At 38.8% G+C, this 262,843-nt stretch overlaps 9 protein-coding genes across 24 annotated transcripts; 5 read left to right on the top strand and 4 right to left on the bottom strand.

Moving 5' to 3' along the window:
• Positions 1 to 3,085: 3,085 nt before the first annotated feature.
• On the bottom strand, positions 3,086 to 46,631 carry lmbrd1 (LMBR1 domain containing 1). Its single transcript, XM_067522979.1, has 16 exons — positions 46,544 to 46,631; positions 44,724 to 44,900; positions 43,553 to 43,616; positions 34,662 to 34,759; positions 33,413 to 33,480; positions 32,035 to 32,123; positions 28,220 to 28,293; positions 21,579 to 21,704; positions 20,607 to 20,759; positions 16,403 to 16,467; positions 16,130 to 16,232; positions 15,051 to 15,155; positions 14,811 to 14,960; positions 13,795 to 13,876; positions 5,018 to 5,109; positions 3,086 to 4,599 (listed from the first exon to the last, which is right to left on the bottom strand). Exons 1-16 carry the CDS (start codon positions 46,622 to 46,624, stop codon positions 4,489 to 4,491), a joined length of 1,638 nt encoding a protein of 545 aa, XP_067379080.1. The 5' UTR covers positions 46,625 to 46,631; the 3' UTR covers positions 3,086 to 4,488.
• Positions 46,632 to 55,263: 8,632 nt separating this feature from the next.
• Positions 55,264 to 142,946, top strand: LOC137137106 (collagen alpha-1(XIX) chain-like). 7 transcript variants are annotated; one of them, XM_067523011.1, is made up of 53 exons: positions 55,264 to 55,417; positions 57,967 to 58,079; positions 58,655 to 58,729; positions 58,820 to 58,919; positions 63,663 to 63,786; positions 63,909 to 64,184; positions 64,765 to 64,845; positions 65,414 to 65,533; positions 66,005 to 66,067; positions 71,249 to 71,293; positions 73,909 to 73,953; positions 80,921 to 80,974; positions 82,614 to 82,649; positions 84,383 to 84,412; positions 84,508 to 84,534; positions 85,104 to 85,157; positions 101,153 to 101,197; positions 103,189 to 103,224; positions 106,810 to 106,872; positions 106,947 to 106,991; positions 108,892 to 108,924; positions 112,142 to 112,180; positions 112,309 to 112,347; positions 113,457 to 113,501; positions 114,249 to 114,302; positions 114,781 to 114,825; positions 116,248 to 116,328; positions 117,923 to 117,964; positions 118,629 to 118,706; positions 119,098 to 119,133; positions 119,329 to 119,382; positions 119,625 to 119,678; positions 120,425 to 120,466; positions 122,297 to 122,401; positions 122,579 to 122,632; positions 123,070 to 123,123; positions 124,301 to 124,354; positions 124,510 to 124,563; positions 124,913 to 124,957; positions 126,190 to 126,240; positions 126,398 to 126,442; positions 127,403 to 127,429; positions 128,548 to 128,601; positions 129,434 to 129,478; positions 129,822 to 129,866; positions 129,964 to 130,026; positions 130,446 to 130,481; positions 132,026 to 132,070; positions 132,532 to 132,675; positions 133,689 to 133,755; positions 133,876 to 134,013; positions 137,235 to 137,312; positions 139,511 to 142,946. In XM_067523011.1, the coding sequence occupies exons 2-53, from the start codon at positions 57,992 to 57,994 to the stop codon at positions 139,606 to 139,608; spliced, it is 3,351 nt and encodes a 1,116-aa protein (XP_067379112.1). In that variant the 5' UTR covers positions 55,264 to 55,417; positions 57,967 to 57,991; the 3' UTR covers positions 139,609 to 142,946. The 7 variants fall into 7 exon arrangements, with proteins under 7 accessions (XP_067379112.1, XP_067379092.1, XP_067379101.1 ...); XM_067522991.1 differs by lacking the exon at positions 55,264 to 55,417 and adding an exon at positions 56,282 to 56,419; XM_067523000.1 differs by lacking the exons at positions 55,264 to 55,417; positions 112,142 to 112,180 and adding an exon at positions 56,282 to 56,419.
• Positions 142,947 to 143,610: 664 nt separating this feature from the next.
• On the bottom strand, positions 143,611 to 160,348 carry LOC137137158 (collagen alpha-1(IX) chain-like). Of its 2 annotated transcripts, XM_067523097.1 has the most exons (36): positions 160,332 to 160,348; positions 159,394 to 159,466; positions 158,515 to 158,911; positions 157,598 to 157,681; positions 156,901 to 156,921; positions 156,473 to 156,535; positions 156,342 to 156,377; positions 156,170 to 156,232; positions 155,117 to 155,170; positions 154,748 to 154,783; positions 154,582 to 154,605; positions 154,430 to 154,483; positions 153,656 to 153,709; positions 153,406 to 153,438; positions 153,259 to 153,315; positions 153,104 to 153,157; positions 151,573 to 151,626; positions 151,403 to 151,456; positions 151,208 to 151,261; positions 151,078 to 151,131; positions 150,905 to 150,958; positions 150,754 to 150,807; positions 150,573 to 150,626; positions 150,079 to 150,123; positions 149,938 to 149,991; positions 149,534 to 149,587; positions 149,381 to 149,434; positions 148,593 to 148,664; positions 148,376 to 148,411; positions 148,238 to 148,282; positions 148,099 to 148,131; positions 147,832 to 147,978; positions 146,135 to 146,189; positions 145,076 to 145,264; positions 144,913 to 144,990; positions 143,611 to 144,546 (listed from the first exon to the last, which is right to left on the bottom strand). In XM_067523097.1, the coding sequence occupies exons 3-36, from the start codon at positions 158,854 to 158,856 to the stop codon at positions 144,350 to 144,352; spliced, it is 2,412 nt and encodes an 803-aa protein (XP_067379198.1). In that variant the 5' UTR covers positions 158,857 to 158,911; positions 159,394 to 159,466; positions 160,332 to 160,348; the 3' UTR covers positions 143,611 to 144,349. The 2 variants fall into 2 exon arrangements, with proteins under 2 accessions (XP_067379198.1, XP_067379204.1); XM_067523103.1 differs by lacking the exons at positions 156,901 to 156,921; positions 157,598 to 157,681; positions 158,515 to 158,911; positions 159,394 to 159,466; positions 160,332 to 160,348 and adding an exon at positions 156,989 to 157,165.
• Positions 160,349 to 160,960: 612 nt separating this feature from the next.
• fam135a (family with sequence similarity 135 member A) lies at positions 160,961 to 177,613 on the top strand. Of its 5 annotated transcripts, XM_067523078.1 has the most exons (23): positions 161,569 to 161,876; positions 162,523 to 162,559; positions 162,849 to 162,877; positions 163,619 to 163,748; positions 164,644 to 164,723; positions 165,902 to 166,041; positions 166,606 to 166,676; positions 166,788 to 166,961; positions 167,236 to 167,362; positions 169,769 to 169,922; positions 170,502 to 170,579; positions 170,950 to 170,999; positions 171,450 to 171,608; positions 171,725 to 171,798; positions 171,973 to 172,127; positions 172,256 to 174,188; positions 174,312 to 174,472; positions 174,561 to 174,652; positions 175,102 to 175,199; positions 175,771 to 175,922; positions 176,055 to 176,165; positions 176,260 to 176,373; positions 176,579 to 177,613. In XM_067523078.1, the coding sequence occupies exons 4-23, from the start codon at positions 163,672 to 163,674 to the stop codon at positions 176,782 to 176,784; spliced, it is 4,206 nt and encodes a 1,401-aa protein (XP_067379179.1). In that variant the 5' UTR covers positions 161,569 to 161,876; positions 162,523 to 162,559; positions 162,849 to 162,877; positions 163,619 to 163,671; the 3' UTR covers positions 176,785 to 177,613. The 5 variants fall into 5 exon arrangements, with proteins under 5 accessions (XP_067379170.1, XP_067379179.1, XP_067379186.1 ...); XM_067523085.1 differs by lacking the exon at positions 162,849 to 162,877; XM_067523069.1 differs by lacking the exons at positions 161,569 to 161,876; positions 162,523 to 162,559; positions 162,849 to 162,877 and adding an exon at positions 160,961 to 161,121.
• A 1,905-nt stretch (positions 177,614 to 179,518) lies between these two features.
• On the top strand, positions 179,519 to 188,593 carry zgc:172136 (uncharacterized protein LOC566376 homolog). Of its 3 annotated transcripts, none has more exons than XM_067523132.1 (14): positions 179,519 to 179,676; positions 182,254 to 182,450; positions 182,613 to 182,703; positions 183,849 to 183,928; positions 184,038 to 184,114; positions 184,283 to 184,478; positions 184,679 to 184,834; positions 185,288 to 185,353; positions 185,833 to 185,901; positions 186,015 to 186,189; positions 186,452 to 186,736; positions 187,150 to 187,281; positions 187,405 to 187,475; positions 187,592 to 188,593. In XM_067523132.1, the coding sequence occupies exons 2-14, from the start codon at positions 182,373 to 182,375 to the stop codon at positions 187,880 to 187,882; spliced, it is 1,767 nt and encodes a 588-aa protein (XP_067379233.1). In that variant the 5' UTR covers positions 179,519 to 179,676; positions 182,254 to 182,372; the 3' UTR covers positions 187,883 to 188,593. The 3 variants fall into 3 exon arrangements, with proteins under 3 accessions (XP_067379233.1, XP_067379252.1, XP_067379243.1); XM_067523151.1 differs by having other exon boundaries at positions 187,711 to 188,593; XM_067523142.1 differs by lacking the exon at positions 179,519 to 179,676 and adding an exon at positions 180,197 to 180,500.
• A 279-nt stretch (positions 188,594 to 188,872) lies between these two features.
• tarbp1 (TAR (HIV-1) RNA binding protein 1) lies at positions 188,873 to 201,766 on the top strand. 2 transcript variants are annotated; one of them, XM_067523119.1, is made up of 29 exons: positions 188,873 to 189,956; positions 190,035 to 190,132; positions 190,216 to 190,285; positions 190,376 to 190,524; positions 190,613 to 190,665; positions 190,755 to 190,852; positions 190,943 to 191,078; positions 191,164 to 191,260; positions 192,221 to 192,310; positions 192,500 to 192,644; positions 192,765 to 193,004; positions 193,493 to 193,590; positions 193,685 to 193,843; positions 193,943 to 194,172; positions 194,261 to 194,495; positions 194,678 to 194,869; positions 194,973 to 195,172; positions 195,255 to 195,326; positions 195,447 to 195,567; positions 196,055 to 196,165; positions 196,241 to 196,390; positions 196,477 to 196,563; positions 196,664 to 196,866; positions 196,948 to 197,029; positions 197,142 to 197,313; positions 197,418 to 197,603; positions 198,261 to 198,385; positions 198,986 to 199,122; positions 200,840 to 201,232. In XM_067523119.1, exons 1-29 carry the CDS (start codon positions 189,026 to 189,028, stop codon positions 200,862 to 200,864), a joined length of 4,692 nt encoding a protein of 1,563 aa, XP_067379220.1. In that variant the 5' UTR covers positions 188,873 to 189,025; the 3' UTR covers positions 200,865 to 201,232. The 2 variants fall into 2 exon arrangements, with proteins under 2 accessions (XP_067379220.1, XP_067379212.1); XM_067523111.1 differs by having other exon boundaries at positions 188,876 to 189,956; positions 201,097 to 201,766.
• Positions 201,767 to 201,892: 126 nt separating this feature from the next.
• On the top strand, positions 201,893 to 204,694 carry LOC137137201 (5-hydroxytryptamine receptor 1D). The gene is made up of 3 exons (XM_067523163.1): positions 201,893 to 202,211; positions 202,912 to 203,072; positions 203,220 to 204,694. The coding sequence occupies exons 1-3, from the start codon at positions 202,049 to 202,051 to the stop codon at positions 204,534 to 204,536; spliced, it is 1,641 nt and encodes a 546-aa protein (XP_067379264.1). The 5' UTR covers positions 201,893 to 202,048; the 3' UTR covers positions 204,537 to 204,694.
• Positions 204,695 to 204,852: 158 nt separating this feature from the next.
• Positions 204,853 to 247,697, bottom strand: slc35f3b (solute carrier family 35 member F3b). 2 transcript variants are annotated; one of them, XM_067523176.1, is made up of 8 exons: positions 247,465 to 247,697; positions 246,391 to 246,605; positions 214,239 to 214,581; positions 210,973 to 211,192; positions 208,697 to 208,822; positions 208,178 to 208,370; positions 207,974 to 208,063; positions 204,853 to 207,724 (listed from the first exon to the last, which is right to left on the bottom strand). In XM_067523176.1, the coding sequence occupies exons 1-8, from the start codon at positions 247,560 to 247,562 to the stop codon at positions 207,483 to 207,485; spliced, it is 1,527 nt and encodes a 508-aa protein (XP_067379277.1). In that variant the 5' UTR covers positions 247,563 to 247,697; the 3' UTR covers positions 204,853 to 207,482. The 2 variants fall into 2 exon arrangements, with proteins under 2 accessions (XP_067379277.1, XP_067379283.1); XM_067523182.1 differs by lacking the exons at positions 246,391 to 246,605; positions 247,465 to 247,697 and adding an exon at positions 223,624 to 223,864 and having other exon boundaries at positions 204,854 to 207,724.
• A 6,689-nt stretch (positions 247,698 to 254,386) lies between these two features.
• On the bottom strand, positions 254,387 to 262,354 carry kcnk1b (potassium channel, subfamily K, member 1b). The gene is made up of 3 exons (XM_067523195.1): positions 261,539 to 262,354; positions 259,937 to 260,332; positions 254,387 to 257,678 (listed from the first exon to the last, which is right to left on the bottom strand). Exons 1-3 carry the CDS (start codon positions 261,891 to 261,893, stop codon positions 257,422 to 257,424), a joined length of 1,008 nt encoding a protein of 335 aa, XP_067379296.1. The 5' UTR covers positions 261,894 to 262,354; the 3' UTR covers positions 254,387 to 257,421.
• Positions 262,355 to 262,843: the final 489 nt, after the last annotated feature.

Below are 262,843 nucleotides of genomic sequence, written 5' to 3' on the forward strand. Positions count from 1 at the left end.
TGTTAAACATATCACCACTGACTCAGATTAAATGTTTCATGTCTTTGAACAACTAAAAGATAAGCATGGCCAATAATCTTTTGTAGAACAAGATTGTACATTTTAAGTGAGCGTTAATGGACTTGTATTTTAATTTATGAGGGACTGTAGCATCGCAAAAATAAATATTTTGAATCTATTACATTCCAAAGAACTTTCAAACAACCAGATTCAAAACAAAGTCATGCTTGAAATGACCAAGGTTATCTTGGGAAAACATTTAACAAATCAATGAATAAATTTCTTTTATCTAGTCATGCTGTTTTTTTTTTTTTTTTTTGGTTAATTCCCTAACAGCATTTAGAGAAAGATGAAAACAGACAAGTTTCAGTGCTTTCAGAGTTAATTAATGTGCCTATATGATCTAACAGTATTCAAACAAGAGGCACTAATGTGCATGTGATCAAAGTTCTTCTTCAGCTCAACTGAGTGACTTATTTCACTCAGATGATGCCATGTTGGCACTCACCAGAAACCAAGCATGACAAACTTTACTTTAGTTTAGAATATGAAAAGACATAATTTAAGTCGAATAGCTATTATGATATTTGTATGATCTTCCTTTGTCAAAAATCCTCAAAGTGGAGATCAAAAAAATTCTGTAGATTCAAAGCACCCCCATGACGTTTTCGGTAAAAATCTTGCCCATTGTACTTAAAGAACCACGCTGCCACCTTTTCATACAAACTAATCCTCATGTTTGCCATGTGCCTCCACTTCCTGCAAGCAATTAGTTTAAATTGCACATAAACTAGTGAAAAAAAATATCATAAACAAATTGTCTCTCTGAAGCTCAGTTATTGAGTAATATGACAAAATGAGTCAAATCCTTTTTTATTTCACACTTTATGAAATTCCTGCAGAACAATATGCATTTCTTTCCAGATTTCAGCCTGTAATGTTATGTAATGTAATGATAATGTTGATAAAATGCCCTGTGTGTCTGAAAATGGAACACTGTTCCTATTTAGTTGCTGGAAAAGCAGGGACATGTTGACAAGCCTGCTGGACAAGTCTTCATTTGGGAATGAGTGCCAAGGCCCACAGGCCCATAAGAGCAGCGGGGCTAACCTGCTTAGGGGCTGCAAACACAAAATCAACATAATCACATTTATCCTCCGTCACTCTCCTCCCTGAAGGCATGCTGAGGGGTAAGGCAAACTGCTGGTCTATCAAGGGCCTGTCAGAACAGTGAATGCCCAGAGGAATGCCTCGCAGCCACCCAAAAATCACAGAAACCATCCCGACAAATGTTGTGGAGGACATAGTGAAAGAGGAAAAGATGTGTAACACTTGTAAAAAAAACAAAAAAAAAACAGGAATAGTTGTTTTTTTTTAATTCATTTATTTGAACACACTTTACTTCAAAGAAATGTTAAAACTTTGGGGATTCCATAACTTTTTACCATCATCATGTTTTCTCCCATTGACATTATGAGTGGGGAATGGGACGGGGGGAGTTTTCTTCTGCCTCCGACTTGTAATTCAGATTTGATTTTGGGAATTTCTGACAGCGGTGGCAGCTGCGAACCTACAGGGGGGCCAAGAGAGGGCAGCTGCCTCTCCTGCTGTAGGGCCACGTGTAAATAAGCTGTATAAACCATGAGGGATAGTTAAAAAAAAAAAAAAACAGATCTTCTAGATCTGCCACAGCATCTGCCTTTTGGTAAACTACAGTCATGTCAACTGTTAGCAGTAAAACTAATTCCATATCAACACTATTTACCTTAAGAAAATATATATATAAGTATATTTTGCAATCCACAGCAGGTGCTTTCCATGCACTGTATAATGTATTATGGTCTTTCACCTCATGGAGCACTAAGACAGATGATCTGTATAGAGGCCCTTGACAATGGCTGTACTGTTCTGCAATTCCTCTCGGTATCCACAGTAATGTGGACACAAAATCATTTCAGTCTTATTTGAAAACAGGTTCTACCTCAGAAAAACACTGTACTTTCACCTACTGTCAGTATCAAAACATGGAGCACTTCTAGAATATGTATAGCTTTTTACATTTTGTTAGTTGTGCTATGGGATAATCAAAAATAAGTGACAATTAGAAAGTTAACAAACAACGAATTCTGCTGTCTTTGTGATAAACAGGTTTAATGGTCCCCTCACCTGCATCACAGTGTCCCATTGCTAATTTAGTTGAAATGTATAGACTAAATTGGGGATGCTCACCAAAACTAATTATTATTCAGTTACAACATAACATGCATGTTTTGCAAAGCCCTCGGGCATATTCTAATATGCCTCACCGCAAAAATACATTTATATTCCTAAAATAATTAATTCCTGTATGCAATGAAATGTGTTCATTGTTTGCAAACAAACTTGCAAATGGTGCCTAAAAATCAATGCATGAAGGAAGGAAGAGACAAGACTGGCTTTTGAATAAGGATGGTGACAAGACAAGTTGCTCTCTGAACAGCACAAATCCTCTGATCTGACAGGTTGATCACACAATCCTCTTTACTCGAGGTCTAGGACTACATGTTTTTGGCTCAAGGCTCATTTGGTTTATTAGTTTATGTGGGGGTGGCATATCACATAATGGCTTAACTCAAAAGTATGGTTGCACAATGGTGGTTATGACAAGGTATGCTTACCACAAACTCTAATTGGATATGCACACAAAATTTCATGCAAATCCAAGTAAGCACTGAGTAGTGCTAATCCAAGGTCGGATGCATTTACCGTCATTTTCATTTGATACATTTCCTTATTTCTCCGAAATGTGTTTCAATGTCAAAACCTGAGCACTGAGAGGCGGAGTTCACTTTGTCACTCAGAATTACCGACTGTGGGTATGCACTTTGCAGCTCCTTAATAGATTTAGAAAAAACAATCCCCAATGTAGTCATACTTGTTTCAGAGGACGAAGGAGGACAAATACTATATCAAACCCAGAATTAAAATCACTTTTAAATTAATATGCCTTAAACACAAACTTTGGACCAGATAGGAATTTCATCAGACTCCTGGGAAAATACCTTGACGAAATGTTTTATAAGCAGCAATATAAGAAACATTCAGACATTTTGTAAAATGGTTTTATTTCTTTAAATACACCAGTTATTCAGCATTAGAACATTTCCCACAATTCTCAACAACACAGGTAAAAACTGCATGTGAGGCAGCTTCTCTCATCATCTTTTTACCACATCTCCAGTTGCTAAAGGAAAACAGACTTTTACCCAAAGGAAAAAATAAAAAATAAATAAAAAGAAAGAAGAGTAATTAGATTCTGTTTGATTTCTGAGGTGCCAATTTAGGATAACATAAACCATTTTATGTGCCCATCATGCTGCACTACATTCATGGGGCACAAACATTTGGTTTCCAAATGAAAATAACTAAAAACGTACTTTTCTTTGTTTATTATTAATCACGTCAACAGTAGGTATAAATTTGAACACTTAAGACGGGTAATTACAGAAAAAAATAAGAAATTTTAAGCAATGGCATAAAGGAGCAGTCTCTATTTCTTAATCATGTTATTCTGGCAGAGCAAAAATGTGTTTAACTCATTTAGTTTAAAACCAAGAAAAACTGAAATCCTAAAAAACCCCTACAGCCAAAATCATTCCTTTATATTCTACACAGAGTGCAGGTATGAAAGTACAGTAACATGTTCAAATTATGGTCTGAGACTGCAAATAAGTAAATGTGTGTAAAAATTAGGACAATCACTAGCACTATTTAATCACCTTTATAGTAATGAGCTTTTCAGAAAATTAGCAAGCAGAAATATGTGTGCAGGATGTTGTTTTCATATTATTTTATCCTAAAATCTATTGCCATAAAGTAACTATTTCAAGGTTCTAGAACGTGCCTAGAGAATGTAAAATTCAAGTTTATATGTATAAGTTCTATCTACAGAGAAAGCTTAGATAAAGATTTGGAGCAGCATATGACTCTGTCTCTGCTGCCGCAATACTGTGTTTCTTATCCAGCAGAAAAATTACCAATTTGTGTCAGTTTCAAACTGTTGAGAAGTGAATTCTCAAGGTAGAATTGCATTGGAGGACACTCCCAGAATCCCAAAGTCATCAATGATATTGAGTGAGAAACGCAGTCTGAGCGGTCTCATTAAGGGAAGGGACGTGTCAACTCGAAACAATGCAGGAATCCACAAAATGCCCCAGCAATAATTGCGTGAAACCAATAAATGAAACAGTCCCTTCAGGATTTTGCAGACATTTATGTGATTGTTGCATCCTAGAATGGCTGATTACATGAGAGTTTGTTTAAAATTGCAAGGTCATGCAGAATTCACATGGGATTAGTTGAATTAATTGTTGCGACTGCAACATTGCAAATTCTTGGAGGGACGGATCAAATTATAACAAATTGTTGACAGGCATTTATTTGCTTATGAAATTGTACTTTCTAGTCCAGTGGGAAAACCTACTAGTCCACCTGAGCGAATACTGATTTTCAGTGGACATATTCATCATCACTTAAGTCAGAGTCATCAGCCTCCACCTCGCCTTCGATCACAGACTTCTTCCCTTTGCAGCAGGACACCACCAAACCAATAAGAAAAGCCTAAAAATAATAAGCAGAGCACACATTAGGAAGTATTTCACAAGGATCATTTGATCAATACAATCCATCAGGAGCACCCAGGAAAGAGGTTATTAAATATTTTGCTGAGGAGATTAGCTGTTTGTTTCGGAAAATCATTTTCTAGTAACCTTTATCTGATTAGAAATGAAATTATGTGCTTCGGCTTTCACATTCGTCCGTGAAGAAAAATACTCTGGGACTGTTTCTCCAATAAATTAAACATTTTATGGATGTGATTGTGTAAATGCTTTACTGTTCAAAATAACTAAATGCACTATTTTCATCACTGCCAAAAATTGAGCTCAATCCAACCTGTTAGAGTCGTCATATCATACTAAGAACGATTTAATTTTAATCTTAAAATAACAATGATAATGTTTTGCAGTATTGATCTTACCCCAATAAAGGCCCAGTTACCAAAGTAGTAGATGGTGCTGAAGAACCAGAACTTATGGAGGAAAAGATAGGATCTTGTTACAGTGCACTGGTCTGAAATGGAAACAGAAAACACAAAAATCATAATGTAAAGAGGTGGTTGAGTCTCAAAGATATTTTGAATCCAACAAGATATTTTCCATCAGGATTGTTTTTTTTTATGTCTTCAAATATAGAAAATATTCGAACACTGTGGGAAAAAAGTGAAACACCAGTGGGTTTCAAAAGCTTTAGTGTGTTTGTTCAGAACCACGTAAAATATACAACACTTCATCTACTTAAAAACATTAAAATACTTAAGTTCCACTATATTTGAGAAGTAATTGAACTTGAATTTCTGCAATAAAGCTTTTTTTATATTGACGAATAGAGAAACCCTTGGAGGAGAAAGAACGAATCGAAAAAAAAAAAAAAAAAAAAGAAATTCTGTAAAGTGAGTGATGATAGGAGTTGACATTAAGGGAAAAGTAACTGGGAACAGGTAGAAGAAGAGTGAAGACAGTGAGGAAGACAGACATATAGCCAGAGGAAACTGGAGTTTTGTCTTTAGAGAAATGTGAGAAGTAACTGCTTCATGATGTAGATCATCCAGACAAACAGCAAGTGCAATAAAACGTGACACACAGCATCTACTGCTAAACGGGATTTATAATTGCACTAGCGTAGTACTTGTGTTATAAAGTGGTCTGTACTCACTTAAGAGCCAAAAACAGGTTGTGATTACAACATGGAGCAGTGCCTTAGGCTTTTTTGTCAATATAACTAAAAAAGACAACCAGTCTTCGGAGAAAAGGAAAGCTGTGTTCTGTCAATTGTAATACGGCTTAACCAATGGATAGAACTGGAATGACGTAACATTTAATGGAGCCTTGCACCAAATAGCTTTAATATTACACATAGAAAAGGCAAATGTTAAAAGTCTGGAAACACAAGACGACGCCAACAAATCGTAAAGACAGTGAACCATAGGTTATGAGTTATGGATGTAACCCTGATTCTCTGAGGAGGTTAAGGAAATGCAACTTCTTTGGGGACTGTCTTACCCTCTCCACATTATTTTGTGAAGCCTTTCATATCCTACAACCAAGTACAGCCAGACTCATAAATAAATCAGTTCAGAGAATATTTCTGTTTACCTATGATGTCTTTGCCCTGAGAGTAATGGAAAAGTCCACTAGCAAAGGGTATGAAAAGCTTTACCTGCCAACTAACAAAAGGAGCTTATTTGCTATAAAAGGACAATTTCAGATTTTTCTCTTTCCTCCCTATTTTTGTTGCCAAGGAACTATACAGTTATGAAAGTCTATATAAAGTATTCGATCCTGATTATAAACACATCAAAACCAAAAACTTGAAGAAAGAGACTCACTTATTGCTTATAAAAATCCTATTGCCTTCTTTATTTGTGGAGCAGCTCTGTGCTTTATGCTGGTGACATCACCTTTTAGTCTTAGCTGTCCCCTTTTTGACAGAACTGATACTTTTATTGATCTGACTAGCACAGCCGGCAAGAATAATATACAACTCTGAAGCTGATTCATTTCCTTTTATGTGCATGGATGGCTATTGGCAGCCATGGGAAATGCTGATGACATCAAATGTGGAATGTGCCAACAATATGTATGCAGTGACTGGGTCTCTCCTTAGCCCTCCCATTGTTGTCTTGCGTGAAAATGAAAAGAGAATGAGAAGAAACAAAAAGCTTTCCTGAAGATTATGTGTTAATTAGCTTAACCAGTCACATTAAAGCAATACAAACACAAATATTCCTACCGATTTCTAATCAGATCAAAAATTTCAACACAAAATGCCAAGAAAGAAAAGTCCACAATGCTGAAGGAAAAAAAAAAAAAAGCTAAAGTGAAGATGAAATGCACTGTCTGGCTATGTTAGAGAGCCATCTGGAGCATTAACGCTAACCCCGCTGAGCTGCTTCCATCACACTGTTTCTAACACAGCTCTTCGCACGGACTTGAACCCCATGAACAGTGCAATCAGACTCACACCAAGCTACAGGGCATAAAGGTGCAGAGCAAAAACTCAATGTAGTTTAGAAGTTATTCATTATAGCCAACATTTTTAAAAAGCTTTCTGCTCTGAGTGTTAAAATCTTAAAAAAGGGAAAATCCAGGTCTATGCAATTTCAGTTACAATAACGATTAGATATAGCAGACTAGTGGGAGCTCTGAAGACATATCAGCATATTTGCATTCACTTCACCTAGATCAACAGATAATACAAGATGCAAGACTATCTTCATCCCGATGACCCCACTCTTTTACTCCAGTACCTCAGCCATCTGTAGCTCTCCAGCTGCTCATCTGAAATTGCAAGGCTCTGAACGAGACCTGCAGATGGTTCACAACAGTGGTCTGCCTAAATATATTATCACGTAAACCACTGACCTGCTTCACCTTGAAGTCATTACCGTTTGTCTGATACGAGTGCAGGGCAGTGTGTAAGTGCGGGTCATTTTACCTGGACTCTTGATGTGCAGATGAGTGTTGCCCTCGCATGGTGCATAATGTATAAACTTTCATTTCTGCATTCTAACAAAAACATGCGCACGCACGCACGGTTCACAGTGAAAGCTAGCACTTGTGTTCCTACAAGGTATGCTTTTACCTTTTCTCCATCTAAAATGCAACAGAGCACTTTCCTTTCGATGTCCGTTGAGGTTGCTGATGTGCCTTCAACAGAAACTATATTCAAATCTCTGGCTTGTCATAATAGTGTTGTCAGTACATTTTCACCAAAAGCATCTTTTACTGTGCAAAATTATTTAAACAGAGTTATAAATCTTCAGACGATACAAAAGACAATATATAAAGATGTAACCTAAAATAACCTAAGCTACAATGTAAATGCAAATAGTAAACCTTGATAGAAATAACTAAGCGTTAGTTTTTTACAAAAATGCACTGATTTTACTACTTGGGGTATAGTATTGCGTAAAAACATATCACACTAGCCTCCATTACTTAAACAATTTCAGTAATTATTATACATAAGTGTTTCATTACTTAACCAGGTCATTGTCTTCAGTAACATTTTTGATTTGAACTAAATACACAGATTTTACTTGGATTAAACCAACTACAGCCAATTGACAGCTGATTGGCTGATCCTTTCAACTTGTATCTTATTGAAGGCATCTTCTTTGCACACTGTTAACCATCATTCAAGAATCTTAATTGATTTCATATTAGTTAAATATTTTTATGTATTTCCAATCTTTTAAAATTTAAGATCAACACTATAGTTTTTATTGTTATTGTTTAAACTTGATGAAAATGACAGATGCCTAAATAAACAAAGTGCTCTAGATGAGTAAATCAAGTGTTAAAGGGAAAAAACTAAGAAAAGTTTTTTGTAATGGGTTTCAATTTAAAAGATACATAAACATTTAGAAGTGAACACATATTTGTTAAGGAATCTTACTTTTATACTGTAATGTAAATTCACTCCAAAAAAATATTTTAGATTAACTGTCTATTTGCAACTTGAACCTTGTTTTCGATTACTGTTGGTTAAGAAAATACTTTATTCACTAGACAACATCCGACCTAACATCAGACAATCATACGACTTCAACTTAGCTTGAGGTGTCCTGACATCCGTACATCCAGTACTGACTCTACTTTAGCTATTTTTTGGTCTCAACCAGCCCTCACAGAAATAGGTGACCACCTGGCCAAATGCTACACTGTTCTCAAGTTTGTGTCCTGCCACCGCTTGTTTGCTGATCCGGTAGCGTTTTGTCAATTTTTAGCTTTTTCCATGAAAACCAAAGCTACAGAAGTTGACAATTAAATGGGGGGTTAAGCGAAGAGTATAATTTTAATCAGACTTCAAATATTGATGGAAAATGTTTTTTAACAATTCATTAACATTTTTAAAAATTTAAATATAAAAACTGTGCAGTTTTTTAAAACCACAAAAGCAACTACTTTTTTAAAATTGCATTTGGTTTTAAAAGACAGGGGATGTCTGTAGATTAAAAGATTACATTTTTCTTTCAGGACAATAGCTTTTGATTGACACACTATTGTAATGCAAATTGATTGAACCCTTTTGATACAAAGAAAATTACTATCAATTTGTGTTGGGGACAAGGGAGTCTCTGGTTAACAATTGCTTGGACACCTGACATCTCAGAGGCAACTCAAAATGTTGACCATCTCCTCCCTGAAGCTCTTTAAAACAATTCTGCGAGAAGTTGCTAGGAAACAGACAGCAGTCCATAATGTGAAAATTCTCTGTATTAAATAAGTCTGTAATAAGTTTCATCACTGGGATTCATTTAGCAATAATGTGATATGTCTTCAAAGGTAAGAACTATGCTTATTGGTGAAGTTCAGCTCTGATACCAGACATTTATACATTATGAAAAGAGGCAGCTTTGATGGAACAATACTTATTATTCTGTCTCTGACAGTCATAGACATAGACTTTACAGGTGAAAAAGAACGAAAAAACCATCAGCAGAAAACTGGAGCACTGACCTAGAGGGCATTTATTGGTGTATTGAGCTACTATGTCAAAAACCAAAATTGAGGTTGGATTTATTGATATTAACTGTGAAATAAATTTTAATATAACAAAAAACATTTTTTGAAAAACACAGTACCTACCAAAAACTAAGTAAACCGTTGTTACTGTACCCATTGAAAGTGATTTAGGATTAGGACAAAATAACCTTTATGTTTTGGTAAGAAATTGAGGACAGAATGTGATTAAAGTCACAGACTAGACTGTTGAGTAAATTAATGTGACCAATAAGGGAAATTGCTAATGGGATGAAAGAGGCGTTACCATAACAGCAATGAACAAAAGAGGAGGAGGACAATTTGTTCGGTAAAATAATAATTATAGATCAGTTGAAGTTATGAGGTCACTCAATCACTCTCTCTCTCCCTCCCCCCTAAAAACCTCAATTCCAGGTTTTAGTTGGTTTTTCCTCCTTTGAAAACATGCACACACTTCATCTTTCACTCATCCATTCACTGCATGTACTACTGAGAGTCCCATGCCACACACTCCATTAATGATAATGTCTTCTTTCTTAGTTTGATTGTTTTGTAATAAACAATTATTGAAATTGGCATTTAACTGTGCTGTTTTCTCTCTTTCCTACAAGCCTCGAGCCGGTTTGTGACTACATCTTTGAAAATGACAGTTATTCTAAAGAAAAATACTAATTATGAAATTTACTTTTCAAATATACAGTAAATGTATTTGCATTTAAAATGTGCAGATGTATTTAATTCTGCAAATTATGCTACTTCTCCTTAGTACTGACATAAATAAATCATAGTATAAAATAAATAAATCTTCTTCCTCACAGAATCAACATACAGTAAATAAAACCCACATTTCCTGGGAGTTGAACACCTGTAAAGTAGTTGTAGCTGTCCAAATGTAAATGAAGCATGGAATATAGTTGTATATGTTATGTTAAAGTAAACAAAAACCTTCTCCCACAGAATACTTTATCCTACAAAATTTGTTTGACAGTTGTTTTTGTGACTGTTACCCCCCCTTTACTGTATGTCAAGTTTTTCACATTGACATAACAAATTAGAAATGTATGACAAAGGATTGTCTGACAAAAGGAGAGTAGATTTAGATGAGGTTTGATGAGATATGATGCAAATTCAAGTTTACAATCAAAGTGTCTCTTCCAGCTGAAGTACCAGCATGAGCATCATCAAGTATAATTTGATAGTTCTGCCCCATTGTAAAATTCATCAGGTCTCAGCCGGGCTTCATGAAACCTGCAGAAATCTGATTAAACTTAATAATAAAGTTATTTATTAAAGGATCTTTAAAATAATTAATATTAAGTTTATTAATTATTAATTAATTATACTAAAACTACATTTAGATGAAACCTTTTTCAGTCTTGAGCTTCTAGTCTTTTACTAAGAATTATTGAAGCAATGCCTGTTGTGATATGCATTGCATATATACACTCTACACATCTACACAGAGAGGCCTGAAATTTAAGGTCAATTTACATTTACAAATGGAACTGTAATACAAATGATCAAGCACTACATATTAATCAAGTACATTGATTCTGGATGACCTGACAGGTTGATTGTAGCATGTAGCTATTTATTCCATTCTATTTGTGCCATTCCAAGTATTTGGCCCTTTGGTTAAAAAGCTCCTTTGTCTAAATTAGGAGAGAGTTGTGCACACGAATAAAAAAAAATTACACTAGTGACTTCCTACACCACAACAAAAAAGCTTTTGATTGTAGTCTCTCATAGTCGCATGTGTTGTCTCTGCTTGACACTTCCTCCCCCTCATGGTGGGTGGTACAACGCCTGTTATGAAAGTAGGAGCCTTTTCCAAAATGGCCAAAATAAGCTTAGTTTCTCTAAGCTGGTCAAGAAGAAGTAGAAGTACTGCTGGCTATTGTTCTAGTGACTGAGCCACAATGAGACCTTTAGTATAACAAAACTGGAGCCTCAGTGCATTTGTATAACTTAAAACATCACATAATCCTTTGACACAGTAAGTAATTCACACTACTTGGGCAAAACGTGCCTTCTGCTCTTACCAACTTGGCACAATGTTCTTTCAGGAACACAGTTTACAATATTTCACTTCAATATTTATCTACAATATAATTTCAAGCTTCCAGGCTAAAATAAACCAAGTGGCTAAGTGGTGCTAAATCATGGCTGATTCTGTTTGGGTCAATTGTGATAGTCATGGGACAGGAAACCCATTTAAGAAAAAACAACTTTAACAAAGAAAACTATTTTATTTCCACAATTCTACCTGCAGAGATTGTCAGTTTATACAACCACTGTAAGTTAGCAGTATTGGCATTATTGTCATATGTAAATATACCTAAATGAATTGAACGCAACCCCATTAATCACTTGGGTAAAAGCAAACAAAATTAAACATTATAATATCATCATTATCTTGTTTTAAAATTATCTGCCCATAAAAGTTATTGCAACTTCCTTCTGTACAGGAAGACATACTGATAGATAGGGAAGATACTTGTATTACTCCAATAAAGCATTGTGCATAGAGTCACATTTTAAAGGGAAACACCTTGTGCCCCATAAGAAGTGGTGTGGCATGGAATGGGGCTTTGACTATCCACTGCAGCTACATGCTGTACACATCTACTACCAACAGCTTGCCAACTCTTCTTAAACTGTACAGTAACTGCAATGTAACTAATAGCAACATGCACCAACATAAAGACTTGTTGATAGCTATGTGCTAATCAATTTGTGTAAAGTGAATATGCTACAATGTGTTACCACCACATAGAAGAATTAGATTACTGTACACAAATAATATCTTTGATTTTAATGTCTTCAGTTACTCTTCTACCTCTGAATTATTGTTCCATTTTTTGACCGTCTTTTCCTCTCTAAAAGCATTGTGCAATGAAAGTTATTCATGAAAACCAAGTCAATATGGTCCGTCACTAACATATTCAAGCATGCTCCTCTTTGTCATTCAAAACCGGGCGAGATAAAAAATGTTAGCAGTTTACAGAGGGTTTCAGACTGAGTGGAAATCAGTCTCCCACAAGCATTATGCACACTACTAGAGTAAAGTAAGCTATCTGATAATTTTTAAAATTAGAATTTTTATTTCCGACTAAATAATCAGTATGTGTTTTTTTTTTCCTGTTAACAATCGTTCACAGATCAGCTTTGATTGATGCATTCAGAATTTACTTATCGGACAAACCTTTCACTATGACAAACTAACAATGCAGGACAAAGACTCAAAAAAGACAAAAAACAAAAACTAACGGAGTAAAACATGAAAATAAAACCGCTTTCAAATTCCCTAAATGCCATAGCCTCTCTACACATTCCTGCATATTCACCAAACAGCTACTGATGATAGTCATAGTCAAATCTACATTTACATGAGGAAATACAGTATATATTTTTGGGAAAATATAAAGTATATTTAATTGACTAAGAATCAACCACTTCCACTTGACTGGTTCCACGTGAGCTTTACTCTATTTATTGCATACTTGACATTTAACTCCATCTACACTCATTACGCTAATTGCATTCTAATTCTCTATCTTCTGGTAGCAATTTTTTGCCCCAACCTTTATTTATTTGAGTAAAAAAATAATTACCCACCTTGCTAACATATCCTTTCAATAATGAAAACAAACAAGCATAAGAGCCTAAACACTCTTACAGGTTAAAGCCAAAACAAGTTGTCCTCAAAGACAAGTCCAAAACACAGTATAAGTGGTGAGACCGGAGGGACAGCATACTGTATTCTTAAAAATACATTTTATTCTTGCTTACACTAATGTCTCCACTAATACGAACCAAAGAAAGAAAGGCCACACTTACAGTAACATACTAAATATGCATACATGCATCTATCTCTGGCTTTATACCCAAATATAACAACCACATGATATCTGCTCATCATCAAAAAGAACCTGAGTAGAAAGAAGAATTAATTATCCCGATAAATATCACAAGTATAATGTACACAAAGGTCCATGTATTATAGGTGAAAGCTTGTCCTTATCCTCGCTATTATTCCCTCTAATAAATAATAAATAATGATAACCATTACTGAAAAGTATTCTGCACAAAACATATGGGCTGTTCAGTGTCCTTCCTTTCTTCTTGTATCAACTTGTGAGGAATATATCTTTGATAATATAAGTTCTTCCAGCATTTCACAATGTGCTAGCACAGATGACAGACTCACCCTCGGGCGCATCAGCACCACAGATCCTCGAAGTGCCAAAAGTAGCATTCCCAGATGTAGGACTTGCTGAGACCATCTGACTCTGATCAAAAACACAACAGGTTTGTTCAGTAAAGAAGCATTTGAAACTATTCCATGTGGTACATGCAGACTTAGGGTTCAGAAAAAAGAGCAGTTGAACCTATGCATATTCTACAATACAAGAATAAATAGCAACAACTTTTTTGCTCTGTAATGGAAAGTTTTGGTTAAACAAGATGCTAAAAGCTTTGCTTTCAATAGATTCAGATCCTCCCAGAGCAATAAATAGGTATTTTATATAACTGAAATCACAACCATTGGTACATAAAATGTTGTTTATAGTCATTACAAAGATGGATTTTACTTCGAACAATTTAAAAGTTAATAAGTTGTCATAATGAAGTGTTAAGGTCCTGATAATCTGCTATATCTAGTCCACATGGTATATGCTCGGCTGGTATATACAGTAAATGGCAATGAGAGATAATGTGATAACACACCGTAGGTGAAAAGACAGCAGCCGTAAGGCATAAGCTCATAGGGTAACTATGAATCATAAAGACCTGGTTTTGAAAAGGTTGTTTCCTTTCACTTAAAAAGGATGTTTCAGCAAAAACAACACTGTCTTAATTATGTTGTTAAAAGATTTTAGGAGACAAACCACAGACACAAAGATGCATCTAAACCACATGCACACACCCACACAGAGAGAGAAAGAAAGAGAGAAGAGCTACATCAAACTGCCAAACAACAGATCCACACAGTAATAGCCACATAGTTTAATACACATTGACAGAATCTAAAAAGAACAACAGTCTAAAAGCTCTGCTACCAGCCCATAGAAGCAATGCTGCTGCCTATGCCCAGCTGGACCAAAGTGGTTTGAACCGAATGACTGACAGTGCCATAGTTAGAGCCCTGCTGTCAGAGATAACACTTTTCAGTGAGACTAAAAACCTAGAAACACACAGATGTGTACATGCATTTTTCTTCACCTGTACAAGATATTTCTGGCTGCCATACATGACATATTGTGGAGCTAGGCTGTAGATCATGTAGCTGGTGTGAAGGACAATCAAAAGAAGAATCATGCAGAGGAACAGAAGAGCCTGCGGACGAGTTCTATTAGGCCTTATTTTGTACAGCTGAAAAAAAAAAAAAGTCAATGTTAATGTGCATTTAATCGTGTATTTTCCAAGATTTGACAGTAAAATAGAAATTGGGGATTTGTTTACCCTTATCCAGAAGAACCAGATGCCCATGTTACGGATCCCAGCCATTGATGTAAGGACAAAGTACATAGTGATGACTGTGATAAGGATATAATCCAGTGGAAAAACCTGCAATATAATGTCATCCACAATATAATGTCATCTGCCTGTAGAAACAGGCTTAAGAATTCTTAGAGCTAACATCAACACCAATCACCATATTTGGTTACTGTGCGGTGCACTGAGGTATTGTAAAATTGCAACATAACTCCTGCACTTTATTTCCTATCACACCACAAAAGATTATTTACAGCTGTAGTCAAGTCATAAATCCACAAAGCATTTAACACAAAAATATTATTCAATTATGCTAAATAAGTTGTGACATTCTGATTAAATTCAAACATGAACCATAAATAATATCCTATTCTTGGTGGTGACCTTAATTGTTTAAATATCAAGGTTATACTTCTAAACACTAGATTTTGGGCATTTAATCGATGATGCTATGTATGAAGCAAATCTTTAATGGTTTGAGCTGTCAATCATTATTTTCTATAAAATTGGAGTAGAATACTAAGTTCAACAGAGGATAATCAGCTCAGTGTCCAGACCTGTGCCAATGCACCTAGAGGAAAGAAGTGATGATAGTAATTTAATATTAACTTCAATCCCTGCAGTTCACACAGGATTTGTACAATATATTCAACCATAGCTTCTGCATCATTGTGCACGACACTGCAAATGCACGGGTTCAAAATCACATAAATTGGTGAGATGCTTCTGAAAAATGCAAAATGGATTCATGAGTATGATTCCTGTAAGCATAATTCCCTTTATGGAATTTTGGTATCTTATAATATTTGGTAAAATATAAGCAATGCCTATTAGACTGTATTTGATAAGCCACTAATTGACATTTATAGAATATGACTCATTTAGCATGCTGTGTGTAGCTGCAGCATTTAAGAATAGCCAAGAAAAGAGCTTTTAAATTACATTTCATTTAGGTTAATGATGATGGAAACATGAAAATATGGTTTTAAACATGTCCTAATGAAGGATAATCATCCTTTCAACATGAGAGATGAGAGGATACTCACAGGTTGTAGGGCTAATAGAAGTTCATTTAGAGGATTGGTTAGGTTGGTGCCAAAGATTATGAATCCAGTGCTGATGCCAGCAGAATGGAGAGCTTTATCCAAACTGAAGAAAATAAGGAAAAAAAAAATTGTTTTTATATTTTGCAGGATCACATTTTATATTATAAAGTTAAAGGAAGCAATGATGCTGTCCAATTTTATCATGCCACCTGCCACAAGGTATAGATCTAAGGGTTGTTTTGCAAAGTATTATGGTATGATATCATAACTTACTTTGAAATGAATAGGGCAACAGTGAACAGCAGTGCAACCACGATAAAGAAAATGCCCAACAATATCTGCAAAAACAAACAAACAAAACATTACAACGGTTATTTGTACTAAATCCAAAGTAGGGATCTGCACTCACAATAAAGACACACGGAAATGTACCTCATTAAAGGAAAAAGTCTGTTTTCAAAAGCATCTACTGGGGGAGAAAAAAAATAATGTCTCTGTCATGTCTTTTGTCAAGCAGAGACCATATGGCTTGGCCAGCCACAGTTTGGCACTGTAGCCCAAGGAGACAGGAGGAAGCAACGGCACAGCTCAGAGAGAGTAGGGAGGTTACAACTATATACACACATAAATAAAAAAATAATAATAATAAAAAATACGTGTTTTTTTTTTTAATCGTTCACTGGTCAATTTTGATTGCTGCATTCAGAATTTACCAAACCTTTCGGTATGACAAACTAACAATGCAGGACAAACAGAAAAAGACAAAAAAAAGAGAAAAAAAAGAAAAGAAAACTAAGAGTAAAACAAGGAAATAAAACCGTTTTCAAATTCCCCAATGGCCATAGCCTCTCTACACATTCCTGCATATTCACTAAACAGCTACTGATGATAGTCAGTCAAATGTACAGTTACATGAGGAAAGACAGTATATATTTTTTGGAAAATATAAAGCATATTTAATTGACTGAGAATTAACCACTTCCACTTGACTGGTTCTACATGAGCTTTAATCTATTTATTTCATACTTGACATTTAACTACATCCACACTCATTACGCTAATTGCATGTGTGTATATGTATATACACATGTATATCAAAATCTATCTATCTATCTATCTATCTATCTATCTATCTATCTGAGTCCCCAGAAGTCAGCTGAATGAGAAGAACAAAGTTCAGTCATGTATGGCAGCCACCTACGCCCTCCCGGTCATCAGGTACCCCACTGGCATACTAAGCTGGCCAAAAGAGGAGATGGAGGCCACTGACATCAAGACAAGGATGCTCCTTACAATGCATGAGTGTTTCGCCCCAAATCCAGCATCCTGAGACTGTACACTAAGCAGACTGTACACTGAGCTGAAGGAAGGAGACCGAGGATTAGTGAGCGTCAGAGCCACTATCCAGGATGGAACAACTAAGATCCATGAACACCTCAGAAAGAATGCCCCATGTGATGACGTGCTTAGAGAATACCTTAGGAAGCAGAAACCAGGGGAGCAAGCGAAAGAGGACCATGAATCCTCAGAAGGATTCATAGAAGAAATGGCTGATATCGAAAAATCCTACTAGTGGCTGGACAAAGCTGGACTGAAAGGAAGCACAGAGGCACTAATCCTAGCAGCACAGGAGCAGATTCTAAGTATAAGGTCAACAATGGCCGGGGTCTACCGTACAAGGCAGGACTCTAGGTGTAAAAGATGGGCTGTAAGATGCCTCTGAGACAATCTAGCACATAGCAGCGGGGTGCAAGATGTCAAAACATGTGATAGTGTACTAAAACATGTGTGCCGAGTACGGGCTGGAAGTCCAAAAGTCAAAATGGGACACACCTCCAAAGGTGGTTGAGAATGACAGTGCTAAGATCCTGTTGAACTTCCAGATACAGACTGACAAACTGGTAATGTCCAAACAACCTGACATATTAGTTGTGGAAAGAAGAGTTAGAAAAGATGTGGAAGGTGAAAGCACAAGTGGTACCTGTGGTAATAGGAACACTGGGGGCTGTGACCCCCAAACTGGCTCCTGAATGTCTCCAGCACATTCCAGGAACAACATGTGAGATCTCTGTCTAGAAGTGTGCAGTCCTAGGAACAGCTAAGAACAGCTCAAGCTCCCAGGCCCCTGGTAGGGGACCCGAGCTAGAAGGAAGGAATAAGACCGCCCCAAGAGAAGGGGCAATTGGGGAATTTTTTATGTTTGTGTGTATGTGTCTCTGTATATATGCGGGATAACACTGTGATCAAATTCAGTTAAATGAGAAAATATGTAAGGTTGTATTCATAGATAGTATTCATTTTCACATTTCAGCATATAGGGACTTCTAAATTACCTATCCATATCCATCTATGCCTTGGTGTAGTTTTACATGATTGTTGCAATCACAATCAATGAAGTCTTGCTTATCACACGCATTACAGTTTATCCTGCTTTGATATAAAAACAACTTTAAAACTTGTGGCCAGACAGAAGAAAATTGTATTGATTAAACCGCCCTCATCAGCTAAACAACCAAACAAAAGCCAAATGAGGAGACTGCCTGAATTCAGATGCAGTTTGAGTATTAAAAAATCAAAGACTAGAGCTAAATCATAAAAATGCAGCTTTTATTTTCCTGTCTTAAAATAAATGATAGCATTCAAGGAGAATGACATTGCATTATACAGTACATTACTTGTCTAAACAACTTTAGATGAAAAATTGCTGTTTTCTTTGGTTTTATGGTCCAAATAAAACACAGTAACTATTTTGTGAGGTCCAAGCAGTTTTTGCCAAGCATGTTCCACATAATTAATAAACCATTTTCACTCACCACCAGATTATTAGAAAGCGGACAGCACACGTTTGTGAACAGCGGTGTAACAACTCTTGAGAAATCGCCATCATTTGGCTTATCACTCTACACCAGTATACTGTGAATATGTCTTCACTCATTAACAGCAACCCCCTTTATTAAAGACAAATTATTACAGATACTGGCTAAAATTTTTGTGCATGCCTGCAGTGCAGTAAAACATTAGAAAACAAACCATGGTGAGAATATGAAAGTATTGAAAGTTGTCCTATCCTGAATTTAGAAAATGTGATTCAAACAGTGGGGTCTATTTTAATTGTGTTTCATCATTGGATGAATGATCTGAATGGATATTAAAGCCATGTAATTCAAGCATAGTGTACCAAGGTACCTGTACCTAGGATTAGGTACAGTCAAATATGAATAGGAGGTGGTGGAGGGTATTGTTGTAAATCTTTAGGCAGTCCCTTTACCCTTTCTTTGCTTTTAAATAGCTGAAAGTAGTTTTTTTTTTACTTCTAAGGTTATTGCACAAAGTATGTTATTTCTAATTATATTGATCCTTATAGGCAATAATAGTTTAATGCAATAATATGTATATGTGAAACTAACTACATTTTGGTAATGTGTTTGGGATAAGGAAATACTACGCTGTTCAGGCTGGTGGGAACAGGGGAACAGCATCGTGTCTTTTTGGTAGTTATCATCAATGTTTTTGTGTGAACTACAGTGAGTGTGTAGAATTTAGTCTTTTTCTACAATAAATGGTAAATGGTCTGCACTTATATAGCAATTTTCTACCTATTGGCCATCAAAGCGCTTTACGCTGCTTCTTATTCACCCCTTTGCACTCACAATCACACACACACTCACCGGGAGCAACTAAGGTGGCGTTCAGTGCCTTGCTCAAGGACACTTTGACATATGACAGGAGGAGCCAGGGATTAAACCAACAACTGCAGCATTGCTGGACGACCGCTCTATCTTCATGCGGCACAGTCGCCCAATAATGCAGTGCATTTTGAAATTCTTTTAATAATATGTATATTACCAATGAACTAACCTGCCCAAATGTCGTAATCTTTTAAAGCCTTATACAAATGATGCCCTCCCTCCTTTCTCACACTTCTTGGGCAAATTTGAAAATTAGAACAATGAGATTACATTTCCATATACGAAGTCCAGGTATTGGATGCCCAACCCAAAAAAGTATTACTGAAGAGAAGTTTGTGGTTGCTTTCGTTTATCCCTGGGGAACTATGAGATTCTGCTTGAGAAATGTGAGACTCCCTGAGAGAGTTCAGAGTAAATTAGGTGAAGAGACTACCCGTGGGAATCATGTAAATATGCAGTTGTGTAAAGTGGAACTAAAAGTAAATGTAGAGCAGTCCAGATTAGAACTTGAACACAAGGAAACTGAAGCTGGAAAAATGAATAAAAGGCACAAAACAAGAACTTTAAAACACACAATTATTAAAAAAATAACCTAAAATCCTATAACTCTGTTAAAAAAAAAAAACAATTAAAACAACACCCTTTAATAGAACAGAACACACAACAGCAAATTATGGCATTCACATCCAATAATAACTAACGGAAAAGAGTTCCCACTGTATGCAGTACAGTCCATATGATAACATAATTTACTGCTTTGAGCGGGAGCCAATTCAATGCAGACTCACCTTGACAGGTCTAAGAGCACTGCCCACTTTAGTGCAGCAGTTTCTCTCCGCAATTTCCAGGTGTCTTCCCCTGCGTCGAAGTACCTGCAGTTTACCCTCCAGCTCCTGCAGGTTGTTTCTATCCCTCGAGGAAAGGGGACGTCCATCTTTACACTTGCGAGAATGAACAAAAAACAACCAAATACATCAATAAATACACATGCAATTATGTTCTTGATTTTAACAAATATATAATTTTTAGAGTGTTTTAAAGAAACTGCACGAAAGTAACAAAAACTAATTCGCATTTCAATATTAATTAAAATTCTCTATGGACATATTTATTATATCAACGAACCAGCGTAGTAAGCATTAAAAGAACATAGTCCAACAAACAGGTAGCATTTACCTACCAGTAAAATATTAGCACTATTACATGTTATGCTGTATATGTCCTTTTTTATGTTTTAAGTAAGCAGGTCCAATATTAAAAAAGAAAACTGAGTAGTCTTTGCAGCTCTACTTTTCCTTCTAGTGTGTATGTAACATTTATGCAGAGCAGAGAAACAATGACGAATGCACTAATCTTTTCTGTTCAACTTCATGTTGCCACTGGCGACTAATACTGAAGCAATCAATAGATGTATTTACTTGTGTTTCCCTGTTTCTACTGCCTGGATTTAAGAGGGTAGTTGATAAGAACAATGCTAACCATACATAAATGCATGCAAAGTCAGAGAGGCATGACCAGCAGAAAGATAAGGAGGAGGCACTGACTAGCCGTGTGTACCTTTCAGTGAATGTATGATTATATACTCATTACAGATTACATGAAAGCATTAAAAGAAATGCAAGCAAGTGTTCTAATTTTTGATATACAGTAATTGTCTTACTCTGACATTTTTATTAATTTATTTAAAAGCTGGCTGATAACTTGCACTGTGTGTTAACTTCACCTATAATTCCACTGCTTTGTCACATGTTGAAACCAACCTTAGATTTCAGCTTTTCTATCTGATGTTCAACATCATCAATGTCCTCTGTGTTCTCCAGGCGTTCATACACCACGCTCCGTGTGCCTTTTATCAGATTCAAAGGCAACACAGACATACCATAAGCCTGAAAGACAGTGCAAAACTACCATTATAATTACATATTATTGTGGCACGTACATCCACCCGCACACAGTCACCCTTGCCTGATGACAAACTCATCACAATGTAGAACACAACAAAAGTCAAATGTGGGGAGGAAAACAGACATGCGGCACATCATATAGTTCCTGGCCTCCCAGGCGCTCTCATTTTTGGTGAAGAGAAAAAGATTAAAATGGTGGAATCTATAATTGTGCTGAGGTTTGATGGTGAATTTGCTGCAACCATTTTGTGTGCATATCAGTGACTTATATCACCCTGATGCTATTTACAGCTTAACAGTGCCCCCATGTGACAGCACTACCCTCTAGCCAGGATTTGATAAAATTTTTATGAGTTGAATTTTAGGGGAAAAATCTGGGTTAGAAGGAGGAGTTATCAAGGCGCCATAAATGTTGAATGTGGTGACTATAAATGAATACGCACCAACTTTTGTATTATCGTTGAGGTGCATACAATGTTCAAAAAACAAAGACAAACAGGACTCTATGTATATGTGTGTGTGTGTGTGTGTGTGTGTATATACACACACACACACACACACACACACACACACACGTACACACACACACTAACACAGTGACAAATATATGAAAGGCAGAAAGAGTTTGTGCACAGAAGAATAAACTACCAAAGGGCTTCAGTCTATTGAAAGAATGCTTGAAGTTTAATTAAAACTGAGGGACATCTGTAATACCAGTGAACAGACCAATCAATACACACACACACACACACACACACACACACACACACACAGCAACAGGCTAAAGCTGTCTGACTTTTACCAATTTAGAGGAGAACTATTATGGGGTTCATAATATAATAAATGGGCCTTCTGTAAAAAGATACATACAGACCTGTCAAAAGATGTCGTATATTTTTCTAAAACAACTTTTACTAGTTTCTGAGTGTTAGGCAGCATTAACAGAATCGCATGGGATACTAAGTCAGGCTAGACTATTATTAGTCTCTGCTACGGGCGAATGTCGCCTCCTGCAATGAATCATGGAGCTCTTAAGGCCGGAGCATGTCCCGAATATCAAACACACTCATAAAAGGAAAACCTGTCCCAGATCCCAAGAGAAACGTTTCCCTTCCCCTCAAATGTGAAACTACATGGGAGAAATATAAAAGGCAAGAACACAGGTGTCTCTCTGCTGGAGACTACATTTTTAGTTCACACATAATCATGCACACTCGTTAAAGTTATTTTAAAACCCACCGTGGTCAATAACAACTAGAAATATCTTGGGGCACTGCGGACGAGTGTGTGAGTGTGTATGTGTGTTAGTTAAGAGGGGAGTTACTGGCTGAAATCATTCAGAGTAAGTCATGTGACTGCTGAGTGGATAGAGAGAGAACTATGTGGACATAAGTCTCTTACACAAACATCCTCTTTGTTGCTCTTTCTACTAAACATGGAGCCAAAAGAGAGGAGAAAGGGATAAACCTAAAAACTTAGGGGCAGAAATTTATTTTTAGTGCGTCCGTAAAGAAATTAAAATGTGATTAGAAATCATATATTCACACAAGTGTTCCTCCCCTGAATGTTATTTATTTCACACACTTAATCTAGCACACTGTTCTCATGCTTCCAACTACAATGGGCAGTTTTTTAACTAATACTGTCAAAGTCTATCACTTTAGGCCTACACTACACTGTATATTATACAGTCATAAAGTATATGCTATTAACTCAAGAAAAAAAACAAAAAACATGTTCTCAATAGACATCAGCATTGTATTAAAACAGGTTAGACCTTGTGTTTGTAAATAAGATGGTTATTCTCTTTCATGTGGATTTGTCACTTTTTTTTTTTTAACATGTAAAGCATGTTAAGCAGGGGTCACAGACTCTTACTGTGTTTGAAATGAGCGTGTTTGACTTCGAACTGGACGAAGTCAATGTTACCGGCGTTAAGGACCAACACCGATGTTCCGTCGGGCTGGAGCCTCATCAGGCTCTTACCCACCTCGGTTATATAGTCAACGGAACATCTGTGTTGGCTTGGACGTACCACTGAATCCTTGGGTATTGTTTTAGAAAATAAAAGCCAGTAAATAACGCCTCCATGGCTGCATCCCATTGTTCTATATAATAAATAACTAATGGTGTCCCACTGTCTCAGCTGATAATGAACAGCCTGGTAGCAGCATCTTTTGGATAGCTACCGCTACCGCTATCCTGGTAGACATGACTCCTTCTTCTTTAATGTGCAAGATGCCCCTCCTGTGCCTCAAACGCAGCTCATTGACCTGCAGTGCACTCTGACCTCAAAGCCAAGTTCAGGGAGGTGAGTGGAAAAGCAGACAAGCTTGGGCAATTTTTGAGAGAATTGACCCCCGGGTCCCCTTAGCCTGTGCCTTTTTGGGAGCACATATTTGTGCAAAAAGTTTTTCTCTAACTTGAACTTCAATAAGTCCAAGTACAGGTCCAGACTAACTGACAATCATCTTCAACCTATACTGAGGGTCTCAGCTGCTTCCTGCCTCAAGCCAAATGTGGCTCAGTTATGTGAGAGGAAACGCTGCCAGGTCTGTGGCAGCAAGAAGTAGGCAAGAGAAGCCATGTTCAGAAGAACCGTTCATGTTCATGTTTAGAAGAACCCACTGAAGTTAAAGAACTGTTAGTAATGACGTTTGAGAGGATTAGATTTTTTTTAACAAAGCTTTTTTTGTGGAATACCTGATGCGGCCCAGCCTCACCCAGACTCTGACTCCTGCGGCCCCCAGGTAATTTGAGTTTGAGGTCCCTGATGTAAAGCATTGGTATTACCAGAGCCACTGCTTGACTAACAGTTGGCCATTTGTTTGGTTTTTGTTTTGCTTTTGTTTGTTTTATTTTAATGCAGGTCTACAGAACAGGACAGAAAAAAATGGACAGTACAAAGAGTAATAAAAATTATGTATGTTGCTTTGTGTGTGTGAGTGTGTTCATGGGCGTTTTGAGCATAAAGGCTGTAGCTTAAAAAAGCAATTTAAGATAAAATAGAAATATACAAAAATGTTTTATTACGAAAGCTCAACGCCATTTCGCAGCAGCATTTCTAAAAAAGAAACTGTGATGCATATTAAGGTTGAATTCTGGCTGAATGAACTGTTGGGACCACAACATTTATTCCTGGAGGGACTGCAAGTGGTATTACGATCATTACATACCTACGTTTTGTCCAGTTAACTGAATAATTCTAAAATACTGAAAATGAGTCATTGAGTTGAATTGATTGTTATTGTAAAAAGTAAAGGTTCTGTAAAAACAGCAATTGTTTGTTTTGTTGCTTAACAGTTTGATTAATAATTAATTCATTATTTCATTGGAACTGAGAAAATCTAATTATTTGCTGTTACAAAGTTTCAAGATACTACTTTATAGTGTAGTAAGGTTACAACAGTAATGGAATAAGTCTTATAGAGGGTGAAGAACAGAACGGCACACGCCTTCAGCCAGTTAAACACTTACCCTATGAGACTTTGGCACAATATTATTTTTCATGGTTAAAATCGTTCTGATATGGGTCCACTAGATGTCCAAATAGTGTCTAATTGGACACTGTATTTTGCCTGAGGTTGTATTTGAATGAAACATTTCAAAAACCCCTTTGAATGTATGGCAATTTCACCCAATTTTGCCCAAAACCAAATCCAACTAGCTGCAGAGTATTGAAAAGGCCTGCTGTGTCTGAGTGACAAATTTCTTTTAAGACTGTAAAAAATTTGACATATCACTTCTTATTTAATTGCAGTGATTCAAGCAAGTGTACTGCAAAGTAAGTAGTTACAATAATCATAAAGTCACATCTCATGTTTATATTCAATTACAAAAAAAGCAGGTAGAGGTGCATCTTAATACACTTCTACCCATGAATGTTTATAACTTTAATACTTGATAATATTTGGTTTACAAAGATAACCATTAGATTTCATATTATTTTCCTTTTGAAATGTTACAAAAACTCCAGAATAAATAAAGCCTGTGGACCTTAGATAAGACTTTAGTTTGAGTTTGAATCTTTAATTAAAACTATATTGAGAAAAAATGGGATAGAGATTGAAATGATAAAACTAAAAACATAGAAACCAAACATGTTAATATTAGCAACATCTGAAGACCCAACTTGTAGGTCAATCAGAGGGTCTTTGATTATGTTAAGAGACAATGATCTTCTCCATCTCCGTTAAGCACCAGCATCTTAAGACTGGCAATTTAAAGCTAGAGAAATGTGGTTCCACAGGACACCATGAGAGTCATATATCGTTATGTTGTCCTTGCATTTAAATGAAACCAAAAACCTCACATAAAGTGGGAGCTTAACGATAAGCCTATAAAGTGGATGATGTTACAAAATGAATATGCATATTCCAAAACTTCAGTAATTTACCACAACTACAGCACTGCATTAAAAAAATCTTCACCTTGAAAAAACTGGCTGCTTCACTCTAAAGTAACAGTGACTTTCATCTGAAATCTAATGCAAATCTAGGGAGCTATTCCAAATTAAAACATTCTTTTTAAAGCGGAAGTTTTGCACACACAATCACATGCACATAGTGCTGCTGGTACACAACATCCTTAGATCCTTGTACAATCCACATCATATTTTAAGGACAAATTGCTTTTTGTGTCAAATTTGACAGTAGTTGTCAGTTTACATTTAAAAGTTTAGTTCAGCTGCATATTCAGCCCCTTGATAATGCTGACAATGCAGACCCAACTTTGGGGGCTATTATATATGTAGTAATGACTGTAACAACTGTCATCAGACAAGCTCATTGACATTTTTGACAAAGTTGATTTGAAAATAGTTATTTCTGAGTTTCTTTGTCAAAAGGAACCAAAATTAGACTTCTAACATTCCCAAACATATTCTATACTGTTGATATGTATGGCTGTCACAAAGCCCCCAAAAACCCTACAGACAATTTTTGAAATCATTCAAAAATTTGTAAAAAAAAAAAATATATAAATACTTAAAATGTATCCCCATCTCCCGCAGTTCGAGACACAACATTAGAACCTGCCATCTGCCACACAGACATAGTACATACAAAAAAGCCGTAAAAGCTACAGCTTGCTACTTGGATTAATATTAAGTGAACTATGGGCACCAGTGTTATAAACTGTTCAGATCAAAGACATGTTTACATTAAAGGTAGAGGTCCAGTTCTGCAGTAGTGATAAATTAATACAGGAGTCATGGACATCATTTCTACTGCTTATGGAACCTGTCACCTAGATTCCATTAGGTTAATCAGGCTTAATAGCAACACATTATAAATAGCACAGCTTATTGAAGGAAAGATATGTTTCCACCAAGAACAGAGAGCCAAAACACATAGGACAGAAATAATAAGGCAGATAAAAACAAAGATAAAAAATGCTTCTGCAGTTGCCTGTGAGAAAAAAGATGGACACACAAAAAGGAACACAGGAAGTTTGGATGTCTACAGGCCATCCGCAGGGTCCACAGCAACATGGGATCAGTGCAAATCTGAGAATACTTCCATTCCTAAAATGTACTAGGTAATTATCCGCCCTTTAGACAACTATGAGAAGCAAAGTGCAAAAACTGTGGATAAATCCCAGCTGAGATGGATTATATGTCCTAAAGGGAGTTCGGTTCTACAAAAAAAGTTGACTGGATTGTGTAATATTCATTACACAGCTCCAAATGCAATTGTTGTGTCATTTGTCGACTCTTTAAGCTCAACAGAAACTGGATAGATTGGGGTTGGCTGTCACTTTTATTCTCACTCCCTGGGATGATACCAGAGTAGTTTTTCTTTCCCCCCCCCCAACAGGCACTATTCTGTGTTACTCCCACTCTGACACCAGCACACCCACCTCCAGGGAATATTCACAGTCTAGTTACCGAAATAACAGCTTAAAAATATGGACAGCATTAACAAATGTTACAGCACATTGAATTGCTCTGATGTAGTAAACAAATAACTGCAAAAGAAATATATAGGCATTTATTAATGGACACTAAAGTAGATTTAAATAAAGAAAAATAGTAAATACGTGGTTGATAAGCTGGTGAAAGAAGAGTAGACATACAGTATATAAAGTAAAGGTCAAGAAATTCAAAACATTTTATGCCAGTGGTCTAAAACTCACAAAGCATTAATAAAGGCCACTTAATCACTAGGTGCATTTCTACAAAAAAAAAGTGGGGAAACCATTTGCAGTTTAAAAAGCTTCAAGAAAGTGCAGTGCAGCTCATAAAATGTTTTACAAAATGCATTATCATCATACATGACAGAGACAAATTATGTGTAAATTTGACTAATTATTTTATTCTCAACTCTTCTTATATCTCAAACATTTTCTATGTATAGATAAGTACAGTTAGTCTTTAGCTATATGGCTGCCAAGATTCATTCCTCTGGGTTATTTGCCCTAATTAGCATGCAGATATACAGTAGTGCCAATGAACACATAAAACAACAATTAGCCACTCGTCTCAGGTTTCAACTCACCGTGTAAGTGATCACTGCCAACATGCCGATTAAGGTCAAGGAGCTGATGGAGAAAGAGAGAGCAGGTAGACCATCTGCAAGTGAAAAGATAGGGAAACGATTCCAGATTTGATTTTGACCTCTGAATGAAACACCAATGCACTCTTTGCCACATGTGAAACCTATCACTATCTTAACTTCTTCTGTGCACTTTGATGACATGTCAGTCTGCTGCTTGTTAATCTACAGTAGTTTACCTGGATCCCCCTACAAGTGGGAATGACCAGATAAGTAGGGTCACCAAAGATGCTTTTGGTTTTTTGTAGTTTTGAAACTTCCTGACATTATAATTCAATTAAACTCAGAAAGCTGTTTATTTGTCCCACAGTCTTTAGACAGGCAATGCAACATTGCTGAAGTGCCTCTTCAAAATGTGTCAGACATTATAAAACCTTAGTATAGGCTTTAATGATACCTCAACCCACATGCAAAACTGTTTATTTTGGTTAAACATGTTGCCTACAATTACGAAGACTTGAAAAACACTGGAAAATATGCTTCACATTAACCTGTCATAATTAACTTTAAAATAAAGGTCAGGTTTTCAGGTTTTTCAAACGTAAAGCTAAAGTATGCAACACTTTTCACATATGTTTAAAGAGAATTATGTCCCATAACTTATCTTCATGCGGAAAGCCTCACACGACATAGTCTCACTTAACATCATTGACAGCAGTGCAGAGATATTTGTAAAAGTCTTTGAGCGAGGCTTTTAACCCTTTTAACCAAAGATGAGCAATCAAATTCTGTGTTATAAGCATGCTCATTTATTGTAACTTCATGAATGACCACCTAAAGAGCTGTGCAGAGAGCAAGGTGGAGGGTAAATAACAAAGCAAACCAGTAAAAACACCAGAGGGCTGGGCAGAGCATAGAGGACTAGCTCAGAGTTTCATGTTAGCCCTAACTTAAGTTGCCCATCCTTTAACCATCCTGAAGAGCAAGGATGCAGAAAGGAAAAGTGAATTCTTTACCTTGAATAGACTTATAGAACAATAGGACATGTACGCATTTATATCTGACTGTTACTTAGTCTTCCAAAGGAGACACATCTGGTCACTATTTTCGTTATCACCATTTCACACATTAATTAGAACCAGTTTAAACAGCTGGATCTTTCAACGTATGTAGGCTGGGTTGATGTGTGTCACCTTTGACTGAGGCAGAACGGGGACAACCCATTAGGCAAGGGCAACAGTAGGTGTCACACCAGCTGTCAGAGCTGGAGTCGGAAGACAGGGGTTGATGAAGAGACTGATTGCCTTTCTCCCCTGTCAAGATCCCACCTGTCATAGGGTTCCATGTAAAAAGCTGCACAGTTGTCCCTTACAGATATCCCACATCCTCTCAGCAGCAACTTCATAGCATCCAGCCCACCTGTCAGTACAGCCATAGGTGGCTCTTTGCTTGCCTTTCTCCTTGACAGTGGCATTTGATTCAGGATATTAAATCAGTATTGAGGGCATGTATAATTTGTGCTGTTTATAACATTTATCACTTTCTTTTAGAGGCATTCCACAAGCAGCAAGACAAAGAGGTGGAAAATTGAGATAAATTACATACCTGCTTCCCATTGTATTGCAAGCAAAAGCCAACTTTGAAGTCTGACAGCTGGATTGAACATTAACATTTGAATAAATATGACCTATTCCTGAGAGTTTCACAGCGATTTTGTTACTTTGTTTAGTGGTAAGCTTGGCAAAATAGACAATAGCAGCGTGGACTGCATGGAGCACATTCTGCTCATGAACTCAACACAAAGCGAAGGATAGATGTTTGCTGCCACTCTCCTTGGTTTCTTGAGCAGATTTTCCGGGGATTAAACAGAGGTAATATTGTCTATTATCGGTGGTGCTTCCACATCTGTACAGCTTCGATTCAGCAGTGGAATGAGGTAGGTCTTATCTCACCCCGCATATATCCCTTCAGGCTGGCTTGTCCTGTATGCATAGGAGTTCTATATAGAGGTGTTAATTAAGGAGCTCCTTTAGCCCTGGCCCCCTGCTTGCCAGGTTCAAAAGAGAGCTAGAACACCTCTACCTTCAAGAGATAGGAAATACTGTAGTATACTGTGAAACTATGTACTAATAACATGTGGAGACTTAGAGCAAAGTTAGGAAAGTTAGCAGACACATTATTGTTTTGTGTGTGTGTGTGTGTGTGTGGGTAAAGCTAAATCTTGGAAAATTAGGTTACAAAATAGTTTAAGATAAGTGTAAGGAGATATTTTGAGCATACTGCGGCTTTAATCGCACAGTTGAGGGACGCCATGCTAATAGAGATAAAGCAGTATCGCAAACTTGAGAGATGGTAGAAAATGTCAAAATATCAATCAAGATGAGATCAGCAGCAGTACTTCAACTCCCTCACCATAAATCTGTCAAGTGAAGCCTCAAATGCATTTAAAAAAATAATAGCCTCTATTTTTAAACATGCTACTTTATCAGCAAAAATTATTTGTCAGCAAAATACAAACATTTGACAAAACACAGTAAATAAATTACAAGGTTACCTAAATGAACATAACAGTCTAAAACTGAAATGTGTTTACAAATGACCCATTTTTTGATAAGGAACTAATAGAAACATGACAGCATGTTTAATTTCTAAACTATTGTAACATGATAGCATACAGATTTGCAATACCAACAGCATGGGCTCTGTGAGCAGTCTGCACCTATGTAGCCCCATATGCAGCAAGTGATGATGCCCATTGTATTCAGACACATGTCGATCCTGTCCAGCATTCAATTTATCTCATGAAGGTTAGTCTACATACTGTACAGTATGTATTTGTATGTATGCAAAGATCATTTTGAGTTAATTTGTTTTTTTCCTCTCTGATATACCTCACACCCCCTGGAGACACTGTCAAAAATCTCACACTGTAATCTACAATACTTGTCTTGTACTCAAATAGGTACATTATTAGATAATGGTCTGGGCTACAATTAGGCATCATTTGGAACCCCGTAACAAATGTAATGGAGCCATTAAAGATGTAGTGTCCTTAATAAACAGTTGTTGCAAGGTAGTCTGCAGGGTTATGTGGCAAAAGTTCCTTTTCTTTACGCAATTAACCTCCCATCTGGAGAGATAGGAGATGGGGAATTAGAAAAGTGATGAACTTCACATTTCCTCCCTACCAGCCAACCCCCCCCCGTGCCGAGAGAGGAAGGTTATGGGGAGCATGTAGAGGTGCGCTATTGTGAAGAGAGGCAGATGGTTCAACTTCCACCTTGATCCCCAGATGGCAAAAGGCCAGAGGACCACTAAAAGTCCACATTTGGCAGCTAGCCTATGTTAATATAAGCATAAGAACAAGCAATGCTCCAAAACAAGTGCAGACCCTTTAGTAGGATATCTTGACAACCATGAATAGTGGATGACATAATTTTTGATTAGATAACGGGATATGTTGAGTCTTAAAAGTTTCTATTTTAAAATACTGGCACATGCATTTGAGTGACTTCATGAGGACTTGATGAGTAAATCAATGATAAGATTGGAAGTGGACAGTAAGTCAGAATATTTTGTCAATGATATTCATTTGTACTGTAACAGCATATTTAAAATTAGCACTTCATTTTGCCCAAACACATCTTCAGACTTTACAATGACCACTGTGACTGGATATTAGCAGGTAAATGGACAGAAGATAATGAAGAACTAGGAATCTACACAATATGAACAATGGGTACGGGCAAAGCATGTGGCTTCAAGAGAGTAATGACTATGGCTAGTGTTGAATTATCTTCTAAAAAGGTCATACTTACGACTACTCCCAAGCTCCTCAAATAGGTATTGTACTTTCTCCCACTGTGTGGAATTCTGGCCGGGTGGGGCCTCGAGTGGAACAAAGGTTCTAAAGGCAATGAAACAATAATTTAGTGAAAGTAAAGTAAAATGCATTAGGTTACTCATGGGCCGTCAATGTCCCAAGTATAATATCCCTCACATTGCACTTGCCATGATGGTTTCAGGTGTATTTTTTCTACATGTCACAGAGATTCCATATATAAAGGAAACAAATAAATAAAAATGAATCATACTATATTAAAATGAATGTCAAAAATTAATGAATTCTCTGTCTATAGGTCTGGGACAAGAGTACAAATGCTCAAATTCAGTGCAGGCCTTTGATGTTATTGATTATGAATTCATTTTCTAATAATTATAATAATTGCAAACATGCAATGCCTAAAGTTAAAGTTGAGACTACAATCCACATTATTTCTCTATATAGTCTATAAAGATGGGGCTTATATGTTCACTTAGGTAACCACCACCTAAAATAAAAACAGCTCTACAAGCCTGGATCAGACTAAATTACTTGTTGAGATCAATTATTTTCTGTTGTTTGAAAAACATCTAAAACCTTTAACATTGACAAATTAGGGGTCATTTAAAAGCATAATTATTTTCCTAAAAACTAAAAAAAAAAGCCTTAGAACATCAAGCAAGTGAGTTAAACACTTTCCAAACAAAGGCATTTTTTCTCCTGGTGTCAGAAAAGTAGCCCACAATAAAAGCTCTGATGTTGTTGAAAATCAAAGGACCAGAGCAACAATTGCCAGAACAAAGCACCAACAGTTCCAGCTCATGAGGTAAAAGAGGAGGTAAATTGCTTTGGTCCATAAGAGAAAGTCCTAACTTCCAAACTTCAACCTGTAAGAAACTATAGTCCAAACCAGGTAAGCCTTTCTCCAATGCACTATTTAATGGTTGAGAGAGCACATTAAATTGTGTGGGTTGAACTCCAGGCATGTTGCTGTCACAGCTGCAAAGGAAACCTATTGTGTGGTGCGGGTGCTACTAAACACAAGATAGAAAAAAATTTGCAGATAAATGGGACATAGATTTGTGTATATAAAATGTCTAAAAGGACAGAATAATCCCTTCAAATTTGCTTTGTACATTACATAAAGCTAACGCAAGGAATTTCACCGATCAGCTGTTTTTTAATTGGAAAATACGATCAATTATTTATAGTAGGGGTTATATAGGTTTTTTCTTACATGGCTTATCATAGCCAGACAAACAGTAGTGTAACTGCTAAAGAGGACCATCTCTAAATAATATAATTAGATGTCCACACTGAGTTTCACCTATCAGGCAGTGAATGAGACGAAGCCAACAATGTCTCCAACTCACCCAATTAATAGGAGCACCACGCAGACAATGACAAATCCAATTGTGTACTTCAAAGCATTTTTCACTTGCTGTAATAAAAGAAAGAAAATAGTCAATTATGTCCAAGAAGTGAAATATTATTATTCATTGAGTGAGGGATGGGGGTCATACACTATTTAGCTATGGGAAGGCAAAGCTATATACTGTAGAGTCAGTGTAGATCCACTTTGACCTAGAAGAGATAACATGTCTGTCCTGGTGCTATTCAAGGTGCTTTTAAAGTAACAACACAAAAGACTGCCCTGTCTATTAAAGAAAGTGCCTCCGTCAGCTTAAACCTGACACATGGAAGGGAAAAAGGCATTATGCAATGCGTGATGTGTGATGCAAAGATAGAGATTAAACATTTCTTAAGTTATAATGTACCACCATTATTTTATAGTATGACTACAGTGCTGCAAACATTTAACAGTGTGACAGCAAATTACGCTACTATTGCTTTTATTTATTGGTTTTTAAAAAACTTTATAAGAAAGTTTTTTATAAACCAAAACACACAGTAAGTATATTGTATGTATCTTTAAAGCCTTACAAAAAACTTAAAAATCTTTTTTAAGGCAATGCTTTTTTAATCTTTTACAGTATATGGTTTTTATTAACTGCCAAAATGGCCTCTGCAGTCAGCATAAATTTGTAACATGTATGTGTCCTGTGTCAGAACAGCGTGACAGAAGAATAGACTACAAAACTTTATTCAACAGCTCCACAAGTGGTCAAGTGGCTACTTAATGATTTTGAGGACAAACACTGCAAATTGATGTGCATGACATACAGTAAATCATGTCAGAAATGCTATGGTTAAAAACATGTGTAAGCTGTTAGTATTTAAAAAAGTACAAATAATAAAACCCTAAATGGATGTACTATATGGGTGAAGCTTCAAAATCGTGAAGAAGGAGTTTCTAGAATGCTAAACAAAAACTGGATATTTGGTTCTATTGTCGGTTATGTAAAATGTTAGAATGTAGGTTCCGGTTGTCTCAAAATAACTGAGATGTTTTACAGAATTTATGTCAGGATATTCTGATTATATATATATATATATATATATATATATATATATATATATATATATATATATATATATATATATATATATATATATATATATATATATATATATTCATTGACAGAATATACAGTCAATGAAATTCCTTAGTAGCCCTTATGGAGGAAACATTGCGATGTATAAAAGAAGGTGCATCTTTACCGAGCATTTGTTCACATTGTCGTCATCCCTTTCTTCATAGTAGAAATACACAAATGGGATCCACAGGAAGACGCAGAATAAGATGATGGAGTAAAGTGCTACATGAAATACAAAGGAAAAAATAAAGTTCATAATTAGCCATGTGTTTTGTGAAACAAATATTGCTAAAATTGAATGTGCATACAGTGTGACTCAACCATTAAAATGTTCAAAAACTGCAATACATTTCTGTCTATTCTGATTGATAACAAGGAGCCTAGGAGCTAAAGTTTTCTTTTTTAAATGACACTCTTCAAAAGACATTGGAAGAAAGCATGTGAAGCTTACACTTTTAAATGTTTTGAGTTCTGTGGTCAACTGGCATTTGCTCCCTTGTGACCTGAGTGCAGTAAATCAGTTAATTGTGTGATGTGATATACGGCTACCATGTTTGAACTGCCAGATAACCTCACCTGGACATGCATTTTAGGCCACAGAGCCACGGATTTAAGGGGTATGTGTCAAATCATTTTATTTAAAAGGTACAACTTATGACACGACAATCTGTTCTACTAAACGCTTAGTCTTTTTGCCATTTTAAAATAAAGGGATGCAAATTTAGGATCCAATTCTGTGTGTGTATGTGTGTGTGTGTGTGTGTGTGTGTGTGTGTGTGTGTGTGTCTTTGCACAAGTTGAAGCTTGAAGAAGTTGATTCATGAGCATTAACAAGCAAAGAAATGACTAACTCAGGTAACTTTATTTAAAGCAGTCTTTTTACAGGTACTTCATTTATTGTAAATTAACTATACCATTGGATCTGTTCTGAGCAAACTAAGTATTCAGATTGTGATCAAGGCCGCTGAGCCATTGATTCAATCAGAATGCCATTTCGAACATTATCTTTTTTGACAATGGTGCATTAGGAATTCAGGGAGAGGATGTCGGGGGAAACCAGTTAAATGAATGTTATTTCAAGAAGGGGGCTTTTCTTTCTGTAGCAAACAAATATTGATGGACACAGAAAAAATGTATTAAAAATGCCCTTAGCAACATGGCTGGCAGAGCTCAATGACTTCCGGAGGTGATAATGTGAAACATCAGCACAGGTCACATTGTAAATGGTAAATGCCAACTACAAAAAATGTCCAAAACAAAGTGCTTACAACAACCACACAAATTTCACTCTCCCCTTACAAGTTAACAATGCTGATCAGTTAGGCTTCAAGTTAAGATCTAACTAAATGAAAACACATAGTTTAACCACAACAATTGATTAGATATTTAGGCCCACAGATATAAATTAATAAATGCCTGAAATTGCACCTTTGTAATATGATAAACTACAAAACTGTATATCTGACTTGTTTTATGAAAAATAACAATGTAGAGGAAAAATTAAACTGAAAACTTTTTTCCAGGTAGAAATTTAATCCAAAACATCAGTCAAGAATGCATGACCTCAAACTAGTGCAAACATGCCCCCCTGTGAAATGGACTATATTTTACAGAATGCTCGCTCTGCTGCAGACAAATGAATGCCACTTTTATTGTGGCTTGCTTTTTGCCAGCTGTGATCGTGACAGGGCATTACTTTCAATAAACACATGCTCATTGCTCCACTAAGGTATCCATTTACACTCATTTGTAGCCAGACAAACTGAGTTTAGGATGTTGCCAGGAGCCAATAAATGCACGCCATGCACAGTATGCAGCCTCTGGCATATGCTTGTGGGTTAAAGCAATAGGTGAAATTAATCATAACACCATGAATATTAACATACTGAGAGAATAGGTCATACTGCATTACCATGTTTCATCAATTATTCTCTAAGCAGAGCTTCTACTGGGAAGAACGTCTAACGACGGATAAAAGTTTAGCTTATTTATCCCCGACAGAGAATAGACGACTAAATAGTTAAATGTCCTCCCTTAATCCTTAATATATAGTTCTTGTGTTTATATATTACAATGTAGTCATGTCAGAGGAAAAAGGTGTGTGTGTGTGTGTGTGTATATATATATATATATATATATAGACAGATAGAGAGAGAGAGAGAGAGAGAGAGTGAGCTAGACCATTTTTTTATATTACTATTTATGTCTTAATAATTTGTGGTCATTCAAAGCTTTCCCTTTACTTTCACTGCCAGGATCATGTAGATCTTAATGAGAGACATTAAACCCATGTCCTCACTTTACTGTGGCTCTCCACAGGGGCAGGACCACCTGGACTCTTGTCCTTTGCAGACAAGCAAAATGTATGACATTTTACAGTATGTGAAAATTAAATGCCAGGGGAGATTTCTCATAGAAACACAGTGACAAGGGGCCCCAGAGACAGATGAAAATATGGGCCTGTGCAGACACTTGCTGAAAGGTATGACACTACAAGCTTGCACTCTCATTTCCTGTAAACATCAAGGGATGCACTGTTTTGGGGGGCAACAAAAACACTAGTGAATATTAGACCTAAATTTGACAGCATGTACAATTTAATGCCCTGGTTGCTCACTCTCTGAAGGACGTGTTAGTAAACAGATGTTAAATAACATGCAAGACATAAGAACGTGATAAATGATCAAGGCTCAGTGCTGTGGATTTGTTTCGGAACCCACTGTTGAGGTCACTGAACAGTGGAAAAAAAATAATTTCCACTAAACATTTTGGAGAGAAAATTAACTGTAAACCTGTTTTATTTTGTGTCACAATTAGAATCATGCCATCTAAACTTAGACACATTGCAAAGACTGTATCCAAAAAAAAAGTTAAATAAGTATTTGGATTTTCAAGTTATACACTTTAAATAAAGTACATGTTTAGGATTTGTATAGACCACTCAGTGTTCACCACCTATGTACACTAGTACGACAGACATGATCAGCTAGTATATTAACTATATACTGATATTGGTATATCTGTCAGTGAATATCTAGCATTAAATCACATTAAAGAATGCATATTTTTAATGTTAGAAATACAACAATAGTCAGGGTCGATTGTATTAAATATTGTTACAACAGAGGCTTATTAACAGTTAACTGAGGGTTTAAATTTTGTCCAAGCTCTAAATATCAGTCTCCCTCTTCTTCAATATTTTAAGATATATTAGTCAAAGGCAGGATTGAAGAGCTATGAGTTTTTTTTTCTTATGAATACCATGTTCTTATAGTTAAAGGCCCCACCACACAAAGCTAGCCTCCAAAATAAAACATCAGTTTGTCAGTGTGTTTTGACTGCTCCTAAAAGAGGCACTAGGCTACCACTTTCCAATAAAATTTAGTCAGCACATGTAGGCGGACAAGAATCACAGACAGAAAGAAAGTACTTGTAGTGTATTTACAAGAAGGTTGCATCCTCTCCGACGTCTCTTCTACAAATGGCATTAAAAAGGCAGAGAGAAAGCTGATGATTTATTTAAAGGGCCCAAGGGTATTTTGCCCTGTTGCTTAAGGGTCTCATGCACCAATGCTTTGAAGTACCAAGCAGTCCAAGGAAATGTATAAATGGACAGAGGCTGGAGATTGAAAGGCTAGGTTTTCAAACCAAGGGTTCAACAAAGATCACAAAAAGCTATATAGGCCTTAAAAGAAAGTGGGTGTTTCAGTTACAGACATATATTCTCTTTGTCAAGTTCAAGATGCATTTTATAGATAATACACTTTGGAATTTGTGAACTGAAGTTTTTTTGCTTTATAGGAAATAAGTAACAATCCACACAGTTTGACATTACACTTGCATTTTAATTATTATATTTTCATCACTAGTGGTTGGGGTTTTGATCAGACTCAAACAATTTCATAATGCAAATAAATTGTATATACCATAAATGTATGATTTTATTTTCTGACCTGTAACTGTAAAGCATTTACTTGAGCTACTGAAAATATTGACAATAATGTATATTGCAACCAGTGAGACTTCAAATTACTGACAGTCCTTTAACACTGGCCAAAATGCAGTTTAATTACAAAGGCTGCAAATTAGCCATTTGATATCATTAATGCCATTTGTGGACTACAATGAAATACTTTAACTGTTTGGATTCAAAATAGAACTGTGGCAAAAAAGTAATTCATAAAAAACTAAGTCATAATTATCCCGCTATAATAACACAGTACTTTTAAACCTCCTCTGAATAACTTTATAGCAGAAAGGTAAAACCAGAAATACTTGTGGAAATGTTGACCATTTAACTACAGGTTTGATTAAACATCTCTGTCCAGAAAAAACAAAAACTGTCACATTTCTGTTTCAGCAACTGACAGAAATTTACCCAATGATAGCTATAAACAGTGAGGTAATGAAAAGATTTCAAACATTAAGCAAATAATGAGAATAAAAACATATATATCAATGTACATGCTTATTAACTGTGATCAGCACTGACTACAAATAACTCTACCATAGGGAAAACATGCTTCAGAAAAACAGGAAATCTAAACGAAAAACGTGTAATTGTTCAATTTCTGAAGAGGACAGTTCTGCCAAGAAGTTAAAAGATTAGACTCTGTAAGGAAGATATGCATACAATACACATGGAACTTGGTCTCCACCTACTGGCAAATAAAAAAACGCATGTCCCTTAAAAGAGGAGAGGGCCTCTATAGTTATACCAAAAAAAAAATAAAAAACAAAAAACAATACCAGAGTGGTAGAATGGTGTATGACCAAAATAACATTTATTATATTTTCATGCTTGTTCTGTTAAAGCATAGGTAAACAAAGTCTGACTTTTTTCACCCTCAGAAGTCCAGTTATATTGTTATTTTTGTGGCTTGTTTTTTTAAATGTATAATCACATGGGGAGAAAAACAAATCAATGGCAGAGCATTGTCTCAAAACTATGTCAATATTGAAACATGTATTTGTATATAACTTCGAGGAACCAGAGCCAGTCTCAAAAATATGACTAACGCATACAGTAGAGTCAGATAAATTCTGACACAGCAGATGCAGCCTCTAATCTTTTTGTGACAATATGCACTGAACTAACAAACATGCCAGTGTTATGATGGATGAATATTCAGCCCCTCTAAGCTTCGATGGTAATTGTAATATTTAAAAAGGACTATACCACTTGTCCTGGGGACATTCTCAAAATGTTAATAAAACTGCAATGCTCTGATTTTTGTATTTTAGGTGGTTTTACAAGCACTGAACCTTCCTCATCAACAGCCTAAGCTTTCAAGCTCGACACATTTTCCAGATCATAATTGTGCACCACACACCCCCAGAGCAATAATCACTTGAGGCAAGTTGCAAATGCTTTCAAGATTCCCGCTTACCCTCTCCTAGCTCTTAGAATACACAGCCTTAGATTCTTTTTAAATATGAAGAAAAAGCTATTTCCTTTTTTTGAAGGACAAGAAGAAACTACATTTAAATTGTACTCTCCTTAGCATAATATAAAATATAAGCCATACACAAAAAATTCGTAAGATTTACTTGCTAAATTTCTAACAAGTATATACATACTGGACTTACTATGTGAGCTTTTCCTTTGATATGTGACAAATTTCTTGAGTGTTACTGCTGCACCCCGAAATATGGTTTCCAGGTAGTTTGGCCATTAAATGAAATAAATTACCAATGGGACATGGACCAGCATTCAAGACTAAGCCTAGTGAATTATTCATTTTTTTAAGTCTCTTTAAAGCAACATTTCTATTTAAGGGGACATCTAATCCAAACCACACACTAAAAGGAAAAAATTATGAAATCATATTTAGGTGACCAAAGGGCAATATATCGTGGCCTCTTGAATGCTGGATTCACATGAAGAGTTTGTGGTCTGTGAAAGCCAATTTTCTGATGTCATTATAACTGTGGAAGTGGTTTCTTTGATTGGGCTGTCTGGAGACAGCTTGTCGTCCTTGCATTCGGCATTTCTGAACAGACGGTATATAACATTGTTGCTGACAGGCACTTTAAGCCAGCATCTGTTAGAATACGTGTGATCTAGTGTCTTTGGCATGAATGAATTTGCGATCATCAATGACAACAAACTCGTATTATCCCTTTATATGACAATCATGGAGAACTTTTTGTGACACTAACAGCTCTGAGTTAGTAATTTATCAGCCACATTTCATAGACACGGTCCCCATGAATTAAAACCACATGCAAATACTAGATTTATGGTATCATGCACTGGAACTGGTCATACCTTCTCTCCTAGCGAGAAAATTGGTATGAGAAGTGGTAAATGACCAAATTTTCTAATAAAAGAACAAAGTAAGCCTCAACCCCACCCCCCAAAAAATATTCAATGTTATTAGTATGTTATTAGATGTTTTGTGTTGAAAACTAGAGCACTTGGCTATGTATAAAATTGTTTTATTTTCCAAATAGGGCAGGGATCCTAAGTGGCGGGTTGTTCTGCCACAAGCTAAATTGTTGGTGAATGCTATTTTATTGATGTATGCATACATGTATTCATTTACAGGTGATTACAGAGTCAACTGTAAAACCTCAAACAGCAGCAGTAAAACAGCAGTTGGATTGAAGCAATTACTTTACTTGCCTGTACATGGTGACACCAACAAGTTTACATCTGTCACTGCTGCTGCTTTTTCACTACAGACATTTTGACTTGTAGTAGAAAAAGCCACATTTCACTCATGATAGCTACGATCTATGAAGTGTCCAAGTAAAGAGCACTCAACATGTTAGTCATGCCTAAAGGCCCTGTGCACTCATACAGGTGTTACACTTATTCTGGCCGATTAAGACTTCTGTTCAGTTATATGTACTATCCTGTATTCCAGCACTACTTGTATAATGTTTAATCAGGGAAATTTTATAAAAACACCTGTATAGGTTGACCATGGGTGAGCAGGACCTTTAATAGTTTGCTGTGAACCACTGAATGAATGAGAAAAATAAAGCATCTCTCTCTGAGCCTGACATTTTCAGGAGGAACAAACATGTTTTATTTGGCTTCACACATATTAACTTTACTGTTATTAGGAACACAATGTTAAAAATACTTTAGCTAATATAGTAAATCACAAGACACTGCTGACCACTCAAACTAGTTTGTTTTGTTTTGGGATGAATATTTTTTGTAATTGCTATTGTAATCCTTACTAACCAGTCCTCTTAACATGATTATGAACTTTTGTAACCCCGTCTTTTCATGAAAGAGGAAGAGCGCTAGTAACAAACAGTAATCCCGTGCAACTATTAAATGCAAAGCTGTGCGGTCCCCATTATGGCAAATTAAGGTATTTCTACAACACAGCATTTTAAACATACGAAAAAATGCATACACACATTGACATAAAAAAAATGATATATAGGTTGTCAAATATACAGTCATGGCCAAAAATATCGGAAAAATTACAACGAAGGATTTTTCTGATGGTGGCTAAAGAACCCCGATTAACTTCCAAACAAGTTCAAGCTAATCTGCAGACACAGGGTACAACAGTGTCAACTCCTCGCACTATCCGTAGCCGTCTGAATGAAAAGGGATGCATTGGTAAGAGACCCAGGAGGACACCACTGCTGACACAAAGGCAAAAAAACGTATTGTGGACAAATGGGACAAAAGTAGATCTTTTTGGTAAAGGACATCATGGGCACTGTTTACAGGAAAAGACACTTGGCCTTCAAAGAAAAGAACAGAAGTCCCTACAGTCAACATGGTGCAGGTTCAAAGATGTTTTGGGGATGCTTTGCTGCTTCTGGCACTGGATAGACTGTTTTAATGGTATCATGAAATCTGATGATTACCAAAGAATTTTGAGGCGCAAAGTAATGGCCAGTGTCAGAAAGGTGCATCTCCACCAGAGGTCAGGGGTCTTTCAGCAGGACAATGACCAGAAACACACTTGAAAAAGCACTCGCTGGAGAGTTCTGTAATGGCCAGCAATGGGTCCAGGTCTGAATCCCATTGAACAACTGTGGAGAGATCTCAAACAGCAGCTGGGAGAAGGCATCTTTCAAATCTCAATGACCTGGAGCAGTTTGCAAAAGAAGAGTGGTCCAAAATTCCAGTAGAGAGGGGTAAGAAACTCATTCATGGTTACAGGAGGCGACTGGTTTCAGTTATTTTTTACAAATATTAAGTTAAGGTTGGCAATAATTTAGTCCAGTGCAATATTTTGGCTTCTGTATGGAATTGTATCAGATTTGACTTTTCTTCTCTGTTTTTTTGTGTTGTTCCAATGCAAACAAAACAAAAAAAAGTAAAAGTGAGTACCAAAACATTTGTAACTGCAATAATTTTCTGAGAGAAGGGTTGCATTTTCTGACAGAATTGCAAGGGTGGTGATATTTTTGGCCATGTCTGTATGACAGATGCATTTATTTTGATGGTTATAGTGGGCATATTCGCAGGAAACACTGTAGAAGCTTGATTTCACTGACATAACTGCATCATCGCAGAAAGCCAACTGTTGTGTATGTCCATTAATAGTATAATGTCAAAAGGACTTTCCACTATTCAGTATAACTATTGGCCTATTGCTTGTACTATTAGTCTCAATCTTTCCAATGCCATGTTTTTCTATACAACAGAATTTGAGAATTACAAATGATGATTTGAATCATTGAATCATTACAACTATTGTATGGGCTCAACCTACTGGTAAATAATATTGTACATGCTTTGAATATATCTTAAAGACTGAACAAAACATCATAAAGTAAAAATGTGTATTCCAAGTTGATATACGTAGTCTGGGTAAAAAATACATTACTGTGACAAACGAAGAGCTGGTCTAAATCCAAACCTGGACTATTAACCTACTAAAAAATGTATGGGTGAGTCAGGCCCGAGTTGTTGAAAGGGGACTACCAGCAATATAAAGTAGAGACCTAGTTCAAATTGCAGGAGAATTGCATAACTCACCTACAATCATTTATGAAGATCCACAGAAACAGGTGATAAAACAATGAACTTACTGTAATATCCATAGAGCACAGTGTCTTCAATTTGTCCTCTTGTCTCATTGTTTGATGCCCATTCCTTGATGTTGGCAAGGGAAAAAGTCCATTGTGAAAATTTGATAATGATAACCAAAGCAACAAATACCAACTAAACTGACCGTAAAAAAAGTTATATAAAATAAAGTGTACTAATTACAACCAACATGAGCTAACACATTATGAATTTACAAGTCCATAACTTATTTATTTTACCATGCTCATAAACAAAACCCACACTAGACTGATTAACGAATGTATGTAAGACCTTGGAAATGGGTAGCTCATGTCAAACAAGCATGTGGGCTATATAACTGCTGTGGCAGCTTTGATTGTTGAGGTTCACAAATAAAATTCAGAAAAACAGAGAATGATGCAAAACTGACAGCCTTGGGGGGACTAACACAAAGCTGTCAGACCTTTGTCTAAAATTATTTTTATTCACACATAGCACAATTGTTTGTGAAATTGTCCATCATTCTCCTCCTGCATTTTACTTTGAAATAGAATTCTACAATTAGAAAGAAATGTGACAAGCTGCAAAAACATTAAAAGCAGGTTTCGTTTTTGAAGAGTCGCAGCCTGGAGGAAAATGTTTGTATCAATTCTGAAGTTTATCCAGTGTCATAATTCTCACTGTTTTCAAAGATTTAAATGATTTCTTCCCATCTGTGGTTATTCTTTTAGTTTTCGGTTTACACTTCTGAAATTCTATCAGGAAGCCACCAACTGCTTTCATGACCCATTTGTTAATTGGTTTTATTACAAAATATAATCATCTAGAGATCACTAAGAAATTATTGTGATCAAGTGAGAGATAATGTTTCTGACGAGTTAACGTGCAAAGCCTGTTTGGTAGTTATGACTAAATGGTACAGAAAAATAAATACTCTTCAACAATCTAGGCAGCTGACAATCCACACGGAGTACCAAATAAACTGATGTTCAAATAAAGATATCATTACACACTTTGCTAAGTCTTTATATACTTTACATAGCCACGTGGCAATTTATGAGCTAAGAAATGCATTCTGCTTTTAGATTGGACAAAAATTGCAAAGCAAAGGCCTTTATGGCTGTTTTAGGAAAGGTTATTAGCATTTAAGTGATTTTACTGATAGTGTTGGCAGAAGAGATAACAGATGCTAACCTTATAGGTACCATTGGGATATTTCATGAATGAAACAAGAAATATATCCACTGGTAGAAGTGCAGATGTTATCAAAGCAATGGCCAGAGCACATATTGCTGTGATAGTTGAAACAACTTCACTTTCCTGACGACTTTGAAATTTCCGAATGTAGACCCAACAGAAGGCCAGGATGGTCTAAAACACAAAAAACAGAGTAGATAGATCAAAATAAATTCAGGCTACTATCATTACAAGTAACAATTAAAACAACAAAAATATGATAGTCTGGACAGATATATGAAAAACAATAACAGAATGAATACATTAATGAAAGAACAGGCATATTCAGGAACTGAAACCTAGAGAAAAATCTGATATCCTGCTGCAAAATCTACCTCTGACTAGCTGACACTGATCAGTGCCGTAGCAGCAACTTCATTATACTGTTTTCACACTATGTCCTCTTAAGCCTGATCACCACTTCTTAGAAACTCTTGTCTCAGTGTATGTGTTGCTGATAGCCAAAAATAAATACTCAAACCAAAGTGTTAACATAACAAGTAGGGAACTATATGCTGAGAATGGTCTGACTGCAGGTGCTGATCTGATTATATCTTACCACTACTTATCCTCTTTCAACACCCAACCACACTCAGATTCACTGCTTTTACATGTTTAATGACTGACAGTGTGTATGTGTTGCTTTAAGGACTGACAGGAAATATCACAAAGTGACAGGCTTTTAGAACACAATTGTGACCTACAGTTTTCTCCTTTAAATTATTTACGTTAAATTATGAGTTTGATAACATAATCAGATGCTGTTATACATGAAAATGATAAAAGAATACAGGAAGAAGCATTGTCATGTAATTGTAATGGGAAGGAAATTCATTAGAGACAGAAGCATGAAAGGGGCTCCCAAAATGACAAGGTCATATTCCAGGCACACAAGCTGTAAGAAGTGAGGACACTGCTAAAACTAGTCCCTTCAGATCAAGAGCTGCCATTCGCAGACAGGATCAATTAAAAGCCTGGAGCCTTAAGCCTCTAGCTGCTTGTTTTGCCAGGTAAGATGTGGGCTTTGCATCCAAATAAGATACATTGAAATGTGTATATAAAAGGGCTGCTAGCTGCTTGGGAAGAAAAGCCGAGCAATTTACTGGCATCCAGACATTCTCCTGGAAGGCTGTTGGTGCAGCCAGGTGGTTCAGCATGACAGCTGAGATAATGAGTGCTAAATTAGGCAGCAGATTACCTACATGACCAATTACAAGGCATTTATTTAAGTACTACCAAACAAGTATCTGATTGGGTAAAAACAGAAACATTAAAAAAAAAATAAAAAATTAAATAAGCATACATCTTAAAAGTAAAAAGGAATTACATGTGGGTTTGCAGTAATGCTGGTGAAAAGCGGCACTAAATAATTTATTCGAAAAACGATACATTTTGTTTAGCGCGTTTTAATACTGCGTGGTCTTAGCAGCTGCAGGGATCTGCTGCCAAGAAATAGGAGCAGTTCATTTTCTGAAATAAACTACGCACATCTGCCCCTAGTGTCAACTTGGTGGCGTTTTATATTGCTACCGTGTTAACAATAAGAACTATAATGATAATAAGTATGACTGAGCGCTTCATACAAAATAGCAGCTGGTAACTGTGGCAGGGCTAATATTAGCTAAGCTACAGTAACACACCGTGTTAATGAACCGTAGCCACCCGCTCTACGGTAACACATTACCCAGCCAACTTCTTTGTCTGTTATCACCACCCGGACTAACTGTCTAGTGCTTCGCTGCTAAATGAAACGACTAGCCGACTTCGAACTTGCTTACCAAAAGTATAAAGGTGAAAATAGACCATCCGAGCACAGACTCAGAGAGCAACGACTGAGCCGCCATCTTCACTTCCTGCATAAACAAACCCACGTGTTCCCAGTGACGTCACCACGGCGGAGGGAGGACGTTTGCACAGAAACAGTCAGTATGGAGATTTTGTACAAACTTTATTTTCTACAAAATGTCCATGCGTGTGATTTGTGATTTGTGATTTGAGATTTGATTTTATGAGCTTAGCGAGAAATCATGTCATGTTGATGCTCCAACACACGAATACACACAGAGTGGAGTTCACCACTACCAAGGCCCAATAAGTCTGTTCAAAGCTGTAAGTTAATTTTGATAAAATGTTATATATATTTAATGTAATGCAGGTGTCAACATCTCAATTTCGACATCCCTGTTCTGTTAGGCTTTTTGTTTTTACAATTTAAACAGAAACATTATGGGATAAAAGCTGTATAATTTCCTGAAAAATATATTTTTGCTGAAGAAGTAGGTCAGTGGATATTATTGCACACTGCACCTGTAGCCACATTCCCATGTGTAGAGCAGATCATTGGGGTAATACTTGTCATTAATTATCCACCACAGTGGTCCACACCAGTAAACAGCTATTGTCTTCTGTGGTAAAGGTGCTTAGTTGCTACTGTATGTGCATTTTTAGTAAAGCTCCATATTGATAATGGGAGAAATTCTGTGATAACATGTAGTTGGGAGTGTCTTAATTTATATCATAATTTTGTGCACTGACCCTACATTGTATGTTTCACTTATTTGCTTAAATGTCCCATTATTTGTAAAGCTATTATTTCTAATCACTCATTCATTATATTGTATATTGACCGACACATGTTCATTTTTTTTTATTTCAGTTTTGCAGAATAAGGGATCAGCACTCTAAGACACTGCTTTAACTTCTGAAACTTGTCAAGGTGTTTCATTTTTTATACTGTTCATCTCGATGACTATAAAGCCCATGAATCCCTAAAAGCCATTATCTATTTGTTTGAGATAGAAAAATGCATCAATAGTAATACCACTCAATTTTTCAGAAAGGCTGACTCTTAGGAGGCATAGGCTTTTTATTCATTCAGCAGGGGATCCAAACTTATGCAGCAATGGGATTATATAAACTTTTCTAGAGTCTATTTGAAGTGTAACAATCAGCTTGAGGTTTTCTGCATGAAGAGGTTATACCAATACGGCAAGCACACACACCATTTCCTTGCGATCTTACCGAATTTATCTTCCATGCAGACCCCATGGAATCGCCATATAAAGAAATTGTCATTTCATTTTACTTCCCTTTTCACAGTTTTAAATGCATTGTGTCAAAGACGTCGGCCCCATTTATGCAGTATATTGTCCTTTAAATTACAACAGTCTAAGAGTGTGCACTCATGCTTGTCTGGAATTATTGAGACAAAATTAAATTATTACTTGAGTAATTACTTTTGCAAGGGGTAGACTATATAACTATCCACAGTGACATTGAGACTCTAAAGTTTCTGAAAGTGAAAATAATACTTCTCTATATTGTTTTGGGGGAAATTAGTTGGTTAGTAATTTAAATGGGGAAGAGTTAGTTGGTCACTATTGGCATGAGCACTCACTAAAATCAATATCCATATATCTCCACTTCATTTATGCCTCTGAATAGCTTTAATTAAACTAATGTAATTTGTTCACAACTCATTAATCACATGCACAGGGAGAGTACAGTAGGTCTACCTAATTCATGCAGCCGTTCAAAACTGCAAATGTCTTCCATGAAGCTTGGCAATGTGCCCTAATGCAGAGCATGTGCAATGGTCTATTAAGAGATCCTATAGTCAGCTAGGTTTGTGGAGAGAGCAGATCATAAACCTTTGTTACCTATTTTGTATTTTCTCTAGAGGATGATAGTACCCTTGCACAAAAATTATAGTATTTCATCCACCTCTCATACACTCTTCTTTTTTTGGACATCCAAACCAGCTTTCTCAATCCAGGTGAAGAGGACAAAGAGATGCTGCAGAAATAACTACAATAGCCATCACAGTTCTTTTAAAAGGGGTCAACAAAATTAAACTGGACTCAACTAAATATAACAAAATGTTTTTGAAGTGTCCCTGAGCAAGACACTGACACCCAACTTTCTATCTTACAAGTACCCACCATTTTGGGTACTTGTAAGATAGAAAAGCCCTATATAAGTGCATTTGCCATTTACAAGAATTATGATTGGATCAGGCGCACTGTATGTTTCTTTTTTTATTTATCATGACTAATAATGGATGGTTGTCATGACTAAATGCAAACTGTCAATTCAGGATCAGTCATTTCAGATCTGTTCAACTGCCTCACATACTCTAAGCTTGATTATAACAACAACTTAGGGTGTGTAACATTTACATTGTAAGCAGCATTTGGCTATGCAGTTGACCAATGTAGGCAAATTAATGTAAAACAGAGTGTGAATATTGCTATATTGAATTAGTTTGCTGGAGAACAGCCACAATGCAATGTACTGTAGAGCAGTTAGTTTCCTAGCAATGTCTTTCAGGTTCAGAGATGTTTCATGTAAAAAGAGATTTGTATTACTTTAAGTATTCAAGTAAAAATTCAATAAATGTTCATTTCGACAACCTGCACTTCATTAGACATTTTGCCCAAAGCACTGAATGTTGGAGTTTACATCACAGAGAACCAGTGTCACACAGCTATCTCAACCAGGTCGTCACCAACTGATTTTCTTTCATTAACGTTCAATAGATGAGTCAATTATGAGATCATATTTCAAGAATACCCCACAGAACTATAGCTGCAGGCAGAACTGACATGTTATTGTGTCTTTAATTCATTTTCTTTTCTGTTCTTTTCTTTTTTTGTCTACATACTGGGAGCTTTCATGCCCAGGTGAGCTCTCAGAAATGATAAATGAGACTCTTTAATGGCTTTTGTGATTTTTTATGAGTACATGAAAGGTACACATCATCAGTGCTTATGTCTGCATACAGATTAGTAACACACTATGCTGTTTTTGTCTACGGCTTTGCCACATGTCAGTTTAGTAAATGATCCTGTAAAGTAGACAGGTGTTTTGCCTCTAAACCCCTTCAACAGTAGTGGTTTGACTGGCATGATGAAGAATCACAAAACAGGTAATAATATGTTTGTATTCAAAGCATATAACTGCTTGGCCAAAACAATAGTCACTGATGAGGTTACATATTTATATATTTTGTACAAATATGATGTAAGTACAGTGCAAAGGAAAATGCATGGAGACACATAAATACCCAAAGAGGAAAGTTATGTTTGTTATGCATGGTCATTATAAAATGTACTGGGGAAAAGGAACAAGGTCATTCAACAGCTAATCAGTATTAAATAGTTTTAACAACATATTTCACTTCACATTTTCCGTGTTTGCTAATTCTTGTGCGTGTGTGTGTGATGAGGGCACATGTTATGATCAGTGCTACTACTTTTGTTAATAGCCCCACATGTCTACTTTTATAAGTAATGAAAAGCCACAAGCACCAAAATTTGTCTTTTTCATGAAGCGTTCAACAGCATTAAAAGAAATAATTAGTTTGTCACAAGATGTGTTTGCTGCCTTTTACAATTTAACCACCAAATACTGAAGTTGTGCTCAACAGATTTATCAAAGATGCCAGGGTGTAGGTGGGAGCACGTGAGGTTGGCCACAGCAAAACGCTTTGAAAACAATGAATCATACTATTATACAGGGGCCACCCGAACTCTATAAATGTGTCCCACATATTAAACTACCACTTTTACAGGACCAGAAAGACTAAAACCAGACACTACTTGAAAAAGCAAACAAATGCACTTATTTTTATTGTTAATAAGGGGGCCATCACGAAAACCAATTAGATGATACAGAAGACAAACAGATTGGCAAATGATACAAAAGGTCTCACGTACAATGGTAGATAAAGCGTACTTTGATTAAATATTACAACAAATGACAAATAATATTATTGATGAAAATACTAGACCACTGCAAGCAAAAGTAGGTTTTACATGTGTGCAGAATTTTGGTGAAATCACTAATTAGTTGAATGCACTTTGCATTCAACCACTTCTGGAAAAATGGTTGCACCTAGCTAAAACTTGATCTCAAAGCACATTGATTGACACTGTCTCACTCAAGGGAGATCATACTTTGACAGCTATTTATTATTAAGAGGTGCAGGTCCTAATTTCACGAGCAAGTGCACTATTTTTCAAAGGTTTTAGAGGCGGTAACCCACATTACTGAATCTGTCTGCTTAGTGTCTGTTTCACATGCTGGACCTCACAGAGCCTTTAACAGGACTATTTGATCAAACCCATTTGCTTCACCTGTCTTGAAAGGTCTGATAGCCGTGTTATATCCTTGCTCGTCTTTTATGAATATTCCACTTAAATGGAATTTATTTGCATGTTATTTCTAACATTAATTTGTCATTTCTATTCATACAATACAGTGCTTTTATATAATATATTAAACCCCCTTCTTCTTTCTTCTTTTTCTGTGTGTATATTATATTAAACTGTTCGAGATTTTAAAACTAAATCCACCATAAAACATGGGCAATCTAGAAAACAAAAATGATCACAGCATTTCTTAAAGCAAAAGGCTTGTCAAATACCTAAATCAACCATGTGAAAAAGTAATTGCCCCACTGAATATAAAAATAGTTCAGGTCTACTTGACTTACAGTACTATTATGCTTGAAATGATTGTGTTGCTCAGCTGCCTCACAGACTGATGATCCGACATCATCAGTCTCTAGTAGAGAGTGGAATTAGTGTTTCCCTTCATTATGGTAAAGTACCTTGCCCTGATGCAGCAAAGCATCCCCATGCTATCACACAAACACCTCCATGCTTGACCCTGTTGTGTTGAAGCCTGTCTACCAAACAGGGTCATGTGTTGTGGCTGAATTCAGAAAAGTGTTCTTCTGAGTTAGCGATAATTCTTGCCTCGCCACACTCCCATGGATGGCATTTTTAACCCATGCTTTTTGGATACTGGTGTAACGAAAACTGATCTACTGAAAATGGCCTGCAGCTCCTAGGATTTTTTCATTGGCTGTTTTTTGACTTCCTGGATTCTGTTATTTATTGGGATATTGGGTATATTGTCTCTTGCTGTGGATCTGTGGATAGCAGAGCCTTAGAGGTAGCTTTGTAACCATTCCCAGACTGATGTAGTTTTTTTGGGGGGGGGTAGAGTGACTAAAGGACTAGTAGGTATTACTGTACATTACCTTTTTCCTTTAATACACATAAATCTTTACATTTGTGTTTTTTGGGGTATTTTATGTTTAGTTTGGCGATACGACTGTAACTGTTTAGTATGAAATACACACAAAACAAAATAAATCAGTAGGGAAGGTGCAGATTTTTGGTGTACTCTTACAGCTGGAACAGCGGTTGTATCTTAACAAATGATCGAATTTGTTAAAACTTATTTACCGACTGATGCAATATGTTTCATTCCAGGTGAACAGACACATTTCTGAAGAAACTTCAGTTGATTTCAAAACACTGGTGAGTGTTGTCTAAGGGTAAGGGGGCTATTTAAAATGCTGTCTTGTTTGTTTAAAAAAAAAACATGACTAATGCAATATTCTTGAATTTAAAACAATAATTGTGCTCAAACTGACTAACTCAATGTTAATAAGGTACTTTGTATGAATAAAACATGTGCTTAAGCACACAGGGGTAGGAATATTTTTCGAGCCATGTCAGGAGGGCGCCAAACATGTAAATGTAACGTCTTGGGGTCAGAATAAACATGACCATCTGTTCCTTGCCACATCCCCCTGTGTCCCTGGTTATCTGACTTTTCACTGTGAAGTCTGTCTTTGAAAGCTAAAATGCAAAGGGCATCTCCCCAAAAACGCTACAGGGGTCTAGAGACACACAACTCCCAGGACAGAAATTTTTGAAAAATCTGCTTTGAAAATTACTTTTTGACTTACAATTGCTTTCACAGTTCAACTTCATTTATCATTCCAAAGTGTTAAACTTTGGTATGAAATAAAAAGAAGAAGAGATTTCGAAGTTTCTATCTGTGTCTCAATCTCGTGGAGGTTTTTAGTGGAACTAAAAAATACTTAAAAAAAAACCTTGATTTTGTGACTTTAATAATAATGGCTTTTCGCCCATTTTTATACAGGCGAACAAACCCTGCAGTCTGTTTGCCCAGACAGCAAGTACCAAGCAACAGCATTGCTTCATACAGCACTGTGGGTACAGTGTATGCACATACCTGTTTGGCTGAAAATGTATTATTTATCCTTATTTATCTTTGTATTTCTTGAGAGAACAACTTTTGAGATTGAAACTCATTCACAGGTTTTATGGCTGTGCAGGTAAATTAGAGCCTGCGAGGCAAAACATTTACTTTGCATTCAAATTTAATTTCCCTCTTTGAATAAATGACTTTTTCCGTGTGTCTCATTCTTGTGTAAATACAAAGAATCTTTCACAGACTACAGTAATCTCAAGGATATTTTAGAGACTCCTGTCAGCTTTAGTGACCTTGGAGTTTGTAAAATGTCACTTCAGTCAGGTGAACATTTGCCTTGAAGCAGCCATTGGTAGGTTGCATTTGTCACCCGTTTTACGGCGACACACAATCTATTCAGTGACAGCAAAGACACATAATATACGTGATGGACTAACACTAATTTCCTGGTACTTGATGCAGTCTATCTATTATATGTGTTTGTGAAAGCAGAAATTGTTCTGTGTCTATATCAGACTGCTGTTTACATGCAAAAAAAGCTTTTGATGGAATTCATAAATTGAAATGTAGCTTTCATCAAGTAGCTCCATTTATTAAAACATTATAGCTCTGTGTCAAACCTATAGCAATAGCAGTATGAGAAGGCTACTGCAAAGACATAAGTAATTGAAATTGTTTATAAAGTTGCTGTTAGATGTAAGCTACAAGGTGTAGCATGCTGGACCTCAGAACCACACCATTTTCATTATTTCACCATGGTCCCAATTGTGCTCTAACCTTAGGGTCTCTTCACTCACTACAAAAAAAAAAACGTATATTTAGTACTGAGCCATTTGGATAGTTTTATTTTTTCATTTGCAAAAGTTTGAAATCACTACCACTTCTCCTGGTACTCAATACAACAGATGACAAAACCTTGATTTCGCAGAAAACCAGGTTTGTTTTTGTTTCTTTTTTTCTTTTTTGTTTCTTGAAAGGTTTTCATTTCAAGCATTTTGTAGAGAACAAATGGCTTCACTGTTGTGCTATCTGGGGAAAACAGCAAGAAGTTCCACACTGCATGTCAGATTGAAGCTCTTTTACTGTACTCTACTGTATGTGACGTAAAAAAGAATCTGTTTGCAGATGAAGAGGGTCTTGCTTTTGTTTGTACCTTTAACTGTCTGTGCACAACTTTGTTCTCACTTTGTTGTAAAAGGCATTTTTGAGCCAAAAGTACATGCAGACACAAATCTAGCATCCTCAGGCCAGAGAACAATGTAGAACTGATACAGACTCTGGCTCAACTAGTGTTGAACTTACAGCACAATGGTGGCATTGCAGCTGAAAAGACAGCCTTTTGTTTAAAACGGATGAATTAAAATACTCCCACCACCGCCACACACAGAATATCTTTTAACTGTGTAGAAAAAATGTAGTCGTTTAGTGTAGTTTAAAACACTGATATGTCTATAGAAACTATGAAAAAGTCACCAATTAGTGAGTTGTTAAGTGCAACCAACTGAAAAAAAAATTCTCATGTTTATAAAAGTTTTAACAAAGAAATACAGCCATCTGCTTCATTAGAGTCTACATTTGTTCTTTAAACCATTTTCTCTTTGTGTCTTTCTTTCACCCTTCTGAAGGGTATGTCTGTGTGTGTGTGTGTGTCCCTGTGGTGAATGGGCGGGTGCATGAAAATCATCTGTCTAAACAGTTATGTGTGGGGAGCCTGAACACCTGTTTCTGTGGACTGGGTGCCTTGAACTGTTGGTATGCTGTTTCAACAATAACTTAAGGAGACAAAGTACCTGTGCTTTCAACTTTCCACTAATATCTTTAGTTTTAAATAGGCCTAATAATAGAAGGGCCCAGATGTGGCACGATGAAAGTCGTTTCTTTTTTTTTAACATGAGTAGACCCTTAGTAGGTTTTGAATAATGGAGGGATTAATACCATATAGGACAGAACTCTGATAACATTGCTGAGCCTCAATTGCAACACCGCATTTTTGTCTTCTGACTAAAAAGATCTGTATGAAGTTTGTTTGCCTTTATAGCTGAAAGCTGTCACTTTGTTAGGTGCGACCATCTATTACCTGTACTGCTGGTAATGACATGTCTAATTGCTTTGCTGTGGTTTTGGCGACTACGTGAAGAGAAGACGCGAGACTTGTATCAAGATGAACAGGTGTTAAGACTTTTTGTGTTCTCTGGATATTTGCTTTTCAGCTTTACCTGACGGAAAACCAACTTAAAGGGAGAAAAATCCATATGAATTCAGCCTTCTGTTGAGAAGGTTTGATAAGAAGATAATACATAAAACGGCGCCTAATTCCCGCACCTGGCTCGGTTTGTTTGAACTCCCGTTTATAGGCATTTATTTGTCCTAATGTGAAAGCTTTCAGTGTGTTCCTCTTGTTTGCAGAAGCCTCTGTCAGTGCATTTCAGCAATAATGACAGAGTGGGAGGGCCACTTGGTGCAACTAATAAGGACCGCGATCCAGCAGGCGATCCCACTGTGACTTTTATTTCTAAGTCCTGGAATCCGGAATCGGACTGATCGTAATCACGCATGGATTGGGCTTTCTGCGCTGTTTTCTTTTGGTTTTTGCCTTAGAGGAAACTTTCTCAGCAATTGTAAGTACTTACAGATCAAATTAAGTTCACAGTTAATTAAAACAAAAAAACAAAATCGGCTTAATGTAAATGTCAGCGGGTTAATATATTAGAAATTCCGTTTGAATCTCTTGTCGCTTGGCAGAAGCGTGTGGTTATTTTACCCATCACTTGGTGTTTCTGACTTGTCTGCCTACCGGGACACATGCCTTCTAAACAGGTTATTCCTGATTTCTGAAACCTCTACAGCCGTAAACATGGACCGTATTGCATCACTTGTTAACAGCAAAGTGCCAAGTGCGTTGGACAGTGAAAGGATATGAACCGCGACGTCCCGTAATTATTAAAAAATACATCCAGCCAATCAGCGGTCGCGCAGAGAAACACGCTTCTTTGAATATTGCAAACTGTTACGGTGAAGTTATTGTCATGGACTGAAAGTGTCACAGTGAATGATGGAGCCGCTGGATAGAGTAATTTAAGTGTCCAAGGTTTTGTCTTGTGTCTTCATCTTTCTCAAGTTGTGTGAGATGTGTGTGATAATGGGGTACAAAAACAAATACTCAGTGTTAGTCGAGGCTGGGTTGTGTAGTAACGTTGCTTTCCCCAAACCTGCATGAGGAAAACAACATGTGCGACTAAAGTGGAATGACAATTTTGCTGCTACAGAGTCCTCAATAATAATAACAATAATGCTAATTATAAATAGTAATAACGATATTTAATATTAAGAATAACTGAGCACAGGTTTGGCTTCAGAGCTGTACTTTGTACTGCATCCATTAACAGAAATGACAGAAAAAAACATTACACCTTCTCACAGACAAGGAATGTGATACCTCCGTAGTGCTGCTTGTCCATGGCCCATGCAGAGTTGTAGTTGTAAGTGGCATGGTCACTTCATCTCCCAGCGCCATGATACTGTGGGCCTGTATGCAAAACTTTAGGATCCACTGGGAGAGAGCTGCTAGAAGAGTGGATAGGGGTTAGTCCTTGGAGCAAAATGAATTTGGATAAGACAGAGTAAGTAAATGAAAAATACTACTGGTTACACTTTGTGAGCATATAAACTGTGCATATGAACATATGTGTTGTGGCAGCAATATGGTCTTTGGAGGGCATGTTTAGTGTTTGGCTGTGTCTTTAGCAATTTCTTCTCTAGTGCAAATAGAACAGTGTGGCCAGGAAGGTGAAATTGTAGTGATCGTAACGGGATTACTGCTACAGTATTTTGCAAAACTACATTACCAGTACTAAAAAAGACCAGGTACTCATTATGAGTGATTATTTCCCACTAAGTAACAGTGTTCTATTCTTAGAAGAAAATAACTGAAAAAAACAACAACTAAAACTCGATTTGTTTTCTTTCTGATGAAGTCCATGAAAAGCAACACACTTAAAAATGCTTCCCTTATGATTTCAGTCATCATTATTATTCTTATAATGGACCAGTTGTGTAAGCAACATAATCCAGAAAGTTTTCTAGATTGACATAGTCGTACTGTACTTTATTGACTGTACTTTGAAAAAGACTGTTAGCATCCAGGTTGACTCTACACTAAAAGAATCCTCGCCTTCTTTGCAATGGCATGAACATAATGCAGAGGCTTTGATTTGGCAACATAGTGAAATGGTTTAAGAGACTCAAATGTAAGTGGAGGTTTCCAGGTTGGAACCTTGCATGTGACGTCCTTGATCAAGACAGTGCTGACAGATTACAGATCAAAATACAACCAAGTGTTAAGATCAAGGCTTTGGCATTATTGGCAAAACAATACACCAGGAGCCAGCAATCATGCAAATGTAGTAGACTTCTAATGCAATTACTTTGTGACAAATACTGTAAACATCATTAGCAATACTGATGAAAACTGTTCAAACCTCTAACTTGTTGTAGCTTTTTAACATGCAAAATACAGCATTATTATATCCCAACAGGAGATGTAGCAATATCTCCCTCTCTATATTGTTGTTGTCTTCCTGTTGTAGACACAGTTCTGAACCTCTGCATAGTCCCACAGCAAATTTGTGGTGATGACATACGGTCCAAGTGATTTACAAACTGTCTCCCTGGCTTCTGAGTTAACAAATGAAATTTTTACCTAAACAGAGCTTAGAGTGTAATGATTTAGCTGCACTGTAGACATCTCTATTCATAACTGTATAGCAGATGTTCATGAAAGCAAATAAGGGACTCAGAAATCCATGTTGAGTGACTTTTTTTTTTTTTCCTTACCTAAACACACAAGGGGGATTTGGGGAGTCGGGAGTTGTAAAATCTCACATTAATGCATATTTAGCTTTTATCATTTTAAATGTTTCACATTGAATTGATTTATAAAAATAAAAAAGTAGATTATCAGTCACACAGACACTGATTTCTTAAGTGCTAGGTTAGCTGCATTAATCCAAATAAAGTTAAATGTTCACACAGTGGCAAGTTCTTAATGAAACTTTGTAGAGCTGCGTTGTTCAGTTCTCCCAGTTAATTCTGCTATTTTACATGCAAGTATGAAAATATTTAATCAAGATAGTGTAAGTGTAATAATAAAGACTCTGTTTGCAACTAGGTTTTCAAGTGGACTAGTTGGAGCCATGATTTGCATGCTAAGATGGACTGCTCTCCTTTGGACTGTAAATTCTATTCCTTTCACTTTTGGAATGGCAGTAAGTGAACGAACAGGTATGTGTGTTTGTTGTCTTTTTGCCTTTCAAAGGTGGAGTGACATTTAATAAAACTGACTTATTTTATAGCAGAAAAGTGCCATTGATGATCTGTGTCTCATCAGTATCAAGGTAAAGAGAAGATAGACGAGCAGACAGGTGTTTACATTTATGATAATTAGGCTTTTATGTTTTTTAGAATTGCATCCCAAATGGATTTCTATAGGATAACATGCAGTATGCATATTCACATTAGCTAAACATAAGTTACAGATTTATTTTTTAAAGTATTTATATATTTTACAAAACATGTATGGTTTGCAGACTAATCCAACATTCATAATGACAATGCTTAGGAAATGCAATATATTTATTGATATATTAGATTGTTTAATTTTCACCTAATGTCCTTGAGATTCTTAAAATTAATGTAAAGCTTGAGTTGATACTTACTATTTGATTTTTAAATTTGAGAAAATGGACTGTGGAAAGTTTCATGCAGTTGTCTTTACTATGACATTTATCGAAATTAGTTCCAAATATAAATGAACATCTGTAAATAGCACAAATAATTTCTTAATGGCTTTCCTCTAGATGGCTCATGTCCCCCTCTGAGTGTAGAGGAACACAGGTTTTCTGATATTTTAGATCGTCCTCTGGAGCTCAATGGTATGTATTGAGTTTAGATTTCAGTGGAGTTTAAAGTGAGTCATCATTTGTGTCTTTCAATCCAGCAACTGTCTTCAACCATGTTCACAGGATTTGATCTCACAGAAAAGTTTCTTCTTCGAAAGGGAACAATCGCAGAAGACCTGCCATCTTTTCGTTTAGGGAGCAGTCCACTTGTAAAGTCGACAAAGTGAGTAGCATGCACACGTATGTATGTGTGCTATTGTTGTGTATAATTTGGGTTTGAGTATTGTGCTGTTACAGTGATTGAGGATCACTCAGACAGACAGCGCTCATGTTCGCCATGACTAAGTCAATAATCTACAGTATGTACTGCTTCATTTCAGTCATTTGCTTGATCTTGCGGTGAACCTGTACCACAGAAGAGCATGCTTTAAGATGCAGTCACTCATGTGGGGCCATGGCTTTGAACAGTATTAAACTACACTGTTCTTTGGATTATCACCCAGACAATTACTATTTTGCTTCCTCATGCAGAGGTTTTAAATATGGAAGCGCTCCGTGATCTACATACCATGATCATTTCTTGCAAGTTAAATACTGTAAGACAGCCCGCAATTTAAAATATAGCTGGCATATTACTGTTGTTAGAGATCTTTTATGTGCAGACCACAATGAGGGTTCAAGTTCGCTTTCATTCAGAAGGAGCGATATGGTAGAAAAAGATATAATACAACAGCGTAGTCATATCTGTGTTTCATGAAAGGATTGACTTGAAGCAACCCAGATATTCCCTGCTCAGAGCAACAGCTCTATTTGCCTTGGCTAATAAGGGCAGGCTGTGAGGAGCGCTGTCGGATAGGGAATAATTTGTACAGAATTAATATATATTGCCTTTATTCTAGAAATCTCCTAAGGGCAAAAAGTGGGACATACTGTAAAGGAATAGAAAAAAAGTGTATGAGCATGTATAATAAGACAGGAATATTAAAATAACTACGTAATGGCACACTAAGGTCAAACATTTATTGATGACCTTTAAGCCCTCGTTCAACTGTTGGGAGTGCTCCGTGACATCACCTTGATGCTGATATGATCTAGCAGGGATTTGAATTTGACACATTTATTGAAACCTATTGAACTCGAACATTTAGTTCCATCAATTGTTTGAAGAGTGACCAGTGGAAAATGGGAAACTATAGTGGTTACCAAACCTGGCTCTGCAATGATGTGTTGGATTTCGAAAAATGTATTTTGAGATGTTCATTGTTTTGTGTCCTTAGGTTGTAGCTGTGAAAGAGAACACTTTGTCATTCTTCCGAGAGGAGAGGGTATTTTTAGTATTTTTACATGACACACAGCTATAAACATTTACTGCCACTCTCTTCCTGGCTAGGTGAGAGAATCTTTGAGCCAGGTGATTTGTGATCTTCCTCCATGTTCAGTCAGCTATCCGAAAATACATTTACTTCAGCCCTTCCCTCAGTCTGGCCCCATAGATGCTGGTTCTCAATGACACTGCTGACAGTGTCATTGGTTATAGTGGTGAGACTGCGATCCCTCTCATATCCAATTATCTAAGTACTTTGACAGGCGATACTACATGTCAGCTGCGGAAGGAAAGCTGGGGCAATTGCACAAAGCAGGAGGCCTCTCTGCCCCTGCCACAGCCACTAAAACATTGCTCATTTAACTTGCAGGAAATGCAGGATATGTTCAACTCTCTAGATCTGGCGAATGTTCTGCCAGGTCCTTGGCACAATATACAACGCGTCGCTTTGATCAGAGCTGACACACTATTTGTGATGTAAAAAATACTCCTGTCTGTGTTTTTTCCCTGCCCTCTATACATTTTGTAACTCTAACTCATATTTGTACAATATCTGCTTATCATTTGTCAAATCTTTAGTTTTCATAGTACATATTCTTTTATACAGTCAAACAATTAAAACTGATCTAAATTCAGTTTTGCAGCTGTGTGTTTTATTACTGTTCTTCAGCAAAGATCAATTACTATATTTTCCTTTTATTTTGCAATAAAACAGCATGTAGCCAAATGTACAAATGAAGCCAGTAAAGCAAACCTATACATCTTCACATATTAAGAATTCTCTGTGCTTTTTGTTGGCTTTGCCCTGCCTGTGCCTAGCTCGTTAGTTCTTTTCTAGTCTTATAGATAAAGACGCATCAAATGAAATTGTCAATACGGAGCTCAGCAGAAAAAGAGACTTTACTTTTGCTCTCCAGTGAATCTGACTGACTTACAGTATAGACTTTCTAGAATCCATACTGTACAGCTGACTAACACCTTAAGCCACAATCATATAACTTCTAAATTTAAATGATTTTCTTTTTAGAAATACATATATATTGTCACCCTGTATCTTAATGTCAGTAGCTTTTTAGCCTAAGGTTTCACACATGTTAATAATGTGAAGGGCTTGAACCTGAACTTACTGTTAATTCACATTCAGGGACTCAAACATGTAAATCATAGCATTGTGAAAAATGACTCTTCATATTAACATTTTCACAAAATTAGTTTTTTAATGTAGTCATTGTGGCAGATCCTACATTTGTGAAAATGTCTGTCAGTTATTCACGGCCTGTGTTATTGCAGTGCTATCTCTCCATTAGGCAGAGAAACACTTGTTTACGCTGAAATGATCATATCATACCAGTCTTACACATCTCAGCTAACACATAATCACCCTCATTTGCATAAAGTATTTTCACTGCTAAAATATATTTCTTCCAGATGACGGGCAAGGATTGGATTTGGCCCGATCAGTGACAGTCTTCTGTCATACTGGCAAGCACAGCACTTCCATATTTAAACAGGAAAGAGTCATGCTGGGAGGAGGTTAGAGTCCTTGCTAGTATGAATGATGCATTTAGTGTATAAACTGACATGGTTGAGCCCACTTTGATCTGTTGGAGGATTGAGTGTCAGTGATAGGGATGAGAGCCAACTAGGCTAACACTTGAGGTTTGATTGTTTCGGCTACAGTAATCTGATTCCTCTGACTCATTTAAAGTATTCTCCTGGATAGGATTTCTTCCAAGCCAAGACACTAAAGCCACTACCGGGAGATTCTCTACCAGACCGGTAGTGTTGCTGTGACATTCTGTCAAACCATTGTCTCTGATTATACAAGCAGTAGTCTCAGCCAAGCAAATATGTAAGATCAAAGACGTGTTCCAGGACTAGTGATAGTTTCCAGAAAGCACATGGCCATTCCCTAAAAAAACTGAATTAGTTCTGATAATAACTCTTGTGGAATTTCTAGTGTTGCTCTGTGATCTGTTGTGCTCGAAACCAATGTTGAAATGTTTTGGATGAGCATTGTTTCACCCATGCATGTGTTACTCAAGAATGTGGCTTTTTTTTTTTTTTTTTTTTACCTCTTACTACTTTGGTTGTTTTAGTAAGTTGGCCTGGGACCAAGTACTTTGCTGTATGAAATCCAGATTTATAGTTTTATAATAAACATTGAATGTAATTCAAGAGCCACATATATTTCCTCATGTATTTGTCAGTTTAGCAACAGATTGCAGTCAACACAAGGACAAGAACTTTAACCCTGTGGGCCCTCAAAAACCCAACATACACTGTAGACAGACATGTTTGGGGACTTTGTAAAGAGGAGTGTGAACCAAAGGGACCTAATAAAAACACACTTGGAGTACAGATATATTGTCTCAGATATATTAAACCCCCTTAAATTTTTTATGTGCCATAAGTTGCAGTGTACGGCTGGATATCTCGGATTTCTCTTTCACATTTTTTCTTTTCTTCTTCACGCAATTTCCTGCCTCCTAGAATGACGTGTAATACATTTGGAAAAAACAGTTAATACATGTGCAGCAGGGAAATATATGGTGTTATTTATTTTATACATCCTCATTTTTATAAATTGCCATGACACTTTCCATATTGAATTATAGCCGAAATAGTCCTTTAGCCCCTGGGCAACAAATAACCTTCCCAGTCCTTGGCCTCTCACAGAAGCATTTGATTTTTTTCGGGAGTTTTAACTTGATAGTATTTATCATTTTAGTCATGTACCGTTTACACTGAAATCTCAAAGAATTCAAGGGACACAATGGGAGAGGGTGTGACGCTCTGAGAGAATAGGAGATGATATATTGGAGTGAAAACTAATTTCCAACCTGTCTAAAGAAACTCTCTCTCCCTCCCCCAGGCTGTGCTCTGCCTTCTCAATGACCTTATCACTGCATTATTATTATTTTGCTGATCTTGATTTATTATGTTTATGCTCTTCCACTTTAGAGTGTTAATCTGGGTTTGGAGTTAGGGGCAGGGTTAGAGTATTTTGAAGAGTGCAATGTTTTCCTGTTTTCTTTTATACAATATAAAAAAAAATTTGGAAAGGAGTGCAGGTGTGGGCTGAGAGATGAGTTACTGAATATGTTGTAATTCATTGAGGGTCGATGCGTTTTGAAATATGACATTGTTCTTCCTATACATTCCCTATTTCTCTGCATATTTTTCTTATGCTGAAACAGATTTTCAGCTATGAAAACAAAATAGTTATTTGGCTTCACATAACAGCTGAGGTCATACTCATAAACCTATCACTGCTTTCCACTAGGCTTTTATAACATTGTAAATGTAGCACATGGCCTCCCAGAGAGGTAAACGATTGGCTTCTGTGACGTTGGATCAATTTCTATACATTTTCATTATCTGAATAACAGAAAAACCAGAGCAAAATTCATCAGGCTAAATGGAATCAATTTTGTCACGTTTACTTATGTGAGTGTCTGCAGCAGGAGAATACAGAAATGTTTTATTGATCATTGACGGTTGTTGGCTGTTTCAATGTTCGGCCAGCAGAGACTAACAGTTTACATTCAGTACTGAGAAATGATAATATCACAAATATTTTAAATATTTAATTCTATTTCATTGCTAGATCTAATATTTAGTAATCCTGATGTGTTTTAGGTTAATATTTCCAAATGGACTTTCAAGTGAATACTCCCTCGTCAGCATCTTCCGGGTAAGAAGAACTACAAAAAAAGATCGCTGGTATCTTTGGCAGGTTTTTGACCAATCGGGAGACACTCAGGTAATCCGCATGCATGTTTTAATGTCATAATGACATATCATTATCTACAAATATGCTAGAATATGATGGGATATATATTTATTTGTGACGATCTTTTTTTTAAACTCTTCATTGCTCCCCAGGTATCTGTTGTGGTCGACGGTGCTAAGAAGTGGGTAGAGTTTTCCTCCCAGGGCCTCCTAAAAAACAATCTCCGCCACACATTTAAGAGCCGTGACCTACATGCCCTCTTTGATCGCCAGTGGCATAAACTGAGCATTTCTGTACAGAGCAACAAGGTCTCCATTTACATGGACTGCAAGCTTTTAGAAAGGAGGCATACTGATGAGAAGAACAGCCTTGAACCCACTGGGTATACTCTCATCACAACACGAGTGGAGGATGGAAAGCCTGTAGATGTATGTTCATGTTAACTTTGCCCAAATATTTGTCTTTAGCCAAGTCTACACAGTGTCACTTAAATGACCAATCTTTGGTCCAATAGTTTTGCTACTGCTCTTAAGTCATCAGTGTGTTGGAATGCACTCCTAGTGCTTTTAAAAGCTATTAAAAAGGCCATGCTTTCTTATTTTGTCCAAATCCTGTATTGTGTTATATGTCTTACACTCTTTCTTAAAGATTAAAAATACATTAGTTCTACTATATCATTTGGTCACCCAGTGTATCTGAGCCTACAATAAGTAGCATTAACAGCTGACTTTTCACTCTCGCAAAGACTTAAAACGAAGGATGTCGGTACAAAGCAAAGGGTTTGCCAATTTCTCAGAAAGCATCTACAATTCATTTAGAAGCGCACACGCAGTGTTTGTGTGTGTTTGTGTGAAAGATACCAAGTTAAAAAGCTATTTTTTTTCAACAAATTGTATTGTCTGTGGCAGTGAAGAGCAAACCTTTGACAGTTAAAAGATCATTATAATGTTATGATGAAACTATTGTATGATGCTGCAATAGTCCCTTAATGAAAGTTCTTTTCCACAGATTGAGCTGAAACAAATTCTAATATACTGTGACCCATATATCGCTGAGATGGAAAATTGCTGTGAACTACTGGAGCCAAAGGTAAAATGATTTAATGTCTCACTACAGTACTAACCCCTCTTGTTTACTGTAAATAAAAAGACACGGGACATTCCTGTCCTCCTGTGTAATGCACTTCATAACTTAAGAAAACAAATTGGAACTACGATAAGCACTTACCTTTCAAATGTAGCAATTCAAGTAGGGTATGTGCTGGTTCATTCTCAAGAGACAGAGAAAACTTCATGACAGAGGTTTTCCTTCATCATATAATCAATAAAAGCTAATGTTACAGTGATTTTTAAATAGAGAAGCTACCTTTGACCTATTACCATTGCATGTCTCCATAAGCATGCTGTCATGTCAGTGTAATGTTACTCTCATAACCTTGAGAAGGGCCTATCGCTGTCTGCTTAATAATTCCATTGCATAGTAAGGACTTTATAAATGTTATTTGCACTATGACATAGATATATGCCACCTAGAACTGGGTTCCCTCCGTATACGCGAGTATACGGAGGGAGTAACACAGTAGTTTGGGGGGCGGGGGGCTTTTAGCATACTTCAAAAAGAAATGGATCTAAATGGTAAAATTTCTGTATTGATCCAGTGTGAAGCCAAGAAGACATTTAATGGGACCTCACTTCCCCTGGTCACAGAGCAGCTCCCCCAGATGCTGTCTCAGCCGGTCTCTGAGTCAATTGACAGATGTCACTGTCCAGCTGAAAAGGTACAATCAATTTCACATAACAAGGGCCTTTAATTGAGTAAGTGTTGTGTCTGCTGTAAGCTAAACCACACTAATTTACACAGCATGTACTCAGGCCTTTACAGGTGCCAAACAGTCAATTAAAGGACATTTATTCCACTTACACTTTCCTTGGGATATAATCTATTAATAAATACAAGTCTCATAAGCCATATAGATCTGCTTGTTTTCTATAAATTGCTGATAACGAGACAGGTTTCTTTCAGCTTCAGACATGGCTAATTTCTGGTTAATTACTTAGAATAGTAAAGATAATAAAGATTATACATTTTCAAGTAACAGTTTCACTAAGTAAAAGCCTCCCTGCTTAGGTAAATCTACCTTATTTATATTGTTTCACTGAAATAATTATTTGGGATCAAGGAGTGATTTTATTTAAGCTACTGACAAAAATGTGTGAAAAATGTTTTAACCCTAAACATGAATGCACAGGGAGATGTTGGTCTTCCAGGCTCAGTAGGACTGCCAGGAGAAAAAGGGGACAAAGGAGACAAGGTATGGACATGTTTTTAAGTAAAGCTTATACTGTATACTGTATGTAGTTGGTCTTTATTTATTGTGAGATCATTCATAATGCAAAAAAAATATTTACTCTTATACATGTGGAGTATTCTAATCTGGCCAGTGTGCTCTGCTCCTTTTTACACATTAGCATAGTTTTGTTTTGCCATTGCAGTGGAGTTTTGGGTTTTGCAGGACAGCTGTAAGGTAAACGCGAGAGATGCTATAGAACCATACATTTAGTGTCGGCAGTTCAACTTTCTCCTAAATCTTAAGTGTGTGAATTGGAAAATTATTAATTCGTTCTTCCTGACAGCTCAATAGACAGGTGGAACTAGAAATGGCAGTGCCTAGTCACTGAATATGTGGGTGTTGTGTTGGTGGGAGCACAACAAAAACATATAAAAGAGCCAGCCAATACCCCGACAAATGCATGCTATCTTTTGCTAGAGAAAGTACATAATTTGAGGTATGAAATTCCCTTTTAGTTGTCTGCACAAGACTAAAAACAGAACCATAGGAGCATGTGTTTAACTATGAAAGGAGCTCATCGGGATCATGATACAGGTGCTGGTACTGTATGCCTGATAAAACCAGATGGCTTTTGAGGTCAGTAACCCACTGCAATTACCATGATGTTGCTGTGGGATTAAGATATGCAGGAACCGCTTATTCCTAGAAGGCACAGAAATGTCAGTGTGTGTTTAAATCAATCATACCTGTTGAGCACGGCGCAGAAATTTGTAACTTGAGTTTTGTTGTTGTTGTTGTTTTAACTTTATACATTATACACTGTGAGTTTCAATTTGTGAATTAGGAGCATCTGTCAATTTGTTCCTTGAGATATATTATATTTATACAGATAAAGGTATTTATTTAGAAATGTATTGTAAAAGTATATGTCATTTATTTACAGCATTATATTTTTTCACATTTTATTGTTGTATGGTGATAATCCTGCACTTAAAAGATTTTACAGATCTCTATGTATTTTCAATAATACATTCAAAGGTGTGTATACATGTAGCAACAGATTGTACCAGTCGGGTTAGTAAATCTGTCTTTAATGGTTCTTAATTGACCTAACAGGGATCAGCTTTCAAGCTGTACTCTGACTGTGTATGTGCACTTTGAGTGTGCTGCTGATTAATGACTTGCTGCTAATCGATCTGCCTATATTCAGTGAGTAAGATTCCATTTGGCAATTTCACATTTCACAAAGGGTGTCAGGTGGAACAAGCTCTGTGTCATGTTTTCAGTGTTTTATTCTTTTGCAAATAGCCAATGTACACCAATCAGCCACAACATTTCTCGAATGGCCGCCTTTCTTACAGTTTCGTCTTAAAAGCTGAAGAATTATAACCCTGCGAAAGTGGAATTTACGGCAAAGCTGCTGGAATGAATTGCAATTATAGTACACTGTACAGACCTACCTAATGTTGTGGCTGATCGGTGTAGTTCAAACAGACTTTTAGCACAGCTATTATCTGCAGAGATCACCTGTGCACAAAGCTGTGTGTTTAAAGTGTAGTTAGTTGAACATTACTGGGCTGTTACAATTTGTAAACAAATGTTTCAGCAGCTAAGGCTATTTAATATTTTTTTTCTATTATTTCTGCAGGCCATGTCTTCTGCTATAAGTCAGTGGCTTGTACCGTTAACACCTGAAATCTAATTTCAGGTCTTCAGCGAATCGATACCTGGCACCATTTGTTTACTTATTGAGCAACAAATTTCATAACAAATCCTATTACAGGCTAGAACACTAAATCAATAAAGGTAAGGAAAAACATGAGCAGGGACTACACATTGAAGACTAAGCCCTCAAGTTTTGATGGTGGTAAACGGGCACTGTCAGCAATCAAATGACAGCAACCCAGTGCCCACTATGCAGTACAAAGATAGAGATGGGTGATATAGGCTTAAAAATACAGTTTGTCATGATAAAATGCAGACACAAACTTATAAACAAAAAAATGTCTGACCATCATCAAACTAAACTAATAGCTAAAATAATAGAAAATGAATGACTATGACTATTCCAATGTATAAGCTTCTTCCACAGTGCTTGTTCTGTTTGTAGGCACATGTTGCTGCATATATGCAAACACATCTTTAACTATATCACTCAACAGATTGCACTGACAAATTCTAACTATGGGGGGGGGGATTATCCTGAAGTATCGTGCATGATACAGTAGCCATGTACAGTATCAATATATACACATACACTCACAGACACACATATGTTTTTAGGGTGAAGATAATCCAACTGTGATTTTTAAGAGTGAAGTTGGGATTATGTTTTGAATGCATTTTTTAAAAGATATTTTTTACATTATTATTTACTGTCGTCTCTACTGTCCATTCCCTGTACAGTTCAAGTATTGCAGTTAGCCTTGGTCACTGTGTTGAGGACATTATATTTCTCTCTCAATTTCTGGTGGTGTTTTAAGTTACTTTCATATTCTCACAAACATTTCAGCCAGTGATGCCTGACGGCTGGAAGGTGACTTTGCTGACCCAATGGACATTGGGGTTGCACCAGCAGACGCTTTTTTTATGATTAGCCCAGGGAAACAGGTGTTCACACCTCCGATTATTTAGGATAAAAAAAAAGATGCTTAAATTGCTGCTTTGTAGTTTAGATTATGTTGATTTTGAAATGATTCATTCTTCAGCACTAAAATGCGAATTACGTAATTAATAGGATTTTTACTGAAACGTTCTAGAATATAAACTAAATATAAAACATTATGCATTTTATTCATCACATTTATTCACTTGTCAAGTCAAAGTGATTAGGGTTTAAATTTCTGACGTCTTGCTTGAATTTCTTTTTCTCTTAATCCCGTTTTTATCCCCTTCCTCTCTTTATACATGCATAGCAATGCAGAACGCAACATTTTAGATCTGCATGTAAGACATTTTCCGTGTGGAAAAGTACTATGATCTAAGGGTAAATGTTGGCTTAAATCTGAGGCATGGAGACAGAAATGTTCAGTAAAATCAATACTTTTGCAGACACATGAGCTTGAGTGCCACTCCATCGATTAGACAGCGGTGAGTGTAATTTAATTGACCTGATTTAGGGTTTGAATGACTCAACACAAACAACACTGTGTTTGATAACCAGATAGCCATAGGTGCAGTACTTTTAGAGAAACATCAATTTACCAATATATGATACACTGAGTTTATGTTACAGTATATTTGCTTTATTAAGCATAATGTGTAGTAGGACATTCTGTATTACTGTAGAATTAGCAACTGGACACAATCACCATTCTGAGAATTTTTTTGTAAAACAAAAAAATGTCCCTTATCAAGTCAAGGCTTTGAGATGTTGCATATTTCCACAATTTCCACAAAATTCTCCATTTTTTAATAAACACCATGTTTGCACACAATCATGTGTAATAATTGCTTTTCTCTTGTTCACTTGAACCTTGCTGCAGATTCATATTTCTGGTAATATGTGGCATTAAAGCACATTTAATTCATACTGATCCCTATATTTCTTGTGACTTTTAAACATTACTGTGCTCATTGCAATATATTTAAAAGGTGTTACCAAACTCAGAGCAGAAAGTGTTAATAGCTCATGAGGTTTTCAATTTATCAACATGAGAAACCCATTCTGTTTAAGACTACTGCATTGTATACGTATTAACAATTTAGCTTGACTTTGTAGAGAGTAATCAAAGACATCGGGGCATTTTAGAGCATTTAAAACACACATAATGAGATCGGCAGGCCAATCACCGTGACCTACTGTACACAGGGGGGCTTCCTGCAAGTGTGTGGGGATTACGGTAGCTGTGTTACTCCAACAGAAACTACTGTCCTGCATTACAGTATGAGTTTGATGGAGGATTCTAATGCACTGCAAAGGGATTAAACTCCTATGATTAATCCAGAATCCCTCAGGAAATTAAACAGATAAGTCATGGGTTATAAGAATGCAGCTTACTTGAAAGAAAATCCATTTTGTAGGATCTTGCACATACTGTAAACCATGGTAGATTTACAGTGTATGTACATGCAAAAAAAAAAGAACACAGGCATTATGGTGAAATATATTTTCCACTCTCGCTTTAACTCTTCATTTTGCAATATACTTTATTGGTTTTGCAGCATTTACACCTATTGTGCACTTTCTAATTCAGTATCTGCCATTTATGCCTCCACAGTGGAAAATTGCATGGAATTGTATTCAGCACAGTTTATTATGGCATTGACAGTGAATCTTGACTAGCTGTCAAACTTTCTATTCTTTTCTATTGTCAAAATAATTAAGACTAAATCTTTATCTGAACACAGTGAATTTTATGCAGATTTTCACATGCATTTTGTAGAAGGTTAATTTGTTGTTGATTTATGACATCAGCCTTGAATTTCTCATACTAAACCCAAGTCCATGTGATGTACTACAACTTCCCAAATGCTTAATACATGTATGTTAGTAATTTGTTGACCTCACTGAAGTTATGTATTGTTATGGATAATTATCTATATATGGTAGTATATATCTATAAATGGTAAATTGGGCATGTTGTATAAACTAATGGATAAAATATAGAAAAATTGCTTTCATAATCATCGGTAGAGAAATAGCAGTTATTAGGTTTGGCCACATCTTCTTATTTTTTCCAGTCCAGCCAATTGAGTTCTAAAAAACGGTGCTTCTAATAAAGACGCAACCATGAATGGACATTATGTTTAATTAGATTCTTAGCTTGCAGCAAGTTCTGTGTTAGCTTAATTCGTTGAATCACTATCTACTTCCATCTTCCCTCGCTTAGCAATATTGTGCACAATCTGTTCCCTTTTCTTTCTTTTCCTTTTGTGTCTTGTCCTCCGCTGCCCTATGCAATTACACCCCTAAGACAGTCAAGCTTTTATTCTTTTCTTGCATCTTCCTGTCTTCTTTTTTAAATTATACCATTATTAAAATAGTACAGTGAACCTTAACAAGGCTCAAATTTGTGCTTTCCAGTTGTTAGGAAATAGTATCCAGATCTGCAGCTGCTGAGCCGCTGTGTCAGTAAGCTCTTATCCAACAGCTGTAGACGCAAGATCACCGTTGAAATGACAAACCTTCATAAAGCTGTCCACTAATGTGTGAATGAGAGACCTTTCACTAAGTGTTGCGTGTGTTTTGTTCTGTCACAGGGTGACACAGGGGAAGCTGGGCCTTTGGGAAACCCCGGACATAAGGCAGGCCGCTCAATGAAGAAACAGCTTAAAATCCTTTGTAACTTTTATTGCTGTCCCCCTAAATCTCTGAGATGGATTCTCTCCTGTTTTTTTTGTTTGTTTGTTTTTTTTTTGGGGGGGGGGGGGGTCTTTAAAAGCTTCAGATTAATTTGGTTAACTGCATGCTCTATCGAAGTAGCGAATTGCAGGTGGCAATTTTTGTTTAGTGATTTATGGAGTGTGTCAATGCCCCTCTCTGAGATGATTTCCTAACGTCATTGGATTAAATTATTGGCTTGCTTTGTGAGGACCCCGTCACAGCATCACTGAAAACAAAGCAATCTCAAAATCAAATTAAACCAACAAGTGGGTGCCTGGTTGGCGGAGGAGTGAGCGGTACCGCTGCAGAGACCCAAGTTTGTTCCCGAACAACAGTGCTTGTAGCTTGGCTAGTTGCCCCATTGGACACATTTGGCAGTGTGATTGGGGTGGGAAGCCAGAAAGGGATCATGTCCTTGTTGCTGCTCTAGCACCTTCTAGTAGATAGTCTGGCTGTCTGTGCAGATGGGGGTTGGGGTCTCAGTTATGTCCTGTCACTGAAGCTCTTTGCTGTTGACTTACATAACTTGAAACAGTCTACACGCACGCACACACACACACACACACACACACTGCCCTTTTCAGGCCTGGAGGTTAGAAGTGACAGACATTGGCAGGGAGTTGGAAATATGAGTTGGAAGAAAAATGCATACAGTGTATACTAGGAGTGACTATGTGCAGGAAGTAGAGGGATCATTCACAATCCCATAGTTGCCGGTTCGATTCCATGCTCCTCCGGGCACATGTCAAAGTGTCCCTGAGCAACACACTAACCCTAACCCAACTTAGTTGCTTTAGCACAAAATATTTGAACATAATACTAAAGTGACTGTACTTTATTAACAGTGAGATCGTTGACCATCAGATTAGTCTTGTCCAGGCACTGCAAGTCCTGGCTACAGGTCTTTTTCTGTAAGAGAAAGAGACTGGAAAGAGAGGGTGTAGGGCTGTGATTTTATACTCACGACAAAAAAACATAAAAAGAAAAACATACAGTATCTGCTAGATATTTCATTGCATTGATTTTATTCAATGCTGTAGACTGCTGTGAATGCAGTTTCTGCATCAGCAGTAAACACGATCATTCTTGGATGTGGAAGATGGCTTAATCCTGGACCTATATCCGTTGAAGCTGTTAAGCTCACTGTGGGCTGACACATTTGCTCATGAGCCTTGATACATATATTATGGGATAACCCTTAATGGCACTGCTCTCTCCACTTGTGCTGTCTGAGATGAGGTTCAGGGGGCAGCTAAAGCTCTTTTGTTACACGACAGTGCACAAGAAGAGACTACATCAAAAGCAGTAGCAGTAGTATTAATATTGATGTAGATGAACAGCACCATGTCTTCTAGTATTTTATACCTGTGCTCCACGCATCAATAAAGACTCCTCTGTTCCAAATACGTGTCATAAAACCTGTTCACTGTACAAATCGCAGTCACAGTTTGTTACGTATGTGTTAGTGTGTGTTTGCAAAACTAATGCATTGGTCATTTTTGCACAAGGCACTTCTGGCCTAAATGGTGTCCTTGGACGAAAAAAAAAGCCACTCATTCCAGGCTCTTTTGGTGGCAATTTCAGCAGTCAGTATTGTAAGAGTGATAATATGTATAGCCCTGGCCAGTATAATATGGCAATTTGCTCGAGCTCGACCAGCTAAGGTCGTGAAACTGTATGGATCTACTAACAGAGCCAACAAGAGATGAATCAGTGATCAGTTGAACAAATTTGTAGAAAGAACCTCTAAGAAGACATATTTGTGGAAACAAGCCTCTAACGGCTCATTCCTTAACTACGTATACAGTATACTTACACATGTTATGTAATTTGTTGAAAAGATGCAGTGAGCTCAAAATGTAAAAAATATTATTTTGAATTTGGTATCTGTCTCCCAAGTGGGTTTTTTGTATGTGGCACAGGTGGGTGGTTCTTTGCTGAGCTCAGTTTGGAGATGCTGTGTATTTTTAATTACTGTATGTATATTCAGTAGGAGATTTCTCAGTTTTGTCCTTTCTCTGGATCAGAGATGATAGAGATATTTGTCACAGATATGATATGATATTATATGATAACATAGATATGTTGGATATAATATACACAGATTCTTGTAACCCCAGTAACTTAACAATTATACAATATGCAAACATACTAACACCACACAGTGCACCTGTGCAATCTATGGTGTGATCAAATTTACATGCTGATGAAAATTAATTGTATCTTGAAAGTACCTAATAATGTAAATGATTTAATGTAATATTTATATTTATTAGAAATATTGTGGTTGTATGTAATTATTGATATCTGAATATCTATAAAACGCTAAAAACTAACCTTTTGAGTAACTTTGTTTTCCTTTACCTTGCTCTAAAAGGTAAGATTGCCCACTTGATTCCAATAATGCCCAACAATGGCATTTAAGAAGTGTGTGAAATTATTCAGACATACTAGGTGTAAATATGAAAAACGATTAAAGTATGAACTTTTCAAGGGTCTTTTATTTGCCTTTTAACTTTCAATCTTGTCATTGCAGGGGGAACTTGGATCAGAAGGGCAAAAGGGAATCGATGGGGAGAAGGTAAGTACTACTTTCTCCAGCAGACATATATTCCATACATAGCACATCAGCCAGATGTAGTTTCGTCAGGGAATCAATTTTTATAGGCTTTTCATTTTGTGTGATGCCCTGGGGGTAGGAGTTTTCTATGTTGCTGTTTTCAGGTGCCTGTCATATCGGAGGTAGATCTCATTTTGTTGTAGTCCGCAATGTCCTTCTGCAGTGAAATTAATTGATATGTATGCTACCCATAGGCTTGGCATACTAATGGACTAAACTCATTTTTCTAATTACTGTAAGCCCCTTCTGTGTCATTTCAGGTTATATTTTTCCGCATGATCTTGAATCTGACTGCAGTGATGGAACTAATATATGTAAAGTACACTAAACCAAAAAAACAAGTACCAGTCATTTTGTTCTGAAACTAAACACATAAAATTATGATCATCTTCAACCCTAGTGAGATTTAAACCATGTTTACATTACAATTAGATCAGAAGGTGTTTTTTTGTGTGTGTGCTCACAGTCTCAGTAAATGAGAACTGTGCAGATGGTCAGTTTAAAGTGGTTTAATAAAGGGACTCATCACCATCACGCCCCCTTATTTAGAAAAATAGCTGCCACAGCAATTAGCCTCCCTACATGCAGGCATCATTCTGCCCCATCAGTAACTCTGGAAATAATAAAAAAGAGCAAAACACAGTACCAGGACAAGAGATGTCAGGGAATGGTAGAGAGCTATGCTGGTTCTTTGTATCTATGTCCCCTGACAAGTGTTGCATTCGTCATTTCAGATGTCATAAACCCGATTTTTAGGAGGGCCCGAGGAACTGAAAACAAAAACGGTTAAATTTGATACATAGTGCAGTGCAACTTTAAATAAAAAAGGACATCAGTAGCATATTAAGTAGTGCATCTTGTGCGGCTGGACTGTGCACTAAGAAATCTGTACTGTTAGGGGAACAGTTGCTGATGTTAACCATGAAAACAAAGGCCTGATACTGTGCCTGTACTTTAGATTAGAGCAAGATAGAGTTTGAATTTGTTCTTTATTTGCTCTCTCCTTCTTAGCAATCTACCCAAAAAGGCAAATCACACATAAAGTAATTGGGAGTGCTCAGTAAACCAAGTAAAACAACATAGCAAAAAACTAACACAAAACGAATTGGCAGGTTAAAAAAGTCCAGCTTTAGTTTGTTTCCCCACAACCAGAATGGCTCACTTTGTTCCATGGGAAGTAATTACTGGCAACCTGAAAAGCCTGTTGATGTCATAAGTATATTTGCATATGAATGACACGATTAGGTTTATTTACATGGACTTGTGAGAAGTAGCCAGACCACCTACCTGAAAATCGTCTACCATCCATATCAGGGAATGCATGAGTTGCACTTATATTACCCAAACTATAGTGTTTGGATGTGAATGTGCATGATACATCAAATCAGAAGTTTTCTTCTTTTTATCTACTGATTGCTTGGTGTGACAGCAATCAGGAGAAAAAGTGTCAGAGCTTTTGAGCGGCTCTTCAGAAACCGGTTAACACTGGGTGTCAGTTGACTGGACATCAGAGGAACATAAAGTGGAAACAGCTGGATGCTTATTCAGTACGGAGAGACGAAAACTGTGTTGCTGACTCTTTTCCAAGAAAGTTCAACGTTGATGTGTGGGTCTCTAATGAGTTGCTAAGTTGGCAGCATGAGACCAAGTGTCTGCTGATTGACCTGCAGTACTAGCCTGGCTCATGCTCTGTGGTTTTTCGTTTTTTTGTATGTATGCGTCTCCAAAATAGTAGTTCTCATTCTTGTGTTGATGATTAAAAATAGTTAAATTCTTACCATTATTAATCTGCCTTATTTATTCATTTATTTATGCATTCAAAGAAATATATTTGAGATAAACACTTGTGTCATCAAATCTGCAGACAGATAAAAAGATCAATATCAATTTAACTTTGTATCTATAGTATGCTGGGCTGAGATATAAGTATGTTTTCCTCCAAGTGGAACAGGAAATTTTCTTTTTACCTGTGTGTTCCCTGTGGGTGTTTGGGCACAAGTATTTATTTGATCAATTGCTAATACATAAATGTATATGGATTTTGGCTGTTTTCCACTAAAAATTAAATAAAATCTTAAATTTCAACCCATAGGGTCTTTTAATTAAATAATAATAACAATGATAATAATAATTGGATAACAAATATGACACATCTTAACCCAGTGTATCATTGGTAAGCATGAGGCAGTACAGGATTATTGGGTTAAGACCAGTTACACCCCCCCCAGCCCACATAAGTGATAAGCCTTATCAACTGCAATAGCGCTTTGCTGTCCCTCCCTAACTAGTTCATCGATTACAGTAATACGTTTTAAGACACCTAAAAGATCCAAAGACATTTTTTGCAAGCCATGGACTGCATAAGTTCTCTAATGAAATATCGGAGAGACAGATAATTGGATAAAGCATGTCATGAATTTGTCAGTTTGTTCAGTTTGACTTCGTCTCAGATTATAATGCTACTTGTGTTTATTTAGAGGTTGAAAGCGGATCATGTGGGTGCAATCAAGATAGTAAGAAACTGAAAAAAAAATTCCAATTTAATTTTAAAAATTTCAGTTGGAGTTAAGACTTTAGTTATGCGTAAACTTGCTTGTTGATTGTAGTTAACCTATTTACTCTGGCTACCAGACAACCTGATCTGTGCCTTTACTGCAATTAGCTCATATTCCATTTTTAAAGCTAGTATGTTATTTAAGGCTTAAGTGGACACCTGAGAAGTTAGAATTCTATGTATGAGCATGTGATCTAGTATCGTTTTGCAGATACGTGTCCTGTGGGACTGCAGGAGTGCAAACGTGTCGTCTTGTGGGTGATAAAAGTTACACTTGTGTATACATGGTGTTCAGAAGAGCGAAAAGTGTCATTGAAAAATCAGTCGGGCAACAGAGATAAAACATGATATCTTCTGCACAAGAGGATCTCTCACAGTGAACTCTGATATCCTCACACAATGGCCTTTGTTTGAGGTTTCCTTTGTAATCTATAGTAGTTCAAAAATTCTGACAGAAATGCTAATAAGACATCTTTTCTAGTACTCAGTGTGAATGTGATTAGCCTTATACACACTGTATGTGGTGGTGTATCGCTGAGCAAATGGAAAGTCACAAAAAGCATTTCCTGCTGTAACCTCCCTGGCATTTGTGGGCTGGCACTCAAGATATCTGAGTTACTTAGAGATCTTCTTCCACTGAGCTTTAAAGACCTGTCTTTCAGTATAACAACATTTCCCTGCCAGAATGTTCCGAATATGTAGTATCGCTACAAAATTAATTTAGCATCTGCCCTAATGGCAAAAGCGAGGTTGAAATTATTAAATTGTGCACAGAAAGTAAAACTTGCAATCATTCTACCTCTTTTCACTGAACTGCAGCTCCTCTGGTTGGTAAAAGGTATAAGCAAACATAATTAGACTGCATTTGTACGACCCTGCCTCTCTGACTCTGTTTAGTTGCTTGCTTTAGTTGTCTTGTGCTGGGGAGTTGCCAGATTGTTTTGTGGCCCCACCGCTACAGGAGGGACTAGACACAGTGGTGTGTGTAATTAGCAGGCAAATGAACACAGCTCCCCACAGTGTTCTGACCTCGTGCTGCAGGAATGACATCCATACACCCAGCACCAGTCTATTCCCAGCCCCTTTATTCTTCCCTGTAACTACAACAAAGCCCACAGCTTGCGACAGAAACACACAATATATCCAAGTCCTATAGTCAACATCTCCATCCATGTCACTGTGCACCTGACTGGGCCTATAGAGTCCATTAGACAGTAGGGTATATTGTAATGATATAAAAGGCCCACTTTTTGTGCCCACAACGTTTTCTACCTTAGCATTTGTATCTGTAACAATAAGCATGTTTAGCAAAGACAAACAAATAAATAATAATCATTTTAGTCCATGACTTTGGGACAAACACATGCGTTTTTTTTTTTTTTTTAATAGTTATTTCTTAGAAAGTTAAACCCTTGTTCTTCACATCATGTAATTTTTCACAACGTGAATAATGTTTCAAAAGTGATCACATAAAACTATGATAGTTGACTGTTGTTAGTGCCCTTAATGCTAAATGGGAAAGAAACACAGGGAACGTATGTAAAGCATCTACAAGAAATTATTCAGGAAGCATGGTGTACAGTAATGGCTGTGGGAAAATTAGAAAGTTAAAATTAAAACTGCTTGTCTTTGTTTATTTGTGTCACTGAGTAAGACGTACTGCAAAATTGCAAGACTGCCACAAATCGCAGCAAAAAGTGAGGCTCATTTTTAATTGCTTTGGTTGTCAAGTCCAGATGCTGTGCACTTTCACAGCGTCCAGCTTCTGTACTGGTCACTGGCACTGACAGTACTGCCATCCTGGAGTGTTCTGAATAGTGCCGGAGTCATTTGGCTAATTCATAGTAAGTATCAGAGTATCTTTTGTCATAATAAATTAACAACCACAAGCGCACATGGGAAAGAGAGCCTGAGGTTAGAGAGCGCGTTGTTTGCATTTGGCAAACTTAATAAATTCTGAATCTTTTATGCAAAACTGCTCTGTTGACTGTGGAAATTAAAATATTTACAAGCAGAAAACATATTTGTGGCACACTAATTATCCACAACGACTGACTGTAAAAAGGGTCAGCAACCATCATTCAGCAAATGGTAAGAGGCGGATAGTTTGGAATTTACTTTCTGGTAAGAATATTCTCACTCTGTGACAATTACTCACCACCATGCACATAGCTATTCAAGTTTCATGCTTCAGTGTTATGGCAGCCTTATTTTTGCACGAGAGGATGGCGGGGAAGGGAATTTCATTTTGCAGTTGAGATGTCAAACATTTACTTAAATATTTGACTAACACTAAACATTTACTTGGTAATAATACAATTTGGTCATAGCCTACATATGAGAGTCATAGGCAGGAAGTGTCTTATATTATAAATGCAGCTTGTATCGAAGCTTCTGGGCTTCATTTTAGTCGGGTGTTTGACTTATTAAATTTCCTGTTCAGACTTTTTACAAGTGGTTGGCTTTTGCAGGTCACCTACGTTCAGGTCATTCACACAAATTAAAATAATAACTCTCTGGACTGTGTCAATTAATACAGTTGGCATAGGAAGGTGTAGGTGTTACCCTATCATTCTTTTGACTTTGTTCCCAACTTCAGGCCACTTGTGAAATAATAGATCCATAACTCTTGGCTGCAGGTTTGTTTTATATTGAGGAGTAATTAATTCTTTACCACCAATTTGACAGATGCCCTATAAAGGGAGGCTCAAGCCCTGCTTGAGTCTACTAACAGATGCTTTCCTTAAATTTAATGTTTCCGAGCCTAGCAAAACCACAGCTTTTACATCGCCTTACACCCCTCCTAGAAAAGTATGGATATCATAATGCAGAATTCATGCTGTTCTGGACAGCTGAATACCTCATTTGTGATTCTCTCAGTAATGCTTCATGCTGTCAAAACCATGGCTTCTTTTTTAACACGAAGATGCAAATGTATGATCAAAGACCTAAATAATTGAACACATGTTCTGCCGTATGAATATGTTTGTATATCCGAATAACAATATTTTATTTACAGTATTATTTTTTTTTTTAAATGTAGTCGTGCTGGAGTGAATAATGTACAGTAATGTGGTTTTGGAAATGTGTGTTTGGTCTTTAGCTTGCATGCACAAAGCTACAAATGGAAGCCTTGTGTGTGGCCCCTTTCTGAAAATAACAAGGGAAAGCAACATGATGACTGTAAAGGATCACATTAAAAAGAAAACACATTGAATTGTCGGACGCTTTCTAGCACATTAATGAGACAAAGTCTCAATGCACAAATAGTGGCTTACAAGATTTATCAAATACTCTCCTGTAACTTACAAAACCTGAGGTTGTTAGGTTCTGATTCTGATAATAACTCAGAGGATTATTTGCCTCTGGATCCACTTGTGTCAGATCGCCTGAGTGCAGCCAGTAGTGGTCAGGCTGTTGATTTAAATAAGGAGTTAAGCTCTAATGTGCACCTATGAGAAAGCTGCCCTGTTGTTGACCGTGTGTGTGGGGGCTCACAGAAAGTGATACCATCAGATGAAGTCATGTCACAATCATCTCACAATAAGTACAACTTATGAACAAGCCTTATGAGCTGTCTTTGTAATAGGGAAATCATTTTACACCAGTATTACTGGGGTTTCTATTTTTCTGAATGGTGGTGTTTAATACGAGCCTTGCAGGGAATATGCAGTGAATTAGTCACATCACTGGTGGAGCCAGACTTAATGTGATAAGGGTAGGTAATCATCTTCTGCAGATATATAATTCACTATTAATAGCCTTTCTAACTCCAAATTTAACCATGACAAATTATTGTATTTCTGACTCATTTTACAGGCTGCTCACACTCCCCATCTTTCCTGTTTCCCCCTCACCCATTTCAAAGAGTTGCTGCTACTGGCCCAAATGTGTCACACCTAACAAGGCTTGCTGCAAATTTAGCTTGTCAATATGTGTCATGCCTCATTCATCAGCTATCACTCTTTAACTCAGATGTCCTTCTTCTTTCACATTTCATCACCAAGAGGATTGACTTTGCCCCAAGCTTGCATAGTTCAATCTCACCCCCAGGTCCTCTGCTACAAAGTGTAAAAGCAATGACTGTCCTTGCATAGCCTAAGCACAGTGAGGGACAACAGAGGAAGGCGCTGAGTGTAGACACCACGTAACCAGCTGATTGTGAATTACTCAGCAGAAATTTGGTACATGTGCACATTTTTGATGGAAAATGTCTGCACTTTTCTCATGAACTAGTTGTGACAGGCATAATAATCGCACACCTGCATGAGATACTACTGTGTGCCATACTGACATCCTGTACAGTAATTAAAAATAATATTAAAAACACAATGAAAGTAAACACATCTCAACATTTTGTATATTTTATTCCAGGGTCTGAAAGGTGACCCAGGGCCGGTTGGCCCAGTTGGTCCCAAGGGAAACAAAGTGAGTGAGTCTGCCATTCATAACGGGCCACACACTGTAATTGTTTTTGTTTTTCCTCTTTTTTTCTAATGAAAAAAGATACTTTAGGGAATCTGCTTGACTTTCACAAGCTATAATCCAAGTCTCAATAACATGTTTGCCCATCTGTCTGAAGTGCTGCTCTGATTGCTATTCCAAGTACGGCCAGCTAAAGGATATTGTTATTACTATCATAACTTTCCAAGACCTTACTGGTGATAATATGCAGCAGCCTTTATCCCAGCTACGAGAAAAAAATCCTCTCACTATATTTGCAAAGTATTTGTTCATTCATAGAGATGGTTGTTTGTAATGAACATGCCAACAAAATCTGATATTTGGACCATTCTTGAAATGTTAGGAACTCAGCATTTACACGGGTGCAGTGTGTCCTGTACGGTAGGTTATAATTGGTTCATAAGTTTGATTTTTAAGTCTTGCTGAAAGTGCAGCAGATGAGTTTGATACAGAACCTTGTTCATATCTGCACAACCTTTATTGCCTGCTCATTGCCATCATTGACATGAATTATATTAACTCTTGTTGCATTGCAGAAAATGTTGGTCTTTTTAAAGTTTTCTTTCCAATTCATCGCACGGTAGGGTTATCTTCCATGTGTGAGATGAAATGTTTTTCCTGTAATTAGTTGCCATATCTCCTACTCTTTCATTTATCCTCCCTTATAGGAGACTTTTTGTTGTTGTTGTCTTTTGGTAGAACTCACCGTGTAATTGTAGGTGCTGTGCTCTGTCTGCCAGCCTTGAAGTTATAATGAGGCCTGTGTGTTTCTCTGAAGACAACAGAGAATCACAGTGTATTTTATCCTATTTTCCAGATGGGAGGGTGGGGGTGGAGAGAACGTTTGTTTGTATTGAAACTGACAGAGGGAGTCAGATTTGGAAGCATAAAGTAATGAGTCCTCTGAATATCCCATAGCAGGCATATTTTAGCTGTGACATTCATTTAGACAACAAAATGGATATTAACTACAAGCGCTTTTTTCTTTCATCCACATCTGATAAAACAGTACTGCCAGCCGTAAAGTCCACTGGTTCCCAACTTTTTACTTTATAAAGTACTGTTGGGATTGTGATGAAAAGGGGATACAAGTGCATAAATATTAGACAGTTATACATGAGTCTTATCTGAAAAGACAAAGAAACAAGAGAGGCAGTGAGAATGGTGTGAGATCATTGCTTACATTGGGCTACGCTGGTGTCTAAAACATTCATTTCTTTCCTTATATGACTTTTCATGACTGCCTGTATGTCACAGTCACCAAATAATGTTATCATACCTGTCCATTGTTAATACTGCAAAGCTTTTACGCGATATAGTAAGTCTGTTTATTTTAAGGGCTGTCAAATTTAATAGCCCCAGCCTACCTGCCAGTGGTCTGACAATGTGAAAGGCTTCGTTTCATGACTTACTGTAAATACCAGTTAATAATCCTCTATGCAATGTAGTGTATATTTGGAAATGTTACTGCTATGCATTGTCAATCTTGTTTTATCCTAAGAAAATATGGTGTCTAGATTTAGCCACAGCTATTTCCATTACACACATTATTGTAAATACATTAGTGACTGAAGTTTTCACTTAATATTATTTCCCTTCACAGGGTGATATGGGTCTGCCGGGAGTTCCGGGGCAGCCTGTAAGTTCATACTATTTCATTTATATCTTATTATGCTGTCCTTAGATGTCCCTAAATGTTAAAACATGCTCACGCACGCATGACCTGAAATTGCTAGAATAAGCTTTGTAAATATCACAGCCTCTTGGCTGACCAGGTGCTACGCACAGTGTTAAGACATCTTGCCCACAGAGATGGAAAGCGAAGCACTCAGGTGAGCAGTCTTTGTGTCACACTGCCATCGCCTGGGAATGGGTCGAACTAGGAGCAGATAGACAGGGCTCAGTGGGCATCCTCACACGGGCCGAACAGGATAAGGATGAGCAGCCAGGTGAGGAAGAATGGAGCTCCAAGCCTCGAGGTGGGGGCGGAGGTTGACAGGTAGTCGGCTGGCCGTTTCCTACATGGTTGAGGCATGCATTCATTGGGTTTGTGGCTGCCCCTGCAGACTTACTGGGAAGACACCCAGGAAGAAGCACAGTGCACTTTGTTTTATTTCGATCTTATAATTGGACTGGCTGCACTAGTGCGTTTTCTGTGGTCCTGTAAAATTGAGAGGACAGAGAACATAGCCTGGAAATATACTCATTCCAGTGCCCGCACACCCACACACATGCACACACACACCCACACACACTGAGGGTATCACATATGTCAGCAGACAGCAGATATATGTTCTCACAGACGCTCGCATAGTCACCTATCAGCACATATAGTGAATGTGTGAGCACAGATGCAAACACACATGCTCTGAATGTGTTGTAGCCAGGGAGTTGATGGCTACTGGAGATTAAAAGTATACTGCAGGTGGTTAGCTAATTATTACACATCATGAGGGGATCAGCCTGCCAGTTTTAATCACCACTTGAGTGATACAAAAACTGTGTCCCACTGCTGCTGGCTTGCCCCTTTTATGTCACTAAAGTGCTTACAATACCCACAGAACCCTGACACCATCCATTAGCTATTCTCTAATGTTATTTCGACATATATTTCTGAAAAGCCAGCATGTTTTTAGCTAACTTTGTCAAATAACGCCAGTAAATTGGTTTGTTACTGTATGTATGAGCCAAAAAAGTAGAGAGGACGTTAATAAAGATTTGTGGACTTGCTACTTGTGGATTTGCATTGCATTGCTTTGTACACAAAATGCAAACTTTTGAGCTTACAAGTCAACAAATAATTCCAGTTTCACACAAATAATTGATTTATTAGCAAAAGAACTGCAGAGAGAATGAGTCATGTCTTGTATAGGGTGTCATAGGTCAGAACTGTGATTCGTCTTTATAGATACAGCACCAAATATGGACAGTAAGGGCCTTCAGTCCCCTTGTTAAATAGATTTTTCTTTTCTTTGCATCAGACCTCTGATGAATGTGAAAGACATATGTTGTGGACCTTTTCTGCAGCTGTTTCCAAGAAAACTCTGCAGCATTTGGCTTTTGGACTCTAATTGAAAGATGACACTAATTTGGCTTGTATTTGAAAGCTGAGATGTTGTGTGCAGCATTGTTTCCATTTTGTGGCCTGGTGGACAGACAACTCTGTCTGCCCTTTTCTGACAGCAGCCAGCAGGGTGTCTGGGGAGTTGTCTCTTTGGGTCATTGCGGCCGAGGATAATTACTGTACCTCAGAACCTCAGAACCAATTGCGTTGCTTGCCAGTAACGGATCAAAACGTATTGTCATACTAAATGTATATGAGTTGGATTTTCATATTGACTGACCATTTCTGATTGTTTGCTTGATTCCTAGGGTGACAAAGAATGCCTCAAAGGGGATCAGGTACTTCTTTGCACACTAAATATTCTGTATTTTTACATTTTCTGTGTATGTTTGTTTATGTTATGCACACATTAATCTTTACTTTCTACATTCAGGGACCTCGAGGTGACAAAGGAGATAAGGTAACTAACTAATCAGCACATTTAAGTATGCAATCTCATTTTAGGTCAGAAAATTACGTCCATTTTTCTTGTTGGACGAAATGCACATAAAATTTTCACAAGCAATCAAGAACTATTAGGTTCAACAAGTAGTTACTGAAGCACCATAAGAATATGCTCGGCCAATATTTTCAAAACAAAATCAAAGCTCAGTATATACCTGAATTAACATGCTAATAGTTTCTTATCCAGATATTGTGTAAAGTAATGGAATGAAGCTCTGATCAACTGAGGCTGCAAATTACCTATTAAGGGGATGGTGGAGAAGTCACAAAGAAACTCTTCATGAGTAAGAATAGAAATTATAGTTGCACATCCTCTTTTCTATCTATTCATGCATTTCAAACTAAGCCAATGCTTCCTAATATTAAAAAAAAAGCTCAGCACTTATCTACTGGTCTATGGGGACCATGTCTCACTAACATCTGTCTGCATCAGTTTTTACATGAAGCAAGCCCTTGTCTTTTCCAACAATGCACATGAATATTGCACCCAATTCACTATGATGCATGTTCATGTCATTACTCTAGGGAATGGCTGGAGTGCCAGGTCAGCCAGGGGATCCAGGCAAAGAGGGCAAAAGGGTGAGTAAACAAAAACAGTCCACCAGTTGTGTGGTCTGGCTGGTGGTTGTTCTGACTGAGAGGACCTGGCCTGGGGAAATGCCAAATAGCAGCTGAGTTGCTGTTGTTGTTTTGGAGGAGACAAAGATGATCTGTGGCAAAGGGATTGCAATGGGCCTGGAAAGACGGAAAGGGGTGATGTGGGCTTGTTGTGTGACGATTAATGAATAGGGGTCATACACACTCACATTATGACTGGTTGCACACATGGATAAGTCCTGGTGGGTGACGACGATAGTTTCCAAAAAGACCAGTCTGATTTCGGATAGAGGCAATGTGCACGACTTAAACATTAATATTGTATTGAGTTAATTCTTATCTCTTGACTGTAATACCTGTCTTTAGCAATATATGTGTTATTGTTTGTGATGGATGTTTAAATCAAACTTTAGGGTTTGATTTAAAGGGTCCCTTTTCAAAGTTTGGAAAGTTTGTGGAAGTATAATGGGTGAGTGCTATAACACTGTGGTTGGCTGAACATTGTCCACCAAGATTTGTTGTTGTTCCTTGACGTCTGAGAGGCAGTGTTCATGGACAGGTGGAGAGAGTGTCCTTTTGTGTCCAGCTTAATTGACTTGGCGTGAAAACCTTTGCTTGTGTCACCGTGACCAAAAATAGCCTCTTCAGACAACAATGTTCTCCTGTTTGTCTTACAGAGACTTTTCATAAAACAGCAAGGTAACATTTGCCTTCACTGCAGCAAAATATGAAATATATAGTAGGTCGAGCTGTAGAGCAGCCATAAGTAGGTCAGGCAAATGTTCTGTTCACATTAAGCAAGAGCCAAGATGATGCACAATACTCAAGACATCTGGACACAACTATCTCAAGAATTCCACTCTTCCGTGTATGAATGCAGTCATACTCAGACTTGTTCCAAAAGCATCAACACTTTATGGCCTATCATTGGTAGTGCTGTTTCTCAATGGAGCATTTCCCACAATGCACAAAGTAACAAAAAATACACAGTTTGTGATCAACAAAAGTGAACTGAGAGGAATGTGCAGCCGTTTTGTTTCTCTGCCTAATTAGTTAGGCGTTGTTTTAGACTTAATCTGACTTAAATGACTCAGTGACTGAGTATAAAAGGTGCAGTGTCAAAGGCATCAATTATGGTATGGACTTTGTTTCTGGGATTTGGAGGATTTGTTTGTGATGAAAGAGAAGTCACTTTGTGTTTCTCTATACCTATAATAGTTTTTGCACTAGTTATTTCTTTCAAGAGTTTATAGGTAAAAAGGACCCTGGGCTTTACACTGGCAATTTCAGACTTTTTGTTTTGTTGTCGCTGAAGATACAGTTCTGATCTATTAATACTCATCTTTGATGACTGGCTGACTTCACAGTGACTGGTAATGTACTAAGGTTTCTGCTTATTCTTAGCTCTAGGAGTCACATGTGTCCTCAGTGTTGTTGACCAGCGTGCATGTTTCTACGCTTTGACAGCCTATATTAGGAGGGTGGACACGTATCATTATCAGGGCCTAGCTAGTGGCCAGCTGATGCAGCAAGAGACTCTCACCCAATTAGCAAGTCCTGTCCATGCTTGCGACTTATTGGTTTCACTAAGAGCCATAGCTGATGTACAAATGATGCAGAATGTCTTGACATGGGCTGACCACTCCACAGACTTCACAGAATAGCTAGGAGTGGAAAGCTTTCACAGGGCCTTACATTCAAGCTCGACCATCTATCACACTGTCTACTTTAATTTATTGTTGAGAAAAATATGAGCACTCTAAGCCATTTAAATTTACTTCAAGGAGCTGTGGAGGTCATCACAGTGGGTAGAAGAGGAATGATGCCAACTGCAGCGATCTTTCTCTGTAGCTTAAAGCAACATATGCAAGAGAAGATGTCAAGGGCACTCACCCAAACCCTTCTCTGTCCCAGTGTCTAACATTCACAGAATCTTGATTCTCTCTTAATACCTCGATTGATGAGTAGTTCAGTTAGTCAGCATGGATGTAAGGACAAGTCCAACAATGTCTAGGAATTTATGGGAATGTATTGCCCCCACTTTAAACATTGCCATTAATAGTAATGTGAACGGCTTGGTTTTATCTATGATGGATGGCATTGACACAGAATTAGCAGGCAAAGAGTAGGACTTTGGGAGTCAGTGGCACATTACAGCAGATCCCAAAAAAAAATTAGAAGGCCCAGTAAAAAGGATATGTCCCCCTTGCTCACTGTTGTGTGCTAAAATATTCTTTGGGCACAGTAATTAAGTGCTACTCTCTGTGTGGGCTAGCCCTGTCCTATACATGTTGAGGGTCAAAAAAATACATGCTGAAGTGAAGAATTTTACAATTTGTAATGTAGACATTCCTAGTATTTGCAGTGGGTGTGCTTATACACCATGTAGTGCAGAGAAGTACATGTCTGACATGAACAAATATAAGAAACTGTATAATACACCCTTGTGTACAACAGTGATGTGGGGTTCAGTGACAGAAAGCATTGCAAAAGTACCAAATGACGTAATTTTACAGGCTCAAAATAGGACTGCAAACCTACGCTTGGTCAATGCACACTGCTTTCTTAAAGCCAAAATACACAGCAATGCCACGGCAAGCTTGGTTTATTCATGTCGTGCCAAGTCTTCCCAGCATACTCTTCTTCCATAGTTGGCTCAGGGTTGTGAGTGGGTTCAGTTCAGACATGGGTTCATCCCTCGGCAAGGCAGTAGGTTCCTGTGGATTAATAAATAATCACTTTAAGAAATCCCCCATTACAAGGTGGGTCTTGCAGTTTTAATCCATGTCTAACACCACATTAAGCCTTATTAGCTGTATAAATGTACCTGTATAGAAAAATAAGTCATCCTTGCTAAATATAAGTCACTGACAAATGCTAAGTTGATTTCTTTGGTTTTCTATGGAGGCTATGGCATAGACTACAGAGCGGGCAGGCATTTTTTGAAAATAAACATTTTGGAAATATTACATAGACATTATACAGATTTTCTCTTTTGATAAACAATCCATTCTTTTTTTTGGATACATTTTGCAGAACATAAATAATGTCAATGCAAAAACATTAGAAGCCCCTTTATTCAGCTGTGGGCCTCTACTGTGCCAAGTATTCCTTGTCTTCTGCTTGGGAAAATGCACATCCGACAGATGTGTAGCACGGGGTTTGTTCATTTTTTGACATAGCAATGCTAATGCAGAGATGATGAAACTCCAGTAAGCCATAGAAGAAGCTGAACATTGCAACTGCTCTTTGTACTGATGTGTTTCCATTCAAATTAATTATGCGCTGTAGAAACCTTCAACAGATTTATTTATTTAATTAAATGTAGTTAGGTGGGCATTTAATTAGTTATTTTGGTAGTTGGATAGGTAGTTGGTGAACTGAAATACAATAATAAACATGCAGTTGTCTCATATTGTGCATCAGGCGAGATGATTTCCGTAGTCTTAGATGCTTCAAAGGATTTGCCATCAGGTTAAAAGTGACATTCTCAATTGACTCGCTTCTGATTATTCCTGTCCTGTTTTCTCATGAAAGTTATCATCTGCGTACCTCAGCTTGGGATGTGGGCGAATGACACTGTGCCACATGAGATGCTTCCGCTGTATGTCAAAGTGATAAGAGAGGACAAAAGTCATAATAAAGGTGAAAAGACCTGGAGACATTGCTAGTCAGGCAACACAAAGAGACTTGGTGGAATGAAAAGACATCAAAAAAGAAATCATTTTCTCCCTAAATAATACAGCATAATGTGCCACATCAGTACAACTGATCCAATCTACCTAGACTATTGATGGAACTATTGATGAAAAATCATTACAGAGAAGAGGTCCAGGATATGGGAGATGTTCTATTGTGCAAACAGGTTATTCATTCTAAAGAATCTATTCTAAAGAAACTTGAATCAATTCTCTCTCTCAGCCCTTATGCAGGAGACTCACCATGGTCACTAATTAAATATCTGACAAATCAGCAGTGCTTTATTTTTCTTTTTTGATATCTCTTAGAATGTAATGATATATTTATATTGTTACTTTTCACTGAGATATGTTGATAGTGTATAGCTATGTATTTCTATGTAACACAAACAGACGTATTAGGTTTCTCAATGTTGCTTTAATGCATTGGACAGTATATTATTTAGTTTCCTTCATATTTAGTCATAAAGAGGTGACTTAGTAGACTTCTTGGTTGTTGGGTGGGAAGACAACTTCTCAGTTTCTTGAGTTATAGTGGAGAAAAATCAGATGAATATGTATCCTAAAACGACACCTGCTGTCACATCATATTTGTCAGCTGTCATTTGTTCACAACATGTGATGGCACAGTCCCAGATCAATGCACGCTAGTAATTGTACACACTTTTGCACACACAAATTTGAAACAATGTGTAGCAACATCAGCAGCAGCTGCCTGGACATTTTAAAGTGGCATGGATATAATCTGTCAAAACAGTACAAAAGATCATCTGTCTTGTCCCGACATTTCCACAGAAGAGTGTAGTAATTGCTGTCTTTTTTTTTGGAAGTGATACTGGTGTTTACATTTTCCATTCGTGTCCAGTGCTGAATGAGTGAGGCAGCTGTCTATAGGTCCTGAACCAAAAGCACGGGCATTTTTATCTTATTTTTCTCGCTCAAACTTGTCTGTTCACTGAATGCAAAACTACCAGTCAAATGTTGTTTTAAAGATCACAGTATGTTACAGTATCTCACGTATCTCATCATTTCTGTCCTAATTGACTTTGTAACTTTTTCTCTGGGCACAAGACACATGTGTGTGTGTTTGAGATGACCATGTCTAACTGTACACATATTTGTGGTCAATATGAAATGCAGGGTTGGGATCCTACTGGTAGATTGCATTATGCATTACACTGGATATTAGTGTCAGATTACATACCATAGCATTTGTCTACTTAAAAATTAGATCTATACATTCTCATTCCACGGCTAATACAGTAACTTTTGTCATGTAATCTAATTTAGTTTGAAAAAATATACTGTTCTCTGAAAACCAAATGCATGTTGAACAATAACTTAAATTTAGCTGTCTGTCCTCTACAGGACCAAGCAAATGTTGTTTTGAGGTAATTGAACCACTGCAGCATATATAATATTCATATTACATCTGATGGACTTGGCTCAGGTTCATTTGGATCGGTAAAAGTGTGTCTGCAGAGAACAGAGCAGGCAGTGACAGTGATAGAAAAGGAATAATGGTTCAGTTTGTAGGGACTTCTGGCAGCAGTTTCCTGCTCCATAGGTGAAGGCAAACATGAACAGCAATGCAACTGTAACAGACTGTTGACCTCTACCAGAATACCTGCAGGGCAAGATTATTAGGTAACGAGTCCCTGGTGAGAATACCAGCCCTCCTGCCAGAAGTTCTCCATGGGAGGCTGCTCCTGATTTGGGTGATACAGTATATGCAGTAAATTACAGCAGCTCTTTAATTGGAGCCACACATTTTGTTGTCCAGCTTAGTTGTATACACTAGCTATAAATCTGTTTTTCCTTTGTGTAGTGGATTCATTTATGTTTAGCAGTTAACGTACATACTGTTATAATATACATAGAGATGTACATCAATTCAACAGTATATCCTACAGTATATGTGCAATTCACAATTATGTCTGTTAAATCTAGTGTAACTCAATTTAATATGCCAGTATATATGCACATAGCACCTATAAAACTACCACAGTGCTACATTTAACCACTCAAGCACAGTTGGTGATCATACCGATGGGCCGTGGTATTAAAGCAGTGTTTAAATACAGTAGCGTGTTGTAGATATGTAGTTACAGTTTTGGCCCGATCCACTGAAGCTTAATGGCAGAGTAACATGGAGCGAAGAATTTACAGGTCAGCAGGGCTCACAGCTGAGATTTTATGGCAAGATATACACCCTGCGTGATTTTACAAGCAGGAGAAGCATTTGTTAACCCTTCAGTGAATAAAATAGAAGAGGCCATTCTTTTCTCTCTGTCCAATCATATTACGAAAAAATCCAGATAGCCATGCTTTTGACACCTGTATTACACCAGGAGGTCACTCGTTTGCCCAGTGCACAAGACAATTAATCTTGTCAATGTCAAGTGCATTGGGAGGGAGGATGAAACAAAGATTTGACCTGATTGGCTATGAAAAGGTCTCACATTTGGGCCCAGTTGGGAAAGAGGAGGGTTACAGTGGGAAGCATTTGGCACATGCAGGCACAGATGCACAGAGCTTTGATTTATCTGTCTGACTCTCGTCTTTCCCAGAGAGCCCCAGTATGGCTGCATCAATGGGTGTCCAGAATAAACACACATTAATTGGCCTATTAATTACAGGGATGAATACAAGGGGCAAGACACTGAGAGATCCACTTGATTGCACTTTTTCCACTGGCTTTTGTTGTCTTTGCATGTGTATGTCTGTGTACGTTTGTAAGTTGATGTGTGAATGTATACTAGCGAAAAGCTGATGTTGAGCAAGGGGTAAAGTAGGTCAAAACATCCTCTGAGCATTAAATGGGCTTTCTAAAGTTGGCCAGAACAGGGCCCTCATTCACATATCTATAACCTCATGACTTTCTCTGGAGACTGGGCTGTACCACACAGCAGGGATGCTGCAGGCAATATACTGTACACTATGTGTCCCTGCCACTTCAGTGTCCGAATTCATCAGGGCTTAGCATCCCTGTGGCCTGGGTCTAATACCTCTCCAACATTTACCAGTGTTGTTTCAATGTCTGCCAGGTCATAGCTACACTAATGGAGTGTCATGTGTCACATAAGGGTCAGCTGAACTGAATTCACTCGAATGTTTGCACTGTGTCAGTTGACACAAGGTGACTGGCCCTGTGACTGTTCCACATATCATAGTCCATACCATGACTTAAGTCATCCAAACAATGTGAATTTGCTGGCTCCAAACAGTCTATTAATATATAAAGACACACTCCTGACTTTTTAAGTCACTTAAAGGAGGAGAAGGAGTTTGAGAAATTGAGAGAATGTACATATCTTTAAAAGGGCATTTTGGATGCAGGCTACTTGATTTGAAGCATGTCCCAAGTTAGCTATGCTTGTGTCTGCCATTTCCTCGGCCAAGGGGAGGGAGGAGGACACAGCGAGCTCAGAGTGTAGGGGGAAGGACGCTGACCGGGGAGAAGATGTAGCCCTTAACACTGCAGAACACAGAGGCGTGGTAGTGGGAGGCTGCATCACTTGGAGCACACTGTTACAGACTGCAATCCATATTCTGATTCTCTACACTCTCATCCTGCCCGCAACCAATTTAGATACATTCATCTGTGTCCACTTTAATGGCATGCCAGGGAGCAGCGCATTGACAGTGGCCTGATATTATACAGATGGTAGTGTGTGGGACCTTAGTGTAATCTGTTATCCGTGGTGAGTGATATGAAGCATAAGACTTAAGGGCTACAGTACCCAGAGTGAATGCCCTGTGGATCTTTGTGCAGTGTGTTCTCTCTGACCTCAAATATTTGGTTTGTAAAATGAACCAGGGCTTATTCAAAGTAGATTTTCAGCCTCTTGTATTCACTCGTCGGATAATGCATTAATGAAACACTCAGTATCTGTAAACATAGGACGGGAGCAATCTGCTCCGGATGAATAATACGGCCAAAAGTCCAGATGAGACTGTGAAATTTCTGAGAGCCAAGACTAATAACAGCATCCATTAGGAGATGAGAACATTCAAGAGGCAATGCCTGTCTAGCAAAGAGCCAACGCAATAGGCACCCAGCTTGCATGGTAACACTGCACAGACATTCAGCTGATCGGTGAGAATTGAGCTCATAGTTTAATATAGATTTATCGTCTACACCACATAAAAATGCAAATTCAGATAATATCATCAGCCCTCTTTTCTCTCCTTAGGAGTTGTTAAAGTCAATGAGCTCTTAAAACTCATAGCTGTAGACGTGGTAGAGACGTGGCTGTTGTAAAGAGCTGTGCTGAGGCTCCCTTGAGACTGCCTTGACTTCGTTTTCATAGACATCCACTGTCTGCATTTCCTGTGTTTGCCTTTGGCTCTAGTGTTTGCATACTGCGTGGTAGTGAGGAGTTGGATGTTTGCTGAAATAGCTCTGTAATGGTTATTTTACCTGATGATACGCTGCGTTCTGTGACTGGGTACCTTTGTGATGCCACCTGTGTCCCTTTGTATTGTTAGGCAGCAGAAAAGAGGTATAATGCGGTATGAAAATTATTGTCACTCTCCCTCACTCTCATACCGCTTCTTGCTCTTGTCTCTTTCCTTCTTCTCTCATCGTTGTAAGCCCTCTACAGAAAGATCTTCTTTATGGTATTCAGTGCCTAATTGCCAGACTGCCTAATTAGGGATGTTACCCACATCATACATTCATGCATTGAGGACATCCATCCTCTCTCAGAGAGAGCTTGCAGTCTCCTCATTGGTTCTGTCCCCCACCATGTACAAAATTTCCGATGAAGCTAGTTTGCCATCTAGTGGTGTGTGTACATATCCCTGTTTCATCACATGGGGTCTATGATTGAGGCTCTTTGAGGGAAGCCTTCATGGAAAGCTTTAGCCAAGAGACTATAGGTGAAATCTTGGCCAGCTGAGCTGACTCTTAAGTCGGCTGCGATGTCAGCCATCTCTTTATACGTCCCTGAATATTTAGATGGCTGGGAGTTAAAGAGAGCATTGTGTGCCAGTCAGAATGGTGAGAAATGCTAAGCTGCATTTGAGCCCCTGCCAGGCAGCTGTCGGCTTTGCCGTTCTCTTCCTGCCCCGGCCGCTCCTCTTAACCCTCAGTAAACAACTGGAACAAATCCTATTTTATTGAGGCTTTTACCAAGTGCAAGGGATCTCTGCAAGCTCCAGTGCCCAGGCATTTTCTGAGCTTGTGCAGTGTCCTAAGATGGCACCAAGCAAAGACGCTCAAAAGTAGGGAATTTCTCTCTAATTGGATCCTTAATCAGAAGCAGGTGAGGCTACAGTCTCTGCAGTGTGTTTAGGGAGTCTTGCAGGCAGTATGATCGATATTTAGCTCATAGTGTTGATAGCTGATTTGACACAGTTAAAAACAGGTTCAGTGAGGATCCTGACAACTGCAGCGTAACAAGCTGGATAGTCTGTGTGAATTCACTGAATATTTGTCCCTTTCACCAGCTGATTTGGAAACTTACGCCCAGTAGCAGCTGGAGTCACTCTGGACACAAAACACGAATGTTTTAGATTTGATGTCACTTCATAGCTTTCTTTTCCACCAGATGTCATGCCTGGGGCTTTTTTAAGGTCATAATTATTTCCAATATCTTATTTTATAATTAGAAATATTGCTGAGCTAAACATATTGAACGCTTTAAGAGGTTGCCTCTGAATACTATCTGAATCATAAAGATCTGAATATATCTTTATGGTTCATGGTGCATATTTTTTAATGAGAAACAACAACATATTTGCAAGGGGAAAGGATGACTTTTCTGAATTAATTACAGAATAAATTAGATTTTGCTGGCAGTGTGAGTAATTGTCTGTATCTTGTCTGAATCTGGATGCGAATGTTCCTAAGGCGCTGGAGGTTTGACCGAAGAACTGGTTGTATGTGTCTTTGTTTTGTTTTGTTTTTTCATTTTCCAAATTTTCCACAACTTTCTTGTTATTCTGTTTGTGCATGAAGCATGAACACATTGTCTATCTGTGTTAGTGCTTTTGGGGGGAGATGATTACACAAGTTCACAATCTGGGTGTCCATGTGTATTTCGGAGATCATGGTAACATTGCTGTGAAAAGCTAATTTTTGTTTCACTGTAATAATAAATCACACATTGCACACAGACAATAACTCCAAGCTTTCCATGAAGTTATAATAGAAACCACCGACTCTTTGTTCCTCATATTGTTAATCTCAATGTAAACATGAGAATTTATTATTTTCACTGTTTTGTACACATTTGTTTACCAAGCAAATACAGCTGCTGCTCATAAGCTACATAGTCAGTTCCACTTAAGCCGAGTCCAGCAGTCTAGACAATAGGCTCAGGTGGCCTGAGTACATGTCCCGTCTCCCCTGAGGGAGACAGGACTCAGCTCAGGCAGAAAGAGTGGGAGTGGCATGGGAGTTTTTTAGTCAAGAAAAGGTCATCTCTCTTTCGAGCCACATAACACTGTAGCAGTCCAACTTGGCTCAGTAATGTCACATAGTTTCCCCCCTGCATGACATCAAACCTCTGTGTCACATGTGAGGCAAGCAGATGAACAAAAAGAGGTATGAAGACAACTGAATAGATGGTCAAAAGCCTTGTATAGTAGGTCTCTAGGTGCCTGCCTGTGGCAGCTTGGTGGATGAGTATGCGGTTATGTTGAATTTGTTGCGTAACAAGAAGAAAAGGTCTCTGCTGATCTTTCAGCTCAAACATGCTATTAAGATATAATGTCAAAGCTAAAACATATGGGTTTGTGTAACTTCAAATGTTACAATATTTTAACATTGTTTTTTTTGTTTTTTTTCAGTCAGCGATCCTTGATTAACATTTTGTCCCTCTGTGCTATGTGTTGGATTGGAGCAGGGACCTGTGGTGTTCACTTCAGAAAGATCCACCAGCCAGACATTTGCCTGGTGGATTATGTGGCTTTTTCTGATGTTATATCTGCTTTATCGTTAAAAGTGCAACATGTTCTGCCTTCTCTATTTTGTACAACTGTGTTATCCCAGTATGGATAGTTGGACATGGGATGTCTCAGAAACCATGCTGACATTTGGGATAAGGATTATGGAGTCATCATAAACGAGGGCTTCTGCTGTGTGTCACTGTCGCTGTTGACTTTGCTCTCAGATTGAAGCTTGTGTTGCAGGACTGAGGCCGACCCTGTGTCTGTGCTTTCCTTTTACACTTTACAACTCCTAGCAACCGTGAAGCCAGTCAAAGCTTGGATCCATGAGGATTAAGTCGGAAGATCTAAATGTGATGTCAGTCTTCTGAGGCCCTCTTTCTAACCCTAGCTCAAAAGTGTACTCACTTTAGATTTACTAGCTATTGTAGGCTAGTTAATGTTAATTCATCAGATTAGAGGTTAGTGGGGAGCACATTTCACACTTTTGCTATATGGTCTACAGGTATTTACAGTGGCATGTGAATATGTGTTTGATGGTGTTCTGAGCCCATCTTTCATTTAATAAAGAAGGTTGTTCATCTTTCACTCCAACTCCTGCGCCTTTCATCTGCTCTCCTCCACAATCCCATCATCGTTCCCCACCTCCTTCCCTCCCTCTGATCCTTCATTTCCTTCCTCGCCTTCCTCTGTCTCTCCCTACCTCTAATCTGCTGCAATGACCTGAAGGAGGGCTTCACACTGCAGAGCTCAAATAATAATCAAGCACTAGGATGTTGTCAAATTTATAGGACAGTGAGCGTTGCATAGCAACAGAGATTGCCAGGGTGATCCAACAGGCACTGGAAGTTGGGTGAGGGAGAAACGGGGCGAGTGACAGGAGACAGGAGGAGGAAGGAGAGATGACAAGAAAAAAACAGGAGATGGGAGAGGGATGAGATGAGAGTAGTAAAATTATACACAAAGGGATAGATAAATGAGAGATGGAGAAACAGAAAAGGAAATGAGAAGGTTAATGTTGGCTTAGCCGAAAGAAAAGGTTTACAGACACCACTGGCAGCTTTTGTGTTCATGCTCCTCTGTTATAATTCAAGCTATAACTGTCATTATAGAGGCATATTTTACTATGGCATCTTGGCGTACACAGGGGGTGTTAAGTTGAAAAGTGACTTGAACATAGCAGAGCAAAATAGCCATTTAACTAATGGTGCAAATCCAACTGCAGACTGCTTTTTGTTGTGGCTAAAATCCCTGTACATCAAGGCAAACACTCTTGTTTTGTTGTCACACTTTTCTCATGTTTTTTCACATTGTCTTGCATTTTTTGAAGTTGAAATCCTCTATTTTAGTTTCCTCTTCATCCTTGTTGCCTAGAGACTGCTTTGGACTGCGGCTCACCTCTGACATTCATCTTTCTGCTGGCATTATGTCTACATTTTTCACCAGAAAAACACAAAAAAACAACAACAACAAAACTACAATAAAGCTTTGTAGAAAGTTGCAAAAAAACGGAATTCTGGCAAATGAGCAATTCTGTCATTCTTGAATGCAAAAACTGTCATCATCCCAATTGAAATGCACGTACTGTAGATAGTAACATACTGATTGTATGTCACCATACACCTTTAGCATCAGTTGTGGCCTCACTGTTGTGTGGGGTGAAGCTGAATATTTGGGTGCTCATCGCTACTGTGATTGTTGGCATCTTGATTATGTCAGTATTTCAGAGTATGTCCCTTCAGAGGTAGTTTTCTTGCTGCGTCACTGGCAGGTGTGTCAGTTCAAAATGTCAACTGAGGGCAAAGGGTGATGACAGCCGTGCTCTGAACTAATTGTTTCTTGTTGGGAATGACATGCAAACCAGAGGTCCTCTGGATAGAAGAGTGTCAGTGTGATGTGATATGGTCTAGTTAATGGATTACTTTATCATGAAAATATACTCCCAGGTCTGCCCACCCTGTTTACTGTACTGTACTGCACATGTCTCAGTAAAACACAGTACAATTAAGCAACATCCCAAACAACAGCATTTAAATGACTCTAAAATTACTCTTACAATTCTTCTTTTTATTACAATAATCATAAAGGTGGGACAATGCATTTGCTTTAGAAAGGTGTACCACATAAATAAATAATAAATCCAATGTGACTTCATTATAAAGGCAGTAATTCAAGATTGATTTAGTACTTAAATATTTCTGTTTGTGAGCAGAATGAAGATATCTTTCCTAAAATGATTTTCAATAAACTAAACATAGTCATAGCACCTCATTAAAGGATAATTATTTTCAAAATTGTCACCATTCAGATTATAAAACCAACGATTGCTCTCAAGTCCTCGTCTGCCCGCAGCCTGGATTAGGTTATTCGATATTTCTTCATTAAAAATTTATAAAAAATGAAAAAAATCTCCAATTTAGCCATTTTGCCAGTTTGCCAGCTTAAACAATCCATCACTGATCCCTACTATTTATTTTGATGACAATTTGCAAATATATGGTCATGAAATGAGCATGCACTTTGGAGTGAAAATAGATTTGAGGGCAAATGTGGAGAATTAATTTTGAAAACTGCATAATTCATGGAATAATACTTGGAATAATAGCATATGAAATATTCATTAGCTAAATGACTTATCAGTGAAATCTGCTTGTGTTGTTGAATTCAGTGGAGACGGGGCGGTAACGGGAGCTAAGGCCGAATCAAAGAATTTGATCTTCTTACAAACATAGCTACAATTTAGTGTCAACTTAATAATCATAAGCGAAAGAGAAAAAAAAAAACATGATTCACTCTTTATGAAATGTTTCATTTATGTTTGTTTTTGAGAAATGTATGTATTTTTGTGCTCGTGCCATATGTAGCACCATGGTGCACAAGCACTTTCTGCGTACTTGTAGCTTCTGAGCCACATTAACACAGATGCTGGTCAGGCTTGTGTTGCTACATCCAACAGCAGATCAAAGCTAGTGATTGTTGAAAGACGGCACAGATTGTTACATTGTGTCATTAATACGGTTAATATTTACTGTGTTACACTTTGGCTTCTTCTGTCTTCATAATCCTGTGACCTGTAGACCAGAAAAGAGACGCAAACATGACCTATAGGCATGAGAACACATACAAAACAATGATTAAAAGTAAACGCTCTCACTGAAGTTCCTTCATTTGTGTTTGTCACTGGCAAACATATGTGTCAAATCTGACCCAGTTAATCAAATTCTGCGTACATGGAGTGTCAGAGGGAAGAGTCGGAGGCGTTGCTTTGTTATTCTCTTCTTTTCTTTCAGCCAGTGATCCTCTCCACAGATACACACAGCCACAGTGTTTATGTGTCACCCATTCTGACACACACACAAGTGGGAGAAAAATACAGTGTTTTAATGCAGGAGTTTTGTCAGTTTCTAGTTAGAGGTCATTATGTTTAGTTGTAATACAGACATTTGCATTGTGTCATACTTCTGCTATTGATTATGCTTATGTACAGTGAATTGATATTGGCCAGAGTATCACTAACTCTTAATTGAGTTGGTTTTACATTCATCTTGTGCGTGAAAGCCAGCTAATTCCAGACACTCCTCATAACAGAGAGCCAGTGATGCTCTGCCAGTTTGTGAGACGGCAGCGAGGATATCCACGGAGCTTTATCCTCTTTGCTCATGTGGACATAAACCCTCATGATGTAAATTACACCAACTTGGTTTTGGTTCAGATAGTATTACATCTCATTAAGATGTCTGCTTTTCAAGATTTGCAGACTTTGAAGAGCTAAACCATTTGTCATTCACGAAATAAAAAAATTAAAAAAATAAAAAAAACATGCAGTCTAAGCAAAACTGGTGAAAATGGTCAGGTCATCCTGCCCCAGAGGTCAATTTAACCAATTATTTTCCATCATCTAGCGTAACTTTAGGTAATTCAGTCCCCTCGACCCTGTTAATTTTGCACACATAGAACAGGGGGAAGGCAACTAAATCTACAGGGGAAAAACGGTTCCCTTTGGTGCATGTAGGTATAATCGCTGACCTTAACACCGCACTCAACGCATCTTGTTACCTAGGTGCTGACAGTGCATTGGGCTTGGACCGCATCTGTGACAATGGGTCACAGAGGGCTACAGCTACAGCTGCACCACTGGTGCAGAAGAGTGCCTGCTGCAAGATTTCCTCCCGGCGAAGGGAGTGCTTACAGGATGGGAAACCCCACCATGGCCGGCCTGCACCACAGGCAACAAAGGCCGTGTAGCAATGTCTGTTAAAGCATCGCTGCATTGTTTCTGTCAAACTTTTGTCTTGGAACATTACGGCTTTAAGACAAAAACAAATGTAGAAGCTTGTTTACATTAGCTTATATCTGTAGCAGGATTCATAGTACATGTGGGTTTCCGATATGTGTGAGAGAGGAACAGTGTGCAGTTCATCTTTACTAATAATTTAAATGTTCTGTATCTACGATAGACCTAAATAATTTTTCTGTACAGCAAAAAGGTGATATGCAAAGGGTTAGTGTAGCACCATTAAAGCTTTTTCTACATTTTAATTTCCAGCAAAACTCAAAATATTATTTCCTAAGAGAATCATACTGATGTTTTTGGCATTTCAACTGAATTACTATAGCAGCTTTTCAGTTTTGCTTCATAAACGTCATAGTGACAATACTGCAAGCTCATTAATCTAATCACCAAGGTACATTAAAAAGAGCATAAACTCTCCTAGGGCTGCAAAAAAGTCTGAGTCAGTTAAGTCAGAAGAAGTTACAAATATTGACTGCACATTCTGTGTCTCCTTATCTTTTCTCTCCAAACCCCTATAAATGCATCAATATGCTTGTTCTGTATGTCAATTATAAAAAATGAAATAAATTAAATTAAATTAAATTAAACGCAACTGAAAATGCCCTATTAACATTTGAAAATGAAAATGAAAATGGGTACTTCACGTAATCAAGGGGTAAATCGGGTAATAATAGATTATGATGAAATATTTAGGACAATGTCCATCAAAATGACTGACAGCGAGAAAGTCTAACACTATCTCTGTTCTGACCTCATTGAGCAGTGTTGGACGGCACTGGCTGGCTTGCCCTGTTTGCTGCTTTATGGGCTCCTTGGGTTGATTGATGCACACTGGGACTTGCACAGCTGGAAAGGAGGCAGTAAACCAGAGGAGGGAACAAAGAGTAGTGGGCCACACGGTGCAGCAATTAAGCTGTTTTCTTCTTGTTAATTAAAAGCAAATTAGAGACTGCAACAGGAGTTGCCATCTAGCCTTAATTGCTGGCAGCATGTATGCTCAACCACACCTGTTTTTGCATCTTCGCTCACTTATCTTAATATTTATTGATTTTTTTTTTTTTTTTTTTTTATGTGTGTGCATACACCAGGGGCGAAGAGGAAAACCTGGGGAGCCTGGACCCAGAGGGCTGCCTGTAAGTGATACACAGCAACACATACACACAGTACATTGTTGTTTATGTTTACTCTCTTTCACTTGAGCTGAAAAGTGAACACATTTAAAACACTAATGCTGTACGCAAACAGCCAGTCCTACTGTATCTTTCAATTTTAATGCACATAGAATTACATTTACACCACATAGCTGCACTGATGACCTAAAACACTAATAGAAACTAACAATGAACACTGAAAGCTTAGCTGAGACCTTTCAATTAAGCAATCAATTGTTTTTATTTACTGCCACCCTTAGAAAAAATATATTTGTTTACTGTATCAGTAACATGAAACCTTTCTTTCCCCTGAGATTGTCAGTGTCTTTTTTAATGGAGGTTTTGTTAAAATACACACACTACAAAAGATGCAATCTTATCTTAATTATGAAGCTTACTGGACCAAATAAATAATTATAAGCATATTTAAGCAAACTGTCAATCAGGATAGCAGTTTATTCAATGCAAAATCCAACTTAACAAGCAAAGTTACAGTCTTCTTAGTGTATCATATATGTGCAGTTTGTGCATCAATTCCATGCTCGGGCTTTTTTTTCTAAACCTTTTTCCATTGTCTCACACTGCTGCAAGCCTATTAGCAACAAACCACAAAGAGTATATTAAGATAGAAGCTGGGAATGCTTACATTGATGAGTAGGACAAGGGCGCCTATAAGGCCAGTTGACTCCCTGAATTACGATCTGTTCCTCAGGTGTCCAAACCAATCCCAGACACAGTTTATGTAGTGACCCGCACAATAAAGGGCACAAACAATATGGTGCGTTAAAAGAGGTATCTTGTCAGACACATAAGAGCTTTAGTGGCCGGAAAAACCGGAGTGCTTAGGCATGCTTTGGACGTCCCATTATTTTCATGCACTATTGCCCTGATTACACTTTTGATCAGGACACGGGGTTCGTCTCATTGTATTTCATCCAGAAATCCAGAAAGAGACTTGCTTCTATGACAGTTATGCTTCAATTAACTTTAGGATAATTGCACCACTCACTGTTAAACCTCTTCCACATGACTCACTGTATCTCGTCTCTCTAATATCTAATAAAGTTGTAGTACACAAAGTCGTAGCTGAGGGTGTGACATTTCTAAATGGCAATGTCCTGATGACACCCTAAGCATGTGCCAGTCTTGCCTCCATCTCCTCGTACTGGCATTTATGAGTCACCGGATTTGCTGAGGTAAATCTCAGAGGCGAAATTGTCTATTCAAAACACACACCAGGGCATCACTTTCTCTTGTCCACTGGCAGCAGGACATTGCTCACAGTTGAAGGGGCAGTGGTTATTTTTCAAAGTCAAATTAGCATTGCACGGCAACAGGGGAGTCTGTGAAAGGTGCATAACAAAGACACACTCAAAGATAATCTATAAACTGCTGGGGGCCAGCCACATCTTTATGAGAGCTAACATTAGTGCAAAGGTGAAAAATTATAATACAACAGAGCTTAACTGTAGAAAGTGATATTTATTTTTAAATCTTCCAGAGTTAAATTTAAAATAGTTAAAAAGAACATATGTTCATTCACATGTTTTGTATATACAAATCATAAATATACACTCAGATGACAGTTTATAAAATACACGAAATACAACAAGCTAAAAGAAATGTAGTATGATTCCTACAGTATAGTATAAATACTGTGTTTTAATGCAGACATCTCTTTGTATATAGAAACACAATTCAGCATCAGCACACGGGCATTTACAGGCTCCAAAATGATCTTACAGTTGAATCTGCATTGGTCTAAAAGGCTTCAGTAAAACCATTATTACAATCATGAAGGTACAATTTATTGTAATACTGTATAAGACTGCATTTATTTTCTCTAAGCATGCCTGATACGCGCCCAATGGGCTGCACATATTCTGTTCATAGTACTGTGTATAATTGTCCTTTTGTGACTCATTTTATCCATTCCCTGTGTTAAAATATTGTCTCATTGCTTGCAATTCCAGGGCCCCCCGGGAACAGCCGAAGGAGCAAGTGCCAAGGTATCACTCAAAATATTATTCATCACTAAACAAAGTCCTGACATGTGGCATTTAAAGTAGATTTAGGCTGTCTCTCTGTTTGATAAACCAGTCCTCACCTGCACTTCCAGCTGGGGTGAATTGTCAAGAAGACTGAGCAGTGTTCATTGTAGCAGTCCTCCAAATAGGCAAAAAGTTTAATCATGAGCTGTGTTGTCCATATAAAGATGTGACATATGTTACTACTTGTCTCAAGCAATCAGCCCAGACAAGTCAGAGGTATGTGTGACCAGAAGCAGAACATGCTCTGTCCTTGACTGACATTTTTGTTTTTGTAGTCAAGGACAGATCTCCCTCATTGGAAATGGCAACTTTCACTCAACTGTCGCCTATTTGTGCAAGTTAAATAGCTGTTTCCACCCTGCACCTCCTGCAGCGCAGCACAGTGTGACTCAGTACTCACACTCCAAACAGACAGATGGCCATTACATACAGTGCTTTTGCAAAAAAAGGTCTGCAATCATTTTCGCGAAGCCCGGGGATGCTGTAGCTCACCAGAGGCACATGAGATACGCGATGTAAAAAACTCTGAGACACGGACTTCCACCAGGCCTCCCATTGTCTCAGTTTCTACCTGCTTCCTTCACAACCTCAACACCACCCACAAACCTCCAGCGGCCCCCTTGTGATCATGCTGAGAGTGAAAGCTATTGTGTAACGGACAACCTCTTGACCGTAGCTGTTCTTTTGATGTATAGGTGTGTTGTTTGCCGGGGTGTCCGCTCAGGCTGCAGATTTCCTCCTGCTCCCTCTGCCCAGAGGAAGGAGAGGCGTCATTTGGCCAACCTTGAAACAGAAAGTTGTCTGTATGACCACAAACTTATTAGATTCCAAAATACGTGGCACCCTAATGATTGGTTTTGTTAAAGCCAAAACTAGAGGTTAGCATGATTACGGTACTCTGGAATTAAATTAACTGCGAAAGTAACTGGTAAAACTAAAGACTTCTCTTGGCATTAAGTAAAATATCTCTGAGACTGAAGGTTCACTGTAATCCTATGCCGTACTTAACTTTCATAAGTAAATAGAGTAAATGACTGAGTTTGAGCACAATGACGTAAAACACACACAAGGCAGCTAATTTCATGTAACACTAACTAATAATTGTTGTATAACCGTGTTGTAGTTAGCTGTTTTTTATTTTATTTTTTTCAGTGAACCTGTTGCCCTACGTACTCTAACCTACAACATTAAACTGAATTCAGAATGCCGGCAGGTTGAGTAACACCAAAAACCAAACAAAGCCAGCTATAACATAAAAGTGATTAGAGCATTTTCAGACATCGGGTATTTTAGATTCTTTGGCTCGTGCTGATGTTAGTTAGGAGGTAAAGTGCAGAGAAACAGTATTTTAGTGTTCTAATGCCTGTATTTTTTTGTGCTAGCCAGCCTTGCTCTTGTCATAAATCAGTCATGGCTCTACAGTACTTCATGGGCACGTCTTCATGTTATCATAAATTCACACTCATGTGGATGATAAGTAAACTCTCTGGTCCCAGAGAATCACTTCACATTTTAATCTGTTTAAGGCTATAAAGTATAGTCAAGCATTTAAAGGAATTTACACAACCTAATATGATTAGTGGGAGAAGCTAAATTGTTAGACACCCAGGAGGAAGTTTCAATGAACAGTAACAATTGAACGGTATTAGAGATTCTGTCTAGCAACATTTCTTGTGCATTTTTAAATTGGACAAAACAGATGCAAGTTAAACTGTGAGCTGAGCTCCCTCTCTCAGCAGAGTGTGAATGTTTTAAAATTAAAAAAAGGGCTGTGCTGTGCATGATTTGCTAGGAAGACAGTGTTCTCATGAATCACATCTCCATAACTGTATCTCCCACTGACACTCTCAAACGGGCTCTGACAGAACACTGCAGATATTGATGGATAGACAGAGAGAGATGCAGACAGGCTTAATTGCAGTTTGATGACTCACAGTGTCTCAAAGTCAACACATCATCCACAGACATCCACAGGTGGGCCAGTTCCCTGTCCTTTACACACTGGGCTTTCTCAATGTGTAAATACAGTGATAATTGGGATAAATACAGGCATGGTGCAGTTAATCTCATTTGAAAGGTTTATTAACTTGTTACATACCTCTCTGCCAATATATTGACTTTGAATGATCTGTCATGGAGATCTAACAAAGATAACACTGACATATTTTCAATTAGTCAATGCAGAATAAAATGTACATTTGTACAAGTGACTTTCTTGGATATGGCTTACTTTCCCTCTCATGCAATTTAAATTGAATGTCAGTCACATCCCCTCTGTTGTGCAAAATTCCAATAGAAAAACAGTAGAAAACCTTTTTTTGTGTACAATGACATATGTGGCTTACAGTTACACTGTACTGTAAGTGATTGTAAGTTTATTCACCTACAATACTAATAACAACTACTGCTATTTTTTGTGAACTCGTGATTAAAAAAAAGCCTCTATGTGGTCGATAAAGCTGCACAGAATTGAATTAGCACTCAAAGTCAGTTTAGAATATTAGTCGGACTATCCATCTTTTCACACAGTGCAGCCATCTACTGACTTAATAAAAAGCCCATAATTTGGACAAGGAAACAGTGACTATATCTCATTAAATAAATGGTATCATTGTGGCTGTCATTAAGGAGTCAAATGAATAGGGGAGGGGCTGAAAGTGAATGGCAATTATTGTCCAGGCACTACTAAGGTGTGTGCTGATATCTCTGTCTTGTCAGAACAGCACTTAATGCATCCTCCATAATTTTTCACCACAGAATATCCCAAGCATTGTCTACAAATATTCACATGTGCTGGAAACAACAATAATCTTTGACAAACAACATTTTCTTGTTTTCTGTTGTTCTCTCTTACTTGTTTTGCTGCGTAAGATGCGTAACTGTGCGTTTGTCCTGTCTAGACAGTTATCTCCAATCTGTAGGGTTTATTATGTGCCACTTGTCTGCCATGTGGCTTAAGTAATGGCTGGTAATGCCATATATTCAGTGCGCAAGACCCTGTGTATCAGCACCAAGGTGATTGGAAAAGGTCGTAAGACAGCAGGAAATGCATATAATATTATGGGTCTGTTGCTAAGACTTTCAAAAAAATGACAAGTTCTCCTGCATTTACAGTATCTGTATATAAAGAAAAAAGGCACAAGATGCAAATACATTTATTTTGCAGTTATCTTTGCTTAGTGTGTTCTCTGCATAACTTTTGAATTCAGTTGAAACGAATTAAGGAAAACTTAGGAGTAGTCATAAAGTGCCATCTATTGGCAGACAGGAGAATGATTGTAAATTTGGAAAACAGCTGCAAAACAGCAGTTCCTTCAATATTTCATTATCCTACTAGACTCACATAATGCCACAGACTCACAAACCTTTTTTCCCTACTATAATTACAAACTATTTTGATTTAGAGGTCTTATTGGTGAAAGTTTTATTTCCAGATTTAATCCAATTCCATAACAATTGTCCTGAGCTTTCTTGCTTTCTTTTTTTCTTTTGTCTTGTCTTTGCTGTCAGTCACTGTCACTGATCTGCTCTGTTCACATACAGGGAGAGAAGGTTGAGTCTGGAAGCCTGGGAGAGAAAGGGGAGAAAGGAGAGACAGGAGATCCTGTATGTATTTCCCTGCAGTAACATTTTCTCTGCGGTCATTTTGCAGAGTCATTAACCAAGGCCTCCTCCCACAGGGTCAGCCAGGTGCCGAGGGGGCCGAAGGGATGAAAGGACAAAAAGTAAGTCACATCAATGTCATATGTCATATATTATGATTCTGTGTGTGTGTGTTTGTGTGCTTCCTGAGACTTAGTGTGTGTGTGTGTGTGTGTGTGTGCTCCGTGAGACTTAGTGTGTGTGTGTGTGTGTGTGTGTGTGTGTATGTGTGTGTGTGTGCTTCCTGAGACTTAGTGTGTGTGTGTGTGTGTGAGTGTGTGTGTGCTCCCTGAGACTTAGTGTGTGTTTGTGTGTGTGTGTGTGTGAGGGGGGGAGATGACAAAAGGTGGTAGAGGTAACATAGTTCCAGCGATATTGAATTTAGGGGCTAGATCTTTTGAGTTAGTTATCTTACTCAAGGCTGTTTATCTTTCAAGGCTCTTGGAAATTATTGAGCAGTGAATAATGAATATGCATCATATAATTTCTTGCGTTTTTCAGTTGCTATTATTTGTGTCCTTTGCCTGCGTAAACATGCCTCAAATTGCATTTGTTGGTGGTGACAGTTTACTGTATCTGTGCATCTGTGTGTGTGTGTCCTTTTAAGTTCATTTGTGTTGACGCAATTCAACTCCTTTTTAATTTCATTTCCTTCATTTCTCTGTTTTTCCATTGCCGAGAATGGGATTTGCAGTGTCTGAAAAAGAAATGTCTCATTCTTAAGAAAAGTTGAGTCTGTGCCAAAACATTTGTATTATTGTTTCCTGCAGACACTGTCTTTATGTGGCCATTTACAAGGCACTTTACATTTATCCACATTTGTTGCCATGAACTTGTGAAAGGTCTAACTCAACCTTTATTATACACAGTACTACAAATTTTGTCTGCAATTTGATGACATTTTACAGCAACACAGTATAATTAAATAGGTGTAACTCATAATTCTGTGTAAAGGGCATTTAGAAAGTTGAATCTTTGGATTTTCTAATCGTTAAACCTTTAGGCCTAAGCATTTAAAAAGATTTAAACCAGCCTTGATAAAGTTCTGCAAATTACACTTTATTAAGGGACTACAGGCTTGCTGGATATACTGTGTTGATTTGGGCTACATGCTAAAATGCAAATTTTATTATTAACCTGTAAGTTCAGGGTCGCCACAGCAGATCATTTTTCCATGTTGATTCGGCACAGTTTCTATGCCGGATGCCCTTCCTTGCACAACCCTCCCCAATTTCTACTGGGCTTGGGACCGGCACTGCACAGCTGGGGATGGGAATGGGCTGTTGGGATTCCAGCGTCAATGTTCACGCTAAATGTTCGTGCCAAAAACTAAACAAATATAACGTTTCTAAGTTCAACCTTTTGGTGGGATTTCATTATGATGTTGGCCAAAAAGGCAACAAAAAAATTAAGCTGGGATAATTTGAGTAGTGAGATGTGTTTGATTTTCAGCCATTTGTCTCACCTTCAAGAGAAAAAGTGCATGACAATCCATTTAATATTAAATCCTCACGTTCCCAGGATTTAAATATTCTCCAAAAATCTGCAAGATTGTCTCTAATATTTAATAGTATTTGGATCCAGATCCAAATGGGGATTAAAAACTTCTAAAACTTTGCTTGTTTTAAACTTGGAGAACTGTGTAGCCTCAGTGATGTACAGCATACATTTTCGAAGTGTCTTTAAGTATTGTGTATTCATATATCTTGTGCTGTGTTTTCTTGTCTTATTGAAAGCACAACAATTATAACTTATAAATAATGAATTGAAAAATAGTATTTTCTCCCAAATCTGGTCATGTCATTGTGTAATTTCTCCAAAAATTTAAGATTTAGCCGTTCACCTGCGGCAACTTGCTTTAAGAAATACATTTGTTTAATGGGTTTTACGCCGTGTATTATCATTTTTTCATGTTCCTTTTCATCATCATCAAATATCAGGCTCTCAAATTGTAAATATGTTATGTTTTGATTGTATTTTCAGGGTGATGTTGGCCCTCCTGGTCCTCCTGGTCCTGTAAGTACAACACAGTGGGTAGGGCTCACTTTACACAATACAACTCATTGTTGATAAGTATGAGATTTTGCTTCTTAACATAGGATATAACTCCAGTGTTTAATGTTTACATTTGCTGTCACACCTCCATGGTGGTCTCCTGTAACCAGTTCAGATTATTTTACAATCAGTACATTTCTTTATCTGTGTATGCATAGTTTTAAAAAACAAATGTCTCATTTCTAATCTTTGTACAAATAATAGATTGGTGTTGATGAAGGGCATAAAACATGGGCAGGTTTTTTGAGGTAGTTGTGATCAGTTGTGTTGAATTTCCTTGGGGAAGAACGTTGTTGGGGTTTTGGTTTTTTGGTTTTGTTTGTTTTTTCAAGTAATAAACTCACTGATTTGACAACAAGCTATCAGTGATTTTTATGCAAGAATACAGCAGACAAATATCCACAAAATGTAAAGACATAAATGCTGTGAACTGTAACTTCTCGTGTATCTAAAGGAACACATTTTCATAAGCTATAACATACTGTAGTTGTGATCTTTATAGTGTGAAATAATAAGGACCATATAAAAATATTGTAAATTATATGAGGATTTATGTTGGAAGACACTAGTGGCACTTTTAGTGGAGGAAGAAAATAAAATCAGAGAAACTCTGATGTTTTGGTGGATGTCTGATGTACACTGAAGGTGACACAGAGTGGGTGTCGCTGAGAAGATAGAACTCATTGCTTAGACATTTTAAAGTCACAAACACACTGTGACAAATCAGTTAAAGATCTGCGAGGAGGCAACGCTAACGACATGCTGTAAATATAAGCACCTTTTTTTAAAAATAGAAATTCAAGTATAAAATATGTCGAATGTAAACATGGTATTTCGGGTTTGACATTTTGATGACTCGCCTTAATGGCTTTTGGTCTAAAGATGTGCCCATCGAGCCCATGAAGGCCTAAGACATGAGCTTGGTAACAAACTTTGATGGCTTTCATTCTTTTTCTCATTCTCATAGCTTGTTGGCAAGTGATTCATATGGAAATCAGACAACTTAATTATACAGTGAGGAAATATCACTCACTCTCCACTAGTTTCACTGGTTTCTGTCTAACCAACAAAAAGTCTACTTGCCTAATAAGAATAGATATCAATGTAGGCGGTTTTAATGGTTGTTCAAAACATTGGAGTCTTGCTTTACAATTAGGTTTGAATAGTTGTCTCTTTTTACAAAATTTTATTCAAGGGAGGTAAGAATATAAAAAAATAAAAAAATCCATCCAAACCCAGATACTCTGTAGTGTTCATTGTTGTGTAGTGAGGTGTGGGCCACCAAGGATCTAGTAGCAGATGTATACTATAGCAGAGAGCATAGGGGGAGACATTAGTCATTTGATAAATGAGGCTATTTGAATATTTACTACCAGTCTCTGTCTGTGCTCTCTGCCTTCCCGCGGCAGATAATTTTGGCAGTTAAGCATCGATTTCCCTTACACAGCAGAAGCAAGGGTTCAGATCATTACGTTCCCTTCATAAACCTTCCTGTGCCTCTGTTTATTAGTGACAGGGAGGAGCAGCAGGCTTACAGGCATACATGGCCATCACTTCCCCCAGTGCCTTTAAAGTGGCAAAACAGTCTTTTCAGTTCTAGGACTGTCCTGTGTTTTTACTGCTGCCAGTATTGCTTTACAATAGAGTTTTATAATCTATTAAACTGAATCTGTTATGCCAAGTTTTGTTGAGTAAATGGCCCCGTGGCAGCATTTCACTGCCTTTGAGAACAATTCTGTGTTGCCTTTTTTTGATCTGGTCACATACCAATGCCACTGAGACACTGTTCTGCATCCAAGTCAAGACAACTGACAGCAGCTGCTTTGCGTGGTGACTGGAGGTTGAAGTCTGATTGATTATGCAGACAGTCCACTGGGCCAAATGGGGATTCACTAACTTTTCACTAATTTTTTTTTGGGAGGACGGGAAATGTCAGGTCTACTTGTATAACACCTAATCACAGTAAAACTTTCAAAAGGGTCATAGGAATAAAGTATTTAGTCAGGAATCAAGCACCTGCTTAGATGGACCAAGAAAAACTGTAGCTACCCCCCAAATAGGAAAAAATTATCTCAACAGAAGACCCGTCCGTTAAAATATAGGTGGATTGGGGGGATCGTAAGTTTTCTAACCTGGATAAGGCTTCCAGCTCCAAGATTACTTCATTTGTTTCAAGACAGAACTGGTTAGAATTGCATAAAGGATTCTGCATACTGGTTAATACAAAGGGCCTGAGGACATTTAGATGTAATGAGTTCTGATGACTATAGTAGATAATTAGATTTGCTTTCTAGATTGCTTTGCTCAGGTTTTAACACACTGGGGCTCAAACATTGCTTTGCTTTTAAAACATTTGGCCATTTTAAACCAACATTTTATTGTGTACCTCATATCCAAATGTGCCTACTATCCAGTATTAATATGTGATACCAGTGTCAGCAGTAGCCCAACTAAAAGAATCAGTGATTTCACTCTTCCACTTCTACTTGCTGTGTGAGCACTTTGAAGGATAATTGTGGCCATTATTAAAGTTACATTGTAGAGATATGATCTTTTTTTAGTAGCCTAGTAATTAAACATTGCACTTGTTTAAACACATGTGTCGGGTCTCATGTGTGCTATGTGGGGTGGTCAGTAGTCTGGCTCTGTTCAGGGTGTGTTTACTCCTACATATTATCTGTATTTGTATCGCTGTCAGATCCACCATGACGTATTTAATGCCAGGTCCCAATGAGGTCCACAAATGATGATGATAAATGATTCGAGGAACTCGTACATCTGGAAAAGCTTGGAGTCCTAGTAATTTCTGCTTTACTCTGAGATTTAATGTGGACATTCCACCTCTTTGCCTATAATAGCAGTTCCAGGGATTAATTTACCTGAGCTGACTAGTTTTGACCTTTTTCCTTCCATTTCATTTTTTATTGTTTTTGTTATTGAAGGCAATGCCCAGCGGTCCTGTTTTGAAGGTATAAAAGAGATATGAAAATATTCTTTCAAACACAGGTTTAGATTTGGTAATTGAAAAGACAGTAGGGCACTTATTTTTGTATGAATCTGAAAGACATTGTTACTCCAACTTTGCCTTCTTAAGAGTCAACAACTCAAAGGTGTTTGTTTAATTGTTAGATCACAGGAGAGTATTTAGGGAACACTTTGTATTTTTTATTCCTTCTAGGTGTTGACAGCTCATGGACTACGACAGCTGTCTGGAACTGTAAGCAGCTGTTATATTATAAAAGTTGAAATGTGTATTCATTGTGTCCTATTGTCTGGTTCTTCAAATTGCACCCTAGTTAAACTTCAGTCTCAATTTAAAATGGTCTGTTTTCTTTTGTTTTGGAGGATGAAGAAAGATCCCAAAAGGGAGAAAAGGGAGATCAGGTAACTGTTTCTTTATTTAATCTCATTATTATGTCTCACAAAAGACACTTTTAACATTAATGCCACAGTGTGAACAATGTTTCAAATTTCCTATGTAACATTAACCATTATTCGGAAAACCATTTATTTGGAAAGAACAGTTGAACTTCAACTGTTCTTCTAATGTTGATTATCATCCAATGTTCTACAGAGGTTGAGCAAAGAATTCATTGATGAACATTTATTTTTTTGGACCTCAAAACACCTGATGTAACTTCTTGAGGCAAGCAGATAACAGAGGCTCCTGAGACAGCTATTGACCAGACATCAAAACACTGCTGGGGAAAAGAGATGTAGAGTATAAATCTAGAAATTACAGATTTATGGCAGGACAAATGTAGGTAAAACGAAGGCAAGAGCAAAAAATGACATGTACGGAACATGTCAAATGGATTACTCAATGTTACTAACTTCACACAGCATGAAAATAATGTTCTGATGATCATTGATAAAAAGTTAAAAAAGTTTACTTCACTGATTTCTTTCTGCACATTTTGAGAAATGATGGTCATGTATCTCCATTGCTTTCTGCTGGGGGAGAAAGGAGCTCAAGGCTTGTTGAAGGCGTACAGTAGCACTTGCACAAAAACCTTTGCAATGGTATCCACTGCCAACAAAAAGAGGCTCCGAAGTCAATTTCGTCCACTGTCAAATTCTCAAAATTATGGGTGCAACAAAAGTTACAACAGTGCAGGGCAGTATAGAGTATACAGAGTTTTAATGAATGTGTATTACTATAAAAAGTGTTCAACACAACACTGAAACACGATGATGCTACAACTTGTCCTAAGATCAGAGATATCCATTTTGTGAGAGGTGTTTCGACTTGTTGTCAGAGAGCCAAATTTTACGAGCGCACACCAAACTTTATTCCTTTCCTACAAAAGTTTGCAAACATTTTCATTCTACTCTATCTTGAATTAAAAAAACAAATCAAATGTATTAAATGTGTAGCTCTGTAGCTTATGTATTGTTGATATTTTGATAATAATGCACATTCACTTTGGTTAGAAATCTGTTGTTTTCTCTGCTGAACACATCTTTCTCTCGCTTTTTTGACAATGTGACAGGGAGACATAGGAGCACCAGGACAAAAAGGAGATCAAGGTCCAGAGGTGAGTCTTAGTATTTATCTCTGCTGTGTACAATACAGAAAGGCCAATGGAAGTGTACAAAAACGCCAGATACACATATGGGTAAGATGTACACTGCTGTGACTCTGATATTAAAAAAAGATCATTAACAGATCTCAAATAGAACATTTCTTAAGAGTTCGATCTCAATAGCAGCATCTTAATAATTTGACGTTGTAAAAGGTGATCACACTAGCTGGTTCAGGCCAATATTAGCATAGCATACTCACCTGAAGGGTGAACTTCTCATTAAATTCATCGTATCCCAGTTTCTTTAGCTTTTGGTGAAAGTTCTGTTCCATCCCAGTCATGGAAGGTGTAAACTGTATAGAGTTGCAGATAAAATATTGATACTTGCGTATTACTTTTCTCTTATTATTCTATATAGGCTCAGTTTCCATGGTAATTCAGTATGTGGATCATTGAGCTTAAAGCTATAAAGAAAATAATGAGATTAGACGGAGAATGTACATAAACAGCTATAAGCTTTTATTTCTGCAGTCATGAAGATATTCTCCCTGCATACTGTAACTACCATGAAACAAACTATGGTTTATTAAGAAGGCAGCAGGGGCTGCACTAGAAGAGCACAGCTTTTTGAAATGCTCTGGAAAGTCGATGCCTACAGTGGAGCTGGCTGAGCTATAACATTCAAAGCCCAGACTATTCTGTCACCAAACAAAAGGAGAAAATAGCCCAAAGTATTGGTTTTTCTTTGTGTTTTGCCAGGGGAAACAAGGCCTGCCTGGACCCACTGGACTCCCAGGACTCCCAGGCGAGCCAGTAAGTATATTGGCACCAGACACTAGTACTTCAAGTCAAGCCTTCGTTTCTTTCATTGGCTTATCTGTCACCTTGCCATATCCTCAACTCTCTTACTCAGCCTAGCAGAATGAAAGAGAGATAAACCGATAAACCTCAACAGGCAAAGACAGAGAGGAAGTAGGGAGAAAAGTCCAGAATTTTTATACAGACGATCAGTAATCAAATTTAAGAATTAATTAGTGGAAAGAGGCAAATCTAAGCGCTTTATGCCAGGAATGGAGGCAGAGGCCCAATCTGTTCTCCACACCTGCTTCGGTAATGAGCATCTGTCTTTATTCAAAAGCAGGGAGGGAAAAGAGGCATTTCATAAATCCTGGCTAAGGGAAATTATGTTGGAACACGGCAGCCCGCTGAAGCAGTGAGGAGGTGGAGATAAATGTGTGTGAGGAGATGAAGGCTTGGTGATAGATGTGTCTCTTTTCACCACTATTTACAGGGCTCTTCAGGGGTGCCCGGGAGAGATGGCCTGAAAGGAGAAAAGGTAAACTTGAAATCAAGTTCTCACCTCAAAGATAAATATGAGGCTATGATGTTTTATCACACGTTGAACATGCTAGACATCTTGTGAAGACACATTTCAAATTACTCGGCCTGCATGCCATCCTCAGTCACGTTGTAACTTTGTGTGTTCTCGCCTTTGATGTCTCTTTCTACTCTTTTATTTGTACACAAATGCCTTCGTGCAACAGGACTTGTTCCAAATCCTGTGCTAAAAGTGGCAAAATGGAAAAGTACACAGTTGGCATGCATATTTGATAGGGTTTGTCACTTGTCAAAATAAATGAAACCAGACTCAAGTTTCCACACCCACTGGAGTCACTCTTTTAGATTCCAGGGCAAAGAAATAAGCCTAAAGTGCCTAATAAGCCTCCTACATCCATTCACGTCTATAATCCTGCTTTGTGATCTTTGCTTTACTGGAATTAACCGTGATCCAAGAGTCAGTTCTGCTTGTTTATACTCATACGGTGGTCTATGCTAACTGTGAGAAAACAAACAATGCATGTATGCTAAAAATGAAGCTGGAGCCAGGAGACAATTAGCTTGGCATAAAATCTAGAAGCAGGGGGAAACCGCTAACCTACAGTAGCTCTGCCTAACAGTTACATATTACACGAGACTGCATCTTCTTAATTAATCCATACAAAAATGTTTCAGTGTTTAAATAAGTTTATTAAATGTTACATGACCACGAACACTGGAACTAGCTGCTAAAGCAAAGACAACATGTTAGAAGACTTTTTTACAGGCAAACTATTGCCTCTGTGACACTACATGTAGGCTTTGTGGTCAGTATGATAAAATGGAAAGATATACAGGTGTGATGTTTTAACACGAGGTGAACACACTAGACATCTTGCAAAGCTTTCAGCTTTCATGCCACTCATCTCATGTTTGATACTGTATATCGCAACATATATTTATGACAGAAAACTGACAGCAGCCCACAACTTTTGTATTTGTACAGGTCTGTGCAGGGCCAAAAAATGTCCCCTTTACTGGTGCTTAATGTGTATACACAAAAAAAAAAGATCAACGGTACCTTCAGTGGTTGCCACAGCAGAATGTGTTCCCCACGTTGATTTGGCATGTGTCTTTATGCCGTATGCCTTCCTGTCGCCAACCCCACCATTTTTATCTGGGCTCGGGACCCAGGTGGGGCCACACCTGGTGGGGTGGGATTTGAACCCATGGCCTTCTGCATCCCAATGCACTACCACTGAAGCTTAATGTGTCTACACACTGATGTGCAAAATTAACCTGGTATCCTTTACCCTTCAGTCTCTTTGTTGTTGCCCACCCATGACATTATGCACTACATCCTTTGCATTGTTGAGATAACAAAGTCCATGTGATATGATGTCTGTGGAGAAACTTCTGAATGCTGTCTTTCTGTCTGTAGGGGGACTCAGGTGGCGTGATGGGGCCACAGGGACCTCCAGGTCCTAAGGGGGAGCCTGGAGAACCTGGAGGTGGATATATGGTGGGTACCCTGTTGAGTGTCACTTAGTAGGCTTCATCTGCTGAGTCACATGGCACAAACGTGGAAATGGTTAGAGTGGAAAAATACAAGTTTACAAAGTGTGAATCATCTACAAACAGCTGGAAAACAAGCTAAAGGAATCCTGCTAATTTAGGTGCCAATATGGAGATACAGTGGCGTTAAGTAATCCACCAGTGGATAACCCCAGGCCGGGTAATCACCTATCCTCTCATTTTTGGCCTTATAGCTGTTGAAGCACTCTCTTTTATGGACATGGCTTTGCATATAGAAACATTCATTAAAGCTTTGTCAAAAGACAAGTGCGTGTGTAGCCAAAGCCTCGCTCGAGGTTGACAGCACTTGCACTTCAGTTACCTGGAGGGGCTCTGCATCTTTAAGCAATCATGTTTGTTTGTGCATGGAAACACCGAACTGAACATTAAGCCCGACAGCAGACCTACTCATCAGGCACGCAGCGCAGTAAAGCTGAGCAGAGTAATAAGGCAAAGATTGTGTTCAGGCAGAAGTATTTAAAACCTCTTTAAGGTTTTCCTGCACTGTGAAAATTGGACTGAGATTGGAAAAGAGGGCTATGGACGTGTCAAGGAAAGATGTTTTTGAAGGTCTTGTATTGTTAGATAGTTCAAAGCTAACAAAGAGAAATATATGTGGTCTAGAGTGGCCGTCCTCCTGCAATAATCCCGAACGTGATTTCTGTCTAAGCACTGGCAGAAATGTGAGTTTTCAACATTTTATTGTCTTTGTTAAGTTAGACTAAGAAGAGATTAGAAGCAACAAGCAGAACTCAATGCAGATGGTCTGAGCATCTTTAATGAGTCAGCCTGCTCAAGTATTTAATGTCACTATATTGATTTTGTCTTTAAATGAAAAATGAACAATTTACTCTTTGTTTCTTTTGACTTTTTATCAATTGCATGAATAGGCAATCCCCTGCTACTCTCAAGTATGGATGAAACCTTTTTTTTCCAGTGCAAGTACCAGTGCATGTCTAGTCTAGAGAAAAAAAAGTCTAATGGAACTTTTTTAATCAAAACGAAATGCAGTTAAATCATCATATTATTTGTCTAAAAAAGTTTTGTACCTCCTAAACTTTCCTCAGTTCTGTTTTATATTTCTGTAGCTTAGTACATATTTTACTCAAACTAAAGAATAACTGTGTTAGTTCAGATCCAACCTCTGCACAGCTAATTTACATTGTGCAGTATAGGACTTGTAACCATAATACATGCTGACCAAAGAAATCAATTTCTCATCTGGACTATACAGTAAATAATGCTTACAGTAGCCCCAATTCCAATCAACATTTTTCTCTGTGGTATGGCATTATCAGTCTGCCTATGTACATAGAAACCATTTAAAATCTTGTTAAACGTATTGATCATGAGCTCATAATGCAATTCGGTTTTTGGACTGTTTGCACTGTGGAGTGTCGCTTGTACAGATTCAATATTACTGTTTAAATTCCAGCAGGAAAACAACAGCTGTTTCAAGCCGCACCTCAGGTCTCAAAGTGAATTGCCGATGAAAGTGCTGTGAGTCCCTATTCTAATGTCTTCTTCCTGTGGTTTTGTAGGGCAGTGGCTTGTCTCTAACTAGAGCATCTCGTGGGCCCAAGGTAGGAAGCATTACACAGCTTTCTGTACTGCCCACTGTTTTAACAACTACAGAGAACAACTACAGATGAACCTGTAGCATTCGTGGTCTTCATGTGCATGTTTTGAAATGATTATAAAGTATTTGGTTATTTAACCCTATAAATTATACAATAAAGGATGTGTTTAGCCTACAGTGATTTTGTAATTAACTGATCTGTGTTACTCTGGCCAAGTTTGCATTTGCACTACCACATGTAGTGGTCGAAACATGATTTTGTTTTTCACCAGTTAGTACTTATAAAAGTACACCCTAGGCTCCAATTACCCCTGGTTATAATCGCTGGTGTATGTAACACTTTTATGTTCTACTTTATGTTATTTTAAACTCTAGAAGGCATGTTAGTATTTTCGATTAAATCATGCCAAAGTTAAACGAATATGTACTAAACATGCTCCAGTTATAATGGTCTTGGTACATTTCAATGAATCAAGTATCACAACATATATGAGACTTCAAATGAAATAGATAATGAACACTGGTCTTGTACATAGCAGTGTTTCTTACCTTCAACTTATAACGAGAAAATGAACTCTGATGGGGCCTGAATATTTGATGATCATGCAGGGCAGCAGCTCTCCATTACATCTGGATTCACAAACCCTTCTGACTTGTATTTTTCTCAGGGTGAGAGGGGTGTCCCAGGATTGCCAGGGGACCATGGTGAAAAAGGTGAACCTGGAGAGAGTGTCACAGGGCTGCCTGTGAGTATCACGTATTGATTGGTCTGTGTTTCTCTTGTTTATAATTGCGTTTAAAGTATTATTTCTTCAGATTGCTGTCTTTACACATTAAGAGTGAGATCCTCTCTGAATATGAAGATAGTGTTCATTAATGAAGTCTCTGATGAAAATCCTGATCACTACTGTGAGGTGCTGGCATATTGCTCTCTGCCTTCATCATACTGTATATGCACCACGCTGCTAGTTTGAACCTCACAGATTTGATTGTGAGTGAGTCTGCTTTCATTTTTGAAATACAGGATTGTTGGAGACAGAGAATCAATAGAGCAAAAGGTGTCTAACACAATTCCTTTATTGGATCCTGGGTGCTAGAGGGCAGATGGTGTTAACAAGATGTGTGATGTGTTCTTAGGGCCCCATGGGACCTCCAGGAAAGGCGGGGATTGAGGTCTGTAGAAAGTGTTTTGAATTCACAACACACAAACAACTAGTTTAGTTTATTTTCAGACAATTTAAGCTCAATGATGCTTGGGTCAGCAGTCTTGCAGTGATTTTAAATAACAACTAAAACTTAAGCGTTAACAGTCATAAACCAGTTGTACAAAGACTGTTAAGCTCATCAGAGTATTTGGATATTTTTCAGGGCCTTCGTGGACCCCCAGGTTTATCTGGCCCTCCAGGAGCTCCAGGAAGAGAGGTGAGAGATCAGTCTGTCGTTTCACATTATTCACTCGCTCACACATCTGCAGATCAAAGATGGCTGGAAGCATAAAAGAATGTCAGCTTCCCCCACTGTGGATGAGCAAGTTCGATGTATCACAGCTCCTGGACACAAATCCCCACCAACTGAGCTGGCTGTGAAACCAGTTATTGCCTTGCATGTCAGCTTCATATCACAGGCAGGAGGGCTGTTAACTTTTTTCTTTGTCTAAATTAAAGGGCCCCCCTGGTAGACCAGGCCCCCCAGGCCCTGCTGGACCCCCGGGTGAACCAGTAAGTAATTTTTGCTATGTGCAATTGAGAATCACTGATCTGGAGTGAGGGCTAATGAGCTCACCTTAAAGTCAAAGTCTCTTTTGAGAGTGCACCTCAATTTTTGGCATAATTAGCAGCAAGTCCTTCTGCTCACTAACCCACATCACTTCCAGAAAATATTGCCATTTCTAGCAAATTGGCAGCACCCTGTTGTTAGCATCTGTTTTCATGTCTTTTTTGTCTTTTCCTACATTTCAACTAAGAAACATTTACTATATTCTGATAGATGAAGTTTGAGCACTACACGGCTGCTTTTGCTGCTGTAGCAAAGCCTTGTAAATTTAGCATTTTAACCTACATATGTTCATGTGTTGTAAAGACCCATGAAACCCATATATAGCATTAAAAAAATACGTGTTGCATTTCAAATGTTTTTCTCTACTCCAGAGAACAACAGCATTTTGAAGATGTGAGGTTTCTGACTTCCAGCAACAAAGCTATTAAACTGTTTCCTCAAGCGTTGCAGATAAAAACTGAAAATGAAACACTGAAACTGAAATTTCTTAAAAAATGGTTTGGGTAAAATCGCATTCCTTTAAGGCATATAAGATGGTCTTATAATTTGATGTGCTGAGCAGTTTACAAAATGCAGTTGCACCAAACCACAGCAGAATGTTTCCAGAATATGAGAGATATGTAATCTACGAAATTAAGACTGTGGCAATGTTTCATTGATTTTGTAATTCTTTTTTATTTTTTGACAGACTGCCTTGCCAATTATTGGAGACATGGGTGCTTTACTCAAGGTATTTTGTCTTGATAGTTAATGCTAATTACATCTTTCACAAACAATATCATGCAAAGAGGTGCCTGGGTTAAATGATCAGTGTTTGTTAATTTACAAGTGAACTATTCTACTAATATATGGATGCAATCACTTAGTAGTAGAGATTGTAAAAGCCCTTGAGTGCCTCCATCAGGATAACTGGGAGATGTATCTCTTGAAGTGGCATTCAAATAATGTCACAAGAAATTGTGACATGCTTATTCATACTCCACAGCTCAACAACCAAAACATACTGTATGACAACATGTATGCCTTTAAATGAAGGTAAGAGAACATAGAAATATCGCATGAGTAATTTAATATTTTATTAAGTGCAAAACATTCATGCAAGCACATGATTGTAGCAGTTGCTATGTTCTCTATTATGGCAGTTTTCCACCCACCACACATGGAGTCATACAGAATTTCATATAGTTTATTGTACTGCACTGAGGTAGTAGTTAACAGTAGAAGGGCCTAGGTTCAAATCCACTTGCCTGAGCCTTTTCTCCAGGGACCCTGTTTTCCACCCACATTCAGACATTCATGTTAGGTTAATTGGTCACTGTAAATTGCCTGTAGGTGTGAATGTAAGTCTGAATGGTTGTCAGACAGTTTCGAAAATACTATTCTATGTATTACGCAACTACTCCATGTAGTTGCATTGCCACTAAAATTGCTTATTTGATTTCCGCAGACAATTTAAGGATTTGTTAAAAAAATGCTGAAATTAACCAAGTGTCATACAAACTTGGTCCCTAAAACCACCAGTCTTTACACTTGTATTTTTCTTTTCCAACATGTTTGTCACACATCAGGGTTATTGCACCTGATATTTTCATCAACTGATAGAAGGTCCCTTGTTTTGACCAATTGTAGAATTTGCAGGGGCACTGCAAGGCCAAAGGTAATGTGTTAAAAAGGTGTGCAGAGTAAAATTGGAAGTGTAGCACTTGTCTTCTGGCTGTTATGGGCATATTCTATCAAAATCCTTGGAAATTATTGATTTTTTTTCTATTGACTAAGGCAGATTATTCACTTTATTTCATGTTGTTACGTACAGGACAGAACTTAGCTAAATTAAAGCTTTCATGTTAAGTGCCTAATGCACATCAGCTATGACACTAAATATAAAGCCTTCACATGAATAATCATTGCTAGATAAAGCCAGATGCCAGGTGTCATATAATTTCTTTTGCCCCCTTCTTTGGTGTCAACTTTAGTTCTCTGTTAGAATCGGCTACTGTTTACAACCTCTGTCAGAGTTGCTTAGTGGCACTCTAATTAGAAGCTTTAAAACCTTTTTGACACCTGCAAAAAGGACTAGACATGTTTCTTTTAATTTATAAAGTCAATAATAGCATGCTCTCCTTACTTTCCTTTGGACTTTTAGAAGACAGTTACACAACAAGGACAGAACAAGTACAGAAGTATGTTCCATTTTGTATTTCAACCTTATTGTGTAGCATAGGTGCTTCTATTGCCTCCATTCAGCTTAGACGCCCTCCCTCTTTCCTGGAAGTTGGGCTGCCTGTACCTAGACTGGATTGGGAACAATGAAATTTAAGATTCTCACCTAAATGTCACAGTCAATGAGTTTGACAAAGTTCACCACTCACCTAGATGAGAGACACTCGTGGTGGGTTCACATTATTTCTGCTCTACAGACATTTAGAGAACACTTTGTGTCAGTTGGGGTCTTGTCCTCCACCCAGGAGATGTGACAATATAAAGGGCGAAAATGCACTGCTTCAGCTCAGTTTGATGAAATCTTAACCACTTTTGCTTCCTGCCTTCCCTGTGCTGGCAGAATGCCTGCAGTATGTGCCAGACGAAAATCCCAGGGCTGTCTGTGCAGAAGGGAGAGAAGGGTTCCCCTGGAGCACAAGGAGTAGAAGGAATGGTGGGAGAAAAGGTACATGGAACTTATCAGCGCGGTAGGCACAAACCGATACTGTAAATGTGTTTATCTAATGGTAGTACTTTGCATTACGTGACAGCTACGTTTCTTATTGCCGTTGTTTGGTTAACACTTGCATTACAATGCATGTGGACCTAAATCCATATTTACTGTCTAAATGTTTCCAAACAGGGGGACCCAGGTATAAGAGGTCCCGTGGGTAATCCTGGGAAAGAAGGTCCAAAGGTAGGCAAGGAAACACTGAGCATAATAAAATACAAAACAAATACCAATAACACACCTTTTTTCATAATAGCTTGTGTAGATCTAAATGAATTAGTGAGCTTCTCGTGAAGAATGTGTAAAACTAATAGCTTCATTCTGTAGTATTGTTTTTTGAAACGTGTATTTAATCTAGCAGAGATTTACTTTGACAAACGGTTTTCATAAATTGCGTTTTGGATTATCTCTGAAAGCCTAACCAGCTGTTCTACAAGTCATATTATTCTGTACACTATTATGTGCTTGCTGCAGAAGTTGTTGCCATGGCTACAGTTTTGTGCCACCGTGAAACAGGCTAGGCAATTTCTAGTTGTGTGCTGTAAGGTGGAAAGAGAGATTTTGAAGTTTACACCCGTCAGCCTTTAGTTTTTCCCTCCCTCATTTGTTCTGCTTTCCTGCAGGGAGTCAAAGGAGAGAGAGGGTTCCCAGGCCCTACAGGAGATAAAGGCGATGAGGTGAGTGGGAAAAAAAAAAAAGTTTAATCTAAACAAATGAATCCGGCAGTTATCTAACCATCACAACCAAGTCACAGTGACATTGAGAGGTAAGGCTTTCAAAAGAATGTAAATATATTGTAATGTCTGCTTCATCTTAAAGCCTGTTGACTCTGAAAGTCTGGTATCAGATGTTATCAAAAGCTGCCCTCAGTGCTGTGTGTGCACCTTGCCCTGTCTTTTGCACTCTGTGAAGCTACTTTACAAACACCACAGCCTGCCCTGCATGTGCGTGTGTGCTAATTAAAAAACAAGGCACTCTTTGGAGGTGCTGAGAAGCATTTCGTAGGTCAACTTTCACCATTGAACTGCAATGGCAGGAGATTTTCACTAACAGCCACACTTGTTATAGGATTTTATAGGCTCACTAAAAGCGTGTTTTATAGCTCTATTGAAGTTATTTTCCGTTTTAATGATAAAATAAATCATCGAGGGAAACACAAGCAATGTCATCTCTAAAATACAACAAACAGTACAGAAAATCTTTGTCTAAACAAATTAATATAGATGCTGCACAAATGCCCCACAGTAGATAACATGAATAATGTCATGGTAATGTTTGGCAGCTTCTGTATATTCAAAGCTAATGTAAAGATAGAAAAATATGAACATCGTCAGTGACTAGAAACATTTTCTAATTCATCCTCTATAGTATGGTTGCAAGTTCTTGCTTCATTATTTCAACTGCAATTGTTGTTGCTAATGGATTCCTGGAAAGCCTTTCCCAATATCAGGCACGTGGGTTTGATTGGACATGAACCAAAATATGATATCTTATTTCTTATGTTTAGTTTCTGCTAGTAAAGAGCCATTAAGTCAACAGGGCCAGGTGTCCTCATTACCTGTTTCCTTTATCACCACACAGTCCATAGAACAATTACAATTGGACTAACAGTATATTTTGCATTGCACACAAGCGAATGCAAGTGCAACGATGTGAGCTGCTTGGACTTCACATGACGGTAGATCTTAGCTTTCAAAAACAAGTTAACCTCCTGTTCATGGACACATGTAAGGTACAAACAGAGTGCACAGTAGATATGTCTGAATGTTTCTGAATGAGCCAAGAAGCTATATAAAGAGATGAAATATGATTGGAAAAGAGTAAAAAATGTATAATCCACTTTATCTCCTCTAGGGGCCTCAGGGACCACCAGGACTTCCGGGTGTGATCGGTCGTTCAGGGACCCCAGTAAGAAGCCTCTCCTTCATGTGGCCTGATATTATACAGATTGTTTTTCATTACTTTTTAAATGTTTCCTGTTGTTTTGGATTAGTTTTAATGTGAGCGCTCTTCTTTCAATGCTTACAACAGATTTCTGTGTATCGATGCTGTTGTGTTTGCAGGGGGTGATGGGCAGACCGGGTCCAATGGGCCAACCAGGAACTAAAGGCGAAAAAGTAAAGTGTTCATTTAAGCATTTATATATAATGTAGGTACGTGTAGGTGCGTGTAGGTGCGTGTTTGTCTTTCTAGGTATTACATGCAGTGGATGAATGTGCACACTATATGCCTTACTTAAACTAAAGTATTCAGGTATATTCAGCTGAATTTCATGGTTCAAAGTCTGCAAAACCTAAAGATAGATTGGTAAAAAAAAGGAAGGAAAAACAATCTCCTAGGGAAGGTTTTTTCAGGGTTGGCGAACAAAGTTCCATATCGTGTATTACATTAGTAAGTGACTCTGCTTGGTCAATATTTCCATCTTCACAGACACGTTTAAGAATTCCTCTGGTTTATGTTTGGCAGGGAAATGAGGGACCTGCGGGCAGACCAGGCCTTCCAGGACCTCCGGTAAGTTCTTCCTGCCCCCAACAAGAGCCAGCTGGTTATAAGAATTCTCTAAATCATCATCAGGGTCATAGCTTCTTTAACGCCTTCAAGTGTGTGCATAAAAACAAGTATTTTATTCTGTGTTACAGAAACTGAAGGCTTTAGCTCCTACCACCTAGTTTATTAAGATATTTAAACCTTTTCTTGCTTCATCATATTTACTATCCAAAAATCTTCTTAGAGCCAAAACTTCATTCCAACAATACATTTTTCATTTTGCTCAAACTAACAGTATTTAGAGTCCAGAAACAGCAGGTAGAGGCAAAGTCTCCTACTGCTGGGATGGCACAATGAACAGTCTAGCAGAGGAAAGTGACACTGTGCTGATACATATTCTGTGGAGGTAATAGGGACCTAGTTCATAGGCAAATGCAGGTAATCCGGTGACAGAGATGGGTGGGAAGGGTTGGGGTTTCTGTCAGACAGGTGGGAGTGACAGGATCTGAAATGGAAGGTAAAGAGAAATTGACTGAATGACTGCAAATAAATTGTGACAATATAGTTGAACTAGAAAAAACATAACTGATAAACAAGTACAGATGAAATTGTGGCAACCTGTTCACTGGCATTGAATCATGTTCCCTCCCTTTTAAAGGCCAGTGAGTAAGCACTTCCAAAGGCAAATCTATAATTCATCCGCTGTCCCCTTGAACCTACAGACACACACACACACACACCTTGGTCTCATAAACTGCAGTCTGGGAGGACAGGGGATGGCTCAATGGCCTGAAAAGGGCAGAGGCATTGCTTGCTTCTAAATGAGAACCTTGACTTTGCTCTACATTTACAATAACTGTCCTCTACTAATCTGTCATGGGAAAAACAGTCATTTATTTTCTGATATTACAACTAATGACTAGATTGCCTAACACCAACAGAGTTCAGAATCTTGTTTAATTACTTTGTTTTTTCTGTATTTTTGAGAGGCTCTTATTTCTTTGTAATTCCCTCAATGACTATTTGGTCTATTCTTCATTGTTTTTCCTGTTCTTTTAACTTCTCACTCTTTGCCTTTTTGTGCGATCACCAAATGAGCTATTGATCTCTCTCATGTAGCTTTTAAGGGCTTAACAGTGCATAACTGCTCCAGAGCTACTGTACAAACCTCTGTTAAGACTCTTGGTGCCTAAGATTCACAGTACGGCAAAGAGGAGGAGGGAGAATGTCTTCTTTACCCCTTGATTGTGTTTTAGGGTGGACCTTATGTGGAGGGCAATGGGATGAGCAGTCTGTACAAGCTGCAGGTAAAGACCTAAATGAATTTAACTTATTGAAAATGTCATTGTGATCCATTGAGTGCATGGCTGTAAGCATTCAGTCCTTCAATCTTTGCTTGTGATTGAAATGTGTTTGATCCAAACTAAAATATATAGTTATAACCTAAACTAAATGTCATTTCAGAGTGGTGGAGCTGTTTTAGGACCCCCTGGAGCTCCTGGTGCTCCGGTAAGCATAATCATTGTTGTGCCTGGAGCAAATCTTTTACAGTGTGCTGTGGAGTAACATTAGCACACAGACATGTTGTTACCATATGAGCCGCAGAACCTGGGAGAGCAGAATAACAAATAACCTGACTAGACCTTTGGTGTTATCTTGGCTTCTGAGGCCACTGTATCACAGTCAATTATGTTCATTGAGAGCTGGTGGTTGGTGAAGGCCAAAAGGCTTACTGACTCTCAAACAGGTGCCTCCGACCTACCCCAGGACACGTGACATCACGGATATGTAAAAATGGACCGACTGTAGTTCAGTTCAGCTGCTCTGCACAGAGCCAAGCAGAAGTGAAGAGATTTGCTTGTCAGTTCTCCTCCTTATCAAACTGTTTGCAATCTTGTCCAGTCCTTGGAGACATTTACTCACTGGCCCTGCAGGGATCCATCCACCACAATGAACACTCAAAGTGGTGACAAAAAGATACTTCCAATACCTCTGGTGCCCAGTGCACACAAACCACTGCTAAATCCCTCGATGATGCGTCTCCTTGTACTCCATCTACCCGGGCCAAATTGCTCCTCCGAAGCAATCAATAAGAGAGCATCTTCATCAGTGTTCAGAGCGACAAGGGGCTCAATTTATCAATAATGCCTTGCTTTTTCAATGTGCAAAAATACTGAAATACTTTGCTGTAATTGTGCATTCATCGCCAGTGTTTGTAAAGCTTGTGTCAAAACCGAGATGATCCTGGTCACTTTTAATCTCACGCCACAAGGGACATAGTCGTATATAGCACAATCTTAGCATGATTTACAGATGGCTTTGTGAGGAAAGAGACGAAATAATGAATGCTATATATTTTAATGACAATAACATAGAGTAACCATGTGTCATTTCTGACTTTTTTATAATTTTTATGGCAGCAGCTGTCACATTCATGAGAGTAATCTTTCCTTTTTTCTTTCCTTTAAGGGTCCCAAAGGAGATGATGGACCTCCAGTGAGTTGGAGCTTTTCATTCAGGATTATATTTTTGTGAAAAATTTGTCTATTTTGTCCCACCCAAAAAACTGAGAATTCGGAGTTGGCAGTTGCTTTTTATCATTGTCTCTGTGGGTCTCTCCAACATAAGTCATACACCCTGAAGCCTGAGCACTTAACCACTCTCAGTAGAACTCTACCACACAACAGAAAAATGATCTCCTGCAAATGTGAAACTGTAGTACTATATTGTCTTGCCAGTGGGAACCTATGAACCCTCCGAAATTCGAATGCCCTTCCCCTCAATGCGATGCTTGAAACAGCCCAAACAACAATGGAAACAATTCAGTGCGTCAACTTGAATTCTTTATTCTCATGGGGCCAATTGCACTTTTTTTTTTTTTTTTTTATTGTTTTGTTGCATGGCGATTTTTCACCAGGATGTTAATTTGACATTTTAATAAATTGTGTGAGCAGCTCCAGTGCTGTGGTGGAATTGCCCCAATCCGTCTCACAGCTGATCCTCTGGCTGGCCCACTCTCCACCTTAGCCACACTTGCTTATTCATGACAATCTACATGTGTGACAATTACCTGCACAATCAGTCTATGTCAGCACCGGTTGCCCCTCTATTCCATGTAATGGCATTTCTCCATGGCAGGTTGAGCAAGATGAGGTAGATAGAGGCCATCACTTTTGAGCACTGGGAATGGGGCTCTATTTTTAGTGCAGAAAGCTAGTCTTTGATTGTCAAATGGGCTCTTTTCCTATCCCATCTATAGCTTACAAGGTGTGACAGCCTGTGTCATAGATCATATAGCATAATACACACAGGTTGAAGTATTGTCCTCTTAGGATTATCTTGGTATTGACACATGAAGTCTTGTATTACTACTTGGCTAAGAATATCCAGAGGAGAAAAAAATTTAGCTCCTCAGAAATGATTTATATTTGCCTGTTTATGTGTAATGTTTTCTTACAGCATTAAAACCTTGCAGTAGCTTATCACCAAACTCATCTTCCTGTTGAGTACTGTGAGACAAAAATAACATGGGGGGGCTAACAACCCAAAATCTGTAGTCATTTTTTTTTTTCTTTTTGTCTTGATACAGCAAATGTTTTGTTTCTCTGTCACAGGGGGAACCAGGGGCTATGGGACTACCTGGGCTTGAAGGGCTACCTGGTGCCAAGGTATGCAGCAGTAGTAGTCCATAGATGTGTCTCTGGTGCCATGACTTGACCTGATAATAATTTGAGGGAAACAGTACTCTCTGTATTACACTGTGCAGAGTGTCATATTCAGCTTTTGCAAATATCGGTTGGCAGTGTAAGACTAAAACACGTAATGGGTTCCGGTTTCAATAATGGGTAAAATTAAGGTAAAATGCTTTGTTTGAAAGGAAATGAATCACTTGGGTCTTTTTAATGCTGATTGAAGGCATTTCAGGTTGAAATGTATGAACTAGAGATACAGTAGCCACTGAAATTTAGAGGGAAAGCATTTGTGTAATCGTTAACCGTCTGCACAATGCATGCTGACAATGGGAGGTCTTTCCCTAAATCAAACAAAACTTTACACTTAAATCTATAAGATAAAGTTGCTACTAAGTTATAGTGTGAATTCCTCTATCTCTCTCTGTCTCTCTCTCTCTCTCTCTCTCTCTGCAAATGTGTGTGTCTGTCTGTGTAAAATATTTCAGTTTCTCTAAAATCCAGAGTAATTTATCCTTTAGGGGAATACTATGACAAGTGTTTGGTGATGAAAAATGGAGACATACTATATGTTTATAAAGAGGTTGTTGATCTGTTTTTCTGATTTTTCAGAGTCAAAACATATTATGCTTTTTTTATGTTTTTGAGCTGTTGTTGCCTCACATTTGTGCAAAGGAGCATTTATTATTCCCAAGTTTAGGCAGTTTCTGAAGTCACTATAAATATGTCCGCCTGACATGACAGGGATTTATGTATATCCTTAATGTAATGTGTATGTTGTCTGCTTGACATGTTAATGTGTTTCCTTCAGGGTGATGTTGGTTTGCCTGGGACACCTGGGATACCAGGTCCTCCAGTAAGTGAGGTTTCTTTGTTTGTTTTGATGACTTTTCCTGGACTCCCACTCTCTGATAAGTCTAATCTGTGGTGTTTAATTCTGCTGCTGGCAACAAGTCAATGATGTTCGATGAAATTTACAGAATAGTAGCTATCAATACTGCCGTCCCATACCACTACGCTATTACAGTGATGATATCGGATATACACCTGTTGTGTGTTCAGTGGATTTTCTGTGCTGCAATACAATTGTAGGTTGGTTACTTTATTATAAATAAGTGGCTACAGACGTTGTGTAGATCAGACACCACGGTGAACCTGTCAAACGCGACCTGTTCTCTTCCTCTGTTTGTGATTGACAGGGGAAGCCCGGCACTCGTGGAGAGCCAGGGATCCCAGGAGAGCCGGTGAGCTGCATCCTCAAACTCTCTTTGAGCTGTCAATCCACACGTCATTCTTTTGTCACTGCCAAGTGATACATCATCTGTTTCTGCTCTCTGACAGGGTGAAAGGGGGCCACTCGGAGAGACAGGATTCCCAGGGCCTGAGGGACCCCAAGGTGTTCCTGTAAGGGTGCTAAATTTTCTTCTTATGCATATACTTATGACTAGATATTGCCAATGCACTGCAGTTTAGAAATAAGATAAAACACTGCTCCTTTACGTTATCAGGTTTATCCATAGTTGTTCTACAGCTCTAGGACAAAAGAACATGATTCAAAAACAATATAGATAAAATACATAAGTTAGCTATCACTTGTCCTGTAGATGATTACAATCCTCTATATAATTACCATCAGAGATGGCTTCTATAATTTTCCCTGTAAGCGCACAATGGAACAGTGTTCGCACAGCAATCAGGATCATTATCCCTTGGTTGAGATATCTCATTAACTGTGGAGATTACTAGGAGTGCAACAGTGCTGATCCAATCGAAGGTGGGAGCTGATACAAAATGTCTTTGTTTGTGTTGCGCTCCTTGAGCAGGGCAGACCTGGGAAAGATGGAACTCCGGGATACAAGGTGAGTTGTGCGAACACGTTGCAAATCCCCTTATAGAATGTGCTTTACATCAGCCGAGCTACAGAAAGATGGCACAGCAGATTTTTATCCCCACCCTCCAGCTACATCCTGAGTGCATTAAACCTATTTGCATATTTAAGATTTTAACGATAAAAACTAAATGGAATCCTGCAGATTTAAGGCTTTGTTGACTTTTCGTCTTTTTACCCTAATTATACAGTTAATGCTCTCAGGCAACAATAAAATGTTTGGAATAGAGGGCAGTAGACACTTAGATTAAATATGCATGTTCCTGCCTGATGGACTCAAAATTGAAACAAATATTGCAGCTAGTTCTGCTTTTAGGTGACTGATCAACAATAATATACACCATTTACTACATAATCACACAAAATGGGTTCACAGCATGTAGAATAGATCTGCCATGAATAGCCATTCCCAAGTCATTATACAATCTAATACCCAAATTGGACTGACTGTGAATGTTGCTGTTTGCTTCCTGATTTAAAGCTTACACCTTAATGACAGCTCCACCAGTTTATTGTTTTCTGATTATTATTAGTTAATATTCTTCCACCAAAATCTCAGCACTGTACAGAGAGTCTTTCTGCAGTTTTGTTCTCACGTCTTTTAGCATGGTGCCTGACTTTTTGGTGGGGCAACAGTGCCATCTAGCAGGTGGCTTTTCTCTTCTACTCACACTCTGTGATGCTGATGCTTTGAGGTTTAATGTAATGCTCAAGGAAGCACATTTCAGTGGGCAAGATGATAGATTTAAGCCTCCCCATCAGGCATTGGGGAATACAGAGTAGTGCAGATTAAAGCAGGCAGGGGGGAACAGCATCACAAAGAGATGCCCGCTTTAAAACCACATCATGCCAGATTGTCTTTTGCATAGCTCCTGTAATCCAGCAGGAAATTGATACAAAGATGCTCCGAGGGGTATTGCTGTGAGCGCAGTAAAAGGAAGCAATGAGGAGTGACAGGGAGGGATTGGAAGACACAAGATGTTGTGACATGGAGCCAGAGACAGGTATTTCTCTCCCAGCTCCTCTGTACAGTACCCACAGCTGGTGGGAGAAGGCATTTCTCAAACAAAACAGGAGTGATGCAGAGGAGCTGTGACATTGCAGAAGGTGAAACACAATACAAGCAGATATTGTACATGAAATACAACTAAGCTGAGTAAAATGCAATGACTACACAGTCACCTGAAAAGTGCACATTTCCCCAAGTCATGTAATTTAGTCAAAGTTTGTTCACAGCTATTCTTTAGAGGTCAGAACATACTTTAGAGAAAATATGAACAATATGCCAATATGGTTTTATTGATGGAAGCCTTTTACTCCACGTGAATTGTTTAGAAAAAATGGGGTTTTGTTTGTGCCTCTGCACGTTACTGAACACCAATATTTGTCTGTAGTGGGTGAAAAGGTGATGGGGTCCGGATGATTTCTTTTTCCAAATTTCGAATTAATACTTTTCCATTTTTTCTGAAAGACAAAACTTTAAGATGTGTTTTTTTTTTCTTTTGCATTCCTAAGGGAGAGACAGGTAGACTAGGAGACAGAGGATCCAAAGGAGAACGAGTAAGTGCCGTAATTTTTGTTTACTGAAAAAGAAGCTGTTTTTAACTCAGACTGTAATGCAGAAAAAATGTTTTGATGAATAATAATGAAAGTCTTTACTTCAGCACAAATGTGACTAATCCCCACAAGCACATAAGCACTAGATAAAGGCATTTAACGCTCAGTACAGTTTCCTATTGTAAGGCAAAATTAAAGAGCTCTGTCACACTTCCACAGTAATCTGTTGCAAATGCTTGTAATAAAGGATGCCAAATGAGGCTTTTAGCTTTGTAGTTGGCAGCAGAACCCCGGGACAGGTGACTGACTGGACACATTAAGAGAAATGGGTCAGTGTTGAAGGTGAATTTAAGTTAAGCCTAGAAATTATAGTTCAGGTTATGTCAAGCCATCACATTTAGCTTTGTTTCTTATATTCACCCGGATCTAAACAGTTTGATCGTTCAGTTACGTCTGTGTTTCAGGGTGATCCAGGGATTCCAGGAGAAAGGGGTGTTCAAGGGGAACGAGGTCGCACAGGAGATCCAGGCCCCATCGGAGTGATTGGTCCACCAGGCCAAAAAGGTGATCCTGGCCCTCCAGGAGAGTTGGTGAATGTAAACCTTCAGGTGAGTTGTAAGTGTGCATCCATCTCCGAGCAAACAAAGGCAAACAAATCATCTTCCCAGATGATTAAAATAGGCTTAATCAGCCTACTTCCTTCCTGAGCTTGTGTAACTAGCTCAGTTCTCATTCCCTGTGTGGAAAATGGTGCAGCCACAGATTTCTGCATGAAACATCAAACAAGGCTGTTGCAAGGGAGGTTGCTGTTCTCTTTCTGCTCAACACTTCCCACTCCTGATCATCTAGGCGCAACAGAAGGTCAGAGAGGGAGGGAGATGGAGACAGAGAGAAAGACAGAGATATGTGGGCGTGCCTAGAGCTCCCCAGAGCAGCAAAACACCTCCAAGTGTCACAGGCAGTTTACACATACTGTACGCAATCACAACAGTTATATAACATTCACAGCTGAGATGAAAAACTGTTCTGAATGCAAAGGTCCAGAGTCCAAGGCTACCAGTGTTTGCCACTGTTACTAGTGCAGCCTTGGAAAGCTCTGACAATGCAGCTGAGAAAGGGTCACATGACTGACATAAACTACGCTGTCTGTTTTTAACCATGTTAAATCCTTTGAGTACATTCTTATATATTTGCCTTACACACATTTAGATGAATACATAGTTGGTATGGTATCTACATTTTGTCCCCTAATCATGCAGTGCATTATGACAGGTTTTGACATAAGACAAAGACATTTATTTATGTGGTTATATTATCAAATTTTCTAGACCCTGAATGGATCTATTTTATTCCTAGCTGGGCTTAAGGTCCTGCTGCTGCATTGCAATGCAAGATAGGATTTCAGTGACTAGGTGAGACAAGAGGAATTTTAGCAGTAGTTTCTCCTCCCTGCCGTTGTTTTCAGCACTGATTCCACAATCTGTATAGAAAAAGTGTATATATGACAGGGAGCCACTAGAATTAAATGTCGTGCTCTATCTCTTCTACATATGGCAGCAGAGGAGGCTGCCAGTTCAGTAGGAATGAAAGTGTTTACAGTCTTTTCTCTCCACACACACAGGACAATCCCAGCTTCATAGAGGAACTCAGAATGTTAGTCCGAAATGAAGTATTAAAGGTCTTTGAAGGTACGGATTGTTTAACATGCACTTTACATGTTTCCCTGCTTGTTCATTACATTTTTTGACTGTGTGCTTTAAGCATTTGTAAGCAGATTGATTTATTTTTTTGGTTTTTTTGACTTATAGAGAAGCTATTTAGCGTTGCCATGCCACAGAAGACACACGCAGGCCTCTTAGATTCAAATCTCAGAGGGCCTCCAGGTCTTCCTGGCAACGACGGATTACCGGGTCCACCGGGACAGCCTGGACCTCCTGGTCCTCAAGGTAGGAGCTCAGGCTGGCAGACTGACCTGTTGGACAATAACACCACACCAGTAGAATAACCACTTCTGTTGAAAAAACGAATACAAAAATAACATAGTTAACCTTTGAATGCTTAAAGCTGCAGGTGAGAGTTTATTAACCACTAGCTGGCTGATATATTTGAATCTTCATCTACGTATGCTATGTTGCCACAGCACATGTGTACCGCCCATTGGTGCTTCAAACACACCAGTTAGTCCAAGTAGCATATGACGTATACATACATGTAATCAGTATTTGAAGGTGGCACCTTGTAGTACTGTTAAACCAAAGCTGCAAGTTGACAGGAGCTCGGATACGGATGTTTTTCTGTGTCAAAATAGCTGGAATTGAACAGTGGCAACTGGCTGGATTGGGGTAGAGCCACCAATGTAGGCTAATGCTTGCATTTTGTAGGGATTCATGGGTATTTTTCTCTTGCTTAGACCCATATATCAATGCAGACTGAGGGTCGAGAAGCAGAGGAAAGGCCAGGAGTGTGGTGCACAGCGGCTCTCTGGGAAATATGAAGACAAACGAAGAATTGGCTGTGAATAAGAGAAAGTGTTATCAGTGTGGACAGGAAAGAGCCCCAGTATTGATACCTCACTCCAGGAAAGAAAGCTTCTGAAATACAAAAGGAGCATAGCCAGGACATTCTTGATCAAACTGGCAGACAAAACTCTCAGACTGCTCATACAACACTAATGGTTTGCTGGTCAGGCTTTATACCTCAAACTGGCTTAGATTTGTAATGTGTCCACAGCCAAACTACGGTATCTTAAGTTGTGAAGAGGAGGAATGTGTTACGTACTGGTGCATATCAAAGCACCACTGCATTGGCCGTTCTCTTTAAGCTTTGTATCTACCTCACATTGTTCAAGACCATTTACACTTTAACCCACTGCTATAATATAAACTGCCGCTTTCATTCATGAATAATTTAAGTAAAGTAGGCACCTACTCAGCTATAAATATTTGTGCTGTGTTAATGCCATTTGCATTACACGTCTTGGATTTTGTTTTGCTTGTTTTATTTTTTTATGCTTCAAAAGAGTGTTTTATAGATGATTCTTAATGAGCTTTGCAATAAATATTTATTGAAAACAAAAAGTTATTTCCCTTGATAAATCAGAAATTCAACAACTTCTTAATTTTTCCTTTGTTGACTTGCCTCCACTCAGCTGGGTAGAGAGTTTGGGGTAATATTTCCTCATTATTTCTCGTCATCCTCCGCTGGAGTGCGTGCTCCTCTGGAATATCCAATTTGACTTCTTCTCCAATATGCCAAAATGAATTGTTTATGGAGAAAAATAACCCCTGTGTTGAATTCACATTCTTTCTTTTTTTTTCTTCTTGGTTTGATTTCACATTGGTGAAAGTCTCAAGCTGTTACCAAGTACAGCTGAGAATATGTTGTAATTGAGTGCTCGTTTATCATTCTAATCATCTTTTACTTTTGCGCTCGTAATGAACATACTGCTGTAAGTGATTGTGTTAAAGTGCATTCTTCATAAAATCTAAAAATATGTTATTGTAAGATTCATTTTTAATTTTGCATTTCAGTTTCCTCTGTAAATTTAATAATACTGACTCCAACCAAGTGTCTTTTATCATATCAGGGTCTAACCTGTGCTTTAGTGCTGCTCTTCTTTGTAATGTACAATGTGGAAATATCACTAAATATCCCACAATAATTGGTCTTCAATGGAGCAGCTGTTTAAATGTGGGTTCTTGTTTGTTTTGTATTTTTCTTTTGTAAGGCTCAGAATGAATAAATAGATATTGCTGTTAATACTGTTTACGACAGTGTACAACAGGTGCGGTACTGCAGTCTTGTCACTCAAGCATGAAAAACCACTCTGTGGCGGTATTATTTTTGATTAACGTATTTTGTCCATTAGTGCCCCTTGAAACAATTTGTTTTCAACCAAGTACTGATGCAGTGTGGCATTTTCGATTTGTCAGAGTGCAGCAATCCAGCATGCCACCTAAGCTTATTGCCCTGTGTGCTATTCAGTATTTTTTTTGCTTAAGGTACAGTGCTCTTTTCTTCATGGAACGTCTCCTCCCTGAATGAATGCCCCAGGCTCTGTGAGTGTTGAAAGAAGTCTCATTATTGCGGCAATGTGTGGATAGCCCCTCTCTCTTTGAGACTCAGTTTTGGAGCATTCATAAGCCTTTTTTCTGAGATTTTCTCTGACATGTAAGCGTTGAAGCGTTTCCCCTTTGGGCCAGGCAGTGCAATGCTTGATACTCCTGTCAATGTTCCTGATGCACTCCATGGAACTGCAGGTCCTGAGACCCTATTACTTTAAGTGCCTCATGGGGAAATATGTTCACAGCCCCTCTAATTCTGACTTGGTATGAAAACTGTTATGACCTGTAAAGACTTACTGGCTTGGCATGGTGGTGAGAAAGCCTTTAACTAATGTGTCTGTTTGCATATTGTTACAAGAAACACACTGGCTGGTTTGACGTTTACCAGAATAAGCATGCATAACTACATAATCGTCACTTAAAATTACCTTGTTTCTGTGGTCAAAGAGTAAATGAATTACTAGCTTTTATTTAATTTTCATATTTATTAATTGCTTTTAAACTATTGAGCACTTGCGCGTTGTTGTTATGAATCAACATGATTATTTGCATATTTTGCTTCTTTTTTCTGTGCAGTCCAGCTTTTTTCACTCTTTGAATGCCTTTACTGAGCCACATATAACACGTCCAACTGAAAAAAAAAACCTCTTTGCCCTGTTTTTGAAATCTAAAACATATAGTTGTGGCCCACAACCCCTCTTTCTTAAACACTAATGCACAGATGGCTTGTTTGATGATGTTTATCTTGACAGGATGTCAGTAGATCTTTTATTATTCAATGGTTTGGGACCGAAACTGGGAATTCAGAGTGCCCTGTTTCTACAACAAGCACCAAAGCTGATTTTCTCAAAATACATTTGGACTTGATGCCTGACATTGTCTTTGTAATAATGATATTTATATCATCAAGAAGCTTATCTGTACTGTCCCTGGACAGATGTGAGGTTGTAGAAGTGTGTCTTCATTATGACAGCACTTGGATTTAAACACGCTATGGCATTTGTACTAATCTTACTAACTGTACTACACGCAAATTAAACACTACAGTGTTCTACTTCATCTGTGCAGTATTTGTACTCAGCCAGGGTGTTGTCTGTCTTCAGGATACAGGGGTCAGAAAGGAGAACGAGGCCAGCTTGGTTTGGGGTTACCAGGAGATCCAGGACCCATGGGGCCACCAGGTAAGGGGACCACTTTAGACTAAAAAGCATACTGGTGTTTTCAAATTGAAGGAAGGAGTGCGGTGAGCACTAACTGGCCGAAATTATGTCTTTTGCTTTCCATTGAGGACTTTAAATAACTACAACCTAAAGCTGAACTTTGGTTTATTTTCATGTTAATGGATCAAACATCGAGTGGCAAGAAACATGATTTTAAAAATGCCTGCATCTTTTAATGTTGTGCTTATACACTGCCCACTAGCGGCCAAAAGAATAAATTGATGCTGCTTTAAATCTTTATTCTAAAGCCTCAGTTTTGATAAAAACGTTTCAAATAACATAGATTTGAGTATGATTTTAGTGCCACTTAACAATAATCATCAACCATAAACCATTTAAACAAAAAGAACCAGAATATAAATAACTATGTCTAACAGCCCTATAAGCAGAGCTGTCACAGAACGTCTAGGTGCTGCATTGACAGTGTTTCCTCTTCCACATCTACCACTGTATATCAGCTTTTCTTATCTGCCTTCTGAAAGGAAGGAAGTGCAGCATATCTCACTCTGATATCAGAGAACTGGGGTTGTGTCATGTCTCAAACCGTAAATTCTATTTCAGCCTTTATTTGGTATCTCCACATGTTGGAGATAAAGGCAGCACGCAAATTGCATATTTTTCTTTTTGCTGTGACATAAATGGGACCCCAATAGGGGACAAAATGCTGCAGTGATGGAGCACTGACGCCCTGTTAGTGGCGTAAAAGCTCGGTTTGGTGTCATGCTGAACAAAAGTTTCACTGAACCCAAGATGTCAGCTTGTCTCCTGCTCCTACGAACTAAAAAATAATGCCCCCCGCCCTGATGGAGTGATGAGAAGTGGGACTACCTCAATTACTTCAGGCCTCTGACAATATGAGAACCTAAAGTTAGTCATGTGTACGGCAACAGAAACTTGGCTGTTGAAAGACACTTAGAAGAAGCACATGAGGTCAGATTTCAGCTGTATCTGTGCCCTCTTGGAAAGTACTTTAATAAACTGCCAAGAATGTGCTCCGCGATTTTACCTTTGCATATAAGTTTATATAAAATGTCTCTGTTACTTAGCCATCACAGCGAGGTATAGTTTGTGTTTTTGGCTATATACATTGATCACATTCTCTCTGGACCAATAGGAGCTTCGTAGGAACTGTAAAATGTATATGAGTGACAGGAGACAAGAGTCAGAGAGTAAAAGCCCCCTTGGTAAGTTTCAACCTCACTGTTGTTGGTTCACATGGGAGAAAAGTCTGGAAGCATCTTGGTGAATAATAAGCTGAATAGGATGGACCTGATGGACTTTGGAGACACTGAACCACAAAGTGGTTCTTAGTCGCTTTGGATAAAATAAAGGATTAATTCCAATTGTAGTTACACATTATTTCGCCGGCCTTTGGAGCATTACATCTGTGCTGTAGTAACACGTAATTGCAGGATTAAGATAGCAGCTGTAAGCAGCCCACAGTTTTAAAAAAGTGGATAAAAGAAAAAAAAATTTGTGGGATGATAGTTTGTGCACGTTACCACTGACGCCACCTCAGCACTGTGAGGTAGCACAGGCTATGTGTGAGCAGTTAAGCAGGAGATGGATGTGGTGGTGATGAAAAGGGCGAGTTGTGGATTCAGAGGGAGGAAGAGGACAAGGCAGTTCGTGTGATTCTTTTTGTATGAAGGGTAGAGGAGGCAGTGCTCCCACGAGCCGTGACTGGTCTGAATTGATGTAACTGGACTGCAATAGAGTTTCTTATATAGGTTTACAAAGGTCTTGGAAAGCGAGTACTGTTATTTCTTCTTGTGTATTTGTTTGTACTGTACTGACACTTTATGAAAGACAAGGAAACAAACCACCTATAAGCTGTGAGACATTTACATGAGAGATACTTCTTTATAGTATGTTTAGTACTTTTTATTGGTAATGTGTTTGTAGACATCTGCCCCATCACTTAATCAGTTTTCTCCTCAGAAAGAAATTAGTTTCGCATGCAAATTTTATGTACTCCAATTTTTAATTCTGTATTAATTTTAAATCTGTATGCACAGTGTGCAGCGTGTGTTTGTGTGAGGCAACATGTGTCTGTGCCAAACCACAGTTTTACGTTTTATCAGTAATGGAAAGCTCTACTGAATGATGATAAAGTGCAGCGTGGAGCAGGAATTAACAATGTCTTTTTCCCTGTCAAGGCCCTCCTGGGATCACTTCTCAGGGCCCTCCTGGATTTCCAGGGCCGCGTGGACCTCCTGGGACATGTGACCCCAGTGACTGTCTCGTTCCGTCCTAATGAACTCAGAAGGGAGGTTGAGGCTGGCTCGCACACGTCCGGCTCCGACTCAGTGTGGCAGCTACAGAGGAGAAAGACGGCTTCACTGTGTCTGACAGCTTCTTCAGAGCTGGTTTATCACATAGACCCACAACTGACCTCTTTTGTTTATGATATAGTAACATTTGAATGTAGCTGAGGATTTTTTTTTTCTGATTGCAGTTGGGTTTGAATGCATCAGAAAACCTTTGAGTTTTGTTTTCATTTTTTTTCTTTTAAGTGCTGTACTTATAATTTCTTTCTTGTTTTCATGTCCCCTACTGGGATGTAACGCATTCCTTGTCAACTCTCATTATATCTTTCAAGACCATGAAATGACTGTTTTGTCACGTTCAGTCCTGTCTGAAAACATGATCTTAATTATTTGTTTGCTTCCTTAACAGGCGTGCCTATACACTCTTCTGTGCTTATTCAGATAAGCCATTGTGCTGGCAGAAGGTACATCTCGTGTGTGTGTGTGTGTGTGTGTGTGTGTGTGTGAGGGAGACAGGGCGAGAAAGATTAACTGAATGAATAGACTTGTTTTATGTGTAGGCGTGAGAAAAAAACAGATTTTTGAAACTCCTTATGCAACCAAAGTGAAGCAGATGTATCTGAAATGGAAATTATTTATTTTAAGTGTGTTCTTCAAGAATGTATTTAACAGATGGTACTAATAATTGTAGTAAATGTAGCATGTTCAGTACTATTATTAACAGAAGGTGGAATAATATATTTTGGATTCTTTTTATTGTTAAGAGTTTAGTTTTTTTTTGGTCATGACACATTTGTGTTGTGAACGATAAGCTTTGTTTAAAATGTTCTAACTCAGAAGTATAATCATGGATGGAAATGTCTTTCCATTGCCTATAGGTTATGCTTTAATCACCAAGGTTTGCCATATTTTTTAAAATGCAAAAATCTACAACTCATACAAGCTATTTTTCAGACTCAGACATCAAGGGCAAGAATGTAGATTGAATGTTTATGTTTATGTTTGATTGTGTTGTGACCTCATTTTCACCTTTACCGTTGGATTCATCTGTAAATAAGTTGCACGAATTGTTGTGTTTTTCTTTCCTGTTTTTCTGTCTAATGGGGCTTGTAATGGGACCTGACAATATAATTACAGTGCATAAGCAAGTTGTCATTGTAATGACACATTAAGGGTCTGATTTTTGTTATCAGTTATCATTACTGCAGATTATTTTTGGTCTAAAATGGTTATAAACATATGTTGTTTACACAGTGTTGTGTATGATGATTCCTTTGGTTTCTTTGTATATTTTTGGTTTTTACAACTATAAGGAAATCGGACTACTACACTGCAACTTCAGACTTGTATTTTCTGTGTATCCATGTATTCAGGAATGTACTTGAACTTTCTTCCCATTTGTTGTAGCAGTATCATGGTCTACATCCTGGTTTTTCACTCACTGACCAGCAAAGTGTGTCAAAATGTAGCATTGAGTTTTTACGACTGGAGTTTTCATTTATTTATTTGCAGAAGGTTTTGAGTCAACTTTACCTAAACAAGGCCATATGATCTTGATCAGCAACTTGTATGAAAAAATGACTATCTTCGAGTACAATCGCTTTGAAGTGACTCCAAGACAAAAAGAAAAGTTGTCGGCAGATTTTCAACTTAAATTAATAACCTGTTTGAAGATTTTTAAGGGGAAGACGCAGTTTTCTCATTCTAAAAGTAACCTAAAACTTATTAACACGCCAAACAATGGCGCCTTATCTAGCAGAACGAGATAACCATATATTATTTTCCTCTTGCTTTCATTTTGAGCACTGTTTAATGAAAGTTTGACTCAAAGGCTTTAATTTTACTTTTAAGTGTCCTGCTGTGATTAATGTTTGACAATTTCTGAGGGTGTATCTGAAATTTTGTGATGTTGAGAACTCAGTTCTGTCTGTATTTCATTCTTTAAGGTCTGTTTGACACGTTCTCATTCTCCGTGTCTCACATCATAGAAAGTCATCATGCTTTTCTTACACATGTAAATTATAACTCATCTTACTCTGAAGCTGCTGAGCATTTTTTTTATATTTTTCCCGGCATGCCAGCTTAGCTTTATCTCTGATAAATTTTATCTGTGTGAGTGGGTCTAATTTTAGACGGGTATTGAATCAAATCTGTACTCCTGACTTCATTTGTGAGTTTAAAGAGCCCCCTGCTGGACGTGCCTTTATTCTACCATTGCTCGAAATGTGAATGGAAAATCTTTCTTTGGGTTATTGGGCTGCAGAAAAACCCCCTCCTTCTATTAGATTCTGTCCTTTCATCAAACTCAGTTTCATATTTGGCTTAATGGGCTCTCCTCTGCGACACTAACACTGACCTTGACCAAATTTAAATGACACAACATCAGCAAACTAATGCAATCTGAACTTTTTGGTGCACTGATGAGGGCAACTCTCTTTGTATATTGAATTTATCATGAATTGATATTAATGTGCACCAGTTTGTGACTTTAATTTTAGCTAAACAGTATGATAACTAGGGAAGACACAAAATGGCTACTGATGTCACAGCTCACTTCACTAGCAATTTGGTGCCAGCCATTTCACATCACTCTAAGTTAAAATCCATTTATTCTAAGTGGAAAATGTCTGATGAAAGCAAAGTTAAAGGATGGAGGTGCTGTGGGTTGAAGCATCTTTTAAAGGAAATGCTGTTCTAATCTAAATCTGGACTTGTCAAATAATAAGAAAATGCATTTAAAACAACAACATCCAACATTTAATTATTGCTTATTTTTTGCAATAAAGTAATTTGATCCTGATGCCACATATAATCCAATCTTGTAAATAAGCTTGTAATGAGGAGGAATATGGATTAGTCTCTCAGCATGGTCTCACAGATTTCAAATGCCTGCCTGCTGCTCTCACTGCAGCGTCTCTGCAGTTTTAAACTCACGTTGTGCTGAGTGACTTTAATGTGTGCTTTTCAAAATCTTTGTTTCGCTGAATATCTACCTCAGTCTTGGTTTACCACATATCTACATCATTAGCTATTTTGCAAAAACGTATCACAGCGCTATTTGTTGCCTTTCACTGCAAAACCATTGAAACCTCTAAATACTGCAGTCCTGGATGTTGAGTAACAGTCAGTATCAGTCAGCTTAGGTGTTGATGTAGATAGAGGGCAACAATGTTCCTGTTGTGGAGGATGATCCTGTGTGTACAGTATGTGGTTACCAGGTATCAGAGGTTATATTTTTCACTTTTCCTTTGCAGTAACTTTTATGTACACTAACACTAATGTCACCTGCCTTACACGTGTGCAATAAACGTTATTCACAACTTTATTTTTTGTGTTCTGTTTGATTTAAAACATAAAGGTCTTTATAGCTCTATATTATATTACTCACTGGCCACTTTATTAGGTACACCTGGACAATCTAATTGCAATCCAATACAGCAGCTCTGCTATGAATTCTGCTTTTACAATTTTATAATGTCTCGCTTTTAAAAGTGAAACTGCCAGAAAGGTTTATTATTATTATCTTTATGAGAAGAGGTGGTTCTAATGTTTTGGCCTACCTATTTAAAATGAATGAGTGATTATTTATATATATATATATATATATATATATATATATATATATATATATATATATAAACATGAGTTTATTCTTGTTCTGGGAAACAGGAGGTTCATGTAGTTCATTTAGTAACTGTTCTAAAAGTTTTATTCGTGTCACAATGCTGATGAAGAACTATGAGAAGCTAACTTCTAATATTGCTGTTAATACTGGGCTATTTGATGACGAATACCTTGTAATACGATGGAAAGACCCTGAAAAGCTACGCTGAATGGACCTTGACTTGAGATTATTTTTTCAAAAGGATATTTTTGCACTTTCTTTTTAATGAACTATTCCTGGATAAACTTTATTGAGATTTTGAGACTTGGTTTAATTGTAACATGACAGAATGATACCACTTTGATGAAAAAAATTAAACACTGCATGTGTTGTTTTCTTTATTTGTTACATCAGTGAGGGTTTTTCCCTCATCCATAAAATATATTTCATGTATGCACAACGGTTTTCTGTTGTCATTCTGTACAAAAAAACTCACATCAAGTTGTTTTGTAGGAAACATAATTAACCACAATTCAAACATTTTTTTACAGATTTACAACATTAACTGAAGTCAGTGTGACTTGATGACATTTTCATCCTCTCTCCTTTTTATTTTGAACTGATGGGGTGAAATGACAGTCAGACATTTGGTACATTAGCACATCCACAACAAAATAATTGAAAGGGGAACTTGAACCAGGCAAAAGCCCGATCCTGCTTTGGTTTGGGTGATTATTTGAATGCTGCGTGAGAAAGTGAAAAAACTGTGTAAATGGAGACTATACCGACAAAATGGCGCCAGATGTACAAGGAGAGTGGGAGAAAACAAAAATTTCTGATCATATTGTTGCAGAAATGGGAGCACTCTGAACTGAAAAATATTTGAATATCTCTCAGTAGAAAAACAACACAGAAAGCTACATTTTGTAGCACTTGAAAACTGCTTTGTGATAATTTTGTCTTTTTATATCTGGCTGCCTCTGATGGAAACATGGCTGGCACAAGCCATGCTCAGAGTTTGCTAGAGTTTAATAGATGGAAGGCACCACAGCCCCTGGGAAGAAAGTGTGAAAAATGTTGTGTGCTCAGGAAAGATAATCCAGTAGTCTCTGCCAGAGTGGCTCTTAGTTCCCTGCGGGTCCCTTCACATCCAGAGACTGGTGGGCGGCTCCTGCCTGGAGGTTGCAGGCTGATGGGTCACAGTAACCATTAGGACCAGCTGCACCAGGAGGCCCAGGCACTCCAGGCTGTCCAGGAACACCAGGTGGTCCCCTCTGCCCATCGCGACCATCCTGACCATAGCCAGGTTTGCCTGGCTCACCTAAAATCACAGAAATCATTTTAGGACGCTTGGTGAGTTAAAACATAGGTTCATTTTTTTTCAAAGCTGCGCTACCATCACATGCCCTTCTCATTCTTCTTGTCCGCACAGGGCTCCAAGAGATCTTTTCATTGATTTAATTGCAGTGTAAGTTATGTTTTGAAAAACTGAAGCCTCACATTAGTTATCGTTGAATAAAGTTATATACAAAGCAAAGGAAGAGTGGATTTGGCATACTAGGCATACTGTAAATTAAGAACAAAGCTCTTTAGAGCCAGTACAGACAATAAGTTGGATTCTATGTAAGAATGTGAGCAGTTTTAAGACTGACTGTGTGAACCTATTTCAAAGGCAGGCTGTACTTACCAGGAAGTCCGGGAGGCCCTGGCTGACCTTTAGGTCCACGCACAGTCGGCCCTCTGGAGCCTCTGTCTCCTATTTCACCTATAACACAGATTGCATTGAAGATGTTTGTGCACAGCTCATTAAAACAAAAGCTGGCATAAGTAAGTGACAATACATGTATTACCTTTAGGTCCTTTTGCTCCAATAGTTCCTGGTGGCCCTTTGAGTCCTGGCAGGCCTCTTGCTCCAGCTTGCCCAGTGAAGCCATTGTCTCCTGGAGAACCAGGGGGCCCTGGAGGTCCAGGCTTTCCAGGTAAACCAGCTACCCCTGACTCTGGCCTCCTTAAGCTTGCAGCTAACTGAGCCAGCTGTTCTATTTGAGCACAAGAGAAAGAGTCAATGATGAGAGCATGATGAAGCTGATCAAACAAGACAATGAATGTTTCTAAACACTTGACGTTATCAGGGGGCGATTTAAACACTTTGTATTAAATCGTGTTCTAACATCAGAGGGTTCATTAAAGCCCAAAGCAGTTCGCACAGAGGAGCTGGTTCAGCAGCTCTTGTGCCTGAGTTCAAAGTGAGGCAGAGCAAAGTGAAACTGTGGTCACAGTGTCCCTCGAGTTTCTCCTCTTTTTCAGTCTCTATCCATAGAACTTCAGCATCATCTCAGTTCAGCAGATAGGAGATAATAGTCTTTATTTCAAGCAATCAATTACATAGAAAGTATGGTGATGATGCAAAGCAACTAATATTAATCTCCTGGGCTCTTTGTTGCATGGTATTCTGCACTCAAGATTCCAGTGTTCTGATGAAAATTCATGCAGCAGCAGCTTGAATGATTTCTTCTTCTTTTTTTTTAAGAATTCTTTTCCCAGACAGACTCTTTGCTTGGAGCAGAGAAGTGCAGGTCTGCTAGAGGTGAAATTAATTTTTCAGCACATCGGTTATAAAAAAGTCATGAGTATAGGAGATGAGTTGTAAAGACGTAAGAGCGAAAGAATGAAGAGAACAGAGGTTGTGACTTCAGTGAAACATTTCTAAAGCTGAGAGATGAAATCTTTCATCCATCAAATAAACAAAGACTGAAGCTTTTTTCATGTTTTGGTTATGAGGCCTTCCCATTCCAGATCATCGTGACAATGTCTGCAGTTGCATAATGAGGCATTCTGCAGCGAGATAAAAGTCAATAAATAAGGACAAGTGACTGACAATTTGGTTTCGAAGGTCTATCATTTCTTACCTTGCATAACTCGCATGCAGACTTGTTTGATGTGCTGATCACTTGGCTCTTTTCCCTGGAAAGAAAAAGATTACCAAATAGATTTCTGTACATTGTTTAAAACATTTATGACAAGACTCCACAGCACGTTTTTATCAAGTAAAAACAGCAAATATACTTTTTAATTAAAATTAAAAGATTGCACAAGCCTCTTTAAGTAGACAATATGTTCTTGAGCTTATAGATGATAAACTAAAAGTGTTGGAGGAGGGCAATGGTTTCCCTTTACAACAACACAGGCACTGGACTTGAGTTGGGATTTTACTAATCTCAATATGGGAAATGTTTTTTTTCTTGCTTCCTCTACAGCGATGTGATTTAAAGCACTAGAGATTCAGTTCACACTGACGCCTTTGGAAGATGCAAAACATTCAAAATCCAAGTCAAACAACATTTTTAGAACATCTTGCTTATGTAGTTTGATGTGTTCCCTGCTGCAGTGAAATATTTGGTTTAGAGTTCATTTTCACAAGTTAAAATTGAGAGAAGGACATAAGAATAGCAAAGATAAAAGTGTGCAGGGAAACATGCAGCTCAGAGGGACTTATTAATGGCCTCTGTCCTAAATGTTTTCTTTTTTAATATGTTCTGTGCAATTTAGGAAAGAAGTACTTTCAAAAACTACTAAAAAGTTTTGGAAAGATCAATGTTAACTGACAATGTGGATTTTAAAATTATAAAGTAAAACATGAAGTTATAACTGACGGGACACAGAGAGGACTTAAACACCGCTATAACATTTTGAGTGCAACTGATTACTGGCACTGAGTGAAATAATAGTTACCTACTACTACTACTACTCTCCTTTTGGCTTATCCCGTGAGTTCAGTGTCGCCACAGCGGATCATTGTCCGCATGTTGATTTTGGTACAGTTTTTCCGCCGGATGCCCTTCCTGACGCAACCCTCCCCAATTTCTACCGGGCTTGGACCGGCACTGCACAGCTGGGGAGGGGAATGGGCTGTTAAGGGTTCAGTGTCTTGCCCAGGGACACTTCGACATATAGCCCGGGCCGGGGATCGAACCACTCACTCCATAAGCAACTGCCTTTACCAACTGAGCTAAAAGTTACCAAGACACTGAATTTAATATATTCAAAATATTCATTTGAGGTAAACATGGAAAAAGGTTGTGTAAAGGTCTGGATTTGAAGGTGAATGTTATATTGCATATATAGGAAATCTGCTTAAACAAATAGTAGGTTTATATGTATTTTTTATCTTAAAGGTAGAGTATGTCATATTTTAAAATTATATTTTAGCAGAGATATGCATCATATATTATGTTGATGTGAAGAGGCAAAAGCCTCCTATGATACAGACTCACAGAACAGCACAGATATTCCTCTCTAAGGGGTTTGGGGTGAGGCTCACTTAGCAACCAATTCTAACCAAGATTGAAACTCTGTGCATCACATGTCGATACAAAAGTTTACGAGAGGCCACTGGCTTTCACACTGCGTCTGTATCGTCACTTTGGAGTCTTGTGCTTGATTCCCAAAAGTGACATACGGGAGCCATTACACTTTGGAGAAGCTTAATAAGGTGATTAATGAGCGTTCTATCTTTTCTACCCTATTGCTGTGACACTCCGTTTTTGTACACTGAGTGGAGTCTTTCCTTAGACCTTTGACTTTAGGTATTTTCTCTTGCACCTACCGCAGGACCCTGAGTCCCTCTGACTCCAGGTGGGCCTCTGTTCCCCTGCATGCCTCGGGGTCCAGGTGTGCCAGTTGGACCTTCGATGCCAGGCTGGCCTCGACTTCCTTCAGGACCTCTTCTGCCAGGCTCTCCAGGGATACCGACCTTGACAGAAAATAAGGTACGAGACCTGATAACTTATTCTGAAGCTGCCGCACTTTTGCAATGTTTGACATCAGTCGTAAACACAGAGATACTACATTAGGATAATTAATTTCAACTCACCTCTCCTTTAGGTCCAGGTTCTCCTGGTTCACCCTATGTTGCCATTAATGAAACACAATAGTTTTAAAAAGCAACAATTGTATATTAGTGAGATTTTATTATGAATAAAATGGTTAATAGTGACAATTTAACAACTTACAGAATCTCCTTTTTCTCCGGGGTTTCCCTCGTCACCTTGTGCTCCCTGCAAAAATAATCTATAAATGTTCTATGCAAAACGAGCCACTTTTAAATATTTCTATTGTCGAGACAATAAGTTGTTTTCAGTAACTCATACCGGCTCTCCTTTGGGTCCTGCTTCTCCACGCACACCCTATAACAAACAAAGAGAATGTTTTGAAATGATCATTACATATTTGTATGGCTCACAGCAGGCAGAAGAATCTGGTTGTCCACAAAAAAGGAGCTGGCCAGATGTTGTTGCACATTAAGCTCTTATTGTTCAATACAATAGTCCTAAATCTGAAAAGGCTGTGACTGTGATGTTTTCTTACCTTCTCTCCTTTTACCCCAGGAAGACCAGGAGGACCAGGGAGACCAGGAAGGCCAGGGTCACCTTTGGGTCCCTATGTTTGATACATAGCACATCTGATGAGTCGTAACATTTGAACAAGGTTGTGTACTGTTGCCCTCAGCAACCTTTACAAGATACAAAATGCACATCAAATTATTTAATAGAACATATCACCTGTTAGCACCGATGAGATTGCTTAGATATCAGTATATAGAGAGTAGAACTTCAGTACATGTTGTGTACTAGAGTACATCCACACATTGTGCTCATAAAAGCCTAGCACTGCTGCGTATTCTCTCGTGCACATTTGTGTGTGCTTTACTCTCTCTTTGATCACTGTCCGACTGTCTGAGGAATGCCAGCAGAACAGAGAGCTCATTCAGCCTGATGCCTGCTCCCCTCCCCTCACTCTGAAAATAGACCTCATGTGATATTCAGGCTCAGTCTATTCTCTGAGACATTCCAGTCAAACAACAGCTAGGCCTCTACACTCTCAGGCTTCTCTCCTTTTGAGCTTTTTTCTCTCAAAGTATCGAAAATGTGGGAGGTAATTATTGGTTGGTGCTTCTCCTTGTGCATGTGTGTTTTTCTGTATCCTCTATATTGCCAGTGAGTGTTTGCCATGCAGTAGCTGTTAAGATTTTTGAAAGGCCTTTATTTTCAAAATAAATGCACTGATAAACACTTAATGTGGTTATTAAAATGTAAATCGATCATTTAAAACCTATGAATGAAATGAATTATTCTGTACACATGTTTATGACTTACCCTGGCACCTGGCTTGCCAGCTGGCCCCTGGGGGCCTTGCTCTCCTCTATCTCCCTTAAGGGAAGAAGAGAACATGATATAGTAAAAAGGTTCCATTTAAAGTTAAAATAAATAAATGTAAAAAAAATAAAAAGGCTAAAGAAATCCACTCACAGGTTCACCAATGGGTCCAGCAGGTCCCACCTCTCCCTGTTCTCCGCGCTCGCCCTGTAGTGTGTGAGTAAAATGACAGTGATACAAAAGAGTGCGCAGGGAAACATTCAGCTCAGAGGGACTTATTAATGGCCTCTGTCCTAAATGTTTTCTTTTTTAATATGTTCTGTGCAATTTAGGAAAGAAGCACTTTCAAAAATTGACTAGTAAAAAGTTTTGGAAAGATCAATATTTACTGACAATGTGGATTCTTTAAATTATAAAGTAAAACACGAAGTTATAACTGACAGGACACAGAGAGGACTTGAACATCGCTGTAACATTTTTGAGTGCAACTGATTACTGGCACTGAGTGATACAACAGTGATTCAACAGATGTGTCAAAGATCACGACTCATACTTACTTGTTTTCCAGCGGATCCCATCGTTCCAGGTAGGCCTGAATTACCAGCATCTCCCTGTTTAGAAATACGCAAACTTACTTTCAGATTTGTCTACTTAACAAAAAACAATGGAAAATAATAATAATTGTTAAAACACTTAACCTTAGGGCCACTCAAGCCTTTTGGTCCAGGCACACCAGGCAAACCCTAAAACAAAGAACATAACAACATCAATAAAAAGTAGAACGATTTATTTCTTACAGCAAAGGAGACATATTTCTTAAAAGGCAATTCACCCCACTGCAAGAAACACTAGAGCATGAACAAGCCTGGCTTAGTGGAAAAAATATATTTGTTTGAGCTTTTGAACCAAATAAGCTTAAGGAGATAAAAGTGCTCTTGGCATTTAAATCAGAAATGACTTTTACGCCTGCAAAATCTTTCTTAATGCCACCACAGTCGGGATGTTCATGTTTGCCAACTGATTCTCATTAGTGGCTTTCATTAGACTAATCACAGATTAGAGGGCTGGGAAAACTTTGCTCTCACATTTCTGCCTGAGGAAGACAGTAATCACTGTCTCATATGTGTGTATAATACTACAGACGAATGGAATACAAGAATATTGAAAGTTTGAGGTCAGAGGTCATACTCACAGAAAGCCCCTGAAGTCCAACCTCTCCAGGAACACCTGGCTTTCCAGTGCTTCCCTGCAGGGAAAAAAATTGTTATTGTTATTGCTAATACTGCTCCTGACAGCAGAATAGCTTACGCTTGTTTTTTGTTTTTATAGAAAATAGCAATTTTAGAATTGAGTTGGAACAATTTATACTCTACCTTTGCTCCCGGCATCCCAGGAATGCCCTCACGGCCGTCCACACCCGGTAAGCCCTGGAGATAAAAATGATGAACTAAAATGAGTTGTTTGCAGACAATGTGTCCAATAATTAGTGTTTGGTTTATTTGTCGTCATTGATTAGACACTCACAGCTTCTCCCTTAGGACCTGGAAGGCCTGTGATTCCCCTTGGCCCCTGAATGCCCTGAACAACAAAGCAACAAATTTTTTAGTCCATTTGTACAAACAATATCCAGTACATGAAAACTTATTTTACACATCCAAAAATGTTCCCATCTATGATCATGAGATGTATCAACTAACCTGTTCACCTTTAGGTCCAGGCTCACCCATTACACCTCTCTGACCTTGATCTCCCTGAAATAATGCATTCAATCAAATGGGATTCATACAGATCACAAATAAATGCATTTGCATTGTGAAACAAACTTACTGTTGCCCCTGCAACACCTTGGGGACCTGGATCTCCATCAGGGCCTCGGGCTCCCTGCCAGATAATAAATTTTGTGTTGACATGGCAATAACTTAAGAAAATTTGACAGTAATAAATGGCAATGAACAGGGTTCACCCTGAATTTGCCGATATTTCAGGACAAATTTGACATGTGGAAAGCACAGAAACACCTACCATCTCTCCCTTGGGGCCCATCATTCCCATGGCTCCACGAATTCCCTGAGGACCCTGAAATAATAAACGGACGCAACAGGGGTTTTATTGAGTAGAAAAAAAGAACCTGACACAGCAAAGAAATCCGTTAAAGCACTCTGTCTTATCATCTAATGAGTACAGTTTCTAACCGTCGGTCCTTGCGATCCAACCTCTCCTGGACTTCCCTGGTCGCCCTCCTCACCCTGAGCAAATAATGGAACAATGGAATATTAGCAGAAAAAGAGCATGAAGTCCACAAGATGAACCACAACAGTAAATTTCACTCCAGATACATGAAACCATATACTAACACATGCTGCAACTGGCATCCCATCGGTGCTCTCTGAGGCTGCTCCTATCAACTAAGTGTTAATTGGAAAATGAGGCAGCCATTCTGAGATGTGTTTAATACCCACTTTTTAATGGATTGCAATTACCATTCTTCTGCTTTGCAAATTACAGATAATTTATATGCTGACTCTGTGGCAGATTCAAGAAGGCATATCCATTAAGATAGACAGAGGTCCAGGTCTGGGACGGTGCAGATTTTCTGTTGTTAAAATTATAATAGCTTCTTTTAATTGTGGGTAATTGAAGTTATTAAGACATGAAAACAATACCTAGAAATGTTAATCAGATATCACTAAACCAACAGATGCCTTGGTACAGGTACAGGTTTTTGCTTAGATAATAGAGCAACTGAGAGAAGTGAGAACAAATTCTTAATTCTGCTTGATTTTCTGATACTAAAATTTATTTGTCTCAAAAAGAGGAGGGAATTAAAGCCAGTCAGAGCTCATGTCTCTGGTGTTTTGAAAACAAAAAATGCCTCTTTTGTTTACTATAATAGATTCAAAAGTGAATTAAGCACAAATGATATCGTTCTATGTAAATGGAATATAAAAATGAATATGTATATGGAATTGCTGGAAAATCTTTGTTTCGAATACGAAGTACTTGTGTTTGTTTATAACTAGGTAACAGTGTTTATGTGTACGACCATGTGCAGGTTTGCAGACTTTAAGTATATACTTATTTTATATTTTAATATTCTTTGTCGATGTTTTGAAATATTATACATATATACAATAATGTTCAACCTCGGCACAACATCTAGTTGCCATATTGTTAACTATAAACATCTTCATATTTGTGAATTTGTGAGTGAAAAACTTCCAGTGAAGGAGAAAATCATTCCCTGGGATGGTGCACAGACTGACAGTAAATCATATCCTGGCACGGAGTGATAAAGGGAGGTAGGCCCAGACTCATTTCCATTTATATAGCGCATGGACACATTACAGGGATAGGGTAGTTGTGCTTGAACATCATTTCAAATAAATCATCCTTCGTGCATTACAAGGAGTCAGAGGCATTACACACAGGCAGGTATCCCTTCCTCTTGAAATAGAGCAGCACAAATAATACTCGTCTCAATGGTGCCAGGAATCCTTTTTTCACGTTTAACTCATGCATAATGTTTTTCTGATGTAGATCACTGTGTCATGCGTGACAGTTTTGGAAGGAAATTCATGTATTGAAGTAACTATTTAGGCAGTTATATGTGACTATAAATTCCCTTTGTTGGTGTACGGGATGCTTGTAACATTTCACATGGCTAGAAATACCTCATTTTAGGTTTACCAATGCTTATTTTTCCCTACATTCAACATGTTTTACCTTGTGCCCTTGTTTGCCAGGCTCTCCTGCTTCCCCTTTGACACCTTTGTGTCCCTGTAAATATTTAGAAAATAAGCACCAGTTATGAAACTGCTACTCAAAAACACTCAGTATCTGGGGACTCTTATACGCTGACAGCTAACTTTGGTACTCACCTTCATGCCAGGAAGGCCAGGATGTCCAGAAGTCCCAGGTGGACATGAGTTTGGACACTAAACAACATATAATATAAAAGGAAAAACTAATCCTGGTATCTTATGCAAGAAAATCTTATTCATGATCTGCAGAAAACAAAGTGTTACCAGGTCGGCACTGCCTAACATTCCAGCTGCACCCTGAAAATGAGACAGAATGAACAAATTAACACTTTCATACTGCAAGTTATCAACATCATGATAGCGCTAAGGGTCTTGTAAAACACTAGGGGAAGGATAGATTTGTGTAGTGGAACGCCACATTGAATTTGTTTATAGAATACTTTTCCCCCTCTGAAATATAAAGTCAACAGTAACCATTAGCAAACCTTGTAAGATGTTTAATGAAGTGACTTACTCTGGGCCCTGTTGGTCCACGAGGTCCCTGTGGCCCTCTCACACCCATAGCCCCCTGTGGAAAGAGATATACATGTGTTATATTGAATGCCTGTGTGTATGTACCAACAAATGAGATGAGAGTAAAACAATATTCTTTCCTGAAGGCTTCTCAGGTATTAAAAGGCTTTATTTCATTTTATTAAAATATATTCTACAATCTGGTAAAGTAGCACTATACTGACCATAATATGATATAATATAGTTGTTTAAGTTGATAATAACAAATTGGCTCACTCGTTCTATATCCAAATAGTCATTCATATTTTTAACATTTCCAAACAGGATATATTTTTCCACATACAATTACAGGTTGAGGGAATAATACTCACTAACATTTACCAGTACACTTGGTGAAATGTGCCAAAGCCAAATCCCACTGTAGCTATAACGTCATATTTATAGAATAACTATAAAGTCCAGATAAATTCGGGAATGAAAATACCAATAGAAATGATACCTGAGGCAATTTTAAATATTTTATATGCTGTCTTGATATGAAACAACTTTTTATTAATTCAAAACTATCTTTAATTCAAATATTGTATGCATTATTGTAAGTAAGTGTAAGTGTATTTTTTATTGATAATTGGTATATAGATTATTTGTTTCTATATGGCATACATTGTTTGAGTGGACTGTTTGTTGGACTGACTTCATTTTTTTTATCATTTTAACCATAACCCAGTACTTAAGATAAACACATATGTTTAAATTTGTGCCCATTTCTACTCACAGGTGGTCCGACTTTTCCCACTTCCCCTGGAATTCCTCCAGGCCCAGGTGTTCCCTGTTAAAAGTCACACTTTAGGTCTTCAGTATTGATAAAGCTTTGATAAAGAATTCCAAAATGTAGTAATGATTGTGTATCATAAACAAATGACTTACTGGGGGTCCATCTGGCCCAACACCCTAAAGAGAAATATTCACAATATTGTTCAGTGTGGTACTGCACATAATGATCTAATCTGCTATGCAGATATATATAATTTCTAGATGGTCATAGTTGATCAGATTCTTGGACTGACAGGTTTAGAAAGTTAATGCTACTCACAGCTACTCCACGGGGTCCAGCTTTTCCAGGTTCACCCTAAAGGATGAAGATTAATATATTACATACATAAATAGATGTTCAGTTAAAATTGAGCTGTTTGCCGATGATTCAAGTTAACATTCCTCCACATCACATGACTGAGCAAAACACACTTGACCCAGCAATGTTTATCCTAATGAGGACCGATGCTTGGCCTTCCATGCCCACAGAGATTACACAGAACGCTTGCAGGATTAAGTCTCATTTGTCATGTGGAATTGGTTTATGCACTGCAGCTCTTGCTGCCATGCCAAAAGACTGGACAGCAGCTTGGCAACGTTTCAATGAGGGTCTCTGAAGCAGGAAAGCTAAGGTTCATTAGTCACTCACTTTCTGGCCGGGGGGACCATCAGGCCCAGGATCTCCAATAGGGCCAGTCAAACCCTGTAGAGAAGAGAAATCCGGTTTGACTAATACATCATAACAATCCTTACATCGCAATATCTGTATATTTTAAGTTTATATTTAAAAGCATTGTAAGTTTTAAATGTAGCTACTAATCTCAGCAGGTAATATTTTTCTCCCAGCACCTGATCTCCATGTGTTATATCATCATACCACTATCAGTGGGAGGGGTCTTATGTATTCATAAGTGGTATTAGCTTGATTATAATCCCCTCCTTTAAAATGTTAATTATACTATATATTGAACTATAGCTTTATGTTCATTAGTCTCATTGAGTTCATACTGTAACTCTGTTTTTAACAGACACACAGAAAACATCAGGATCAGGGCAGAGGACAAAACTCCCAGACTTCAAAACAAGCAACATTCCTCCGGCTCATTTGAAATAGCTCCCCCCCAAAAGAAATCATTCCACACTGTTCTGAGGATTCTCAAGAGAAGATACCAACAGAGGGCAGACAACAAAGCAGCTGTTGTAAGAAACCGGGTAGATAGCATAATGAATAATTCGAAGTAATGCATACCAGGAATAAATAATATATTTTTATAGCAACGTCTTGTGATTGAGTGTTTAAGTCAGTTGATGCTTTATCTCTCTAAACCTGCAAGATACAGTAAATTCCTCTTTAGCTCATATTTGTAACTCTATCATCAGTCACCAGTATCAATCACCGGTATAATGTTGGAATGTTTTCCTAACCCTCCTTTAAACTCTGTAAGCCAAAGGTAATTACACACAGGTCAAATGAAATTAGGATTTGTTCATCCTGTTTAATACATTCCTCACATTTCTGCACTAATTTCACACAGGATCTGGATTTTCATTGGTCACTCAGGACTTATAGTTTCAAACATACAAGGTTGGAGGATCACACTTTGTAGCTACAGTTTCCATAGTTGCATGTGGACCTCATTTTGGGGAGCAATACATCAAATATAAAACATAAAATAATAAACATAAAACAAAGATTACTCACGTCATTCCCAGAAGTACCCGGTAGTCCTGAAGAACCAGGTTTGCCTGCATCTCCATCAGGTCCCTAAAACACAGGTTGCACTTAATTCAGTGAAACTCTGCAATAAAAAGCAGCAGACTAGTCTGTAGTATTTTAATTTAGATTGATTCAAGAAATTCAAGGTTTTAATTACAGGAAGTCCATCTACGCCATCTTCTCCTCTTTCCCCCTGAAACAGAGTCAACAATTTAAGGAGATCAAATGGAGATCAAACTATTTGCAATTATTTACATGATGCAGTCATGCAGAAATTAGAGCACTCACATCAATGCCATCAATTCCTGGGACACCTGCAGGCCCAGGGGGGCCAGGAGGCCCTTCATTCCTCTGAGGAAGATTAATAATTAATAAAAAGGACATAATAGGAAATTTACATTTCTGAAAACAACATTACATCGACTGAAATAATGCTACACAGAATATGAAAAAGAGAACAGGTGCATCGCCTTATGCTGCATGAAGACTGTCTTAGCTTAGATCTATCTTAGACAGCTTAGATCCTAGAGATGAGTTCTGCTTACAGAAATTTAAAAGGAACAAACACCACTTTGCTGAAGGTTTTGTAAGAAAACTACAGACAAAGATTGCACCTGACCTTTTCTTGGACAGACAGAAGACAAAACAGTCCCATCACCTCACCCTAACTGTGAATGGAGCCCGTTATTTAGCATGAGCACGGAGAGAACACTCACCTGAACCTCAGTCACATCGCTCTATAGAAGCAAATAGAGAACACACACACACACACACAGAGAGAGAAAGAAACATAGTGAATCTTACTTGAGAGGAGCAAATAAGGACAAACTGCAGAAGCAGAAGTGGCCCTCTAAAGCTGGGAGCCATGATCTCCCTGTGGGCAGGAAAGGTGAAAGTTGTAGTCCTTTCTCTGGGAATTGTCAGGTTGAAGGAGCCCCTGACCAAACAACCCAACTGAATCCCCCTTGGCTATCTAGCCCGCGCGAGGTCCCATAGCCATCAGGGCCTCATGTATATTCATACAAAGTCTGCTTGCAGGAAGGGATTGGAGGGACTGCAGAGGGGCGGGGCCACACATAAGACACCACCAATAGGCAGGACCAGCGGGTTATTTAACCTCTGCTATGACCCGAAAGTGAATGCAATATATAATTTGTCTGTGACAAATGAAAGTTTTATTTCTGTGACTATGTGGGGGCATGATGAGCAAAATACACAAAGATACAGTGCTAGTCAAACTACACGCTTTAGACTTTTACGCACACAAGTTAAAAGCTGCTCGAGTTTATTTTCCACTCAATCACCAAGAAGGCAGGCTCATCTAGAAAAGCATCAATTTATCTTTTTAACAGATGCCTTGACTTCAAAGTCACACATTCGGATTGCATCTCATTAAATTGTTTTCATTCTTACCAATGAACTGGCTGGGACCTCATAACAAGCTTCCGTCCTGGCTCGCGTCACATCGCAGTGAATCAGCATTGACTGGAGTTCAAACTTGACAAATAAACAAACGGAAATGATAAATTAGCACAATATCATCATAACAGATGGAGAATGTCGCACTTCTAATCCTGGAACAAATTGATTGTTAAAACACTACAGCCTGCACCATGTGTGCCAAGAGCAAGAGGCTGTTTTCTTTACCAATAAAGCCTCAGTGTGTACGGCTGCTTGCACAATAAATAAGTTACAGTGGGCTATAAATGCTCTATAGTTCAATTGCTTGTTATGTGCGTCAAAGCTGGTAAATAACAAATGACAGACACACAGTCTTTAGAAACCATGCACCCATAGCACCACGGTGAGATGCTGCAGTTAGTCTGTGCACGGCGGACATTCTTCACCAGAACCTGCAACAAATTCCACATATTTGTCATTAAAGGCTGAATACTAATAAGCATTGTATCTGACACACCAAACAAGACGACACAAAAACCCTCAGTAGTTCCCTGAATTCCCAAATACCCTTTAAATAGGTACTTATTTTGCTCAGTTACAATTATTGCTAAAACAACTTTTTTTATAATAAGATATAATAAGTATCTGTGAATTCATCACATGATAATAAACTCAGACTGTATGTTTGTGTGTTTGCGCTAGTGGAAGATCAATCAGTGTTAATCCAAAGATGTGAAAATTAATGATTACAAATTAAGTCGTTATATGGGCCATTAGTGAGAAATCTATCATATTTATCAGCTTAGTGCTTGAGAACCTTATCTGCTGGGATGTTCAAGGACCGTCTGTGGGTCTGAAAGTGCTTAAAACTAGGTGTCCTTGTTTTAGTTGGAAAAGCTTTAATCAGTGCTGTATCCTAATAAACGTACCGGAAGTGCCGTAACTGAGTTGTTCTTCAGCTTTCCTATCAGCATAAAGCCATCCAGACTGACTTTTTGTCGGGGAAGTATGTTCTGAGACTCGATCATGACACAGTCCACGTTCAGGGTAACAGAACGCCTGCTGACCTCCAGCAGGATTTTGTGCCACTGATCACTGAAAAGAAGAGCCACGGGGCCGAAAACCACAGCCTGGCTACCGGCGTCCAGCGACGTAAAGGAAAACTCCAGAGACTGAGACTGCCCGTCGAGTCTGATGGCGAGTTGCTCGTTGCTGTTCACATCCTGCATGTGCCAGATGTTCCAGTTTTTATTTAGGGTGTCGTCACTCATGCGCAGCACGACCACAAATGCAAACTCCTCTGGGAGTCCCAGCGGATAAGCTGATCTGAAACATAAAGGAGGGATAAAAAAAAAAAACCCGTCTCAATAATAATAATAATAATACCCTGATTTTTTATACATGTGTACTTAACATTAGTTTTATTAACCACCACTGTTGAAGAAATGGTTGGTGTTTACATTGGCCAATCGTGCAATTTCTAAGATATCATATATGTATTAAACTTCTTTGATAAAGCACGCACGCTGATGTTCAGGACCATGGACAGGGTTGATGACGTTGTACAGACCCAGCCACTAGGTGTCACTGGTCTGTCATACAATACCCTGAAGCTTACCTGGTGTTGATTCTGAAGTTAAATGCTTTCAAAAGTTTCAATCCACTAGCTTAAGTATATAGTTTGTGCATAGCCGTTTAAAATAATCAAAATTACTAGATAATGATTTATAGGTTGTTGTTTTTTTATCAACAGGGTAAACATCAAACAATTAAAAAATGCAAACAGTATTTAATTTTAGTGAATCCACCTGGGAAAAGATCCTCTTCAATGTTTGTTTGGGCACGTGGACTGCTGCTCCTTAGGAGGCGGAACTCTTACAGCTGCCAAATTGATACAGAAAGTGTTACTAGTCACCGTGTGTGTGTGTGTGTGTGTGTGTGTGTGTGTGTGTGTGTGTGTGTGTGTTGGTGTGTGTGTTGGTGTGTGTGTTTGTGTGTGTGCACAGTGGGGATGGAATAAAAGCTTAGTGTTTGGAAAGCTGCACCACTGCCTTGAATAAATATTAGGTTATCTCTCAGTTTGTGGCTTCCCTTTTTAACACTTGACCTCTAGATTTGCCTGTTTTTTACACATCTAAAAATGACATTAAAGGTCTTTTTAAGTTTACAGAAAAAGTTTCTATCCAATAGAGTAGGCCGCCATTACTGTATTTAAGATCTGACACTGTTAAAGTGCACGAGTTAGAGTTGAATTAGCAATACAATGTTATGATCCTTTGCCCTTATCATTTTTACTGCAGGTACTAGCATATAGTGCACAGAGGCACACATCTGGACTCCCTAACCCAGCAATGTTAGTGCTGTTAAAACAGTAGACATACGCAGGATAAATACTGTGCGAGCAGCAGCATGCAGAGTAGAAAAACTAAATTATGTAAATGAAACCTAAAAAGATGAAATAATAATATATACTTTTTTGATGAATGGCACTTTTTGTGCTTTTTTAAGATATACAAAATGGTGTATGTATTGAAAGGAACATGCAAGTATAGACTAAGCTGACAATTGGTGCTATGTGAACATGATTCGAATTTGCAGCAGTGCACTGCACTGGTAAATGTGTTACTTCATTATTGATGTGATGTGTAAAATGAAATCTTCACTATATTTTTTCTTCAGTTGTAATCTGTAATCACTACCTCGCTAACTGCAGCATGCAGCGCATAAATCTTAATAGACCACTTACTGTGTGAATCAAGTCCTGTGCAGGCATACTGTGGGATGATATAGCAGCAGTACAATGAGTACAGAAGGATGTTTCTGTAATCCAATAATAAAAAATTATAAAACTATGAATCTAAACAAGCATTACAAGTGAGAAAATGTATTTGCTGACATTTCAGATGTTAAAATCTGTCAGGGAGTGCTGACAACATGGCACATTACTTACAAGTTGCTTTTAGTCAGTGATTTACCTTTTGGTGTCACCCATGTATTAGTTCGATCTAAAAATGTAAAAAAACAAAACAAAAACAAAAAAACTGCTCCTGGTTATTTCTCTGGATTTGGCTTCCAGAGAGAACAAGAGCCTGAATAGTTGCTCCCCCAGCTGGAGAGGAAACACTTCAGTTCACAGTGAGGGATCTCTTATAGGCTTCACTGTTGCCACTAACTAGGGGGGAGTGGGTCAGCAGTCTCTACACAGTTGATTTTCCTACTGAAGTTCCCCTGGGCAAATCTTTGATTTAATGTCAATATTTCCTTGAGCACGAAATCACAGTATTGTAACCCATTGGTCGTTCTTTGATCGAGATTTCACGAGATTTCACCAAATAAATTATCTGTGAAAAAAATGTGTTACCCCCTGGTGGCTGTATTTGTCCAGCATCCTAGGAGCTACATTCTCTGTGATCTACATCGTTGCATGGAATTCAGCATGGAAAACAACCAAACAAAAAACTATTAAAGCTACGATGGCTCTATCAACCTAAAAGGCACAAAAAAACCTCATCCTTTACAATGCCTTTTGAAATATGGTAAGTACGCACTTTTATGAAATACAAAGTACGCACGTTTTTTATTCAAGAACCTTTGGAAACACAATATGTTCATCACACAGTGAATTTGTTTGAAGTATTTAGAAATAGAAGTTCAGGGAAACAAGAAATGAAACTGATCATTGTACATTGATGTCTGTTGCTCACATTTCTGCATTTCACTTGTTTAGGGGATACAATGCTTGGTCTCAGAAGACAAAAAAAAACATGACAAAGGCATTTACTCTTTTAGCACTAAAACCTATTCAATGTGCCCAACAACACAAACTATAAATAGATGTAAATGTCGGATGTCTATGATCTAATAATAACGTTATTATAACTTATTATTAGTAATATTATAGTTGTTGTTGTACGTCTTCTACGCCGCTGTGTTTATTTTACAGGCAGTTTTGCAAGTAGCGTCAGATGCGCCTCTGGTATGTGCAGTAACGCACAGTTTAATGTTCACAAACGTACTGCTGGAGCAGCGCCTGCTGTCAAGCTCGTCAGATGGAGCACAGTTAGCTCGATGGCTAGAAAACGGCGCTGTTCCAAAAGATACATGTCAGACAGTCTGCTCTGTGTTCGTCACCGTTTAAAGGCCTATTTCCGATCATCTCGGTCAGACGAGGAAGTGAAATAGCCAGCTTAGTACGGTTTTCTGTTAGCGGTTCAGAGCCAAAGGACGACGAGTGGGCTAAAACTGGAGCTAAAATTGGTTAGGTAGCCAATGTTAGCTTGCCAGCGCAATGGTAAGTAGCATTAGCTTGTATGTGAAGCTAACGTCAGACCCGGTGACAACTGTTCGGTGGGTGGCTAACGTAAGGCTAACTGTAAGTGATAGCTAGCTATAAAGTGAGACATATTGTTGCCGACCCGTCCGAGCGTGATTTGTTGTATTTTGCTTCGACCCTTTCTGACCTGTCGTGGGCCTTTGCTAAAATGTGTTTCGGTCGCTTCCACCTGTAACTGAAACGACAACGTTACCTTGCTGAGATTCTGCTCACAAACTACGTTCGGACCTTTGTCACCTCACTCACTCCACTAACGTTAAGAGCATCACAACCTAGTTCTAACTTTAACAGTTGTTTCTAAACTAACGGTAGTCTGTGCTACTTTTTGTTTATCGCCATTGACATACAGGTTCCTCTTTTTTTTTTTTTTCTTTAAGACGAAACTACCAAAACCGATGTCTGGGCCTCCGCATACAACTATATTACACGTTGGGTTTTAGTTTAGTTGCACCTCTCTTGGTTGGTTTGTTGAATTGTCCTGACAGTTACGCTCTATCCTCTCAGCAGTTGCCTGAGTTTGTTTAGGCAAATGTGGATTTTGCTAGTTGGTGGCTTTTTGCAAATGACAACTTTGGCTTTATTGTATGGTTTTACGCAAACACAGGTTTATAGGATCGCAATCTGTGAGGCGGATCCCAAATGTAAGTGTACACATTTGGATTGTTATTTCCTCACTACTGTATTACTTTAATCTGGTTGAATCTGGTTGTTTTTCATATGACAATAGTTGGTGATTTGACTCCCGTACAAATAAGTTGTGTTAACATTTACAAAAGCTCCAGGTCTTAGTAAAGGGAATAAACACATACCTTATAACATTAATGTCCCAGCAAAAGCTGATCTAACTTATTGTTTTAGTGTGATATGTCCTGTGTCACTGTGTGTAATTGCAAATGTGTCCCTTCTTATTTGACATATTTGGATTATAAGACACTATGGGACTATTTCCTCTGATTCAGGTATGTTTGTCAACCAGGTCAAATTCATGGTGGGCTTTTGTGTTTCTTACTGGTTTTCAGTGGCAATAATACAAAGACATATTGTCTTCCTGCGGATCATTTATTCATTTCCTGCATGACTAATTTAGGGAGCGTCTGTGTAGTTGCTTTTGCCAGTTCTTTCTTTCTTTCTTTTCTTTCTTTCTTTCTTTCTTTCTTTATTTATTTATTCATTTATTCATTTATTCATTCATTCATTCATTCATTCATTCATTCAACCCATTGGAAAAAAAACAGTATATGTCCTTTTCTTTACCTTAATCTAAAGTAAAAATTGACCTAGTTTATTGATGTTATCCTGAGTGTTTTCCTTTACATTCCTATAATGGTCTGAGTTGTTAAAAGATTAGGCCAGAAGACAGTGTCTTTTATGCCAAGTGTAAACGTGATGCCTTTGTAATAATGGCTCTCGAATAGTTGACCAACATCGTAGTCTTATCTATTGATAAACTTTATCCTGTGACAACATGTCCGATGCTTTCTTTTAATTATTGTATTAGCTATTTTTTTCTTCGAAGATAATAGGGTTTTAGCAAGCAAGTAATACATTGATGGTCTGGTGTGGTTTTTTTGACTATATGCTTCTAGTGGGAAGACTGGACTAACAAGGCTAACCAAATGAAAATAAAGTTTTACAATAATCTGTTTGTTGTACCCCAGTCCTTAAGCTGCTGTGACAGGTTTGATTACCTTTGCCTGTAGGCCCAAAGCTGTATCCCCGATGATGTAAGACACAGCTGTCTGTAAAAACCAAGATGACTGAAGTCCAGGCCACAGTGGAGTTCTCTGTGGAGCTCCACAAGTTCTATAATGTGGACCTGTTCCAAAGAGGGTGAGTATCAGTTTATAGTTCCTATTTTGAGAAATGTTTCTAGCAGGTAGCATTTTATTATTGATTTGTCAATACAATTTATTTGCATAGAATACATTGGAGCTAAACAAGCTTTGGCTTGTAGCTTGTGATAAAAAGAAACCAGGATTTGTTCTCTGCAGGTCTGGAACAGTTGGCAGCCTTGTTTACACTTTAAAAGGGTTAAAAATTCTCTTAATCGGGACAGTAAAATATGCTAAATATTTCTTAAGTATAATCTTTTGTATATTTGTTTAAGTGTACCTTTTCTCAGTTTTATTGTCTTAGGACAGTTTCTTTTAAACTGCCCAGAGGCACTGAACATAGATTATATTAAGTAAAACACTGCAGTTAAGTGTACCACATGAGGACAAGTGTGGATTTACTCTCTTGCTTTTATTTTCTTGATTGCCATAGTTCTGCAGAGATAGTAAAATGGCAATATGTGTTGGGAAGCCTTATATAGCTTACTTTACATAGTATTTAGTCAACAAACCATGATTAAGCAAACACAGTTCTGTTACTGAAATAGTTTTATAAAAGTACAATAAAAGGTAACTGTAATGCAATAAAATAGTATTTTGATTTGCACTCACTTATGGACTTTACCATCTAGATTATTTCTTCAGTAGCAGTATGATGATACTTCATTGTGCTGAGATAAAACTCCTGGTCCACGCTCCCATTGACTGCAAGAGATAGTACTCATTAATCATTTATGAAAGGTGTAGTTTCATTTTACAAGCAGAGGCAATTGTATCTAATTCATGTGGTTTGTACCCATTTCACACAGCTGGAGCATCATTCAAAGCTAACAGTGCTAATTTTTTAATAGCAGTAATAATTATAATTTTTCAAAATGTGTGTACATTTTCAGGTTTTACCAGATTCGTGCCAGTCTAAAGCTACCACCTCGGGTCCCACACAAAGTCGAAACCAGTCTACTTCATCTAGGAGGTAACTAAATTATTTAAGTGTATAATATATAAATGTTTAAATCTGCAACACTGCAGGTATATACAGTATCTACAAGCATTTAGGTGAAATAAATATGTTTAGTACTTTACCAGGTAAACCTTTTGGATCCTCTTAGTAAAACCTAAACTATACCTTTTCTCTTAATTCTCCAATTAAAGTCAAAGGTAGTATTTCAGTATTACTGCTGCTTTTCTTATAAGGGGGCTGGTTGATTTCTTGTAAAGGCAGGGGGCACTGAATGTCTTACCATTATTAAAGGGCAACTTCACCAACTTGCTTTCTTGTTTAGTGTATATTTAGTACATTAATACTTTTAGACTTTCCTCTGACTTCCATATATTAAAATAATCTGAACTAAAAGATGCAAGTGATGTCATCTAGAGGCATTTCTCAGCTAGAAGTAGGGAGATGTTTTGATATAGGTAAGTCAATGGGAAGTGTAATGGCATTTATGTACATGTACTACCCAAACTAGAACCAAAAGAAGAAAGTTCAATATCAGTGAAGGCTTCCTTTAAAACTTGACTATGTACATCAATTATATTACATTTCAGCTCTCAAATATTAGTGGGGTTTTCGAGAAATGTCTTTGTTAATGCAGAGTTGGTTTACTTTGTTTTGTTGGCAGTTCATAGGTCACTGGCTTATGTAACAGGCTTCTTACTTGTTGTTCTCTGCATTTCTTTAAGTCTTTGTTCATATGTCTCACCCCTTGCTAAAAACCTGTACCGCTCCCTTCATTCAAAGCTTTTGTTCCTTGGTTCAAGCTGATCTAGAGAGGGTGTAATTCAAATCCTTAAGTGTTTTCTCTTTTAATGTCTTTGGGAATCCTGTCAAATAATATAAATAGAAAATGAATAGACTTTTATCAATCCAGACCTAACATATATCTTGTCAGATAATTATTTGTGAACCTTACAAGAATGTAATCTGTATGTTCATATGTGATTATTCTTTTCTAATTAGATCTAGTCCAGATTCCTCTCAATCTATGACCATCTCCATATGTCAAATCACCTTGTATACTAATGGCTGTGTATCTTGTCACAGCACACAATGTGTTTTTAATGGCCTTACCGGACAACACTAATGCAGACAGGATGGCTTTAATCACTTGGGTATTACTTGTTACTAAGACCCAGTTCTTTTTTGTCTAGGCTCTGATCTGGCATTTCCAGCTTCAGTCCAAGATGATGTCATCTGTAGCAAAACTTTCCAAATCCTGTACAAGAATGAAGAAGTTGTGGTCAACGATGTCCTCCTATTCAAAGTGATGATGTTGCTGGATGAGAAGAAGGTATCTTTTTGTTGTTGTTGTTGTTGTTGTTGTCTTTTGTCCCTGTTTCCAATTAAATGTACAATAAATGCCAAATAATGAGTTTGTTTGACAGGTGAATATAGCCCACATTACAGCTTTCTGCAATGTTTCCTGTCATGTCTTAAAATTAATAATGGAATTGATGTGGTTAAAATATCGGGGCAATCTTTCTTTTAACAAAATGCAAATAAAGAAAAGATGCATCTGAGAAATATAAAGAGCATTTCATGTGTGTATGTTCTTTCTCTAACTGTGTGCATCTTTCAGAATTGCCTGCTGATCTACTGTTTACTTGCTCCAAAATACCCTGTGTTAATGATCCACTGTCCTAACAAAGCGCAGCAGTTTTTGACAGCTGGTGTGTCCTGAGGGCATAGGCTACAACAAGCAATGTTTTCAGAATATGTTGGGCCTGTTAGAGCTGAAGGAGTTGAAAAAAATCACTTTGATAGGCATATTAAAAATGGTGGAGGCCGGTTCAGGACATATTTCGCTTTTACCTACGGGTTCTAAACAAGATTTCCTGTTTTTCAAAATCATCAGGTGGATGAGTCCCTCAGTGACATGGATTTCCAGCTCTTCTTGGATTTATATTTCACAGATGGTGATTACACGTAGGTGTTGTAACATTTTAAATGCAAGTACTAGTCAGTGTTTGTGAATTCGACATTTACATCTCTTATGCAAAGAGCACTAACAGGGTCTTCTCTGTCTTCCTTATTTAGGCCAGATGATCCAAGCTCTTTACAGAATATCAGTGGCCGCACGCTTCGTTTGCACTTTAGCCTTCAGCGAGGCATCCACCAACATGTCAATGTCATGTTTGACTACTTTCACCTGTCTGTCATCTCTGTGGTCCTCCATGCCTCCCTAGTGGCACTACATCAGCCCCTTATCAGGTGAGGCAGCTACCTAACACAAGACAACATGTGGGCTGTCACCTAAGAGGGCAATTCCTTGCACCCATTTTCAGCCATACATTCATGCATCATCTCTTGTTATTTTAAACATTTAACCTATTTCACACAACATGTTGAATATTACATTTGATCTATGGGGGGAAAATTTAGCCTGAAAAATGGTAAATGACAAGTAGAAGAAACCTGTTTAGGACTGTTCTATTACATATATGTGGTGATTTGCTGATTTTGATTTCACTGTTTGTTTGCCTAGTTTTCCTAGGCCAGTGAAAACCACGTGGCTTAACCGCAACACTCCAGCACAGAGCAAAGACTCTGTGATCCCACCTCTGGAGAATGTGGTTTTCGGCAGCAATTATGTCAAGCAAGTATCACCAGATGTAAGTCAAGCCCCTTTATTTATGAAAAATGTAAGTGAATTTGGCAATTGGTATTTAATTTGTACATGCTGCTGTATCTATGAGTAATTAAAAAAGTCTGAAAGATGACATTGTGTTACATTAGGCTGTATACAAATCTTGATATGAGATAAAAGACTATAATAATGTGACCATATAATAATAATAATAATAATAATATTAATAATATTAATAATAATAATACTTAGGTAGTTCAGATGGTTCATTTCAGGGCTTTGGGACTATAACTGCAAATCCTCTTTTGCCTCGAGTTTTCACCCACACCTCAGGGATAGATAAAAGCTCTCTGTTGGAGGATCTCAACTTATGTATGGGCTTATATTGAACAGGTCAGGTATATAGCTTTGGAAGACGCCTAAAGGGCTTTAAAAGTCAACAACAAAGGTAGAGGAGACAAAAGTTGTGATGTTGTCACTTCTCCTTCTCTATTCTGTGACGTTTATGCCACACTGAAATGTGTCAAAGATGTTCTAATTTCTGCTGTTAAAATTAATTGTCTGGTAACATCTTTTTCTAGAATTTCAAATGTAAAAGTTAGCTTGGATATATGTCTGTACTTTTCAGGGAGTTTACTTTTTTGTTTGTTTTGTTATATTTTTAATTCAATCTATTTATTAATTTGAATATATTTTTCTTTTACAAAGGTCAGGGACATAATCCAGTGGATGGAGTGCTGTTAAAAATTGGCAGCAGACAGGAAGCAGCAGATTCAATAACTATGAACAAAAATGAACCATGAATAAAAACCTACCTGCAATTATATCAAGTGGAATGGATGATGTTTTTCTAAGGTTAAGATGTGGAACTTTGTTTTTTGTTTTATAAGAGAAATATAAAGTTGGAAGAGTGAGAGATCCTTGCATGTATTCTTTGAGTAAAGATGCCAGCTTGTAGGATGGACTTTGCTTATTGCGTGAATATATCTGTGGACTCGACAGTTGTGCACCTCAGAATGGTGTGTTACATTCACTGCTTTTGAAGCATAGGGAGCTGTGTCAGGCTATTGACAGACTGGAATGAAGAAAAGGGAAACTATCGACCACTGTCACATTTGTCCATGAGTAATTGTCCTTTCTTGACAGAGAAAGGTGACCATCTAGGGCTTCCACTGGGATGCAGTGTTGCGAATGTACCAGAGCCATTTAGAGAGCCTATGTCCCTCACCACTTAACGAACTATTTAACAGCTCAGGAATAACCCATCAACCCCTTTTCAGTTCACTGCAGGGGTTTGTGCAAAAGCTGATATAAAGTAAATGTATAATAATGAACAATAATAATAAATAATGTAAATATACACTCACTGGACACTTTATTAGGAATAGCTGTATAATCCAATCCAATCCAATACAGCAGATCTGTCATAAATTTTATTTTTACAGTGTTATACATTTTCCCTATGGGATCAGTAAAGTTCTTTGAATCTTGAAACGTATAATTTCTCATTTTCAAGTTGAAACTGTCAGAAAGGTGTTAATCCTACTCTATCTTTATTAAGTGGGTGGTGGAGTAATACTGACTTACAGGTTATTCTCTTGTGTTGTGAGGGTTGTATTGGTTACAGTACTACCAAAGTAATAAGTATGTGAAGTGGCATTTTTACCATATTTCTTTTTTAATCCACAAACCCTATAAAGAAGAATGCTATGGTTATGCTGTTTTAACAGTCTCTTGTTTATTCGATGTCACTATACTGCACAATTGTCAAACTCTGTTTATACAGTGGGGATGCTTTTTATAAAAATATGGCGTTGGCGTAAATTGGCAAAAACATTTGAGAACATGTTGCTGTTTCTTAAGCCCCTTTCACACATGCACTTAAATGCATTTCCTTACACCCCTCCTGACGTTCTCCTGACTATATGTGTGAACGCAAATGTAAGACATTTTGACATTATCCGGACTTTAGCCTCGGAGCCCCCTAGTGCCTCTGAGGACCTCTGTGCAGCACACTGCTCTGTCTTAAATTGTCAAAAGGATTTAAATTGAGCGTATGTACATGTTGATGTGTCTGTCATCTGCTGTTGGAGTGATAGAACCTTCTTTTATTTGTTGCACAGCTTCGACATGCTGTAAAGTTTTATTTTTTTTTAATCATGCTGGGCTTCCTGTGCGCGCTTGATTGTGCACTGAGCTCGAGCGATTGTCACAGTTGAGGGCAACTTCTTACTAGGGCGATCTCCCACTGTCTGTGACATGCGTGAAATACAACTCTGAAAAAAGTCAGAGGCTGAATTCTACTAACGCTGTGCATGTGAAACAGGCTATAGTGTTAATTTTGTTGAATGGTAGTGGTTATAAACACAATTTTTCCCCCACTACTATTGTTGACAAACCTGTATCATATGTGTCTCTTGTGATCTCTCAGGGCCGGACATTCCTGGTATCTGACCATTGTCTGCAGCATGCCTTCAGTCTGCACCATAATCTTTGTTCAACTCTCCTACTAGCCTACCAGGGCCTTTTTGGCTACTTCACCTCTATTACCAAGAACCTGCCCTCCTCCCACCGTATGGAGCTAGGTACACTGCACTGTGGCTTCATGTCAGCTCATGATAGAGTGGTTTAACAGTGGGTTATGCAGCAATTAAATTCTAAATCCCTACCCAGCATCATGTGGATCAGCACACTTTCTTTTTTTAGTCACAAATACTGGGGAAAAAAGTATTTTCATACGGTACAAAACCTTTAAATTATTATTTTGTTTAATTTTGGACACATTTTCATTGTTTTCTTGTTTCATTATTGGTGTTTGTTGAATATTTGTTGCTAATTTGTTCTGTTCTCATGCCATTTCACCTGATCCCTACATGTAAACATGCAACCTATTAAACAGACTACACAACTAGGTAGCTAACCTAGGGACCTAACTGGGGTTAACTCAGCTTACTTCATTATATTAAAATATAATAATCCTTGCATTCAGTGGATCAGAAATCTTTTAACTAATAAATTAATACCATATTGTAACAACTCCGAAACATAACTCACTGCTGTAACTTTGGCTCCAACCAAATCCACACAAGTGGACAGGTATTAACCCATCCCAAAGGACCAAATAATTAAAAGGTTAAATATGCCTATATGTGCAATCTTACTAGCCAAGCCCAGCATGCAAGTCCTATATGAGAGAGTACTCAGAAGACCCTATCCCCGAAGTCAAAGGCACGTCTACATAGGTATGTCCCGACCCTTACAATATTTCAAATCAGCCTGCCTTTCTCTCCCTTTTCTTCTTCACTGCAGCTTACTTCTTGTAGAAAACACTAGAGACAATATACTTAAACTGATTTCATCTTTTTACTATTCTATATAAACACAAAATCTTTGTTTCAATTTTCTAAACAGGCCTTGGTCAAAGAGTCTTGTAGCACAGTGGCTCTGTAGAATCTGGTCATATCATATAATGCACTTTCCACACCCTTGCTGTTTGACAGTTTTTCTCTCAGCCTGCATTATAGATTTTTAAAACTTTTAAAATTTAACTTACTTACTTTTTTAATAGATTATAAAAGTGTGTGTTAGTAATACTCCTCCTCTGTGTTTCAGAACAACTCGACTTACAAGCCCGCCTTGCTGACTTATGTGAACAACTGAAGGTAAGATCTGTTGAGTGCTTCCTTCAGGAAGCAGTGGAAGAGAGAGTGATGGATGTAAAGTGCTCCCAAATATTTATAGAAAGCAAAAAGCCTGGCACCTTGTCAAATTGGGCCTTAGTTTAACTGGAAATATGGCAGGTGGCCATAAAAAGTGAAAAGTGTCTCTCTATGAATGGAGCTAAAGACTGATTGCTTGGAAGTCATTCTTTTTAAAATAAATTTGTGAGATGTACAAGTGTGGTTGGGTATACTGATTATCCTTGATGCTATTTATTTTATATGCTTATTGTAGTACCGTTATTTTCGTCTCTGTGAATGATTACCATCAAAAACCCTCTGGGTCTGTAGCTGTACGTAAGATGGTCTAAAAATAAACATAATCTCCAGTGGAAATGTTTAACTTTTATCCTTTGACAATCGAGAAAACTCACAGTATCTATATTCTTTTAGCAAAAAGCCGAGTCCCCTGACGAGCTGGCAGAGCTAGTAAATATGAATCTGGCTCAGCTCTGCTCTTTGCTTATGGCTCTCTGGGGACAGTTCCTCGAGGTGGTGTCCCTGCAGGAGCATGTTGCTGCCCTACTGTCTTTGGAGCAGCATGCACTAAGAGTGAGTCTCAATTTTTTAAGTTTTTATGATCCCTTACCCAAAATGTAGCTCAAACCACAAAGAATTACTATTTACTAAGGTTTGACTTTATACTATGAAATTGGGTGTTTTTACAGGTCAGGAGGTTTGCTGAGGCATTCTTTTGTCTTGAGCATCCAAGACAATCTGCACTAGCATATCAAGAGCTACAGTGAGTTGCAGGGGCATGTTTGCCTTCATTGTGAAATCAATAAAATATTAAACTTTTACATGCTTGTCGCTACATGCTTGTCTGAAATGCTGTAGACATTTTTTAGGATTATGGAAAACCCTGATTGTTTTTTCTTTGTTCTTCTTATTGTCTCTTTTCTTCCCCCCCAATCAGTGCTCACAGTCACCAGCAGATGACAAATGCTATCAAAACCTCCAGCTACTTCCTATATTTGCCCCCACTTCCAGTAGAATGTGCAGACCTAGATGGGGATGTTAGCTCTTTGCCAATCATCTTTGAGGATAGATACCTAGAGTCTATCACTGAAGGTCAGTATATCTGCTATAATAGATACATTTAGTAGGCTTATTGTATCTTTAATATTTATTTAATTAATTAATTTTTTTTTTCTTTTTGTTGTTGGTCTTTTCGCATTTAACCTGATTTTATTCTGAAGATCATGACGGACCCTGGCTGGGCATGCACAATCCAAAGACTAGTTCAGTGTCTAGTAAAACAGACAAGCCCAACAACACCAAGGACTGCAGTGCAGCAGCCAGCCCTGTGCCTGAGTCTCAGTGTGCCCCTGTGGACAACACTTGGCTAGACAACAGTGATCCACCACCTAAGTCCAGAGGCAAGTCAGTCAAACTGAAGAAAAATTCAAAGACTGAGAACTCCAAGAAGCTTATTAGACAGGGCTCCAAAGACTCTGTAGTTCTAGTGGGCTATAAGAACCTCAAAGCGCCCTATAGTGACAGCAGCGCTAAGTACAAAGAAGGGGAACCTCCTCTAAATCAAGAAGAGGAATATACCATGCAGGGGGACTCGTTTAGTTTTTTAAGGACTAATGTCAAATCTGCTTTTGACCCTGGTGCCACATCACTGCATCCTGGAAACATTGCTATTGATTCTGTTGCAGGTGATAATCTAACTACTGCTGCTTCTCAAAAAGGTTCCTTCAAAACTCCTATATACTTGGACATACAGAAAAATCCTCAGGCAGGTACTGGGGCTATTGCTACATTCAACCAACCACTTCATAAAGATGAGCATGCTGACAACAGTGGACAGAAGCTGTCACAGTGGTCAGCTGGGCTGAAGCATACTGAGGTGAAACAGAGCAACAAGGACCCATACCATGGGGATAAAGTAACGGTTCTTCTACCAAGTAGGAATGATCAAACTTCAAGTAGTAATGTTCCTGAGATAACCCAGACGGACTTCTGTGACTCACAACAGTGCATCTTGGACTCTGTGTTTGAAAGGTCTTGTAAAGAGACCTCCCAACATAGTCAGTCATGTCTGGTCTCAGTACATGTCAAGAGTGAATGTGTCAGGATGCCAGACGGAGCTCCCAGTGCTTCATCTCGCCTCTCAGATTCTGGCATTGAAAGTGAACCTAGCTCCTTTGCCACTCAGGTGGTTCCAGGACCACAGACTTGTGCTGTGCTAGGTGTCCCAGAATCAGTTGCACCACAGGCCGAGAGGCCCCTCCTGAGCCCTGCACTACGACCTGTTCAGCAAAGCACTGTGCAAAAGCCTAGTGGGGCAGGAGAAATTATTCATCCAGATAACACCAGTGGTGTCAGTGGAGTCCAGTCCTCTCTCACATCCATCAACTCTTTGCCCTCGGATGATGAGGGCGAAGGTTCCTCTAAAGGCTCCAGTGGAGCTGAAGTCAGAGTCAGAAAGTCCAGTGTGTTGGTGCAGGAGCAGAGTGTAGTCTTCTCTGGAAATGTCACTCACAGGCCTGCCATCGATGCAACCCCCGAAACTGGTGCACCTAATTCCCAATTGATAAAATCAGCCATTGATTTGGAAACAGACCCTAAACTTATTAGTATTTCAGAATTCGGAGCAGAGGGGGCATGTGGCTCTGTGACTTCACGTAGTGAACCCCATACTGCCTGCCCCTCCAGTAACTCTGCCACCAGTAGCACTGACCTGGTAAAACGTGGAATGGTAGAGAACTACTTTGGCTCATGCTCTAGCACAGATGTTTCAGACATCAGCCCTGTAGAAACATCTGCAATCACGCTGGGAATCCAGACAGGACCACAAGCTGAGGATGATGAGGATGAAACTGAACATGAGATGATTGAGAATGGTTACTATGAGGAGGGGGATGGTTATGCTTTTGTAAATGGTGTCTCTGATGAGGATCAAACTGCTGTTGGGGTTGCAACGGCTCAAGAGACAAGTGTTCTGTTTGAACAGCTTTGTATTGGCTACCTCCATGAAACAAAGGATTTATCAAAAGCCCCCATCTGTGCCAACTCAGCTTCCAGCAGTGTGGGTTATAGCTTGGGAAGACCTCCATGTCCAACCACCTCCTTTTCCTCTAGCCTGCAGTGGTATGAATGTGCACCCACACCCCAGAGGAAAGTGTGAGTCATCTAACAAGATTTTTATATGCAGTCCCACTTGATGTTATAATTTATGCTAATATTAGTCCTATTTCATACATTATACATTAATACTCACCAACATATTTAATTATAATTGTGCAGGTTCATAAAGGCCAAGGAAGAAATGAAGCAGTTAAAGCTACCTGGTTTCTTGTACAGTGAGGTGCCTGAGCTGGCATCCACTGTGCCCTACTTCAGCTTGGAGGAAGATGAAAGCTGTGAAGAAGGAATCCATCTCATAGTCTGTGTTCACGGCCTTGATGGTAAGTAACCTTATATTCCAGAGGAAACTGTCCTTTTTTGTGACCAGGAATCAAATGTATGTCTTTTGTGTTCTGTTAATTGCCACAGGTAACAGTGCAGACCTGAGACTGGTGAAGACCTACCTGGAGCTTGGACTGCCTGGTGCTCGAATAGACTTCCTAATGTCTGAGAGGAACCAAGTCAGTGAATACAGACAGAAACACTGCTGGTTTTAAATTAACTAATGTATACCTGTCGCACTGTAGCAACTAGGAAAAATATATGTCTTATATATAATATTAAGTATGGTTATTAGTTTAAATAATGGTTTCCACTCACCCCAACCGGTCAAGGCAGATGGCCGCCCACCCTGAGCCTGGTTCTGCTGGAGGTTTCTCCCATTAAAGGGAGTTTTTCCTCTCCACTGTTGCCTAGGGCTTGCTCAAGGGGGATTTGTTGGGTTGTTTCTACATACTTGTGTAGTCTGGACTTTATTCTGTAAAGTGCCTTGAGATGACTTTGTTGTAAACTGGCGCTATATAAATAAAGTTGAATTGAATTGAATTGAAGTTACATGACAAGCTGACACAACACACCAAAACATTCCGTAGCCTCATCCTTGTTCTTTTAATGTTGTCTCCATCTACAGAATGACACCTTTGCTGACTTTGAGTCAATGACAGACCGACTACTGGATGAAATAGTCCAGTATATTCAGATATACAACCTCACGGTGTCAAAGATAAGGTGAGATGTTATACTTCAGCAAAATGTAGTATGAGAGTGTATATATTAAGACAAAAACTCAAGGATACTAGTGTTACCTGCTCAAGTATATTTTACAACCATCCAACTATACTTGGCCACATATTGTTTTTAACTGTCAGAGAGAGTGACAACATCCGAATACAAATGACTAGAGGACTATTTACCTTCAATCTGTCGCATATCTAAGCAACTTATTTGTAAGCAGTTTGAATCAAGTAGCATATTGGCACACAATACAGTATATTTTGTGCTATTTATGCTCAGCATTTCTAGAACAAATGTTTGAAAAACTAAAGAAAACTAAAGCAAACAAAATTGCTGTAGTGTCTTTCTGTAGAATTCTTTTTTGTGGGAAACACTGGATACGCTAGTGATTTTCTTGTTTGCTGTAAGGCATGATTACAGTCATGTATATGTTTTCAAGTCCACTTTATCTTCAATATTGCTAAAGTAAAACATAGTATTACTTGTTAAAAGTACATATGAGAGAGTAGCATTTTAATGTTTGGCGTCTTAATGTTCTTTAAGCCTATGCATTCTTCATTTGCAGCTTTGTGGGTCATTCATTGGGAAACCTTATAGTTCGCTCAGTGCTCACCAGGCCAAGGTTTAAATGTTACTTGAACAGGCTTCACACCTTCCTTTCCCTCTCTGGACCTCACCTAGGCACACTGTACAACAGCTCTGCCCTCGTTAACACAGGTAAGTTTTAACATTTAATTGATGTTGGAAGACATTCAACATTTATTAGCTTATCGATGCCTTGTATTGCTCTATTTTCTCACTGTCACAGTGATGGATCCCGGGAAATAAATGTACAATTTTTTTTCCTAGGCCTTTGGTTCATGCAGAAGTGGAAAAAGTCAGGATCCCTTCTGCAGCTTACGTGCCGTGATCACTCTGACCCTCGCCAAACTTTCCTCTATAAGCTCAGCAAGAAATCTGGTTAGCTGCTTCCTTTTGTAGAATGGCACCTTTAGGCTATATACGTGTAATATGAAATTTTAGAGATAACCTTTGAATAAATCTGTTTTTGAAGGTCTGCAGTTCTTCAAGAATGTAGTACTGGTGGGCTCTCTGCAGGATCGCTATGTCCCCTATCATTCTGCACGAATAGAAATGTGCAAAACTGCATTAAAGGACAAGCAAACAGGTGAGTTGAAGCCAGATGCTTTGAGGGAACAATGATGTAACAAATTGCAGAGACAATTTTGAGATTGTAAATAAGAGAATTCTATTCTATTCTATTTCTGTCAACAAAATTAAGGTTATGCCACCAGTTCTATACCTTGGGGCACATTAAGTGGACAAAGCTGTGTTCAGACTGTTTCAGATTGTTTCATTCTTATCTGCACCAGGTCCTGTGTATGCTGAGATGATTGAGAACCTGCTGCTACCAGTCCTTCAGAACAAAGACTGTAATTTAGTGCGGTATGATGTCATTCATGCCCTGCCCAACACGGCGAACTCTCTTATTGGCCGGGCTGCCCACATTGCCGTCCTTGATTCTGAGATCTTCCTGGAGAAGTTCTTCCTTGTTGCAGGGCTCAAGTTCTTTCAGTAGAAGTGGCAGAATCAAACATAACTGGATGAGAGGAATGGGGAGTTAATACCTCACTGCATCTAAACCTTATTTTATTATGGTATCTGAATTGTCACTTGGTTTTTAAATACGTATACTTCCTTTTTAAAGACATGAGCAACGTCACAAGTTCCTTCGTTCCATGTTTACATGGAGTTTGCCTTTTTATTTTTTTATTGACATTTTTAATATTGTTTTTGAAATGACCTCCCCCACCATATGATATATGTTCAGTGTTATTTATGTGTTATGTTTTTACTTTTAGTTATTCAATTAATTTTAGATGCTAAACTGGAAATGTAGCTGCTACAAAAATGAAATGGCTGTTTTGGTGAGCTGGCCCAAGTCAAGTCTGCACGCATTGTCCTGACCATTGCAAAGGTTTTTTCACCAATTATAAGAGACACTGCATTGATTTGCACCACAACTACATTTTACAAGCTTTTGTACTAAAAACGGTCATTTGTACAAGTTACTTTTTTATCAACAATTTTCCATCGTTTTTAAGGCAAAGATTACATTTCAAATAGGATTGTTGCTCAGACTTTGCAGCCTTGATTTTGGTCTTAATACTTTATGCTGTTCCTTCCCATCGCAGCATTCTGCACATTACCCAGCCTGGTGTTGGGAAAATAAAGCTTTGCCTAAAACATTGCATTTTATTACAGGGTTTTAAGCAATGATCACAGTTAGTCAGAAGCACATGTTGGTAATATGAAATTGATAAAGTATTTTTGGTTGGTATCATTTGGTGATTATGTATGTGTTTAAACTGGAAAGTATTGCTTTGAATTAAAAAGTTTCTTGGACAGTTGTTTGTAAATCATCATATTCTACCATTAAATATGCATATTATGAAGCTGCTTATTTGACATTTTCTTTTTAATTTTATTCATTAGAGTAGCTCTTGAGCTCAATGTTTGGTACATTAGGTGCAGCAACATAGTTCCGAAGTGATTTCATCATACTTCTAAATAAAAAGTTAGGGATCACCAATAAAACAAAGTGTGGATCTTGTAACCTTTAAACAATAAGATGGACTTGGTATTTTTAGCTGCTTGTTAAATTTTAAGTCTAGTATTCATTCACCGTACTGCTCATTGTTGACATGGGTTCATGGAAACAGAATAATTTTTACATTGTTGCTGTGGTGCTTCGCAAATTTTCTTTTTGAACGTTTGCTTTGACTTAAATTTGTGCAATTGATGAATAGGTCTGTAGATGGCAGTGTCATGGCACTGAAGTTGCTTTTAAATACCTATAGTAAATGTGGGAATTTTAAACGTGGGAATGTGCTTAAAACTAGGTAAAGCGCATTAATGTTACATCGTTCCTCGAGTTTGAAGTACAATAATGAAGTTAATGAAATGCCCCAGTCCCAAACATGATCTCAGGAATGTTTAATGTGGGTTTTACTTTACCGTTATCAGTAACGTACTGTATCTTTACCTTTCTACTTAAAGGGATTTTAAGGTGTACAAAGAATATGTTGGAGTGTGACAGGTTTATATTAAGTACCATACTAGCTGGTTATATGGTTTAATGTGACGGTCAAAGCAAAGACCCATCTACTGTGAATCAGCATCTATCCCTATCATCAAATGATAGGGCCCACACTTTGACAAAAACTTTGCAGAAGTGGCACTGGCACCCTTAAAATCTTATTGGCACCCTAGGTGCCAAGTACAAGGAGATCTGACCAAAAATGTTGCTAAATAAAACACTATAATTACAAATAGATAAAGTGTTATTATTATGTATATTCAAGGTTTCATATAATTTGTCGCAACACACTTTTGTAGCAGTCACAACCAGGCAGATTATTCCTGCAAAGGATGTCTCTTTGCCTCTCCCCAACTGTATATTATTATTTGGTAATGGCTATTTTTAGTTAAAAATCCTAGCCGAGTTATGCATTTGGCAGTTTTGACACTGAACGAACACTTTATAAATACAGTGAGGAAACAAATTTACAAAAGTTTATTATTTTCAAAAGGTTTTTAAATTTTAGTTAAAAACTTTTCAAATGTGCCACCCTAATTTGAGCTTGTGCCCAAGTAAATGGTCTGCACTTATATAGCGCTTTTCTACCTATTGGCACTCAAAGCGCTTTATACTGCTTCTTATTCATCCATTCACACTCACACTCATACACCGATGGGGGAGCTGCTGTGCAGCTGGCCAACACTCACCGGGAGCAACTAAGTTGGAGTTCAGCATCTTGCTCAAGGACACTTCAACATGTGACCGGAGGAGCCCAGGATTGAACCAACAACTGTGAGATTGGTGGACAACCGCTCTACCTTCCTGCGCCACAGTCGCCCCAGTCTGGTCACTCCCCTCAAAAATTCTGGATCCACCCTTGAACCCACAATTAACAGATTGTACATTTTTCAAGGGAAAATCTAATTATATTCTGTAACATCCAAAGTTTCTACAGCGGCTCCGAGCTTTATGCTGGGACCTGTAATTAGCACGAGATCGCTCCACCAATGCAGTGCAAACATGGGGGAACATGTCTGTTTAGCAATATATATATTTTTTATATATTATTTTTCTCTATAGATAAATTTAATCTTTATTTTATGATAACGAAAAATAAAATAATGATTGACTATAGTAATTCAAATATTTCTAACAAGAATTCATTAAAAGTAGATCACCCCTACAACTAGCCGAAGTGGTACGGCTTAGGCGACTGAGCCTTACGGTGATAGGAAAAGTTAGCTACAACACGCAATGGAGAGGGGGGAGAACTGGTGTCCTACTTCTGTCATGTTTTTATTCTGAGGGAAAAACAAGATTGTTAGTTTGAACCACTTTAAGAAGACGTGAGACTGAAATTGGAAGTCCCTCGCTTCGTATAATATGATGGTAAGAAACCCACTGCTTCATATCGAGCGAAACGTGGAGCCTGAGTTAGTGATGCACTTGTTGCTTTAGGTGAAGGTTAATGCACACGTTTAAATGTATCTCAAATGTAGGCCACCGAGCTGTAAAATGCAAAGTGATACTCTGACTAGTAGTAAAAAAAAAGGCACCATAAACCCTTCCGTTTTTAGACAATAGTTTCTCCTACTTTGTTTTCTGATTTAAATATGTGTAATTAGGCTGCGCAGAACTCTGGGCTGCTGCAGGTAGTAACATCCACACAACAGGCTTTGGTTTGTATAATATAGGAGCGTTCAAATACTGACGCTTTAATGCATTTTAGTTTTTGTCTGCCCCAGTAGCACTTCGATGAAAGTCCGTTTTTTCTCTACCCTGAACTCAACTACTGAACCGTGATGTAGATTTGCGCATAAAACTTAAGCAATACCCTACTTTCCCAAAACTGAAAAGCTGGCTCACACTATTGTTTTCAAGTGGAAGGAGTGTAAACGGACTCCAGATCATTTGGGACGGTGGCGATTACTTTCCACTCAAGACAACTTGCACAGAGCAGAGGGGATGTTGTTTTTCCAACAGGCAGCAGTGTGCTGAGAAGGAGGGATTATAACAGTCTTGGAGGGGAATTAAAGATGCAGATGGCTGCTCTCATGTGATGCCAGGTTTCACCCTGGTCAGCAACAAGAGGGATGTCTCAAGACGCCAGCCAACACTTTTTGAGTTGCTTGTAAAGTTGTTTTGAAATAGGAGGTGCTGAAGCTTTGCATAACTAATGTTTTCATTGTATTCTGGATTTGTGACTGGATAAGGTGGGTGTGATTTCACTTATTTTTTTATTTGCTACATTATTTCTGAAACGTTTTATTGCTTTGATATTCCAGGCATGGAATGTTGATGTAATATGACGAGATACACTGCTAATCATTTTAAGTAACCTTATGTCTGCAGACTAAAACCTACTATAATTATTACTTAAAAAAGCGGTTATATACTAAAATGCACAAACCATTTTCATAGTCAGGACACATGCAGACGCAAACAATAAACACCCAGAGAACCATAGAAATCTCCATAAAATGCTTTCCTTTTTTTTTGTCTTTAGAAATTTCAAATACGGCATTTGGTTGTCATCAGAAATTCTGTAGAATCTTACTTCAGTGTGTATCACTGACGAGTAGCAGCATTATTATCAGTATTAGCACCAGTATAGCTCACATTGTAGTACAGTATCTTAACCAACAAGAGTAGTAGGCATTTATCATATCCACGAAGAACTCCAGCACTCAAAGTAGATTATGATTTTCTAAAATTATGCAAGAGCTATTTATAAATTGTCAAATTGTTAAAACAAACTTGGGTGAGTTTTTGTACCATTTCTCACAATGTCAAAGTTAGACTCTGTCATAAACAAGTCAGACATTTTAGTGACTGGAATTTCAGGTTTTTTTTATTTCTGTTTGCCCTGACACCCAGATCTAAGTGGGGCTGTGTTTGAACATGTCCATAATCATGTAGTAGTTCCCATAACTTGGTATGTACGCTGGCAGCACCTCCATTATTTTCTCATGATTTATCATGAGAAAAGAGAGATCCGAGAGACAATGCATATGTAGTGCTTTTAAACATATATAAACATCTTTTTCCTCAGTGCCAACATTAAACTTTAAAGATTCAGGTCTGCAACCACCAAAAAAGAAAAAAAAAAAAACAGTGAGAGAAACAGATGATTTTTACTAAGTCAAATGATCTCCTAACAGGCTGGTTGTTAGTTATCTCGGTTAAAATCTACACGAGATTGAGGCTGTTTCAGTTCTAATACTTTTTTTTTTTTAAACTGGTTATCGTCTATAGTGGGATTTCAGGGTTTTACAGTCGGCACGCAGCAGTAAAAACCTGATTAATTGATTCTGAGACGGTAATCAGATGAGCCTTTACCAGTTGGGTCTTAGGGTCAGGTTAGAGCGGCAAGCTTCAGGTAAGTGTTTGTTGCAAATTGATTTGCCCCCTCCACTATGGCCATTGGTTTTATTATGAGGACTACAATCTACTTGAAAACATATTTATATGTGTAATTTGTTTGTTACGTGGTTCATTTAAGAATAGAAAAAGTTGTACAAAGATTATCTTATTGTTTCCAGTTAATGACTGTCATTAGGATTAGTGCGTGATAAGCTTATTTAATTTGCCCAACTATTCCCTGTTTTCAATTATAGATGATCATAGTGTTTGCTGATGCTTGAGTTAAAGACGCTTCTTAACACAGACCAACTAATGTCAGTTTTCTGCATTTGATTCTTTTTTTGGTTTGGGGGTCACTCTAAATAACTGCGATGGGAAAGCATTTGGCCTTTAACCCCATCAGACCCTTTACCACAATGCTCAATGCAAAAGGTTACACAAAACAAAATGTTGCATTTAAGTGGTCTCCCAGCCTGGAATTGAATCTTACTTAAGTTGATGATCTGTTAAAAATTTAATTCTGTTGTCCTCATCATTCACCCTCTTGCTGAATCATGTTTTTTAATTTCTTTGCTTATCTCCCTCTGTTGTCTTTATTTTTAGATACAATATGGGCAGACTGCCCTGGAACAGATAAAGAGTGAAGGATAGAGGGAGCAAGAGGAGACTGAAGCATTTTAACAGAGAGAGCGAGCACTTATCACAGCCATTCACGAGACATCATGTCCTCCTCCATAAAACAGGAGAGAACTATCTGTGTTTTCCTCCCCAATAAAGACCAGCTGGACATCACTGTTGGGGTGAGTTTTTAACATGTTCCTTGTTGTCCACTTGACTAAATAGAGGTGCTAACAGATGTGATGTTTGTCACTACAGTGTTTTGGCTGCACCACATACTTAATTTTTTGCATCTTGTGAATACAAATTAAACAAAGACTGCTTTGTCTTTTTACTTTCTCCAGCCAAAGTCAACAGGGCAGGATGTTTTTAATCGTGTGGCAGAGCTTCTTGGAATCAAGGAGCTACATTTTTTTGGCCTCACAGTGGTGAGGGGTAAGTTCACTCACTGACCCCTAAGCCTCTGAACCTTAAAGGACCACAGTATGGTTTAAAAAAAAGAAAACTATCATCAGTGGGCAGGGAGTGTTGTTAATAATTTCATGCCATCAAGCACATTTCAGCAGTGAATCAGATTGTAAACAGAAGCCACATGTTTGGATTAGGACAAAGATTTACTTCAGGGCTTTGTGGCAACTCTCTTAAGGTGGCTCTTGTTTATGTAATATTGGGCGAGAGGTTTTCTGCCAAAAAGTTATTTCACTATAACCAGAAACATTAATTCTGCCCTCCAAGTCTGCATAACTGAATGGTGTAATCTTCTTTAACCACAGAGCAAGTTCTGCCATTTCTGATGTCTTTGTACAATACATTGAAATGTCTTGGTAATCTTGTGTGGCCAAACACTTGAACAAGCAGCCTTTTGTTTTTGTGGCGTTGGTTCAGCGATCACTTAAGCCTGGATTCCTGCAATATTAACTTCATTAAGCCTGGAATGCACCCTTGCATTCCTTTTCTTCACTGTGGGGAGGGATGAATTGATGATGGGGAGGGGAGGTGGGAGTGGAGAGAAAAGAGGTAGGGGGACTCAACATGGCGCAAGCCACCTTACTCAACTTTTGCTCAAAGGCCTCAATAAAGGATGAGAGGAAGGAGTTGGTATGAGTCAGAGTGAGAATAACGCAGGCTGAAAGTAGAGATTTATGATTAAAGGGTTGAATTGTGAAACAGCTCAGCAAGCATTTGGCTAACAAAACAGATAAGGTGGATCTAATCAAAAATGCCCATGTCATGACTCATAGGACCAGGCTGAGAGTGAAGCAGTATCTTCATTCTTACCCCAAACCGTTTTATAGTCTCGTAACTAAAATGGAATTCAAATTAGCTTGTAAAGAGTGACGTATGTGGACTAGCTCATAGCAGAATATTAGGGTTAAAGCTTTGCTGTGGTTCATTAACATTAGCATTGTTATTAGCTGCCCAGTAGCCTTATTCATAAATGTAAGAACGAGCACTTGTTGTGCTGCTCTGAATCCCATTGTTAAGCAAATGTCATGCTTGGTTACATAATATTTTTGGACTGTTTACTAATTGTCTGCTTATTTCCTGATTCTATTTTTTTTTTTTTACCTCGACCACAGACAACGAGCACATATTCTTAGACATGGAGGAGAAGCTGATTAGGTACTTTCCCAAGGAATGGAAGCTAGATTCAGGAAAGGTAAGAAACCTCATTGTGTAAGTAGGACTTATCATTTAGCATGACAAAAAGATGGTAATACACACAAGCCTACTCAGAAAATCTCTTCTTATTTTATTTTTTATTACAGGGATCGCATAAGAGACCATTCCCGCTTGTACTTTTCCTCAAAGTGCAGTACTACATAGAGAATGGTAGACTTATTTGGTATGTACTTCTATATATACCTATTTTTCACTGCTTGTCAAACTTGTGTTTACTCTATTGCTGACATAGTACTGTTTTTTTTTTCCTGATTAATCGGTATCCTCCCATCTCACATCTCTTTGTTCCCCTTCCTTCTGCCCTTCTGTTTGCGTGTCTGTGCGGTACCAGTGAACGAAAGTCTCGGCATCTGTACTACTCTGACTTGCGTGAGCGGGTGCTTCGATCTGAATGTCGTCAGCAGGAGGAAGTGTACTTCCAGCTGGCGGGTTATGCCCTACAGGCTGACCTCGGAGACCATTCACTGCCCAGGGATGATATGCAGATCAACCCTTACTTTGAACCCAAGGATTACTTTCCCCCTTGGGTAGGTATTACTGCATGGCAGCAACATCTAAAAAGTCTTTGAATCTAAGGTTATTTTTAGATTTAAATTTTGCTTTTATTGTATAAATAATATGAAAAATAAGTTTATGTACATAAACATGTAAAAAGAATACATAGATTTGAATGTTACATATTTCGTTAGTTCACTTCTTGTCACGTCTGTTTATTTTCCTTCCTTAGATTGTAGCTAAGCGTGGTGTCAAATATCTCCTCTGCCATGGGCCCAAGGTGCATCAGGAGCTGTGGGGAATGTCTTCTCGTGATGCCATCCTGCTCTTCATCAAGGAGTCCTGTCGACTGGAGGACGTACCTGTCACATTTTACAGACTGCAAAAGGTCCTAAGTTAATTTAGTATTTCGGTGATACCGATGCCACAGTTGCTTAGCTTTTTGTAGCACAAAACATACTGCATGGTGTATTTGTTTTATTTTGTATTTGAATTTTAGGTATTTGCATCTATAGTTGAGGCGTATTTCCTCCATCTGACTTAATAGTATCTTTCCCCACACAGCACGTTAATTTGAGCTATGCTGGACAAATAACTGCAGGACAGTTATGTAACCCTCATCTAACCCAATGTATTGTCCTCCCCTTTTCAAAATCACTCATCTGCTGAGTGATATTGTGAAGACAGGCCATCCATTGCATAATGTGCTATCACTTTAAATGAGTTGTTAGCAGCAGCTCAGTGTTTCCTAGTGAACTAGGAAAAGGGCTTAACTGTGAAGTAGCTATCTTATCTGAGCTCTTCAGATGCCTCTCTGACATCTCATCATTCATTTGTCCAGGACAAAAAGGAGGAGAGGGGAACAGCATTGCTTGGTCTGACCCTACGAGGAATGCAGGTTTATCAGGTGGGTGCATGCATGAGTGTGTTATTAAAGCGCAGTATGTACAGTATGTCAACACATGCTTAAACAAATGGGAATCTGGGTTTGCGCAAAGATTCAATCATTGTAGCTGTAGTCGTATAAAACCTCTGACTAGACATGTGAGGAATGTGTGGGATTGCCACCAGCAGCAGTGCATGAGGAGATATGAGCCGTCTGCCATGCCCATCACTTGTTTGATCTGACCATCAGGGGCCATCTGGGGGGGATTAGGGCTCCAGGCCTGGCTGATTAAAGGACAGACAGACCGTGAGATACCTTGAGAAGCCCTTGGCCAGATGGCTCCTACGAACAAAGAGAGAATTGATCATTGATCAGTAATTTTAAAATGTGTCCAGGTGGATTACACATGTATAAATACTTAATTTATTTTGTAAACACTGAAGCTCACAAGCAATTGACCAGTTTCCTTAAATTTTGACAGTGTGTTCTTGTACTCATAGGAAGTAAACAACATAAGACAGCTGCTGTACGATTTCCCCTGGTCAAATGTGGGGCGTCTCACCTTCCTGGTATGCACACTGCTCGTTTTCATTCACTGTTAAATTTAAGTGGATTGATTGTAATCTTTTAATGGTCATTAGCTATGTAATCTGCATATGAAACGGTACGCTGTCCCATTCAGGGTAAGAAATTTGAGATCCAACCAGACGGCTTGCCATCGGCCAGGAAGCTGGTTTATTACACTGGGTCATCATTCCGCTCTCGTCACCTTCTCCTGCACCTGAGCAGCAGCCATCGTCTCTATCTCAGCCTCCAGCCTGCCCTCAAACATTTGCGCCAGCTGGAGGACAGCGAAGGTAGGGGAGGGAGAAGCACATACAAGAACCAGATTAGTATCTATGATAATTGGTTTGGCTTTGGTGACTTGTACTCAGAAGAATGTGTAAGCAGCAACTGCACTGTACATAACTTCTTAAAACTAACCTTTTCTCATACAAATAATCTAAAGGTTGCTACATTTAAATTCACTGGTTTAAATATAGTGAATACTGTTTTGTTTTTCTGATCTACATTTGGGAAAAAACACACATTGATTTGGACTTTTCTATACCTTTTTAGAGAAAAAGCGTTACAGAGAGTCGTACATCAGTGATGACCTGGACTTGGACCCCCCAGGCAGTGAGAGCAGCCCTGGCCTGTCTCGGCACTCAACTAGCAGCTCTGGAATCGAAGCAGACGCCCGCCAACACAGCATCTCCACAGAGATGGCCTCAATGGAGGAGGAAGGTCAAAGGCATGCAGCGAAGTATTTTAGCTCAGCAGCCAGCCATGGCAGCTCCTGCACTTCTGGATTTGATGCAGGCAGTAAAGCTCAAATAGAAGATGAGGGGTGGCAGGAGGAAGGTGAGAAGATTTTTATACTGAAACATTTGTGCAGGAAACATTTCATGTTTTGTTTATTTGAATGGAATAATTGTTACTCGTGGTAGCAGCTATGTGCCATGCTAATCGTATATTTAGAACTGCAATTTTATTTTAGGAGTAAGCTTAGTAAGTTTTGTGATGATTTAAAAGCATGAGATGTTATTAAGTATTCAGCTTCAATAAAGAAAAGTTTGGCATTATCTTTGCATTTCTGAGATTTTAATTTTAATCTGTGATGCTGTTTTTGTCACTAAAATAATTTGCGATAACTGCGTTGTTCCCAACAGCACCTTCTCTTGCTACACACTCTCTTTTCTATACCTCATCAACTTGAGCTCTAATATTGTCTTTAGATCATTGGGCTTTTAAATTTTTTTTTTTTTCTTTTCCAGAGATTAGGACCACTGTTGGAAGTCCAAAGGAGTTTCTTGTAGATGATCCTGATGAGATGTTCCAGTTGGCTGATCTGCTTGAAGGAGTGTCTGTGGATTGTGTAGAACAGTCTTCAGAGACTCACTCACCGGGTATGATTCCGGGTATATTATAGGGCAGTGTTAAATAATTTATTTGTTCTCACCATACCAGTAAAAACAAAATTGTTTGTGTTCTCATTTTGCTCTCTTTTTGTCTTAACTTAATCAACACAGAAAACAAAGTGTGTTCCCAAAACAGTGAGGAAGATCTTGCAAAATTGCGTAACAAGAATGTCTTAAATGAGGTTTGTCATCTGTCTTCTATGAGTTGCCTTCATTTTATTTGACTGCTTTAAATTTCTATGTTAATGCTTTCTTAGATTTAAAAAAAAAAAAATGTTTATTATCTGCTTTTTCGTAGATGTTAAAATCTAGGGCACAAGTTTGCGTAGATCGGCACAGCCAGAGTCTAGATGATGTACGTCTGTTCCCATCTCTGGCACCCCTGGGGATGACACTGCCTCCTATTTCTTCCCACAGCTACACCTTTGGGCTCCCAGATGCCTCAACAAACACAAAGACCCCTGTTGATTACAGTCATTGTCCCCTTTTACACTGCCAAGCCAACCCTTCCTTCTATGGACGTAGGTCTACCAACTGTCTCTCTCTGGACACTTTGGGTGATGAACAGTTCATAGAATTTGTACTTTGAATAGGTCATGTGCCCGTTTGCACAAAAACACTCATTCTCTTCTCAATCATCCTTTAGCGTGCAACTTAAGTTATAGGTTGCCAAAGCATGAACGACATGAACTGTTTTCTATGAGAGGATTATGATGATGATGTAGGATGTGTATTTTAAATTGGTGAGAGACATGGATAATGATGGAACCCCTCATTCCATAGAAAAGTTGTGAATTAGATCTAATTCATCAACATTTCAATCAGCCAACAGAGCATATTTATTATTGTTGTATATGGTGTACATACTACTTTTACTATTTTATTACATGTCAACTTCTCTGAAGAAAACATTTCTAATCAGTCTTTCGTAAAGTTAACGTTTTTAAAATGTTCTGACAGAGACGACATTTTTAACCTATTTGCTATTGTAAACACCTACAACTCTGTCCTATTTGTGAGATTCACCAGACATTTCAGTTAATGTATACTTTTGTCCTCATTTTTTAAACTATAATTTTCAATGTACTTTATTTTTGTATATTGTGGTCTATCATGCTTTTCCTATTATTGTCCTACAGCAATGTAGTGGCCTGTATAACAGATAGTAATGCATGCATTTATCCAAAGCTTACTCGTTCTGTACTATCTTACCACTTTTGTAACTCGGCAGAAAAGTATTACTTGTGAAGCAATCTTCTTGTAAACAAAACTTTTTTTTTGTATAGTAACTCCCCAAACATAGTAACTGGTAAACAAAACTGATGTCTTAAGACAATATGGGCATACTGGAAAAGAATGTCAGCCATTATTCAATGCTAATAATGCATGAGCAACTTGACAGTGTTAAATCAATATACCATTTTGAAAGCACTGCTTTTCTTAATAATGTGAAAATAAATTGTTAAGTAAATTAAAACTGATCCATTTTTTTTGTACTGTTGCACGAGTTTAATGTTATTGTTATAACGGCATATAATGCCTATTTATTGTTTGCGTTTGGCAGGTTGCCTAGCCCGTGCTATTTCCTCAGTTCTCGCGAGACTTCGAGATTACGTTTACGGAAGTTTACATCTCGTTTTAAAAAAACGTGTAACTCATGGCACCCGCAAGAAAAGCCGGTTGTGGGACATCTTGAGCTTGTACGATGGTGTATGTGCTGTAGCTTACGGTCATGTATTCCGTTTTAATTAATGCGTTTTTGTCCAGCTCTCCTGATTATGACAGTTTGTTTGACTGTCTGTCCTGGCCGAGCGAGTCATGGCCCAGGACGGAGCGGGTCGAGGCGCTGACAGCTTTTCTCGAAGAACTCGGACCCCGTTTAGCCAACTCGGCCAATTCTCCGTTTACACCTGCCAGAAGACGAAGTATTCAGGATAATATTAAGTCGGTGGTCTTCACGCAGTGCCTGCCTCTTTTATCCAGAATTTCAGCAGAGCCCGATGAAGGTGTGAGGTGCAGGGAGAGCACGGCTGCTGTCTGCAGACTTGTTAGTGTCTGTGTCCCGCTGTGTGACGAGCCTGTAGCTGGGCGGGTGGCTCTCTCTGTGCTACCGTCACTTCATTCAGAGGATGAAGCACCCGGTTCTGGACGACTCAGTGTGGAAGTGGCCAGTGAGGTTGTTGCTGCTCTCATACCTTCTCTGTCTGCGGATGAAAAGCTCACATTAACCACGCTGACATCTGTCTTATCCTGCATCAAAACACTCCCTGATCCATTGGTTTCTAAAATCACAGCCAGAGTTCTCTTGACTCTCCTGAACTGCTGCAGTGGTGAGAGGCTGGAAAGCATCCTCCGTTTGGTCCTGAATGATGTGTGCAGCTGGCACTGCACTGACCGTACACCTGTGGTGACAGAGCGCGCACTGCTGTGTTTCACTGCCCTGTCAGACCACCTGCTGAAACCTCACAGCCTGTCCGCCTCTTCTTCAACCCCTTCCCGTGAGTCTGACCCTCGGCTGTTCCTCCAGTTCTGGAGGATGATCCAGGATGGACTGATCCACAGAGACAACGTGTCACGCAAGAGGGCATTGTACCTGCTGAAACGGTGTGTGGCCCTTTCAGAAGAGGAGGGGCTGGACTATCCTCTATCTCCATCAAGTGAAGGTAAAATGCTGTGGTTTCTCTCTGAAGTTTACTGGTGTAGTGTGTTTTTTTTTCTGACCATTCTTGAAATTGTTGCAGATGAAACCTTATTTAAATGGGCCGCCAACAAGAGCACATTGCTTAGAGAGTTCTGGGAAGATTATGCGCTGGTGATGGAGACTCTGGAGGAAAACCAGGTAGAAATTTGTTCATAGCACCACCCATTTAGCAGAGACCATAGCACACCTGAAATATTGTCTTTTTTTTTTCTCGTCTGCAGATTCATGTTGTACGACCAGTTCTAAACAGAATAGACACTCTGATCCAAACAACAGTGAATGATACTGAAGGTGAAGTTAAGCTTTAATTTGATCTCTTTTTGTAAATCTTTACTAAACCTGGTCACTTGTATCCATTCACTATCTGTATTACACCTTCAGGGCAAGGCGTATTCCACCCTTCCTGGCTACTGTGTGTGTACCAGCGAATGTTCCACAGTGAGAATAAATCCTTAATGAAAGAGGGAGTGTGTCATCTGCTCGAGCTGCAGGTTCTCCAGCAGCCAGCCTTTGCATTGGCTTTATCTCAGGTATTGGCACATACACAATTAGTCACTTGGATTCGGTCAAATCACTCAGAGTTACATTAGTTTCCTCTTCCTCTGCTTTGTTCTTCAGTTTATTGTTGGCCCTTTTATGGATGTGCTGTCTGAAACTTCGCTCTTCCAAAGGTGAGGCTTAAACAGCCCAAATACAAATGATTGATCATAGGAACTTCTGTTCATCCATCCTAATGATCCCACCTTCTGTTCACATGCAGATCAGCTGGGCAGAGTGTAGGGGACTGTCCTGAGCTGGGCGCTAAACTCCAAGCCTTTATGGCCACTTTCTTCTGTAGTTTACCATCAGAGCATAGAGGTATCGTAAAACAAAAGTCACAGGAAATGTTAACACATCTCTTATGGCTTAACTGGCTGACGCTGTCTGACATGTATGGTTGTTTTACAGGTTGTGTGTTGCTGCAGCTAATTCAGCAGCTGGGCTCCAAGCACTGGTGTGCCGTACCGCTCCTCTTCATCTCCCAGGCTCTATCCAAACTCCCTGCAAGTCCACTGCTGGAGATTGAGGGACTCATTGCTCTAAGGTATTTGAACATGTTTACAGGTAGACAGACTGTTTTATAGCTGGCTATTCTTGATATGGATAATGTAGCGTGTTTGGTTTTACAGGGAGGTGCTGCGCTGCACCATGATCACCCATCAAGTTCTACTGAGAGGAGCTGCTCAGTGCTTCCTGTTGAATAGCGCCCTCTGCCTCACAGAAGTGGTAATACACAAATATTGAAATTTAGTTATTTATTGTCCTTTTGGCTTATCCCGTGAGTTCAGGGTCACAACAGCGGATGATTGTCTGCATGTTGATTTGGCACAGTTTTTACGCTGGATGCCCTTCCTGACGCGACCCTCCCCAATTTCCATCGGGCTCTGACCGGCACTGCACAGCTGGTGAGGGGAATGGGCTGTGAGGGTTCAGTGTCTTGCCCAGAGACATTTTGACATATAGCCAGGACCAGGGATCGAACCATTGACCCTGTGGTCCGTGGATGACTGCACAAATATTGTATAGCTCTATTTAAAAATATGTTCTGAAACTTCTCCTAATGTATAGAGAGATGCTGTGTCCCGAAGCTTCCTGTGATCCAGACTCATTCAACATCATGGAGAAAGAGATTTTTTGTCTAATTATCTAAATTATGTAATGAGCTAGATAATTTTTATTGTTTTTGCTTGATTAGTACGTTTTGGATCACTTACATTTATTACGAAATGTTAATGATACCTGAATGATTGTGCAGCGATGCATTGCAGAAAACAGCAGAGCGGGGAGAGGAAGGGCTAAGCAGCACAGAGTGGACTGATTACAAGTCTCATCCTGGCATAAAGTAGCTTCAAGTGTTATTGGTTTATTGCTTTTCTTTGGATTTTGTTGATCTAAAAAGATTGCAAATAGAAAGACTACCCCAGAAGTGAAGACATTCCCAGCCGGTGGTTAAATATTTAACTCTACCACGAATGACAGAAAATAATTTATTCAATAACACCACTAACTACTGCATAGTAACAAAAATCTGGTTAATTTGTCATCTTTGACAGTCCTTAATGCAATAACAAGAACTGAACTCACTGTGGGGCTTTTATAATGTAAATAGTACGTATTTCTAATACCTTTAATATATAGTGTCTATGTTGTAAGCTGTAATATTGAATTATCCATTTTTGTTTCCAGAGTGCAGTTACTCTAGCTGATGTTTTTGGCTTCCTGATGCATTTCCGTGCAGATGAGTCACTATGTAGAGGATCACAGGTTTGGAACAAGGTGCGGTGTATCAGATGCATACAGCATGAAGCCACACGTGACTAAACACATTTCATATATGGATATCTTGATGTATAGAGGGATCTATAGATACTTCATTATTCTTGATGGAAATGTTTTTTTTTATTGCATTAGAGAAGTTGCACGATTGCCTTATTGCCGCCTTATTTGTTTGTGACACCACTGCAGTTGTGTGCCTGGCTATCAGACAATGAAGGCAATTTCAAGCCCAGGATTGTTAATGATTCTGCTGCTGCTGCCCCGAAGAAAGAAACTGTAAGAGCTTATGTTCGAGATGAAATATACACCTATCTCCAAGTCCCAGCTAGCACAGGTAAGTCTGAAGTAATGTGGCAATTTTTCAAGTGAAGTGAACATATTCCTTTATCACTATGCTTACAATGTGAGGATACTATTTACAGTCAGCTCACAGGCACTTTTCTTTCCACCTCAGGTCAGAATGAGAGGTTACCTGACTCTAGAGAGGCTGATAAGTGGGCCAGAGCTGTTCTGCTGTCTGTTGACATGGAGAAGAATCGTCTGGGCTCGGATATTGGCAACACATTGGAGTCATTAGTCTCACCGCTGCTGGACACTTTAAATAGAGTGAGCACCAATATCTACTTGCCTTTGCGTAAGAGTGACAAGAGCCTGCAGCTCATGCTCCGACTGGTACAGCTTGGAAGAATAACAGGTTTGTGATGATGAACACTGTTTGGGCTGGAGAATACCAAAAGTAGATCAAATACAGAAATGATGTTAACTGGATACACTAGGTATTCAGACGGGCACAAGAGATGTGCTGGCAGAGCAAAAAGGCTGAAAGACTTGTCACATGGTCCCTAGAAGAAGAATATTAATTCACGTTTGTATGAGCCAATGGGATTTTCTGTGTGTTTGTTCTACTTTTGTCTTTTTCTGTAGCCACTTTGTCTTGAATGGTTCAGCAAATTAACAAGGGGATGAATGTTTACTGATGCAACACATCAGAAATCATACAACATAACCAACTTCAAAACTCAAGCATGTTTCCAGAAATTCTGATTATATAATTATTCCGTATAATTGTGTCATAGGATAATATCTCAGCCCTTAGAAATTTGTCACATTTTACTTAGAATGAAACGGTCATGGTAGTGTGTGACATTCAGCCCTACTCACTTCTCGCTCTCCTTTTCACAGGGGATAGCTTGATGGTTGCCATGGAGAAGGTAATTTATAAAGTTGCAGATCCAATCCAGGAGTTTATCTTGCGGCGTCTTTGTGGAGAGCTGCAGGAGGTAACCAGTAAATCCAGAAAGACACCATTTAATTAGCATGGATGGCTCGAGCGGCTGCTCTGATGTGTTCACGTTCTTTTTTTTTTTTTAACAGCTCTTCGACATAGAGCGGGCAGAGATGTATTTAAGTGTCTTGAAACAGCTGGTTGTTTTGTACAATTCTACACCACAGTACCATAATAAACTTCAGCAAAATGATTTCCCTAAACTCATCAAGCACAGTCTCAAGGTCTTGCAAGAACCAAGCCAGCAGGTACAAAACTAAATATTGAAGTTCCAGTCACCAGGCAGGAATTTCATAAATCACTGTGGTTCCTTGATTGATAAACACTGGTTGTTTTTCCATTGCCAGGCTCCCTCTGTGGCAAACCAGGTTGTTAGAGCAGTTGCTATGGCATCCCTGGCCACAGTGTGTGGTCTCATGGATGAGGAAGTGTCTGACATGCGACCAGAGACCATTTCTGTTCTGAAAGCACTGAATGACTACTTTTACAGTTCACTGTCATCTTCCACACAAAATCAATCATCTCTAGGAAACTTGAATAAGCACCTGCTGAAACCACAGACAGTAGAATATTCTAGGTTAATAAAGCATTTTATACTATAAATAGACTCTCTTTAGTTGCCATAATGGTATATTAACGGATGTGCATTTTTCCTTTTTCTCTAGTGATCTAGGATCACAGGGCCCATTGCTGCAGGACTGGGGACGGATTGCTGCCAACTTTATGCGAGACCAGTGGATTTGTCTGAGCTTCTTGATTAAGGCACTTGGAATTGTCGAGGTTTCCAGAGGCCCAGAGACTCTCAAAGCTGCTGTAAGCTGCAGCGTGGAGGCCCTGGCACTGCTGCCCAGTGACCTGGTGCTGCCTGTGCTCACCTTTATGGAGACAGCGTTACCACAAGTCAGTCTCTCAGTCAACCTTGGTAAAATTTAGGTTATGGAAATGTGGTGTTGAGGTGTAATAGTGATTTCCTTGCAGTTCTAATATCAATTGTTCCTTACAAAAACTAAAGTGATATCAGATGAAGTCGCTTTTGATTAAGTGTTTGGCCATTAACAAACTTGTGATCTTTTTGCTCACAGTTACTACTTGATGAGGAAGCACTCTGTGTGGAGGCTGTGACTCTGAGCTGGGAGTTGGTGCAGGGACTGAGCACTAATGCCCATGACTTCTGGCTGTCCCTGAAAGGATTTATCTCCATGGCCTTCCACCGTAAACTTCTTGAGCTGACACACAATGGTCAGGCTCTGACTCTTATGGTCACCTTGAAAAAGGTGAATAAAATTTTGCTGCTTGACTAGGAAAGTTAGCATGAATAACATTTCTAAAATATATATAATGTTCACGTATATATGTGGTGGTCTTGTGTTTTTTTAGATTACCACGGAGCTGATAGACCTGTCGCAGACAAAAAGTGGAGTATTTGGTGTTTTGGTTCAACACTGCTGTCAGACATGGCTACCCACACACCGAAGCAGCAGCACCATGGTTGACCCAGTGTTTTATAGTGTTTTCAGCCACATCAACATACTCACAGAGGCTTGTGTCTATGGACCAGTGTTCAGAAGAGATCAACGGTAACTCTTTGACAAGGTTTCTCAGATTCGTTCATTTGTTTTTTTCTGGATTATTTAAATTGTTTCTGTTGCTATTTCAAAGGCTCATTCAGGATGTCCAAACATATGTGGAGCAACTTGGTGAAGAGTGTGCTGCTAATGTCATAGTTACAAGGTGAGCTTCTGTTCTTTTTGGCTTTAGTGAGAATTCTGTTGGGGGATGATTTAAAGCCACTAGAGGTCTCTTTTGCTGCACTGCTGTTTTTACAGTTTAACACCTGCTTTAATTTTCCAGTGGTAACCGGGATGATCAGTTGCCCCGCACATGTGTGCTGGCTTTCCTCAGTCACCTGGATTCCTCTGATCTGCACCATGAAAAACTGATAGAGGAACTAGTTATGGCTTTGTTGAAAAAGGTAGGCTACAGATTATTTTGTGTGGTGTATGGACAATCACATTTATTAATTTAATTTATGCTCAGTTCTTAATTAACTCCTTAAACCAAACAGAAGCTCAAAAAATTTATCTATAGTTTTTTTCTATAATTTGTTTTAATTTGCTTCAAATCCCAAGTTAATAACACACAGAAACACACTTAAAAAAACAATTTTAGTCCTTGTCTGTGTCCATTTTAAAGATTTGCATCCCTTGTGTCCAAACATGTTGATCATGACATTTCATATTGCCACCAAAAGCGTCTTAACTCATTCTTTAGACAAAGACAAGCCAGGGTCACATTTTCAAACTTAATATAATGTGTTTTAACGTTCTTTGTTATATCATTCTGAATTGCACTGGGCCCATGGGGTGTTTTTGCATTAGGATAATAAGTTGAGTCTCGGTTGCAGCTAATTTAACAACTCTTAACACAGCTCTTTGTTATCTCCCATCCCATACCTCCAGGATAATAACATATCAAAGTCAAAAGTGCGTTACTATAGCAACTCTCTGCAGCATCGTGTCAAAAACAGAGTGTGGCAAACACTGCTGCTGTTGCTGCCCAAACTCAAAGCGGTAAGACAGTCACATTCTCACTTACAATCACGCAGGAAATGGCCACTAAGAAAGTAACCATGTGTATGTGTGTAGGACTTTGTTTCCACTTTCCTGAACCATGTGTTTGAAGCTGGATTCTGTAGTAACCAGTCCTCTGTCAAGTACCTGATCGAATGGATGATGATTCTGATCCTCTTTCACTATCCACAACACATGGATAGCTTTTGGGACTGCTTTAGCAAGGTGAGCTCCTAGTTTGGACATTAATTTAAAGTACCAGAATTTAAAAGTTTTGAAGCATTGTCCAGTTTTCTGTGTTTTCTGCACAGGATCATGAAAAGACCAAGACAAGCATCTGCACCTTCCTGTCAGTTCTGGTACATTTTAGTGTCATCATTCCTAACATTAAGGATAAGGTAAAGCCTTTATTTATTTATTTATTTCTTCCTTCACTCAAACATCATTCTTCTTGTATCACCGCTCAGTATCTACAGAATCTCCCTCCCTGTTTTTAAGGCAGGACAGTTGCGTAAAGCATTGGACATCGTCCTTCAGTGGTGTTTCAACCATAACTTCAGTGTCCGCCTGTATGCGTTACTGGCCTTGAAAAAGGTGTGGAGCTTGGCTGAGAAATGGACGACGGCAGACGTGGGTTTGGGAGGGCTGTCTACTGTGGTCAAGGCATGCCTGAACCAGGCTGAGGCCATGCAGAGCACCGGGTGAGCACATGCCATATCCACCAGGTGAAAAAAAAGCTGTTGTGGTATGCTAATGTGTTTATTCTCCGTCTCATCCTCTAGAAATGCCAAAAAAAACTGGATAAGGATTCAGGAACACTTCTTCTTCTCTGAATTTCATCCTATCAGGGATTACAGTGTTGAGGTGTGCTGGTGTATTTTTGATTAACAAGGGGAGTTTGCATAGAGATGATATCTTGTGATTTCTAAGATAACACTGTACTTCTTGTCTTTCTTTCTTTCTTTTGCTCTCTTAGACCATATTCTATACTTTTCCTAGTCTGTCAGAATTGGCTGATGATGAGTGGATTCCACCCTGGAAATTTCAGAAACTAACATGTTTCTCTGAAAGTCCATCGTTTCCGTTGAGAAATCCTGCTCCTGACCTGAGCCAGCTCCAGCCTGGAGACTGGATACAGCAAGACAAGAGTACAGCAGCACCACTTGCATGCAAAAGAGCTACTAGATAAAACACACAAAAACGTAATTTTACCTCGTCACTTACAGAGTTGTCATTGTGTTGAATCTACCAGGTGAGCAGGATAAGGAGGAACGGTGGGCCGAGGTGCAGAAGAAGATCACTCCTTGGAGGTTGGGGATCCAGGATCAGGAACCTGAACTTCAGTTGGTTCCACCACAGAGGGCTGCTCGACTGGGCAAACTGCACGGTGCCCTGCTGGTAGTGGCCTCACTTATCGACAAACCCACAAATTTAGGAGGTCAGGAGCCACATGACAAATGTTTCACATTAGTATTATATTTCTTAGTCAGAAAGTAATAGTAAAACATCAGGGAATTACCATTCATTTGTGTCATTTTGTGAACTAAAAATTAAACTAACATTACTGGCTTTTCACTGGCCTCGCACTGATGATCCAGGCAAAGAGGCCAAACACAGCTGCCACTAAAACCAATTGCCTGAACTCGCTTATCACAGTTTGGACAGGGAATGTTTAGCTTTTCTCATAGACTCCCCTATTTTATGTTGTCTGTGAGTGTCCAGTGCTATTGTATCTGACGATAAGGGGCCGAATCAATCATAATGTGTTTATGGAGGAAAAGGCCCATTTTCAAAACCAATATTGATACTAGTTGACGCAGTCAAGAACATTAGCTTAGGCTTTCTGTAAATGTTTTACTTGAAATCACTGAGTCAGTCACTGTTAAAGGGATGTTTTCTTTTTTTCACTGTGTCTGTACCCTGGTAGCCATCAGTGCTTCAGTCATCATAAGCTGTCTCAACCCACAAGAATCATTTGATGAAAAACTTGCTGTGGAACATGTTGAGATTTAATGTGAAATGACAATTAATATTTAGACACATGGCATTTTTAAGCTTTGTGTATTTATTTATTTATTTTTGGTTATTGTTCTAGGTCTTTGCAGAACATGTGAAATATTTGGAGCCAGTGCCCTGGTTCTAGACAGCCTCCGCCATGTCACTGACAAACACTTTCAGTCCCTAAGTGTCTCATCTGAGCTGTGGCTTCCTCTGTTAGAGGTAAATTCCCACATTTAGCTTGAGTGATCACGGTGTCTAAAAATTATGCTTTGTAGTGTTCAGTAAATGATCATTTATTGGTATTGCTGCTTTAGTAAATCATTTACATTCCAAGTGTTAAGCCTGGGGACCTGTGAAATCCCAGTAGTCAAACTTTAGTAAAAATGTGTTGTTATGATGTCATAATTGTAGTCGAGCTTTCTCAATGACTAATAAAGTCAATGATTCTATTGGTTTCACCAAAAACCCTACAGTTATTTGGGTCACTGGCCAGTTACTAGCTATCATCTTTACAGTAGTAATAAAAAACCTTTTAATATGGATCAGCTCTACAAATGAGGATTGTGTGCATTATAAATCTTGACTGCAGCTAATTACATAAAAATACATTTTTCATTTTTGAATGATCCTGGGTATTGTCGAAAATAAAATGTACACTTCATCAACACTGTTCTATCAAAGTCTCTTCTTGGGTGAAAAGACTTTGTAGGTGTTGTGACTTTTCAGTCCACCCTAAACAGACAAGTCACCTTGTCTGTTTAGTTTGAAATGAGTCTGTTTACACTGTTGCTAAAACCATAAACTGTATCTGTTATTCAGGTGAAGCCAGTGGAGCTCACTGACTTCCTACAGAGCAAAAAGACTGAAGGATACTGCATTGTTGGAGTGGAGCAGACGGCCAACAGCCACAGCCTCCAGGACTACAAGTTCCCTGAGAAGACACTGCTACTTCTCGGGTATGACAGCATAAAATAATGTCTTATTGTCAGTGGTTCAAGCCTTAACAAAGATGCAGTCACCTCCATGCCACCGATTGTTCACAAATGCACACAAGCCTTTCTCTTCCCATGCCCATGTGACTCTCACTTAGATAAAGGTGTGAGCTGACGATGCCTCTTGATGTTATCTCACTGGTTTAGTGTGTTATGCCTGAGAGACCTGTGCCTCTCCTCTCCATCGTGTTGGGGCATGCTGGGCTCTAATTGGCTCTCCCGGAGGACAAGAGCACAGGAAATAAATTACACAAACCAATACAAGCAGTGTGGTGACAGCCGCAGAAAAACCTCTTCTAGTGTCGTCTGTGATGCTGCTCGTCATTGGTCAAAAGGAAATATGGTTTCACTTTTTTTTTTAGCCCTTGGACGATTCTCAGAAATATTAGTTACTGTGTTCACGAGCTTGTGCATTTTCCTGCATTAACGACTCGATAAATGTTTACTGCGGTTGTTCATCTGGCCTAACAGAGAGGGGGAGATTAATATTCATCATGTCTGTGTGGGTGGTTTGTTTTGTTTTACCCTCTTCAGTAACAAAGCTGTGAGCAGTGCTGTTAGCTTAAACACGCAGTGTGTGCCCTGAATCTTGAGTGCTTTCGCAGCTGTGCACTCCCCAGCACAGCATGGCTGGGCTCTAGTTTCTCATCAGGTCGCTATTATCTCACCCGGTTGCACTCAAGATAAATGTAGCTCGTCAAATCACTCTTTCTTACTGTGTGGCTTCCTCTGTGGGCTCGTTGAATGCCAAACTCATTACCTCTTTATGTTTGCTTTGCATGGCCCATATTGCTGGAGCTCAGTATATACTCAGTTGATTACAATTTGAATTGCTCCTGGACTTCTGCTCATGAGTCATCTTTATATAAAAGCTTTTTCCTCATTATTGTAAGGACTTGACAAATTAAAGAACAAAAACTTGGCCGCGTATGGTAAGTGTTCTCATATTAAATCAACTGCATAGAGTCCTTTAGCTAAATTGAAACTGAAATTAAAAGCAACCAGTGCATTGCATATAATACACATCAAATTTAGAATGATACAGCAGTCTGCAGATGATTTGTTCAGTCATTGTTGCGTTAATGCTGACAAGGAGAAATGTAAATCCCTCAATTGAATAACGTTTTTTACCAATTTGAATAAATGTCAAACCTTTAATTTCCTGTTTAAATTTTAATTTAGAAAAAACTTTAGTGTTTTGGTAGAGCCTAATTCCCTTTTGCCTTCCTGGCAAGAACAAAGGTCTGGATTCGACCCTGAATGTTCTCTATAGACGCTATAATGGCCAAATCTAAAGGAGCAGTTCAGCAGTTTGGAAACATTCTTTTTGACTCACATGTACACTTAACACTTAGTTAAAATGATTGATTCCACATATTTGTGCATTAAATATGAAGGCTGAGCATGCAGACTCTTAGCTTTGCATGAAACTAGAAATGGAAGGAAACAAGTTAAACACTTTAACTGAAGACATTGTATATTAGCACCATATAATTAAAAGTCACTCAAGTTAAGCTTTGAGTGTTCATGACAAAAATATTGGAGCCAACTATTCACTGATTTTGAACTTGCTTCTTTGGGATCTAGTTTGGGTTGTACATGCAAATAAATGCCCTTAAACATACCTTTGACGTCTCTATATTGAAATGCCTCTTTACTTCTTGCTGAAAATTGCCTCCAGGAAACATCACTTGGAGGACCCTTGACTTCTGACTTCTTCATCTGTCGTTCATACTGTGGAGTTTGTGATCATATTCAACCAACTTTTCCAAAGCTGCCCTAGATGACATCATCTGAACACTCAATGATGAAAAACTCCTCCTGATGATGTCAGCTGGAGTTTTCCAGCTAGAAGTGGACAAATATTTCAGTTTTTATGCTTTGTTTTCCTTTATCCCAATCTTCCATAAACCTATTTTTCTCTCTCCTTACCTATAGCAATGAACGGGAAGGTATACCTGCCAACTTGCTCCAAATGTTGGACGTGTGTGTGGAGATCCCTCAACAAGGGGTCATTCGCTCCCTCAATGTGCATGTTAGCGCTGCCTTGCTGATTTGGGAATACACACGACAACATTTCACCTCTGCCTCAGCTGAAGTAAACTAAAAACACAGGTAAAGAGACCAGCGGGAAATCCTTTTGGACATGACATCTGACTTCCAGATGTTGACCTTACTTGCTTGTCTCTGGTTGCAAGCGTGAAAAACATCTTTGGGGGCTTTGAAAATGTCAACTGCAGCTGCTAAAGATGTGGCACACACGAAATATCAGCAGCCTCTAGCACAAGTTGGACTTAAAGTGGTCAGATGTTATCAAAACTATTTTTGAATAGGCATCGGCTCTGCTTATTACATCTAAATATTCCACTAGGCATCCTGTTATGTTAATGGAGGCAATCTCTGTTGGCAGGGCAGCAGTATAAACAAAATGGAAAGTGTCTTGTTTATGTGAGCAAGTAGTTTTGCATAAGAACTGCACTGGACTATAATGTCAGTATCTAGCATGCTGCTTTAGTAATTCGCATAATTGTTTCTAATCCTCTTATAGTAGTTTGTATTTTAAATTGCCTTTTTGATACAGTTGAACAAATAAAACCTTAACATATGATATATGTATGATCTACATATCATTTTATGTTTGTGGGTTTTTTTTTATTGGGATTAGAGGCTTCATGAACACACGGAGCATTGAAGGGGTTAAATAATGTACTGTAAGGTGTTCATGCAACCTCCTCCCTCCCCTTATAAAAATAAAGGAGTTGGTTCACCTGGAGACCGCACGGCCAGATGGGGAGCAGGTGGAGTGCATTTGATCTCGCAGATTTTTTTTCTGCGTTAAGCGACACTTGTTCCTGGCTCATAATGTGAAGACAGCAGATTTGAGTGGGACATGGACGACCTGGATGGCTCCTGGGTGGAGCTGGGGTCACCACTGCAGGCAGAAGTAAATGTCAACTTAAATCTGACTGGGGGAGTAGGTCTCATGGTATTCGGACAGACTCAACTTCTCTTGGAGATCCTGATGGTGCTGATGTGTTTGGGTGCTGTGACTGGTATATAATTACCTGTTTTATTCTTTTTGAAGCATGACTGAACCTTTTTAGAAGTCTGCTAAACTGCTTCTCTATGACATGAATAACACCTTGATCCAGTTAAGTTTCAGCTTATACAAATGAAATAATCTTGTCGTTTCAGTTAGAATTTTCAGTAAATTGGCCTGAAATCTTGTGCTTTGGTGGATCATTGAATATCTTGTAATTTCCTAATGATTTGTAAATGGGTAATAATCAAAGGAAAAATTCTGATTAGCAGGTTGTGAAAATTCCCCTACAGCTTATTCTGATTATACTAATAATAATTGTATCATTGTCAAAATTATTGGGGCTTAGTTTCTGGAAAGTGAGTATACATTTTGAACGTGGCCAACAAAGTAGCGTTTACCTTTTGCTATATTTTGATGGTGACAAAAATCTGATTTCAGAAACTGAGCAAATAAATTCTTATATCTGCATTGTATATTAGACAAGCCAACCCTTTGAATTAATTTAACTACTGTTACATTAACCAACCATCCCAGGCTCCCATTTTGTTGTAGTATTGTTTCCTTGCTATTCAGATCTGTTTGCTGTCCACCATTTTCTAAATTTCAGTTATTAGATCACATATTTCCCACTGTGAAGATTTTCACCTCTGCAGTTAACTCCAACAGTCTGACCTCTGTGCCATTGTCTTGTGTGATGTATTTCTATGTAGGTAATATTCTTGTCATTGTTATTGTGGCTGCAACCAAGACTTTCCATTCTGTGACGTCAGTGCTGATCATGAACCTGGCCATCAGTGACCTTCTTGTGGGTGTCGGAGTCATGCCTTTTGTTGCTTTGTCCATCATGAACCATGGATGGGTGAATTGTACAGTACGTCACCTCTGTCCAGTTCTATAAAATGATTTGCAATCATGTAACATCACAGCCTCAGTGTCTCACATGACCTGACCTCTGATGTTATCTCAGGTTGATCCTCGAGTGTGTGTGATGATATGCTGTCTCTTTCCTGCCTGACAGGACCTCTGTTTATATGTGGGTTACACCTCCTCTGTGTATTGCACAGCTTCTGTACTGACACTAGCTGCTATTGCTCTTGACCGCTACCACTCCATCATGGACTGCCTGCGCTACAGCTCCCGCTGCACCCTGGTGAGAATCAGTGCTGTGGTCCTGTGGATCTGGTTGCAGGCTCTGGCTACCAGTTGCCCTCCACTACTGGGCTGGAGCTCCGTCAGCTATGTAACACCCATGTATAGCTGCGCAGTTAACTGGGCCAGCAGTCCCAGCTACACAGCTTTCATGGCTGCCTTCACCTACCTCATACCTGCAGTGGTCATCCTCTTCTGCTACATAAATATCGTCAAGGTGGCCCGCAGCCATGCCAGGAAGATTCATACCTTGGAGGATTCTGTCCAGCGTAGCAGGAACCCAGGCTCCACATTTCCTCCTGGTGATTCATCTCACCAGCACTGTGAGAACCCCCACAGCCCCTCGAGACTGATTTATCATGTAAGTGGACAATTTGTGTCTGAAGTCAGTAAAGAAGAAGGAAATTATATTAGCTCTGTTTTTCCGGATTCTACTACAGAGCAGAGAAACTCCACATCCAAACGTTTTCTCTCCTTCCTGGCTCAGAGTGCATCCCAGCCACCGTTGCAAAACTCCCAACAACACCATAACCACCATGGAGTGGTGCGTCTCTTCCTAGTCATCTCAGCCTTCTTCCTCTGCTGGACACCTTACATTGGTGTGGCCCTGGTTCAGGCCACAGAAACTGCAATCTTAGGCCAATCCAGTCTGATTCCACCCTCTGCTGTTACCTTTTCCTACTGGCTGGTGTTGCTAAACTCTGACATTAATCCTTTATTGTATGCCCTGCTTAGCAAGCGTTTCCAGGGTGCACTTCAGGGACTAAGGCAAAAAATAGGAGCACACCTTGAGAGCATGATCGGCAGGGGAGTGGAGGTCAGAGCTGAGGGAGACTATGGCAGGAGCAGTGACCCCTGCACTTCCACCACCACCCACGCTGGTCGCCCTTCAAGCTCTGAGAGTTCAACCGGTGATAATTCCAAGTACTCTTCCTCCATTTTTACTGTTAGCACTGACTTCCAACTTCATTCTGAGGAGCATGTTTGCAAAGTATGTCACCCTGAAAATAGCTCCTCATCTTCTGTGTGGAAAGACACTGGTGGTGACAGGAGGGTGGAGTGCCTGCAGGTTCCCTCTCGACCACAGGAGCGCAGCAGACTACCTTTCTCTGCTCTGACCAAGGATCCTCAAGCCACTTTCTTCTATGGCCAAATAACAGTGACAGTAGAGCATGATGTTTGCTGATGGTACAGATGCTGTTGCAGAAAAATGCTTGCATTGGACTGTACCTTACTATTATTATCATTATCTGTTAATATGTTGATTATTTTCTAATAAATGAATAATAAATTGAAATTGTTTATCCATATCATATTATTCACATATCAGAAAACTGTTAAAAAAAATCCACCATGGCTTTTAAAACATAAATATAATTACTGTAATAACAAAGTTTCAGAATTTCATGTCAGTGAATTTTTGGCATTTATGTTAAAAATATAAATGTTTAAATGACAAATGATGAAATGAAAAGTTATTTTCAGTAACTCATACATTTCCACACATTTCTTTGATTAATTTGAGTTTATGCTGAAGACACATTTCACAATACACTGATTTACACCGGTAATTAGAGCAGCAGCTAATGAAAACTTTCATTAATAATTCACTGGGTTCGTATCCAAATTTGATTGTTTTGTTGTAGAATACTCATTACATTTTCACAAATCTGACTGTGATATATTCAAATGTGTTATGTCCAACAACACATCAAAACCTAAGAAGATTCAGCTTACAATCACATAAGACAAAAAAGAAAACTCTCACCTTTAAAAAGCTCATTCCGACTTAATGTTGAGACTAAAATGGATAAATCATAATCAGAAATAGCAGCAGACTAATTTTATATTGATTAACTGACTAATAACTCCATTTCTTTGTCATGTTTCTTCCACTGATTAGCAATAGCAATGCAAAGCACAGACCCCAACCACTAAGAAGAAAACATACCTCGACAAGAAAATGTATTGAAAAGAAATCTTTTATACCTATACGTGTGAATACACTTGAAGACACGAACAGCAGATCTAATAAACCCATCATTTATTCACATTCCAAGTATTTCTTCCTCAAATGTGATAATCATATGTTGCATCTCAGTGTAAAAATCATCATTCCTTACAAAGGTTTACATGTATGTCTAGCAATAATTCCAGAGGAATACAATATCATTATTTATTGTCATAAAGAATGACAATGGGAAACAGTGCTGATGTACTCTATTGCGAAACAAAGAAAAGGCAGTGAAGTGGGCTCGTCAGCTGTTTCCGCTCATTATGTGCATGCTTGTTCTGTAGACGTCCCCTCAAGGTTGGTCGGCAACCAAATGCAAAAATATAAAAAGTCTTGTATGATAAGTCAAGAGTTTGTCCCCCCACCCCAAAACAAAGCAACTCAGATTACACAAGCACAGTATTAAAGAGTGTCTCTGCAGCAGTCTGTGGTGGCACTGTTAAAAAAAAAAAAAACGGCACATAGCGAGCATGTGTGGTTGAGTGATGTACATACATTCACAACAAGGCAGAGTTTCCACTGGTCATTGTTTTTTACGAGGCATGTACCTCAGTTGCTCTCAGGTTCATCTTGGTTGTTAACTTGCCTCTGAAATGGGAAAATGAAAATGCAAAGAGCTGGACAAATGCAGGCTATTGTTCTCAAATGCCTCAAGCCACAGTGAGACAGATTTCCTGTCTTGGTATTCTACCCAGAAATAAAACAATTTCACAGATAACTGCCCTCAGATTAGTTCGTGTGCATGTTAGTCTAGACAGTTAAATCTGATAGGAATTCAAAGGCCGGCTCAACAATAGCAATGGTTTATAATGAATTAATGGGGGCACATGTCTTTGGACTGGGAGAAGAAGCCGGAGTACCGGGAGGAATCCCCCACAAGCATGGGGAGGACATGCAAACCCCACTAAGAAAGACCGCAGCTGGCAGGTGAATTTGATCTTCTAGCAACGAGGCAGCAGTGCTAACCTCTCGAACACAATGCCGCTTTCTTTGGAAATGTTGGGAACATGGGTTACTTAATAGTGTGCACTGGTAATGGAAAGTGGGAAAAAAAATCTAATTTAACATTGTCTGAATGACAAGTACATTTAAATACATGTACTACTTAAATAATAAAATGTTAATTTAGTTTGCTGCCAGTGTATCAGCAACAGAACGTTTGAGGGAAGTGCTTTATGGACAGACTGAAAGCACTTACAATTTTTCCTTCCATCCATTAGCTATACTGCTTATCCTGTAGAGGGTCACACGGGGGCTGGAGCCAATCCCAGCTCTCAAGTAAATCTCCACTTCTCATGCACTGAAAGCTTATGCAATGAAGACGCTAGTTTTAGCTCTCTCGTGGGTAAACTGTGGTCTTAGCAATGAATGTCAAAATCAACAGAATGGGTGATTAGCCCCAGGAAAGCCCATAACCACAGGGGGCCAATCGGTGTGGTCAAAAAAGGACCTAACCTCTTCTATCAGGATGAACAGAGAAGATACGCTTTGAAAGCTTCCTCAGCTCAGATTGATGCTCAGAGGTCCAGACAGGTCCCTTCACACCAGATGAGCCAATCAGATCAACAGCTCCAGGACATCCGAGGTGTGAAATACAGCTATGTACAGTGCACAAAAGGCAGGTATTAGTAATTTAGGTTTACACCTGAAGGACGTCGCTGTGGACCTCCCTTTTGTTTTCAGGCATTCAGCATTTTTAGGCATACTTCTTTGGATCTTAAAGTTGTGTGAAATGTGTAAATTTTAGAGCCAGCAAGTCCAAAAGGTGTCTCAGAAAGTCTTATTTCTCAGAACTGAAAAATATCAGCCAAGTCTTCCAATGTGCAACAATGTGGTGGACCAGTGGAATGATCAAGAGGTACAGCAAACGTAATACATGACTAAATCAGGTAGCCCTGATGTTTTGGGCACGTGGGATCATTACTGATATGAGTCCTTGCACCAACTCAGATAAGTTCTGAGTGGAATTGACAAATGGTTGATACACAATCTGTGCCTGTCCAATATTACCGATCCTTTGAGTCACCCAGGGAGCTGCATGAGAAAGAGGCCATCAGGACCCTGGTCACATGTCCGGTTTTTGTGTGTTGTGTGTTTGAATGAAGACATTTTATTGAGTCAATGTGCAAATGTTGACATGGAGGTCCTGGCTCTCCCTCTCCAGTTGAGCCCCGTGGTGGCACCTGCCTCTCCATTGCTCTCTGCTGGATTGTCACGTTTGCGTAGCTTGCTGATGAGCTGAATGATACACTGGTCCCAGTCCTCAGGTAACAGCAGCATGAGAAAACCCAGGCAAATGATGAACACAGCAATGAGGCGCACTGTGTTGAAATGTATTTCACACGTGTAGAGGTCCACCACTGAAAAATAATAAGGGTGTATTCGCTTTAACACAAGAAATAATTTGAATGTATAATTATTAACAAGCAATAATTTAAAGGATTAATGTAAATGATAAAAATTCCAAGTGGTATGTAAGTCATCGTGAATATTACATTTGACTGCACCAAAAATTGGCAAATAATCACTGAGAAGAAGAAGAAAATTTTGCCTTCATGAAATATAGTAGATGATAACTTGTTTAATCTAAGAGAAAAGCCAAGACTTACTGGCATTTACAGGAACACTTAGGACAATGCCAAGGGATATTAATGTAGGGTAAGTTATCGCAATGCCAAAGTTCACCAGGACATTGAAAGCTGTGGGAAGAAGCAAAATCAGAGCAGCAGCAGACTACGCAATGAAGCTGTGCAACTTCAAAATTATCAAAATGGTTTATGCACAATATTACTATAAATGTAATCTTTCTATACCAAAAAGCAGGCCTGCAACCCCACAGAGGTAGCCCCAGGGAATGTCTTCAAGTGAGCCAATGTATTCCACGTGTGTAAAGTAGAGAATGACTGGCACAAAGCTGAGGAAAACAAAGTTGGCACTTCCAACAATGCTCAGAAAGAGTGCAGCCTCCCCAAATTTGGCACTGCCTAGGACCATCTTGAAGAGCACCTGAGGACAAGGAGACAAATGTCATAAGTACAGTGAGCGCCGCCTCCTTAAGGAGCACATGGTTATTGCAGAGGGCATGTTTGCCGTTTGGCACAAGTCTGCTGCTGTTTATCACATTAGTCAACACTGACTGCAGGACAGAGGAGACCAGAGCTCTGTTTGAATACAGCTATCTGTCTTGTAGCCTCCTTTCTTTGGACACACACCCTGAGGTATTAGTGTATATAAGTGTTTGTATTTTTACATGTGTAGCTCTTTTTATTCCATGGGGTTATGGAGGTACATTAAATCATTTTTTTTACAACTAATCAAATGCAAACCAATACCTTGTAGAGTGCTGACATAGAAGCAGAGGCCACGACCAAAGTAATGCCGATGACTGAGTGGCTGTGGAATCCATCAGCGTAGGTCATCATTACAATGCCTGCTATGGCCAAGATAGCAGCTACTATCTGTAGAGAGAGAGAAGGAGGAACATCAGGGAATGACGAATGAAAGACCTACGGATCACAGCTTGGTGATAAAGACGCCTGAGCCGTTGCCGCTGTTTAGGGACACAGCTTGCACACACGGCCTCAGCTTTGGTATTCACTGCAGAAATCCTAAATCTCACGAGGCCAGGCTTATAATGATACAATTAATAGGTTGGCTTTATTTTGGAGCCAGCAGACTGTTCATTTAATACACATGAACTCTCCCCCCAACACACACACACTCTAGCAAGCCCCACTTCTCACACCCCCTCCCTGCCTCTGCAGTATCATTGCTTTAAAATAAAACTCCTTCAGATATGTTCTATCGCTTTTAGAGCATTTGTCTTTGTGTACAGTATATGTTCACGTGCATGTGGTCAAACCTGTGCGTGCAATGCTGCTGGAGTTGAAGAATAGCCATAGGGACAGGGTGCAGTCCAACTGAGTGGATTAGCTCTGCATTAACGAGGTGTCAGGAAGATAAATGGGCCGAGAGTTTCTGCTTGGCTAAAGTCCTTCGGCACCTTAGGCAAAATGGCTCTTTCTAGACTGCAGGGTGCCTGTCAGTCACAGCTACAGCTTTCATTTCTAGTGAAGGCCGGCTTGCTTACAGTGTCAGCAGCGCCTGGTGTGTGCGTGTGTGTGCGTGTGTGTGCGTTTTAATTCCTTGAGATGTTTCAGCACAAAATGAAGGTCGGTGGAGGTGTACGGTCATGTACAATGAGCATGTTACAGTTTGTTACAGCAGAATGTGAATACATTAAGCTCTAAGTAAGTTGACCTAAACGATAAATCCAAATGCAAGTTAAGCATAAACAACATGTTTTTTTTATTCTTGGTTTTGATTTTTTTTGTTTTCTTTTAACATGTACACTGATGGACTGACTTTGCTGCTGGAACCAAACTGAGACAATAATACTCAACCCACATCCCTGTTTAACTAGGATGATTTAGTCTCCCCACAATATTTTCTCTCTCTCTCTCTCTCTCTCTCTCTCTCTCTCCTTCTCTCTCTCTCTCTCTCTCTCTCTCACTCTCTCTCTCTCACTTTCGTGACAATCTCGTCCGAGATCCCCTGCATTGCTGCAGACATCCAAACACTGCAATCCACCACTAAGCAAGAGAGAAAAGGGAGAGAGAGAGATTTTAACAGTATTTGTCTTTTACCTAGGCCTTTCATTGCAGATAATAGGGGGGGGGGGAGTAGGGCCATGCACTGTACGAAGAAGAAACTGGGGGGGGGGGGGGGGGGGGGGGGGGGGGGGGGGGGTTGTGAGGGTGTGAAAAAAGGGGGAAATCCATTCTGCGGATTGCACGATGGCTGCAGATCTGAAAGCCTCTGAGGCGTGCAGCAGGAGGAGAGCAGGAGAGAATTTCACAAAGCTCTAACTACTTTACTTTACTCTAACACACACACATTTGAATCACACAGCGATCACTGGTATGAAATCGTGTTGTCACACAACTAATGTGCTGTTAACTTGAGTGGACCGTGTGAATAGATGAGACAATAAAATGTAACTTCAGTCGGAACAAGTGAGCACAGAGTTTTTGTGAGCATAAGTGACAGTGATGTTGGCAAACATACATTGGGAAAAAAAATTTTAACAAACAAAGCAATCTGACAGCATCACTAGGTTTTTAGGGTTTAAAAACAATAATCAATTGTCCTGAAAAATCAGTGGTCAGGCTCTATTTTTCAGAACGTTATCCGTCTGAGACTGTGGTATTGAAGATAAATGGCATGATCAAATATTCAATTAAAAGATAATATCACTTTATGCAGTAGGATCCAAGAAACAGAAATACATGGACACGAGTGTAATAAAATGTCATTAAGCAGAATTTTGTGTATAATTTTTTTATATGAAACTGAAGCAATTGTATTATGCAAATGACTTTCATTTTCTTGGTTTCGTGTTTTGTTGATTATTATCTTGTTAATTAGATGTGAATGTTGCCACAGGTATGTGTGGAGCCCAGAGGGTACAACCTGAAAATCACGGTTCGCTTCTTAGGCTTTTGCTCAATGCATCAGCATCTCGCATGAAGTGAAAAAGTGTGAAAAACAAAACTCCATCTCTCTCTCACACACCCACACGTACACACACAGAGGGAGATGTACCCACCCTGACACCCATGAAGCGGTCTCTGAGTACAATCCAAGATAGCAGGAAGACGAAGGCCTTGTTACAACAGAAGAGTGCCGACACATCTGTTGTGTTGATCTTCCTGAGGGCCTGCAGGTACAAGTAGTTGGTGAGGATCCACAGCAGGCCAAAGGGAGCTACTTTGGTAAAAAATACCTTGGGTGTCAGCCCATCGTCCCCGAAAAACCTACAGCATTCCCTGTGCAGAAACACAATGCAGGGCAGAACACACTGAAAAATGTGCCACATCAAATTAAGAATTGCTAGATATCAATATCGCTTAGGATTTAGTCAGTATTTCTAAACACAAACAGCTCAGTCTCTGTACAAATGATACCAATACCACAGAGACTGTAAAGACTACAAATTGTGAAGTATTTCCCACTTTAACAGTCAAATTTAAGTGAGCACTGAACCCTGTGGGACCAACTGCACTCAGGCAAATATTTACAATTATGTTCAGATCTGCCATAAGGCACTGAAATTAAACATGTCTGAGCTGAAACTCAACTTCCCCCTTTATTAAAAATAAAGTGGTCCTCCTCGTTTGTTTTATATGACTTTCACCCCAAATTAAAAAATAGGAGATAGGAAACTGAAGAAGAATTGTGCATTGTGTTTGGATGTCTGATGATAAGGAATCATAGTCAGCTCAGTCCTGATGGACTTACTTACCTGATAACATTTTGTTATCTTGAAGAGTGAGTCACCTTCATGAGGCCCACTCATAAATGCTTTCAGTAGAGATCTTTGCGAAACTCAGGCTTAAATCTGATCTGGATCACTGTCTAGAAAATGTTTCAATTTCACACAAGTTTATGTAACTTTTCAAATGTTTAAAATGGATGAAAAGGACCTTGGTCGAGATATATAATCAACATACTGGAGAGGAATCAGACTGACTACTGTATGTACTGGGATCGAAATATTGACTTAGATCTTGTTCACTATTACTGTGTTTTATGCGCAACTTTCACAACTTTTCGGCTTTTTCTCCCATTGCAGTGATTCCAAGAAATATTTATTTTACTACATGACTCCTCCTTCAAACATCATTACATTTTTGGGGCATTTTAATCGCTACTGTTTACGGTGCTTGTGAGTGACACAGTTTACCCTGAAATCATCTGGTCCTGTGCAAGCAATGAAGCAGCAGTAACCGGAGAGTGACATCTAACACATTTACCAGAAGGCCAGGCAGCTTTGTCACGAATCATCTGCATGGAGTTGGGTTTGCACCTAAAACTCACACCCCCTTTATGAACATAAATTCAGTGCCAATCGCATTAAAGTTTATCTTTTCATTGCAGATTTAAGATTTGAGTCGTACAAATAACAGTTTGTGGTTTATTCTTGCTTTGCTTTCGTGTTTGTAAGACCTGTAATCTGCATTGATTGAGCTCTACAACACTGCTGGAAGGCTTCAAGTATTTGAGTCAGTCTTGCTAGATAACTGCCTGGATATAACTTTTATTCAGGTTCTATGGTAGTGAATCAAAACTAGCTATTGAAATGACATGGAGTTTATTTAACTTAAAAAAGATAATAATAATTTTCAGGTTTTTCCTAAAACTGTATAAACTGTATAAACAGTAATTGTCATTGCTACTGGCCTGTAAAAACCTGCAAACTTAGAATAAACCTTCTTTTTACATAATTTCCACATTAATTCAAGTGGCTTTTGATAACAAACATAAGCAGTCACACCTTCTCAAGCAGTAAACTCTCCTCTCCACCTATAACCTGTCAGGTAAATCTAGAGTCAATACAGTGGGAAAGCGATAAGCAGATACTGGGTGATAAAGAACATCCACCGAGTATAGTGAAAGTCAACACCGGTCATATCAATGAGCAGCTATCTGACAGGTCTTTTCCTTTGACTTTAGCTGTTTTACTTAAAGAGACAGGACAGATATTAAAACTGTCAGCTCTTTGTCTTGGTTTCTCCGCACTGTCTAAGATTCTCCAGCAGGTGCAATTTAAATAACCACAAAGGAAAGAGTGTGTTTGATATTCACAGCACAGCACCTCCGACTCCAGCTGAGCAGAGGGAGCCCCGAAGCCTTGTGTAAGGCCTCAAAAAAAGAAGAATTACATCACAGAGGTGCATTGGGAATACAAAGTCAATCTTGCTGCCTCACCCACCACCCCTGACAGCACCGCATCCACCCTCTTTGTCCCTTGTACTAAAGTAGCATAGCAGGTAGCAGAGATAAGACCTTTGTCTGAAGACCTTGATTAATGGACTGTATTAACCGTGAAAAAGCACTTTTAACACACTTTGAGCTGGAGTCCATGTGTTTGCTGCAGCCGCATAAGTGACAAAGAAAACGTTATCAACTCAGCTAAATAATGAGAATGCTGCTGATCTGGTCATGAGTACTTGGCAAAGCAAATTGTTGCAGTGTGTGTTTCCTCCTTCTCTCAGAAAGACACTGGTCTCCGCCACGTCAATGGCCTCTGGGAACTGTCACATCATTGTAGAAGTGTTATTTAACTTAACCTTTACTGTTAAAGGGTAAATATCACACCAATACACTAAATATCTATATATTATATACGCTAAATATCAAATACAGTTAATGGTTTCTGTTGCTTAGTGTTTATTATTCCTGGTTTTAACTGATTTATTATTTTGGCCTTTTCAAACTTCTTTGGCCTCTGGTTACCAGTTGGATACTGGTTGTGACCACTGGTTCCAGGATGGGACCACCACGCATGCTCCTCCCTCCAGTTATTTTAACAGTTCCCACATCATGGGTTTAATCTGCATTAAGAAAAACTATTTGATATCAGTTCTCCACAATATGTCTAATGACTGCATTGTATTCCGGTCTACTGAAGCTGCTGCTCTTGGGAAATAGCTTTCTCTTCTATGAAGAGAATTGTATGACTGAATTCTGTGCATCATCTGTGAGTGCAGAAACATAACAAGGCTCTTTGATTGCATCTGATTTGACATTTACTCTTTTGCTCTTATTTTTGACTCCACAATGTGATGTGTTTTTTAGCCATAGAAACAAGAGGAAAAAGGCAGAAAAATGATTTTAGCAAAAAAAGACTTTTAGCAATAATTATATCAAAGATTTATATTTTTCTGATTGTTTATTAGAAACATTGTTTAAGGTGGAAAAGGTGCACTGTTTAGTAGACCTCTACATGTTAAAATTCACCATTCTCTGTCCTGTATAAATGTACAAAGTGCCGTGTAAATAAGGTTTACTTCTGACACAGTGCCTTCTCACCTGAATCGCTGTCTGGGCGTCTGTCTTTCTGCACTCTTGCACAGGTGTCCGACATAGTACAGGGGGAAGAAGAGGCAGTTCCAGGTGGTGGCGAACCATGTGAGTGTGAACGGGGCATCAAACTGCTTAAATGTCAGCTTGGCGAGCTGGGTGGAGCCTGCCCAGGATGAGCACACGCACATCACCATGGCAACTCCCCACAAGGCCTTGCGCACCTGTAGAGTTGTCACTCGGATGCAGCAGTGGAGCCTCCGTCTGTTGGAGCCGGACTCTGCTCCTGTCCCACCACCAACCGACTGTGCGTCTGTGGTGCCCACCACATTCTCCCTGCTGCGTTCTTCTCCTGTAGGTGAACACATACAAGTTAGACTCTACATTGAATCTAAATTGCTTCTAATGAGGGAAATCTGATTACTTTATGTACATGTGTTTCTTTAAGTTGTGATTATTTTGTTTAGAAAATATTGTTTAACTTTATATATGGAAATTAGTGTTCGAAAAGTTCATACAACAGACTCTTATCTGTGCAAATGACTGCAGGTCCCTCGTGTCTTGCCATCTTTTCCAGATAAAAATAGCAGCTTACACAGTTTAATTGAACTTGAAGGTAATCAATCAGACATCTGAGTTAGAAATGTGGTGATCGAGTGTGACAGGTGGCAGCCAACAGAGGACAAGAGAGGGCAGATCTGATATCCAATCCAAGATGACCCCTTTATTCACTCCGTGGGTTACGAGGCTGTGTGTGAGTGTGTGAGTGTCTGTGTCTGTGTGTGCGTGTTTGTCTGAAGGAGCCCGTAACAATACTTGTTTCTATTTCTGCTGTCAAAATCTCATAGCCTCCATACTTCTTCAATAATGTGGGAATTGAGGCATGTGTTGATCTGCTGTTTTTTTATCCCACTCACACCCACTCTGTGTTTCAAAGCCAATTCACTTATGAAGGTTATTGTGCCTTTGGATCAGATGAATTTAGTGATACACTATCTGATGTGTTATTTCTAAATAAATTATTTGGCTTCATAATCAGGCGATAGTGAAGAAGTTAATAAGCTCAGACATTCAGGATCTTCCAGTTGTTCAGGTCATCGACATGGAAATGTATTCTGCAGTTAATAACAACTTCCTCTATTCATACAGCAGATTCAGACAGGTAATCTGGCCGGCTTTATCACTTAGTAACATTGTGTTTGGAGGATAGATTAACTGAAGGCGAACAGTAACAAAGTATCAGCAGAAAGGCCAGAGTAAATCATCTGAGACCAGCTCTGAGGCACACAGACCTTTTTGTCACGAAGAAGAAAACTGCAACACCACAGCTTTACGATAAGAGATGGGAGAGGACATCACAGAAAACGAAATCCCCCATATCACCTCTGTTTCATAACAGCTGTATAATATGCACCATGCATCTTCTGTTGCTGTCTAACAAGTTAAAAATGAGGGGATCTCCCTAATGGTGTTTCCAGAGGTAAGGATGTGCCGCAGGGAGCTGTTGGCCGATTCATCTGCACTGTATATGTCTGACTGGAATACAGAAAGCACTTCAACAGGCTTCAGTGAGACAAGAATAGATGTAACTTCACTTGTCGTTATTTATCATTGTACAGCATCAGCAAGACTGTTGTGTTTTCTGTGTCCATTTGTTGTCATATACCAACCAGACGTGATGCAGTCTGTCTTTATGGAAATGTGGCCTGTGTAATCAAATGGCCGCCGTTATCTAATGTAAGCAGCTTGCTGCATATTTAGAAAAAGAACTACAGTATATAAGAGGGCATCCATCATGGCTTGTTAGGTGGTCCCATCATATCACACACTGACTTCCCTGGTGGTCTTGCCTAATGCTCCCCAGGCTCCTTACTTGAATACTTGTTTTAGTGCAATTGCACTATACTGTTTAGGCATCCTGAACAATTCTGCCTGATATTGTACAAGGACTGGGGTGAATCTGGCACCAAAGAAACTAGATTCAAGATCATTGTCTGTTATTGGAAATGATGCATCAGCAAAGACCAGAAAAAGAGACAGACACACACACACACACAGATGTCTACTGAAGTCTTAGGACCAAGGTTGAGAATTAAGTTTCTCTATTCTGGGCTCCAAGCCTCTATGTCTCATTCTGAAGGTCATTGTTTGTTTGTGCTGGCCAGTTTTTGTCCTTCCTGGGCCACCATCCCACATCCTGTGGTCCTGGCCGTAGCTCCCTACTGCAGTACAGCTTAATCTTCCAAATGCAGTGAAGAGCCAAGTCAATCAGCCTCCGGTGAGGTGCTGGGGCTCAGTGATATCCAATGGTGATATTCTCATCGACCTGCAGCCTTCAATGAAGCTGTTAGCATAACACTCAGAAAAAAAATGAAATGAATATATAAATCATTAATTAAACTGCTATGATTTAATACTGTATTAATTTGTTACCCACTGAAGCAATGCACCTTTTTCACACTAAGCCCGACAGTTACTGATGATACTGTACCAAGCGGTTATGAACATTATAGAGCATTGTGAAAATGATCAGTGGGCCAGTTGGGATAGAAGCAATGATTCCCATGACTGAAGCACCCAGCAACTCCTTCTGTAAGTGTTAAATTGTTACCGCAAAGCATTAAACCATTCCTGTTCATAATCAAATGTCAACTGTGAAGCACACTACAGCACACTGTAAAGTGTACCGTGCAATCATTGATCTTATTTTGTATGTTTTCACCATGACTCAATGCCTTTTGCTTTCTAAAACTGATTTAGATTGGGTTTAGCTGCACAGTGGTCAATTCAGCACTAATATGAAAATGTCTCTTTAACCCCTTCTATCTCCAGATGTGCATAAATCAGCCTGACAGGCATCTGTGAAATCACTGGGGACAGGGGGATCGTGTCTGACATGCTTGTAGGGCTAACATTGGATCCACTCTGACAGCTGTGTGTAGCTTCTTCTTCTTCTTCTTCTTCTTGCCTCCTCAATTCTATTTACTCCAGCCACTCTGCTGGATTGAATCCCAATAAAATCACAGATTGGAAGAAGCACAGGTAGGGGTGGCCTCAAAAACAGAAGAAAAGTGATAAAAGGAGATTGTTTTTATTGATATCCAAAGCATTTATTGACAAAAAGGATCATACTTTAGCTTTATTTCATTTATCAAGGCAAATCTCACTTCCTTAAATAACATTAGAAGAGAAAATCTATAGATGAACAGGCCTCCTTACCACAGAAGGCAGAGTAAATCAATCTTTATCTTACGTGATCATTTGACTGCCTCTGGTACACTGAGCACCTCGTAGGCAGTGTACTGAACACTTGTCTTACTCCCAGTAAGGTCGAAGCTCTCAAACTGGTGTTGAGATTTATTTCTCCATTAATGAGCCAGTTTTTCAGTTTTTCTTCTATATGAATCCATCATGCTTCCCTGCTTCTTATTCCCGCTCTCCTACCTTCCCCTGCAGTCTCTGCAGTGCAGATCTCTCCTGCTGATAGCTGCAAATCCCAAACGTGCCAGCAGAGCCCTGCCTGACTGCCTGCTCTAACACTTTACAGAGCCTGCCCATGTCGGGGTGAGAAGGACCTGCTATGTCCCCGTGTAGCTCCCTGAACAGGCCCCCACCCACACCATCAAGCTCTCTCTCTGCCACCCTTCCTGCTCCCAGACAAAGATCCTCACATGCAGCAGGGTCAATAGCATTGGGCTTGTGTTTGTTTGCCAGGGTGGTCATACAACTGTCGGGAGCGCTTCACTGGGTCCTCAACTTACTGGAAGAGTCAGGTAAGGTAAGGAAGAGGTTCATCAGTTTGGTGGGTGTGCTGTGGCGCTCCGCCTCAGTGACTTAAGGGGGTAAACAGATCAATCAACAATACACAGCTCAGAGGAATTCATTGTCTTACTGTCGGCTGGGTCTTTGCTTAGTGGTGAATAACAATGGAACATTGCTACTTTTTCATTCTGTGTTTGATAGTCTACACAAACTTAAAACACAGTTTTCTTCTTCAAAGTCTACGCACCTTAAAAGATCAGTTCAGCCTGCTGTGAATTGTTTTCAGTTGCTTTACTGTCCGCCAAAGAAATACTTACTGTTGACAAGAAATCATATTCATCTTTGTCATGCTTTCTAGGGAAAAAACAAGCAAATAAATTGAAAATCTTTGTCCATTGTTAAACATTTATTCGGTTGCCACATTAAATCAGTATGTGGATAAAAATAAGTCGTTTGACTTATTTGGTTTAAAAGGTGAAAAGGTGAACTCTTTACTTACTTGACATTATTCGGTTTTTGATAAATAAGATCATTTCTAGGAGTTTGTTATAAATAATAATCTGCTACATGACCAAGATGGTAGTTCTGTCACAGCAGACAGACGGTCAGACAGACAGGCAGCATACAAACAGACAGCTGTCACTGTCTTTGTAATGTCAAGGCCTGACAGACAGTGGGAGTCAGGGATACTTGACTGTGACAGCTCGGTCAGGCCATGCTGTCAGTCGGAGGCCTTTCAACACACTAGAGCAGGCTCATCTGACAAACCTGCCCCGCTCAATAACACAACAGAGAGACAGGCAGAAAACACACCCTCCTGCGTCAACCAGCTGCTCGGTGGGACCAAACGGGCCGAGGGGAGGAAGACCAAGGAGGACAGACAAAGTCAGGACATCTGTTACTGATCCCGCTCTCCTTAGTTCCCAATTTCTCCTTCAGCCTCAAAGGACAACGGAGCAACTTCTGCATTGAACAGCAAACTTGCTGTGTGCCACTGCCATGACCTGCCCGGCTGGTTTAACAGATGCTCCTGATACAGGTCAATGCTGTGGCCCTGTGATGTCTCGCTGGGTTGTGACATGACAAAATGCTGTGTGCAGACACGCAGAGTATGTTTGTGTGTGCCTGTGTTACACCACAGCCATAACAATTACTCATATTTGACACCGGGTACAGTGCCCAACACTATGTCCCCCGCACTCGAAGCCATCCCTCTCTCTCCCTCTTACAGCAGTGAATATAACGTGATGGACCTGCAGTTAAACAGACTGGCAAGAGTCCCAGCCGTTTCTGCGACAAATCAATATTTAAAAGATTGGCCGCAGCGCTCCTGTTGAAGTAATGGATAGTCAACCACGGCAGGTGTACACTCTGAGTGTCAACAAAAACACTGAATTTTCTCCCTCCCTGGACTCCAAGGCCCTGTTAACATGGGACTCTATCAGACTTACAAAAAGCTAACCTACGATGATTTCTGGATACGACATAAGACATAACTGCTGGAAATGACACACGTAGTTTTATAAATGATTAGCTATTATATCAAGAAGAAGGAAGGTTAAATGGAGTGAGCTGCAAACTCATTGCAGTAATTTCCACAGATGAAACGCAAGAAGATACACTGCACGTTTTTGCTGACACTATTTCCAACACGGTCACAATTAAACTGCCGTAGGCATGGTGGGCATATTTTGTAATTTCAGCTTTGTAATGATTAGTTTTCGGGCCACACAACAACTGTACCAACTGGTCCACTGGCCACAGTAGACATTTAAAGAGGATAGTCTGCTTTCCTGCACCCAGATGAAAACTCCCTCAATTTATGTTTATAACTTAGATCTTCCTCTTTGCACGTTTTTGCAGAGGATTTTGTCTAAAGATGAAACCCTTCTACACTGTAGCAGAAGGTATTTTCTCATATGAAAAACAAATGAGATGTGAAGCATCTCCTCTGTTTTTAGTCAAAGGAGCAAACCTCAAACTAACTTACACAGTGAATCGATTAGCGCCTTACATCAACCCATCTAATCAAAGTCTTGTTTGTTACTATGTAAACTGATCAGTTTTGCTAAACATGCCCTCTGCATTTGATAAAGCTGAGAATTAGCTTTGTCTCCTTTTAAAATAAAAGCATTTTCATTGTGTATTCACCTCACACTGAAGCGAGACCTGTTTCTCTTGCTTTTAAAATTAATTTGGACTGAAAAAGACGCTCAACATTTACTCCTCTGACTACCCTCAAAGTCAACTCCAATTACATTTAAAGAATCAAAGTGAAATGCAGCATCTTAAAGGAGCCTGGAAAAGAAAGGTCCACAGTAAAATCTGGTGAGCTTTTCACACCCAGGTTGCAGCGTATATGTTTGACTTTTGTTTCAGCAGATTTAGCGTCGTCACAACACAGAGACTGTGTTACAAATTTACATACAAAAAGACACATGCAAACAAGTGCAAGACAGCATGCAGTCCTATTGTCTTTCTTTGTCTTTCACCTCTAATTGTCAAAATAGTTCATGTTTAAAATACGCAATTTCACTCACATGCTCAGTGGTAAGTCTTTACCAATTTATATTTTGCTAAATGCACATATTTCAAGCTCTGTGCACAAAGGCCAGGCACGATTAAAAAACTTTGCATCCATCACTTCAGGCAAAATGCAGACAAAGCACTTTTAACCCCAAAACATCTTTGTAATCTTACGACGGACAGAAGAAAAAAAACTGCTGAACTGTTCACAATAAAACATAAACCTTTCATAAAAGTCTTGAATTGCATTCCATTACCCAGGTTTGTCACCTCACCGGGAAGCAGTGAACACTGAATATCATTTTAAAAGTGTGACCTACAGCTTTACTCCTGTAATGTATGTGAGCAGTTGTGTGAATGATTTCCTATCAATCAGCGGCTATAACCCTGAGGAAAAGTTCATTGTGCCCACAACAGTGCTGCTGAAGGATGAGCAGCTACCTGGTGAACAAAGTGTGCTGACTCACTTTCTAAAGATGCCTGTTCTTTTGGCATACTGTATAATGAAAATACAGAGATTGAAGGAACTTTTGTGAACGTCTTGTCTCTGATGATACAGTAACAACACAGGCATTTCCCAAAGATATCATTGCTAGAAAATGTTTTACATAATTTAATAAATAACATCCACGGGCTGCTGTCTTGGTAAATGTGCCGCTAGAACGCAAAGATGGGGTAAATACTGCAGATGAAGACAGTGAAATTAAACTTCCTGCTGTAGTAGACAGGAGGAAATAACCAGATATGCACTTTGTGTTACAAAACGAAAACAAGCAGCATTAAAGAAGGAAAGAATGACTCTGGGATGTTGCTGTCTGGTGATAGATAGATTGGTGTGTTACTAGCCTCAAGATGACAGCTGTTCCACTAAGTCTGATGTCAAAATTGATTGGTGGTGGTTCCCTCTTCCCCTTAAAGCAACTCAACTCTGTCTGACTTCATAGTTTGTGAAGACATGTAAGAAAACTAAAATGGCAGGTTCAAATCCAAAAACAGAAAATTGGAGCTGAAAATGTTATTATAAAGAGACAAAAATGTCACAACATGTCCTCTGTTTTTGGCTTTCTCTTTAGAGACAGTGCACTGGCACACTAATACCATGTGGAGCTGTGCCGTTAACTGGACACAAAAAAGAAGGAAAAATAAAGACCAATGAAGATCCCAAACTAAAAAAAAGTCTTTGACAGCAGGTTGTTAGTGAGGGTTTGAAGCGGGTGTTACATAAGCAGCATAATTTCTGAAAAGCTGCATGTTGATCCACTGTGGCCCCCTGTGATTCCCTCCTCCTTCAAAGCAGCTGCTGAAATGGGAAGTTGAACGCTCACACCATAAACTCTACAGCTTTGACTTAATATGTATTGCCCTGACACACACACACACACACACACACACACACACACACACACACACACATCATGTCATAGCAGAGCTTTTGTTAATTCTATATATAGAAGCTTGTCAAATTACCCTCTATGTTGGTTATTCTGAAAATAAAATATTTTGAGCTGACATTCAGACTAATAAGCTTAAAACCGTTGGTAATCCAGCTGCAGTGATCATTCGGAGGTTAACCAGAATGTCTTGACTACAAGCAACACAGTCTAAACAGCTACAGCATCCTGTTAGTTAATATGCTACTGTAGATTTCTGCAGAGCCCATAAAACTCTATGAGAATTCCTCATTCTATTCCAGCAGCTGCTCTGGTCATAAATTATGAATAAAGTGTGTTTTTTTTTCATATTAGTACACCCGACTGTTGAGCTTCCAAGAAACTGGAGCTTACTGAGCTAAGCTTCTCCGACTAGCCTTAGTTAAGCTTTTTGGCTTAAGTTTTGGCAGATCAGCTCCACTTGCTCTGGTGTCACTATTGGTGTTAATATTTACCGCACAGCACATAATCACAGCTGTGAGCACACGTCTGTAATACACTATAACACCTTAAGACAATGGTAATGTGCTTTGTAATATGTATGTTAATGATGCAAAACTAAATATAATAATGGTGAATGCTATAAAACACTGTACTGATAGATTGTTCTCATACATTCATTATTAAATTGAAAACTTTTTTTTTCTTTAGATTTCCTAAAATTTGAAAATGTGCCAAGGCACTAATACTGTTCCTTGTAAGAGTGCTGTGAAATCAGTAGGCAATTCAGTGCCTGTGGCAAACACTGAGCCCTTCCTCTGTGCTGAGGGGTAGATTTCTACATGCATAACATTGCTCCTTAGTACATGCATGAAGTTAGGAAGTACCTCACGGGAGGCTAACTGCAGCCTACACACAGGAAGATGACACAACCCACATGAGGACATAGGCACACGGGGTATCGATACACCGCACATGCAGGGAGTCAGAGAGGAGTCATCCCTTAATGATGTTAGCAGGACATGTCCTCACTGTGCTCCTGCAGATCAGAGAGACTGTCACACAAGGCAAGAAGGTCCACCACAAAAAGGGAGGCTGAACATCAGTGTGGCAGAGTTATTAACACGTTTAATGCTGGGTTCATGTGGTGCTCTGGTGTCTTGGTTGTGACTCCTGCAGCCTGTGATGGGTGGAGAGTGTTGAGGGAAATCCCTGCTGCAATAACAACTTAAGACCCTCTCTGAGGAGCAGTAAAATTAGCACGTTGATCACGAGGCCAGCATAAGTTGCCCTTATTTTAGAAAAATGCGTCAGAAATGTAGTAATTTAGACAAAGGGGTCTGTATCGGGCTTCATTTGGGGGTTTCAGCAATATCACATGATAAAAGAAAAATAATGAATCTTTAATGCGATTAAATGCCGAGCGCATCTGGCTTGTGTGCAGAAATTAGTTAGCAAGGATGCTGTCTGATGTTAAATTGCATAATGTTGCATCATAGATTTATCGAGAAGTTTCCGCGCTTGATTGATTCCCGTGTTGATTTATCTCGCCCACAGGAAGATTTTCTAAAGTTGATGCACGTCTTGAAAAGCGAGACACAGCCTATTTCAGCCGAGGTCCTCTCTTATCTATTCTATCTGCAGAAGGGTGCTTCTAAATGTAGAGTATTGTGTAAGGAAACCTAACAGGCTGCCCGCACACGGCAGTCGATCCGAACGGGGATGAACTCTCCTACCTTCCACTTTGGTGAGGGTGAGCACCGGACTGTTGCAGGCGGACAGCGGGGCAACCCTTGCGGAGTGTTTCTTCATGATGATGAGCTCGGATGGGCTGAGCTCTAAACCGCTTCGACTACATCCCTGAAGCTGATTTGGTGCAGACACCAGACCACTTGATGGGACCCTTGATGTTTCTAGAGCCAGAGTCCTGCTCTCTGTCCCCTCGCATCCATCCAACTCCTGTGTTGCTGATTTTTTTTCCCCCTCTAGCTCTGTCGTATCCCCCCACCCCCTCCCTCCACTTGCCTTCCCTCCCCAAATCTGCTCTGTTGAGTGCGTCCTGCTTGGTCTCTCCTCACGTACAGTTTTGACCGTTGCTGCAATTCGACAACGGAACACATCCATCAGTCTCCTTCCAGCATCACAAACTGGAATAGTTTACTGGTTTTTGGAAACCGCGTGGAAACCCCACGTTAAATCGTAGCGGGTCCCAGACCCCATTTATGTAACAATCTATTGGATTATTATTATTTTTTTTTTATTTGATGATTATGAACATTATTATGACTCAGAATTTTTTAGCTTTCATTTCCCACATGGTTATTTATTTAATCTTAAATTAACACGCGCTGGGGCTGTTTCTTGTCTTCAAGGTGACACAGCTCTTCACCTGCATTAGTTTAGGTGCCGGTGTGCAAAATTAACTATGGGAGCATTTGAAAGTTATTAACAGCGCCTTCATTCTTTTGATGACATATGACAATATGTAGTCTGGTGTACGCCTAGAAATACATTCACACCAAATGAATAACATTATATACGTAAATGAATATTTGTCTTTTATTTCTTTGTGCCTTCCCATGTGGGGACCTGGGTCTAACAAACAACATGCAGATTCAAAATTAGATTCAATATGTTAAAGCGGAAGTATAGGAAGATAACATAATTTTTTCTCCTCCACAGTTACTCCAGATGTTTACACAACACCATCATTCCCAAAAATGATTTTATTAGCAGAACAGACCATGACAAAGACTTGTTTAATCCATTCCATGGATTTCTTATTGTTGTAAATTTGGCACAAGAATTAGGTTTTTCTGTACTGAAACTGATGCTGATAGCTCATCTCAGATTTTCTGCCTTTACAGAATTCTGATCCAATACCTGTGCCTTCCCCCAAATTTTAAATTTCACATTGTTGAACTATGTGGAAGTATTTGCTGTAAGATAGCTTAAGGTCAGGGACAGACTCGGCAGCCCATGCCAGCTGTGACTGAATGCAAATCACAACACAACACAAAAACACACATTGCCATTAACTAATAAATTGCATTGGTTATGTAAGGAAAACTACCCCATCAGTTTATATGGGTTAGTGCTATGAACAGAGAATATTGATACATGGCTGTGCAGTGTTGGTATCTGCTGAATGAGGTTGCATCAGTGTATCGCGCATCTGATTATTGCCAAGCAATCTCACACTGTAATAAATTTGAAACAGCGGCAGTGGAAAAAGCTTACAATAACGCTATACTGACACAGTGTAAACAAAGTGAATCATTGAGTGTCAGGGAATCCACTAAAACTAACAGACAGAGACATATTGACAGATGCCAAAAGTACAGTATAACTTTAACTTACAGATAATTTACCATTAAACTGGCCGAGGTTAAGTCCTGACTAGAAGTCTCACACTGACTCGTCCGTGCACAGAGTCATCATTATCAATTATCAGGCCACGTGAGCTGTGCTGATCACATTGTTGAGTGTCCTACTGCTCTTTCCAACAACAAAGGAAATGATTTGAAAGCTGAAATGACCATTTAGAGAGTTTTACAGAAATGGTCTACTGAGCTTATGCCTGATACCTTTCTCTGGATTTCTAATATGCCATTCTACATGTCACTGGTGTTTTAATCCCAAGAGAGCATCAGAGCAAAACAGATGCTGTCAGTGGGACAAATCACTATTGACCTTAGAATACATGTACTGTCCCTGTGACCTTGTTTTTTTGTCTTTGAAGACAAAAATGTGTGATAAATAAATATGTGTGTCTGCAGCAGTTATGTGTGTAAAAGCCCCTGAGTGTGAGCAGGCCTTAAGGAAGCTGCACTGAATAATTCACTGCTCAGACTTTACCTCACACTCAAACAAGAAATCCCCTGCCCTGCCTAACTAGGACAGGGAGCTCTAAAAACTCTGCCCAGACCTATTCTGACATCCCTCAACAACACAACTATTTCCCATGGCTTCTAACTCCTCTCGTGTTTGGGTTTGAAAATGGGAAATGTCAGGAACAGCGGATGGGAGCTAATGGAGGAAGTGCAAGAACTTAAAGTGGATGAGCCGAGGAGCAGCACAGAATGTTTGATGGCTAAATGTCATTAGCAATGTCACCTATTCATTATGTTGTTGTGTGTCAGGGTGAAAGATTCCACGTCACATTGTGTGTGTGAATCCCATTCGGCTTCTGCAGCTGCCAGCTGTCTCCAGGAACTAACACAGTCAATTTTCAGTAGCTTAGTATGGAAAGAACATGAAGATTCACTCAGGGAGCACATGCTATTATTGACAGGAAAGACAAGGAGTTGGAAATAGGTGGAGCGGGTGGGATCATTAAAAGATCCCAGTCAGTGACTCATAGACTTTTTATCTGCAAACACGGAGGAGGATCAAACCAGCTCATGCGCCGAGAAGCCACATGACAACTCTCCCTCTCAATAGCACACATTCACATACTGTATATGAATAGGGATAAGTGTGCATGAGCAATACCGTTGGGTAAAAAGCCACATCCTTTGAGGTTTGTGCATCAGCACAGCTTTTTGAATCCATATTTCTGCCCAGAGACTGAAAGGAATAGATTTGAGGTGAATCATTCTCCAGGTTCAGGGGACGGTTCTGGGACTGTATGCCCCAAAGAGCGGCTTGTGCTTCTCCTAAGTGTTTATTCATGTGGAACAATGGGAAAATCTACAATAGCCATTTCCTCAAACAATTCTATCACCTGCACCAACCAGTGCTGCCCTACTGGGCGTGTTTAATGCCAAACAAACCAATGTGAACAATAATAAATGCAACTATAAAACACGTTCGTAGCACTTTGAGGCACTTTGAGATTTGCCCACAAATGTAAAGAGCTTTATAAATAAAATGAATTATAATTACTATCATTATTAAAGTATATGTTACGTGTCAATAGGGAGAACTGAGATCTGCTCATATTGAAAAATAAAAGTTCAGTAGAAACTGAGAAACCGATCTTGTGAGTAGGAGTTTGACTTATTCTTTATTCATTAAAAGTTCCACCAATTAGAAAAATTAGACGGTCTGAAAGTCTGCTTAATTGATTCCACATAAAAGTGCTTCCTGCAAATCCGACTGCACAGGCCACTTGATAGCGGGTGATGATTGGCTGGGAGTGGTAAAAGGTGTGTGTGAGAGTCAATCATTCATTGTTGTAGAGTCTAAAATTAACCAATATTGCTGTTGTGAGTAAATTTGCTCAGTTTAATTTGTACAGTTTAATACAGACTGATAAGCTGCAGTTGCCTCTGTGCCAAAACCTTAATAGATCTGTTACTGACATCACATATACAATGACACAACTAATCCTGATGTAAGACAAATTAATTCCTTGTCTAACACCAATAACAACTACTTAATTTGCCCTTTACTCAGCTGGAAGTGTGGAAACGTGGAGGCACTTCTGGTCACAGGATGATGAAAGCAGTTTAATTCATGATGTAATTTTCGGAGTTCTTTTTCCGAGGATACTGATGTACAGTAGGAGATCCTCTGACTTTTCTTGTCATGCCAACAACCACTCCCAATGGATGAGTTTTGTTTAGAGTGATAGTTTGACACCTACTGGATGGTATGTCATAAAATCGTGAATACACACACATTCCCTTCCGAATGAATTGTAGTAATGCCTCAACTTTCCATTTAGCACCGCTAAAATTCTGATTCATATTGGCAAATACTTGAATGACAAAATGAATGACATTTCAGTCACCTTTGTACTTTGTACTCGTTTGGTGTATTTACACTGTGCATAGAGAACAGGGTACCTATTATATCTTCATTGTCAGCATGCCAAAGTTAGTATTAGCTCAAAGGCGTTAGCTTGTTGTACAAAAGCACTTCAAGTAGAGGACTAACTAGAGTAGAAGTTACTTTTTGCAAACTTTTCCCATTTCATTAAAAATGATCAGACATAATCAGATTTGACAATGTGAGAAAATCACATGAAGATGTGTACACAAAAAATTAAATTGGTATGTCAAATATTGCCGGTGGTCTTTTAAAAACAAACTAAAGAGACAATTTCAGCGTTTGCTTCTTTAGGGGAAAAAAAAGTGGAATTTTTTATCTTCTCTGAAGCGTCTCCTCTTCCACGGTTCCAGTCCAGGTCACTTCTGGCTCCTGCTTAGCATGAGAAACAGGTAGCAGAGCTGTAAACATGAGAGCTGAGGGTTCGTTACAAGACTGAGGAGTCTGGGTCACTGCTCTAACACATGCAGGGAGTTATAAATAAGAAGTTGTTTCAAGAACCAGAAAGGTCAAGTCAAATTAACTTTCCCTCTTCCTGAGACTTGTACATTTGAGAGCATGCACACTTCATCGGTGGAGGCAAGCAGCTGTCAAGGTACTGCAACCAACAGCAGTTTATTGGATTAATGGCCTCATGGGTGTCCCCAGAGGAGAAGGGGGAGAAGACAAAGTTGCCAAAACACTTCTTCCCCATTTTAGTTACATTGCAGAGCTACATGGTGGCCCCCACCTTTATTGATTGTTCACATACACTCTAAACCTCAACAGCCAGTAACCAAAAGAGTGTTTCCACATATAATATAGCACGATTTAAAGTTATTTATAAGGAGGCTTTTGTGAATAAAGGCCTTGGGAAACCTCAGTGCCTCTGGGAGCATTGAAGGCATCCCAAACCTTAGTTTACTCTAGAAAATAAATTTAAAAATTGTTTCAAACTGACAACTAAACAAAACAAATAAACGATTACAGCAGATAATTGTAGGTGATTGGCCTTTTTATTAATAAAACGTAAAAAATGGGAAAAGCAGTCAGTGCAGTTACTCCAAACTTAAGTTCTCCTTATTCCACTAGCTAATGATTTTTTTTAACAATCAACCCTAAATATGTTTTTTACTATCACTAAGAGAAGCATCCAAAATCCATTATTTAGAAGCTACTAATAATTGCCATCTGCTCTAGCACTGAATTACATAGATACAGTATTGTGCAAACACTGTCACACACAGATACAGTTTGACTGGGGGCTCCCACTTAAATGTAGTGCTGTCTTGGAGAAGGACAACACTGCAAGAGTGAGACCAGCTGCCACTTTAACATGAAGTGATATGCCGCTTCCTCTTAATTACAAGCAAAACTAATAAAGTCCAGCAACATCTATTAAATGCTGTCAATTGTAATACCTAGTGATAGCCCCTATAATCACACTCCACCCGAGTGGCCAATGCTTAATCAGGAAGAATACATCTCCATTAAATTTTCATCCCACTAGAGGACTCAGACCCCAACAGCACATCTCACCCTTTACACTCAACCCTGACTGTAAAGCAACAGAGCCACAACCTGGGACGTGAAAAAGTTTTATTTGCAGTGCAGGTTTGAAGGCAGGACCAGAGGTTTTGGTCCAGTACAGGGTCCTGTACAATGTCATTCACTGACTTAATGAAGATAAGAATGATTCTGACCAGATGATGCAATGACGCCAAACAAGAGAGGTATAAAATTGGAACTGACACCTAGCCAGGCAAATTGGAGACAGCTTGTGAACTCGTATGGGTACTGTCACATGAACCAATCTGCATTTTACATGTACAGTAAATGATCAAAACTGCTGCCATCTGTTAGACATCTCTTGTTGGTCTTCTTTTATGGGCGGGAGTGTAAGTTAAAGCACTGTTCTGATTTTAACAACACATGAACAACACTGCGATAAAGTCTTCGGTCGATATCATACACACACCAGCTGCTGCTCCAGAGACAAGGGTCTTTATGACTATGTGTCTTCCTTAAGCACAAGATACAAATATACTTTGGATATTTCATTTTATATCCAACCCGTGTTGATCTGGGGATAAAACTGGTAACACTCTGCTCACAAGATTCATGCAGATCTTCCTCGTGTTTCTAATGATGAATGATTATGACAGTATTGAGCAATGGTACACAGGTTTTGAGGTTGCCCTGGTAAAGTTATCCCGGATCCAGTGAATGGCACTGGCTCCCTCTGTTGTCAAACTACATTATGACTATTTCATCTTCAATTTTATTCTTTGCAGGTAATGTCATCTGAATGTGGTTTCATTTTGCACCTGTCTGCTGTTTAACGTTTAATGTGTTTTAGCTCTGTCCATTTTACATTTTAATGCATTTTTAAGATTCAGATTTGTCCGTGGTTGTGAAAAAGTTGTATTTTTTTGTCTCTGCTAAAGCTATAATGCACTCAGTTCACTGTGCTTGACATTATTCAAATTGTTCTCAATTGCAGTAATTATGGGCAGCATTTCCAAAAGCTTCTCTGTGCTACATGCATTTATATCAGGCTATTACCTTAACCTCAACGGTGTGGGCATCAAGTTCAACCAATTAGGTTATATAACCTTCTTTATCTGCTATAGAACAGCTTTATAAAAAAAGAAGAAAAAAAAGAAAAGATAAAGAAAGACAACTGGTTCTAGTATGTTAAATTTTGTCCATTTAAGTACTTCTGTTAGAACAGAAAGAAATTCATCGATAAAGCAAACAAATACAACAATTCATTATTTATACAACAAATAATGAATTGTTAGTTATATCATGTTGCTGTTTGCCATATTTTGAAATTGGTGTATGTTCCAACTATAATGGAAATATAAGTCATAATACATGTCATAAATGCTGCTTTGATTTGATGAAATTTATCCGTGGAGAAAATATCCTGACGCGACAGTCTTATTTGTGCCTGCAGGGGTCACTGTAACCACGTGCACTGACTGATGAAAAGTGGCCATAAAGACACCTGCTCTGAGCCTGAATGAAAAATGACCAAGAAATCAACTGCAGCTCAGTAGTCCAGCAAAAAGTGGGGCATCAGTTATGAAAAATACTAAAGTGACCCACATAGAGTAAAACAGACACAAATAGTGAGTACAAGTACAAACCCATACAGAGCAATCCCAGATAAACGCACTACTGGAACACACACAAAGGTAGAATTGAATAAATAGTTACAGGCAACATGGTGGCTCTTTGTGACCACTTCTCACTTTTCCCTCTTTTTCTTTAGAGCTCTGTCAGACTGTGAGGCACTCACTCCAGTTTTTGATGTGCAATTTTCCTCTGAAGGTTCATTCTTCATATAGCGAGGTGACAAAAGGCTACAGCAATTCCAGAGTGACCGGAAAAAGCACTTACAACTGACACTAACAACAGCCAGGGTAGTGGGTACATATGAGCAATCAACTGCAGTCACATGTTGATAGTAACAATGTTTTTGAGGACAAAAACATCCTTTCTGACAGAAGAATAAGCCACATGACACATACAGTGATAATACATAATAAGTTATTTAGCTTGTTAAAAGAAACATACAGAATGTTGCCAACTTAATCCTTTCATTTGTCAGAAGCAACAATCTTAAAGGGCACATACCATACCAAAACATTGTTGGTATTTGGCATACCATGTTTTACATATGTGAATATGATATTATTGCATTAAATTGTCTGCATTATTGTGTTCATCATTTATTTTAACAATGTTATATGTTGTTTTCAAGATTGTATGTTTTATTTTGAGTGACTCTATGTACTCTTGGGTAGTTTGTAAATTGTGAACACTCAGGATCAACAAATAATTATAATTGTACTGTATCTTTTGAACTAATCAGATTCTAAAAAAGTAACTAAAGTTATGAACTTAATGTCATGGAGTACAAATACAACTTTGACAATTTATACTATTAAGTACAATTTAATAAAAGGATAAATAATATGACACAGAAGAATATGGAAATACTCCAAGTAAGTTGGGCCTAGTGGCTCAATGGATAGAGCACCAGGCTGGGATAGAGAAGTCTGCGGGACCAAAGCAGCAGGTGTGGCCCCACCCACCCACCAAGTACTACCTTGGTGCTAGTCCTGAGCCCTGATAAAAATGGAAAGGTTGCGGCTGTGGTGACCGCTGAAGGGACAAGCTGAAAGCTGTTGATCTATGGAAATACTCAAGTAAGGCAGATATACTTCACAAATTGTCCCTAAGTACAGGAATTAAAAATATGTGCTTAGTTACTTTCCACCACTGCATGATGTGTGTTATTTCCTTATACCTGGACATGATCTACATGTGGGTGCAAATGTTTGCACATGCTACACGTCATTTCAGTATAAGGGGATGGAAACTTAGTGTTACATGATTGTGTGTACCCTCTGTATATCTGAGCCATACTGTATACTGCAATCTGTCTGACTGCATCACAGAATGAAACAACTCTCATGTAATGGTGCAGTGCAGGTTATTTACATCCTGTTAATTAATGAAAGGTAAAACTAATAAAACAGCAATTTGGCAATGTTGAATTTTCAAATACTGCACAAAAGTTCTCTACCGCATTTTTGAGAAAGTGTAGGTTTTGTTAATGCTTTGAACAGAAAATGCATCTCCTTTTTCCCATCTTCACTTTGGTGCAGCTTTTAAAAAGTCGGTATGTTAGAGGTCAGGAGTTATTAATGTTGCTGATGGATACGTCGACACGTCCGGCCACACGGGGATCTAACCTCTAACCTTCAGTTTGGAGACTTCCTAACTAACCAACAGCCCAGTGCTGCAGCTCTTCATTAAAGCTGCTAAGCAACAAATGAAGAAGACATTATCTGAGGCCCATCTTGCTGCAGATGCTGGAAATAGAGAACCTGTTGCACCCTTTCACTCATCCCTTCTGCTGAAACAACCTAGCTGCTACAATCTTCCTGCTACTGACATGAGACTTCACAATGGTTAAAGACGGTGCCATGGAGACTGTTGACAGAACTGTGAACATCCTGTGCACAAATGAGACCGTTGAATAACAGTAAAATCACACACCTGAGACTGTACACCTCAATTATGCAGCGATTTGGTGATAGGAATCATTTTTGCTTGAACAAAATTGAGGCTGACAGACTGACAAAAATTGGGCATAAGACTCTGCCTTCCGTGGTAAATAATTCAAAGCTAGGGAATAGGTTCAAAAACCAAGAGAGACACTAGCAGTTTAGTACAGTTGGCAGCTGCAGCAACAACAACATGAAAGTCTCATGAGGGAGAAATGTATTGATTACCAAATAGAAAGAAGGGGTTAATCTCACCTGTATAATGATGTTAACATCATTTAAGTGTGTTAGGTTTTGTCTTTGAAGTACTTGGACTAGATGCAGAGTTCAGCCAGGGCACTTTCAACAATGATCAAACTGGTTTCTGATGACTAGTGGGCCTGTCTTTCTATCCACTACAGCAGCAGGTGTTTGGAGGCCCTTCAAAAGGCCACAAGCAGGTGTGTGTGTGTGTGTGTGTGTGTTGTTATAGTGTAAAATTCACACTCTATCTCCACTTCTCACCTCAAACAGTCAGAGCATCCAGGCAAATAGTGAACAGTCACTGTTAGACAAAAATAGAACTTTATGTCCCTGCATTACAAAAGCTGTAAACGTCCAGCTTTGTCAGCTTGTTACAGGGTTTATGGAAGAACCATTTTCTTTACCAGCTGGGGATGGAATATCCAAAAATTAGGCAATTTATCATTCCAGTGAGAGCAGTTTTCATTATGGGGGAAGTCTCCTCATTATGCCGTGAGTGTGGTGTAAACAACCATGTTCCGTTCTGCAGTAATTACCCTCAAGTCACACTAAGGAAAAGAAGAGAGGTGCTCTCCATCTGAGGGTTGTATTGTCTGTGTTTCAGACCATTTGTGCTGTTCGGTCAGGATATAACATTAACCTTTTATAGCATGTGCACAGTGAAAATCGTGTTAAGGCTGTGTAATAAATTGCATATGGAAGATGATATAAACAACATGCAGTTTGCAAAAAAAGAAAGGTATATTTTTCCACTGGAGGCAAAATACCGCAATCAAAGCTTTTAAATACTTAATACCATTTTCAATCATAAACAAATCTGTCAGACCATCTTTGCGTGAAACAATTGTGCTTAGTAAGTACTTGGGCAAATGGAGGCCCATGCTTTGGCTTGATTTGAATAAGCATTGTGATTAAGTGGTTGTTCTGTACATGCTGAGGGATGTGGACCAGTCAGCTCCCTGAGGGGGAGAGAAGGTTCAAGCCTCCCTTGCTCCTTCTGCACTCCCCCATTGGCTGTCGACTCTCATCCATGTCCACAGCTCCCTTAATTGCCTGATTTCCTGACCAATGTTGAATACTTTGTAGGCTGTGGGCTGAGGGTTATAATAATGACTTATAGTGACGTGCACGGGGACAACTCACTCCCTTGACTATCACAGGTTACTGACTACAGTGCTATCACAGACTTCTTGATTTAATACTTAAATTAAATCTTCCTATTGAGCAGTGAGCAGTTGAGCATTGAGTGTTTTCTACACAAAATATCCTTGGTCTGGGGTCAGAAATACTCCTCTAAGACCACGTGACATCAAAAACTTCATCATTAGCAAGCTAAAGAGAAGGTTGAAATCATTACCAATATCATGGTGACTTAATTACAGGTGATTTACAACTTTTATTTACAGAATTATTTAAGTCATTAAGAGCTGCAACAATTAATCAAATTACAGTCAACAAACAGATGAACAACAATTGTCATTACTTATTAATTTAAATACTTAAAATGTAACTCTTCCAGTTTCTGTGCTGTAAAGAGTGACTCATTTTCAGTTTTACATGACACAAGCCTAAATTTCTTTTGGTTTTGGATTTCTGGATTGGCAATAGACCTTTTATGTGATGATATTTCAGGCTGGTTTGAGAAATCATCGCAGGTGTTTGAGATAGTGAGAGAGAATAAGAGAATGAGATTTTAAAAACTAAACAATTAATTGATTAACGAAAACAATAACTGATCCAATAAGTATTTTCTATGGTACACGCTGGCTTTTTGGGGGGCTAACTGTGTTTCAGATTAAAAAAATACTTAAAAATAAAATCAAATAATAAAACTTTAAATATGTGACCTAAGGCTTAGGAAAATGTGACAATTTCTGTCTAAATGCCACTTAACCATTTTTAGTGAGGGTTGATTGTAACTTCATATTATCACTTTATTCTAAGTGAAAGATGATGAACTACAGGTTTACTGTATAGCTGTTAACCTTAGTAAAAGACAAAGCAAAAAAATTCTTGTTCAAAAATGTATTTCTAAAATTACTGGAAGGGAGGAAAACATGAAATATCTTTTAAGTCATGTCCTGCTTGTCATATTGATCAGTTTGTAATGTACTCCATAGAAACTTTGAAAGCACCTCCTCACTTACACTTTGCTGTTTTTCACTGTTTATGAAACTCTCCAAGCAAGCACACCATGATCTTTGAGATAGAATCCGAAACTGAGACTCAACTGTGTACTATTCAAAAGTAATCTTGATGTGAAAAAGTAAAATGTCAATACAACTCTAAAACCACCTCCTTCCCTGAGATTTGGACTACCAGCTGCTTCTAATCCAAGTTTGTATTTAAACCAATTAAAGCTCAGATGAAACAAAGAAAGTAGTGTTCTTTAAACAATTTCAGATGAGAGGAGTCAGCTGTCAGTCATTCAACAGTGATAATGTATCTCATGCAGAGACACCAATTAGCCGGACTATCACACCCTATACTCTATCATCCAGAAATAGATTCATCCTGCTGGTCTTCTTTTTGTTTCTTCCAAGCCTAGTCCAGTTTCTCTGACAGATCTGTTCAGACTTTGTGGTGCTTTTGTTACCTCTCTCAGGAAGCAACTCACTCTCACACATTTGGAGTAGTGTGTGAGTTGTGTGTAAGCCATCACCCTCCTATTGGGAAAACACTGCGCCTACTGAAAGAAACTCCATGACATTTGAGCAAATGTGCTTAGTTGTGTTTTTAACAGTTGCATGAGTAGATTGATGTACTTGCACATGCAGTCAGTAGAAAGCTGCCATCTGCTAGCGATTCGCTCAATTTAGCATTAAAGTTAGCCTAAATCTGACCGTCAAGCAACACAGCTAAAGCTGGCTAAATAACATGTTTTAAGTTGTTGGGTTTAATTTGAACACAATCCAAAGTGTGAAAATGACAAGATGCAGTTTTATGGTGATTTTGACTTGTTGCCCAGAAGCCATTAAAAAACCCCTTTAAAATCCACTTTACACTTTGGTTTTTTTTTTGGTTTTCAGATTTTCTATAGAATATCATTGCCAGAAAGCGAAGAAAGAAATACAATATGTTCTTAACCTCAGATAAGTAAACAAACAGTGGACTTAATGAGACACTTTACTCTCTGTACGCCATACATGGCTGCTCTTGTTTGTTTTCTTCTTTGCGTTAGACATTAGAAACCTCGCCAAATTAATCTCAAGTGTAACATGCTGAGATCACTTGATTTGTGCTGCAGTGGTGGCAGACGTGTCCACGCATTTGGCTTCTTCATGCCCCACTTTCCTTTGCCTCAAAAAGAAAAGTGACTAAGACAAAAAGTAGATCAATACAAGGACAAAACTAGAATAGATTTAGGATCATGATTATGTAGCGGATGCGCTGGTGCATAAAATGCAAGATGTCAGACAAAAAAAAGTAGATCTATGAATGAAAATGAAATGAGAAGAAGCTGTGAGCAGATGTTGCAGGACCGTAAAGGGACAAAAAGTAAATCATAATCAAGTACTCATAATCATAATCAGTTTGTCTGTACCCTAAGGGAGACGTAGAAACATGGGACAACAGTTTTAGACTATATGAGTGACACCGGCTTTGTGTTTCTTTGGTACCAGGGCAGTTTTCTCTCTGGGTCGTATGTAATCCCACAGTAAAGTGATGCTGTGCGGTGCAACACAGCTGTCAGTGTCAGTGGGTCAGATGTTGCATTCTTTGATTTTAAATATTTGTTTGCCTCACTTGAATGATTAAGCTGTTGCATCTGTATGTGAGAGCCAAAAATGTAAACAGACTAAGATTTGATGCAAATAAATCTCTCTGGACTTCTCTTCTTTCTGGGTTATCAAGTACACAGCTGTTTTCCAACAAAATTATATATTCCATATATGCATGAAGGAGAAACGATTTTGGCATCACCGGAATTTTCAGCCAGGAAGAACTACTGTGGGAAAGCGGTTTTGACCCAAGTACAGACCATAATCATGCACAAGGTGTAATCATCTATATAAGAACACTGGAAAAACATGCAGCAACACACAGTTTACTGATAATCCAATCAAACAAACAAGTCCCTTAAACAAATATAATATGGGAATAAACATAAACCTGAACATAATCATCCATGACTTTTAAGACTGTTCCCTTCATCCCACTGGAACATTTTGTGCCTTTGTTTCTTGACATCATATATCCTTAGGGGCAAATTACCTAATGTAAAAACAGCATGAACACTTGAAGAAATAGTCCTCATTGTTTTACGATCACTCTCAGGAGAACGTGAGTCAATAAGACTGACTATTTGTGCACTGACCCTGCAGGAGGGGGACTGCAGCAAATTTACAATAGTTTTCCTGCACTGTTGGTGTAAAAGTAACTTATTGCTGACAGTAACTCAATGAATGTATCGTACAATAATACAAATACATGGTCCTACATGGTTGTTCTGTTAAAACCAGTCGCACGGATATGATTTAACTGTAAAATAAGGAATGTAACATTCTGAAATATTATTCATTTTGATATATATTTTTTTATATTAGCCATCATAAATCTTGGTAGGTTCCGTAGTATGTCCAGGCTATTTCACTTTGCACACAGCCAATTGATGTAATATTAATGTGTTTCTTAGTGCATATTTAACATGTTATGATAGGTAATAAAATCCGGTTTAAGTGCACTCTGACTCTGAATCTAAAACACTTAAACCTGTGCCTATCAACTGTCTAATGGTGTTATCTCCAGCCATTTTAATCAGCCAACATTGAAACAGTGTGAATAACACCTTTGAGTTAGTGTGGATTCTGTAGCAGGTCAGCTGCTGGTCATGCGCCAGAGTTCTCTGTATATTGCTCTGGGAAATTAAAACAAGAAAGGCAATGTCAGTTCAGAGGATAATGTGCTGGTGATGGTATATGGGAAAACTTGCAGAAAAGGTAAAGTAAGCTTATACATTTCTGAGAGTTTAATAAGATTGAAAATTTAAAATAGAGAGGGATAAAATTGCACCAGGAAACAGGAAAAGATGCACAGGGACATGACAGAAGGGCTCAACTTTTTATAGCTAGGGCAGCTGATAAACTTCTCTCCTAAAAAAAATCAATACTACAATAATGGGACTAGGCTTTACCGAGCTGGCTTTTGTTTCTTTTTTTACTCCTCTACATATTTACTTTTGAAACTTGAGAGTATTTTCTTCTGTTATAGTAATAAAGGTACAACTGGACATAAACATGTATTGAAAATGTCACAATAACCTGGATTTAAAATAATCAATAGCTGGTGATTAAGGCTTGTGTTTGTGGCAGTGCTAAAAGCTGCCATCAATACGTACACTATCCTCGCCAATCCAGACGTTCAAACAGGCCTACTTGCACACACCCCCAGTTATACTTTATTCTCCCTGTTCCCAAGCACTGCTCTTCTGTGACCAACACAGACAATGATGTGCAGTGTGTGGCCACAGCCGACCCTGTATTAATTATGCAGAGGTAGGAGTCATCACTTCACAACTTCTAATTAACAGCAGATAAAAGGAGTGAGGAAGGGAGAAAGGGATGACAGCAGGACCAGATTTGACATCAAACTGGCAGGATTTCCATTACAAGAAGAAGACGAAGAAGCAGCAGTACAGCTGTAAATCAGTTAGTGCTGTTGTTTTTTAAGGCCAATTTTGAGAAACACAAGCAATGTGTTTCTATCAAAGCCAGGCTACCCAGCTGTCTTGGATATTACATAAGGTATATCAATGTCCCACGAGTTCATGCATGCAGCATGTTCACCACTCTGCTTTCCATCGAGCAAAGTGCCCCCTGCAAAAGCAAAAAAGGGGAAGAGGGGTTGTCAAATATATTAGGGCCCTAGTGAAAACTGAATCTTTGTCACAATACTGTTTAAGAAATTGGAGGCCTCTGTACCTGCCCATCTTTTTAAGGTAATCTTCATGATTCTGCAAGTCGCAGACAAACTGATGAAATAGACCAAGCTGGAGGATTTCTTCTTTAAAGTGGTATAGCTGATTCGCAGCTAGTCAAGCAGGACTTCGGGAGCAGGTGTGTGATGATCTATGCATCCTTCTCAATTATAGATGTGATGTTATGCAACAGTAGCTGCTTCTGTACTGTACTTGAGATGGTGAAAAAAAAGCCTTAAATACACTTTTGCAGAGAATTCTTGCTTGCAATGCTTGGACAGAATTTGAAACTAAAAACATTCAGCTCTAACAGTGTTTCTGAGACACAGTATGAAAATTATCCAAGGACTGGTTGAACTCATAAAGATTTAAGAGCCAATAAGCTGTTAATCTATTTGACAAAGAATTACCAACACTGCAACCTTATGAAACTACCACATGGTTCTTGAAAAAGAAAATCAGATTATTCTATTAAAAAACACTTATTGGGCCAATGTGCTCAGTGCTTCACTGAATCTACGGGCTCAGTTCTTTTTGAGAAGAGTGAGATTTCATGGGTTTTGATACGTGTAAAAGAACTTTATGTCAGCCCTATATGGATTTGGTATCTTATAAAATGTGCTTCACTGTCCTGTTATACTACAACCCCAGATCCAAAAAAGAAGAGAAGAGGTAAAAACATAAATAAAAACAGAATCCAATGATTTGCTAATCTCATCAATCCATATTTTATTCACAATAGAACATAGCAGAAGTTGAAACCATTTCATGGAAAATAGTAGCTCATGTAGAATTTGATGGCAGCAAATCATCTCAAAAAAGCCGTAAGAGGGTCAACAAAAGGCTGGAAAAGTCATTTCCGCAATTTCTACCGTAATTGTGAAGACTTTGAAGATCATAATCAGACCATCTACAGTAAATAACATCATCCAAAGGTTCAGAGAATCAGGAGGTATCTCTGTGCACAAAAGGAGAAGACCCAGAGGTCAGTAATGGATCTTCGGGCCCTCAGGCAGCACTGCATTAAAAACAGGCATGATTCTCTACTGGACATCACTGCATGGGCTCAGGATCACTTCCATACATCACTGTCTGTACACACAGTTCACTGTGCAATCCACAAATGTAAGTTAAAGCTGTATAATGCAAAGAAAGACATATGTGAACACGATCCAGAAACGCTGCCATGTTTAAAATGGTGTGAGGAAAAATTGAAAACTATTCTATGATCAGATGAATCAAAATTTAACATTCTTTTTGGAAACGATGGACGCCATGTCGTGTGGACTAAAGAGCAGAGGAACCATCCAGGTTGTTATCAGCAGACAGTTCAAAAGCCTGCATCTCTGATGGTGCCTATGGTGTGGGCAGCTAACACATCTGGAAATGCACCATCGATGCTGAAAAGTACATAGAGGTTTTAGAGCAACATATGCTCCCATCCGGACGTCGTCTCTTTCAGGGAAGGTCCCGCATTTTCAGCAAGACAATGCTAAACCACATACTGCATCCATCACAAGAGCATGTCTTTGCAGGAGAAGAGTCCAGGTGCTGAACCAGCAGGCCTGCAGTCCAGACCTTTCACCAATAGAAAACATTTGGCAATTCTAAAATGAAAGATTCGGCCACAAATCGTTGCATCCTGTTTTCATTCACGTTTTACACATCTTCCCAACTTGTTTGGAATTAAAATAAAACTATAGGCCCAGCAGAGTTGTTACCTACTATATTATTATGAAGTGGCTTCTTTCATATCCCCCATAAAATCACAACACATGCAACAACTCACAACACTATTTCAGAGTTCTAGGTGTAATCTCTGCCTGTCCTGATGTTATTCCTGGCATGTCTGAAGTCGATTCAAAATGTCAACTCCCTCATTGATTTTTCTCTTAGCACCCAATAATGCCCGCTAAAAACCTAAATCCATCATTGCTCAAAACTACCAAAACTACTACACACCAAACCAGCTCACACGTTATCTACTATTAAAATGTTTTCACTCCAATAGTGAGTTTTTAGTTATAAGAAATGTTTGAGTGTAGTTTTCCAAGAACAAAGACTTGGTCTCAACAGTGGCAGGGACACAACACCACGTATCCAGAACAATAATTCAAACAACTTTCCATTTTCGGTAGGGATGTTTCTGTCCTCTTACAATATTACGTCTCCCTTGTAGTTCCCTTACTTCAGGAATGTACCTGGAGGCTCCAGTGCAGCACATTTATAACAGGAGAGGTTTAAGTTCTAGACTACTTGAGAATGATGGTTCCACATCAAAAACAAAACAAAGTGACAGAACTATTGTTTTTCCTTACTACATTTCCCAGCAGGCTTTCTCAAATCAGCTCTTCCATGTGTGGGAAAGTGTGAGCTGTACCTTTTACTCATCATGCAACGTTTTGTGGCTGCACTGCATTGTGGCCTGATTAATGACCACTGGTTTAACATTGAGATACCAAGGGAAAAATCCCATCCCTTCCAGCTGTCCTGTTACTGAGCAGTGAATGCGTATATGGGTACAACCTGCTCCAATGTTGCGTCTCACCATGCCCAAACCCTGATCTCAAAATAGAATCCAACCTCATTTCATGCCTCGTGAAGCTCTAAATTTGCACCAGAGGGGACGCTACATTGGTGATAGATAGTGTGGGTGAATTAAAAAAAGAACAAAGTCTGTTTGTCTGAAAAATGTTTTAGTTCTCAGGGGAACTTGACAAACCTAAAGGGAAAATCTCACAGACAAAGAAAAGGCCTAATCTTAGAGAACACCATTTATTTCTCTGAAGGTCTGAAGTAACTTTTCCACACACTTAACTCATGCCAGGAAAACCTACCTGAGCTCTAATTTTTAGGGATATATTTTGCAACAAAATTAAAGGTAGCAGATAGCAACAATTTGTCTTTGTATGTTACTCATTGATGTATGTATGAATACAAAACACCAACAAGCAATGAAAACATAAACCAACAAGATATGTGAAGGGAAGATTATGTAAATTAAACACTAAATGCCACTTGTGGAAAAGGTTCTCTTATGTTTATTTAACATCCAGCAGTGATGTCAAATTTAGTTTATGTTCATGCAATAATTTTTTTCTTAATTTGCAAAGGGAGTCATAGATTTATGTTTTATTAACAATAATGATTTTTTTTTTCATTTTATTTAAATTCTACAGACACAATCTTGTGTGATGGACAAACATAGTAAATTCATATATGAATATGAATTTATACAGAATTTATACAGAACTTTTAATTAATGTGGTTTATGCTACATTTTCTTTGATACATTTATCAATTCTTCCATCTAGGGCACTTTCAAATCTTTTTTAAGGCAGCATATGTGTGAGGACATCTGGATTTTCACTCAGAAGAGAATTGATTACTTGTATTTTGGCTGTGTTTATGTGTTTATCAATCTGTTGCAGCGGGTAGAGAGAAATAGGAGAGATCACACATAAGTCTCAGTTAAAAATGAAAAAGAAGACATTACAGATACAGGGCCAGCTGAGCGCACAGCTGGTTTCAACCATGCTAAACACACCATCAATGCAGAGACGTGGAATCGTGGGAAAACGGTGACAAACCTGAAGTATGAATATTTATATCTACTACATCAAAAGCAAAACTCTTCATTTTGCTTTGAGTTTGCATGTACAACCACTCATGGGAAGGTGACTCACAGGCAGGTTTCATCAAGTCCACGTTTCATGTTTGTCTCTGTTACACATGCAGTCATGCTCAGAGTGCTATTACAGCATCCTGACCAATTGTGATGCCCCCAGTTTCATATTCAGGATACTGTGATAATGCATTAAGGCACATAGAAAAATCAGGTCTGGCAGCCCCCTTTCATCCTCAGCCTCAGTGATGGCTACCTACCAGCTCCATTTTCCCTCTCACTCTGCGTGTCCTGTGTTAAAGAGCACATGTGTCTGATGGTAAGGTTAATAAAACAAACAGGCAACAGTTTGCACAGAGAAACATTCAGCCGACCACTTCTATTGAAATTGGCAGCCATCAACTTCAGCCCTTCCATCTTTAGGTATTAGCCATCGCGTTCAGTCAGTAGGGTCTGATGGTCAGCTTGTGTGTTGGAGGGGGCCTGTGGCCTGACTGTGTTTAACAGGCACCATGCAATTTTGACCAATGTGTGACTATTATGACTTCTGTCCCCAGGGGCTGAGGAAACATGGTTATTTGAATGTTTTACTTTACTGTTGGTCTGGTTTGTGGGAAAGAGGATCAAGCTATATCTCCTGTAAGGCAAAACGAGACATCATTTAACTGAGAAGTGACATTTCCCCCGATGGTCATGCACACAGAAGAAATGCCTGATGCAATAATGCAGATCATCGTGAAATACTTGACTGCCCTCCAAAAACTGACTCCACGAAATAACTCATGTAATTGTTTTTTCGTGCACATGGGCATTTCTCTTATTTGAAGTGAAGTGTGAAGTGTGCTTTTGGAAAACGAACATGTGTGACATAACAGTTTATGTGTTGCCAACTACTCTAACAAGGAATGCGTGTTATTATGTCTGTTCCACAAAAGCTACTATCTGTTCCACAACTGCTGTTACTGTATAATTAGGCGATTTATTGGAAAAATAGTAGTAATGTAGCAGAATGTAGTTTGAAACACATTTTGTAGAAGTGAGTGCATAAGTTACTTGCAAATACAATTGGTCGACTGGGGTTTAGGCAAAGTAGGCGAATCACACACTTGCTGCTCACATTAATAATGAAAAAGAATATTTGTTCATCCAGTCTATATTTTTGCTGCAGTTGTACCATATGTATAATTCCCTTCTCACCTCTGTGTGTGTTGTGTCTTCCCGTTTGAGTGTGCCAAATCGTAACGCTGCACTCGTCTGGATTGAGTGTGCTGATGTTGTTCCTGGGATCTGTTGGAAAAACTCTATCAGTTTAGGAATAACAGTCCCCAGTGCCCCAGTACTCCTTTTCTACTTTGTCTCCTCGATGTTGTCACTTGGAACTGCCGTGTCTATCACCACTGCCTTCTTCTGATCCTTGTCTTCTACCACAATGTCCTGGTTAGCAGGTATGTCTGTCTGGACCTACAAGTCTCACATCTGGACTTGAGAGGGTCTAGCTCCTAATAGGTTAGTCTTCATTCCCTGTTTGTTACTAGGCATTGTCTCAGCAGCTCACCTCTGAGGATCATCTTGCTGATGTGCTTCTGGATGCTCTGGGTTTCATCCACAACAGTGGCTTTGACATTCACCAGGCCCATCGTCCCTCTACTGTACAGTCTCTGGCTGCTGGACTTGGTGCGTACCCGTACAGCCTCCATGTCCTCTTTTGGCCGGCTTACTATGTCATGGTAACCAAAGACTGACAGGGCTTATGTGTCAATGGCCTTATTCTTTCTACTGAGCTGACTCTGAAGGATCTGTCTTATGATTTGGTGATACTTGGTTCTGTATGTGTGTTGTGTGGCACCTGAGTAGTTGTAACTCATCAGTCTTTACCACCTTCCCTCTTCTAACTACCATTCGGCCACATTCCTCCATTCCGAATGGGCTCACTGCAGATCTGTGTTAGTTTAATTAGCAAATAAATATCCCATTCATTCTTGGCATACAGCATGATCTCCTCACCATAGAAGAGGTTGGTGATGGTAACTCCACACTTGAACTTGTATTTGTACCTAACTTTTTTGACGATCTGACTGAGGGTTTTCAGGCCTATGCAGAACAGCAGCAGGGACTGTGTATCACCTTGGCATATACCGCATCTCACTTGTGCAGTTGGTCCAGAATTGACTTCCTGTATTGTTTTCTACAGTCCCATTGAGTTCTTGGTGAAGGTCCTTAATGTCCGTTTAACTTTGTATTGTGCCAAGAATTCCCACATCCTTGTGTGTGGCATCGAGTCAACGGCTTTTGTTGTAGTCAATTGGGATAGTACTCAGGTTCTTCTGTCTGGAGTTTAAGTCACTGGTGACTGTTCCATCTATCAGCAACTGGTGTTGTTTACCAGCATACACTGGTCCACGTGGAAATACATATTCAGTATAAGTATGTTCAACCACTATTGTACATACCTTGGTAAAACACAAGTCAATCTTGAGTCTTGGTTGTCATAGCCCCACTTCCTACTCAATCCACTTTACTTGACTATCCATTTTCACATCCAGTGGTATCAAATGCAAAATAAGTAAGAGAAATTCATATCTGAAAGGCAGCATCCTAATTTGGAATTAGACTTGCAGCTATTTAATATTGCAGTCTCTCATGTTCAATTTACAAAATTTGCCACCAGCAAAAGTTCATTAGGCAGCAAAAACCCAATATGTGTATTCATATCAGATCCGCATCAACACACAAATGAAAAAACAAAGATTGACAGTTGTTAAGACTGGGGATACATGCAAGGCAGATAATCATTCCACATCAAGCAAGACTGCTATTCATTGGATCACCCAGCCAGCATCGGATCAGGCATTTATGCTATATATGTATGCTATACACAAAAAATATGCTGCAGTGGTCAAGAGAGGAGAATAAAAACTGGGTTGACAACCTATTTCTTCAAAGAATCAACTGCTCCAAGTAGCATTCCCACTTTGTAACTCCCAGCTCACAAGCTCCAGTGAACAAACATTAGCTTTGCTCTCTCCAACAACACATATTTCAGACTATAGTAACGAATTCCCCTAGTGAAGGAGCGTGCAATTTTAGATTTAATGATAATAAAGAAAAAGAGCAGCACCATGTATAAATCATTTTCTCAGTCAGCTGGGCTCGTTCTTCTGTTTTTGTACGGTGCAGCACACTGACTTTACATGGAAGACCAGTCCTTGCATTTTGCTTTAAATCAATAGCATGATGTAAAGTATAAGACAGAAAAAAGTTGAGAGTTTGGCTTCAAATAGGACACGTCCTGCTACCTTAAATCCAGAGGACCAAAATGTCTACTTTTCCCTCTATTTGATCAATATAACCAAGTGACTTCCATTATTCTGTAATTCTCACAATAACAACCTGAAACATGCAAATCTGTGCCCATTGGTTAATGCAGATGCAGTTATCTAAGCTGCATCTCCTGTCCTCTAACCCCCCTCCACCCACGTGAGGTATTTAACAATGTGTGTCTGAGCACACCATCAAGCTGCACCTTTAAAGCTCAGTGATGTTTAACAGCACTTTTTGTTAAACCACTCTCACACTACTGTGCTAAGTGCCAACCAGTGAAGTCAGTGACACAGAGTTGTCCTGTTTTGTGGGGGCAAACGGTGCATACAGTTTAGGACATGTAGGCTACAACTGCATGTTCTCCAGTCACAAGGGCTCTCAGCTCCATGCATGTACCCTCAAAAAATATGAAGGTGCATCTGCAGCCAATCAAATCAAGTAAACATAATTTGCTATGAATATTAACCCTTTTAATATAAGTAAAACGTTATATGTTATGTTTCTGTTTTGCAAATTAGACCCATGCCTCAGTAGGTTTATTGAGTGTATATTGACTCACTCTTGTAGCTCGTACTCCAGGGCTGATATCCATAGTAGCCGGTGATCCGCAGTATCCGCTCCTCTATGGACGCGCTATTGATGTCCTCAACTGAACGGGAGGACTTGAGATCCTCTTTAATGGCCTCGTCCACCACCAGGTACTTGAGCTGTCTGAGCTGAGGGCTGATGTCCGAAAGCCTTCTGGGGCTCACGTCGGGCGACTTGCGCATCCCGCTGGGAAGAGAGAGCAATGGGTGGCGGTGGTAGAAGACAAAGTGAGACCACTTGGCAAACGGAAAAAATGTGACTTGGTAAGAAAAGAGTTCTTGTTAGCTAAACCAAGAACATCTATGTTGTATGTTCCGCAGAGACCGGCGCTAGGGGCCCCTGCAGCGCCTCTCTTGTACAGTACAGAAATCATCATCCTTCATTGGCCCTGCGTCCGCACAGCGAAAGACACTAAACCAAAGTGACTGGTTCTGCAACTGTTGTATGCTATTCTCTGTGCAGCTCCTATGTGCAACTCCTATTTCAGGCTTATAGGGTTTCAAAACTAATGAATCGATCGTGCGTGGTTTGAAAAATGGAGAGGCAACACTTTTCACAGTTCCTGGCTTCATGTGTGAGCACTAGAGCGCATCACCGAAACCCAGCCGACTCTCTCATTTTATTTTCTCACATTGAGGACGTACATTTCCTACTTTGTGTCCAGTGGATGAGATAAAACGACAACAAAAAGAATCGTTGTGTTATGTAGCTGACAAAGTGGCACAGTGGTGACCTGACAGCCTCTTTGTTGTTATGAAACCGTCAAAATGTGAATGCAAAACATGACTGACTCTCAGAGAACATCTGTTGGAAGCCTTACATTTCCATGTAATTGTGATAGAATTGCAAAAGACTAAAGTCACGTGTAAAACACTGATCTAATACACAAAGTAACACTTAGGGTCAGCAGTAGTACTTAGTAGTAGTGTTTTTAATATCACTATCCATTAAATTCAGATACTTTATCAATGCACGTGTGCAATCAACAGGTGGGGTCTGCCTCCTGTCTTTCTGCAACGCATTTGTAAAAGTTTAAATGTCTTACATCGGCATCAAAGTAGTAGGTGGTCCTAGGTAGCACATACAGTCCCGATGGGGCCGTGCGACCCGGTCCCACACTGTGCCCTCTCCATCACCGTACATCCTCCAGGCCGCTATGCGACTGCGAACCTAAATCCTCATCAAGCTCAGAACCATCGCCCTGCTCCGTCTCACCACCACAAGCATATGCGTGGCCACCACAGTGCAGGCTGTTTCAACATTAATAGGGTGCGCTCATTTCTGCTTGCCGCTGGGCCCCGGAGGCACTGCAACAGCGCCCTCTACCGGACTCCCTGGAATCATTCTCTGCAACTCTCACTGCAGAGAATAAAATGTACCAGCTGTGGTCTTTTAAACACGGGGTATCTGGGGCAGCACATTAGGACACTGACAGCTATCAAATGTTTATGCAAAATAACCCAAGATTTCGTTTATACTCTTTTTTTGAATAATAGGATGTACAAAACAACAACATTTTATTAAATCAAGTGTCTTTTTTCCCCCCTTGTAGCTTTGTGGCCCAAAGAGTCCGAGTTATCCAAAGCTTACACCAGTTGGCACTACTCATAGTTTGCAAATGAGCTGTTGCTGGTGGTTTCAAGTGAAGCTGTCAGTCAGACGAGCACAGCAAATCGAAAAAACAGCATGTGACCTTACTATTAAGAGTGAAGTATGCGTTTTATTTTTAATCTAATAGTGCCAATTACTCCTAGCTCCAGTCTGCAATGTTGTGGGCGGCGAGGTTTTTATTCCAAACACCAACAATCGAAAAGAGGATGGGAATGTGAGGCAGGAGCAGATAGAACTGCACAACTGTCTTTACAATGTTATCATGTTTTAAACAGTAGACCCCTGCATATGTCTTGGGAACTAATTTTCAAATTTCCTCCATCACAATACACAACTTATCTCTTGCCTTGCTTTCCTCCTGATGTTGTTTCCTTTGTATACAGCTGTGCCCTGTGGGTCTGTTTCAGCAGGTAGAAACATTCGGGCACTATTACTAGACATCTTCACCCAACTACTACTAACACTTTATAACAATTTATAGGTCAGTGGGGCCTATTTTGGTTTATTATTCATAACCTAGCTTTCCTAGGAACCCGCCAGCAGGACATGATTATGGGAAGCCATGTACAGAGGTAAAAAATTAAACAGCAGATATGTCTCAGTTCGATACCACAGAGTCAAAGACAATTACAAGGTTGTAGTTGATTACATCCAATCAGAGATATGCTTCCATTAATAGGGTTATTATATTCACTGTTGGTGATTATATCTATTTGAAAAAAGAACTATCTCCGTTTGTCTCTTGAGTTTAGAAGTGGGAGTTGTGCAAAAATACACACTTAGTGAGATACTTTTATTTAAAAAAGTGAATTGTGACTGTCAACAAATCCTTCAAATGAATATGGACTTTAAGGCAAATCCACATTTTAAAATCATTCTCACTGATAAATATACATTTTATATATAACTCCTGCCCATTCAATTTTCCATTGTATTTATTTCTCTCTCAACTCTGAAAAAGTTCTGATAAAGTTTATTGTTTTCTGTTGTTTCCAGAAAATACCAAAGCCAGTAACGCAGTTCCCACAATCAAAAAGAGTTGAGACTCTACCTTTTGTGAATAGGGTAGTGTTGCGGGTCCCAGGTCTTTGGTCCACTCACTGCAGTGCGTCTGCATTCTGTGGAGTTCTTGACTGCAGAGAGCAGCACAAGTACAGGCTGTTTTCTTTTTCTGAGAAAGGTTTGGCATCGATCAGTGACCAGCCAAACCTCACACATTCACACAGCTGGCTGGGGAATGGGGCACAGACCTGTGCTTACTTAAGCAAAAAAAAAAAAAACCCAAAAGAAAAAGGAGTCCAGTCATCGATTAGCAGGTCACCCCCTCTCATCAACAGTCTCAGGGAGGAAACCATCATGTTGCATAATGCACCTTTGCACTTCACAGCTCAGCCAAATCAGTTTTCTCTGTTCGACTTTTGTGCTTTGCCAAAGCCAAAGAATGTAGACACCTTTCCTTTGAGACACAGCTCATAAATATCAAAACAAGTAATATAAATAGATCGCTGTTGTATTCAAGTCATTGACTGGCAGCCAACACACCGTCTTCCACTACAGCAGACCTTTAATAGCAATTTAATTGGTGCCCCAGTCTACAGGGCACTGCACTCTGTTATGGCTCAGAAATTAAGTGAGAGCCAAAGCTCAAGGCTAATATACATAAAATGAACCCAGTAAGGATGAGTCAAACTTTTGCTTCAAATGATAATTTGTTAACCCAATATATTACAGTGTCCTAAGTTTTAATGAACCAGTTTCACAGCTGATAGTTTGTGCTGTCGTGATGAGAAAAATGCACTTACAACTAAAAGGGTTAACAATGCCTCAATTCCAAGTACTCTTGTTTTGACATTACTCATTGGAGCATAAATTCTGTGAGTTCTCTGCAATGGAGGAAAATTAGCCCAAATTTGAGCTTTGTTCCTGTAAGCATATTGGCATATATTTGTGGCGGGACTTTATAAGGACAAGGACAATATAATGTTCAGTGTATTCATGGTAAAACTAGTGCAAAACAGCATTGAGGTCTCCCTGTCCTTCACCCCCACCCCCACCCCCCTTTAGTTCTTACCAGTAACCTTAAAAACTTGTACACTTGGGTGCTCTGTCAGAAACAGAAGCCTGCCCATTTAAAACCTTTAGCAATTTTCTCTGTCATTTCCATTATTTCTTGTATCCTCCTGTGTTAGGTTTCATACAATTTAGAAAAGTATGATGTAAATCCTCTCTCTTCTCACCATTAATAATTAATGCAGCTCTCAGCCTGGAAACAGTACGACAGGCCACTGCTGATTGGCCAGTGCAAGAAGAGAAGTCAATCTCTGAGCCAGTAGAACAGGCCACATCCCTTACTGTTTATTTAAGTACCTAGACATTGTATAATCTTTTTAGTTTTCACCACTCAGGGTTTGATTAGTGACTTTTGTATTTGCATATCCCAACATGGGGAGCAATTCATTGTACTAATCCAGATGCATCTGTGCTTGTGGTTTAAATATTAAAATGATGTTTCAGCCTTAAGGAAGGACGACCCTTTATGCAACTGGCACCCTGTAGTCCTGCAGCCTGTATGATTTGTTTAAGGTGTATTTGTCATTCAGCTGCCATTAGTGGCAACATTGACGCACAGCTGGAAAGTAATCAGCATAATCCCTATGGATGAGAAGCAGCAGGCAAACAGCTCATGTGGGAGGAAAAGATTGGAATCTTGTGTCATCTATTTAGGCCAGCTGTAAACCGCCTTGATTCCATTCTTAGATATCTCTTTTGTTTTAGTTTTGCTGACAAATGAAAACAAGACAAAAATATATGATTAAAGCTCTGGATGTATCTGCCTTTAGCCTCTTGTCTGCTGTTATTTATAAAAGAAGTCTCTGAAAGACAAGAAAACGCAATGGCACTTTATCTGACAACTTCACAACAGTTACCACAGAGTGTGTTATGGAAAAATAGTTTGATGATATCTGAACGGCAGATGTGCATTTTACTGTCAATGAACTGCTGTCAGTAGCTGACCTGGGGTCACCTTGAATAGAATCAGACCACCTTTGACCATAAGACCTGTTAGAGCAATTGGCAAATAATATATATTGAAGAATACGTACAGCTTTGTATTTGGGCTTTTATAGTGTACATGTTTTATTATTATTAAAGCATTACTCCTTCATTAGAATGAAAATCTACGCACTGCATTCACAAACAAATCCTTGCACTTTTTTCTGAGTTATAAGTGCAAGTCTACTATAAACATCTGCTTTGCATTTTATTTGTCCAATTTGTCAAAGGGGATGTGGAAGATGTCTGACATTTCCAACATTGAATATTTATAACCAATTATTTTCAGTAAGTTTTGTGATGTGCAGACAGACACAGATTTAAGATTATTGTGATTTGCATTCTGATAGGATTGGATAACTTGACAAGGCAATTCAATTAACTGGTATTGTATCTTCCCTGTTCTAAAGATTTAATCCAAATTTTGTTGTTTAAACATTTTCTCAGCATGTTCAATTGTCTGCTCAGTTTGATATCATGCTACAATCTGACTAATCCTGCCTCTTAGCTTAAGTAGGAAGCAGTGGAAAAGAAATGTTGCATTCTCAAGAGTTTCTTTATCTGTTTCAGCATGTTTCAGTCAGTGAGGTTTTTCATCTGTCTGAACTATTGTGAAAACAACAGCAGAGGAAAAAGTTATATTCATTGTTAGTCGTCTCAGGTATAAGCATCCAGCACTTAATAAATGTAAATGTGAATTCTTCAAGTAAAGCACAGGGAGAGCTGATTTTCTCAAAGCATAACACAACAGAGAATTGTTTCTCTGCACTTGTCAGTTTGTCTCACCTCTCATAAATCTAAACCCTGACTATCAATCGTAAAAATATATTAACTTCCTTCTATACCAGCACAATGAAAATATCATTTGCTGTAGCAAATGAAAGCAGTTACAGAGTTGGCAGAGAGGCATGTTTGTGCTTGAGGCCTCCTGCATTCCCATAGTCCCAGTGTGTGTGCGTGTCAGGATATAAATAGAGTTGCTCCCAACATCTGAAAGCGGTGCTATAGGGGAGATGCTAGTGGAGGTCTCGGCCCAGTCCAACCCACCCTCAGTCCTGGATGACCCTTGAGTCCAATGGCCACCGATGTATTAAGAGTCAAAGTTGCAAAAATTGAGTTGCTGTACATCTAGATTTGTGAAATGTCATGTATTACAAAATGTACTTCTGGATGTTTCACCATTGTTTGTTTCTCTTGAGCTTTACTGCAGTGGATGTTTGATACAACAAGCTATAACATATCACTGTTGCTTTATTGCACAAGTAATGCAACAGTGTTACGCCACATTCACATTCTTTAGAGGATAGGTTTTGCTGTAGATCGAAGACGACTGTCATCAGGGAAACCTTTCAGGGTTTAAACACAAGGCTAAATTCCTTTTATTTTCACAGCTCAGGTAGTTTTCTTTGTGCATATAGTTAATGCAAAAAGATCGAATAGCAATATTAATGACACAAGGCTGGTACATTCCAGTGTGACTGAGTAGAACTGGGCCTTCAGGGGATAGTTCTGTTCTGCCTTGATACACTCTTGAAGGACAACCTGGCTGCATCTACAGTTGTATGTACATTTGTTTAAGTACAAATCTGGAGCAAATAAAGCAGGGAAAATGAAAAGACAGGAATGAATATGTATGTATGAATATGTTTTGTTGGAGTCAGCTTTTATTTTAACATTTTTCTTGAGCAGTCTGTCTTATACACTCACTCTTTCAATGTATACTGCCACCTGCAGGTAGATAGTTACATAGCAGCCTTTTGTATAACTACTGTTAATGTGTTTCAACATTACATCTTTTGTACAGATGCAGTGCTGCGATGCAAGTGTAAATTTAAATTTTTAAATAGAAAAGTGTAGTTTTATGGTAAACACTTACCACTGTTGCATCTCCATGTTTTACATGTTACTGCTAAAATACATTTACCGGAATTAAAGTGACTATTTCCAGCCCTCACGCAGGGGGTCCTGCTGAATGTGGCTCTCAGTTGTGCTGTTGTTGGGTTTGGACCCTTTTTTGACATCTTAAAGAGCAACTTCACCAATTTCCAACTTGCTTTCTATGGTTTAAGATAAGGTTGAAAATGTACATTAATGCTTTTAAACTTCGCTCTGACTTCCTGATATTAAAATATTTCTCTTTTTTTAGATGAAAAATTCCTCCAGATGGCATCACCCAGGAGTTTTTCATAATTAGGATTTCAGATGATTCCATCTAAGGGAGCTCTGGAAAAGAAGGATGACCATGATTACAGACTCCATAGTGTGAGCTGAACTAAAGGTTCCTCCAAGTGACGTCATCTGGAGGTGTTTTTTCCAGGTAGAGGAGGAGAGATATTTTATTTTAGGGAGGTCAGAGGGAAGTTTAAGGCATTCATTTAAATGTACTACTCAAACAAGAAGCAAGTACAATATCAGCGAAGGCGTCTCTTATCTTCTAGAAATGCACTGAATATAATACAAGTTTAAGCAGATTTGATCCAAAGCAGTCATTCTGATGTGATTACTGTTATTTGTTACAACCCCGTGATGTAAAAGAACAGACACGCAATTCAGTGCCAATTCTGAATGTGGTGGATTTGTCTTCAATAGTTATCTCAGTTTACTGGGTGCTCACAGACAAACATGTTCTCACAAAGTCAACCCAATTAATACTTTGCCATGAGATGACTTCCCCTCCCTTTATTCAGGTAAATTTGAAAACATTAACATCAGGTTAGTTGCTCTGCAGCGAGAGATGCCTGTAGGTCATGTACAATAATAAATATATCTTTACATTTAATCTGCCCATAGTCACAAAACATAGACAATTATACAAATATAGTACACAAATTTCTTTTTCATAAGCTCTGGCCTATATTTTAGGCAAAATCTAAAGCGTTACTGTTCTCACAGTAAAGCAATCTTTACTGTCTATCTGATGTGTAAATCATTGCTTTTATCCTCAAAGAAGCCTCCTGTTCCCCTTCATCTTTAATTACTGCTTTACTCTACTCTGACACCCATTTCATATTCAGTGATCAGATGGATGACTAAAATAGTAAATAACCATCAATTTCAGTCAATTATAAAAATGCTGCCCAAGACCCTTCAGATAATCACATTTACTGCAACTTGTTCAGCTCTTCTTTCTATTTTATTGGTGGCTTTGTGTGTTAAAAAGCCTGGACCTTGTCCACTTAATGAGCTTACGTTTTAAGTACACTTTCACTGTAAACGAGTTATATCGTCGAACAGTTTTCAAATAGTTGCAATAGTAAACATGTATAAAGTAAGACCCTTGATTAACTGGAGAAAAAGTCAGATTAAATCATAGGAAACCAACACTTTATTTAAGACACATTGATATTTGACATTTCATGGATTCACTTCTGATGTTGAAATTAAATGTAAATAAACCTTGGTTCTCCATGGCAATACTGAATTAGAATACAGCTATAATAACACCAAGATACCCAAGTGTGCACGTATATCTACAGTATGTACATATTTCAAATAGGTCCGTTTTGTCAAGATAAATATTGTCAATGTGCTTCCATTTGTAATCCTTGACACTATGTTTACTCCCTGAACAGAACAAGAACTACTTTACCTGACAGTTCCCACCTTCAGGTGAATGATGACAAATGCTGCCATAAACAGTAATGCTGAAGCGTCAAAGCCTTGACGCCAATCTAATTTAACGTATCTACAAAACTGTGAAACATCTTACAGTAAGAGAGTGAATCCCACTTGGCAAAATTCAAGTTCTTCTTCTCTTCAGCAGACAATATGAGCAATAATCAATGCTTCACAGTTACACAAATGCCCAGACTGGTGAAAAACAACAACTACAACATCACTCATCTAGAAACCACAATATTACAGATCAATGAGTAACAAAGATGCTAATATGGTCAAAGGATAATTTTCCAGCCATGACACCCTCCTCCAGCTCATCTGTACACAGTTTCACATCAATTTGTCATCACTAAACTAACAGCAGCAGCAGAGCAGCAGGATGTAATGCTGCACTGTGGTCGGGCCTTGAATCTCACTGTAGCAAACAGCATTATAAAAAAATACATTCAAGACTTTATAAAAAGCTGCAATTATGTCTTAATGTGGTAATGTAGTAAAGAAAGATGAGGTCAGAACTTCATCTTCAAAAACAGACTAACACAACATTAAAAACGGTAGCAAACGCATGTCTTCATGTCTGATAAATGTCCTAAACAGTCTAAATGACAAATAAATTATTATTTGCATTACAGCAGTCTACTAAACTGTTAGGTGGGAGTCTCTGCACCAAACAGATCATTAGAGGACGGACCAATTCCTTAAATAAGTGTTTCTGTCAGAACATTACACCCACTGCTAGAAATCATTTTTAAAACACGGGAGTGCAGACTCCGTACAAACTTCCAAGTGGTTTCCAATTGTGGAAAGTTATCCTTCCCAGTTTAAGGTAGATTATCAGAACTGGGATGTTTTAGCTGCACTCCGGGTGGATGGAATTCTAGTTTCAAGTTTCTTGAATGTAACATGCATTTCATACATTAAAACATTATGTAAACTTCCCTCATGTCATTTCTAAAAATATACATTTCTACATTCAAATGATGTAAATACAGTCAATTTAAAACAGTTTATGTTCTTTTCTAGTTTAGAGCAATTACAAAGCCTTAACAAATCATCCAGAACAAAAGTAACTTACATTTTCATTTGAAATCTCTTCTTAATGGAGGGAATCTTTGGAACCATGTCCTTTGTCTTTCTAGAGAATTCCCTTTTCTTTACTCCTCTGTGGCTCCACTACATGAGAACAGGCAGCCATCCCCCTGTGCTTCCCTTTTTAACCTGGGTTTTTCTCCCTTTCCTTGTTCATAAATAAATAATTATAGTGCTTAGCTTCAAATTTTCACAATAGCACTGCAAGATGTTAAGAAAATACACATACTGTACCAGCAGACAACATTTTCCTTCACAATGGAATGTGACAATGTGGAGCGCAACCAGAATAGTTCACACCTCTGTAAAGATGAGCCAAAATTCTGCAAAACACAAACTATGCAACTACATTCTTATATGTAAACATTGTTTTGCAAACACCCATCTATCCATCCATCCATTATTTGATACTGTGTATCCTATTCAGGGCCGCAAAGGGCTGGAGCCTATCCCAGCTATCATAGGGCGGAGGCAGGGTACACCCTGGACAGGTCCCCAGTCTCAGGGCCAACACAGAGAGATGCACACAAACAGGCAACCACTCACACTACCATTCACATCTACAGGCAATGTAGATTCACCAAATAACCTAAAATGCATGTTTTTGGACTGTGGACGGAAACTGTACCCGAAGGGAAACCCACTCAAGCACTGCAGGAACTTGGGAACTACACACACATCATTATTCAAACAGGGGACCTTCTAGCCGTGAGGCAGCAGCACTAACCACTGCCCACAGCAGCACTGCCCTATTTTGCAAGCATTTAGGGTAAAAACATTTTTAAAAGTGTCTTTGTACTATTTTAGATTTTAGACTTGTTCAGGACCAATTGCAACGTGCCCTACAGTTAACAGAACAATTAAAAAAGAAGGAAGAGCCAATGAAGATAAAAATAAAGCCTTAGAATTTTCAGAGGTTAGCTACTAACAAAAGTCTGACTAGTTTACAAGGTGACAAAAACATAGTCTTGGCCCTTTCAAAATGTTCCTGTCAAGATTGTATGAAAAAAAATAATAATTAGAAATATATGAACTAAAGTGACAGTTAATTGCTTGAGTTTTCATGTTTTGGCTCATCTTTAACATGTGTTAACTCTAGATGGCACTAAACTGTACACCCTAAAACATTTACCCAGTTATCTACAGATACCTGCCAAGCGTCTCTATTTATAAGATACATGCATTTTTATCTAATAGATTTGTGACAGACTACAGAGGATTGTCTGATATTTCATCTAAACTTAACAGGCCAATCGATTTCTAAAGTGCTCCTAAATATGCAACACATACTGTATTACAGCAGATGAAGGAGCTTTGCTCCTCTAAGTCATAAATAAAGCAGAAGGCATTTCTTTTATGACTTTGTTTTCACTTTTGAAGCTTTAATTTGTTTCCCTTATTAATGCACATATATTTTATCTCTGTTGCAAAGAATTAGACTGAGTATTGTGGTTCGGTTTAGGAGTGTTTGCCTAACAATCTCAACTACTTTTAGTACTAAACTTGCAGGGCTAAGATTTGCAGAGTGCCAACAGCAGAGACTTTTGTTCTACTCATTATATCTAGTTATAATCATTAGTGCATTACCCCCTAATTTCCTATTGTTGCCCTTTAATTGCTCTATCGCGATTTACTGGATCATAGGGTCATCATTGGGGGAGGCCAGAGCTGGGACTCTAACAAACTGCTGAGTTTTATCCTCATTATGGGGTGTCTCTCTGCTGGACACAGTAGTGAAGGACAGGTGGTCGTGCTCCAAAATGGCAAGGCGGTCTGGCTGCTTCTCCTTCTTCAGGTAGAACATCTTCCTCAGCTGCTTCAGTTGCTGCAGCTCGCAGAAGGTCTCCAGCACCACAAGCATAACTATCAGACCCAGGATCAGGTAGACTGATGAGACAAACACACAGCCGAGACAAGTAAGATTGAGTAACTACTTGCATTGTAGCACTGTATAAAAAAACATTACCACACATTTTCCCTAAACCTAGTAATCAAGTAACATTTCTCTCTGAACAGGGCTTAAAACAATTATACTGTTAATAATTATACTGTCTGCTGTTGTATTGCTGTAGAAGTTCAACTGATGAAGCTGATGTGGCAGCTGGTAATGAATTTATACAGTAAGTCTTAAAAAATAATTAAGGAGGTGGCCAACTCGTTTGATTGGGAAAAAAAACACAAGAGATGCATTTCTTCATTACTGTCCCAAAGAGTGTTGTTTAAATGCACTGGCACAAGGGGGCAGTGACAAGCTAATCAGACTAACAAGAACAGAGTGCACGTTTTGTAAAATAAACAAAATCAGGAAAAACGGTTTCAGCTCATGCTGGAAATCCCCCACTTAGACATAAATATTGTCTGATGATTTTCAGCAGTAATATTTTTAACTTCCTGGCACTCAGGTTCATGAAAAACCCAAGATTTGACTTAGCCAGTGTTTGAAAGCTTAATAAAAATCGCAAGAGCATCACCCTCACTTCTAATAATACTTATATTGAAAGGATTCTTTGAAATTATTTTTTGCTAGTAAAGCAACAGTCTGACATTTGCAGCAAATGATATGATTTGCCGTATATTTGCATTTACTGAACAGTCCTTTGTTTGCACGTAATTACAAAAGCAGAACTTAGTGTTTACAGAGTTGTGCTACGCCCTAAATGCAAATCCCAGAAACAGTAACTTCTCACCATAGGCACTGGCAATCTAAAAACTTCAGCAAATGACTCAAACTGTTCATTTTTGTGACAAACGGTATTCAGCTCTTCCATTTTCTATGCTCCAAACACCATGTCATTTTTCACAAAGGAAGTTGTTAAAATGTGTCCAGTGTTATTTGTACAAACACATCCTGTCACAGTCTCTTCAGACTGACACACTGTGACCATCGAATGACGTCTCTCAGGCTGTTCAGTGCTGCACACCCTCATCATACAAGCATGTGATAATTAAGTGGTGTTCAAGTCCACTCACACTCACAGCTTGATGCGACTCCATTTTAGTCTAGGCCAGTTTACTCTAGGCATATGGCACAAGTCACCCAGAAAATACAATCAATTTTGTGCTGGTCTTGATTAAACAGATTAGCCCAAATTTCTATCCTGGACTGCTTATTTTGCTTTATCTGTCTGTGTTTAAAATGTGCTGAATAATATTGCTCTGCAGCATACAGAAACTTAACAACATTCATTAACAACACAACAAAATGTGGCACATTTTTCTTTTTTAAGAATTTTGCAGTGAAATGTTCCCTATATGTGCATCCTCTAGTTACAATTTCAATGACACCTTTAAAAACTATTAAATATTAACTTTATTATTGGTCAGTTAACGCAAATAATGCAGGTTAATTTTCCTTTAAGCTTGTAAACAGTATTTTCAAATCCACGTTCAACAATGATTTCTGCAGTCCAATAAAACAATGTATGATAGACAATTTTAGTCTATAACTCCAAGCTTCTCTGTGTGGATAATAAATTAAAGCAATTTCAGTCGATGAGATAAAGCCACTACTACCATATACAGTATATAAAAAAACGTGATCTGAAAGAGGTTTATTACTGTAAGTCAGAGTTAAGCTAAATTTTATCCAGTTAAGTTGTTATTATTGCACAGGTTTTCATAACACAGCTAAAAACAAATGGAACAGCCTGATTGTGTCACACTTGAGAAGTTCAAAGTTTACCATCATAAAACCTCCTACACGTAATCTTAGCACATCAAAACATCCTAACAACATTGTTCCCCCCCTGCGTCTCCTTAACTATTTAATTTGAATAAACTGAGACAATACTACAGGTTATGTAATGTGGCACTTGTTATTTAGGATTTTTAGGCCTTTATTGCTGGATGTTTTTTAGCTCAATAAGGAAGAGAGTGCCATCGTGATAGTGCAAACAAAGAAAGCAGTAAAATCCTCTTTGAAACAGGATACACTCAATTTTATGAGAAATGTGATACTGATTCGAGAAACGGGCAGTAAAAACAACACCGCTGTGTGCCTACCATCTAATCCATTTCCTTTTCAGCTAATCTTTTGACTACTGAACAGGAGCAAAGTAAATGTAATCTGAATTACTTTGAGTAGAAATTACTTTGAGACTTTACAGCTACAGTACTGTGCCGTAGCTCCAACAGTCCTTACTCACCAGTAATGCCCACTTTGTAGAGCTCCCTGAACTTCTGATTAGCAGCCTCTCCAGGTACATAGTCTCCCAGGCCAATGGTGCTGAGAGAGATGAAGCAGAAGTAGAAGGACTCCAGGAAGTTCCAGTTCTCCTCCAGGGCTGAGAAGATGGCAGCAGGGATGAGAAAGAAGCATGACACTGCCAACGTGGCGAGCAGAGTGGCATGGACGATGGCCACCAGTGGTTTGGACAGGCCCCAGCGTGTGTGAATGTACATAACTGGCCTCCGTGTGCTGAACACCATGATTCTTTGCACCACAGCAGTGAGGAAAAGCAGAGTAAAGGGGATGCCAATCACAGAATAGATAATGCAGAAAGCCTTCCCGCCATCTGACAGAGGTGCTGTGTGACCGTATCCTGTAGAAAGCCCAACATGACCCAAAATATTACAGTTCTCATCATGAAAGGTGCTGCTACAGGCATGTGACATTTCATTATTAGACTTATTAAAACAGAGGTCATTATCATTGTACATTTGTGTGGTGTTTTTGTTCTTATGCACACAAGGATGTTAAAAACACCATATGCAAATAGAAAACTACAGTATATCTGGTTAAAATCCCAAAGACCTCATGCAAATAAGAACAACAATATGAAATGAATAACACAACATCCTCTGTTATATGTAGACCATTTTTGGTCTGATGAAATTTACTGCCATGGTACATGGTAATGTATTTTGTAACTAGCCTGTTGAGGAAACATACAGCCACAATCAATTGTTGTTTTATTATTAAATTATAAGAGTCAAAGTCGTTCTGCTTCAAGTGCTTCTGAGGTTAATAAAAAGCAACACGTTTGAGGCTAAAGTGAGCAACTCTTATATAACTATGATAAAGAACATGAGCTCCTTTTGATCTGGATAAAGTCCCTGTTTAGCTATAAACACAATTTTTGTTGAGACATATACAAGAAATAGTTTTCTGCAGTCAGGCAGACACTGCTATACATGTTATGTGCACATCCTGTATGTTACAACGTGACAGATATCTGTTGCCATGTGGTCAGTCTAAAGTTCTTCAGATATTCTGACTGTCAAGCATCTGAAAGCTAGATAATAGAAAATGAGTCTAACCTCTCAGAATGCCTACAGACATGATACACATAATTAGTTTTGTAAAATTTGTAGAAATTAGAAAATCTCTTATTGCCATGTTAACATCGAGGTTGAAGTGCTCTCGGTAAACATAAAAAGGAGCTGGGAAGACATAACAATAAAAAATGCAAAGGGATTCGTATCCTAATTAAATATCAAATCCTAGTAATTTAGTAAGGTGTATAAAACATGCTCTCGGTTAGATTTGGTTCAGTTCCCCTACAAATGTAACATCCTGCACCACACATTTTGTGTTTACTACCTGCCTTGCTGTTGCATGTAGGCCAGACTGGTGTGTGTGGCCTAGTGGTGGCTTAGGTTTTATGCAAGAGTGAGAAAAAGATGTTTGCTGACGAATGGCAGGCCTAAACAAGAGCCCACCTGAGACCGCCATTGTAATGTCCCACTGTGTAGAGGACCGGCTGCAGCATCACTTGCTGTCCAGCCTACTTGGTGACCTGACTTACCTGTGGTGGACAACACTGTGCTCGCAAAAAACAGCGCAGAGGTGAAGTCCCAGTTCCAGTTCGCCGAGGCGTTATTGAGGATGGAAACCCCATAATTACTCGCCTCCATTGCTTTTTTCAGAAACCGCTCTAGACGATCCTCAGAGAGACACTCATTTTCCTGTAGGAACTGCTTTTTAATGGCCCTCAGGTCCTGGCGCAGCACGTCTTCATAAGGTAGCTCGACCGAAGAAAAGACAACAGCGCCGAAAATGAGATAGAGGAGATAGCCCAAAACTAGAGATACAAAATACCACGTCGATTTGTGATTCTGTATCAAGCGCACACATGAATTGCTGGCTAGAGACTGAAGCATTTTCAAGTGGTTTATCACCAAGGTGTAGATAAATATAATAAGACAACGTTATTAATCTGTCCGCCTCGCGTCTTATTTGGCCGAATATCCTATAGATGTTGCTCAGGACAAAGCTCGATGAGGTTTCTATTCTCCCTGCCGTGGCACTTGAGGCTTTCAGGTGCAGTCGGACGCCTCAGCACTCCCCTATGCGAACGGAGCTATTTTGGTTAACTTAAGAAACGATAGGCGGCCTCACTTGGGATGTCGTTATGAACAGCGTGGATAGACGTCTGGTCATACTGCTGTAAGACGACTTTGGTAAATGTGTGCAAGTTTATAAAAAAAAAAAACACCCAACCATGCCTTATGCTTCTTTCTTTCTATCGCGTAGGTATTTTAGTCTACAGCAAAGCATGCACGGGACAAAACTACGACACAAAACTATTTTTAAATGGACTATCCGCTTCGACGTTATGTACAAAAACGCCAACGCAATGGCTTCTAAATCTAATGCTTGCACATTTTCTGAGCTTTTCAGATGAATCGTGAAGGCAGCAAGGATGTGTGGGTGACAAGGCCATGTGACGTAAGAACTCTCGCGTCTCCTCTCTCCTCCCAGGTAGTCTGCTCCTGTAGACGTTTTCGGTTTCACCTCCAAGTCACCAGCGTCAGAAACCTACATCCCCGCTTGTTTCCGATGCCTGTAAAGCAGGTTAAGAAAACTGGGGCGTGGAAAGACCTTTTAAATCATGGCTACGTAGAGAACTGGCCCATCAGGCTGTAGATGAAAGACTTTTAGATTTTTCAATGACAGATTTTTAATCATAGTGGCTACTAATTTGGCAGCAAGCATTTTGTGTTAACTAACTGTCGCAAATGCAGCTTTGTTGTGTTATTCTTTAATTTGATATAAGTTTCATTTTTGCAAAGCTTTTCCTGTGTCAAAAAAGACCTGACACATAGTGCTT

This window comes from Channa argus, chromosome 1, assembly GCF_033026475.1.
Source record: "Channa argus isolate prfri chromosome 1, Channa argus male v1.0, whole genome shotgun sequence".
In the NCBI taxonomy this organism is placed as follows: domain Eukaryota; kingdom Metazoa; phylum Chordata; class Actinopteri; order Anabantiformes; family Channidae; genus Channa; species Channa argus.

Bases quoted from the DNA above. Each gene is read 5' to 3' on its own strand.
- lmbrd1 (XM_067522979.1), bottom strand. From the start codon at position 46,624: ATGCAGGAAGTGAAGATGGCGGCTCAGTCGTTGCTCTCTGAGTCTGTG. The intron at 32,124-33,412 runs GTGAGTTGGAGA...CATTGCCTTTAG, and splicing joins GTGGTGCTCCTATTAATTGG to AACCTTTGTTCCACTCGAGG. The intron at 28,294-32,034 runs GTAAGTATGACC...TTTCACTTGCAG, and splicing joins TGAGGAGCTTGGGAGTAGTC to ATGGTCTACCTGCTCTCTCT.
- LOC137137106 (XM_067522991.1), top strand. From the start codon at position 56,400: ATGAATTTGGATAAGACAGA. The intron at 114,826-116,247 runs GTAAACTTGAAA...TTCTGTCTGTAG, and splicing joins ATGGCCTGAAAGGAGAAAAG to GGGGACTCAGGTGGCGTGAT. The intron at 132,071-132,531 runs GTAAGTGCCGTA...TCTGTGTTTCAG, and splicing joins GAGGATCCAAAGGAGAACGA to GGTGATCCAGGGATTCCAGG.
- LOC137137158 (XM_067523097.1), bottom strand. From the start codon at position 158,856: ATGAGTGACGACACCCTAAATAAAAACTGGAACATCTGGCACATGCAG. The intron at 154,606-154,747 runs GTGAGTAGCATT...ATTTCTCTTTAG, and splicing joins CTGGACCCCGTGGAGTAGCT to GGTGTTGGGCCAGATGGACC. The intron at 150,124-150,572 runs GTGAGTATGACC...TCTTTGTTTTAG, and splicing joins TTGGACTTCAGGGGCTTTCT to GGTTTGCCTGGTGTGCCTGG.
- fam135a (XM_067523069.1), top strand. From the start codon at position 163,672: ATGACTGAAGTCCAGGCCACAGTGGAGTTCTCTGTGGAGCTCCACAAG. The intron at 166,042-166,605 runs GTATCTTTTTGT...CAAAATCATCAG, and splicing joins TGTTGCTGGATGAGAAGAAG to GTGGATGAGTCCCTCAGTGA. The intron at 171,000-171,449 runs GTAAGATCTGTT...ATATTCTTTTAG, and splicing joins ACTTATGTGAACAACTGAAG to CAAAAAGCCGAGTCCCCTGA.
- zgc:172136 (XM_067523132.1), top strand. From the start codon at position 182,373: ATGTCCTCCTCCATAAAACAGGAGAGAACTATCTGTGTTTTCCTCCCC. The intron at 184,115-184,282 runs GTATGTACTTCT...GTGCGGTACCAG, and splicing joins GAGAATGGTAGACTTATTTG to TGAACGAAAGTCTCGGCATC. The intron at 185,354-185,832 runs GTGGGTGCATGC...TTGTACTCATAG, and splicing joins GAGGAATGCAGGTTTATCAG to GAAGTAAACAACATAAGACA.
- tarbp1 (XM_067523111.1), top strand. From the start codon at position 189,026: ATGTATTCCGTTTTAATTAATGCGTTTTTGTCCAGCTCTCCTGATTAT. The intron at 190,525-190,612 runs GTATTGGCACAT...TTTGTTCTTCAG, and splicing joins TTGCATTGGCTTTATCTCAG to TTTATTGTTGGCCCTTTTAT. The intron at 194,870-194,972 runs GTGAATAAAATT...GTGTTTTTTTAG, and splicing joins TTATGGTCACCTTGAAAAAG to ATTACCACGGAGCTGATAGA.
- LOC137137201 (XM_067523163.1), top strand. From the start codon at position 202,049: ATGGACGACCTGGATGGCTCCTGGGTGGAGCTGGGGTCACCACTGCAG. The intron at 202,212-202,911 runs GTATATAATTAC...ATTTCTATGTAG, and splicing joins GTGTTTGGGTGCTGTGACTG to GTAATATTCTTGTCATTGTT. The intron at 203,073-203,219 runs GTACGTCACCTC...CCTGCCTGACAG, and splicing joins ATGGATGGGTGAATTGTACA to GACCTCTGTTTATATGTGGG.
- slc35f3b (XM_067523176.1), bottom strand. From the start codon at position 247,562: ATGTACGGTGATGGAGAGGGCACAGTGTGGGACCGGGTCGCACGGCCC. The intron at 208,823-210,972 runs GTGGGTACATCT...CTCTCTCTACAG, and splicing joins ACCGCTTCATGGGTGTCAGG to ATAGTAGCTGCTATCTTGGC. The intron at 208,064-208,177 runs GTATAGAAAGAT...TTCTTCCCACAG, and splicing joins GGTTGCAGGCCTGCTTTTTG to CTTTCAATGTCCTGGTGAAC.
- kcnk1b (XM_067523195.1), bottom strand. From the start codon at position 261,893: ATGCTTCAGTCTCTAGCCAGCAATTCATGTGTGCGCTTGATACAGAAT. The intron at 260,333-261,538 runs GTAAGTCAGGTC...GGCTTTCTACAG, and splicing joins CACAGTGTTGTCCACCACAG to GATACGGTCACACAGCACCT. The intron at 257,679-259,936 runs GTGAGTAAGGAC...TTGTCTCATCAG, and splicing joins CTACAAAGTGGGCATTACTG to TCTACCTGATCCTGGGTCTG.